The sequence below is a fragment of the Zootoca vivipara genome, chromosome 2, assembly GCF_963506605.1.
Source record: "Zootoca vivipara chromosome 2, rZooViv1.1, whole genome shotgun sequence".
NCBI lineage: Eukaryota > Metazoa > Chordata > Lepidosauria > Squamata > Lacertidae > Zootoca > Zootoca vivipara.
In genome coordinates, this window is record NC_083277.1 from 17,208,488 (window position 1) to 17,478,043 (window position 269,556).

Below are 269,556 nucleotides of genomic sequence, written 5' to 3' on the forward strand. Positions count from 1 at the left end.
TTTGTCTTTTCTTTTGGTATGAACTATGTGTTAGGATCGTCCTACTTGGGTGTAGGACCCTGGTAGAGACACATGCCCGACTGGCATGTTCTCTCCTTCTGGTCGGTCATTCGGGAGCTTCAAAAGCTTTCTCCAGCCCGAACATCACTGTGACTGATACCAAGTGGCAATAGTACGCTTAGGAACAGCAGAGTGTTAGCAGTTTGCATAACAAACTCATTAGCACAGCATTTGGCTAAACTACTTTTATTTACATATAATACACTCGGAGCATTCTGACCTAGCTCCTTCCTCTTTCTCATCAGACAGCAAAGAGAAATGACAAAGGACAATAGACCCACATCACGGAAACACAGTAACATACACATCCTGTCTCCGCCATTTCCCTCACTGTGGAATGAAAACATACACCATCATGTGATAGAAAACAATCCCATGACTGCAAACACAGAGCAATAATACTAACACTATGGACTCCACTCACTAGTTAGCATCGACATAAGCACTTCTCTTTCTCTCGCCAGCTCAAAACACCACCTTGGAGACCATGAGAGTATGTGGCAACGCTGGGAATAAAAAGCTCTGTGGGAAATCAATGAAGAGAAAGAGGGGACAAAGACTTATAATGCATTGCTGTGATACTGACTTCTGTTTTGAATGATTTTACTGTTTTATTCTTGTACTGTTTTAACCCATCCAGAAACCTCACGGTAAAGAGTGGATATCCAATCTTTCTCCTTCTCTTTCACTTTCTACTTTGAAAGACATAATATTAGAACATTTCATATCCTTTGCTTTTGATGGATGCCAGGTCTTCCTCCTGCCACTGCATTTAATGATAACAACAACAACAACAATAACAATAACACTAATAATAATAATAATACATTTGTTCCCCACTCATCTTAATGTGTTGCCCCAGACATCTGTTTACCCCCTTTTAGGTAACCCCTTCAGATCATGCCCCTGGCTTGAAATCCTGCCCTTCGTCAGCCTGCCAAATAGGCCAATTGCAGACTGGTATGAAGAGGGAACAATCACGATTCCCTCAGGTCCACTCCCAGGGGATTTAAAACAGCCCATGCCAGCCCCCGATGTCCAGCATTTAGTTGTTGGACCAGCCTATGGCCAAACTACTTCATCTGTAGTAAATATAGTTGAGGCCTGATTTGATCTCATTCCGCTGTGCGGCCTTCTTTGTTGGTAGCTCACTTGAGCAGAGTAAGGGTGCACACCCTGGACTTGCAAACTCTAGGAAGTTGCAACAAAATATAAGAATACATAAAACCATCAAACATTGAAAACCTCTCGATACAGGACTGGCTTCAAATGTCTCAAGGTCAGTCTTTAATTGCCTTGTTAGAACATCCCATCCCATACTCCCAGTCAAGATGGTCAGGAGGGAGGCTGGAGCCACTTCTATCCAGGCTCTCCTAGGTCCTGCCCATCGGATTCTCAATTCATCTCTTCCTGGAGCTCATGGAACCCTTCTGTTCCTCCCAACCCCTCCTTGGTTGGAGAGCTCAAATGTTCTCTTTTTTCCTTCCTGAACATTGCCATGTAATTGGAACGTAGCAAAGCTTTTAAGTAGTTTGGACTGGTGGGAGTTCTAGGTGGCCAATCAAGATAGAGTTCAATAATAATAGGTAAAATTACTGCTAGTTTTGCATGCAGAAATAATGCGAGAATAATAGCTTGCAATATTTGTTGTCCCTCACACAACAATGCTTTCCTTCAATAAAGTTTAAAAATGAAGTTGTGGTCTGTATTCTATTTTGGTTCCTCTGTAATTTTTGTATCTTGATCACACAAGAAATCATTGTACCCTATATTTTCTGTTCCTCACGATTGATGTTTTTATTGTGGTGCCTTATTATTTTGTTCTAATCCCTTCCCTTTGATCCAACAACAAATGTCTATTTTAATTATATGTGCCATAGTCTATGCTTTGCAACAGACATCTATGCTAAGCAGCACTTCCTCTCCCTCTCCAGCTTCCCCTCCAAACACAAATCACATGAGCCCAGTCAGCATCTGGAAACATGGACATAACCTTAGCATATTAGTATGTTTCTCCAAGTCTTTGCATTCAGATTCCAAAATAAATGGGCCTCTGTCAACTGACTAACCAGCCAACCTTCCACCTCTCTCCGGTTCAAAGCATCAGCTCCTATTGGATGCGGTTTGGCCCCAATAAATATGGAGGTGGTCAGAATATCTGTTCATGGGATTGCCAGGAATCAGAGTCTGTCTTGCAAGCATGGTGTCTCTCCGTGTCCCACGTCTTTGAGAAAAGTTGAAGATACATGCAATGTTAACGGACCACTTATCAGTCATGGAGGAATGGCAGAAAGACATGGCTGTGCATACCATTCATTCCGCTTTGAGCAGCAGTGAGATACAAAAGAAAGCTACTAACACAATAATTTGGGAATATGGTTAGAAGTCACCCATTCTCTTTCATCTGCTGGCTGGATGAGAGTTGCCTGCTCAGCACATTGTATTAGTACATTTCTAACCTGGAGCTGAACACATAAGATAGCATCAGGCATCCGCTGAGGTTTGGGACATTGTGTACAGCATGCAGCTGATTCCTCAGCCCATTTGGATTTGTCCTAACTACCAGCAATTTATGCCTGAAAGGGCCCAAGGCAACTATCCCCTTCACTCTCTGCTGCCCTTCAGAGTGACCCAAGGATATTGCCAGAGGCTCCTTGGACCTTTCAAGGCCACCAGGATAAGGCGAGAAGCTAAGAGGGTTCCTCCCAGCCATATATAATGGATATCTGGAACCCGGCTCCTCAAACTGACCAGAGCTTGACCAACAAATACCGACCTGCCCTGAAAGCCTGCTGCCTCCCAGCTGTCAGCCTTCGAAAGCAAAAAGGCTTCATACGAGAAGGCTTTCCAATGGGGCAGAGCTTGTTTCGTGTGTGTGTGTGTGTGTGTGTGTGTGTGTGTGTGTGTGTCCAGTAGCACCTTAAAGGTAAAGGGACCCCTGACCATTAGGTCCAGTTGTGACTGACTCTGGGGTTGCGGCGCTCATCTCACGTTATTGGCCGAGGGAGCCGGCGTACAGCTTCCAGATCATGTGGCCAGCATGACTAAGCAGCTTCTGGCAAACCAGAGCAGCACACGGAAATGCCGTTTACTTTCCCGCTGTAGCGATACCTATTTATCTACTTGTACTTTGATGTGCTTTCGAACTGCTAGGGTGGCAGGAGCTGGGACCGAGCAACGGGAGCTCACCCCGTTGCAGGGATTCAAACCGCCGACCTTCTGATCAGCAAGCCCTAGGCTCTGTAGTTTAACCCACAGCTCCACCCGCGTCCCACCTTAGAGCACCTTAGAGACCAACAGCACCACCCCCGTCCCACCTTAGAGCACCTTAGAGACCAACTAAGTTTGTTCTTGGTATAAGCTTTCGTGTGCATGCACACTTCTTCAGAAACACTGAAACAGAAGTCACCAGACAGTTATATATAGTGGGAGGGTGGGGTAGGGTTTTTCTCAGGAGGGTAGTAGGAGGTGGGTGATTGACTCCATGGGTATGGTAAACCTGTTGACGACTGTTAACGACTGCAATTAGTCCTGCAGGAAAAAAAGCAAGGGATAGTATGCAGATGATTAGCATATGTAATGAGACAGGATTCCAATATCTCTATTAAGACCAGGACTCTCCATAGTTTTCAGTTTAGTGATAAGTTGTATTTCAGCAACTTCTAGGTTAAAGACAGCCCCAAGTTATTCCCCACCTACCATCTCCAGTTGAAAGTTTCAATGAGAAGACAGTGAAGCATCATAATAATGGGGCAAAATGGACAAGGCAGCAGAGATTCAGGGCTCATGCACACTGCTGCTCATCCTGTGCTTTTGAGGCAAGGGCCCAGCGGTTTTCCATTTGCCTCACCTATTTCCCCAAAAAACCCATGGCTTTTACGGCTGAATACAAACATGTCAAACCGCAGAAAACTCAAGTGGCGATTGTTTCGATTCAACAGCGAACAGATTCTGTCAGTTCTAAAGGTGAAACCCTGTATCTTGGAGCCAATTTCAGGAGAGAGTTAAACTTCCCTTTTACCAGAGGGAGCAAGTTGCTTTTCTTCTGGTTCCTGATCAAAGCATGAACACTGCAAGCTGCAGGACAGATTGTACCATCCTTGGAAAGGGGGTCTAGTTGTCTAGCTAGAAGGTGTTGCTAGTCTCAGGGTACAAGCAGGCACGTAGCAAGGAAGGGGGAGAGCAGGGCACCCCTGGTTCCAGTCTGGTGGGGGCAGCGCAGGGGCAGTGTGCAGGGCAGCGCTGCCAGCCCCTGACCTACCCCTCGCCTCCTCTGGCCAAGTGCGCCGCCGCCCTCGCCACAGCCACCCTCCCGAGCAGAGCTCGCCCGCCGCCACAGCCACCCTCACGAGCGCGCCCACTACCGCCGTCACGCGCCGCCATGGACGGACTGCACATGTGTGGACATGCACAGTCCGACCTGGTGTGTGCATCGTGACATCACGACGTGTGCGTGAGGCCATGTCATGACATCACAATGTACGCACCAGGGCGGTCTGCGTATGTACCGCTCCGGGCAGCCAAGCAGCACCGTTCGCCACTGGGTACAGAAGCTTGCCACAAATTTGTGTACAATTTCCATCTCTTAATCTATACAGACGGATGCAAATTTAGTCTCACTTTCCAAGGGGGAAAGCATTATTCTATTGTTGTTCTGGGATCTATTCTGACAGCTCTGTATGGCAACAGAATTTTGGTGGGTTGGGACATTGGACATTGGTTGGTTCCTACCCAAGTGAAATGCTGTCTCTTGCAGCAGATGCTGTGAAATGCAGAATATGCTCTTCAAATGGTCCTGGCAAGCCATGCAAACCGAAGGGGAAGACATGCAAGGGACCATTCTGCGTGATGATTGAAACATTTTCAAGTCAGTCTTTCCTGTCAACGTTCTTCCTTTTTCTATGTTGGGACTAGCATGACCTGAGATTTACGGTTGTTTTGTTTTTGTTTTTTAAAAATGGACATGTATCTTTAATAAGTTTTTATTTTATTTTATTTTAATGTTGACAATTTAGGAGTTTAAGCAAAATGAATTCAAAATTCTGTTTAAGTGCATATTTTTAAATGAAGTTTAAAATGTGTAGTAAGCTTTTTCCTCTCTCTTGATGTGGACTATGGACTAATTCAGTAAAATTCTCTTCATTCACTAGTTAATATCAACATAAGTACTCCTCTTTCTCTCTCCAGGTCAAAGTGGCAAATTGACTAATTACATCAAAGGCTGTGGCGATGACAGTGCAAAACGTATCTGTGGAAAAGTGTTGACAGTGGGAGATAAAAAGAAAATATCATGCTGTGATACCAACTTGTGTATTGACTGATCTTTCTATTCTATTCTTAAGTTGTTTTTGCCTATCCAGAAACCTCATAGTAAAGGGTGGATAACCAATCTTTCTCTTTCTCCTTCTCTTTCTCCTTTGAAATACATAACATTGACTTCCGGCCAATCGCGCAGCAATGGCTGGCGCCGTTTCCCTCGGTTGAGGAGAACGGTGTGCTTTCGAGGAAGGGGGGGTCTGTTCCAGCGCAGCGGCCCCCCAGAAGAAACCCCAAATGGAGCTTTTTGGGGACGTGGATCCGGCAGGCGCCAGAAGCGAGCTCCCCTTCCCTCAGTTTGCCTATTTTGGGGCGGCGAGAGAGCAGGGGGTCAGAGCAAATCGTGGCGCATCAGAACAAAGCTACCTCAGAAGCACGAAGCTGCGACCCTGCCAGGCAACAGCAATTGGTTCTTCCTAAAAATTAAAATGAGGGCATTGGATACCGTGAGTAAAAGGAGAAATTTAAGATTTTTTTTAAATAATTGGATAGAATTGCCCACGGGAGAAGATCTAAACAGGAAGTTGATCTCCCCCATTGTGAGGACTGTAATGCAGTTAATTTGCCTATAGCCAGAAAAGTGAAAGGAATCTTTTAAACATCAAGGACTGGACCTAATGCCTTCCCCCGGAGGCAGGATAAAGGGGAGAAGGATTAAACTCACCTAAATCCCTGCAAAAAATGTCAATTTGGACTGGGGAAAATCCCCCTGGAAACTGAAGTCGGGTCCCGGGAGGAAGCAGCGAGCCGCCATTGTGATGTCACAATAGAAAGGAATTTGTTTACCCTTTTGACACTGAGAACTGTCAATTGTGAAGAGAGTTTGACATTGCTTCTTTTATAGATGGACATAAGAATTTTAAGACATGAAAAATATTTTAAAAATGAGAAATATAACCAGTTTGGACATAAGCCTGATTACTGAGGTTTTTGGAAATACAGTGGTGCCTCGAATTACGATTTTAATCCGTTCCGAAGGCACCTTCGTAAGTAAAAAAATTCATAAGTCGAAAAACGCCATTGGAAATGCGATTTCCCATAGGAATACATTGAAAACGGAAAAATTCGAAAGTCAAAGCAACCCTATCTAAAAAATCGTAAGCCGAATTTGGCATTTGGCAGAACAGCATCTCAACCTAACTCTGGGAGCAGCCCTGATTGGCCAGCCCTTAATTGCCTTGTTAGAACACCCCATCCCATACTCACAGCCAGGATGGTCAATTAAGGAGCTGGAGCCACTTCCACCTAGACTCTCCTGGGTCCTGTCCATCAGATTCTCAATTCATCTCCTCTTGGAGCTCATGGAACCCTGCTCCTCCAAGGCTCTGCTTGGGCAGAGAGAGCTTGAATGTTCTCTGTTCTCTTTCCTGAACATTGCAATTTAACTGGAACGTAGCAAACTTTAAAATAGTTTGGACTGGTGGGACTTTTAGGTGGCCAATCCAGATAGAGTTCAATAATAATAATAGTAATAGTTCAATAATAATAGTTAAGATTACTGCTAGTTTTGCATGCATAAAACATGCCATAATAATACCTTGTAATATTGTTTTATTGGATGCTTCAATGCTTTCTTTCAATAAAGTTTGTAAATGAACTTGTGGTCTGTATTCTATTTTCCTTCCAGTCTGTCTTCTGGCTTCAAAATGGTGTCCAAGTGTATGCAAACACAGAAAAAAACATGCTTCTTGATAGCAGCAACCATCATGCAGACCATCATGCTTTCTTTCAATAAAATTTAAAAAACAAGCACTTTCTCTGCCTTTGTGTGCCCCTCCAGCTTCCGGCAGGCACAGGCAAGAATACAACAAAGCAGATCCTCCATTCTTGCATCGTACATGGCAGTGTTCCAATAGCATCCTATACACAAATCTCACGAGCCCAGTCAGCACCTGCAATTGACAACCCCAAACATTAACATAACCGTAGCATATTAGTATGCTTCTCCTTGTCATCTGGAAAGTTGTCTCCCTCCTTCTCAGGATCAAGTTTGAAGCTCTCCTGATCAGGTTCGTGAGGTTCTTAGCAAACACATTCTTGTGCCCATCTCTTACCATAACTCCTTCTTCAAGGAGACGGAGATCACAGTCGAAGAAGCCAAACCCATCCTGATGACATCACCTCTGTAGTTTCATGGATCAGGGGAATGTTGTGAGTGTAATGTACAGTACCTTGATTTCAGTAAGGCTTTTCACAAAGTCCCCCGTGATAGTTTTGTAGAGAAGCTGGTAAGATGTGGACTAGGTGATTCTACTGTTAGGTGAATTTGTAGCTGGCTGATTGACTAAACACCAATATTTGGATTCCTCTGGGCAAGATAAAGTGATTAACATTTTTAAGAAGCAACTATTTTATTATTCTTTCTCGTTATGGGATCACTGTGAACAGCAAAAACTTACTATTGTAGCAGAAAGGGGATTCACATACATTACACCCTTTAGTTCTGGGGATATATGCCCCTAGGCCCTGATTGGCTGGAAGAAAATCCTCTCTGGCATCATAGATGTCTGGGACATTCTGTATAGCCCATTTTGATTTGTCTGAAAAATCAGTACATTATGCACCTAACATCTTAGAGAACTACTGCCCACATCTCTGTTGCTCTTCAGCGCTACCCCAGCATATTCACAGAGGCTTCACGCAGGTGGGGTTGTGGTCTAAAACATGAAACCTCTTGGGCTTGCCAATCAGAAGGTCGGCAGTTCGAATCCGCACGATGGGGTGAGCTCCTGTTGCTCTGTCCCAGCTCCTACCAACCTAGCAATTTGAAAGCACGCCTGTGGTTTCAACTTCTGCCCATAGATCTCTCAAGTGCAACACTTGACCTACTCCCCTGCAAGTGAAGATTCACTCCTATCAGAGGAAAGACAATCACTGCACATGGGAACAGTGGTAGAAAAACTTCTCCTTCAGCTGATGGTAGATTGATACCTTTTCACATGAATCAACTGATAACTTGTTAAACTTGCATCTATAACCAATGCTGTGGAGCCACAAAGATCCATGAGGAGGCCAATAAATGACATGGGCTCACCTGCTTTGATCACCGGGTCCTATGTCTTTGAACATGGTCTGAGATGGATGTGATATTAAAGGACCACGTAACGCTCATGGAAGGTTGACAGAGAAAAATACTTGTGCACACCTTTCATACTGCTGTGAGCAGCAACAGAATAAAAAAAGTGAGCTCCTTCTAGCAGAACGATTTAGAAATATGGATGATCAAGCCAGCATGCAAGCTGTTTGAGAATTGGCTGCTCAAAACATCTTTGTGTAACAATTGAAACCCAGAGCTGAACAGAAAGCTCAATGATAGGAACAACCAATTCAAAAGATGAGATCTGGGATGTTCTGTGCAGTCTTCAGCTAATCCCTCAGCCCATTTAGATTTGTCCTAACAACCAGCACTTTGTGCCTGAAATGGCCCAAGACAACCACTGCCTTCATCCTTGCTATTCTTCACTGTCAACCCAGGATATTGCCAGAGGCTTCTTTGACCTTTCAAAGCCACCAGGATGAGGCAAGAAGCCAAAAAGGTTCCTTTCAGCCTTTATAAGGGATGCGTGATCCTGCCTGCCCTGAAAACCTACAGTTTCTCAGCTGCCAGCCTTCCAAAGCTGTCTCTCCATACAAAAGGCATTCCAATGGAGCAGAGCTTGTTTCTTGGTAATCGAAGGCCACGTCTGGTTCAGGTCTGGCTGCTTGCATTCTGTGTTCTGCTTTGCCTCAGGCCTGGAGGTAAGTATTACCCTCACCCCCCATGCCTGTGTAGGGAAGCTTTTAAGGTTTAATAAAGGTAAAGATAAAGGGGCCCCTGACCATTAGGTCCAGTTGTGACCGACTCTGGGGTTGCGCGCTCATCTCGCATTATAGGCCGAGGGAGCCGGCGTATAGCTTCCAGGTCATGTGGCCAACATGACAAAGCCGCTTCTGGCAAACCAGAGCAGCACACAGAAATGCCGTTTACCTTCCTTCTGTAGCGGTTCCTATTTATCTACTTGCATTTTGATGTGCTTTCAAACTGCTAGGTTGGCAGTCTATTATTGTTTAATAGATTACTGTATTTTAATGTCTATTGGAAGCCACCCAGAGTGGCCGGAGAAACACGGCCAGATGGGCGGGGTATAAATAATAAATTGTTATTATATTATTATTTTAGAAGAGATAAAAGAAGAATAAGCCACTGTTTTACACAGGTTGAATCTATTAGTAGCAGGAGAGATATACTTTGGGGTGGTAGGGAGGAAATGCCTTCTGCCATAAGTTTGCAATAATTCAGTGTTACGGCACATGCCTTTCATGCAGAAAGCCCCAGGTTAATCCCTTAGCATCTCCAGTCGAAAGGTTTAAGGAGAAGAGGGTGAGACACCCTGAGACTCTGGGAACATAATGGGGCAAAATGGACAGGTAGCTTGAAAGACTAGAAGGCAGCCCTGTATGTATGTATGTAGGAGTGAATCAGGCTGCCCAACATCTGGTATATTTGTAGGATGCAGGTAGTGTTGTGGTCTAAACCACTGAGCCTCTTGGGTTTGCTAATCGGAAGGTCGGTGGTTCAAATAACCACAATGGGGTGAGCTCCCATTGCTCGGTCCCAATTCCTGCCAATTTAGCAGTTCAAAAGCATGCCAGTGCAGGTAGATGAATAGAATGGGAAGGAAGATGGCAGTTCCATGTGCTCTGGCTTCTGTCACAATGTTTCGTTGCACCAGAAGCAGTTTAGTCATGCTGGCCACATGACCTGGAAATCTGTTTGTGGACAAACGCCAGAAAGCGAGATGTACACTGGACCCCATCATTGCCTTTGAATCAACTTCACTGTCCAGGGATCCTTTACCTTTATGTCTTATATGTGCAGGGTTGGAGAGATAAAGACTTCTGTCTCATGTAACATTAAATACGTTCTGCCATTAATGAAAGGATTTGTGCCTCCGCCATGGGACTTCCCTCCTCCTCCTGAGTGGGCCGTAAATCTATTCAGGGAATTCCTGAACCCCGCCAGAGAAAAATTTGGGCAAGGCATGAAGCAGACATGGGGGAGGAGTGAAAGGGGGAAGTTCTGTTCCAAAGGCACAAATCCTTCCACTAACATCATGAGTGCCCTGAATACTACCAATGGGTGTATATCTCAGCTGTTTCTGCCAGGTCTAAAAGTGGAGCCCAAGAGTTTAGAGCCCATTGCAGGACAGAGTTAAGCAGCTCTCATTGAGAGAGGAAGCTGCCATTCTTCTGGGAGTACCATCGTTGGAAAACATAGGATTCTGGTGTCTGGGTGGAATGTGTTACAAGACTCAGGTACAGGAGCATGTCATGAATCTGCATAGAATTTCCCCATCCGCCGAGATGCAAATTTAGTCAGACTTTCCGAGGGGGGGGGAATCCTACTGTTCTAGGATTTATTCAGACAGCTATAGGTGTGTATCAGATTTTATGGGTTGGGACACTGGAAATCAATTGGTCCCCCCACAAATGAAAAAGGGGGTCTCACTTGGTACTATGCTTTGCATTACACCCGGGAAAGAAAATTGATATAAAGGAGCAGGTAGGTAGCCGTGTTGGTCTGAGTCGAAGCAAAATAAAAAAATTCCTTCAGTAGCACCTTAAAGACCAACTAAGTTTATATTTTGGTATGAGCTTTCGTGTGCATGCACACTTCTTCAGATATCTGAAGAAGTGTGCATGCACACGAAAGCTCATACCAAAATATAAACTTAGTTGGTCTTTAAGGTGCTACTGAAGGAATTTTGATATAAAGGAGGAAAGTGGTAGGAATCCCAGGGATTCAGACCCCTTGTCTACCTCCTAATGAAGCCCTGGATGTGGTGACTGATTGATGAAGTTTATGCTTTCAGGGAGAAACAATAAAACAAATTTTTGTGCCTCCTACAGCAAATGCTGTAAAATGCAGAAGATGCATTTCAAGTGGTGCTGAAAACCCATGTGAACCAAATGACCTGACATGTGATGGGCCATATTGTTTAAAGATAGAACAATTTTCAGGTAAGGAGTCTTTTCTGTCTATGTTCCTCCTTTTTCTATGCTGGGACTAGGACTTGTCTTCTCTATGCTCTGGTAACCTCTTCATTTCTCCAATTAAAAAGGGGAATAGCCCATTCCACAATGACAATTTTATTATTTATACCCCACACATCTTACTGTGTTGCCTCAGCCACTCTGGGCAGCTTCTAACATATATAAAAACATAATGAAACATTAAACGTTTTAAAAACAGCAGGCTCGTCCAACTCTATAGAGACCGCGATTGAATTCACTTGGTAATGTAAGGAATAACTGTTAGGAAAATATTCTTTAAGAAACAGATAAAAGTTCCTGGAAGCTTTAAAGGGGTTCCAAAATTTTCTTTAGTGTATAGTAGGCTTCATTGGTGTCAGCTGAAAGTGCAAATAAAGGGGGGAAGTTGCAGCTGCAATTTCTGCACAAGGAAATCACACACACACCGTCATAACGCACGCAGACAACGAGGTTGGAAGTAAGACAATGTGTGCTGCTGATACTGTGAGTTTTGCTGTGTCAGGATTGTTAATAACTGGACTAAAATTATATGGTGCTGGAGAGATAAAGAAGGAAGGTAAATAGCTTGTATATATAAAAGTAACAGAAATGCTTGTGCAACCAGTCAAGCAATAAAGAAGCTCTTGGCTGTGAATTTGAGTATGACTCCTGTTCTTGTCCCCTGCCTCTGGGGAAAACTCTGCTACAAACAGTAAGAAGTGGTTTTACCAAGGTGCAACCACACAAGCAGGAAAGCGCAGCAGAAGTATGTGGGAGGTAATCTCTAATAGTAACATCTTTTAACAAAGTGATTAATAGAGAAATTGATGGAGCATCCTTTCCTTGTCAAATATTGTGCCTTGCTTGGCAAAGTTGCAGCAGCAATATGAAAAATACTGAATATTTCCAATGAAAATATAGTATTAGAACGCTTTCCCCCAACTCCATTTTGAACACATGGATTCAATTGTGCAGCTGGGGACATTCATGGACATATCACTGCAAGACAGACTGTGCAACAGTCTTTCAGCAGTACTGGAAGAGCTGCTTCATTAGAGTCTTGAATGCCAGCTCTACTCTTACAATAAACCACATTGCATAGAGGGACCTTGCTTAAGAAGATGATATGTTGGAGGGACAGGGATAGTAAGGTTTTTGCTTTAAGGAACTAACTGGCATGTCACTTGAAAAGTGGCCTATTTTTCAGTCTAAGGAAAGGTATTTGGGATTTATCCTAGACAACAGTGGTTGAGATTCTGAGATTTAAGGGTATGTTTTATTTAGACACTTTATTAGTTTAAGCATCAGGGAAAAAATCAGTTTTAGGTATGAATTTGTCAATGGAGCTTAAGATATAATTTATTTCGATCTGCTGTGAGCTTTGTCTTTTCTTATACTAACTGTGGACTCCACTCAGTAGTTAGTATCAACATAAGTACTTCTCTTTCTCTCGCCAGATGATAATACTTTGTTGAAGGTGATTCAATCTTGTGGCGAACCTCAGAATAAAAACCTCTGCGGAAAAGAAACGAGAAAAGGACAGAAAATTAAAGTACACTGCTGTGAAACTGACTTATGTTTTGACTGATTTTACTGTTCTCTTCTTAAATTGTTTTAACCCATCCAGAAACATCATGGTAAAGAGTGGGTATCCAATCTTTCTCCTTCTCTTTCACTTTCTCCTTTGAAAGACATAATATTAGAACATTTCATATCCTTTGCTTTTGATGGATGCCAGGTCTTCCTCCTGCCATTACAATTCTAATGACAGAGCAAACACAGAAAAGCGACAAGCCCCATCCCAAGACTGCGATTCTACCACTGCCACCACTAGTACACAACTGATAGTAATAGTAGTAATAACAATAACACTAATAATAATAAATTTGTTCCCCACTCATCTTAATGTGTTGCCCCAGACATCTGTTTACCCCCTTTTAGGTACCCCCTTCAGCTCATGCCCCTGGCTTGAAATCCTGCTCTTCGTCAGCCTGCCAAATCGGCCAATTGCAGGCTGGTATGAAGAGGGAACAATCACGATTCCCTCAGTTCCACTCCCAGGGGATTTAAAACAGCCCACACCAGCCCCCGATGTCCAGCATTTCTTCTTTGGACCAACCCACCCATTTTGCATTTACTCACTGAATTTACCTTGCTATGGCTGCGGTGGTCGCTGTATTGTTGCTGCCGGGTAGGAATTTGCCTACTTGGTGAATTGGCTATGACCTGGAGGTTTTGCCTAACCCGTAGCAATTGTCACAGCTTTGAGTTTAGGCATTGGGTAACTTTAGCCTTCATTGGAGGGGGGGTGCACCCTCGCCTTCCCCTCCAGAAATAGGGTATCCTGTTAAAGGGGTCCGTGATGGAGTTGCTTCAGTCCATTTGCACAGATGTGGGGCTTGGTCTCAGCGTTCCTGCAGGCATCCCCCTATTTGATGTAAGTCATAGGAATCCCCACTGACGGATTGTCCCTGATGTCATTTCCGGTAGGCAGACGATAAATAAATGCTTACCCAATGCCTATGGCCAAACCACTTCATCTGTAGTAAATATAGTTGTGGCCTGATTTGATCTCATTCCGCTGTGCGGCCTTCTTTGTTGGTAGCTCATTGAGCAGAGGAAGGGTGCACACCCTGGGCCTGCAAACTCTAGGAAGCTTCCAACAGAATATAAAAATACAACAAACCATCCAACATTGAAAACTTCTCAATACAGGACTGCCTTCAAATGTCTCAAGGTCAGTCCTTAATTGCCTTGTTAGAGCATCCCATCCCATACTCCCAGTCAAGATGGTCAGGGGGGAGGCTAGAGCCACTTCTATCCAGGCTCTTCTAGGTCCTGTCCATCAGATTCTCAATTCATTTCTTCCTGGAGCTCATGGAACCCTGTTCTTCCCACCCCCTCCTTGGTTGGAGAGCTCAAATGTTCTCTTTTCTCTTTCCTGAACATTGCAATGTAACTGGAACGTAGCAAAGCTTTTAAGTAGTTTGGACTGGTGGGAGTTCTAGGTGGCCAATCAAGATAGAGTTCAATAATAATAGTTAAAATTACTGCTAGTTTTGCATGCAGAAATAATGCAAGAATAATAGCTTATAATATTTGTTCCACCTTATGCATCAATGCTTTCTTTCAATAAAGTTTAAAAATGAAGTTGTGGTCTGCATTCTACTTTGGTTCCTGTGTAATTTTTGTATCAGTGTAACTTATATTTTCCTTTCCTTGCAATTGATGTTTTTATTGTGAGGCCTTATTATTTTGTTCTAATCCCTTCCCTCTGATCCAACAACAAATGTCTATTTTAATTATATGGACCATATCCCATGCTTTGCAACAGACTATTGTGCTTGGCAACACTTCCTTTCCCTCTCTTGGCCCCTCCAGCTTCCAGAAGAAACAGGCAATAATACAACAAAGCAGATCCTCCATTCTGCATAACACTCTTGCATCATATATGGTGGTGTTCATATAGAATCCCATACACAAATCATACGAGCCAAGTCAGCACCTGCAATTGGCAACCCCAAACATGAACATAACTGTAGCATATTAGTATGTTTCTCCAAGTCTTTGCACTCAGATTCCAAAAGAAAAGGGCCTCAGTCAACTGACTAACCAGCCAACCTTCCAACTCTCCCCAATTAAAAGCATCATCTCCTATTGGATGCTATTCGGCTCCAAGAAATATGGAGGTGGTCAGAATATCTGCTCATGGATTTGCCAGGAATCAGAGTCTGTCTTGCAAGCCTGGTGTCTCTCCGTGTCCCACGTCTTTGAGTAAAGTTGAAGATACATGCAATATTAACGGACCACTTATTTATCATGTTGTGGTATTTTAAGGTTGTGGGTCATAAAAGCCTTTTGACCCACGGAGTCTGCTGCCAGCAGGGTAATCAGCTCGATTTACAACCCTGTCCGATATTTATGGCTCCCCAGCACTCTTCCAAATGTGCTCAGCCACACTTCGATTATCTTCAAACGTAGCAGAGTTCCAGCACAGCAAGGACAATGGCAGTTGTCTTTGTCTCAGATCTGGTGTCTCAAATAACAACTGACACCAGTGCTTCTATTCTAATAAGTCTTTATTTAGAAGCATAAAGTAACAGAAAAACCACCTAAAGCTAGCTGTATGTCTGTAGCTCTTATCTCTCTTACAGAAGTGAAACTAACTCTCTCAGACTCATACTCAGTCAGAGAGAGACAGAACCTGACACTGAGGACAAAGGAAAAAATGCCCGGAGAATAAGAACGCCCACAGGAGTGTTTAACTCTGTCCTGTCTAGAATCCCAACACCGCCTCTTGTTCGCAATGACCTGGGTGCGAATCCAACATTCAGTCTTAACCCATGTTTAGCTCTTCACAGAACTCTTGATATTTTCCAAAGTTCAAGGGTTTTGTAAAACCATTAGCCAGGTTTTCTTGGCGACTAGCTGTGGGCGTGTACACCTGTGAGTAGTGTGGCCCCGGTCGCTGGCTGAACCCTCTAGCCACCAATCTTGTTTTGTATTGTGGCTCTCCACTTGTGGTGGGTTTCAACCTAAACACCCAGCGGCAACTCACTGCCTGCTAGTCAGCTGGCAGAGTGGTGAGCATGAAGACTCCTAGAGACTTAATGGCAGGGGACTTCCGGTCTGGGTGCGCTGGAGCCGAGATGCGTGATAGAGGAGCTCCGCAAACAGCGGGGAGCCCAGCGATCGGTAATTAAATTGCGGGAGGGGCAGCGTCAAAAAACCCCTCCAGTGAAGTGATAATACGGGATTATCGCCAGCGGAAAGAAAAGCGGCGACATAAGGTGGAACTCCTCCTCGGCGCTGTGAGAAGCGAAGGAGGGGGAGAGGAGCCAGATGCTAAAAGAACACTCTTAATTGCCGAAAAGATGCCAGGATCTCGTCCAGCAAGCACCTGGGACACCCCGATGTTTTTTTGAGTATAAAAGAGGCGGTCGCAAATATAACGAAGGTGAGGAGGAGAGGGGGAGCGAGGAGAAGTGGCTGAGAAGCGGCTGCGAACCAGGAGAGAAGTCGGGGGGTTGAAAGGACTAACCGCTTTATAAACTTGCTGAAAGAAACTTTATACATTGTAGCAGGAGGTGGGAGGAGAGAGCACTCACCCGGGAGCCACCGAGAGAGCAGGCTACAAAGTAGCAACCAATGCTTGTCTGTGCCAGCACAGTAAAGTGGAGGCTACAGAGAGGCAGAGGGAGCGGTAATTGAGGGGTGAGAAGAAGGAGACAAAGTAAAAAGAGTAAAGGGATTGGCGGAAAGCAGAAGGACTATATTTTGATTTCCATTCAGACTGGTAATTGAAGGAGAGAGAGAAAGAGGGAGAAAGATAAAGCTGGATTTAAAATGGTGGACTATTTCTTGCAAAGTCATACATGCTGACTGACTTCCGCCTTCTTTAAGGAAGTGAGTGAAATAAAATATGACAAAGGAAGATAATAAGACAATGACACCTAGTGGGTGGGAGGATATCTCACCTGAAAAAAGGAGGAAATAAAAGGACTGGTGCTTTCCCTACTCTGGGATTATAAATTCTTTTTTATCCTGTGGATTACAATTTCTGTGCTTTAAGGCTGATCTAACAAATGTTGCGCTGAGATACCAGGAGGAAACTCCCATATAAAAGGAAGTCTCAAGGCATTCACTGGAAAGAGAAAAAGGAACAATGCCAGACAAACTGAAGAAAACACAAATACAGACTACAATCCCAGCAACAAGTCAAGCAAGGAGGCAGTCGATGGCACAAGACAATGATACCTTGTCAGATATAAAGGAATTAATAACTGAAATGAACAAATCCTTATGTGATAAATTGGACTTGGTAGAGGCGAAAATAGAACAAAAGTCTACAGTAATTGTGGAGATGTCAGGACAGATAAAGGAACTAAGCAATAAAAATAAAGAATTGGACAAAGCAGTGAAGGAAATAAACATGAGAGTGAATAAACAAGAGCATGCAAAAAAGAAAGTGAGCTTGGAAAATAAAGAATTGAGAAAGATGCAGAACAGAGAAGAGGATGACAAGATCGAGTGGAAAAAGAGGTGTGAAGAATTAGAAGACCAGATTGCTATGATAGAACTCAAACAAAAATCCCTGACCCTTCGTTTGAGAGGCGTACCAGAGGTCCAGAATGAACAGATTGAGGAAAGAATTGTGAAGGAGCTAGCCGTGTGGTTAAAAGTGAAAGAAGAAGATCTCTGGTTGGATGTAGATAAAATATACAGAGTCAAGGTAGATAAAAAGAAGAAGATTATTGGGGACTGTATGATCATTTTAAATTCAACGTTGCTGAAAGATAAAATATTACAGAGAAAGAAGAGAGAGGACTTAGTAATAGATGGAAGTGCCGTGGCAATGTTTAAAGAAATTCCGAAAAGATTGAGAATGAAGAGACAACAATATAAAGTATTGACGGATGCCCTGAAAAGAAAAGGGATATGGTTTTCATGGGAGTTTCCGCAGGGACTCACTTTTTTCTATAAAGAAAGGAGAAAAACGATTAAGTCAGTGGAGGAAGCAGAAAGGTTCAGCAGGAAATTCAAGGCTGAAGCAGGATGAGAAGAAGAAGAGGAGAATATCTCAGAAGAGGGGCAAATTGAGGGATAAGTTGGATTGTAGTTGATTGTGAGATTGTAGGATTGCTAGAGTTAATTTTCTAATAAGTAAAGGATATTAGTCGCTGGTTTTTTTTCCATAGCCATTGTTTGTATGTTAAGAAGCTGAATTGTAAGGCAAATTATTGGATCTTCTTCTTTTTTCCCAATCTGGTTATTGAGTAAAATATTGAGTGGTTTCCTTTTTAATAATATTAAAGATATGAATATTAATATTTTATCATGGAACATGAATGGTTTAAATAATAAGGTTAAGAGGAATAAAATAGAGCATATTTTGAAAAAAGGGTCATGGGACATAGTGTGCCTCCAGGAAACCCACATATCTAGAAAACATGAACGAGTGCTGAGCAACCCAAGGTTAGGAGAGGTTTATGTATCCTTAGATAAGAAAAAAAGAGAGGAGTAGCCACATATGTTAGGAAAAATATTAAAGCGGAGAAAATTTTTCAAGATGAAGAGGGAAGGATACTGGGTACGAGATTATATCTGCCGGGAGGTAATCTGATCATAATTAATATTTACGCACCCAATGGATGCAAATCAATTTTTTTCAAAAGATTGGGGATCAAATGGGTGGGATGATAGAGGAAGAAGAAATTATTTTGGCGGGTGATTTTAATGGGGTAATTAGATTCAAATATCGATAGAACAAATAAAGGGAAGAAAAATAAGGGGGAATTACCAAAAGATTTTTGGCATATAGTAGAAAATTTTGAGTTAAAAGATAGCTGGAGAATAATGAATCCTAATGAAAAAAGATATACCCACTACTCTGACCCCAAAAAATCGGCGGCGAGAATAGATATGATGTGGCTCTCGGCAAATTTGTCAATAAAGGTAACAAAATGTGATATATTAGTAAAATCAATAACGGATCATAATCCAATAATGGTAAAGTTAAAAGAAAAAGATGGAAAAATGGGAAGATGGAGATTAGACGAGAGAATATTAAATGATGAATCCTTTGTTTTAAAAGTTAAAAAATTGTTAAAAGAATTTTTTAATATAAATTTGAAAGATGGTATGAATATCATAACAGCTTGGGAGGCGAGCAAGGCTTATATAAGACTCATGTCTCTCCCCCACAAAAAAGCTCAAAAAAGTAGAGTGAATAGGGAGAGGAGGGAAAATGTGAATAGGATAGAAAAGGAAATTAAGGGGAAAGAAAAAGAATTGGGGAAAAATCCAAAGGATGAAAATGTAGCAAAGCAGGTCAAAGTTCTACAGAAAGAGTTGTCTATGTTGATAGGTAATGAATTGGAAAATAAAATAAAATGGGCAAAACAAAAAACATTCGAATCAGGGGGGAAAGTTGGAAGATTGCTAGCCTGGCATCTAAGGAAAAAACAAGAAAATAGTTTTTTTGTTTCTGACTATCGGTCGAATAAAGTATTGAGAGAGAGAAAATAGCTTGATTACAAATATAAGGGAGGGGGATAAGAATTGGACACAAGGGGGAAATATACAAAAGTGTTTTTTAAAATATTATAGAAATTTATCTAAAAAAGAAGAAATAAGCAAAAAAATTAGAGAAATATTTTGATAATCGTAATTTGGCTAAATTAAAGGAGGAAGAAAAAGAGGTATTGAATAAACAAATAATGGAACAAGAGATTATAGGAGTTATAAATAAATTAAAACAGGGGAAATCACCAGGCCCGGATGGGCTCTCAGCTCAGCATCATAAATTATTTAAAGAGGAATTAATGGAAACCTATCAAAAATTAATTGGTGAAATTATGGAGAAAGGAGACTTCCCGGAATCTTGGCAACAGGCGTTTATAGTCCTCATCCCCAAAACTGAGACAAAGAGAGATCAGGTAGGGAATTTTAGACCCATATCCCTCCTAAACACGGATTATAAGATCTTCGCTGCAATTTTAGCAGAGAGATTAAAAGGGATTTTGAATAGGATAATTGGAGGTGAACAGCAGGGTTTCCTGCCTAAAAGAAGAATGGCCAACAATATAATGTATCTGAAGAAGTGTGCATGCACACGAAAGCTCATACCAAAATAAAAACTTAGTTGGTCTTTAAGGTGCTACTGAAGGAATTTTTTATTTTACAACAATATAAGGATCCTCTTAAATGCGATTGAATACCTGGATTGGAGCCCAAGCCAGAAGGTAGCATTCGTCTTCTTAGACGCTGAAAAGGCGTTTGACAACCTGGCTTGGGACTTTATGAAAAAAGTAATGGAAAAGATTGGTATTGAGGGCAACTTCATGAGAGGGATCAATGCAATCTATAAGAAACAATAAGAAACAATCGGCGAAATTAATAATAAATGGGGAAATATCGAACCAATTTGAAATAGGAAAGGGAACGCGACAGGGATGCCCATTATCCCCTTTATTATTCATTTTATCAATAGAATGTTTAATAAAGGAAATAAATGAAAACAAGGAAATTAGAGGCTTAATAGTTAAAAATAGGAAATTTAAAATTAGGGTGTTCGCAGATGATATTATGTTGATATTGGAGGATCCTAAAAAGTCTATAGGAAATCTCAAAATTAAATTGGTTAAATATGGAGAGGTAGCTGGATTTAAAATTAATAAAGAAAAGACTAAAATGATAGTTAAAAATGTAAGAGGAAAAGAATTAGAGGAAATGGAATCAGAAATAGGCTGGGAAATAGTTAAAAGTTTAAAATATTTGGGGATAGTGATAACAAAGAATAATGTAGATTTATATGAAAACAATTATGTAAAGATGTGGAAGCAAGTTAAAAAAGACCTAGAGAGATGGGCAAATTTAAATTTGTCAATGATGGGGAGAATTGCGGCCATTAAAATGACAGTTTTACCAAAATTTTTGTTTTTGTTTCAGATGCTCCCTATTATAAAGAAAAAAGAAATATTCGATAATTGGAGGAGAGAATTAAGTAAATTTATTTGGGGGAATGAAAAGCCCAGAGTTCAGTATAGATTACTGACAGATAGTAAAGATAGGGGAGGTTGGGGAGTACGTGATTTAAAGATATATTATGCAGCAGCGAATCTGTGTTGGGTCAGGGAATGGATTGTATTGGAGGACAAAGAATTGCTGAGTATAGAAGGATTTAGGAACGTGCATGGATGGCACACGTATATCATGAATGATAAGGAAAAAAGATATGAGGAATTCACGAACCATGTTATTAAAAATTCATTGTTGAAGATTTGGGAGGAATATAAAATGATCCTGGAACCGAAAGTACCCTGGTGGTTATCACCATTCGAAATGACGGCAGTGAGCGATGGGGCGAGGCAAGAAAAGTGTACAACATATCAGGAGGTGGTAACAAAGGAGAATGGACAACTTGTATTGAAGACCTATGATCAGGTGAAAAATCAATGTGTAAGTTGGTTACAATATAATCAAATTCAAAGCATATTCCAAAAACATAAAGAAATTGGATTTCAAGATAAAAAGATAAAAAGTCAAAATTACAGGAGTTGTTAAATGAAAAAGGGAGAAAACAATTGGCAAATTGTATAAATTTTTATTCGAATGGAGTTTGAAAGATGAGGAAGTTAAAAATGTTATGATAAAATGGGCGCAGGATATAGGGAGATCAATTTATAGCGTGCAGTGGGAAAAATTATGGGTAGAGAGCCTAAGATTCACAGCATGCACGTCAATTAAGGAAAACATCATGAAAATGACCTACAGATGGCATTTAACTCCTGAAAAATTAAAGAAAATCTATAAAATAGGAAATAATAAGTGCTGAAAATGCAATGATAAAATAGGGACATATATGCACTATTGGTGGCAATGCCAAAAAGTGCAAGAATTTTGGAATAGAATTTATGAAAAATTAAAAAGTATATTAAAAATGACATTCGATAAAACACCTGAATTGTTTTTACTAAGTATGGTTCCCGAAGAGATACCAAAGGATACCAAAGGATAGAAGGAATATTATATGGTGGAGCTGCAGCTCGAACACTCATTGCACAAAATGGAAAGGAGACGGGGTACCAATGGTAGAAGATTGGCATTTTAAAATGATAGCATATAAAAATCTGGCTAGAATGACAGCGACAATAAGAAATATTCCCAAACAAAAAATTCAGAATGAATGGAAATTATTAGATTATTTTAAAAAAGAAGGGATAAGAACAAATTTGGTGATCTGCTTAAACTAAAGAATGTATAAAGAGAGAATTTAATTGGATAATCGAAGAAGTTACACCGGTGTCAATCGGAAGTATTTTAATTTTAACTGCTGTTTTTTACATATATATATATATATATTCTTTTTTCCCTTTTTTCTTTCTCTTTCTTCTTCTCTTTTCTCTTCCTCCCATTTTCCTTTTTTCTCCCCTTTTCCCCCCCTTTCCCTGTCCTTTTCCCTTTTTTTTCTTTCTTTTCAAAATCTCCAGCTTTCCTATGTTCAGTTGTTAGTTGAGTTATTTGAGTTGAGTTATAATTGAATTGTGTTATGTTATGTTATGTTGTGTTGATATTTCATTTAGATTATTTTATGTAATATTTCCTTTTTTGAGTGTGATATTACGGTATGTAATGTTTTAATAATTGAAATAAAGAATGTTTAAAACTTTTTAAAAAGAGAGAGAGAGACTTCATGGCATTTAGCTATTTTTCCATAGCTTGTTGCCATTTGCTGGCTTCTGCCTGACGTAATCTTTGCACCTCGGCAAAGCTTTCGGGTTCGAACTGAGCTAGCCCGGCCCACACATTCGCCACTGTAAAACGGTCAGGGGGTTTTCCCTTCATGGTGCGCTCAGACCATCTTGGCACCTCGGACTCCCCCTCTGAGCCAGACGTGCTGGACTTTGCTTGTGAGTCCCTGGCGTCTGGTGTACAACCGAGCGACTTGCTCCGCTTGCTGTGTCCCCCTGGACTATGTTTAGCTGCAGGGGACATGGGAGACCTATTGCATTTGCGCCTTCCAGGCCTTCCCTGTGGAGGTGATGGTGCGCTTCTGGTTTCAGGCTTCACCTGCTTCTCTGGGGATGCCCCCTCTGGCACAGCACTCTGGAGGTGGTCGGAAGCTCGGTCCGGACTGCCAGCAGGTACATCGCCATCAGCTCTGCCAGCAGGTGCAATGGGTTGATCCTCAGAATCAAGTCCACCCAGCCAGTCTGTGAGCACTTCAGGATTGGCATGAATCCTTTTCCAGCCACTTTGCTCACAAAATTCAGCTTTTCTGCTTATTTCCACCTTTGAGCAATCCCCACCTGGGTCAACAAACCTCCAGGCTTTTGATCCTGGCTAATTATTATTATTATTATTATTATTATTATTATTATTATTTATTTATACCCCGCCCATCTGGCCGGGTTCCCCCAGCCACTCTGTGCGGCTTCCAACAAAACAGAAATTCTAAAATACAGAAATCCATCAAACATTAAAAGCTTCCCTAAACAGGGCTGCCATGAGATGCCTTCTAAAGGTCTGGTAATTGTTGTTCTCTTTGACCTCTAGTGGGAGAGTATTCCACAGGGTGGGTGCCACTACCGAGAAGGCCCTCTGCCTGGTTCCCTGCAACTTGGCTTCTCGTAGTGAGGGAACCGCCAGAAGGCCCTCGGAGCTGGACCTCAGTGTCCGGGCAGAACGATGGGGGTGGAGACGCTCCTTCAGGTATACCGGACCGAGGCCGTTTAGGGCTTTAAAGGTCAACACCAACACTTTGAATTGTGCTCGGAAACGTACTGGGAGCCAATGTAGGTCTTTCAGGACCGGTGTTATGTGGTCTCGGCGGCCGCTCCCAGTCACCAGTCTAGCTGCCGCATTCTGGATTAGTTGTAGTTTCTGGGTCACCTTCAAAGGTAGCCCCACGTAGAGCGCATTGCAGTAGTCCAAGCGAGAGATAACTAGAGCATGCACCACTCTGGCGAGACAGTCAGTGGGCAGGTAGGGACTCAGCCTGTGTACCAGATGGAGATGATAGACAGCTGCCCTGGACACCGAGTTGACCTGTGCCTCCATGGACAGCTGTGAGTCTAAAATGACTCCCAGGCTGCGCACCTGGTCTTTCAGGGGCACAGTTACCCCATTCAGGACCAGGGAGTCCTCCACACCTGCCCGCCTCCTGTCCCCCACAAACAGTACTTCTGTCTTGTCAGGATTCAATCTCAATCTGTTAGCCGCCATCCATCCTCCAACCGCCTCCAAGCACTCACACAGGACCTTCACCGCCTTCACTGGTTCTGATTTAAAAGAGAGGTAGAGCTGGGTTTCATCAGCATACTGATGGACACCCAGCCCAAACCCCCTGATGATCTCTCCCAGCGGCTGCATGTAGATGTTAAAAAGCATGGGGGAGAGGACAGAACCCTGAGGCACCCCACAAGTGAGAGCCCAGGGGTCTGAACACTCATCCCCCACCACCACTTTCTGAACACGGCCCAGGAGGAAGGAGCGGAACCACTGCATGACAGTGCCCCCAGCTCCCAAGCCCTCTAGACGGTCCAGAAGAAGATCATTTTGTGTGATCTCGGGCCACCTTTCCTGCACAACTGTTTGGGAATCAATACCCAGATTTTAGCCCCAAAGGTCCTAAAATAGTGCACCTTGGGCTTCCTACCGCGAAGCATAAAATATGGCATATTCCCAACCACAGAATTGTACGTTCTGTTCAAAGTGAACCACACTGTTTTTACTGCTTCAGCCCAATAACACCTTGGTAGCTCTGAATCAAAAAGAAGAACTTCCATTTCCTCTTGCAGGACTAGATTCCTGCACTCTGAGACTCCATTTTGTTGTGCGGGAGTAAGGAGCCATTTTCCTGTGCTTGATACCTTTTGCAAGGAAAAAACTTTGTAAACTAGAGGCCATGAACTCCATGCCTCTGTCCGTTTGAAAAGCCCTGACTCGGGTGTCAAATTCAAGTTCTATTGTCACCACCCACTCTCTGATCTCCTGAGCTGCTTGCCCTTTGTCTTTGAGTGTGAACACCCAACCCATTCTCAAATTATCATCAGTTAGACAGAGAATGTACTTGGAGTTCCCCCTGCTCGCCACCAGCATCGGACCGCAAAGATCCGCATGCACAAGCTTGAAAGCTCGCGTGGCCATTCTTTCAGATCTTGGGTAGCTGGCTGCATGAACCTTTGACTTTTTACATGCTCTACAATCCAGAAACTTAGAGCAGTCCTTCATTTTGCAACCATCAGCGCAGTCTACCTGTTTGCGCACATAACGCCAATTGGCGTGAGAAAATCTCCTATGCCACAAATGCAGGCATTGGTCATGAGTGGACAGGTTGGCACACCTCCAGTACATACAGGCTATCGTGGCCTCGCACCTGGACCAACTGCTCTCCATCCTTGGAGATGGTGCATACCTGGTTACCAAACTGTACCTGAAAACCAGCATTGTCAAGAGCAGAAATAGACAATAACCCACATTTCATGCCATCAAGTACATACACAAGGCATAAACATAACACCAGCTTTTGAAATAGCTTTCTTGGTTGCATCAGCTAATGTAACTGTAGTCACAGCTGGAATTTGCCTGCAGTAACTCAAATGGTCACAAGGTGGAGGAGGATGCCTACTGGCTCCACTATCAATTATCCAGCGTTGTTTACAGTTAGCTGCAGCCTGTCCAACAAAAGCATATGCAGCTGTCCTTTGAAATGTTCCAGCCTCGCTGCCTCTGCTCCCATGCACAGGGCCTCTTCCACGATGTGCTCTTCGCCTTATCTCTTGGTTGCCATGGGAACTGGCCTTGGGGCAGTCTCTCTGCAGGTGTTGATCAGAGTTACATACGTAGCACCTCTTTGCAGCAAAGGCTTGCACAGTATTCTCAGCTACTTCTGCACCCCCACTCCTGGGTGCTGTGCAACCCCCCTTCACAACTTTTCCTTTGTCTCTCAGCCTTTTGTCCTGTTCATCCTGAAGTCTCCCTGAGACATATTCCAGATCAATCTGATCTTGAGGCATGGCTTCAAGCGTGAGAGAAAGAGTCTCATAACTGGGGTCCAATGAGCTCAGCAAAATGTACACTTTCTGCTGCTCCGTGAAAGGAATCTGGAGTTGCCTTAAGTGGTTGAATAACGCCAGCAACTTAAATATATGCTGCTTCACACAGCCTCCAGGTTTCAAACGCAACTCAAACAGCTGCCTGGTGACGTGGATCCTGGCTCCAGCTGTGTCACACTGATACACGCATTGCTGAGCCCCCCAAATTTCGTGAGCGCTGGTGGCCTGGTCAATATGAACTATCTGGGACTCATCAATGCCCATGACCAAGTGAGCAACATCCCTCTGGTCTTTCCTTAGCTGTACCGCTGTAGGTGTGTGCTGCTTGCAAGTCCAAAGCTCTTTGGCGGTTAAGAAAACCAGTCTGCCCAATTCCTCCTCGTTAGTCTTGGGAAAGGCACCGTGAAACTTTCCTGAGCGTCTGCCATCTTTCCCCCTGGGGCTTGAGTGGTGCCTCAGTTTATGAACACAATTGGTTCCGGAAGTCTGTTCATAAACTGAAGCATTCATAAACTTAAAACTAAAAAAAAAAGTAATGGAAAGTGAATTAATCTGTTCCAGATGGGTCCGCGGCATTCGTAAACCGAAAATCCGTAAACCAAGGTTGTCATGAACCGAGCTTCCACTGTAAGTCTTTATTTAGAAGCATAAACTAACAGAAAAACCAACTGAAGCTAGCTGCATGTCTGCAGCTCTTATCTCTCTTACAGAAACGAAACTAACTCTCTCAGACTCATACTCCTACATACTCAGACAGATTGAGACAGAACCTGACACTGAGCACAAAGGAGAAAATGCCCGGATAATATGGGCAGTCACCCAGAGAATAAGAACGCCCACAGGAGTGTTTAACTCTTTCCTGTCTAGAATCCCAACATCAGTCGTGGAGGAATGGCAGAAACACATGGCTGTGCATACCATTCATTCTACCGAGAGCAGTGAGATACAAAATTTGGGAATATGGTCAGAAGTCACCCAATCTCCTTCATCTGCTGGCTGGATGAGAGTTGCCTGCTCACATTGTACTATTACAATTGAAACTTGGAGCTGAACAGAAACCTCACATAAGATAGCTTCAGGCATCCACTGAGGTCCCGGACATTTTGTACAGCATGCAGCCAATTCCTCAGCCCATTTGGATTTGTCTAAACAACCAGCACTTTATGCCTGAAAGGGCCCAAGACAACCATTGCCTTCATAGAATCATTAGAGTTGGAAGAGACCGCAAGGGCCATCCAGTCCAAACCCCTGCCAAGCAGGAAACACCATCAAAGCATTCTTGGCATATGGTTGTCAAGCCTCCACTCACTCTCTGCTGCCCTTCATAGTGACCCAAGGATATTGCCAGAGGCTCCTTGGACCTTTCAAAGCCACCAGGATGAGAAGCCAAGAGGGTTCCTCCCAGCCATTATAATGGATATCTTAAGCTGGCTCCTCAAACTTAGCAGTGTGATCCTGCCTGCCCTGATACTATATATATATAAATGTAAAAATCGTGAAACTGCGTTTGACACTTTTCTCCGTAACCGCTTGACCGATCATCCTGAAATTTTGACACAACGATCCAGGCCACTCCTAGAGTGTTGTTGGAGGCGAAAATCCCTCAAATCACACACCTGCGCAGGTACAGACCTGCTTTTCCACCAACTCAAACAGCGCCCTCAAGTGGTGTAATACCCTCCTCCACCCCCTCCCTTCCTGTGAAATCTAAGCCACACCCACAAACCAAATGACATCATCATCAACCAAGCAACTGAAAATACCCCATTATCACACCACTATGCCTTTGTTTAATGTAGGCCCCTGACAGGCCCAGGGGGGGGGAACCACAACAAGACACTTGGGGCACGGCAAGGGGTTTTTACTTTACCATTTAGCACCACTAACCCCCCCAAAAAAACCCCACCAAAAAACCAACATTGCCAAGTGGAGGTCGGGGCCTGCCTGGGGGGGGGCACAGGACACAGCACAACCTTTGATTTATGTAGGCCCCTGCACGGCAAGGGTTTTTTACTTTACCATTTAGCAACACTACCACACCGGTCATGGGGGGGGGGGGGACAAACTGAATAGATCATGGATCGGGACACATGGGGCCAGTCACAGGAGGCCTTGGCTCCATTTTACATACTAGGCCTCAGGTCTACAGCCCATTAAATACTATCCCAAATGGAGCCCTGGGTGGGAGGTGGGGGGAGGAGGAGCCCAAATAGGTCATGGGCTGACGTAGGGTGGGGGGGTAGATAACAACCCCATTTACAATCCCCTACCTTCCCCTTGCCACTTCCTGGGTTTTTTATGGAACTGAAAAACTCGGGTACTTCAGAACGCACCTTTTATTGCCAGGCCCTTACAGGGCCCGGGCCAGGCAGATAATGTGGCCCTGTTTATAACCCTTTTGTTACTTTTATCATTTTACTGATTGTGAATATGCTGACCGAGGCCCCCTTTAGATTCGGAGGCCCGCCCCAAGTGGCCCATATGACCCCCCTCCTTCTGTCTGGGCCTGTCTGTTGCTACGGGGCTATGGGGCTTCACTATTTGACACCCCCCCCCCCGGGTTGGGATTCCTTAAGTAGTTATCTGGGTCCCAGGGCACATCATCATCCCCTATCCTTAATCTAAATATATAGAAATGTTCACGATTCGTTCACAGGGGCCAATGTATGGAGATACAGGGGGGAGGGGACAACAGAGGGCTCAGACAAAAGTAAATACTGGGAAATAGAACCCAGAAACTGACAACTCCTTCTCCAATGATGGGGGCCAATGTAGGAAGATACCGGGGGGAGGGGCCAACACTCCCCAGGGACAACAGAGGGAAGGGTATCCTACCGAAACACAGGGATGAGCCGGGGTGGAGGGAGGAGGGGCAGGATACGTCATGGATCGTGACAGGGGGGGGTGTCACAGGAAAGAACCACAGCAATGCGTGGCCGGGTCAGCTAGTACCAAAATAAAAACTTAGTTGGTCTTTAAGGTGCTACTGAAGGGATTTTTCATTTTGCTTCAACTCAGACCAACACGACTACCTACCTGTAAGTAGCAGGAGAGATACTTGGGAGGAAATGCCTTCTGTCATCAGTTTGCAATAATTCAGTGTTACACTATGAGATCTTTTGGATTTGTCCTAACAACCAGCACTTTGTGCCTAAAATGGCCCAAGACAACCACTGCCTTCATCCTTGCTATTCTTCACTGTCAACTCAGGATATTGCCAGAGGCTTCTTTGACCTTTCAAAACCACCAGGATGAGGCGAGAAGCCAAGAAGGTTCCTTTCAGCCTTATATAAGGGATGCGTGATCCTGCCTCCCCTGAAAACCTGCGGTTTCTCAGCTGCTAGCCTTCCAAAGCTGTCTCTCCATATAAAAGGCATTCCAATGGAGCAGAGCTTTTTTATTGATAATCGAAGGCCACGTCTGCTTCAGGTCTGGCTGCTTGCATTCTGTGTTGTGCTTTGCCTCAGGCCTGGAGGTAAGTATTGCCCCCATCCCTCATGCCTGTTTAGGAGAGCTTTTAATGTTTAATAGATTACTGTATTTTAATGTCTATTGGAAGCCACCCAGAGTGGCCGGGGAAACCCAGCCAGATGGGCGGGGTATAAATAATAAATTATTATTATATTATTATTATTTTAGAAGAGATAAAAGAAGAATAAGCCACTGTTTTACACAGGTTGAATCTATTAGTAGCAGGAGAGATATACTTTGGGGTGGTAGGGAGGAAATGCCATCTGCCATAAGTTTGCAATAATTCAGTGTTACGGCACATGCCTTTAATGCAGAAAGCCCCAGGTTAATCCCTTAGCATCTCCAGTCAAAAGGTTTAAGGAGAAGAGTGTGAGACATCCTGAGACTCTGGGAACATATAGCTTGAAAGCCTAGAAGGCAGCTATGTATGTATGTATGTAGGAGTGAATCAGGCTGCCCAACATCTGGTATATTTGTAGGGTGCAGGTAGTGTTGTGGTCTAAACCACTGAGCCTCTTGGGTTTGCTAATCGGAAGGTCGGTGGTTCAAATACCCACAATGGGATGAGCTCCCATTGCTCTGTCCCAATTCCTGCCAATTTAGCAGTTCAAAAGCATGCCAGTGCAAGTAGATGAATAGAATGGGAAGGAAGATGGCAGTTCCATGTGCTCTGGCTTCTGTCACAATGTTTCGTTGCACCAGAAGCGGTTTAGTCATGCTGGCCACATGACCTGGAAATCTGTTTGTGGACAAACGGCAGAAAGCGAGATGTACACTGGACCCCATCATCGCCTTTGAATCAACTTCACTGTCCAGGGATCCTTTACCTTTATGTCTTATATGTGCAGGGTTGGAGAGATAAAGACTTCTGTCTCATGTAACATTAAATACGTTCTGCCATTAATGAAAGGATTTGTGCCTCCGCCATGGGACTTCCCTCCTCCTCCTGAGTGGGCCCTAAATCTATTCAGGGAATTCCTCAACCCGCCGGAGAAAAATTTGGGCAAGGCATGAAGCAGGCATGGGGGAGGAGTGAAAGGGGGAAGTTCTGTTGCAAAGGCACAAATCCTTCCACTAACATCATGAGTGCCCTGAATACTACCAATGGGTGTATATCTCAGCTGTTTCTGCCAGGTCTAAAAGTGGAGCCCAAGAGTTTAGAGCCCATTGCAGGACAGAGTTAAGCAGCTCCCATTGAGAGAGGAAGCTGCTATTCTTCTGGGAGCACCATCGTTGGAAAACATAGGATTCTGGTGTCTGGGTGGAATGTGTTGCTGGACTCAGGTACAGGAGCATGTCATGAATCTGCATAGAATTTCCCCATCCGCCGAGATGCAAATTTAGTCAGACTTTCCGAGGGGGGGGGAATCCTACTGCTCTAGGATCTATTCAGACAGCTATAGGTGTGTGTCAGATTTTATGGGTTGGGACACTGAAAACCATTTGGTCCCCCCACGAATGAAAAAGGGGGTCTCACCTGGTACTATGCTTTGCATTACACCCGGGAAAGAAAATTGATATAAAGGAGGAAAGTGGTAGGAATCCCAGGGATTCAGAAACCTTGTCTACCTCCTAATGAAGCCCTGGATGTGGTGACTGATTGATGAAGTTTATGCTTTCAGGGAGAAACAATAAAACAAATTTTTGTGCCTCCTACAGCAAATGCTGTAAAATGCAGAAAATGCTTGTCAAGTGGTGCTGAAAATCCATGTGAACCAAATGACCTGACATGTGATGGGCCATATTGTTTAAAGATAGAACAATTTTCAGGTAAGGAGTCTTTTCTGTCTATGTTCCTTCTTTTTCTATGCTGGGACTAAGACTTGCCTTCTCTATGCTCTGGTAACCTCTTCATTTCTCCAATTAAAAAAGGGGAATATCCCATTCCACAATGACAATTTTATTATTTATACCCCACACATCTTACTGTGTTGCCTCAGTCACTCTGGGCAGCTTCCAACATACCGTATATTCCGGCGTATAAGACGGCTTCTGAACCCAGGAAAACTTTTCAAAAGTTGGGGGGCCATCTTATACACCGGGTACAAGATTCTGCAGTCGCTGCATATGGTGGGGGGAGCTCAAAAACGGCCGCGGCTGCATCCCCGCCGTATGCAGCGACCGTATGAACGCAAAGAAGTGTTCAGGAGAGGGCTGCTCCCCGCCAGGGAGAACGGCTCCCTCATGGCTTCGCGACCCGGATCAGCATAGAGATACAGTTTTGTGTATTTCATTGGTGTCAAGCTGCCGCCTCTTCTCTTTTTGTCAGCGCATAGCGAAGGGATCTCCACGTCTCTCTCTCTCTCCGCTCTCTCTTTCACTGCTCTGCTCAGCGTCTTTCGCTGGCTGTGCAAGCCCCGATGTCTCTGCCTCTCTATCTCTCTCCTCTCTATGGCTTCTATTACCCTTTCTTTCGCTCACTCAGCCAGCCTTGATGTCTCTGCCTCTCTATCTCTCTCCTCTTTTTTTTTTTTAAAAAAATAATTTTTATTCATTTTCCATTAACTTCATATCTGAAAATACATCATAATCAAGTTACAATCATACATAAAGTGATATAACAAAAAGACAAAAACAAGCAAAAAAGACCTTTAAAAAGGCTGAAAAAGAAAAATAGAAAAAGAAAAAGAAAAATACTGAACAACAAAAAGAAAAAAAAACTTCTTAATTCATATCATTATCATAACAGTTTGGACTTCCCCGACTTCCCCCACTCTGGGTTCCTTGTTAATTATCAATTAGGCAGTTTCCACAGTAATAATATAATCTATTTTAATACTCAAAATTAACTTTTCTATTTTGCACATGATATTCATATTTATATATCTATATATTCATTTTCATACTTCCAATTCCCAAACTTAGATCAACTCTATTTCAATTCTTTTATCTTTTATTTCTTCCCTTAACTTATTGCTTTTTTACCAGGAATGTATATATTTCAATTTTAAATCAATTAATCTATCCTCTTTCCTTATCATTAATTAATTAATCTCATCCCCCCTACTGCTGTGGCCGAATCCCCTAGACATTTCAGTGAATTCCATTTGTCATACCCAAATCAAACCATAGATATCAGTCCATTAAGAATATTCTTTACTTATTCATCCCACTCCCATCCTTTCCCAGATCCAATCCCAATGTTCTTTCCACAAACTCTGCCACCCCTTCTTGACTACACCTGTTGTCCAATCCCTCCCCTCTTCCTTTGCGCTCTTTTTCTCCTCTATGTCTCGAAACCAGTTCTTTACATTGTCAATCTCCATATCTGTCACTTTTTTCCTCCTTTTTCCTTCCATCTTCCAGCTTTTACCCTGAACTCCTCCTCTCACTAGGAGTTCAGCAGTGTCCGCTGTTTCTTTCTTGAGGACTCCTTGGGGAAAGTCTAAATCTTGCCCCACATCTCCCACTTGTGGGGCATTATGTTCTTCGTGTTCCTCTTCTTCCAGGGTTTGTATTTGTGAGTCTTTTATACTGTCTCTGTCTCTCCATGATTTGTTAAACTCCTGCAGCTGTTCTGTGTTTTGTTTTAACACTTGCTTAATGTCCAGGAGCACAAAGGAAATCTTTTGCCAAACAAGGTCTTGTGATGTTGTTGTGCCTAGGTCTTTCTCAGACATCTTAAATTTCCTATGCCTCTAGTTGTTTGAGCAGCCGGAAATGGCAGGAATCAAATTCCAACTCTCTCTTCGCCATTTTTTGATTGAATTGGGTGTATTCCTCCTTTTTTATAAGACACCATTTTCTTCATATACAGTGGTGCCTCGCTAGATGAAATTAATTCGTTCCATGGGTCTTTTCTTATAGCGAAAAAATCGTCTAGTGAATCCCATAGGAATGCATTGAATTTTTTTGATTTTTTTTTGCCCATAGGAATGCATTAATTGAATTTCAATGCATTCCTATGGGAAACCGCGATTCGCTAGACGAATTTTTCATAAAACGCATTCGCCTAGCGAGGTAACCTCCGCTCAAAAAATCCTTTCGTTAAGCAGAAATTTCGTTAAACAGGGCATTCTTTAAGCGAGGCACCACTGTATCTCTTAAATCCATTGTCCATATTTTAACAACACTTTTTAAACACCACCAGGTTAATCATTTCCAACTCCAATATTGTAATCCAGATCTTTATTACTTTCGTATTCTCAAGTCCATTCACAGACCTGTCCATGGACCCGGGTCCAGCTTTCAAGGGGACTTTCTTTTGCTAAATGACACTGTTTGCAGGCAATCCATTAAAATCAATCCTCCCCCCTGCACCTGCTGCAGAGGGGCTTCTAAGTCTGCTTCCTAGTAAATTAAATACTTCCAATCTTTTTGACAGCCAAGGGCTAAGTCACTGCTCTGCTGTCTCTCGGGGGGGTAATCGACTCCCTTTTTAAATTACCCCCTGTTGCCAATTCTTCTAATTAAATTGAATTCCACAGTCTTTGGTAGTTTCAAATGATTTAGTCCTTACTTTAGGGGAATCCGCCGCTCTCCTCCGCCGGTGTCAGGGCTTCACCCCGCGAGGGTAAGATGACGCTCAAAATGGCTCCCACGGCGCCTATCTCTACATTCTCCAGGGCTCTTTCGGAGCTTACCGGGAAGTAAAGGGGCCTGCAAACGGGGCACTGCCGAGCACTTCGTCCACCAGAAAGCACTATCTGGGGCTCTATGGGGGCCACGACGCCCTCGCGGCTCTCCCCCCCTCACGTAGCTGGGTTGCCTCAGAGCCCGAAGCAAATCCTGCCGACGGAGCTGGCGGCAGACCGGAAGTCACTATGGCTTCTTTTCCCCTCTCACTCGCTCAGCCAACCTCGATGTCTCTGCCTCTCTCTCTCTCTCTCCTCTCTATGGCTTCTTTTCCCCTCTCAATAACTAAACAAACAAACAAACAAACCACCATTTCCCCAGCTGCAGACTTGAGTGCTGGAGAAGACAGCCTCCCCTCCCCTCCCTGCCAAAAAAGGGCTAGAGTATATCCCAAATTCTATATTTTAACTTGAAAATTAGGGGGTCATCTTATACGCCCAGTCGCCTTATATGCCGGCATATACAGTATAAAAAAAGGGGGATACGGTATTAAAAAGGGGAATATCCCATTCCACAATGACAATATTATTATTTATACCCCACATATCTTACTGTGTTGCCTCAGCCACTCTGGGAAACTTCTAACATATATAAAAACATAATGAAACATTAAACATTTTAAAAACTTCCCTATACAGCAGGCTCGTCCAACTCTATAAAGACTGCAACTGAATTCACTTGGTAATGTAAGGAATAACTGTTAGGAAAATATTCTTTAAGAAACAGATAAAAGTTCCTGGAAGCTTTAAAGGGGTTCCAGAATTTTCTTTAGTGTATAGTAGGGCTTGATTGGTGTCAGGTGGAAGTGCAAATAAAGGGGGGAAGTTGCAGCTGCAATTTCTGCACAAGGAAATCACACACACACACCGTCATAACTCACGCAGACAACGAGGTTGGAAGTAAGACAATGTGTGCTGCTGATACTGTGAGTTTTGCTGTGTCAGGATTGTTAATAACTGGACTGAAATTATACTGTGCTGGAGAGATAAAGAAGGAAGGTAAATAGCTTGTATATAATAGTAACAGAAATGCTTGTGCAACCAGTCAAGCAATAAAGAAGCTCTTGGCTGTGAATTTGAGTATGACTCCTGTTCTTGTCCTCTGCCTCTGGGGAAAACTCTGCTACAAACAGTAAGAAGTGGTTTTACCAAGGTGCCACCACACAAGCAGGAAAGCGCAGCAGAAGTGTGTGGGCGGTAATCTCTAATAGTAACATCTTTTAACAAAGTGATTAATGGACAAATTGATGGAGCATCCTTTCCTTGTCAAATATTGTGCCTTGCTTGGCAAAGTTGCAGTAGCAATATGAAATATACTGAGTATTTCCAATGAAAATATAGTATTAGAAAGCTTTCCCCCAACTTCATTTTAAACACATGGATTCAATTGTGCAGCTGGGGACATTCATGGACATATCACTGCAAGACAGACTGTGCAACAGTCTTTCAGCAGTACTGGAAGAGCTGCTTCATTAGAGTCTTGAATGCCAGCTCTACTCTTACAATAAACCACATTGCATAGAGGGACCCTGCTTAAGAAGATGAAATGTTGGAGAGGGAAAGGGAAAGTAAGGTTTCTGCTTCAAGGAACTAACTGGAACGTCACTTGGAAAGTGGCCTATTTTTCAGTCTAAGGAAAGGTATTTGGGATTTATCCTAGACAACAGTGGTTGAGATTCTGAGATTTAAAGGTATGTTTTATTTAGACATGTATTTTGCATATGTTTTAACTTTATTTTATTTTAATGTTGACACTTTAGTAGTTTTAGCACAGGGGGGAAATCAGTTTTAGGTATGAATTTGTCAATGGAGCTTAAGATGGAATTCATTTCGATCTGCTGTGAGCTTTGTATTTTCTTATACTAACTGTAGACTCCACTCACTAGTTAGTATCAACATAAGTACTTCTCTTGCCAGATGATAATACTTTGTTGAAGGTGATCCAATCTTGTGGCGAACCTCAGATGAAAAACCTCTGCGGAAAAGAAAAGAAAAAAGGAAAGAAAATTATAGTACAATGCTGTGAAACTGACTTATGTTTTGACTGAATTTACTGTTCTATTCTTAAATTGTTTTAACCCATCCAGAAACATCATGGTAAAGGGTGGGTATCCAATCTTTCTCCTTCTCTTTCACTTTCTCCTTTGAAAGACATAATATTAGAACATTTCATATCCTTTGCTTTTGATGGATGCCGGGTCTTCTTCCTGCCATTGCAATTCAAATGACAGAGCAAACACAGAAAAGCGACAAGCCCCATCCCAGGACTGTGATTCTACCACTACCACCACTAGTACACAACTGATAGTAATAGTAGTAATACCAATAACACTAATAATAATAAATTTGTTCCCCACTCATCTTAATGTGTTGCCCCAGACATCCGTTTACCCCCTTTTAGGTACCCCCTTCAGCTCATGCTCCTGGCTTGAAATCCTGCTCTTCGTCAGCCTGCCAAATCGGCCAATTGCAGGCTGGTATGAAGAGGGAACAATCACGATTCCCTCAGGTCCACTCCCAGGGGATTTAAAACAGCCCACGCCAGCCCCCGATGTCCAGCATTTCTTCTTTGGACCAACCCACCCATTTTGCATTTACTCACTGAATTTACCTTGCTATGGCTGTGGTGGTCGCTGTATTGTTGCTGCCGGGTAGGAATTTGCCTACCTGGTGAATTGGCTATGACCTGGAGGTTTTGCCTAACCTGTAGCAATGACCACAACTTTGGCGGTTTAGGCACTGGGTAACCTTCGCCTTCATTGGAGGGGGGGTGCACCCTCGCCTTCCCCTCCAGAAATAGGGTATCCTGTTAAAGGGGTCCGTGATGGAGTTGCTTCAGTCCATTTGCACAGATGTGGGGCTTGGCCTCAGCGTTCCTGTAGGCATCCCCCTATTTGATGTAAGTCATAGGAATCCCCACTGACGGGTTGACCCTGATGCCATTTCCGGTAGGCAGACGATAAATAAATGCTTACCCAATGCCTATTGCCAAACCACTTCATCTGTAGTAAATATAGTTGAGGCCTGATTTGATCTCATTCCGCTGTGTGGCCTTCTTTGTTGGTAGCTCATTGAGCAGAGGAAGGGTGCACACCCTGGGCCTGCAAACTCTAGGAAGTTGCAACAGAATATAAAAATACAACAAACCATCCGACATTGAAAACTTCTCGATACAGGACTGCCTTCAAATGTCTCAAGGTCAGTCCTTAATTGCCTTGTTAGAGCATCCCATTCCATACTCCCAGTCAAGATGGTCAGGGGGGAGGCTAGAGCCACTTCTATCCAGGCTCTCCTAGGTCCTGTCCATCAGATTCTCAAGTCATCTCTTCCTGGAGCTCACGGAACCCTGTTCCTCCCAACCCCTCCTTGGTTGGAGAACTCGAATGTTCTCTTTTCTCTTTCCTGAACATTGCAATGTAACTGGAACGTAGCAAAGCTTTTAAGTAGTTTCGACTGGTGGGAGTTCTAGGTGGCCAATCAAGATAGAGTTCAATAATAAGAGTTAAAATTACTGCTAGTTTTGCATGCAGAAATAACGCAAGAATAATAGCTTATAATATTTGTTCTACCTTATGCATCAATGCTTTCTTTCAATAAAGTTTAAAAATGAAGTTGTCGTCTGCATTCTACTTTGGGTTCTGTGTAATTTTTGTATCACTGTACCTTTCTATTTTGGTTCCCGTGTTTTTGTTGTATCTTGATCACACAAGAAATCACTGTACCTTATATTTTCTGTTCCTCACGATTGACGTTGTTATTGTGAGGCCTTATTATTTTATTCTAATCCCTTCCCTTTGTCCAACAACAAATGTCTATTTTAATTGCTCTAGTTACCTCCCGCGTGGACTACTGCAATGCACTCTACGTGGGGCTACCTTTGAAGGTGACCCGGAAACTGCAATTAATCCAGAATGCGGCAGCTAGACTGGTGACTGGGAGCGGCCGCCGAGACCACATAACACCGGTCTTGAAAGATCTACATTGGCTCCCAGTACGTTTCCGAGCACAGTTCAAAGTGTTGCTGCTGACCTTTAAAGCCCTAAATGGTCTCGGTCCAGTATACCTGAAGGAGCGTCTCCACCCCCATTGTTCTGCCCGGACACTGAGGTCCAGTACCGAGGGCCTTCTGACTGTTCCCTCGTTGTGAGAAACCAAGTTGCAGGGAACCAGGCAGAGGGCCTTCTCGGTGGAAGCACCTGCCCTGTGGAACGCCCCCCCCCATCAGATGTCAAAGAGAAAAACAGCTACCAGATTTTTAGAAGACATCTGAAGGCAGCCATGTTTAGGGAGGCTTTTAATGTTTAATGTTTAATAGATAATATTTTATCGGGGCTGGTTTCCAGAGTCTCTATCCAGAGACTATCTAGAGCGTGTACTATCAAGTGTGTACTTTCCAGAGTACACCATAAAGAAGACCATAAAGAAGGCTGATCGCCGAAGAATGGATGCTTTTGAATTATGGTGCTGGAGGAGACTCTTGAGAGTCCCATGGACTGCAAGAAGATCAAACCTATCCATTCTTCAGGAAATCAGCCCTGAGTGCTCACTGGAAGGACAGATCGTGAAGCTGAGGCTCCAATACTTTGGCCACCTCATGAGAAGAGAAGACTCCCTGGAAAAGACCCTGATGTTGGTAAAGATGGAGGGCACTAGGAGAAGGGGACGACAGAGGACGAGATGGTTGGACAGTGTTCTCGAAGCTACAAACATGAGTTTGACCAAACTGCGGGAGGCAGTGGAAGACAGGAGTGCCTGGCATGCTATTGTCCATGGGGTCACGAAGAGTCAGACACGACTAAACGACTAAACAACAACAACAACTATCCAGAGACTGTGAATCTGTTAACTCTCTCCCTCTCTCTCCTAGAGTTTCTTCTGCTAGCTGTTCCCCATCCAGTATTTCCCAGCTTCTGCCTTCTGAACTATGTCCCTCTGCAAACCACTGTTCCAAATCTATACTGTCCTCCTGCTCCTGGGAAGATTCAGGATCAGGAGGAGGGGGTGGCTCCCGCCATTCTTCCTCAGTGCAGCCCTCCTCAGCATGGTCCCTGACACCCAGCACTCAAGGCATGCCTCTGAAAGCCAGTTACTGAGAGTGCTGTTACACTAAGGACCTGCTTCCTGTCTTCCGCCAGGGATGTAGTTGGCTGGTGTTAGAACAGGATGCTGAACTGGATGGGCCACTGGTCTGATCCTGTAGGTACTTCTTGTTCTTATCCAATGCATTCTGTGCAGCATCCAGCTGAACTTTCAATCTGTTTGTATTTCTCCCATTAATGAGTCCATTGTACCACCAAATAGCTAGAGGAAACTGCTGCCCACATCTCCTGTGTCCTTCAGAGCCACCCCAGAATATTGCTAGAGATATATAGGTAAAAATGAAGAGATGGTGCACAACACTCCGCCCTCATATATGTGGTGTTCAAATAAAAATCTGTACATAACTCATGGCTCAGAGTCCCTAAATTACACGAGCCCAGTCAGCAACTGGACTTGGCAACCCTAGTGTATTAGCTAAGCCGTAGCTTTTTATTAGGATCAGTGCTATTTTTCTAGAAAAAGAGGTGCTGGAACTATGAATGTCTCTCTTGTTCTCATAATGGCAATGGTGCCCACCTGAGAGGCGCCGGAACTCAGTTCTGGTGAGTTCCAGCTGGGGGGGGGGAACCTCAATTAAGATATTTCTGCAAGTCTACAGTAAATTGGACTAAATGATCCTTGGGGTCCCTTCCAACTCTACAATTCTATTATTCCTTTCGGAAATGGGGTAATTGGGGAAACAAGTCCTGAGTGACTGAAGTAGGGCTGTCATACGTATGATTACAGTGGTACCTCTGGTTAAGAATTTAATTCGTTCCGGAAGTTCTTAACCTGAAACTGTTCTTTTTTTTTTTTCATCATTTTGAGTGGCTTTCTTTTAGGTCAAAATTTTATTTTTATTTTTTTAAACATGATTTTTATTGATTTTACAAATTACAAAATTACAAAAAACGGTACAAACATGAACACCTTTTCCACCTTCTTCCCACCCCCCTCCATGGGTCCTCCCCTGCCACAGAAGTATCCCACGTAGGTGAACAGTCAGAGATGGTCCATTTTATGGTTGGATTTCTGTCCTCCTCCCCCTCCCCTGCCCCCAAAGCCCCCCCCCTGCCACCAGAGAGCTCCAGGAAACCAGGGCAGTACGCAGGAAGGCATTCATCCAACCATCTGTTCTCATACCAAAAAAGAATTAAAAGAAAAAGAAAAAAAGAAAGAAAAAAAAGAGACAAAAAGGAAAAACAAAACAAGACAAAAATAATCTTTTTTCCATTCATAATTACTAAACCATATTTTGTGGGCTTCCCCAACCTCCCCCCTTCCCCGGTTTTCATCCCTTTTTTATCCTCTTCAACAGTTTCTTATTCTATGAAATAATTACCTTTATACCTTATACTACTTTAAAACTTAACTATTATCATTTTCACCAAATATCCAAATCACTGAAAAATCAAACTCCCATTTTCTCTTCCCGTGCCTAATTTTTCCCCCCTCTATAAGCCTCCATATTCTCACCTTTTTCCAAAATCAATTCACTTTTAAGCTATAACTATTCCCAATCTAACCTTTCATCCCCAATTTCCGGCTCCAACCCCCCAATCCAGCAAGTTCACAACCTCACTTTCCCTTCACCCCACCCCCTTTTTGCAGTATTTTGCCATCCAGGCCTCCATACAGCACCCCTGAGTTTCTTCTCTTCTCTGCTTATTTTTTCCCTCTTCCCTGTGGGTATTCTGGAGTTCTAGTAAATCCAATCGTACCCCCCTCAAAGGAGGGGCACTCCACCTGACTTTTTGTAGAGTAAGATCATCTTTTCTTTCGTGGTGGGCTTCATTTTGTATTATATTGTCACAGTCCTCATCTTCATCTTTTCGTTCCAAGTCACAGTCCCCATCATTGTCAAAATCCTCCAAATCACTGTCACTGTCATTCTCACACTCGTCTTCCTCAGTTTCAGTAGCTTCATCCTCTAAGAATTCATATTCTGCCATCACCATCTGGAATTGTTGCTTTAGCTCTTGCTGTTGTGTCTCCTCTTGACATAGTCCTATTCTTACTTCCCACATTATGGTCAAAACAGTCCGCTGAAACTCAGGCGAGTACCTTTTTGTTGACATAGTTCAATCCTGTCAAGGTCAAAACTTGTCACATGGGGTGGAAAATGGTCACAGTTTATTTTCTCGACTCCATTTTAACAAGCTGGCTGCATTCTCGAAATCTTATTAGAAATAAAGTTCAGACTCACATTTCAAAAGCATATAAACCAAAAAAGGATTTCCAGAGAGTCCAAAAATAGAAATAAAAATAAAGTTCCACTTATAGATCCTAATCAGCTCACTGGGTTGTCTGGGCTGCCGGCTCCCGGGGAAAAGAAAGGTCTTTCTTGATCTTAACCTCTTTCTGCAGGGTATTCACAACCGCAGTCTTTCTCCCCTTTTACCCTGCATCTAGGGGAGATCCTCTTTGATGCCTTTGAGGGAACCTTTTAAGTTGAAATCTTCTATTTACGGCTTCGGGTTTCTATTTACTGTCTCTTAGATTGCCGGTGGGGGGGGGTGGCTTCCTCTTTTTTCCCCTCTCTCCCAAATCCAAATTGTTTTATAATCCAAATCGTGAGATTACTTACACTCTTATTTCCAATCGTTTTTTTCAGAAGAATCCAGCGCTCTCCGCCTTCGGCTTGAAGCTTCTCTCCGCTAGGGTAACGTTGTCGCTCAAAATGGCCCCCGCGACTTCTACCCTCCTCGCTCCGGAGCTCTTATTAGAGCTTGCCGGAGAGTTGGGGAGTCCGGATTGGGGTTCTGCCGAGCAAAATTCGCCCCCGGGACGCTCTTCCCGAGGTTCAAAGGGGCGCAGCGTCGCTCTCGCTGCCCTCCCCACTCCTAGCAGAGACGGAAACCTGAAACTGTTCTTAACCTGAGGTACCACTTTAGCTAATAGGGCCTCCCGCTACCACTGCTGCATGATTTCTGTTCTTAACCCAAGGTACTACTTCCGGGTTAGCAGAGTCTGTAACCTGAAGCGTTTGTAACCCAAAGTGTTTGTAACCTGAGGTGCCACTGTACCGGGATTTCAAAAGTGGGGTTAACGTCTAGGGAAATTTCTGAAAGGTGGTGCTTTGTCCTGGATCTTAGAGAAGTCAACCGAAAAATCATGTTCTCTTGGTGTTTTTGTAAAAGCTCAACAATTTTGGTGGTGTTCCAAAACATGGCAACCCTAGGCTGAAGGAAAATCTTCCCCTCTGTATCCAGGACTTTTTATATAAAAATGGGTCCCTGGCCCATGTCTCCTGGCCCCCAATCGGATGAAGGAATGTGTGATGCAATAACCAGGTCCCCCTTGCGGAGGCTTTCTTTTGACATAAGATAGCATCAGAGGGGCACCAAAACTGGGACGTTATGTACAGCCCATTTCGATTTGTCTGCCCAATCCATACATTATGCACCTAATTCTCAAGAAACCACTACCTGCATCTCTGCTGCTCTTCACAGCCATCCTACCACATTGACAAAGGCTTCTTGTCCTGTTCAGGCTGACCAGAATGAGGTAAGAAACCAAGAAGTTTCCTCCTAGCTTTAAATAATAGGTGTCTTGTTAACTGGAAGGAACAGGCATTCCTTCCACATTAGATAGCATCAGGTGAGCACGGAGGTCTAGGACATTGTGTCCAACCTTCAGCCCAGTAGGACTTCTGTACACCATGCTCCAAATAGCCCAAGGAGATCACTGCCCACATCACTCCTGCTGTTCAGAGGCACTCCAGCATATTGCCAAAGGCCTCATGTACTTTCCAAACCCACCAGGATCCGGTGAGCTGAGAGGTTAACAAGGTTCCCCCTGGCCATATACAATGGCTGCATTGAGCGTGGTTCTTCAAACCAAGTGGCATCTTCCTTACTAGGGGTTCAGCTACTATGGCTACTTATTGCCTGGTATTTTCTGCCGAGGAGCAAGTGGGTGGGACCTCTTGACCACAACAATCCTTTTGCAGAGAGCCGATTAGTCAGAGAACAGGAGATTGACAGAAAAATATTCAGGATTCTCTCTACGTTGAAATTCAGTACTGGAGGTTGTGGAGAACAGAAAGAGTGTCATTTTGGAATCTAGTGGAAACTAGAACCAGGCAGAGGGCCTTCTCGGTAGTGGCACCCACCCTGTGGAATGCCCTCCCACCAGAGGTCAAAGAGAACAACAATTACCAGACCTTTAGAAGGCATCTTAAGGCAGCCCTGTTTAGGGAAGCTTTTAATGTTTGATGGATTTCTGTATTTTAATATTTTGTTGGAAGCCGCCCAGAGTGGCTAGGGGAACCCAGCCAGATGAGCGGGATATAAATAATAAATTGTTGTTGTTGTTGTTGTTGAAAATAAGTAGTAGTAGACCAGCCTCCGCTGAACTTAGTTTTTACATCTGGAGAGAGGACTGTGATTGGTAAAATCCAAAACGTTCTGCTATGGCAGAGGTGGGGCAAGAGGTTTTGAATCTTTCCTTTTTACTCCCTCCCTGTAACACAATACTCATCTTTTTTTTCAGTTCGTTGTAAAATGGCTTTTTAATGAGGATTCCAGGTGAAGTCCTTTTGAGGGGGAAAGGTTCCATTTAATTAGTCCAACATACCACTATTGCGAGAGTCTGAGCCTGTACAGAAAGGACCATATAGAAATACACTCAGTAGCTACAGGGTCAGTAGCTGTATGGCCTCCCAGCCCATTCACCCGGTAGCGCTGGTGAAATATGCCCTTTAGGCCCTCAAGTAAAATATACCCTTCTGTGTCCAAAGCTTTTAATGTAAAAACTGGTCTTTGGTTCAGGTCTAATGGTCCCTAGTCAGCTGAAGTTTTGTGTGAACGCCCCTCCAAAGTTGATGGACGTTGCCATTCAAATGTTGTGTGTGCACTGTGTCATGTGATCGATCATGTTACCTGCCCCTCCCAATATTGTATTCAAGTTGGCACCCCTGAGCTGCACAGAAAACCCATTGAAATGAACAAGCGATGTAGGAACCACAACCTCTGCTGCTCTTCAGAGCAACCCCAGCTGATTGCCAGAGGCTTCTTGTACCTTTCAAGCCCATTAAAATAGGGTGAGGAGCCAAGAAGCTTCCTCTCAACCATACAATGATTGTATTTAGCCTAGCCCTTCAGACAGAGAGACATGTTGTTCAATAAACGCTAAGCTGCTCCTCCTCCTTATTACCAGGAAACCTAGTCTTCTGTCTCCAAGCTATCACTCTTCAAAACGGTCTTTCTAATCGGACGGGGCTTTTTCCTTGCTAACATGAAGCCACGCTTGGCTCAGGTCTGGCTGCTTAGAGTCTGTGCTTTGCTCTGCCTCAGCTGTGGAGGTAAGTCCCACCTGGAAATGGAAAAACATGGTAGCCCACCAGTTCAAATCTGCTGTATGTCCACCACCTATTTTCCCAAGAACTGGCAAACCCGTAAGCTCTTTTTCTTTTTAGCTCTGGCACCTATTTGGGGATAATGATTGAAAGGCTAACTTTGGAAATAACGCAGACCTGGAGAAAGGTTTTGATGCTATTAAGTATCCGATCAATACAGGCATCATCACCCACCATGCTTGGGTCAAGGTATTGGCAGAGAGGATATCCACAGATCTCACTATGTCTCCTGTCCTTGTAATCCCTGCACGGTCCCAACTTCGGATAGTTTTTCAGTGGAATGATGCTCTGTTGCCATTCTAATGATGTTGCTGTAGGGTTACCATATGTCAGAAGCAGTGTCCGGGTGGAAATCGCTAAAAAAATGGCAACCCATGTTGGCAGTATCGTTTTTTGGCGATTTTCCTTTAAAATAGCTCAAAAACTTCATTCTTAACTTTTTTAAAAGGTTTTTCTTTCCAATTTTGCCCAAAAATCTCCCGCTTGGATTACTGCAATGCGCTCTATGTGGAGCTACCTTTGAAGGTGACCCAGAAACTGCAACTAATCCAGAATGTGGCAGCTAGACTGGTGACTGGGAGCAGCCGGTCCTGAGAGACCTACACTGGCTCCCAGTACGTTTCCGAGCACAATTCAAAGTGTTGGTGTTGACTTTTAAAGCCCTAAATGGCCTCGGTCCTATATACCTGAAGGAGCTTCTCCACCCCCACCATTCAGCCCGGACACTGAGATCCAGCGCCGAGGACCTTCTGGCGGTTCCCTCACTACAAGAAGCCAAGTTACAGGGAACCAGGCAGAGGGCCTTCTTGGTAGTGGCACCCACCCGGTGGAATGCCTTCCCACCAGAGGTCAAAGAGAACAACGATTACCAGACCTTTAGAAGGCATCTTAAGGCAGCCCTGTTTAGGGAAGCTTTTAATGTTTGATGGATTTCTGTATTTTAGTATTTTGTTGGAAGCCGCACAAAGTGGCTGGGGGAACCTGGCCAGATGGGCGGGGTATAAATAAATTATTATTATTATTATTATTATTATTATTATTATTATTATTATTATTATATATTTCCTACCTTATTCTTCTTCCTTTAACAGCAAATGCCTTAAAATGTAACACAAACCCCCACTTCAGGGGGTCCAGAAGAGCCGTGTCTACCACATCCCCACAAAATAGAGGAATGTGCTGATCATCCACGTACAGGACATCCTGCAAGCTGCGTCTTGTACAAAATCATTAACAGTGAGTGGTCCTCCTCGCCTTTCCCTCCCCCTTATTTTCAGGGAATTTCCATGGGTGGTTGGCAGGGCATGGCTAGTATGACTGGGTGCAGAGGAGGCCTGGGATCCTGCAACTTCAGTAGTACAAGAACAACAAGAGAAGCACCTCGTTCCAATGGAAGCTCTAAGCCAGGGATAAGCAAACTTTTTCAGCAGGGGGCCGTTCCACTGTCCCTCAGACCTTGTGGGAGGCCGGACAAGTTTTGGGGGGGCGGGGGGAAATGAACGAATTCCTATGCCCCACAAATAACCCAGAAATGCATTTTAAATAGAAGCACACATTCCACTCATGTAAAAACACGCTGATTCCCGGACCGTCCGCGGGCCAGATTTAGAAGGTGATTGGGCCGGATCCGGCCCTCAGGCCTTAGTTTGCCTACCCATGCTCTAAGCTATGCTAATGCAGTCTATACGAAGCCTTATTGCAAGTACTCGGTCACATTACGGAACGTATTCCCCTGGAAATTCTTTGAACCAACAATACCTGCAGGGAGTCAGAGACACATGAACTTTCTAAGTTTAGTTATAATTCTCCAGTCAAACTCTAGCATGCCAAGGTACAGAAAGGATCCTGGATAAGTCAATGTGATGCAGCCCAGCTGGCTGAGGTATCTCAAGTCAGGGGCCAGGTTAGGCCCTCTGGCCAGTGGCATCCCAATTGCAATGCTTCACTTAATGTCATGGGAAATTTCATTCATTCTTGAGGATAAGCAGGGTGTTGGGTGCTGTACCTGGGAACAGTGGTAGCAAAAACCTGCCTTTCAGCACAGACCTCCATTTCCCCAGCTGTCTCTGATGGGGACGTTGGAAGGAGTGGATCCTTCCATTACTGTCAGGCATCTTTCACTAGTTACTAACAGTAACCCAGATGTTTTTCTTTCTCTTCCCAGCATCTACTAAAGATTTGATGCGCTACTACAAAAAATGCGGCTTTTATACCAGCGAGTGTGGAACTCGAAAAGTCGAGAAAGATGTACCCCAGGCGTATGAGCTCCAGTGCTGTAAAGACAGAGACCTGTGCCTTTGAACACATTCTAAGGAAGATGCTGTATTAAAAGAACTCGTATGTGAACAAAGGGTAGATACACCTGGTAGATACTTTTCTTTCTCTTCCCAGTGGTATCTAAGGAGGTGGTACGCTACTACAAACGATGTGGCTTCTATACCAGCGAGTGCAAAACTCGAAAAGTTCATAATAATGTACAGCAAGTGCACGAGCTCCACTGCTGTAATGACAGAGACCACTGCCTTTGAACACGGTCTAAGGAAGATGCTGCATTAAAAGAACTCCTATGTGAACAGAGGGCTGTGCAATTTGTGTTACGTTGTGTTGCTGTGTGGGGATGTCTATGTGAGTGGGCTCTGTGTGGGCCCAGTGGTGTGCATGGGTGCAGGGGCTCGGCAGGCGAGTGGGTGGGTGGGCATCTCAGGTGAGCTGAGATGTCAACAAGGTTCCCCCTGGCCATATACAATGGCTGCATTGAGTGTGGTTCTTCAAACCAAGTGACATCTTCCTTACTAGAGGTTCAGCTACTACGACTTCTTATTGCCTGGTATTTTCTGCCTAAGAACAAGTGAGTGGGACCTCCTCACCACAACAATCCTTTTGCAGAGAGCCAATCAGCCAGAGAACGGGAGAATGACAGAAAAATATTCAGGATTCCCTCTACACTGAAATTCAGTACTGGAGGTTGTGGGGAACAGAAAGAGTGTAGTTTGGAAATCTAGTGGAAACTTGAATATAAATAGCTGGCTTTAGTAGACCAGCCTCCACTGAACTTAGTTTTCTTACATTTGGAGAGTGGACTGCTTTCCATTCATATCTTTCTGGTGAATGAGTGATTGGAAAAATCCAAAAGTTTCTGCTGTGGCAAAGGTGAGGCAGGGGGCTTCTAAACTTCTTTCTTTCCTTCCTTTTTTGTCCCTCCCTGTAACACAATACTCATTTCTTTGGTTCGTTGTAAAATGGCTTTTTACAGAGGATTCCGTTGCTCAGTCCCTGCTCCTGCCAACCTAGCAGTTCGAAAGCACGTCAAAGTGCAAGTAGACAAATGGGTATCGCTCCAGTGGGAAAGTAAATGGCATTTCTGTGCACTTCTCTTGTTCGCCAGAAGCGGCTTAGTCATGCTGGCCACGTGACCCGGAAGCTGTACGCCAGCTCCCTCGGCCAGTAAAACAAGATGAGTGCCGCAACCCCAGGATCGTCCGGGACTGGACCTAATGGTCAGGGGTGACTTTACCTTTACCACCGTTGGGAGAGTCTGAGCCTGTACAGAAAGGACCATATAGAAATCCACTCAGTGGCTACAGGGTCAGTAGCTGTATGGCTTCCCAGCCCATTCACCTGGTAGCGCTGGTGAAATATGCCTTTTAGGTCCTCAAGTAAAATTTGCCCTTCTGTTTCCAAACCTTTTATTGTAAAAACTGGTCTTTGCTCCAGGGCTAATGGTCCCTAGTCAGCTGAAGTTTCGTGTGATGCAACAATCACATATGCCTGGCTGCAGCATTACCCTCCCCACCCTCTGACTATACATAAGGGTCTGGTGACTCCTGTTTCAGTGTATCTGAAGAAGTGTGCATGCACACGAAAGCTCATACCTATGACAAACTTAGTTGGTCTCTAAGGTGCTACTGGAAGGATTTTTTTATTTTGTTTTGACTGCGTCAGACCAACACGGCTACCTACCTGTAACTGGTACACCTATAGTAATCCTTCCCCATAAGATAGCATCAGGGGGGCACGGAGGCCTAGGACTATGAAACAACCATGTGAGTAGCGCATATGTGCCTGGCTGAAGTCTCCTGGTGGTGAACAAGTAATCCTCACATGTAAGAGTGTCGCTGAAGTCTATGACACTCTACTGCATCCGGCTGGTTCCTCAGCTTCAGCCCATTTGGATTTGTCCAAATAAGCAGTATATTATGCAACTAAGAAGCTTCTTGCACCTTTTGAGCCTACCGGGGACAGGTGCCCTGAGGAACAAAGAAGGTGCCTGTCAGCCTTATATAATGAAAGTCTTGTCAACTGAAAGGAATACACTTCTTTCCCATGTAAGATAACATATTATGGAAGCTGGGGTCTAGGACATTCTGTACAGGATTTCAGCATCTCGAGTTGGGCCAGTCCCAGATCCTGCCAACCTAGCAGTTTGAAAGCACGCCAATGCAAGTAGATAAATAGGTACCACTGTGGTGGGAAGCTAAACAGCATTTCCATGCACTCTGGCTTCCATCATGTTGTTCTGTTGTGCCAGAAGCGATTTAGTTATGCTGGAGAATGAACTGGAAAGCTGTCTGTGGACAAACGCCGGCTCCCTCAGCCAGGGGCGAACGAAGGCACCGTGATATAATAATAATAATTTATTATTTATACCCCGCCCATCTGGCCGGGTTCCCCCAGCCACTCTGGGCGGCTTCCAAAAAAACCAGAAATTCTAAAATACAGAAATCCATCAAGCATTAAAAGCTTCCCTAAACAGGGCTGCCTTGAGATGCCTTCTAAAGGTCTGGTAATTGTTCTCTTTGACCTCTAGTGGGAGGGCATTCCACAGGGTGGGTGCCACTACCGAGAAGGCCCTCTGCCTGGTTCCCTGTAACTTGGCTTCTCGTAATGAGGGAACCGCCAGAAGGCCCTCGGAGCTGGACCTCAGTGTCCGGGCAGAACGATGGGGGTGGAGACGCTCCTTCAGGTATACCGGACCGAGGCCGTTTAGGGCTTTAAAGGTCAACACCAACACTTTGAATTGTGCTCGGAAACGTACTGGGAGCCAATGTAGGTCTTTTAGGACCGGTGTTATGTGATCTCGGCGGCCGCTCCCAGTCACCAGTCTAGCTGCCGCATTCTGGATTAGTTGTAGTTTCCGGGTCACCTTCAAAGGTAGCCCCACGTAGAGCGCATTGCAGTAGTCCAAGCGAGAGATAACTAGAGCATGCACCACTCTGGAGAGACAGTCAGTGGGCAGGTAGGGACTCAGCCTGCGTACCAGATGGAGCTGATAAACAGCTGCCCTGGACACGGAGTTGACCTGTGCCTCCATGGACAGCTGTGAGTCTAAAATGACTCCCAGGCTGCGCACCTGGTCTTTCAGGGGCACAGTTACCCCATTCAGGACCAGGGAGTCCTCCACACCCGCCCGCCGGGGCAGGGCATCGTTACATAGGGCACATGTGCGGAGTCGCTAGGTATGACACATGTGCCGTACGTAGTGACCTGTACATGGCCTGTACATGGCAGTTTGCCGGCAGCAGCGCTCCAGCACTGTGCGGACGGTGACGGGATCCTGTACATGTGGCTGCGGCTGCACGATGGTTAACTCACGCCGCCGCTGCGGCGCAAGCCCCCATGGCGTGCCTTCTTGTAACACCCCCCCCCCCGACATGGCACCTGGGACACACCGCTCCCCACCCCCTGTTATGACGCCACTGCCCTCATCCTGAAAGCGAGATGAGCGGCTCAACCCCATAGTCGCCTTTGACTGGACTTAACCATCCAGGGGTCCCTTTACCTTTTACCTTTTACTGGGGTATCACAAGCACTTAGCATTGTTAAAATCAAAAGCTGTTTTAGACTCATTGTTCTGGGCCTCAGAGCCCAATCAGCTTCTGAACTTGGGTACCCCAGTGCACCATGCTCCTGTTTTGGTTCGTGTGACCCAGGCAACCAAGAAATGTGGAGCTGGGCAGAGAACCCATTCAAAGGAACGGGCATGCCTCCACAAAAGATAGCATCAGAGGACCACTGAGGTCTGGGACATTCTGTAGAGCATCCAGCTGAACTCACATCCCATTAGGATTTGTTAAACAATCAGGACATGGTGTACTTAACGGCTCAAGGAACCACCACCCACATCTCTGATGCTCTTCAGAGTCACCCCAGAGCCCTCTTGTACCTTCCAAGCCCACTAGAATGGGGTGAGCAGCCAAGAAAGCCCCTCTCGGCCTAATATAATGACTGTATTGAGCCTGGTTCCTCAGACGAAGAGACACGTTGCTCATAGAGGTTGAGCTCCTCCTCCTCCTCCTCCTCCTCATTACCAAGAAGGCTAGTCTTCCATCTCCAAGCTATCACTCTTCAAAACGGTCTTTCTAATCGGACGGGGCTTTTTCCTTGCTAACATGAAGCCACGCTTGGCTCAGGTCTGGCTGCTTGGAGTCTGTGCTTTGCTCTGCCTCAGCTGTGGAGGTAAGTCCCACCTGGAAATGGAAAAACATGGTAGCCCACCAGTTCAAATCTGCTGTATGTCCACCACCTATTTTCCTAAGAACTGGCGAACCCGTAAGTTCTTTTTCTTTTTAGCTCTGGCACCTATTTGGGGATAATGATTGAAACCCAGACCTTGAGGAAGTTTTGATGCTATTAAGTGCCAGATCTATACAGGCATCATCTCCCACCGTGCTTGGGTCAAGGTATTGGCAGAGAGGATATCCACAGATCCCACTATGTCTCCTGTCCTTGTAATCCCTGCTCGGTCCCAACTCATAGCTGCCAAGTCTCCTGTTATTTGAGGGAAACCCCCGTATTTTAAACCGTTTCTTGCTGGCAGCCCAGATTGGAAAAAAATCCCGTAAATCCCCCGGATTTCCTACCTGCCAGGGAGGCTCCATTTTGGGTCCTGGCGCCGCCCGTTTTCCCGTGCCCAGACATGGGTAGTGCGGCACCGGAAGTTTCTTCTACGCATGTCCGGACATGCGTAGAAGCGACTTCAAGTCTCCTGATCCCGCATTTTTCAGGGGGAGACTTGGCAGCTATGTCCCAACTTTGGATAGTTTTTCAGTGGAATGATGCTCTATCGCACAGGGGTGTGCTTATTTCAACGTTATTTATTTACTTATTAAAACATTTGATTTTAGAAAATCAAAGTAGTTTGCAACAGTCGTAAGTGCAGCCATTCCCCTCCCCAAGCAGTTCACCAACTAGCTTTGAGGGGGGGGAGTTTAATTGTCTGCATTAACCTGGCAGCTTAAAATGGCAGCTGCAGGCCGAGCTCCTTCCAACATAGCTATAGTGACCCCCACTCTTGTTTCTTCAAACTCTCTGATGTTAACATCTGTTGATTTTGCCATTCTGGGTGTTGTAGGGTTGCCATATGTCGGAAGCAGTGTCCAGGCAGAAATCACTAAAAATGTCCGTGGAAATCCAGACGTATGGCAACCACTATCAGCAGTATTGTTTGGGGCAATTTCCCTTAAAAATAGCTCAAAAACCTCATTATTGTTTTCTCTCTTTTTTGCAATATTGTCCAAGAAGCTCAACAACTCTAACAAAAAGTAAGAATAATAAAAACAAAAGCTTGGCAACATTTGTGTCTGGCTTTTCACCTTTTGAAATATGGCAACTCTAAAGTTGGCTCCACCCTCAGATGCCTGTTATGGGGATGTGGCAAAGTGGAGGGTCCTCCTGGTTGTAGGCAGCCTGAGACACAGCCAATCAGGTTCTGCGGAACTCCGTGGGGCTTAATTTACACCTTCTGTAAGAAACCCCAATGTCCTTTTTAGACTCAGGGCAGCATGTCAACATTTTTCTGTTTTGAAGGGAACAACTAGTTTGGTGACTTAGAAGCCCAAGGAGGGACAAGATATGTAAATAGGAAAGCCTTTCTTACAGCAGGTGCCTTTCTTTCTTCTTCTTCTTTTAACAGCAAATGCCTTAATCTGTACCGTGTGCAATTCGGAGGGTCCAGGACAACCGTGTGTACCACTTCCCCCATATGATCAAAAATGCCCTGTTGATCATTTTACAGGAAAGTCTGAAAGCTGCATCCTGTACAGGATCACATCAAGTGAGTGGTCCTTCTTGTCTTTCTCTCCCCCTTATTTTCAGGGCATTTCCATGGGTGGGTGGTGGGGCATGGCTAGTACGACTGGGTGCAGACGAGGCCTGGGATCTTGCAACTTCAGTAGTGTTACGGCACCAACAAGTTGGCGTGCTGAAGGCAGCAGTCAGATTCAGAGGGAGCCTAGGTCCACAGTCCGGGTCAGGAGAAGCCAAAGTCAGGAGCAGTCCGAGTCAGGAACTAGCTGAGGTCAGGTATCAGTAGCAGGGGTCACGAGAAGCCATAGTCAGGAACACTGGAATCAGGAATAGGACAAGCAAGGACAACCACATGCCTCAGCACAGCAGTCACAAGTGCAGGTGAAGGGAGCAGCCAGCCTTCCTTAAGTAGCCAGCTCTTCACCACGCCTCTTCAGAGCTGCAGCTGCCTCCAATTGCTCCCTACATTTCTCAGCTATACGCTCTACAGCTGTGACGGAAGGAGGAGAGGCCCCGTCAGCTTCCTTCCTCACAAGGGCCTGATTCTGGCTCGACTCCTTCCTCCTCCTGTTCTGGGCTTCCCTCTTCCCTATCTGGTTCTTCCTCTTCTGAGGAGTGCCTCCACCAGTCTTCTCCAGGTATGAATTCCGCCATTTCCCCAGACTCTTCCGTGGTTGCCGCCTCACCTAGGGGCCCTTGCCACCACTCCTGCTTATCCGGCGCAACCCTGACAAGTAATACACGAACAACTGGAGAAGCACCTCACTCCAATGGAAGCTCTAAGCTACACTAATAGAGCATAGCTGCCAAGTTATCCCTTTTTTTAAGGGATTTTCCCTTATGCTGAATAGGCTTCCTCGCGAGAAAAGGGAAAACTTGGCAGCTATGCTAATAGAGTCTCTATACAAAACCTGATTGCAAGCCCTCAGTCACATTATGCAACGTATTCCCTTGGAAATTATTTGAAGCAACAATACCTGCAAGCAGTCGGAAAAACATGAATTATCTAAGTTTACTTTTAATTCTCTCGTCAAACTCTAGCATGCCAAGGTACAGAAAGGATCCTGGATAGGTCCATGTGATGAAGCCCACCTGGCTGAGGTATCTCAGGTCAGGGGCCAGGTTTGGCCCTCTGGCCAGTGGCATCCCAATTGCAATCCTTCACCTAATGTCATGGGGAATTTCCATTCATTCTTGAGGATAAGCGGGGGTGTTGGGTGCTGTACCTGGGAACAGTGGTAGTAAAAACCTGCCTTTCAGCACAAAGTTCCATTTCCCCAGCTGTCTCTGATGGGGACCTTGCAAGGAGTGGATCCTTCCATTACCATCATGCATCTTTCGCTAGCTTCTAACAGTAACCCAGATACTTTTCTTTCTCTTCCCAGTGGTATCTAAGGAGGTTTTACGCTACTACAAACGATGTGGCTTCTATACCAGCGAGTGCAAAAGTCGAAAAATTCATAATAATGTACAGCAAATGCACGAGCTCCACTGCTGTAATGACAGAGACTACTGCCTTTGAATGCAGTCTAAGGAAGATGCTGTATTAAAAGAACTCCTACGTGAACAAAGGGCTGTGCAATTTGTGTTACGTTGCGTTGCTCTGTGGGGATGTCTATGTGAGTGGGCTCTGTGTGGGCCCAGTGGTGTGCATGGGTGCAGGGGCTCGGCAGGCGAGTGGGTGGGTGGGCATCTCAGATGAGCTGAGATGTCAACAAGGTTCCCCCTGGCCATATACAAGGGCTGCATTGAGTGTGGTTCTTCAAACCAAGTGACATCTTCCTTACTAGAGGTTCAGCTACTACGACTTCTTATTGCCTGGTGTTTTCTGCCTAGGAACAAGTGAGTGGGACCTCCTCACCACAACAATCCTTTTGCAGAGAGCCAATCAGCCAGAGAACGGGAGAATGACAGAAAAATATTCAGGATTCCCTCTACACTGAAATTCAGTACTGGAGGTTGTGGGGAACAGAAAGAGTGTAGTTTGGGAATCTAGTGGAAACTTGAAAATAAATAGCTGGCTCTAATAGACCAGCCTCCACTGAACTTAATTTTTACATTTGGAGAGAGGACTGCTTTCCGTTCATATCTTTCTGGTGAATGAGTGATTGGAAAAATCCAAAACTTTCTGCTGTGGCAAAGATGAGGCAGGGGGCTTCGAAACTTCTTTCTTTCCTTCCTTTTTTTTCCTCAATTCCTGTAACACAATACTCTTTTTTGGTTCATTGTAAAATGGCTTTTTACGGATTCTGGGTGAAGTCCTTTTGAGGGGAAAAGGTTCTATTTATTTTGGCCAACTTACCACCATTGGGAGCGTCTGAGACTGTACAGAGACTGTACAGAAATCCACTCAGTAGCTACAGGGTCAGTAGCTGTATGGCTTCCCAGCCCATTCACCCAGTAAGGTAAAGGTAAAGGGGCCCCTGACCATTAGGTCCAGTCGTGGACGACTCTGGGGTTGCGGCGCTCATCTCGCTTTACTGGCCGAGGGAGCTGGCGTACAGCTTCCGGGTCATGTGGCCAGCATGACTAAGCCACTTCTGGAGAACCAGAGGAGCTCATGAAGAAGCCATTTACTTTCCTGCCGGAGCGGTACCTATTTATCTACTTGCACTTTGACATGCTTTCGAACTGCTAGGTTGATAGGAGCTGGGAACGAACAACGGGAGCTCACCACATCACGGCGATTCAAACTGCCCTTTAGGTCCTCAAGTAAAACCGACCCTTCTGTAGCCAAACCTTTTATTGTAAAAACTGGTCTTTGCTCCATGTCTAATGGTCCCTAGTCAGCTGAAGGTTTTTGTGCTGCAACAATCACATATGCCTGGCTGCAGCATTACGGTACACCTACGGTAATCCTTCCCCATAAGATAGCATCAGGGGGGCACGGAGGCCTAGGACTATGAAACAACCATGTGAGTAGCGCATATGTGCCTGGCTGAAGTTTCCTGGTGGTGAACAAGTAATCCTCACATGTAAGAGTGTCGCTGAAGTCTATGACACTCTACTGCATCCGGCTGGTTCCTCAGCTTCAGCCCATTTGGATTTGTCCAAACAAGCAGTATATTATGCACCTAAGAAGCTTCTTGCACCTTTCGAGCCTACCGGGGACAGGTGCCCTGAGGAACAAAGAAGGTGCCTCTCAGCCTTATATAATGAAAGTCTTGTGAACTGAAAGGAATACACTTCCTTCCCGTGTAAGGTAGCATCATTAGGAAACTGAGGTCTAGGACATTCTGTACAGGATTTCAGCATCCCGAGTTGGGCCAGTCCCAGATCCTACCAACCTAGCAGTTTGAAAGCACACCAATGCAAGTAGATAAATAGGTACCACTGTGGTGGGAAGCTAAAGGGCGTTTCCGTGCACTCTGGCTTCCGTCATGTTGTTCTGTTGTGCCAGAAGCGATTTAGTTATGCTGGAGCATGAATTGGAAAGCTGTCTGTGGACATACGCTGTCTCCCTCAGCCAGGGGAGAACGAAGGCGCCGTGATACCCGGGGCGCGTCGTCACTACGTAGGGTACATGTGCGGAGTCGCTAGGTATGACGCATGTGCCGTACGTAGTGACCTGTTCATGGCCTGTACATGGCGGTTTGCCTGCGCCGCCGCTCCTCCACATGCGGCTGCAGCTGCGTGGTGGCTGCTTGCGCGGCGGCGGCAGCGCGAGCCCCCACGGGGTGTCTTCTTGTCACCCCCCCACACACATGGCACCCGGGGCACACCGCCCCCCGACCCCCCTTGCAACGCCACTGCCCTCAGCCAGAAAGCAAGATGAGCGCCTCAACCCCATAGTCGCCTTTGACTGGACTTAACCATCCAGGGGTCCCTTTACCTTTTACCTTTTACTGGGGTATCACAAGCACTTAGCATTGTTAAAATTACAGTGGTACCTCGGTTTGTGAACATAATCCATTCCGCGAAGGCGTTCGCTCGCCGAGGCATTCGCTCACCAAAGGCTTGCTTCTGCTCATTTGTGAAGCGCCGATAGAGCGCTTCTGCGCACACGTGCGCTGCGCAGATTGCATCAGCGCATGCGCAAGCTGCACCGATCGCGTCAGCGCATCCGACGTTGCAGAACCTGGATGTAAACTCTTCCAGGTCTGGAGCGTTCGTAAACGGAGGTAGGCGTAAACCGAGGTTCCACTGTAAAAGCTGTTTGTAACTCATTGTTCTTGGCCTCAGAGCCCAATCAGCTTCTGAACTTGGCTGCCCTTGAATGCTCCTCTTTTGGTTTGCATGGCCCAGTCAACCAAGAAATGTGGAGCTGGGCAGAGAACCCATTCAAAGGAACGGGCATGCCTCCACAAAAGATAGCATCAGAGGACCACTGAGGTCTGGGACATTCTGTAGAGCATCCAGCTGAACTCACATCCCATTAGGATTTGTTAAACAATCAGGACATGATGTACTTAACGGCTCAAGGAACCACCACCCACATCTCTGATGCTCTTCAGAGTCACCCCAGAGCCCTCTTGTACCTTCCAAGCCCACTAGAATGGGGTGAGCAGCCAAAAAGACCCCTCTCAGCCTAATATAATGACTGTATTGAGCCTGGTTCCTCAGACAAAGAGACATGTTGCTCATAGAGGTTGAGCTCCTCCTCCTCCTTATTACCAAGAAGGCTAGTCTTCCATCTCCAAGCTATCACTCTTCAAAACGGTCTTTCTAATCGGACGGGGCTTTTTCCTTGCTAACATGAAGCCACGCTTGGCTCAGGTCTGGCTGCTTGGAGTCTGTGCTTTGCTCTGCCTCAGCTGTGGAGGTAAGTCCCACCTGCAAATGGAAAAACATTGTAGGCCAACAGTTCAAATCTGCTCTATGTCCACCATCTATTTTCCTAAGAACTGGCGAACCCGTAAGCTCTTTGTCTTTTTAGCTCTGGCACCTATTTGGGGATAATGATTGAAAGGCTAACTTTCGAAATAATGCAGACCTGGATAAAGTTTTTGATGCTATTAAGTGCCAGATCTATACAGGCATCATCACCCACCGTGCTTGGGTGAAGGTATCGGCAGAGAGGATATCCACAGATCTCACTATGTCTCCTGTCCTTGTAATCCCTGCACGGTCCCATAGTTTTTCGCACAGGGGTGTGCTTATTTCAACTTTATTTATTTACTTATTAAAACATTTGATTTTAAAAAATCAAAGTAGTTTGCAACAGTCATAAGTGCAGCCTCTCCCCTCCCCAAGCGGTTCACCAACTAGCTTTGGAAAAAAAACAAAGTTTAATTGTCTGCATAAACCTAGCAGCTTAAAATGGCAGCTGCAGGCCGTGCTCCTTCCAACATAGCTATAGTGACCCTCATTCTGTTGCTGCAAACTCTCTGATGTTAACATCTGTTGATTTTGCCATTCTGGGTATTGTAGGGTTGCCATATGTCGGAAGCAGTGTCCAGGCAGAAATCACTAAAAATGTCCGTGGAAATCCAGATGTATGGCAACTCATGTTGGCAGTATTGTTTTAGGCAATTTCCCTTAAAAATAGCTCAAAAACGTCATTATTGTTTTCTTTCTTTTTTGCAATTTTGTCCCAAAAGCCCAACAACTCTAACAAAAAGTAAGAGTAATAAAAACAAAAGCTCTGCAACATTTGTCTCTGCATTTTCACTTGAAATATGGCAACTCTAAGCTGCTGCTTGGCACCTGCCACTGTCAGGAGGCTCACTAGAGGACCCTTTCTGCCAAGTTTCTAAAATGCTGGAGCTGGCTCCACCCTCAGACGCCTGTTATGGGGATGTGGCAGAGTGGAGGGTCCTCCCTGTTGTAGGCAGCCTGAGATGCAGCCAATCAGGTTCTGCGGAACTCCATGGGGGCTTAATTTACACCTTCTGTAAGAATCCCCAATGTCCTTTTTCGACTCAGGGCATCTCAGCATTTTTCTTTTTTGAAGGAAACAACTAGTTTGGTGACTTAGAAGCCTAGGGAGGGACAAGACATGCAAACAGAAAAGCCTGTCTTACAGCAGATGCCTGCCTTCCTCCTCCTCCTCCTCCTCCTCCTCCTCCTCCTCCTCCTCCTCCTCCTCCTCCTTCTTCTTATTCTTCCAGCAAATGCCTTAATCTGTAGAGTGTGCAATTCAGATGGTCCATCACGGCTGTGTGTACCAGCTCCCCCATATAGACAAAAATGCCCTGATGATCCACAAACAGGAAATCCTGCAAGCTGCATCTTGTACAGAATCACATCAAGTGAGTGGTCCTTCTTGTCTTTCTCTCCCCCTTATTTTCAGGGCATTTCCATGGGTGGGTGGTGGGGCATGGCTAGTACGACTGGGTGCAGACGAGGCCTGGGATCTTGCAACTTCAGTAGTACAAGAACAACAAGAGAAGCACCTCGTTCCAATGGAAGCTACACTAATACAGTCTCTATACGAAACCTGATTGCAAGCCCTCAGTCACATTACAGAACATATTCCCTTGGAAATTCTTTGAACCAACAATACCTGCAAGCAGTCGGAAAAACATGAATTTTCTAAGTTTACTTTTAATTCTCTCGTCAAACTCTAGCATGCCAAGGTACAGAAAGGATCCTGGATAGGTCCATGTGATGAAGCCCACCTGGCTGAGGTATCTCAAGTCAGGGGCCAGGTTTGGCCCTCTGGCCAGTGGCATCCCAATTGCAATGCTTCACCTAATGTCATGGGGAATTTCCATTCATTCTTGAGGATAAGCGGGGGTGTTGGGTGCTGTACCTGGGAACAGTGGTAGCAAAAACCTGCCTTTCAGCACAGACCTCCACTTCCCCAGCTGTCTCTATGGGGACCTTGCAAGGAGTGGATCCTTCCATTACCATCATGCATCTTTCGCTAGTTTCTGACAGTAACCCAGATACTTTTCTTTCTCTTCCCAGCGGTAACTAAACATGTGTTGCGCTACTACAAACGATGCGGCTTCTATACCAGCAAGTGCAGAACTCGAAAAGTCCATCATAATGTACAGCAAGTGCACGAGCTCCACTGCTGTAAAGACATAGACCTGTGCTTTTGAACGCAGACTAAGGAAGGTGCTGTATTAAAAGAACTCCTATGTGAACAAAGGGTTGTGGGGATGTCTATGTGAGTGGGCTCTGTGTGGGCCCAGTGGCATGCAGTGGTCCTGGGCAGGCAAGTGGATGGGCATGCTTTTTAAAATAAAAAATAAAAAAATTCCGTGCCACATTTCAGTCGAAAATGGCTCCCAAGATTTCTTGCAAAGGACCGTTGGAAAATAATTCAGACTAAGAATTGCAACTAAACGAAATTTAAGTGTCTAAAATGCATCACACATTCCTGCCAGAAGGCAATGGGCAGTCGTCAGAAAGAAGTCAGATCTCTGCCTTTCCCATCTCCTACCTCCTGTGATCTCTCTAGCCTTGCATTCTCCAAACCCCAGTCACCTGCCTGCGAGCACTTCTTCCCTGGGGCATCCAGCCAGCCATTGCAGCCCTGCTGAATCCCTAGTCCCACTCATCAAGTCATGAACAGCAGCCATGATACTCTCCATCTCTTTCAATCTCTATCAGAGCAGTGCAGCAAGCATGCTATTGGGTTTCGCGAATGGTGCGTCTGGGTATCTGGCTTTAACTTACAACCTTACACTTCTGTAATATCCCTTTTGGCAAACATTATCCTTGCCTTATCCAAAACCCAATCGCCTGCCCGTGAGCACTTCTTCCCTGGGGCATCTTACAATTCTGTATTATCACATTTGACCCTTCAAGCTGCAAAGCCACTGTATGTACTGCAAAGTCTCTGTGAGGGATGTGAGATCCCAGGGATTCCAAGTGCATAACCATGAGTACTTAACCACGAGTGCTTAACCAAGTGCTTATCCCTGAGACTGGCATATTTAAGATTTATTATTATTATTATTATTATCATCATCATCATTTACACATATATACAACCTGAGCCTAAGATGGAGGGGCTCCCAGCATTAATACCCAAAAAGTTCTTGCTTCTCTTATAATGATTGACTTCCAGGAGAAGTCAAGCATAGCTCTTGCTCACAGCTTCCGCCTGCAACCAGCTCTGAGCTCACACGGATTCTGCACTCGCTAGTGCCTTTCTCACTACCAGCCAGGTGAGGGAGGGGGGGGGTCCACCCTTTTGTTTAGACGGTCAGCCAGTCCATTTGTCTGCCTGGCTTCCTGCCTGCCTGCCTCCCTTCCTCTGTTCGCTGCTTTACCTTCTTATTTATTTATTTACTGCTTTATATTTTTTAATAAAAATCTCAAAGCGGTTTACACCATATTAAAATCAACAAATCAATAAGTGGAAGTGGAATTTGCTACCAAGGAGTGTGGTGGAGTCTCCTTCTTTGGAGGTCTTTAAGCAGAGGCTTGACAGCCACATGTCAAGAATGCTTTGATGGTGTTTCCTGCTTGGCAGGGGGTTGGACTGGATGGCCCTTGTGGTCTCTTCCAACTCTATGATTCTATGAATAAAACATTAGCTGGGTGATGTTCCTCCGGCCTCATGAGGAGCCTCTTCAGTAGGGCTGGTGAGTCTGGGCCGCACCCCCTAGGCCAGGTGGAAAGGGCCTTCCAGGGAGCGGCCTTCATGCCTCGCAGCCGGGCAGTCTTCTTCCTCCCTCCCTTCCTTTTCCCTCCTCCTGCCACTCTCATATCTGTGGCCGACTGGGTAGGGGGCCCTTCAGGGCTGCTGCAATGGCCCATGCCAGCGACCAGATGCCTCTACCAAGGAACCTGGGGGTGCCTTTGTGACTGGCCTGACCGCCCAGAGCAGCGGAGGAGCAGAGGAGCGGCCAACGGGAACATGGGGGAGCTCCTGGCCACTCTGATCAAGAATGGAGATGTGCTTGCCAAATGAAGGTGATTGAATTTATGGAACTGGCTGAGCTGACAGGGAGACTACATGATCAGGGAGAAGAGTCAGTGGAAGAAGATTGGAAGAAATTTAAAGTTTATATAAAAAAAGAATTGCAATGTGGGAAGTGTTTAATTTAGATTTGGAAGTACATAAAGGTTGTAGAGCAAAGATATGTTAATGTTAATGTATTATAGGATTTAGGTATAAGTATTAAATAAGAAATGAAATGAATGTTAAGAAGATATAAGATGACTGGAATTATGATATATAAATTACTATAGATGATTTACAAGGAAACACAGTGAGGGGGGACACGAGGAAGTCATAAATGTTAAGATATAAGAATTATAAATATGAACTTTTTTCTTTTTCATTTTTATGTATTTTGTATTTTTGTGTTTTATGTTTTCTTTTGTCTATTTTTGTATTTTGTATTTTTCATTCTTATAAAATGAATAAATATTATTTGGGGGGGGGGGGAAATAATGGAGATGTGCTGCTTTTGCACCCTCTGGGCCTGCCCCCTCAGCAGGGACCAACCTGCCTGTCAGGGCTGGAGTCAGATGCATGTCAGCAAGAAAGAAAGCAAATATCTGCTGCCTGTGAACTCTTTATTCAAGGAAACGAAATACAACTCAGCCTAGTGGTCTCAGATTCTTTCCCAGTAGGTCTTGCCCCTATGGAACAGTTGCCAGGACTGAAGGTCCCCACCTTCTACCACCCTTAAGGCCCTCCCAGATGTTCCCAAAGCAGTCTCAAACCGTGTCAATGCACCTCTGACCTCTGTTCTGCTCTTCTCATTACTCTGCTCTTCTCATTACTCTGTGCATTCTTGGAGGCCAGGGAGGAAGGGAGCTTGTCACAGCTGGAGGAGAAGACTCCCTGGCTTCTTCAGCAGCCCCTTGATCACCATCGCCGCCCTTTGCTTCAGCCTTGGAGTCTGAACTGCTCCCTGTCACAGGCTCCTCCTGCTCACTAAACCCTGTTGCCCCTTCAGCTTCCGACACCTCTTCTCACCAATCTTCTCCCTTTGACCTCTCCTCTGTGTCCCATCACCAGTCCCCTGGCTCTGAGCCTTCCTCCTCTGGGGGGTCCCCCAGCTGGAGCCTCCCAACACCTGCCGACAGCCCTCCTCATTACCACCTTGGGGAAGGGGTCTTCCCAAGACATATGTCTTCACAGTGACATAGCACTAACCTCATTGCTCTGGGAAACTTCTTGCCCTCAATTCATTGACCTCTTTCCCCTAACACACTCTGCCAATATTGTAGTGTGCTTTGTTTTCCCCTGGATTTTCAGGATACTTCTAAATTTTAGCAATCTGAATGCCACAGCTAACTAAATTCAAGGACTTTGAAGGTGCTGCTCCCCCATGGGATGAAGGGGTTAATCTACGCCAGCTCCCCACCTGTTATGTACTGAGCTGAATCATAGAACAATAGGATCCAGAATCAGCAGTCTGATTGGTCCGCAGGAGCCACCCAATCAGGCTGCTGGCAGAAGTGAGTCCACAAACTGATTGGCCCACAGGTGTAGCCCTGAAGTAGCCAATCACGCAAGGCCCATTGTGTAAATAATGTATATAAGCAGATGGTTTGGGCCATTCTTCTCTTCCTCTCCTTGATGACTACGAGCTGAATAAAGAGCATGAAATTCACTCTCGACTCCAAGTATATTTCACCACCCATCAGTGTGTTTTGATGCTGATGGCAGCTTGCAACAGCCTCTTGTGCAATGAGCCATCCTCTTCCTGGTGTCATGCCCCAGTGAAGAGCTAAACAATGACTTCCTCCTCCACCAACACCACATAAGCATATAGAGTTTTCTTATTGCAATACAAACACTTTATGCTGGCTGCTTTCACCTCCTTTCTTCCTCTCCCCCCGCCGCTGACAGCAAGGACAGATCCTGGGATCTGTCCTTTCTGTCGGCGGTGAGGGGAAAGGAACAAACGGAGAGAAAGCAGCCTTTTCTCTCCGTTCGTTCCTCTCCCCCCCACCGCCGACAGAAAGCACAGATCCTGGGGTTGCTGGCTCTGTCGGGTGGGGGGAGGGAGAAGCAATCCGATCCTCTGCTTCTCCCTCCCCCCGCCGGACAGAGCCAAATGCTGGCTCTGTTGGGCGGGGGGAGGGAGAAGCCGAAGACCGATCGGATCTTCTGCTTCTCCCTCCCCCCCACCCGACAGAGCCGGCAACCCCGCAGCGGGGGCTTTTCGCCATTTGCCTTCCCCCCCAGGGGGGAATTCCTCCCCTTTTTCCCGCCGCCGCCAAGCCAGTCCCCCAGACGAAATGCCCGCTTCCGCTTTGACTTCCTCGGCTATGGCAAGCAGGCAGACAGCTGGCCTGCTTGCCTTCGCTGAGGAAGCGCTGTCCCATGCCGGCGGTGTGTGGCAAGGCGGCAGGGGGGAGGAGTGCTTCTCTCCCCCGCCGCCTCGCAGCGCACCTCCAGCATGAGACGGGGCTTCGGAGTGGCGGTGGGCGGAGCAGCGGTTGTCTCTGCCTCCAATCCCTGTGTCCCTGGGGCACATGCGCAGTAACCCAGGGACACACGGAATGCTGGACGCAGAGACACTTGCACTTTATTATATAGGATAAGCTTTTGTGTCTGGGATCATCTTCACTATACACTTCAGTTGTCCAATCCTGCAGGCATCAAACACCCATCTTCATCACAGCACACAAAAGCGTAGAGTTCTTTTCTGTCGTTGCTCAGGAATTTGCGCTGGCATAACTTTGTGCTTTTGGCAATGCAGGTCCTTCGTATGTGCTTTACGGCATCTGTTTCAACTGTGGAGACAAAGGCCAAATGAAAGTACGTCCTCAGTACAAGTAGAGTGCTAAGCCAGGCTGGTCCACCCATGAGGCAAGGGGAGGTAACTGCCTCAGGCGGCAGAATCCACAGGGGCAGCAGAACTGGCCTCCATCGCCCACCACTGCTGCCACGGTGCCAATGACAGCAGCAGCATGCTCTTTGAAAGCCACATATGGCTCCTTCTTGGCAGCTCCCACCACCATACTGCCTCCACTCTCGGTAAATAGGAGGTATCTCCTCCCACCACACTACCTATATATATAAAAAGGTAGGCATTCCGCACACGGATGAAACAGCCTTTCTCCATAACCGCTGAACCGTAATGTTGAGATTCATTCCCTGTCCTGCAGTCATAGGATTATTGTTTATCTTATGACTGTATGTGTTTCCATTCCCACAGAGTGGATGTGACGTAGACAGGATGTTCGTCTACTGTTGTGTTCCTGAAGTGGAACTGTTGTTCCTTTGTTCTTTCTCTTTGCTGCCTGTGATGCTAGAGAGAGGGAGCCATAATGAAAACCTCCAAATCTGTTTATATGTAAATAAACTAGCTTAGCCAGAATGCTGCGCTGCTGAGTCTGTCACGCAACTGTGCAAACCTCTGTGGATCTCTAAAGTGTGCTGGTGCTTCACATCACCAGTCACTGTGAAGTTCGGGCTGAAGAACGCTCAAGAAGTAATAATAATAATAATAATAATAATAATAATAATAATAATAATAATAATTTATTTATACCCCGCCCACTTGGCTGGGTTTCCCCAGCCACTCTGGGCGGCTTCCAACAGAAAAATGAAATAAAATAATCTATTAAACATTAAAAGCCTCCCTAAACAGGGCTGCCTTCAGATGCCTTCTAAAAATCTGGTAGCTGTTTTTCTCTTTGACATCTGATGGGAGGGCGTTCCACAGGGTGGGCGCCACTACCGAGAAGGCCCTCTGCCTGGTTCCCTGCAACTTGGCTTCTCGCAATGAGGGAACCGCCAGAAGGCCCTCGGTGCTGGACCTCAGTGTCCAGGCAGAACGGTGGGGGTGGAGATGCTCCTTCAGGTATACTGGACCGAGGCCATTTAGGGCTTTAAAGGTCAGCACCAACATTTTGAACTGTGCTCGGAAACGTACTGAGCAGCCGCTCCCAGTCACCAGTCTAGCTGCCGCATTCTGGATTAGTTGTAGTTTCCGGGTCACCTTCAAAGGTAGCCCCACGTAGAGCGCATTACAGTAGTCCAAGCGGGAGATAACTAGAGCATGCACCACTCTGGCGAGACGGTCTGCAGGCAGGTAGGGTCTCAGCCTGCGTACCAGATGGAGCTGATAAACAGCTGCCCTGGACACAGAATTGACCTGCGCCTCCATGGACAGCTGTGAGTCCAAAATGACTCCCAGGCTGCGCACCTGGTCTTTCAGGGGCACAGTTACCCCATTCAGGACGAGGGAGTCCTCCACACCTGTCCGCCTCCTGTCCCTCACAAACAGTACTTCTGTCTTGTCAGGATTCAACCTCAATCTGTTAGCTGCCATTCATCTTCCAACTGCCTCCAGGCACTCCCACAGGACCTTAACCGCCTTCACTGGTTCTGATTTGAAAGAGAGGTAGAGCTGGGTATCATCTGCATACTGATGAACACCCAGCCAAAATCCCCTGATGATCTCTCCCAGCGGCTGCATGTAGATGTTAAAAAGCATGGGGGAGAGGGCAGAACCCTGAGGCACCCCACAAGTGAGAGCCCAGGGGTCCGAACACTCATCCCACACTACCACTTTCTGAACATTTCATCCCACACTACCACTTTCTGATGACGTCCGGTTCACCACGGACATCTTAGGGAGCGCAGGATAGCCCTTCGGGGAATCCTGAGCTTTTTGGGGGCACACGGAGGTATCGCAAAGGCTCTGCGGACCTCCTAAACCCCAGGGGGGGGTTACCCTGGGGGTCATGGCACCCAGCGGCGCCCATCGTGCTCTCCTGTACCCCGGTTTTTCGTCGTTAAGAGCCGAGGAAAGGATCGAGCTGCGGGCGCGAAGGGGAGAAGACCACTAGCCCCATTAAGCGCAGTCTCTGGCTCCTGATGTAAAGCGGTGAGCATCCAAGAAAGAAGAAATTCGTGGTGTATATAAAAGGAAATTAAGGATTACCTGAGAGATTTGGCGAATTCGGATGGCTGAGGACGCAAAAAGGGAGTCCGTCCCAGCAGCGGTGTGAACATGGCGCAGTTGTGAAATCGCAGGAATGGAGAACTCAAAAGTGAAACTGCCTGCTGAGTGAGGTACGCTAAAGCCCTTTGTTACTTTGTAATGAGGCAACTGTTTTTCTTTGTTTAAGAATTGAATTGGAGTTTTGTAAAGAGTTACTTTGTCTCCTTGCTGGGAAAACGGACCCTGCTGTGAGCCTCAGGCTATATGTGTCTGATTTCAGCTCAAAAGACTTAGCTGCCTGCTACGCAGCAACTTTTAAACCTTATTAAACCCTTGCTGAAGGGGTGTAAAAGGCGGAAAAGAATTTAAATTGTGGCAACACTGAGGAGGGGAAGGACTTTACTTAATTTTACGTACATGCCTTTTGGCTTTGCATATATATATACATTTATCTCTTTTGAGAGAGCAGCGGAACCCGCTCTCTTTGTTGCCTTGAGATCGGAAAAGGATCCAATTGGATTAAGCCTGTAGCGGCTGAAGAGGATTTATCTTCTTTTTTGTGGTATATCTCCTCCTTCTTACTGTCTGTGGTGGTGTATTTTTGACTCCTGATCTCTCCTGTGACGACCTGGCTCTGATCTGCTATGGCTTTGGCGTTAAAACCTGCATTTTTCCCCTAAAAATTGGATTAGGCCATTTAGAGGCTGAAGAGTTGCGAGACTTGGCTTCTTTTTTACAGGTATCGTGGTGGATTAGGCCAGTAAGCGGCTGAAGACGAAAGAGAAACTAACCAGTAGAACAATAGACAAAATTATATCTGTTTATTGACTGAGTGGTAAATGGAAAAGTACTGAGAGAGGGGGGGAGAGGGATATCGGATGCCACCCGGTGGGGAAAATATAATACTGCATGTTTATTTGGAAAGTGTATTAGAAGTGTATTAGAACGCCACCTGGGGGCCATTCCGGTATTACACCTATTTATAGTTGTGGTATTAGAGCTCCACCTGGAGGTCGTTTGGGTATTACACCCCTCTAAATTTGTAATATTTGAAATAAGAGCGCCACCTAGAGTTTAAAATTATAATTACAGGTATAATTTGAAGAAAATGGCAGGAAAAGATGGTAAAGACGGAAAAAAAGGATTGGCAACACCAACAGAGAGAAGAGGATCAAAACAAGAAGAAGTCAGGGATCTAGATGTTTTATGGCAGAAAATTAAAGATGAATTAAGACAAAATGAAAAACGTATGGAGAAGAAATTGGGGGAAGTACAAGATACCTTAGATAAAAAATTTGAGAAAGTGGAAGGAGCAGTGGGTGAACTCACAACAAAAATAAAGGACTTAACAGTGAGATCCAAAGTAACTGATGAGGCGGTGAAGAAAAATCAGAAAGAAATCAGAGATGTTAAGAAAGAATCGGATAAAGTGAAAGAAAAAGTTGATAAATTAGATAAAGCTCATGAACAGATGATGGATAATTTGGCAATGATGGAAATGAAACAAAAACAATTAAATCTGAAATTAAGAGGTATACCAGAAGAACAAGATGAAGACATTAAAGCAAGAATCACCGCGGAACTAGCGAAATGGATGGAGAAAACAGATGAAGAAGTGAATAATTCCATTGTCACTGCATTTAGGATTAGAGTAAAATCAGCCAAAGCCAAAGCAAAAAAAGCACCAGGAGACTGTTTGGTGATCTTCAACTCAATGGAAATGAGGAATGAGATTTTGAGATTAAGCTTTACTAACAAGTTGATCATTGGAGGAAGACCTATAATAATCTTTAAAGAAATACCCTTCGCAAACGGGACGCGTACAAATCAATGGTGTCATTATTGAAGAAGAACGGAGTACAACATAAGTGGGAATATCCAGAACGAATAATGTTCTACTACAAAGATAAGAAACATATACTGACGAGTATGCCAGACATCGGGAAATTTCTAAGGAAATATGAGAAGTTCCTGGGGCCGTTGGAACCAAGTTTAGCAATTTTAGCAGAAGAGATAGAGGAAGAAGAAGAAGATGTCAGACCAAGGAAGAAAAGAGGAAAAAAGAAAGAAGAGGAAGAAGAAGAAAAAGGAGAAGGAGAATCAGGAGAAGAAACAAAACCAGAAGAAGAAGAAGAGGAAGATAAAGATAGTAATATAACACCCATCCAAGACTAAATCAGATCTTGTAGTAGAATTTGAACATGGCACTTAAGGTGTTGTCATGGAATGTAAATGGATTGAATGATAAAAAGAAAAGAAACAAGATTGAACATATTTTGAAGAAAAAGAAATTGGATGTGATTTGTTTGCAAGAAACCCATGTAGCAAAGAAACACAGTCATATTTTAATTAATAAAGGATTAGGAAAGGAGTTTATAAATTCAATTGTCAATAAAAAGAGAGGAGTAGTCTTATATGTAAAAGAGAAATTGGATCCGAAACTGATCTTAAGGGATGAAGAGGGAAGAGTGATCGTTGTGCAGATAACATTTTATGGAGAAAAATTGTTTTTGGTTGGAATTTATGCACCGAATGAAAACAAGGCAGAATTTTTTAAGAAGTTGGAAGAAAGTTTAACGGAATACATGGATCAAAAGATCATTCTATTGGGAGACTTTAATGGAGTGGCGATACCACACTACCACTTTCTGAACACGGCCCAGGAGGAAGGAGCGGAACCACTGTATGACAGTGCCCCCAGTTCCCAACCCCTCTAGACGGTCCAGAAGGATGTTATGGTCAATGGTGTCAAAAGCCGCTTTAGAGATCCAGCAGAATTAGGAAACAACTCTCACCTTTGTCCCTAGCCGGCCGGAGATGAGAAGCAGAAGTTACTATTGTTTAATTTTATTTTTGGGGTTGTCATTTATTTTGGTGGGCATTGTATGATTTGGGCATTGTTGTGTGTTTTGTGGTTGGTTGGTTGGTTTGGTTATTTGGATTTTCTAATTTTGGAGTTGGAGTTTTGAATGTAGGATGTGGTGTTGGTTTTTATTATTGTGCTGTTTGCAATGCTTTATTTCTCCCAGTTGGGGTTGTCATTTATTTTGGCGTGTAGTTTATGATTTTGGTGTGGGTGGTTGTTTTTTTGGTTTTTTTTATTTTTGGTGTAATTTTTTGGAATGTAGGGTGGGATGTATTTTTAAAAAAATGTGTTGTTTGTAACTTTTTTAAAATGGTTTTTATTGTGGGTATAATTGAGGAGTATTTGGTGTTGAGGAAGGTGGAAAGAGGTCCGCTTGGGCAAAATCCAAAGCCAGGGGGGAGAGGTCTGTTTGGGCAAAGAAAAGGATCAGGGGTGATGGTGCACCCCAGGACCCAGAGAACTACTTTATAAATCCCAACCGGGGGGGGTGAAATAGTGAAGCCCCAGAGCCCCGCAGCAACAGAAGGCATGTTCCGAAGCGCCCGAGCTGTTCAGTTCCATAAAAAACCCAGGAAGTGGCAAGGGGAAGGTAGGGGGTTGTAAATCGGGGGGGGGGCAACACTCCCTGGAGACAAGAGAGGGCTCAGACAGGGGGGTGGGGGAGGGGGTCTTGATAGCTCATGAGTCAGGACAGGGTGGGGGCAGTCACAGGGATGAACCGGGGGTGGGAGGAGGAGGGGGCAGGATAAGTCATGTGTCTGGACAGAGTGGGGGGAATCACAGGAAAGAACCACAGCAACGCGTGGCCGGGCCAGGTAAACTGGACAGTTAAGTCCAGTCAAAGGCGACTATGAGGTTGCGGCGCTCATCTTGCTTTCAGGCCAAGGGAGCCGGCGTTTGTCCACAGAGAGTTTTCTGGGTCATGTGGCCAGCATGACTAAACCACTTCTGGCACAACGGGACACCGTGACGGAAACCAGAGTGCACGGAAATGCCATTTACCTTCCCACCACAGCGGTACCCATTTATCTACTTGCACTGGTGTGCTTTCGAACTGCTAGGTTGGCAGGAGCTGGGACTGAGCAACGGGAGCTCACTCCGTCGCGGGGATTCGAACCGCCGACCACCTGATCGGCAAACCCAGGAGGCTCAGTGGTTTAGACCACAGCGCCACCCACCTGTCCTAGGGGTTGGAGCAGAGAGAATGCAAACACCCTCGACAGAATCCTTACCATCCATAGTTATTAACTGCAAGCAATATCCGTTCTCGATTGTGCATTTGCTTCTCCTAGGCCAGCACTGCATATTCTCCTCTGGCACCAGTTTGCAGACCTGGCATTTTATTGCTTCTGCTGTAAAATAAATGCATCATTTCAGCTCTTCCTGGCAAGCAACCTGCGTAGGTGAGAAGGATCTAAGAAGAGTTCTGCTGTGCCAGACGACCGGCCCTAAACATCCACCGAGCTCACCATCTCACTTTTCGCAACGACAAGGTGGATGCTTCCCAGAACCCTCCCACAAATTTATTTGCACCATTTCTGCCCTGCCCATTCAGCGGCTGATAGCAGACCTTGGGGAAAATCCTATGTCCCCTGAATGGGAGCTGAGCTATAAAAGTGAATCCCAGTTTCCAAAGCGCATGTGTCTTCTTGAGTTTGGGGGTATGTGAAAGGGAAATAGCTAGCTAAGGGGAAGAAGTGTACTAAAAGTGGGTTCTTTGAAAGGGGGGAGGAAAATAGATTGTGCCATTTTATCTATCATCTATCTATCTATTTATCTATCTATCCACACTGCTACCTTGGTTCACAAACTTAATCCGTTCCGGAAGTCTGTTCCAAAACCCGGCGGGGGGGGGGGAGAGAGAGAAGGAAAATGGAGTATACATAGGAGATCAGTCATGGGCAGGTGGGAAAACACAGTGGGGGGAAGGCACTCTGCATATGTACAGAGGACCCTCTTTTGCATGCAGGAAGCCTGGGGAGAGGTCGGCAGAAAAGGAGTATGGTGGGAACAGGGGTATAGTGAAAACCCAGGTACAAAGGAGGCTGCAGAACAGGAGGAGCTGGATGCTGCAGAATTGTGTGTGAAATGGGGGCTGGGAACGGGGGCAGCAACGGGGGGGGGGATGAGTGGATAAACAGCATGGGGCAGTAGCACTAAGCAGATTGCTTCATCAGCACACAGATTTCTCCTTTGAAAAGGTCTCTCCCACTCCTCCCCCCAGGGAACCACAAAATCTGTTTCAGGGCTTTCTCCCAACTCTCCAGAGCAGGTTCTGTTTTTAGATGGCAGTGGCTCGCCCTGGGACCTTACTGTAATCAATAAAAATAAAAATATGTTACCTAACAGGAAGAATAAAAGACTTGAATAATAATAGTTGGAACACTAGGACCCCAAGCCCTTCCAGCTTTGCTTCCTACCACTTGTAATCGCCACCAGTTGGAGGTCTCCTCCTCCCTTCTATACCCAACGTATCACTGCGCTCTCCTAGAGAGAACCTCCTGCAAGGGACCATCTTATCAGGAGGTCCGTTCCACACAATTTAGGTCTTTGGTGTGTTGTGGCACCTGCCTACTCTTTGGAATTCCCTTCCCTCCATTTTTAGCTGGTTGCCACCTCTGCTGTCTTTTCAGCACCTGCTGAAAGTTTCCCCCCCCAAAAAAGGGACTCCCCTCCTTTCTCGTAAGCTGGACTTACCTCCTGGCCCAAAGCAGAAGGCAACGCAGGCAGCAAGTAGCCAAAGCTTTACCAAGCGTGGCCTCTGGGTCTGCAGGATGAAGCTGTAACACATCGTACAGCCTGTTGGCATGAAGGAGAAACTGACCTGACCTCTTGCTGCTGTGGAGTCTCTTTATCTTTTGTGGGCAGCTGGGTTTTTGCCACCCTGGCACCTGGGTTGTCTGAATGGAGGAGCCTGAAAAGGAGCATTCATTATATAAAGCCAAGTGAAAGCCTATTGGCTTCTCTCAGGTCACCTGACTGACGTGGGCTTGATAGCCAGGGCCAGTCCTACCCTGAGGTTGAAGGGTACTGAGTGGGCAATGCTATCTTTGTGAGTGCCATGCAGCCTCTTCTGTGCTCCTTAAGCCAGTCTGCTCCTCTCAGGTGCTATAGAGGATGCTGAAGTAAGATTCAGGTCGCATCCACACAATGCGTTTGAAGCACATGGCTCCCCCCCCCCAAAAAAAAATATAGGGACTGTTATTTGCCCCTTGCAGAAATATGATTCCCAGCACCCTTAACACACTCCGGTTCCTAGGATTCTTTGTGGGGGGGGGGGGAACCATGTCCTTCAAATGTATTGTATGGATGTCACCTGAATCTTACTTCAGCATTCACACACACACACACACCCTATGGTTGCAATCAGATGATGATTGCAGGATCTGGGTTTTCCCTATCCAATACCCATGGAACAGAGTACAGTGGTACCTCTAGTTACGAACTTAATTCGTTCCGGAGGTCCGTTCTTAACCAGAAACTGTTCTTAACTAGAGGCGTGCTTTCGCTAATGGGGCCTCTTGCTGCCACTGTGCCGCCGGCACACGATTTCCGTTCTCATCCTGGGTTCAAAGTTCTCAACTCGAGGTAACTCCTCCAGGTTAGCGGAGTTTGTAACCTGAAGCATTTGTAACCTGAGGCGTTTGTAACTTGAGGTACCACTGTATTATGGAAATATATTGTGCCAGAACTGAAGATGTGAGTCCAGTGGATGCCGTTATATGTTATGTTCAGTTGACATTGAAATAAGAGGGTTATCCTGTAACTTTTTATACCAGGTATGTTCTGGTTCATAAAGAAGCTTTTGTTCTACTACAGCCCCTCCAGACAGCAATAATGTGGTACTGTTGGGGAAACATCACAGAACAAACTAAAGCAAAGAAATTGACCACTATGCACTGTTATTGGGTCAAGAATATGCTGCAGGGGCTGGCTTTATTAAATCTGTTTATAGATAACCGTAGGCGTCCTATAGATCCCTGGTGTCCTAAGATCCTGTTACAAAGAACGTCCACACTCCAAAAGCCAAGCCAACCCTCCAGATGTGAAAGATAAGCAATTGTGGCCGGCAGTCTGCCTGATCAATGCTGGAATTTTAAATCTTGGCACGTTATAACGACTCCGTATGAAGTTCTAGGAGTTGCCCCTCATCCCTCAGTGCTTTATTGAGTCCTAAACATTCTCCCTCATACACATAACAGTGTAGGATGAACCCACAAACCCACAAACAGCGACAGCTTTACATTTACCACATTCACCTCACAAAACAAAACGCAGTGTATGCACTTTCTGTGTACATGTGGCCACTCTGTCCTGGATCAAATTCGTGCACCCGTCTCCGAATGTTCTGTTTCGTCATTTATCTTTCCACATGTCAAGCATTAGTTCTGGAACACAGAGCCATCCATATGCAGCGACTGCAGTAAATGAGAGCTTTGTGGGTTGTTGCTTTTTTGAGACAAATGACTACCCAAGCACAAATGACTACCCAAGCACATAACTTCCCTGAGCCTTGAAGTATATCATAGAGATGAGGCTCAATGTTTACAAAGGGCAGAGCTGAGATGGCCATTTGATAGAGCTAAAAGCCAAATGTTCAGCTTCCCTGGTGCTAATTGAGCCACTTGTGAATACGGCTCACTGGGTTTATTTTACACATGCTGTGCTTGCTAAGGGCTGATCTGACGAGATAGGGAGAACAACAACACAGATAAACATACTATATAATCTGCCACATGTAGAACTGGGATGGATTAACCTAGTTCGTCGTCACGGTCAGACGTCTGCCTGTCCTGAAGCACTATTGTGTGTTACTGCAGCTATCAAGCCCAGGTTGATCAGGTGACCTGAGAGAAGTCAATAAGGCTTCATCTGGACTTATATAATAGATGGCTCTTTCCAGGCTCCTCCACTCAGTCAACTGCTTCCCAGCTGCTAGGGTGGCAGAAACCCGACTGCCCACAGAAGAAAAATAGGCGCCCCAGTGGCACGATCTCGTTTTCTCTCTGTTCATACCAAAGGGCTATAAAATGGGTGACGGCTTCATCCTGGAGATTCAAAAGCCTCGTGTGGCTCCAACTTGGCTACTAGCTGTCTGCGTTATGCTCTGTCTCATGCCAGGAGGTAAGTCCCACCTACACATAGGTGCCAAATCCAAGGGCCCCAGGTCCCCTTCGGCCCCCAATAAAATATTTGCAGGGACTGAGGGGAGGGGCTCCAAAGTCGATGGGCATTGCAGCCTTTCTTGCTTTTCCACATTTAAACCTCATTTCCCAAGAAGCCCTGTAAAGGAATTTGTGAAAAGGTTACTAGATGGCATAGGAGCTGGGATTGGTCAAAAACCTCTAATGTCGTTTCTTATGGCCTTCGCAATTGAATCTAGAAGGGGTAGCTGTGCAGTGGAGGGGCATGGAGCAAGCAGAGGAAATCTCAGCACTTCAACTTCCAAACAAGAAGAAGCATGTGAGATTTGTGTTCTCTGGCTACTTCTGCAATGTGTGTGTGTGTGTGTGTGTGTGTGTGTGTGTGTGTGTGTGTGTGTGTTGCACAGTCTGTCCGCCATAAGATGCATAGATTGCTTAATCAAAAGAGAAAAATCCCTAAGTAGTTTTCATCTAACAATATGTGCATGCACGCACATATAGAAAGACAGGTGAACTAATATCAGTGTACTGTAAGAAGCAAAGATCACCAGTGTTGAAGCAATGATTCTTCAACATCAACTTCGTTGGACTGGCCATGTTGTGCGGATGCCTGATGATCGTCTTCCAAAGCAACTACTCTATTCCGAACTTAAAAATGGAAATAATAATAATAATAATAATAATAATAATAATAATAATAATTTATTATTTATACCCCGCCCATCTGGGCGGCTTACAACAGAAAAATAAAACACAGTAATCTATTAAACATTAAAAGCCTCCCTGAACAGGGCTGCCTTCAGATGTCTTCTAAAAGTCTGGTAGTTGTTTTTCTCTTTGACATCTGATGGGAGGGCGTTCCACAGGGCAGGCACCACTACCGAGAAGGCCCTCTGCCTAGTTCCCTGCAACTTGGCTTCTCGCAACGAGGGAACCGCCAGAAGGCCCTCGGTGCTGGACCTCAGTGTCCGGGCAGAATGATGGAGGTAGAGACGCTCCTTCAGGTATACTGGACCGAGGCCATTTAGGACTTTAAAGGTCAGCACCAACACTTTGAATTGTGCTCGGAAATGTACTGGGAGCCAATGTAGATCTTTCAAGACTGGTGTTATGTGGTCTCGGCGGCCGCTCCCAGTCACCAGTCTAGCTGCGGCATTCTGGATTAGTTGTTGTTTCCGGCTCACCTTCAAAGGTAGGCCCACGTAGAGCGCATTGCAGTAGTCCAAGCGAGAGATAACTAGAGCATGTACCACTCTGGTGAGACAGTCCGCAGGCAGGTAGGGTCTCAGCCTGCGTACCAGATGGAGCTGATAGACAACTGCCCTGGACACAGAATTGACCTGTGCCTCCATGGACAGCTGTGAGTCCAAAATGACTCCCAGGCTGCGCACCTGGTCCTTCAGGGGCACAGTTACCCCATTCAGGACCAGGAAAGCGTAATGCTGGCGGACAACAAAAGAGGTTTAAAGACTGTCTCAAGGCAAATCTAAAAAAATGTAGTATAAGCACTGACAACTGGGAAACACTGGCCTGCAAGCACTCCAGTTGGAGAACAGCATTTACCAAAGGTGTCATGGGCTTTGAAGAAACTCAATCTCAGGACACAAGGGAGAAACGTGCTAAGAGGAAGGCACGCTTGGCAAATCCACACCGTGGTCAACTCCCGCCTGGAAACCAATGTCCCCACTGTGGAAGGACGTGTGGATCCAGAATTGGTCTCCACAGTCACTTACGGACCCATTGCTAAAATCGTGTTTATGGAAGACTATCTTACCCGGCTATGAGTGATCGCCGAAGAAGAAGAAGAAGATAGAAAGACCAACAAAATTAGTCTTCTTGTTCCTATATATGCATAAAGACCAATAAAATTAGTAATATTTAAGACAAGTATGTGTCTGGGTAGGTTTGCTGCAAGAAATATGTTTTTAGCAGGTGTCTGGAAACAGGTGGCCACACTAGAAAATAGTTTCCTTACCGATCTGGAATGAAGATACATCTTTTTCATCCCCTGCTCGTGATGCCCTTCCGCTGCTTCTCTATTGGAGACACTTCTCCCCACAGTTTCCCTTTGGGTACATGGCTGTTAGCCCCTGCTCCATGATTTTGCATCCAACATTCCCTTTTCTCCCTCCCCTACTGATAAACCCTCCTTCTCTCCTACCCCACCATGAATCCCACAACTACATTTGTTCTGATTTAACGTGGCACAATCTACTTTCCTCCCCATTTCAAGGAGCCCATTTTCAAGGAAATCACTTTTAGTACCTTCCTGCTCTAAATCACAGCAAGCAGGTGCGGTGTCCAGGAGACCCCAGAGGGCAACCCCCACCATTTCCCCCCTAGGGAGAGTGGAGACCAGCAGCGCCTCCTATTCACCAAGAGGCCACTCTTTCTTTGGCGATCACTCGTAGCCAAGCAAGATTGTCTTCCATAAACACGGTTTTAACAGTGGGTCCATAAGTGACTGTGGAGGCCAGTTCTGGATCCACACGACCTTCCACTCCAAGGAGACACTGCTGTTCCGGCAGTGGCAGCAGTACTGAACAATGCATTCCTTGAAGGCCAGATCTGCTGACCCTGTGGCTCCTGCCGCCTGAGGTCATCACCTCACCTTGCCTCATGAGTGGATAGGCACTACCATCATCCTCCCAAACTCTTCATTTCCCTCTCAGACCATTTCTATCTGGAAATAAATATGCGGGAGGGTTCTCAGAAACATCTGGCTAGCGGCTGCAAAAAACACACAAGATGCTGAGCTCGGTGGATGTTTGGGGACCTTTCCTTTGGCACAACAAAACTCTTCTTACATCTTTCCCACGTGTCTGGGACTGGCAGAGGAGGAATGGCGGAGACCGCCTCCCCATCCTGACCCTTCCAGAGAGGAGGAAGTGGATGACAGTATAGATTTACAACAGGGGTTTGAGGGAGGTCATAGCTCAAAGGCAGATGAGGGGAGAAGCTGGGAGAGCCAGAACAGCACCCAGCTGACACGTCATTGGAAAGCATTCCAGACCCTCTGTCCCCTAGAACCCATTGAGCCTTAACCCCCCACACATATTAAGCAAAATAGAAACATCGTCACCCAACCCGACCCCACCCCACCCTCACCCCATCTACCTCTCTTCCCCTTTTCTTCCCAATGTCTCAACAAATGAAACTGATTTGTAAAAATGTTATGAGAGACATTGCACATATCTTTGTAAACCAAGAAAACCTTTAATAAACAAATACAAGTCTGCATCTGCAAAAAAAAAAAAGGTAGGATAGCAAAGAGCTCAAAGACAGAGGGCATGTAGCAGCACCAGTAGAGGAGGCGGCTGGGGAAGTGGGAGAGAGGGGAGGTGGAGATTCACTCGGGACAACGCCATTCTCCAAGAGGCTGGGTTCTATAGCCTCTCTCTGTAAAGATTGAAATAAAAAAGGACGGTAAGAAACTATTCCTTGTCTTTATACTTTCCTGGGCAACCAGCCGGGGGCTGCTGACACCACATTGGGGATGTTGTCTGCAAGGAAGAATTAGAACAATGTGTCTCTTTTGCAGCAGAAGCCATAAAATGCCAAAACTGCACTATTACTAATCCAGACACCGATAAGGCGTGCTTGCCTCCATTAACCTGCACACTCCCTGATGGATACTGCTTGGCTGTGTTATTTTACGAAGGTAAGGATTATTTCGTGGGTACCTACAATCCCTCTGGACATTCCAGGATCAAATCAGAAAATGGAATGGCTTCTGTAATTCTGAGACTGTTACTTGAAAATTGGGGCACTTGGAGGATAGTTTTTACCCAAAAAGAGACTAGTGACTATGCTTCACACTCAGCTTGTACTGAGGACATATCTTGTCCTTTCACCTATCCTTTCTCTCCCCAGCCAAACCAGGAGGTGCCTTGAAACATGTAGATAAGAGGTGTGTGTCCAAACACGCAAAGGTATGCGGAAAAGAACAGATGAGTAAGGACAAAAAACTACGCCGTGTCTTTGTCTGCTGTGATGAAAATGACAAATGTTTGATACCTAAAAGAAACCCAGCATAAAAGGAAGAGGACTTGCATCTCTGATTTCCCCCCACCTTTTGGCATTTAAATTGTAGATATTGTCAGGAACACTCTGCTCATGGCCCCATGTGATAACCCACATAGCTATGTCTTCTTCGTGTAGAGCCTTCTGGCTCCAGGTGACTCCACCCACCCAGGCTCCCCATTGGCTCTCCTGGGCAGGAAGTGGCTTAAGGGCCCCTCCAGGCTGATGTTATAATGAAGTTGTCTCCTGCAACATGTTTACTATCATAATTAGCTTTATTTTTCCCTTTCCAGAAATACGTGTAGCAAAAAAAATAAAAATACCATATACCCTCACCCCCCCCCCAAGAAACATTCCATGAATCTGCTGTATGGTCATGTAAATGATATAGTCAAAAAAATATGTGCTTGTAAGTAGTTTAGAATTGCTTACATCTGTCAGGTGTCTTCCACTCTCCTTTGCAGATTGTCCAAAGTAAGCCATTCTCTAAGATGCTTTGCTCCCTTTCCATTAGGGCAATATTTCATATTCTGTCCCACCATGCCTCTAGAGCTAAGTTAGTAGCTGTTCACAATATTGTGTTGTTGTGTTTCTAGCTGCAGACATGGCAAAGATTAGCAAGTCCTTAAAAAATAAATTCCTACGGCCATCTATAAACAGATTTAATAAAGCCAGCTCCTGCAGCATATTCTTGACGCAATAATAGTGCATGTTGTTGTTGTTGTTCAGTCATTTAGTCGTGTCTGACTCTTTGTGACCCCATAGACCAGAGCATGCCAGGCATTCCTGTCTTCCACTGCCTCCCACAGTTTGTTAGCATAATAGTGCATAGTGGTCAATTTATTTATTTATTTTGCTTTTGTTTGTTTTGTGATGTTTCCCCAATGAAACCACATTACTGTTGTCCAGAGGGGTTGCAACAGAACAAAAGCGAGATAAAAATGAAGCAGAACATATGCGGTAAAAAAAAATTACAGGATAACCCTCTTACTTTAGAATTCAGGCAAGCAGAATTCAGGCAAGCATCAGCAAAAGCTGTCATGCCTGTGCAGAAATGTGACATAAACAGAAGTTCAGTACCTTGGATAGCTCCAAGTAGACTGTCAGGCTTTATAATTGGGAATAGGAGAGTAATTTGATTCAGTAAACATTTAAAGGGTAAATTTCACGCTTTCCAAAACAATATGTGGACTGAAACACAGCTTTCTAAGTTACCCAAATCCAACCAGTATTGATAAAAAAAATCACATATGAGGGGGAAGTTTGTATAAAAATGAAGATTTTGGTGAAAATATCTTACAAAAACAGATCACGTTTGCGAAACATGCTTGCAAAATTGTGTACATTAGTCAAAGCTGCATATCAAATGTGCTCATTAGAAGTTAACACTCAAATGCTGGTGAATTTTAACCATGATTTTATTATTACGTAATTGCAAATTGCTGCAAAATGTAGAGAGCCAAATGTAAGATTGGTGTGGGGGGGAGCTATTGGTTTGGTTTGTTCTTGTTTTTATCTTGCATTTTTATGCTGTGAGCCACCCTGAAGTCTTCAGATGAAGGGTGGTATTCAAATGTATTCAAATAATAATAATAAAAATTGAGAGAACCAAAACTGGCAAATCCGCTCATCCTTAATACCGGCACACAAGCAAGGCTTAGGAGCATATGAAGCTTCCTTACACCAAATCAGACTGTGGCGTTTGTACAGAGCCCCCGGTCATTTCACGGACTATTGACCTGTACACCACTGCTTTATTCTTCCACTGCCGCCAACCAGGTTTCTTCTGGTGAAATACTGAGTCTCAGTCAGGTTGTAAAGTCAACAACGAAGATTAAAGTTTATTGAAGAACAAGCAAGTTTTAAATATGTTCAGAACAGTTTCTCAAATGCGTGCCCTTACTTAGATGTAGCACTATCTCACACTGTCACACTCTTCTTTCTCAGTTCTATCCCTGTCTCTCACTCTAACTCTCACAACCGCTATGTTCGTCTTTTTTTGCCTCTCTCTGACCCTCACTCCTCTTATCTCTCTATGGTAAACCCCTGGGCTGAGCCTCAAAACCAGGTAGGCTCCGCCTCTGAGCTTTCTCATTGGTCAATCTACATTAACCATTTCCATCCCCCTATACAAACATAATCGCAAGGAGTTGGCAAACGCCACGCAGACCATTGGTCCATCTAGCCCACTGTTGTCATTGAGAGGTCTCCAAGGCTTCAGAGTGGGATCTTTCCAAGCCCTCCCTGGAGACACAGGAACTGAATTTGGGACTTTTTGCATGCAAAGCACATGCTCTAAAATCAAGCTATATATCTCTAGCCAACAGATGTGCACAAAAATGCATACATCTGGGGAAAATGAGCATATAAATGCATATATCCATGATGAGAACATAGGGGAAAATACATAACATTAGGGAAGATTGCTTTGCAAAAATGTTTAGTCAAATCATTTTTATTGCCACAGATCAGCATAAGGTAAAGGTAAAGGGACCCCGACTGTTAGGTCCAGTCATGAATGACTCTGGGGTTCATCTCACTTTACTGGCCAAGGGAGCTGGCATTTGTCCGCAGACAGTTTTTCCAGGTCATGTGGCCAGCATGACTAAGCCGCTTCTGGTGAACTAGAGTAGCACACGGAAATGCCATTTACCTTCCTGCCGGAGCGGTACCTATTTATCTACTTGCACTTGACGTGCTTTTGAACTGCTAGGTAAAAGCACCTAAATACATAGGTAGAGCATGCTAAATAGGCAATAGGGCAACAATAGAAGTAAGGGGTACACATACTCATTCTCTCAATTATGATAGTCCAGAATAAGATAAAAACACGTGTTTACATTGGGCAAAATTGCTTTTCAAAATGACATCTTATATGTGTATATTAGGAGAAATTCACACTAACATGTTGATGGGTTTTCATGAGGACTTAAAAAATATAATCACAAACTGATGTGAAAATTGAGAAACTGAAATTAATAGATTTGCCCATCCCAGGGCTGGATTTAGGTTTGATGGGGCCCTAAGCTCCTGATGGTAATGGAGCCCTTTATATATCCAGCTGTCGTTTGTCAAGAACAACAAATTGTTGCTGTTTTTTTGTGTTGAATCTATGCCATGAATATATGCACTGTGGTTAAACCACTGAGCCTAGGGCTTGCTGATCAGAAAGTCGGCGGTTCGAATCCCTGTGACGGGGTGAGCTCCCATTGCTTGGTCCCAGCTCCTGCCAACCTAGCAGTTCGAAAGCACGTTAAATAGCCAACCTAGCAGTTCAAAAGTAGATAAATAGGAACCGCTACAGCGGGAAGGTAAACGGCGTTTCCATGTGCTGCTCTGGTTCACCAGAAGTGGCTTTGTCATGCTGGCCACATGACCTGGAAGCTATACGCCGGCTCCCTCGGCCAATAATGCGAGATGAGCGCGCAACCCCAGAGTCGGTCACGACTGGACCTAATGGTCAGGGGTCCCTTTACCTTTATATGCCATGTGGTCAGGGGCATAGGAAGATAGCGGCAGTGGGGACGGATCGCCCTGAGCGACGCGATCCCGGGGCGCCATCGCCGCTGCCCGCCCCGCCCCCAAAACGTGGCATGTCCCGCCCCAAAACACGCACCACATCACTGCGCACGGCGCCCCCAAAATGCGTGCCATGTCATTGCGCACAGTGCGCACTGCCCCCAAAATGCACAACGCGCACCGCCCCCAGAACGTGCACCACGTCACTGGGGGCAACGCGCCTGCTCTCCACTCCCAGTGGTGGAGCATGAAGCTCCGCTGCTGTATGTGGTCATTTATGGACCTAATAGGTATCTAAAACCATTTGCACATAACAAAATATGTATTTTATCAAAGTAATTGTTGAACTGAAATACAATTAATACAGCTTTTTTCCCTTTTAAATGTTTTAGGGGCCCCCAAGAGAGTAGGGCCCTAAGCTATAGCTTGTTTAGCTTTTATGTAAATCTGGCACTGGCCCATCCCTACATCACCTGAACCCTATCTCATGTTTAAGAGCTCATGGACATTGACAAGTGAGGTTCAGGTTTGGGCAACACATTAAATTGCAGCTTAACTCAGTGTAGTTTAGGAGGGGGTGGAGAACCAGGGAGGAATGAAGCAGTTGCAATCTCCTGAGAACCCACATGTTTGCACAATCCCAGCAAGCCATTGTTTTGCTTCCCGTGTTGTGCAAACCAGGCCATTGAAGGCGGCTGTTGATGCTAAGCATTAATCAAGGGCACCAGAGGCCCTCCAAGTTTAATGGACGAGTGGACGCAAGAAACACACGCCCCTAACGGCATTACACCTGTTGATTGTTTTATTAAACATTATTTTCATTTCATTTCTCAAGCTGAGGAGGTTTTGCCTCCGGGACACGCCACTGAACTGCAGGAATCATTCTGGATTTCGGCCTCACCGGTTTCTAACACCAACGCAAAGCGACTTTAAATGGTGGCATCGCTGCCATCCAAATTCCGAATTGGTCCCTTCGACGTTGTCGCAGGTGCCTCTGTGCTATTCAGGTTTTCGAACTGGCTCATTTCTTCATTATCAAAGTTCTTCCTTTAAAGACACCAATGTGCACTGGTTGTTGTTGTTGTTTTAAGGCAGTGAAAAGCTGCAAGGTCAACATCTCCTCTCTACACTAGTCCCCAAGCATACACCAGTTGTATACTGGTTTGATCAGTAGGACATTCACTCTTTTGTCTGCTTTATTCAAGTGCCTCTGCTATAATAATATGCTGTCACAGGGACTAGAGGCCAGCGGACAATCCTATAGAAGCCCACACAGAAGTACAGTCATACCTCGGTTGAAGTACGCTTCGGTTTGAGTACTTTCAGTTTAAGTACTCCGCGGACCCATCTGGAACAGATTAATCCACTTTCCATTACTTTCAATGGGAAAGTTTGCTTCAGGTTAAGTACGCTTCAGGTTAAGTACAGACTTCCAGAACAAAATACACTCATACCTCGGGTTAAGTACGCTTCAGGTTGAGTACTCCGCGGACCCGTCTGGAACGGATTAATCCACTTTCCATTACTTTCAATGGGAAAGTTCGCTTCAGGTTAAGTACACTTCAGTTTAAGTACTCCACGGGCCGTCTGGAACGGATTAATCCACTTTCCATTACTTTCAATGGGAAAGTTCGCTTCAGGTTAAGTATGCGTCAGGTTAAGTACAGACTTCTGGAACCAATTGTGTACTTAAACTGAGGTACCACTGTACATCCCATTTATTTCAGGGAGTCTTACTCCTAGGTACCGTATATTTCTCTCCATAAGACGCACCTTTTTCCTCCTAAAAAGTAAGAGGAAATGTCTGTGCGTCTTATGGAGTGAATGCGTGGTCCCTGGAGCCGAATTGCCCAGGGGCGAAAGGCAGATCATGCTTTTTTTTTTTTTAGAAAGAGCTAAAGACTAACAAGAGGGAAAGAGAGTGTTGAAAGGAACCCGCTCAGCAGCTGATTGCAAGAGTTCAGGGAGGGAGATAAGGGAGCTAGCTCCCTTCCTGGCCCACCCAGGCCCCTTGCCCAGGCCTCAATGTTGTCTGCAGAGGGAGGCTGTTTGTTTCCCCAGTGACATGTGACTGGCTGATTAGATTATCTGTCTGGAAACTGTAGAAATGGGTCCCTTTCCTTTCCTAGAGAAGCTGCAGAACTGTGAGTTGAACCCCATAAAAACAGGATTTGTTCCCTTTGCAAGGTAAGCTCAACAACTTTGAGCAGATCCTCAAAAATGGAGCTTTCCCCCTTTGCAAAACAAAAAACAAAACTGCACAACTGCGAGCTGGTCCCCCCAAAAACGGGGCTTTTCCCATTTGCAAAAAAAGCTGTACAACTTTGAGCTGATCCTCAAAAAAATGGAGCTTTCCCCCTTTGCAAAAGAAGCTTCCTCAAATATTTAATGGGGGGGGGCAGAGGCACCTAGGCCTCTAGGAGTTGGCTGCTATGCCTAGAACAATTCAAGAAAGCAAAATATTTTTTTTCTTGTTTTCCTCCTCTAAAAACTAGGTGCGTCCTATGGAGCAAAAAATACAGTGAGTGGTTTTGGTATTGCCAGTTAAATGTGGAGGAACCATTCATCATTAGTCTCCCAGCAGCACTGAAGGGAAAGGAAGAAGAGGGCCGCAACCTGAAAACAGGAAGCTTTAGATTAAAGGCACAGTGACCCAGAAACACCATTGATAGTGCTTTGCCTTAACACACTGGGCAGGCTGGTGCTGTAACTGCATTCTATGGTGGCAAACAAAACGAGGGGGCTGGGAATGGGAGGAGAACACAGAAAACTCTGGAATACAGTGAGCTGACAATGAAGATGCCTGATTACTCCATGAAAATGGAATGAACTTTTATGGCAATTCCAGAGAAAGGGGTTACCATGGGCGGATCCAGGGGTTCCAATTGCAGTTGTCTTTATTAGAGCAGCAGCTAAATATGTAGTGCAAATCAGTTTTTGGATGCCTCCATTGAGTTCCACATTTGTGCTTTATATCCTCTTCACAACCTAGCATAAGTTTCTCAAGCCGCTTTTCTGGAATTGGGAAGAGAGAGAAAAGCGTTTGTACTGTATTAGGGAAATTCCAAGAAAATGTCCACCTACAAACCCTTTTTTTTCCGTATAGAGTTAACATGTTCTGCGTTGTTTTAAAGATAACTTTCCAAAGTTTCCTTCTCTGGTAACAGCTTTTCGAAATGGCATTTTACACATGAGTAAAGCAACCAGGAGCATGACACGCAAGATGACTCAGAACCTCTCTAATTCTTTTCTAAAGATTAGTTAAAGAGCTCTCCAAGGAAATAGACAATAGTTTAATGACCCTTTACTGTACTGAAAGTTTTGGTTTCGCATTTAGTGAACTGACAATATTTTTTATGTTAGGAATAAAATTGGATGTGCTTAGTTGGGGGAGCATGTTGCGTTGGTCACAAAAACACACACCCACACCCCGCACAACAAATGAATAGAAAAATCTATATTTTTTCATTTTAACCTCTTCTTTGAGGTTCTCAGCATTAAGAAAATGTGACAAGATGTTACCTGAAATATGTTTTACATGCAACATTTATGGTGACCAACGTAACACCACAATGTGCAGCTTACTTAGCATAAATATGTTGTCATGTGTGTCATATAAACCATTTTTTAAAGGACTATCACAATTCCTTTGTAGAGAATGTAATAAGTTGTACTATACCATCAATGTAAGGCATATTACAGTTTTACAAAAGAGATGGGAGCCTACATGAAAGGACACAAATTAACTATGGAACTGGAGGAAATTAATTGTTAGCCATCAAGGCTGCTTTGAAAAATAGCAACACCAACCAGTGTTACTGCCGAGAAACCATAAGACTGAATATGCATAATAACCAATAACATCTTCACTGATGATTGGTATAAAGACAATAATTAAAAAGAGGAATTATATTGGGATGTGCATTATTTTGAAAATGGCCTGCCTTACCAGGTTGGCATAAAAATATTGGGTGATATCCAGGCAACTCATACTCTGTATAGACCCACTGAAAGTAAGTTCAGTGACCTCAGTGGGTATACTCCACTGGATCTTGTCCAATGCAATAACATGTGAGGTTTGCTTTCAATTCCAGTTCTTTGGGGCAGCATAGTTCAAGGGATGCCTGGGAGCAGAATGCTGTCCCGCGTCCAACACGGCCAATTCTATAAAAGGGTGGCGCTTAGAGAATGCATGACCTCCAGAAAGGCTCCCTTACCCCCAAAGATTTTCAGGGTGAAGCAGGCACCACCACGGACTCGGCAGAAATTTTTAAATGGAATGCACGGTGACATTGGCCACATAGAGAAACACTGCCGGCAGACCAAGCCATCTTCTGTTAAAGAGACAGAGACATATTTTGTTGCAGCTTCTCTCTGCCTAAACACATTGTTCTTACCTTGAATGCTCACTGCACCCATTTTATCTTTTTTATAGTACTGCCTGAAGAGTACGTACCGTAGGAAGGGTTCTATATGTGTCTACTCAGAAGCAAGTCCTGTAGAGTTCAGTGAGGCTTGCTACCAGAATTGCAGCTTCAAACTGACCATGGAATAATAATAATATTCATTTATACATACATACATACCCCACCCATCTGGCTGGATTGCCCCAGCCACTCTGCGTGGCTCCCAACAGAACACCAATAACAATAATAAAAAAGCAACAACATCAAACATTAAAAAATTCCCTAAACGGGGCTGCCTTCAGATGTCTTCTAAAAGTCAGATAGTTGTTTATTTCCTTGACATCTGGCGGAAGGGCATTCCACAGGGCGGGCGCCACTACCGAGAAGGCCCTCTGCCTGGTTCCCTGTAATTTTGCTTCTCACAGTGAGGGAACCTCCAGAAGGCCCTCGGAGCTGGACCTCAGTGTCCGGGCTGAACGATGGGGGTGAAGATGCTCCTTCAGGGATACAGGGCCGAGGCCGTTTAGGGCTTTAAAGGTCAGCACTAACACTTTGAATTGTGCTCAGAAACATACTGGGATAATTCTCTTGGACTATCACCAGGCTGGAGGCACACTCTTTCTTGGGTACATTTTCAAAAATTGCATTTCAAGAATTGGAAGCTATCGTCACCTGTAACTTTGGTGATCCCAACCTAAGGGGATGGCTCCCCCCCACACACACACAGACAAAAGGGTCACTGTTCCCTCAAAGCATGACTTGATCTTTTCCCATAAAACCACATAATTCCCATGGATTTCAGGAGCAGGCATCCAGTTTGGTAGAATTAAGCTGCTTGTTTCAGGATAATATTGGGCAAAACCTTTCTAATCATGCCACAATGACCTTTACTAAAACGAACCTCAGGGGGAAGAGGACATAAAGTGCCTCTAAGCACAGAGAGATGTATATATTTTTTAGATTCCCACGCAATCTGCAAGCCCTTCCACCTCTTGCACACATCACCACAACAAGTACATTGAAAGTTAATCAACATCATGGTAACAGTGAGCCGCCTTCGCCTCCAAGCAGCGTAGGTCTGCAGGGATGTAAAAAGGCAGCAGTCTGCATTCCAACCCATACTCATCACAACCAGCGCTGTTTCCGTTGCACTGTGGTTCGGTTTCTGCCAAGTGCTGTGTTAGTCATCTCACTCTCCGCCATTCAAAGTAAGGTACATAAATTGTGGAACCATTTTCACAACTTACATTCATTTCAATGCAAAGAAACCATCAAAACAATGCAAGAGAACAATCATGTGCTGTTCGCAAACATAAAAAAGCAACAGTAGGAAATAATACGCATCGTATTTGCTTATCTGATTTCCATACCTGACCACAGATGAACACCTGAACTGGAGGTTCCACTCCCTTTTCCTCTTCTGACATCCTGATATGTGTGTGCTCTCCAAAGGCGGCAAACCTTTTCTCAGCTAACCTCCCATCACCACCCTGCCCCCCAGAAAATGTCTCTGCAGAAACTTAACATTGCTCTTGCAAATTACCTTCCAAATTCAGAAAGCAGCTTGGGGATTTGTCACTTTTTAAGAAGAGACAGGAAAGTGAAGTCAGGTGGGGGAGAGGGAGAGTGATTTAACATGTCTCTGACTGACAGAGGTCACCTTACTTTTTGACAGGTCTCCTGGTACGAGGCAGAGGAAAACACAGACTGCAAGTAGCCAAGGCTGGAACACGACTGGCCCCCGAGTCCTGAGGAAGAAGATGTCCCCCATTTGACAGACTTTTGGCACTGAGAGGACGAAACTAACTGTTCAGTTGTTGTTGTTGTTGTTGTTGTTGTTGTTGTTGTTGTTGTTGTTGTTGTTGTTTATTTTTTAAAAAAATATCTACAACTCCTACACTCCAAGGATCAACATGTTCTCTTGGCGATGAGCCAAAGGGTCATTGCTGGTCTATGGAATGTAAGACCCTCCCAAGTGAAATATCGAAACACCTCCCACTCCCTAAATCTTGACTCTTCTGAGATTGGCAACTGCTGCTATGTATCTCTCATTTGCTTTCTTCTTTACTCATAATATAGGACTGACTGTCCTTAGTAATAGACACCAATGGGTCTGCCCCACTCTTAAAATAAAAAGAGGGAAGGAAATCCCTGTTTGGATTTTTTAAAAGGGTTTGGTTTGGTAGTGCTGCAAATCTTGGCGTCCCCCCCCCATACACCTCCACACACACAAAGTCCGCTGATCATTCCTTTTTGCATCTGGATGCTGCTGTTTTCATAGAATGGTAGAGTTGGAAGGGACCCGAGGGTCATCTAGTCCAACCCCCTGCAATGCATATGTTTTTCATACCTGTATCTTGACTTCCTTCCATGGCGGAACTCAGCAGCTTGCCAGGCAGGCTCATCTTCAAGGAGTTTGATTTGACTGGAACTCTGCTCTGGAAAATGTCAAATAAATTCATCCGAACCCCCCTGGAAAGCATAAAACAAAAACAACTAGCCCCTCTTTTTTGCAGGAGGCTATTTTTGGAAGCAGGGGATTGGGGAAGAGGTTTTGGCCCAGCATTTGTGTGGACAGAGGGATTCCTTACTGCAAACACCATGTAACTTTTAAAAATCAAAAATCTGAATTTTTATTGAAAGTTTTCAGCATATAATACAATAATGATAAAAAAAACAAATCTAAATTAAAACAGAGAAAAGAAAGAGAGAGAAAAAACAAAGAGAGAAAAGAGGAGGGAAAGGAGAGAGTCCTGTACCGTATTAAGGGTAGATCTTGATCCTTATCTCGCACAAAAGGGAACTTCCATTTCTTCTCCCAGCCTCCCACCCTGGGAGTTCTTCCATTCCCTACCTCTCACGCAAGGTCCTTCGTCACTCCTCCATGACCTTCCTGTGAGCATCCTCCTCAACTCAGCGTAGAGGACATCAGAAAACAAAATACAACTTCAACAAAAATAAAATCAACCAAAAACAAAACGCACAAAAGCTAAATATAATAAAAAGAAAAGAGAGAAAGAGGCATAAGGTAAAGAGATAGAAAGGACTTCCGATTCTCCATCGGTCCATTATGTATATTCAGACTATTCAAAGCATTCAGAACATTCACTCCAAGACAAGGTCTGGGGATTCCTCAATCTGCTAGGCGGTGCTTCCTCAATCTTCAATCTCCAAGTTCGTTCGTTTTCCTTTCCACGCAAAAGATCCAAAAGGTGCTCTTCAATTAGATACACAGAATATTCTTCCTCCGGCCCAGTGTATTCAATTTTATCTCCAATAAGTTCCCTTAGTAAGGTAATAATCCAGAATTACTTACTTCTTGCATGTTAATTGGTTCATACCCTATTCCCTTCCCCTCCAGACCCATTTCCTATTGATTTCCCATCTTAATTGAGAAGAGAAAAAGTCACAGAATCGTAGACTTGGAAAGGACCCTAAGCATCATCTAGTCCAGGCACCACCAACCTTCGGCCCTCTAGATGTTTTGGACTACAGTTCCCATCATCCCTGACCACTGGTCCTGTTAGCTAGGGATCATGGAGTTGTAGGCCAAAACATCTGGAGGGCCGCAGGTTGGGGATCCCTGATCTAGTCCAACCCCCTGCAATGCAGGAATGTGCAAATGCCCCTTATGGGGATCAAACCTGTGACCTTGGTGTTATCAGTACCACGCTCTAACCAAGCTGTCCTTCCATGTTTCTATCCAAAGAACCATCCTTTTCTCACAGTGGCCTATGGGATGCCCATGGCAAGCCCCCAAGTAGGATCAGAGAGTGTTGGCTTTCTCCCTACCTGTGACTCCTAGCAAACGGATATCCAGGGGCATACTATCTCCAACACTGAAAATGAGGACTAGCATCCGCACACCAGGGATGCGGGTGGCGCTGTGGTCTAAACCACTGAGCCTCTTGGGCTTGCCAATCGGAAGGTCGGTGGTTCGAATCCCCGCAACGGAGTGATCTCCTGTTGCTCTGTCCCAGCTCCTGCCAACCTAGCAGTTTGAAAGCACACCAGCGCAAGTAGATAAATAGGTACTGCTGTGGCGGGAAGATAAACGGCGTTTCCATGCGCTCTGGTTTCCGTCACGGCGTCCCATTGTGCCAGAAGCGGTTTAGTCATCCTGTCCACATGACCTGGAAAGCTGTCTACGGACAAACACCGGCTCCCTCGGCCTGAAAGCGAGATGAGCGCCGCAACCCCATCGTCGCCTCTGACTGGACTTAACTGCCCAGGGGTCCTTTACCTTTACCTCTAATGACATAATGGGATATAAGTATTTTTATATTTAAATAATAATATAAAAATACTTATATCCCATTATGTCATTAAAAAAATACATCAAACCAGTTTACCGCAGCACAACATAAAATGGTACAATATAAGCCATTAAAACAGGCATCGGTTAACCCTTATGGAGCCACAACGTTGGTTGGGCTTACCTCCTGCTAGGAAGCAGAGGAAAAACAGGGAGGAAGTAGCCCAATCCGAGCCATGCCTAGCTTCTGGCGGTCCTCATGTAGAAGCCCTGTCCTGTTGGCACCAACAGAGAGAAAACAACTTCTCATTTGTGGGTTGAAAGGCGACTGGTGGGCCATGAGATCACAGGCAACTTTTTGAACGTTTGAGTCGTAGGCGAGATCACAGCATGCGCACACAAACCGACTGGCACACATAACTCTGGGAGTCTTGGAGCTCCCTTATCACAGAGTGGGGTGAGGGTACATTCAGTTCTCTGAAAAAGATCAAATACACTCATATTTTCTTTGCTTACATGTCCAACCTGTCCTGGATATTGTGGATGCTGGCATTGCGACATTCTGCCTTCTGATTTTGCTGTCCCCAAATCATAGAATTGTAGAGTTTCGAGGGACCCCCATGGGTCATCTAGTCCAACCCCCCTGCAATGCAAGAATCTCAGTTAAAGCATCCATGACAGGGGGCCGCCCAATTGTTCTGCTCCTGAAAAAAGATACGCAACATCTCCACTCCAACCCTGTACATATTTTCTTTCTTTCTTTCTTTCTTTCTTTCTTTCTTTCTTTTTTACTTGTTTCTTTATTAAAAAATTATATTGCTTAACACAGGGGTCAACAAACTGTTTCATCTTTTTCCAAATAATTTTTATTGAAGATTTTCAATTTAAACATTTTTCACATCATCATAACATAATCAATTAATTCTAGGAAACAATAAAAAAAAGGCACAAGAAAAAAGAAAAAGAAGAAAAAGAAGAAAAAGAAAAAATTCTTTAAATCTTATCTAATATCCTTAGCATAACTTCGGCTTCCCCATCCCTCCCTCCCCGAGTTCATTTTATACCCCACTTCAGCAATTTTCTCCTTTAATCAATTACAGTTCATGATATTAATTATTGCTTAATCAATTATTTTCATCTTACATAAAATTTTATCCAAAAAATATTCAATCAAATCTCTAAACCCCATAGCCTATAATTTCCCTAAAAAATATTCCCAATTTTTACTTACTAAAATCACCATTTAATTTATTAAAACATTTTAAAACATTTTTTAAACTCCCCCCCCTCCTTCCCCTGGTTGGCGATTTCCTGCAAACTTTGATCAGCCCCTGACTAGACTAGATTTTTTGGGGGGGGGGGAATAATGAACAAATTCCTATCCCCCACAAATAACCCAGATATGCATTTTAAATAAAAGGACACATTCTACTCATGTAAAAACACGCTGATTCCTGGACCGTCCGCGGGCCGGATTTAGAAGGTGGTTGGGCCGGATCCGACCCCCAGGCCTTAGTTTGCCTACCCATGGCTTAACATAATAAACAAATCTGTAAGTGGTTTACGTGAAAGAAGAATAAATGTGAAGGAGCATCTGCAGAGGGTCCTTAGCTTCATTTTCCAGCTTCTCCAGGTAAAGCTGAGAGAGATTCCTGAATGTCTTTCACTGCAGAGAATACCGAGATAGCCGAACCGATGATCTGACTCAGTGTAAGGCAGCCTCCTATATCTATATTCCAGTGTTGAGTAGATCACTTGCTGCTGTGTTCTTTTATTTTAAATCCAAAAGTTCAGATGCTTGCTTTCAATGAGTTGGAAGGTAAAGAATTGTGGCCACACTGCCCCCCCCACCGCCTCTAGGTGATTGTTGTCAGGGCTTTATTTTCCAGCCAGAACTCACTGGAACTCAGTTCTGGCACCTCTCAGGTGGGCGCCATTGCCATTATAAGAGAACAAGGGAGGGGTTCGTGGTGAGTTCCGGCACCTCCTTTTCCAGAAAAATAGCACTGGTTGTGGTTACTGTTGTGATTACTGTTGTGCAGAATGTGGTAACTAGGGCTGGGCGATATCTCGTTTTTCAGTATAGTGGTATATTTCATAGAATTGTAGAGCCGGAAGGGACCACGAGGGACATCTAGTCAGACACCCTGCAATGCAGGAATATTTCACCCAGTGTGGGGCTTGAACCCAAAACCCTGAGATTAAGAGTCTCGTGCTCTACCAACTGAGCTATCAACTCCCAGCTAAACATCTCAATATACCAATCGATCACAATGTCTGAAATATGGATGGAGCTATGCAGAGACACTGAGGTCCAGCTCCGAGGGCCTTCCGGTGGTTCCCTCATTGCGAGAAGTGAGGTTACAGGGAACCAGGCAGAGGGCCTTCTTGGTGCTGGCACCCTCCCTGTGGAACGCCCTCCCAACAGATGTCAAGGAAACAACCAACCATCTGACTTTTAGAAGACATCTGAAGGCACCCCTGTTTAGGGAAGTTTTTAATGTTTAATGCTGTATTGTGTTTTTAATAGTTGATTGGGAGCTGCCCAGAGTGGCTGGGGAAACCCAGCCAGATGGGCCGGGTAGAAATAATAAATTATTATTACTACTACTATTATTATTATATTGGCTGGCTTCATAGCTTTTCCTGCAGCATGGTTTTTGCCACCACCTGCTCTTGTGATTTGCTGGAGGAATCGATAGAAGCATTGGCTGACTTCACGGGTTTTCCCATATTGTGATTTTTGCAGAGTGTGCGTGCACCCACCCCATGATTTGTGATATGTTATTGCCAGGACAAAAATTATGAAATCACGATGTCATGATATGACCTTCAAACTGGTTTTGGATGCTATATTGATACTACGCCCAGGCGTAGTAGTGCCAAGGGTGATGGATTTGCCATGTATTGGATACTGTTTGAGATGTAATTGGTGGTGCAGAAAAATAATTGTCCCGGGTGTATTTGTTCCATTTTATGAAACTTGGTTTGGGTTTTTTTGGTTTTAGAAAGTTCCTTAAAAGGGGGGGGATACTGCCTATTCCAACATTGTAAACCTTCCAGGAAGCAGCCTTACAATGCATTTACCAGCATTGGGGGCATGCATGTAAGGAGGAGGAGAAGAAGATGATTTGGATTTGATATCACTACCCTACACTACTTTATCACTACCCGAAGGAGTCTCAAAGCAGCTAACATTCTCCTTTCCCTTCCTCCCCCACAACAAACACTCTGTGAGGTGACGGGCTGAGAGACTTCAGAGAAGTGTGCCCAGCCCAAGGTCACCCAGCAGCTGCATGTGGAGGAGCGGGGACGCAAACCTGGTGCACCAGATTACGAGTCCATCACTCTTAACCACTACACCACACAGCAGTGAGGAAGGAAAGGGTTAAGCTTCCTTTCCCCACACACTGCATTCCCAATGAAATCCTACAAACCCCATGCCAAACTGGGTTTTCCCAATGATGTCTTTAGCATCCCATTTACTTTGGCCATGAGACCAAAGATATAGTTTGTAGAGGAATGGGACCACTTTGTAAAGAGTCTTGCTGTGCTTAATTTAAATGTATCTCTTCTTCTCCAGTAGTTTCATCTGAGAAAACCAGGCCTGCAAGTTGGCAGTGGAAACTGGCTGCAGGCAGCACGGGTTGGCTGAAGGGCGTGTGCTCAGCGACAGTCTCTCTCTCTATCTCTCTCTCTCTATATATATATATAAGCGGAATGCAGTGGTACTATTACTTCCCTTGATCTAGATGCTATACTCCCATTGATGCAGCCCAGAATTGCATTGGCTTTTTTAGCTGCTGCATCACACTGCTGACTCATGTCAAGTTTGTGGTCTACCAAGACTCCTAGATCCTTTTCACATGTACTGCTCTCAAGCCAGGTGTCACCCACCCTATATTTGTGCCTTTCATTTTTTTGCCCACATTTCTCCCTGTTAAAATTCATCTTGTTTGCTTTGGCCCAGTTGTCTAATCTGTTAAGGTCATTTTGAAGTGTGATCCTGTCCTCTGGGGTATTAGACACCCCTCCCAATTTGGTGTCATCTGCAAACATGTTTCAAGCTGCCTAGGTTTGTGGCCCTCACAGTGTCCATGGGAGGTGGCATGACTGATGGCTGAACAAACACTCACTTTTTTGGCATCTGTTAATTAATTGAAAGACTTCTGGTCGCTTCGACCCCTCTTCATTCTTCTCTCAATGGCACACAAAGAATTAAGACACACAACATTGCCATCTATTATTGGTCAGTGCAATAAGCTTTATCGGCACAACAGGAGTATGTGTACAGTTTGTTATTGTCTGGGTCGAATTTCCATTGGTCACACCTGTCGTCATCCACGGTCGTGCAGCCCAAGATCTTCTGCCACAGCCGGGGACCTGGGGTGGTGGGAAGAGGCACCGGGCGGGGGGGGAGGGGGAGGAAAGTGTTTTGATTCGTGTTGTTATTCATATTCAAGGGCACTGCATCTTGTTTTGCTGCTTGAAGTGAAGCAGGAACATGCCACCACCCCTTCCTGCTGCCCACGACACACCAGCCACTGCTTCTCCACTGGTGGTGGAGGTGGGGGGGGTGAGTGGCGGAGGTGAGGCAGGCACCATCTCTTGGGCTTCTTCCGCCACTCAAGGTGGGTGCCTCACCTTCGTTCATCAGTAGACCAGCCCTAGCTGTGAGTCCTGACTTATCTAAGCCCACCTGGGGGCTCGATGCCCCAGCGGCAGCTGGATTAAAGTAACCCACAAGCCAAAGTAATATAATAATTATTGATTGATTGATTGATTGATTTATAGCCCGCCCATCTGGCTGGGTTTCCCCAGCCACTCTGGGCAGCTTCCAACAGAAGAATAAAATAATCGATTAAAGATTAAAGAATATGACTTTCCCCCAAAAGTAATGCTCTTGAAATAAGTGCTAGCTTGCAAAGAAAAGGTCAAGGTTACTAAGGAAACAAGATACCTTCATAGCTGCCAAGTACCCCGTTTTCCCCAGGAAACCCCCGTATTTTCTTACCGTTTCCCGCAGGTGTCCCGAATGGCAAAATACCCCGGATTCCCCCAGAGTACGGAGCTCCTGCCGGCAGCCATGTTCTGGCAGTGCCAACTTCTGGCACTGCGGACATTTTGGAAATGGGCACAGCGGCATCGAAAGTCACTTCTACGCATGTCCGGAAGTGCGTAGAAGCGACTTCTGGCGGTGCAGACATTTTGGAAATGGGCACAGCGGAATCGGAAGTCTCTTCTGCGCATGTCCAGAAGTGCGTAGAAGCTACTTCCAGTGCCGCAGCACTGCTGATCCCGGATTTTTCAATCCGGAACTTGGCACCTATGCATACCTTACCTCTATAGATTCTCAAGATTATGCAGACCATTTTGTTCCTTTTGGCTGCGCATTTACTCCCAAATGGAATGCATGGTATCCACGGCCTCATGCTAGAACACTGTCGGCAGACCACCGCATCTGTCGTTAAGAAAGAGGATTAAAAATAATAATGCGGTTGCTCCTAGGATCCACCCCCTTAGCAAGTGTCTCCAGATCAAGTTTATCTAGATGCTGGATAGTAAAAAGGGGTATTATCTTCCTCCTCCTTTTCTCCTTAACCCAGGAATGCTCATGAAAATGGCGCTATGTCATGATATGGTGCTGTTCGCATTGCTATGTCATGACATAGTGCCGTGTGCAAGGAGTGTGACAGGCGCTGTAGTATAACTGCTTTAGCTCCTCTGGAATGAGGATGCGGGTGGCGCTGTGGTCTAAACCACTGAGCGTCTTGGGCTTGCCGATCAGAAGCATAGCTGCCAAGTTATCCCTTTTTTAAAGGGATTTTCCCTTATGCTGAATAGGCTTCCTCGCGAGAAAAGGGAAAACTTGGCAGCTATGATCAGAAGGTCAGTGGTTCAAATCCCCTTGACAGGGTGAGCTCCCATTGCTCCGTCCCAGCTTCTGCCAACATAGCAGTTTGAAAGCACACCAGCGCAAGTAGATAAGTAGGTACTGCTGTGGCAGGAAGGTAAACGGCATTTCCATGCGCTCTGGCTTCTGTCACAGTCTCCCATTACGCCAGAAGCGGTTTAGTTCTGCTGGCCACATGACCCGGAAAGCTGTCTGTGGACAAACGCTCAGCCTGAAAGCCTTTGACTGGATTTAACCGTCCAGGGGTCCTTTACCTTTACCATTTATATATATATATATAACTGCTTTAGCTCCTCTGGAATGAGTAACAATGGTTCCCAAAGACAGTGTTAAATAGCATTAACGATCCAATGCTAAAGCATTTCAAAACATAATCCAACAAGCAACTCAGTTTGTGTATACCAGGAGTGGCAACCTAAGGTGTGGGGGCCGGATGCGGTCCAATCGCCTTCTCAATCCGGCCAACGGATGGTCTGGGAATCAGCGTGTTTTTACATGAGTAGAATGTGTGCTTTTATTTAAAATGCATCTCTGCGTTATTTGTGGGACATAGGAATTCGTTCATTTTTATTTTTTTTCAAAATATAGTCTGGTCCACCACATGGTCTGAGGGATGGCGGACCGGCCCACGGCTGAAAAAGGTTGCTGACCCCTGGTGTATACAGACATTAGAACATTATCAGGACTTCGTAAAACAAACCATTACAATATATCAGACAAATACGTATTCAATATGCCCAAGCAACTGCATGTTCTTAGAGCGCTCATTCTCCCTCTCCCCCCCCCTTCAGAGTTAGCCTTTGAGATGACTTGCTGTTTATTTCCTAAAACATTTTCGTATCACCAAGGCAATGTGCAACAATTATACCAGGATACCAGTACAATCTAAACCACTGAGGGACCCAGGTGGCGCTGTGGGTTAAACCACAGAGTCTAGGGCTTGCTGATCAGAAGGTCGGCGGTTCAAATCCCTGCAACAGGGCGAGATCCCGTTGCTCGGTCCCAGCTCCTGCCCACCTAGCAGTTCGAAAGCACATCAAAGTGCAAGTACATAAATAGGGACCGCTCCGGCGGGAATGTAAACGGCATTTCCGCGCGCTGCTCTGGTTCGCCAGAAGCAGCTTTGTCATGCTGGCCACATGACCCGGAAGCTGTCTGTGGACAAACGCTGGCTCCCTTGGCCTATAGAGCGAGATGAATGCCACAACCCCAGAGTTGGACACGATTGGACCTGACTGTCAGGGGCCCCTTTACCTTTACCTTTACCTTTACCAGTACAATAAAATACAAAGTGCCATACAAACTGTCTACAATAAGGATTGAAACGACTGGTAGCCTTAAGAAAACTGAGTTCTGACAGCGATTTGTCTTTCCCAAGTTCAAAAGCATTTTGGATATGTTGTTGTCCTCATTAGATCATGGGCTGCATGAAAGTGGGGATTTACAGAAAGGTGGCAGATGGCAAAGATTCTGAGTAAGTTTGCAGCTTGTTCACAGATATTGCAATATCACCTGGGACGAAGTGGCAAAACTATCTGATCTACGGTAATTCTACAATTAAAAATAATAAATTACCTTGTAATTTACCTTGAGGGGGAGAAGCAAATTGGGGGTTTGTCTTGTGGGTCATATATTTGAAACACATGGCTTCACTCAATGACTCCTGGGAACTGGAGTTTCTTAAGGGTGCGGAGAATCGAAAAACTGTAAGGGGTAAATTACAGGTCCCAAGAATCCTTTGGGGGAGCCATGTGTTTTAAATACACTTTAAATGTATGTGGTGGATGGGGGAAAGGGTGGTGGGATATGACGCCCATACCAGTGGCATCCCATGTATTATTATTATTATTATTATTATTATTATTATTATTATTATAGTGCTTTTTTCTTTTAAAAAAACATGTTTAGGGGTACTATCATTTTGAAATATTGCCCCTCAATGAGCCAAACTTATATTCACAAAATGTTTAGGGGTACGCGTACCCCTAATTATGAGGGCTTACCTCCTGCTACGAAGCAGAGAAAAAGGCAAGATGTCAGTAGCCAAATGTGAGCCATGCCTAGCCACGGTGGTCCTCGAGCAACAGCAGTGTCCTCTTAGATGGCACTAACAGAGAGAAAGTGACTTCTTGTTTGTGGGCAGTCTGGTTTTTATCCCAACCATAGAACACATCTACACTCCAGAGATTAGCCTTCGCTTCTGAAGGTGGATTGAACACATGGGTGATGGGTGGGCCATGAGATCACTGATTACCCTTTTAATGTTTGGATCTTAGGTGAGATAATTTTATTTATTTATTTATTTATTAAAAAAATTAAAAAATTACCGTATATTCTGCCCATCTGGCCGGGTTTCCCCAGCCACTGTGGGCAGCTTACAAAACATATAGAAATGCAACAAAACATCAAACATTAAAAAACAAAATATCCTACACAAGCAACAAACAAACCTAGAAATCAATAACAATAAACAGTTTACAGTTATACCCAAATTAAAATAACAACCAACTCCAGCTAAACATTTAACCAACACCAACCCGACAAAAACAAAACACAGGAATTAAAATTAGATACTCTGGGGGTTGTTGTTTTTTAATCTCCTTTATCCTAGAGTGGGCAGCAATAACTTAGCAAAGTACATTCAATTCTCTGAAAAAACAAACACACCCATATATTCTACGCCTACGTATCCAACTGGTCCTGGATTCTCTAGCTCCTGGCATTGCAGCTTTCTGCCTTACGATCATTCTGTCCTCATATGTTCTGCTCCAGGAATATCCCATTTTTATTTAAAAAGACAAAAAAAAAACTTGCCGTGCCTTCTCTCCTGCACTCTATGCTTTTAACAGGATGAAATCGACAGAGATGTCAAGGAGTATCAGTTTTGAAACTGCCACTTACTTTGGTGTTCTTCCACTTTGGGTTGTTGCCAGAATTGCAATTCCCATCATTGCTGACCATTGGCTAAATTGGCTGGGGATGATGGGAATTGTAGTCCAACAACATCTAGGGACCCGCAACTGAAGAACACCGACTTATACCATATTCATTATAACAGCCCCATCAATGGAAGCCCAATGCAAGGACTTCTGCTTGCCCAATGAGGCTGGCCCCCTCTCTTCCCCCTGCATACCCTCTGTGAGGAATTCCCAGTTTCCCTCATTGCTTTAACAACCGAGGCTCTCCCTGTGCTTCTGTACAAACGGGAGAAAACCTCCAGTGTCCCAATTGGACTTGTCTCCAGGGTACCTCAGGGCTCTGCGTTCGAAACCTATTGCCACCAGTGGGGTCTCCCTCCCATGGATCCCTACTGCTACAATGTGCCTCTCCCTTAGGCACCTATGTGTCTCCTTTGGCTTCACTAACCAGCCCTTTGTAGGACAGGAGAAAAAGCAAACAGTTTCCTCTTCCACAGGAAAGCTTTATTCTCGCCTCTTAGTCACACCTCCGAAGGTACTGAACATTTAGACACATTCAACTTTATTATTTAACTTGAAAACATGGATTTCTCTGGTTCTTAAAATTGCATATCTTATTTTCATATAATACAGCATAGCTGCCAAGTTATCCCTTTTTAAAAGGGATTTTCCCTTATGCTGAATAGGCTTCCTCGCGAGAAAAGGGAAAACTTGGCAGCTATGAATACAGACTTGTTAATACATCTCCTGCATCTTGATAATAACAGTTATAACCTTTCTTCCCATCCACCCGAACCTAACCTTCTGCTCCCTCTCTAACACTCTACTCCCCCAACTGCCAACTCCGCCTCCCAGGGAACATCTGCCTATCATGGGAGTGATAGGTTAACCCATGATGAACCGGAATCATCATCAGGCACTATTCCGCCACACCCTCCACATTCCCCGAGACTTGGGGGGGGTCAGGAGAACCCCCCAAACCAGCCACCTGGCAGGAAGAAGTGGGCTCTTTCCACATACTGAAATACTTGTGCGGCAGAACAACTGGCACACTTAGATCAGCTACCATTGTCCATCCACTGATTTCAACTTAGTTGCAATTTATTACCAAACTTAAAACCATGGAGAGACCTGGTCTGAATAGAGACATTGGATTCTTATCTCATTATACATGATCAAGCTATTTTTAGCCATCTCACCCCTTGCTTTTTCCTGTAAGACCAATTGCAGTCGTAAACAGTAGGGTTTCCACACCTATTAGCCAATCCCCCATTCCCACCACCCTTCTGAGTAATACCCCTCCCCACCCTCTCACTATATATAAGGGACTGGTGACTTCTGTTTCAGTGTATCTGAAGAAGTGTGCATGCACACGAAAGCTCATACCAATGACATACTTAGTTGACGTACTAAGGTGCTACTGGAAGGAATTTTTTAATTTTGTTTTGACTACGGCAGGCCAACACGGCTACCTACCTGTAACCAAAAACTGTAGTTTGTTAAGGATGCTGAGAATTGTAGTTTGGCCATTCCTTTGAGATGGTAAATACATTAGTTCTTGAATCCAGGTCACAGGCCCACCCTATTCATACACAAAATATGCCCTTAGAGCGGGATTTGAAAGTGAAAGGGCTACTGGGAAAGGTTTCTATTCTGCAGAGGAAATATTTAGTCTCATTAGGAGAGCCAAGATGGCTTGGGGGGGGTGTTGCTCTGTGTGTGAAAATGTGTCATTTCCTATGGGGAACATTTCCTAAACTTTGAAGGGTGAAGTACAGTGGTACCTCTGGTTGCAAATGGGATCCGTTCCGGAGGTCTGTTCGCAACCTGAAAAGGCCGCATCCTGAAGCGCCGCGTCTGCGCAGGTGCGTGACATAATTCAGTGCTTCAGCGCGTGCGCCGAACCCAAAGTAACCCGTTCCAGGACGTCTGGATTCGGCGCGTCCATATCCCGAAAAAACGCACCCTGAAGCACACGTAACATCAGGTATGACTGTATTGGTTTTCTGTGGAGTGTGTGCACCCTAACACCTGTGAGGAAAAGTTGCAGGAACTTTTTGGTTTCGAAAGAAGGCCAGTGAGAAGTTACATGATAGAAGTGTGTACAATTATGCAGCTTCATAAGAGTATATAAAGAATATGAATAAATGAGCAAATTAAGTTAATTTGGATATGCAGAAGATATTAAAAATAAATTTAAGGAAGTGCAAAAAGAGGGGATGGGAAGTCAAGCTTTGAAATGTCAAAATGATTGTAAAATTAGTGAAATGCATAAACTTGAAAAGTATGAACAATTTTTTATTTATTGTTTTCAAAAAAAAGTGACGAAAGAAGAGCTCTTCTCCCTCTCTAGTCACACCTAGAACTCGTGGGCACCCGATGAAAGTTGGAAGACTCAGGTGAAAGGAAGCACTTCTTCACAGGTAAACTGCGGAACTCCCTCCCACAGGAGGCAAGGATGGCCACCAACCCGGTTGGTTCTAAAAGAGGATTAGGTACTAGCCACAACAGGTACGCTCTTCCTCAGCAGCTGGAGGCAGAAATGCTCTAGAATAGCAGTTGCTGGGAGCCGCAGGAGGGCAGAGCAACTCACTGCAAGGCCTACAGAACAGGTGGAGCGAAAGGAATCCGGAAGGCGACGCCTTTTGTGAGTCTACACACACGCCACGCGTCTATGGAAAGCGGAGATAGCGAAAGCGGCTGGGAGAACCAATCAACCGTTAGCTCTATGGCCTCGGCGGCACTCGGAGCGTCGCTTCCGGTTACGTAAGAGCGGCTTCCTCTGGTGGCGTTTGCGGAAAGGGTTTGTTGTGGGAGTGGGGAGGGGGCGGTCGGCCGGACGTCCAGCAGGCCGTGCGGTTCGCCCCTTCAGCCGTCGCCCACATGCTCGGGGGGCGGAGTGGGCCGGGAAAGTGAGGGCCAAAGAGGGGCGGCGGGGCTGCCGTAACTGCGGCCGTGCTGCGCGGAGGAGCGGCGGGCTTTGTGGGGCCTTCCGTAATTGCCCCTCTAAAGCCCCCTCTGAAACTGCCCTTATTGCAGCCCCTCCGGGCCGTGAGATCCCCGCCCCTCTGGCTTCCCCCAGCTTCCCTGGTGCCTGCCCTAGTCCTAGAATTACAGAGCTGGAAAGAATCCTGGGGGTCATCAAGTCCAACCCCCTTCTGCAATGCAGGGATCTCAACTAAAGCATCCCTGACAGATGGCCACTGCCAGCCCTGCTGCCCTGCCTCTTCCTCCTCTGCCTGCGCTGAACAGGGTGAGCTGAAATAAAAGCCCTGTAGCTTCTTTCTTTCATACCAATGACATACTTAGTTGGTCTCTAAGGTGCTACTGGAAGGAATTTTTTTATTTTGTTTTGACTACGGCAGACCAACACGGCTACCTACTTGTATCTTCTTTCTGTTTATTGTGTGGCATTCTCTCAGTTCACCGCTCCTACACAGTGCAACGTGAGGGCAATACTGGGCCTACTAGGTTGGGCTGTTGTAAAAGCACTTGAGATAAACGCCTGTTAAGTGTTTTTGGGGAAGTGCTACATAAACGGTGACCAGCTATCCAGGAAGAAGGCTACTGTCCCCTTGTTAACTAAAACAGGACTGTTTAAAAGTGTGTTTCTCATGCATTTTAGCTTTTGCTAGATGGTTTGGGTTCGGAGGCAATGACCCACTATCTGGGCCCCACAGGGTGAATTTGATATCACTGTACAGAAGGGATCTGGAACAAAACAGGGATTGAGAGGGTGACCCTACTTTAATAGGGAGACAAGCAGGTACAAATGTATGGTTTACTCCAGGCCCAGAGTTTGGGTAAGAGTCATGAGCTACAAAATCTCTAATTTAGATCTTGCTTAAGATATAAATACCCTTGGGCAAGCCAGTGTTTTCTCAATCTCACCACTTCATCTGCTGTATAGGTATAATTTATAATACTAATTTTCCTTAAAGGTTGTTGTAAGGGTTACTGGATAATATATGTGAAGTACTTCGAACACTTGGAAATATGCTGTATAAATGGGAAGTATTATTGCTTTCTAAATATATTTTTTATTCTTTTGACCTGCCAAGGGAATAACAAAGTGTTAAATGCTGGACGACTCTTTTGCAAGGTGCTTTGGTGTTTAGGAACTGGAAGAGATCAACAGCCATAGCTAAACTGTTTAACTGTGATGTTAAATCATGCTTCGGCCAGGTCCCAATGGATAAATCTTTGCTGTCCGAAACCCTGCCCAGAGAGGAAAATACACTTGCAGTTGAGGAGCTCCAGATAACCCAAACAACAGGGTAGGTACCGGTAGTCTGGCATTGTCCGCCCTAAAGGGCTTTGAAGTACCTTGACAAATACTAAAACTGTTGTAATGCTGAGAGTGGACACTTTTTAATTGGTTAGTTGAGAGTCACTGTGATTATACATGATAAAGATTTTACACTGTGATTTTACATGATAAAGCTATTTTTAGCCATCTCATCCCTTGCTTTTTCCTGTAAGACCAATTGCAGTCGTTAACAGTCATCAACAGGTTCACCACACCTATCAGCCAATCACCCATTCCCACCACCCTACCGAGTAATACCCCTCCCCACCCTCTCCCTGTATATAAGGGTCTGGTAACTTCTGTTTCAGTGTATCTGAAGAAGTGGGCATGCACACGAAAGCTGATACCAATGACAAACTTAGTTGGTCTCTAAGGTGCTACTGGAAGGATTTTTAAAATTTTGTTTCGACTACGGCAGGCCAACAGGGCTACCTACCTGTAACTAGAAATAAGTGCATGTATTTGTCCTGGAAGACAACACTTCATGTTTGGTGATTGCTTTCAGAATTTTCAGTAAAGTTATAAAAAGAACAAAAACAAAATTCAGCAATGTCTGAAGGGCCACGAATTTCCCACGCCTGAGCTAGATAGAGGGTCCGTGATCAGAATGTGAAGGCTGTGGGGACAACATTCCATATTGTTTTGGGTCATATATGAGTTATTGTGTGCTTACACTATGCTCAATTAGAAATATTTCACGCGTCTGGGTATATGCTAGATCACATGGCTCAGTATTTGAGAACAATTGCATATTCTATGTATGGTGCAAATTTGGTGTTTTTATGAAAAAGTGCACAGTTGGGACAAATTGAACTGTGCCACCACTATTGTGGCCATATGCAGTGTTATTGTATGCTAGTGCAAGATCCCTTGCACTAGTGGATGACATAGTTTTAAGGTTGCACAATGAAGGAATCAAACACAGCTGTTGTGCTAGTGGAAGCTTGTTGCACAACAGCTGTGTAATCCATTGGCGAGCAATCTTTTGTAATATACTTGTTTTCCTTTGCACAGCAATGTTCCACCAGCACAACAAGGATATCGCTAAGTGATGTAGTGCTACGCTGGATACAGCCCTTGGTTCTGCCATCCATGCTTTCCCCCTCCTGCCTTTGAGGAGACATGGCCACCACAAACCCTTTGGAAAACCTCCAGGTAGAAGCCAGCTGCTCTGTTTGCCTGGAGTACCTCAAGGACCCTGTGATTATTGACTGCGGCCACAATTTCTGTCGGGTATGCATCACCCGCTGGTGGGAAGATCTGAACCGGGACTTCCCCTGCCCCGTCTGCCGCAAGACTTCGCGCCATCGCATTCTGAGGCCCAACCGGCAGCTGGGCAACATGGTGGAAATAGCCAAGCAGCTGCAGGTCACGAACAAGCGCAAGGTGCGGGATGAGGACTTATGCGAGAAGCACAATGAAGTCCTACACCTCTTCTGCAAGGACGACCAGGAGGCCGTTTGCTTAGTGTGCGAAATCTCTCACGAACACCGCTCCCACACGGTGGTGACCCTGGACGATGCCTCCTTGGAGTATAAGGTAAAGTAAGGATGGGACATGGCTGGAATCAAGTTTAAAAAAAAAAGACGGGAGAGGCATGTACACCAACATTTGATTTTGTTCATAGTAATTGGTTTTAATATTTCTATTGTGTCTGTAAGTGACTTGGAGTCATTTCCGTGAGCAATGCGATTAGTGTATATAAATAACAACAGAAACATCACCAGCCGTGTGAGGTAATGCATTTGATGTTTATCTGCCCATTGCGGACAGATGCCCTTTTTTGCCATCACAGTGGCACATAAACGTGCACAGACTGTACATAGTCTGATTGAATAAGGAAGCCCAAGTGGGAACTGCAATAAAATGCTGTCCTATATTTTGGTTTGCTTGTTTAATCATTAAAGTGTTCAGCAAGCCAGCCACAGCTTCCTCCAGGGAACTATAAGTAAGCCAATTCACTCTCCCATTTTTTCTTTTCAAAGTAATGCTCAGCTGGTTGCTAGTGACCACTGACTATGCTCTCAGTCTTCATTGGGTTGTCTGGGTGGGGGCTGTTATTGTTGGCTCTTCTGGAAACCTCCGAGGTCCTCTGAGTATGCTGGTGCCTCTCTTTTGTTTTTTGTCGCTTCCATGTTAGTTGAATTTCTGTTAGTAATAGGAGGCACTGTGGTTGCCGTCAGAGGGCATAATAAAGGTGGACTTTGCTATTAGAGGATGTAATGGAGGTAAGGAATGGAAAGCCTTAAAAATAAGGAGAAGGAGCTTGAAATTTGATGTGAGAATTCAGTGCAGAGTTGAATGGAGAAAGGGAACTCAGTTGTTTTCAAGGGAAGGCTTAAATAATGAATAGGAAGGCTGGAAGAATAGCAAAATAAAGGCAGAAAATAACGGACACAAATGTGGGTAGGTGGCTCTTGTGTTTGGGAACAAGGTATGCAGCCTGCTGTAAGTGGGGATATGCTGCTATGGGGTGGGGTACACCTAGATCCAGCTTTCTCACTTGAACTTCAAGTGTCCAAAGTGGTGGCTTTGTCCAGCTCTTGCTTACTTGCCAGGCTACAGTTGTTTCTGGAGAATACTCTTTTTCATGGTTCCCCAAATTACAGCAACCTCTCCCTTGCTTGCATTACTGTAATCCCCCTGTACGTGGGGCTGCCCTTGAAGATGTATTAGTACAGATTGCAGCTGGCCAAATGTTGACTGGTACGTGTTAGACTTGTGAAGTCAGTTGGCCCATAACACAGGGCCAACATTCTGTTGTGGATACTACACCACACTTCAGCCAGGGGGATCAGCAGAACATCAAAGACTTCCTGCTTTCTACTTGACAGTCTTCTCCAGAGCTCCCAGTTAAGAAAACTCCTTACCCACGCAGTTCAATCTGGCCAAGGCAGAATAGAGTGGTAATTACCGTATGACTTCTCTCGATCTGGACACTAGACTTCTGTTGATGCAGCCTAGAATAGCGTTAGGTTTTGTTTTGTTTTTGCTGCTGCTGCTGCATCATACTGTTGACTGCTGTTAAGTTTATGGTCCATGAAGACCCCTAGATCCTTTTCACATGTACTGCTAGTATGCAATGTGTCCCCCATCCTATATTTGTGCATCTGGTTCTCCCTGCCTAAGTGCAGAACCTTACATTTGTCCCTATTGAAATTCAGTTTGTTATTTTGCGCCCAGTTCTCCAATCTGTTAAGGTCATTTTGAATTCTGATTCTGTCTTCTGTGGCATTAGCTACCCCTCCCTGTTTGGTGTCTGCAAATTTGATGAGCATCCCCTCAATTCCTTCGTCCAGGTAATTTATAAAGTCATTGAACAACAACAGGCCCAGGACAGAACCCTGTGGCACCCCACTTCTCACTTTTTCCCTGGATGACAAGGAACCATTAATGAGTACTCTTTGGGTTCGGTCAGTCAACCAGCTACAAATTCACCTAACAGTTACCTCATTCAACCCACATTTTACCAGCTTCCTCACAAGAATATCACTGAGGGGGCGGGGGTGTCAAAAGTCTTACTGAAATCAAGATATACTATGTCCACAGCATTTTCCTGATCCACCAAGTTTGTAATTCCATCAAAAAACGAAATCAGATTGGTCTGGCATGACTTATTTTTGAGAAACCCATGCTGGGTCTTAGTAATCACAGCATCCTTTTCTAAATGCTCATAGACCGCTGTTGAATTATCTGTTCTAGGACCTTCCCTGGTATTGATGTCAAGATCACCGGTTGGTAGTTACCTGGGTCTTCCTTTTTCCCCTTTTTGAACATGAGGGATTCCATTTTGGAGACTATAACCTTGATTTAAGGAGCTATTTGGCACTTAGCTTATATCTGAGTTTCTAACACTGGTTGTGGGTGTCTTAGAGGTGTCTGTTTTTGGCCACTGCAAGAAGCAAGATGGGTGATTCTTATGCTCATGACTTATACACTTTAACTACTATCCCTGTGCTAGCTCCCAATTATGTCATCTCCTCTTTCAAGCAGGAAAAGCTGCAGAAATGCCTGGAGCCACTTGAACGAAAGCTGCATGAGATCGGCCAGTGCAGATCCCGGGAAGAGAAGAAGCCCGGGGAGCTCAAGGCAAGTGCTGCTTGCTTTGGATTGTATTTCTTTCACTTGGAATTTTCTCCCAAAGCAAATAAATGCTGCAGTGGAAACCCTGTGAGCCTTGCTTGAATTCAAGTGGACTACTACTACTAGTAGTAGTATTAACATTTTCTCTCACTGAGGCAACTTAAGGCGCCTTCATAAAAACAAAAAACAAACTTCCATTAATATTCAAAGGGTAAAGGAAAAGCACACACATTAAAAACAAGAGCACATCACGTGTGCTTTAAAAGGCATATATAATTAACAGCCAGAGGCATATTTGAAGAGGAATGTTTTTGCGTTGCACTTAAAGATGTGTAACAAAGGCACCAGGCAAACCTCCCTGGGAAGAGCATGCCACAAATAGGGAGCCACTACAGAAAAGGCCTGTTCTCATGTTGCCATCCTCCAGTCCCCTTGCGGAGGGGGCACACAAAGAAGGCTTCAGATTACAGTTGGGAAGTCTGGGTGGGTCGGTTCATACCTATGCTGCTGGCTCTTCTTGCCTAAGTGCAGAACCTTACATTTGTCCCTGTTGGAATTTATTTTGCCCATTTCTCCAATCAGTTGAAAGTCATCTTGAATACTGATTGTGGTCTTCTGTGGCCTGGGCTACCCCTTCCAGTGTGGCGTCATCTGCAAATTTGATGAGCATCCTCTCAATACATAGAGCCCAGAACAGAACCCTGCAGCACCCTACCTGCCACTCTTTTTCCAAGATGACGAGGAACCAATAATGAGCACTCTTTGGGTTCTGTCTGTCAACCAGCTACAAATCTACCTAACTAACAGTTTCCTCGTTCAACCCACATTTTACCAGCTTCTCCACAAGAATATCACAGAATTCCCATGCTCCACCAAGCTTGTAACTGGTATCGAAAAAAGATAGAAAACTTAATAGCAAATTACTTAATAAAACCACTCGCTGTATAAAATAAAAGCTGGTACATTCGTCCCTTGGTTTTCAAACAGCTTAGTTCTCAAATGTTTTGGCTCCCGAATGCCAAGTGACTGTTCTGGTTTGCAAACTATTTTTGGAAGCCAAACGTCTGACGGGGCTTCTGCGGCTTCCAATTGGCTGCAGGAGCTTCCTGCAGCCAATCAGAAGCCGCGCTTTGGTTTCCGGATGTTTTGGAAGTTGAACGGACTTCCAGAACGGATTCCGTTCAACTTCCAAGGTACGACTATCTGTGATATTTTCATTTGCTGTGATACACCTGCACCAAGATTCCCTCAAAAAATAAATGCTGAGTACAGGCGTTTGGTTGGTGGGCAGGAAATACCCTTCGGCCCCCACCATGGCAGAATCAGAATGGTTTAAGAAAATACATTCTGTTACTTTTATGTCAAAACAAACCAATTATAAAAAGGAACACAGTAGCACACCAGAAAATTGTAATTGTACCAGAATTGCATACTTTGGGATAATGTGCTCTTTTTTCTTCCTTAGAGTCCTGACAGTTCTTTATGCTCCATTGCTTTTAATTTCTTTTAGTTTTAGCTCCTCTGGAAATTACTTTTGATGATGATGATGATGATGAAAAAATGTTTTGCAAAACAACAACAACCCACAAAGCACCCTTCAAACAACTTTAAAAGTGCATTACTATTAGTAACAGCTAAGAAGCCACACCTGCAAGTGGGTGGGAGAACACAAGGATTTTTCTTAGTGATACAGGTGAAACTGTGTAGCCCATTATGCTATGTAGCCACATTTATGTATGTTTATGCTCCTCTTATCCTCTTTACAAAGCCTGGGATAGCTGACAATTGTTCAAACATACCAAAGCATATTGAAACAATTAAAAAATAGAACAAATTTATGCCAGCTTTACAGTGGCAGCAGCAAGCAATGCATTCTTTAAGCATTAGTACCTTTTGGAACACAGAAGCAGCGCAGGAACGTTTCCTGGACCTTCCCCTGCTGGGCTTTGTCCCTCTCATTTGATATTCAGAGGTATACTGCCTCTGAACGAGGAGGTTCAGTTTGGCTAAAATGGCTGACAGGCTTGGCCTAAATGAATTCATCTAGTTCTTTTTAATGTTGCATTGAGATGCCATAGTACTTCCCATAGTAGAGAATCACATTACAGTGGACCCTCCGGTTATGTACCGCTCTGGATATGTAACTTTTGGGTTGCGAACGTGACAAACCTGGAAGTATATACTTCCGGGTTTCGTGCATGCGCAGAAGCGCTCTGCGCACCACACATGTGGGCAGAAATGCTCTATCGCACCGCGCGTGACACCTCCAGTTACGGACCCCCAGAACGAATTAAATTCGTATCCAGGGGGTCTACTGTATTCCAAAAAATATTAGATTGCCACACTTCATAGCCAACTTTCCCTCCAAATCTAGGTGGTGCACAGTGGGATAACTCTCCTCTGTCTTCACAAACAAAATGGTAACCTTCCAATTTCAAGAGGAGCACCAGCTTTAATCTGTTGGAGCACAAACCGCAAAGATTCTTGTGACACTCTAAAGGTTGACACATTGATTATGATGTAAGCTTTCATAGAATCCACCTCATCACATTATCATCATTCATCTGATGAAATGGACTTTGATTCACTAAATTAGTGCTCAAGGTGTCACAAGGCTCTTTTTGTTGTTGTTTCTGTACAGTAAGTTGGGCTGAGAGGGAGACTGTCCCAAGGTCACCCAGTGAGAGTCGCAACTGAGCAAGTACTTGAATTTGGGTCTTTCTGGGTCACGTCCTTCTGTAATGTGTCACACTCCGGTTTTGTGCTGTGTGAGGAAGTTCCCTCTTTCTGCCAATCCTGAGCATCAAGCTCATTGGGTTGACCTCATTGAGCCCTACCAGAACCCTTTCTTCCCACCTCCCTGCAGCGGAAGGTTGAAGACCGCCGCCAGCTCATCATCCGAGAGTTCGAGGAGATGCATTTGTTCCTGGAGGAGGAGCAAGAAGTGCTGATGCAACACCTGGAGGATGAGGAAAAGGAGATCTTGCAGAAACTAAAGGACAATGTGGCTGAACTGTCTGAGCAGCGGGTCTCCCTCAACAGCCTCATGACGGAAATCGAGGAGAAGTGTCTGCAGTCAGGCATGGAGATGCTCAAGGTGGGGTGTGCATCAGAGTCTACCTGGAGAGGGGGGGTCTTCTGCATCTGAACAAATGCTGCTTGGAACATCCCATTCCTCAGCAGCCCTTGAGTCTGCCTCCTTCCCTTACTTTTTCTAGTGCTCTAAGGCGTGGTAAACCACCAGTAAAGCTTAAGGCAGGCAGTAAATCAACAGTAGATTAAAACGGACTTGAATTATCTTTTGCACCCACGGATCTGAAAGAGTGAGCCTGCTCCCCCTTTTTCCTCAACTGCAGCCTGATGGAGCAAATAAAACTCTGAACAAAACTGAGCCAGTGTGGTGTAGTGGTTAAGAGCGGTAGACTCATAATCTGGGGAACCGGGTTCGCTCCCCGCTCCTGCACATGCAGCTGCTGGGTGACCTTGGGCTAGTCACACTTCTCTGAAATCTCTCAGCCCCACTCACCTCACAGAGTGTTTGTTGGTGGGGGAGGAAGGGAAAGGAGAATGTTAGCCGCTTTGAGACTCCTTGGGGTAGCGATAAAGCGAGATATAGAATCCAAACTTCTTCTTCTTAGGAAGCAGTGATTCCATGTGATGGGTTCAACGACCCTCCAGAGATCATTTGCCTCAACCAGTTGAGAAATGCAGTGCTCTTGGGCTGGGGCCACCGTGGAATGGGGTGGGCCTTCATGTGGGGTTTTGTTTCCAACATTGATTGTGCAACTCAGAGGGATGAGAGTAGAACAAAGCGTCGATGAATTCCAGTTTGCGCCAGCCCATTTCTGCTCCCCACTTCCTCCACCTCCCATCTAATGTTTCCATCAGGGTCTGTGAACCCCAGTTTCTATAGACCCTTTGGATGTGAATCTGTATGCCTCTTGTGGGTAGCAGGGCAAGATGCATAGGGCTCTAGCTTTCTGTAGTCCACATGCAAGCATGAAATCCAGTGTAAGGTCATCAGAATTGGTTTGCTTTGTGAAGGCAGATCCTTGGATAGATGCATATAGCTCAGGGGGAGACAACCTAAGGCCCGTGGGCCAGATGCGGCCCAATTGCCTTCTCAATCCAGCCCACGGATCGAGTAGAAAGTGTCCTTTTATTTAAAATGCATCTCGGGGTTATTTGTGAGGCATAGGAATTCGTTCATTTCCCCTTCCCCCCTCAAAATATAGTCCGGCCCACCACATGGTCTGAGGGACGGTGGACCGGCCCATGGCTGAAAAAGGTTGCTGACCCCTGCTATAGCTGATATTTCAGGACATTGCAGTGGCAGGCTGGAAGTTGATGCGGTTTGCACAAAAGGTCCAACACTTGAATCTTTTTGGTGCGTTTGGGGTGGTTTTTAACTGTTGCCTGTGCTTTTTTAAGCTAAAACAGCAGAATAATATGTGTTGCTTTAACCAAAGGTGGGATCTTCCTCATTTCACCAGTCTGCATAGATAGATTTTGCTTAGCAGTTGGGGTCCTTAATGACTACACAACTCTTAACCATTTTTATTTCTTGTCCTTCTCATGCAGGATGTGAAGCACACCCTTGAAAGGTAAGGAGCAAATTCTTTGGTTGTCACAACAGTCTCACTGCCTTTTATTATGGGGTCCTATGAGGGGGTCCTTGTCATAAACGGCTGTTGGACAAGTATTTGTCCTGGTTTGACACATAAAATGCTCTTTTAAAGACTGCTGGTCTCCTTACCTCTTCAAGGAGGGCTTCCAATGGATGCCTTTGCTGTCTCAAAGGAGGTGGGCAGCTACCAAAAACAGGGCCTTCTCTATGGTGGTGCCATCCACCTTCACAACTGCGGAAAGCTCTCCCCAGAGAGGTTTGCCTTGCAACCTACCTTACTGTTCTTTTGGCATCAGGTGTGATTGAAGGTATGAAAGGCCCCTGCTTTGCTGAAACAGATACTTGTAAGGACAAAGGCAAGGGGTTGGATCTAAAGGTGCCACTTCATTCCTAGTGGGAGTGCTTCCAAGAACAAATTGGCCTTTGATCAAGGCCAAGGCTAGTGGAAATGTGCCTGGAACAATGTGCCTAGAACAATGGTACCCTTTAACCCTAAACCTCCATGAAAATAAACAAGTTGCTCAATTATAAACTGGGAGATGATTCATCCCCCACCCCCACCACCACACCATGTCTGGAGACTCTTTTATATATTTATTGTAAGTATTTTTTATAACTGCCTTTCAATCATATTCCCAGGATAGTTTACAAAAATAAAAAAGCATATACATAAGTCATATTAAACTGAAATACACAAAAAAATATGTAAAAAGCAGCATAAGAGAATCAGTAGAATTAAAAGTACTTGTGAATCTCAAGAATTGTTACTCGCTTATTTACGTTTGTACACTGATATCCCACCTTCCTTCCATCCCAGAAGCCAAGGCTGCAGACATGTAGGTTCTCATGGGATCACTCATCCAGGCACTGACCAGACCTTACAAGTATTTGAAGTCTGGGCTCACAATGGCCATGAAATGAAAGATGATTGGGGGACACATGGAAGCAATGGACAGCTTCAGGGACAGTGAACCTGGGGCCCACCAGATGTTCCTGGGGTCCACAGCTTGCATCATCCCTGGCCTTTGTCCATCCTGGCTGAGACTGCTAGGGGTTGGGAGCCCGGCAACATCTGAAGGTTCCCCAACCCTGGACTTTCCCTCACCTAACTTTCTGTGCTCTTTTTCTTCCAGGTGTGAAGAGGTGCAGGCCCAGAAGCTGAAACTGGTCTCCATCGAGCTGGAAAAGAACTTCTGCAACTTCCCCAGGCAGTACTTCGTCCTGCGCAAAATCATCAAGAGGCTCACAGGTAAGCTGGCGTGGTGCCACATCCAGGCAATTTGCCATTTGGTCTGTGTGGGGGCTGGGAGAATTGGGCCTCTTCTCCCTTGCTCATAGATCAAGGGGTTCATCCACAGTGCCAAGAAAACTCTTTGAGTTTGGAATAGATTCTGCAGATCAGCATCATCCAAGCAAGTGAGCTTAATTCTGCTCAGTGCACACACAACACAACTTTGTAATGAACAATGTAATGAGTCCAGGAGAGGTGTGCTAGAATTGTTGACAGTGGGAGAGGAACAGTATTAGCCTTCCCTAGTCTGATGCACTCCAGATGTTTTGAGACCATCAACCCCATCCAGGACAGCCAGTGGTCAGCAGTAACGGGAATGATGCAGTCGTACCTTATACCCCGAACGCCTTGCGAGTCGAACATTTTGGCTCCTGAACACCACATACCCAGAAGTGAGTGTTCCGGTTTGCAAACGTTCTTTGGAACCCAAAAGTCCAGCGCAACTTCCACGGCTTCTGATCGGCTGCTGGAACTTCCTGCAGCCAATCGGAAGCTGCACCTTGGTTTCCAAACATTTTGGAAGTTGAACGGACTTCCAGAACGGATTCTGCTTGACTTCCAAGGAACCACCTTAGTTCAAAATAGCTGGATGGCCTCAGGCTGGGGAAGGCTGGTCTGTGTTTAGAAAAATGGCTGGAAGCAGAGGAAGAAGGAAGAGTAGTCATACAGGTTGAATGTTCTTGAGGATGTCATGCTCCCCTGAAAAGCAAAGAAGAATGCAAAGATAATTTTATGGCAAAACTAGGATAGATTATAAAATCTCTGTTAGAATATATTCTGGGGCAAAGTGTGTGTTAGAAAAGTTGCAGGTAGCAAGAACATTTTCAGTTTCAATTTAAAATGTCAGTTATATTTTGTTCTGTGACTCTTAGGAGGCCTATGGATGCCTTGAAACAACAGACAATAAATTATCTACATGGTTATTTTGTCCAGGGTTGTTGTTGTTTAGTCGTTTAGTCGTGTCCGAATCTTCGTGACCCCATGGACCATAGCAGGCCAGGCACTCCTGTCTTCCACTGCCTCCCGCAGATTGGTCAAACTCATGTTCGTAGCTTCGAGAACACTGTCCAACCATCTCGTCCTCTGTCGTCCCCTGTACAAAGATGGATAACCTCTCCGGAAAAGTGTTAGTTTTTATCCAGTCAGTGCATTATTTCAGTCAAATCAGATATTTAATTTTTTTCCAAATCCCAAACTTTTGCTGCTGGGGGATTCAAGGAATCCTCTATCCGTTCTAACTACTGCCTTCTGGATCAGACCTTGATTCATTTAAAATAGTCCCGCATTCTAGTTTATGCAGTGGTAGGGCAGGTGCTTTTGAAAACAGCTCACAAGGAAAGAAAGGCGATTCCGACTAAACATCAGGAAGAACTTTCTGACAGCAAGAAGCTGTTCTACAGTGGAACAATCTCCTTCGGGATATGATGGAGGTTTTTAAGTAAAGGTTTGAGGGGGAGAGTGGATTGAAACTGGCTGGAGAACCTCTGCTTGTAATGTAGCAAATATTATGGACAAAATGGAGAGATATAAAATATGGATTACAAAATAATATGCAGTTGAAAAGGTTGGCAATAGGACCCATGGAGGGGAAGGTGGGAAGTTCAGAGATTCGGAAAAATCTCTAAATATGGCTATGTATTTTGTATTGTATTGTTATAATTCTATATTTGTAAAATCAAATGAAAATTATTGTGTGTTGTTTTTTAAAAAAATAAAAAAAACACACCATCCTGAGCCATTGAGGCCTGGCCACCATCGCAGCGGAGCCTGAATGAACGTCTCTCTCCCTTTTCCTGCAGGAGATTTGACCCTCGACCCCGAGACGGCCCACCCCAACTTAGTGCTCTCCGAGGACCGGAAGAGCGTCAAGTTTGTGGAGCAACGCCTGCGGGACCTGCCCGACAGCCCGCGGCGCTTCACCACCTACCCTTGTGTCCTGGCGACAGAGGGCTTCACTTCGGGCCGCCACTACTGGGAAGTGGAAGTGGGCGAAAAGACCCACTGGGCCCTAGGGGTTTGTAACGAATCCGTGAGCCGCAAAGGGGAGACGACGTCCCTACCAGAGACTGGCTACTGGCGGGTGAGGCTCTTCAACGGGGACAAGTATGCGGCCACTACCACCCCCTTCACGCCCCTCAGTGTCGCCACCAAACCCAAGCGAGTGGGTGTCTTCCTGGACTACGAGGCTGGCAGACTTTCCTTCTACAATGTGACGGACCGCTCCCACATCTACACTTTCACTGACACCTTCACGGAGAAGCTGTGGCCTTTTTTCTACCCAGGAATCCGTGCCGGACGCAAGAATGCTGCTCCCCTCATCATTCGGCCTCCCACGGACTGGGAGTGACAAGATGGCCAATTCTTCTCCCTCTGCCCCCCCCCGGGCAACCTTGTTCTAGGATTAGCCCTCAAAGGTGGTTTTTATCTGAATGAAATTGAATATATTTGATTAGAGCATAAAGGAAAGTAGATAATTCAAATATCTGTTCCCCCCCCCCAAAAAAAAGACTAAAATATAAATCTAAATACCTTATCAGATGTATTTAAGACAGTTTCTCAGTGGAGAAGGATGCAAGGGAGCAGGAAACAAAAGTTTATCTGTTCCCCCCCCCCGAAAAAAAACTAAAATATTAATCTAAATACCTTATCAGATGTGTTGAGGGAGTTATTTAAGACAGTTTCTCAGTGGAGAAGGATGCAAGGGAGCAGGAAACAAAAGTTGCATCAACCCCAGCCGGGAACGGCAGAAGGAAACGTGCAAAGGCTTTCAAAAACACCACTGAAGGTGAGGGAGGGGGACCCTACAGAAATGTTGGTATTTAACTTATTGGCTTCACATTTCCTTAAAGGGATGCGATGCTAATGAAGGGAATATTCCCACAAAAGCCAAGAGCCCGTTTTGGAGCAGTTCGGCTTTTGTGGAGGCCAGTGAAGAAATGGGATTCCTTCTGCTTTCCCAAACTTCAAGCGGGGCTTAAATCAGACGGTGATGCTGAAACTTCGGAAAATAAAAGAACAACAAAGCAAGCCACACTGTTTGCATTGGCTGTGGGCAGAGCTGGTCAGAAATGTGTGTGAATGAGAGCGTGGCAGACATGTGCTACATGGACAGTGGAGGGAAGTGACCTCTCTGAAGGGATTCATCATTGTGTGTGTAGATTGCAGAAACCATCTCTTTTTTCCCTTCGCTGCCCCTTCTACACCTTATTCCAGGGGTAGCCAACCTAAGGCCCGTGGGCCGGATGTGGCCTAGTCGCCTTCTCAATACGGCCCACGGACGGTCCAGGAATCAGCGTGTTTTTACATGAGTAGAATGTGTGCTTTTATTTAAAATGCATCTCTGGGTTATTTGTGGAGCATAGGAATTCGTTCATTTATTCCCCCCCCCAAAAAAAAAAATATAGTCCAGCCCACCACATGGTCTGAGGGACGGTGGACCGGCCCACGGCTGAAAAAGGTTGCTGAACCCTGCTTTTCAGTGTACAGTGGTGCCTCGCTAGACGAATTTAATTCGTTCCACGGGTCTTTTCTTATAACGAAAAAATTCGTCTAGCGAATCCCATAGGAATGCATTGAATTTTTTTTCATTGAATTTTTTTGCCCATAGGAACGCATTAATTGAATTTCAATGCATTCCTATGGGAAACCGCGATTCGCTAGACGAAAACGAATTCGTCTAGCGAGGCAACCTCCGCTAGAAAAAACCTTTCGTTAAGCAGGGCATTCATTAAGCAGGGCATTCGTTAAGCGAGGCACCACTGTATACAGAAGCAGCCTCCTGTGGTCTTGGTAGAGTACTGTAATGTACATGTGAGAATAAAGCAGGCCAAGGATGGATCCTTTCCTCTTGAACACCCCAGCACTCCCTGGGTAGAGTGTTAAGAGATCTCTATGGACTAGGGCTGGGCAATACCCGGTTTTCAGCATCGCAATATATTGCCAGCTAAACATCACGATATACTGATACACCACAACGTCTGAAATGAGGCCTTGGCTGGCTTCACGGTTTTCCCGACATTGTGATTTTTTGTATAGCACACAAACGCACATCATGGTTCACAATATATTGCCAGGTCAAAAACTTTGGAACCAATATCGTGATATGGACTTGAAACCAGTTCTGGATGATATATCGATATATTGCCCAGCCCCGCTATGGGCTGCACAGCCCTTGCAGCTAGCTGGCAGATCTGGACTGAAGGGTATTGGAACAGAGTTTCTGTCTCAGACCCAGGAAGCAGAGCTGGTCTTAAGTCCCAAATTTTATCCAAAGGGCCAGTTGTATGATTTGTAGTTGGCAGCATCCATTGGCTTTAACTCAAGCTGCTATCCCAAAGTCTTTCATGAAATGAATGGCGTGTATTGTGACGCTTGCCTGTGGGCTGTGAAGAGGAATGCCTAGCGGCATTCGCCACGGGTAAAAGTAGTGTCCACAGATGAGTCAAGGGCAATGGCCTGCAATGGAGGGTGAACGTTTTCCAGTAGTTCACTTGAATGCAGGAAAAGTCTTCTCTGCTAACATTTCTATCCTGAAGTTCACCGATGTTGCACGGCTTAGCCAAATGTGAGGCGGAGGGAGCAACATAAAAAAACACTTCTTTGGGCCATGCTTTAGGGGAAGTCCGCAAAATGCAGCTGCTACGTTTACCTGTTTGGAACGCAGACTAATCTGGCTGCACTGTAGTGTGACATCATCACACAAGCTTGGAGGTTCTTAAGCAGAGGTTGGGTGGCCATCCCTCATTCTGTGATCTCAGCTTTGCTGCTCCTGCCTTAGGAAGCAGCCTTTGTTCGGGGAGTTTTCATGGAGGAATGGTGCTGCTGCTGCTTGAAGCTGGGGAAAGAAGCAGCTTTCGATAGGTGACAAGAGCAAATAAGAAAGGTAATGGGGAGCAGATGAGTATGCCAGTGTGGTGTAGTGGTTAAGAGCGGCAGACTCGTAATCTGGGGAACCGGGTTCGCGTCTCCACTCCTCCACATGCAGCTGCTGGGTGACCTTGGGCTAGTCACACTTCTCAGAAGTCTCTCAGCCCCACCCACCTCACAGGGTGTCTGTTGTGGGGGAGGAGGGGAAAGGAGATTGTTAGCCGCTTTGAGACTCCTTCGGGAAGTGATAAAGCGGGATATCAAATCCAAACTCTTCTATGCAACTTTCCCACCACTGCCACTCGTCGTCCTGAGAGATTCCACCAGAGTTAAAAATATTAAAAGTTATTACAGAAGGTATGTATGTTTGTGATTTGTAAAGGACCCCGGACGGTTAAGTCCAGTAAAAGGCGGCTAGGGGGTTGCTGCGCTCATCTCGCTTTTAGGCTGAGGGAGCCAGCATTTGTCCAGGCAGTTCAAAAGCACACCAGTGCAAGTAGATAAATAGGTACCACTGCGGTGGGAAGGTAAACTGCATTTCCGTGTGCTCTGGCTTCCACCATGGTGTCCTGTTGCGCCAGAAGCGGTTTAGTCCTGCTGGCCACATGACCCGGAAAGCTGTCTGTGGACAAATGCCAGCTCCCTTGGCCTGAAAGCGAGATGAGCGCTGCAACCCCATAGTCGCCTTTGACTGGACTTTACTGTCCAGGGGTCCTTTGCCTTTTTATGTTTGTGATTAGAATACCCTTGAGTGCAAAATATGTATGTTGAATAAAGATTCCAACGGCCTCCGAACATGGCAGGGGAAATTCCTCCACAGCAAGGCCCTCCAGATGGTGATGGACCACAGCTGCCACAACCCCGGACTCTCGACCATGCTGGCTGGAGGGGATTGAAGTTAGAGCAGTGGTGTCCAAACTTTTTTCAAAGAGGGCCAGATTTGATGAAGTGAAGGATTGTGAGGGCCGACCAAAGTTGCTGACCTTTTTTTTTAGGGTTGAAGTTGTTGAGGGTTTTTTAGGATTTTACCCCAGGAAATGAACTGCCACAGGGACCGGATTAAACCGACCGGCGGGCCAGATTAGACCCCCCAAAACAGACTTTGGACATGCATGGACTAAGGCAACATCTGGAGGGCCACATGTTTCACCACCCACCCCGTTCTAAGACGTTCAATTCGCAGTTCAGCCTCAGGTTAGCTATAACCCACCCCTCCCGGTGATGCCCTGTTGGGCTCAGCTTGCCTCCACCTTCCAATGGTAGTGTCTGGAGTTGTGTGATTGACTTGTGTATGTGTGCGTCTATGCGGGTGAGGAAGCTCTGACTTGGGTGCGTCCAACCCTTGAGCATGAGTGGGCTGGCAACCCACAGCTTAGGGCAAGGTCTATGTCTTGTGGCTTTTAAGATTATTAATAAAATCTCTTTGTTTTATTTCGCAATGATCTATGTGTGCGCGTGTGTCACTTCTTGGGCACTTTTATTTTATCGGCCGGGAGAAAGATGTCAGAACCGCAGTTCTTTCAGCAGCAACATAGGTAACACCAGGGGCTTTACCTTGCCCAAGGTGCCGCATTTTGCAGTAGCTGCAGCTCCCAGGCCAACTTTCGGGGCAGCACCACACAATGCAATGCAGTAATCCAGCCTAGAGGTTACCAGTGCATGTTCAGACTATCCCTGTCCAAAAATAACTACAGTATAGCTGCTTTACAAGCTGAAGCTTGGACCTGACCAGCCTAGTGGAACTGGCTTGTGCAGTGTTGGGAGACGCACGTGACATTTCATGTGTGCCCCGCTCCGAACTTAAAAATGGAAAGCGTAATGCTGGTGGTCAACAAAAGAGGTTTAAAGACTGTCTGTCTCAAGGCAAATCTAAAAAAAATTAGTTTAAACACCGACAATTGGGAAAAACTGGCCTGCGAGCGCTCCAATTGGAGAACAGCCTTTACCAAAGGTGCCGTGGGCTTTGAAGACACTCGAACTCAGGACGCAAGGGAGAAACGTGCTAAGAGGAAGGCACGCTTGGCAAATCCACACCGTGGTCAACTCCCGCCCGGAAACCATTGTCCCCACTGTGGAAGGACATGTGGATCCAGAGTTGGCCTCCACAGTCACTGACGGACTCACTGTTAAAACCGTGTTTATGGAAGACAATCTTACTCGGCTACGAGTGATCGCCAAAGAAGAAGACAATCTTGGGGCAACCTGGCGCCTATGCCTGGTGCTTTTGTGAAACATTCCTGCTCCTCATGGCCTTTGGCTAATTAGAATCATAGAATCATAGAGTTGGAAGAGACCACAAGGGCCATCCAGTCCAACCCCCTGCCAAGCAGGAAACACCATCAAAGCATTCTTGACATATGCCTGTCAAGCCTCTGCTTAAAGACCTCCAAAGAAGGAGACTCCACCACACTCCTTGGCAGCAAATTCCACTGTCAAACAGCTCTTACTGTCAGGAAGTTCTTCCTAATGTTTAGGTGGAATCTTCTTTCTTGTAGTTTGAATCCATTGCTCCGTGTCCGCTTCTCTGGAGCAGCAGAAAACAACCTTTCACCCTCCTCTATATGACATCCTTTTATATATTTGAACATGGCTATCATATAACCCCTTAACCTTCTCTTCTCCAGGCTAAACATACCCAGCTCCCTAAGCCGTTCCTCATAAGGCATTGTTTCCAGGCCTTTGACCATTTTGGTTGCCCTCCTCTGGACACGTTCCAGCTTGTCAGTATCCTTCTTGAACTGTGGTGCCCAGAACTGGATACAGTACTCCAGGTGAGGTCTGACCAGAGCAGAATACAGTGGTACTATTACTTCCCTTGATCTAGACGCTATACTCCTATTGATGCAGCCCAGAATTGCATTGGCTTTTTTAGCTGCTGCATCACACTGTTGACTCATGTCAAGTTTGTGGTCTACCGTGTTTCTCATATTATAAGACACGTCTTATATGTATTTTTTCCTCAAAAAAACCACACTATGGCTTATTTTCAAGGGATGTCTTATTTTTTTCCTCCTCCTGCCGCGGCCGGCATTGCTGCTGCGCCTATCACTATGTCTTATTTTCGGGGTATGGCTTATATTCCTTGAATGCTTAAAAATCCTGCTATGGCTTATTTTGTGGGTATGTCTTAAAATATGAGAAACAGGGTACCAGGATTCCTAGATCCTTTTCACATGTACTGCTCTCAAGCCAGGTGTCTCCCATCCTGTATTTGTGCCTTTCAATTTTTTTGCCCAAGTGTAGTACCTTACATTACATAAACAACCAATAGTCTTTTAAATGGGGGGGGGGTTATGTTTGTTACTGCATTACGTATTTTTGTGTTTATAAACTGCGCTGTAATCTGAGTGAAGGCCAGTCTAGAAATCTAATATATAAAAATATTATTATTATTATTATTATTATTATTATTATTATTATTATTATTTATACCCCGCCTATCTGGCTGGGTTTCCCCTGCCACTCTGGGCAGCTTCCAACAAATACCAAAATACATTAAAATATCACAGATTAAAAACTTCCCTAAACAGGGCTGCCTTTAGGTGTTTTCTAAATATTGGGTAGTTGTTTATCTCCTTGACCTCCGATGGGAAATAATAAGGAAATAATAAATAAACCTCAGGACTTCCTTTCACTTTGCCTTACAGTTTATCTCCTAAGAAGCCCTCCTTGGAGTGATCCTACTCTGTGCTTTGTGGCTCAGGGTGGTCTAAATATTGGGATGTAAGTGGTGGCAAGAGCAAAGGATGGGTGCAAGCCAAGGCACAGACAACAACTTCCTGTTCTTTCTATTCCTAAACATTTATAAACCTGGATAGGACTGCCAAAATGAATTATAGTGAGAGACTGGCATACTGCTTTTTAAAAATATTTAATTTCATCAAGTGTGATTTTCCAGAACGTGGTCTGTGATTAGATTGCCTAAGCATATAGAAGACACAAAGACCTTAATAGGGAGGAAGAAGTGGATTTTTCAGATTTTACGATGGTCACACCACAGCTGCCCACCCCCAGATTGTTCTGGAAAGCTTAGTTAAGAGTGTTAGGAAGTCCCACGCAGAGCTACAATTGACAGTGCTCTTAACAAAACTACGGTTCCCAGGATTCTTAGCGGGGAGGCATGCTGCTAAAGAGATATAATAGTGCTTTAAATGTATGGTGTGACTTTGGTACGGCCCAAAGTGAAGAGATGCATACGCTTCTGCCCATTGGTGGCAAATCACACCATCAATATAGCAGCCTCTCGTTGCAGAAGTTCCTCCTCCAGCAGCAGTTCACCGTTGTTCGTTGGCCTTTGAGGTGCCTCTTTGTCATTCCACAGAAATAGGATTCAGGCATGACACAGCCGTAGGTACGGAACTGCTGGAATCCCTCTAAAAGGAGAAGCATAGAATCGTGCCCAAGGCATGAGAAATTTATATCCACATGCTTCCCATTCCAACATCATTTCTCATGCCCTGGGCGTATAGATCAGGGGTAGCTCCTGTGGTACGATCCAGTTATCCTTGGACTACAGCTCCCATATGTCCCAGCCAGCACCATGGTCGGCGGTCAGGGATGACTGGAGCTGTGTCGCAACAGCATCTGTTGCCCATCGGCTTCTGCATATTGTGGTGTTAGCCATATAAACCCTTAGCCAGTGAGTGGCACCATGCAGGGAGGTTAGAAAATTAAAGTCAGGCATCCCCAAACTGCGGCCCTCCAGATGTTTTGGCCTACAACTCCCATGATCCCTAGCTAACAGGACCAGTGGTCGGGGAAGATGGGAATTGTAATCCAAAACATCTGGAGGGCCGAAGTTTGGGGATTAGGGTGATGACTTTTTCTCTTTTTTTCTCAAAAATTATTTCCTGTAGCACAAATGGATGAACTTTTGCCTATTAATGACTAAAATGAGGTATATTCCATTGAAATATTTTTAAAAGGTTATGCACAAACTGTTTTTAATTTTTTTGTATGCAGTTTTACCATTTCATAAAATTGTATTAACAATTCTATATATATTTCGTATCAAATTTGGACACAACACCACATTCCACAATGGGGAGTGTTCTTAGCAACATAGGGTATACAAATGTCACACCTGTGCAAGGTAAAAGCCCCTTTTTGGGACCTCAAAACTCAGCCAGCAGACCCTGCCGGACATGCTGGGGAAAGAACCTACAGGAGAGGTAGCAAAACATCGTCCTCTAGTGGCGTCTATACTGTTACTGCAGCTAAAAAAAATGCTTCCTTGTGTGTTTGATGACCCTATATAATGTTGTATATATATATATATATATGTGACTCTAAAGCTTGGGTTCAATTTTATATCTGCTTACAGTGACTTCAAAAATGGTCAAAAAACTGATAAATAAATTTTTTTAAATCATTTTGTGCATGAGGTTTTTTATCAAATATCTTTGAAAGTAATATTTTATCTAATCTTTAATGAAAGCTCATCAAATTATGATACAGGCAAATGAGGTTGTAAAAAAGTCATCACCCTATTGGGGATGCCTGATTTAAGTCAGTTACAGTTTCCCACTGCCAACATGGCATCCTGACTCTGTTAGCCCTACATGGCTTCTAGCTACCACTTAAAAAATACTCATTCTACATTTGTAAGGAAACAATCTTTTAGAAGGGCAGAACCTTTGGAACTCCCTGCCTATTGACATCACGCAGGTGCCTTCCCTGAAAACACAGAATCATAGAAATGTTGAATTGGAAGACACCACAAAAGGTCATGTAGCCCAACTCCTGCAATTTGTTTAGCCAAACCTATCCAGACATACAGAATGTTCACATGCATTTAAATCTTGTTTTTCAGCTATTGTTGATTTTAATCCATTTCTGGAAGGTTTTAAATGGTTGATTTAGCTGATGGTTTCATTGTTTTATTCTTTCCGTAAACCGCTTTGAATTTTTTAAAAAATTGACCAGAAGAATTAGAAGCCAGGAAGACCAAAATGTCAATAAGGAATGGGGAAAAGATATCATTTACCTTAAAAATCATTGTAAACAATTAATTTTTTTTTTAGTAGGACTGGAATGACACTTGTAGTTTAACGTTGGACAATGGTTGCAATACAGTTTCAATAGAATTGGATTAAAAAGGAGGTGCAGAAAGAAAAAATTAACAAAGACCCACAAAAGGGAGTCCATGGGAATTTATGGAATTCTCTTTTTGTTTTGGTTGTTTGATAATTGCTTGTAAATTTCAAAATCTGAATTTTATTTTTATTTTATTTAGAAAAAAAATTACAATCAAGCAGTATATCCATTTTAAGAAGCACAATTAAATAGTTGCAGGAAACCACAGGAGGGGCAGATCTTGTACCTATTGCAAAAGATGTGTAGCTCAGGCCACCCCCGGAATCTGGGTTGGTGTAGTTCCAAATCGAGGAAAACTGGGAAAACTGGGACAGCAAAACTCTCACTTACCCAGACTGACGGTAATAGTCACACATCGTTTTCGGCCTCTGCACACGCTCCTACCAGCGAGGCACGTGCCGTCTATTTCATAGAGACACGCTTTGCAGTAGAGGCTCCCTAAAATAGGAAACAGGATGAGACCTGCTAGCAACTCCTTGAAAGCAAAGATTTAATGGAAGATGCTGCCCCACAGAGCTTCAAGTACAGCTGGGAGAGATCCATGCCAGAACCCCTGGAGGGCTGCTGCCAGTCAGTGTGAGGTAAAGGTAAAGGACCCCTGGACGGTTAAGTCCAATCAAAGGCGACTATGGGGTCGCAGTGCTCATCTCGCTTTCAGGCCGAGGGAGCCAGCGTTTGTTCACAGACAGCTTTCCAGGTCATGTGGCCAGCATGACTAAATAGCTTCCAGCGCAACGGGACACTGTGATGGAAACCAGAGCGCATAGAAACTCCGTTTACCTTCCCACCGGAGCAGTACCTATTTATCTACTTGCACTGGCGTGCTTTCAAACTGCTAGGTTGGCAGGAGCTGGGACAGAGCAACAGGAGCTCACCCCGTCACGGGGATTCGAACCGCCAACCTTCTGATCAAGCCCAAGGGGCTCAGTGGCTTACACCACAGCGCTACTCACGTCAGTATAGAGAATACTGAGCTAGAAGGACCCAGGCTCTGAACATGTTAGCATCCTATGTTCCTAGTTGTGATGACCCACCTCTAGAACTCCGCTTTCTTAAATTGTTTTGTTATTCTTTAAGATGCCTTTTTTTAAAAAAAAATCTTGTAAACCATTTTCTTCAATATTAAAAATTTCCAGGTGTATGAAAGCTGGACAGCCTGGAAAAGGGGCCCATAGAAAAGGCAATAATACAAGAACCAGCACAATCACAGATCATAATTTTAACTGGAGAACTTACCAACCAGTCCCAGGCAGAGCAGAATTGAAGCGCAGAAAAGGAAAGCCCGGGCCATGTTGTCCTCCTCAGTCGGGGACGATCTGCTCCTGCTCAACAGACAAAGAGCAGAGTACATAACCTGACTGTTGTTTCACTTGCATGCCACTTTTGTACATTACGGCACTCGAGGCACCTCACAATCCACAGCGTGGGCACCTGCAGGCAGTGTTGTCGGATAACAGTTTGAAACATAGCTAAGAATGAAGCAAAACCCAAGAATCTCATTTCCCTTACAGAACTGCAAGATAATGGAATACCAGCAAATCACAGATTATACAACCAATTAAACAAACGAGGCAGGATCTACAGAAATCCAGCACACCTTTAAAGGTCAATTTCCGCCATTAATTTCATTTCTTGTTAATTGATTGATGGATTTGTTTTGTTCTTGTTTTAACTATTCATTTGTGCTTCTATCTTGTATTTTTTTATCTTGCGAACTGCCCTGAAACCTTGAGATCAATCAAATAATTAAATAAATATTAAAATTTATATACTGCCCTTCATCCAAAGATCACGGGGCAGTTTACAACATAAAACATGTATGCAGTGCTTTCCTCACACACAACTAAGTTTTACTGCGAGTGGACACATTGCAATGAATGGCCATGACTAACGTAGGTCCATTCATTTCCATGTGCCTACTCTGAGTAAGAGAGAAGGAAAGCTCTGGTCCTCCGTCTCCACTGCCTTGCAAGACATCTTTAGCAGAAGAAAAGGCTAGGGAGTTAAACCCTGCCCAAATCTGGATTGGAATCCCTAAGACACCTTGTACACCTCCTTCCGGCAACGGCTGCTGGTGCCAAATGTATTCTTCTGCTTTCCTTTGGTCCACATCAGAAAGGCCAAGAGAGGCCGGTCTTGTTGTCTGGGTAACCCAGGACCTCCATACACACTTCCCAAGCTTGTGGCCCAGGGAGGTCACTTTAAAGCCCTAAACAACCTCGACCCAGTATACCTGAAGGAGTGTCTCCACCCCCCATCATTCAGCCCAGACACTGAGGTCCAGCGCCAAGGGCCTTCTTGCAGTTCCCTCAGTGTGAGAAGTGAGGTTACAGGGAACTAGGCAGAGGGCCTTCTTGGTAGTGGCACCCGCCCTGTGGAACGCCCTCCCAACAGATGTCAAGGAAACAAACAACCATCTGACTTTTAGAAGACATCTGAAGGCAGCCCTATTTAGGAAAGTTTTAATGTTTGATGTTTTATCATGATTTTAATATTCTGTTGGGAGCTGCCCAGAGTGGCTGGGGAAACCCAGCCAGATGGGCGGGATGTAAATAAATTACTACTACTACCACCACCACCACCACCACTATTTCGGTGCTGCTTCACCCCTGGAGGCGCAGTCCATTGTCACTCAAGACAGACAGGTGCGAACCACAAGTCAAAGTTAGTTAAAGACAATCTCTGGTATGTACACAGCCAGAGTGAAAGTTTTGTGCTAATCCCCCCCCCCAAAAAAAGCAATATGAAAAAGTCTCCTGGGCTGTGGATTCCCACTTCCACTGTTGTTGAGACTCACCAGAAAGCTGGTTGCAAAGGACAGAAAATTGTCTGTGGCACGTTTTGCTACCTTTTCTCTTTGTTGGTGGAATGAAGCTAACGGTAGGAGACTAGGTCAGGGTTGGGTGAAGGTAGAGGAACAGAAAAGGTAGGCCTGGGGAGAGTCCTGGCTTGAGGAATAAGGTCCTCCTCACAGAACCCAGTTTGTCTAATGTGAACCCAGCTGGGCAGATTCAGAAACCTTTAAAAAGAATATTAGGTACGTTCAAGAACTACCACCACACCACATTCTTGCAAATCACTCGATGCTTCTTTGATCTAGTGTTGCACAGTATGTTCAGATTAAGCCAGTCTCGTTACACCCACCTCAGTGAGGCTGCTAATCGCCTCCAGCTATTAATTAATAACCCAAGATCACAGCATCTTTCCAATAGTTCCTGGACTTTCATGCAGGGTCAAGATCTCCCTCACCTGGCTAGTCCTCGCTCTCTGAGGACATCCGTCTCCAATAAAACACATATAATTCTATATCTTATCAGAGACTCTTTCAAGTCACTAAAACCACAATTCCTGCTCAGCCTTCTTAATCCTGAGAAATACCAACCCATAGTTTGACCTGCTTTTCTGATGCATGCAAAAAAAGGGGGGAAAGGAAAAAACTTGTTTCTTTCAAAAGTTTCTTTCTGTTTAGGCATGCAGGATTCCTCCAATTTATCCATTATTTCTTTAAGTTTTGTATTTTTCACTCCCCCCGCCCAGAAACAGAAAAAGATTCTTTTATTTATACATTTCACTAGTTTTATACATTTCACTAATTTTACATTTATTATGACATTTCAAAACTTGACTTCCATCCCCCTCTTTCTGCAGTTCCTTAAATTAGTTTTGAATATCTTCTGCATATCCATCTTAACTTAATCTACTCATTTATTCAGCTTCTTATAAGTACATACACTTATAAAACCGCAGGTTGTTACAATAGTCCTGCCAATGTTTTATTCTGTTTATAATTTATCTGTAAATATTCAACAAACCATTTCCATTCACCTTCAGCAAAGTTATTCTTAATGCCCGGTGCCTCCTCTTCACACAACAAAATGGATTGTGTATTTGATCCTATCGCTTTTGTCTTCTGATTCTCTTGCTGCTACGTAGAGCCCATACCTTTATCTGCTTGCTTAATCCACCAGCTGCCCACAGGGTGTGCTTTTCTAAAAGCCCACCTTCTAGCAAGGAGACTTCGTCAAGTATCTCTTTTTCCGCCTTTATGAAAATTTCCACCAACTGAGAAGAAGCAAGAGATTCCAGTATGGTCCGGGCCCTTCTTTTCGCCACCTGTGTCCTGCTTTGCCTAGATCTGAGCCTGGCAGGTAAGTCTCATTCCGGTGTAACCGTTTACATTGAAGTACATTTGCCATTTTAGTTCCCATTCGCTCAGTTTGGAGAGGTCCTGTGAGAGCTCTCCACAGTCTCTTTTTGTTTTGAACTATAATAATAATAATTTTCATTATTTATACCCCACTCATCTGGCAGGGTTTCCCCAGCCACTCTGGGTGGCTAAACATTTCCACTTCCAAAACATTTCTACGTCGGTTTGTGATTTTCCTCGTGGAAATTCATAGAATAGATAGAATGGTCATGTCAGAAGGGACCAAAGGGGTCATCTAGCCCAAGTCCCTGCAATGCAAGGTTTTTTTGTCCAACGCAGGCCTCAAACCCACAACCCTGGAATTAAGAATCACTTGCTCTACAAACTGAGCTATCCCTTCAGTCATCATCACTAAAATTTGCCAGCATTTTAGTGTACATTTCTTTAAATACAGTTTTTTGTTTTTTTGGTATGCAATTTTGGCCAATATAGGCATATTTGCAAATCAAGTTTCCTGGGTATAATGCATTTTATATGTTGTTTTTCACTTAATACTTAAGTGCAAACCGAACCAAATTTCTCAACGCACACTAGACATAGACAACTCTGATTCTGCCATCACATCTTCTCAACAGGAACTGGCTTCTCGACAGGTATAGCTGTAGAATATTGTTACATGCACACCTCCCTTCTCCATGTGTGACTTGGTTCCAGGGGATCTAGCACTTACACAGAGTTTGGTTTCCTCAGAAGACTGGCATTTTGTAAAAATTGCATTTATTTACAATTATGCGGGTTGAGCACAGGTGGAGGCTCACACAGAATTAGCACAGCAACAGATGCTGTTCCCCCATGAGGGTGGTGGTGGTGGTTGTTGTTGGTTTTGGAGGGGGCGCACTGCACCCTAAAGATTCTGCCAGATCTCCGACTCAGCTTTTCCATCTAGAGCCAAACTTCCCTAAGTCAAGACTGCTTGTATTTCACCCAGAAGAAGAATGTACACGTTCCGTAAGGATTTTTTGTTGTTGTTGTTGTTGTTTCGACTACGGCAGACCAACACGGCTACCTACCTGCAACTATGCAAAAAGTGCATTATGCATGGGGAAGCGTCTTACCAAAAAATGTATACACATACAGTATTAGGATAAATTAGCACCAAAATGGTAATGTATTTTTATTGGGGGGGGGGTTGGAATTGCCAACAGATGTGGAAATGCGGAAAATAGAACTTAAGGTTGGAAAAATGAGAGCTGGAGAGAAACCAACATTGACAGATTTGCCCAGTCCTAAATGTGTGAAATGGCTCCATATTAGGTAAAGGTAAAGGACCCCTGGACGGTTAAGTCCAGTCAAAGGTGACTATGGGGTTGCAACGCTCATCTCGCTTTCCGGCATTTGTCCACAGACAGCTTTCTGAGTCATGTGGCCAGCATGACCAAACTGCTTCTGGCGCAATGGGACAACGTGACGAGTGCCAGAGCACTCACGGAAACGCCGTTTACCTTCCCGCCACAGCGGTACCTATTTATCTACTTGCACTGTGACGTGCTTTCGAACTGCTGGGTTGGCAGGAGCAGGGACCGAACAACGGGAGCTCACCCCGTCACGGGGATTCAAACCGCTGACCTTCCAATCTGCAAGCCCAAGAGGCTCAGTGGTTTAGACCACAACGCCACCCGTGTCTCCATATTAAACCCAAACGAATGGGTGTTTCTAGTGTATCTCACCTGCACTGCTTCCTGTGACAGAGCGCATCAAATGCTACAGCTGTCTCACGAACTACCCTGGATCTGGCTGCGTAACTGGAGGAAAGGCATGTTGGGCCGACCTAGAAAGAGGACAGAATTGTATAACGCTCCATTTTTTCCATGGTAAGTCATGGTCCTGTGACCACACATTCTTTCTTCTGAATGGGCATTTTGTTCCTTTGTTGCCCCGTCACGAGGCAACTGTCTCGCTTTGCCAAATGGTAGAGCCGGCTCTGGAGCAGGTTTGAAAGTGTCCTGAATAATGTCAAAATTCCTTCAGTACCACCTTAAAGACTAAGTAAGTTTTTATTTTGGTATGAGCTTTCGTGTGCATGCACACTTCTTGTGCATGCACACGAAAGCTCATTGTTGTTGTTGTTTAGTCGTTTAGTCGTGTTCGACTCGTCGTGACCCCATGGACCAGAGCACGCCAGGCACTCCTGTCCTGCACTGCCTTCCTCATGAAAGCTCATACCAAAATAAAAACTTAGGTATCTGAAGAAGTGTGCATGCACACGAAAGCTCATACCAAAATAAAAACTTAGTTGGTCTTTAAGGTGCTACTGAAGGAATTTTTTTATTTTGTTTCGACTCAGACCAACACGGCTACCTACCTGAATAATGTCATCGTCGTCATCGTCGTCGTCGTCCCCGAGCCTTAACAACTCTCACCCATGCTCCATCTCCCACATACCCCACACACTCGCCAGTCCCCCTTAGTAGAATCATAGAATTGTAGAGTTCAATGCAGGAATCTCAGCTAAAGCATCCATGACAGATGGCCACCCAACCTCTGAATTAAAACCTCCCAAGGGAGGCTTTGCGGTTTTTAAAGGCATAACTAGGAAAAATTGTAATCATCACATATAAAAGAAACAGTATACAAGAAGTAAATAAGGAGGCTATTTACAGGATAAAGGAAGTCTTTTATTTTTATGTTATGTTTTCTTTATGTAAGGGGATAGGAGTTTAATTTTGATAATTAAATTGTCCATGGCGGTGGATTTGTTTGTTTGTTTGTATGTATATATGAACTGTTGTAGTCACACGGGTGGCACTGTGGTCTAAACCACAGAGCCTAGGGCTTGCCGATCGGAAGGTCGGCAGTTCGAATCCATGCGATGGGGTGAGCTCCCGTTGCTCAGTCCCAGCTACTGCCCACCTAGCAGTTCAAAAGCACGTCAAAGTGCAAGTAGATAAATAGGTACTGCTCCGGTGGGTTGTAAATAAATTACAAACGAAACCTCCAATGGAAGCTCATCTCCATCTCCAGAATGGAGACCAGAAGCATCAGTCCCGAATCTAAACTCCGTATTTTATTACCACCGCCCAGATAAGCCATCCATATGCATGCAAAGGTAGCTCACCACTAGCCTGGCATTTTGTTACCTTTTTGCAGAAGAACAAGAGCTGTTGCATGTCCACGGTTGCACCAGGCCTGGTATCGACATCTGTGGCACAGAACAGAAAAGCGGTGATTATACCATCAAATTCGAGTGCTGCGTGGAACCTGAGATGTGCAACAGGGTTTTCTGGGGAAACAATACAGATTATCCTGAGGATCCGGATTCATTGTGATCAGTCTCCAAAGCAGTCAGAGAAGGATGTGTGGGTCATGCTGCTTTTCTGATGCTCCATCATGCTGATGAATCTTCCAGAAAATCTCATAGCCTTGTGTGTTTGCACCAAATAAATAAAATCCAAATAAATTACATGGTGGTCCTTAAGCACCAACTCACCTCTGCCTCCCATAAGCCCACATATACACAGATGACAAAATGCCACAAGCCAGTGACAGGAATGAACCCGGTGGACGTCATCAAGGTGCTGAGCTGGGAGGAACTCAAGTTGATACAAGTCAATAAAGGGAGCTCTGTTCCATTCACTACTAGGGTTGCCAGACTCAATAGTGGACAGGACTTCTGTGCCTTTAATTGTCCTGCTCTCTTTTGAGTCTGGAAACCTTAAAGAGAAACCAGCAGACCCTTTGCTTGGAAGTTAAACAAAGGGTCTGCTGGTTTCTCTTTAAGGTTTCCAGACTCAAAAGAGAGCAGGGCAGTTAAAGGCACAGAAGTCCTGTCCTCTATTGAGTCTGGCAAACCCTATTCACTACAAGGTACTCACAACAGACATCCTGCCATAGGTGGCACTTCCAGGGTCAGATAGGAGAGATGAAATCAGGGTGCCAACTTCAATAAAATATTGGAGGGGGGGGCAGGTAAGCCCCACCCCACATGATGCGGTGCGTGCACACACACACGGGTGTAGCCAGGGTTTTTGTGGGAGGCAGGCAGGCTTTTGTTAGGGGGCGACACTTTGGTGGAGTGGCCCCCATGGGCATAGCCAGGATTTATGGGGGGGCAGGCTTTATGTTGGAGGGGCGGGCAGAACAGAGTTATCTGCGATACAGTTTGTCGGTTAGTTAAGTATTTTTATTTAATTTACTTGATTTGTTGGGGAGGGAGCTGCCCCCTGCCTACACCCATGGCAGATCCCTCAAATATTTTATTGGGGGAGCCAAGGACCCCTTGGCCTCTAGCAGTTCGCTCCTATGGATGGAAGGCAGTGTAGGAGGCAGGGCCAGAGTTAGGTTTGATGAGGCCCAAAGCTACTGTAGGTAATGGGGCCCTTTATATGTCCACCTGTCCTTTGTCAACAACAAATTGTCACTGTTTTTTTTTGTTTGTGTTGAATATATGCTATATGGTAATTTATGGACCTAATAGGTATCTAAAGCCATTTGCACATAGCAAATAGGAGCCTAGACAACACAAAACACTGTTGCTGTATGTAAGTTTTTAGTTGTTTTTTATCTTATACTAGCTGGCCAGGCCAGGCATTGCTGTGGCTCATCCCTGTGATTTCCCCCTCACCCTGTCCCGATCCATGACCTAGCCTGTCGCCTCCTGCCCCCAACCCACACCCAGGCGAGTCCCCACCTCCATTCGGCCTAGAAGCTGCAGTACCAGTGTAGCCTCCGATAGAGGGCCAAGGTTTTCTAGCTGTAGTACCCGTGTAGCCGCCGCTAGAGGGCGCTGTATTGCAACCTCTTCTGCCTTCTATTTCCCAGCTTCCTCGGCCCTCTGAGTTCCGGGTTCCAAACCAGTGGGTTTTACCTGGTTTTCGTGGCACAGGTATGACATGTGGCCAAGCTATGTGCATGGAAACACTTACCTATACCCATGTGACGTTGTGCCCAAACTTGACCGTGATTGGGCAAGTGGTTTGGGAGAATGCCACGTTTTAACAAACTTGGACTCCCTACATTTTTATATAAATGTATAATTTTATATAAATTTTATATAAATGTTGGGCGGCTTCAAAACAGAAATATTAAAATACACTAATTTCTTAAAGATTAAAAGCTTCCCTAAACAGGGCTGCCTTGAGATGTCCTCTAAAAGTCGGGTAGTTATTTTTCTTTTTGACATCTGGTGGGAGGGCGTTCCACAGGGCGGGTGCCACTACCGAGAAGGCCCTCTGCCTGGTTCCCTATAACTTGGCTTCTCGCAGCGAGGGAACCGCCAGAAGGCCCTGGTTTTCTGGACCAAACAGGCCCTCGGCACTGGACCTCTATATACTGTATATAGATTTTGGAAATGTGCATCCAGGTTTTTTTCTTGGGGGCCCCAAGAGAGTGGGGCCCAACACTACCAGTATAGCTTATACCTATATCTGACACAGGTAGGAGGGATTTACGAGAGTCACAAAATGCAGGCATGCAGGAATGGGTGCATTTTAGCCAAAAGTTAAATGCAATTAAAAACAAAAACCGAAAACAAAAACCCAACAAGAACACCAAAATCTACACCCTGGGTCTCTGACTCCTACATCACCAGCCAGCAGTCCCAGCACCGCAGCTGGAGACAGAGCCGCTGGCGACGGGTCCCCCTGAGCCCATCCATCCATCACAAGCCGGCCTGGAGAGGAGGCTCCGTTCTCGGCAGCCACCAGAGGGCTCTGGGTATGGCTTGGGGAAGAGAGAGAAACGCGGCTCTTTCTCTCTCGCGCTCTCTCTGCGTGTTTCCTCCGGGCGTTGAGCTTCCTGGGTGACTCGGATGCAGCTGAGAAGCGGGCCGGATCAGCTGCTCTGGCGGCGCCCCAGCCGGAGTCGATGCCCGGGGGAGACCTGCCGGCCAAGGTGGGAAGGTCTCCGGCTCGCAACGAGAGCCGATCCCGGGCTGCGGGAATGCCCCAAGGTTGGGGGGTATGTCAGGAAGCTGAAGGCAAAAGACTGGGGTGGGTGGGGGCAGTGGAGGGAGGGGCCGAGGCTCATCCTGCTGCCTCGATCGCCTTGCGCGTCTCGGAGCTGCATCCTGCGCAAACCCCCAAAGCTGTGCGCGCACTCGCTTGACACGGAATTGGCACTCCGGGAGATGCTCCCATTCACAAGCAGCAGGTTGGTGAAAGAAGAAGGGGGTGACCCCGCCCCATCCCCGCCCCACACTTTCCACGGGTGGTCTGCTATGCGATGAAGAATTATCGGCTGCCATCAGCCAAGGATTTGCTGTTCACTGGTGGCGCATGAGGGCATGCTTTCGTTTAGTGATTTTTATTTTATTTTAAAAAATTAGTGTTCATACAATGCAAGTTCTGCCGCTTGATCTACGGAGAAGGCAGTTAACACGTGTAAATGATAAAGCTGCAAGACGGAATAAGAATGGGGTCGCTGTAACAAACCAATGAACCCGGGAAGGGAGCAAAACCCAGGCAGAATTAGAAACAGCAACTGTCCCAATTTTCTTGCATAAAATGAGTTTGTAGTACCTTTTTTTAGGTATGTGTATTTAGTTGACCTATTGCCTTGTTAATCATTTGCACTGCAAAGTGCCATGAATGTATTATTATTAAATTAACTTTGTATCCCACCCTTTGCCCGCAGGTCTCAGGGCAGTTCACAACATAAAATCACAATATAAAAACACAAATACATTATGTTCTAAAATAAACAAAGACTAAGGGCACTTCCACTGTCACTATTTTGCCAGGAAATTTGGGTTTGCGCAATTAAAGCAGATTCAAGCTCTGGCGCAGGTGTGGGAAATCTTTGGCCCGCTGCATGTTTTGCTGGACTACAACTCCCATCACCCACAGCAAGCATGGCCAAAAGCCAGGGATGATGGGAGTTGTAGTTCAGCAACAGCTGGCAGGCAGGCCAAAGGTTGCCTACTCTGTACAACTAATATTTAAACAATCATGGCTATTTGTAGTTGGGAAAGTGACTTGGAAATAGACTGAAAAGTGTGGGATTAACAAATGACACCCCACAAACAAATCTGAATGAGTGCTCAGTGAAGACCAGTCACCACATAAACTTTAGGGTGAATGCTGAATAAATTATTATGGCATAAACTTTCACAGGCTGTAGTTCAGGTTCTCAGTTGCATGAAGTGTAATCCTGCATTGCAGGTTGTTGTTGTTGTTTAGTCGTTTAGTCGTGTCCGACTCTTCATGACCCCATGGACCAGAGCAGGCCAGGCACTCCTGTCTTGCACTGCCTCCCGCAGTTTGGCCAAACTCATGTTCGTAGCTTCGAGAACACTGTCCAACCATCTCGTCCTCTGTCGTCCCCTTCTCCTAGTGCCCTCAATCTTTCCCAACATCAGGGTCTTTTCCAGGGAGTCTTCTCTTCTCATGAGGTGGCCAAAGTATTGGAGCCTCAGCTTCAGGATCTGCCCTTCCAGTGAGCACTCAGGGCTGATTTCCTTCAGAATGGATAGGTTTGATCTTCTTGCAGTTCATGGGACTCTCAAGAGTCTCCTGCAGCACCATAATTCAAAAGCATCAATTCTTCGGCGATCAGCCTTCTTTATGGTCCAGCTCTCACTTCCATACATCACTACTTGGGAAACCATAGCTTTAACTATACGGACCTTTGTAGGCAAGGTGATGTCTCTGCTTTTTAAGATGCTGTCTAGGTTTGTCATTGCTTTTCTCCCAAGAAGCAGGCGTCTTTTAATTTCGTGACTGCTGTCACCATCTGCGGTGATCAAGGAGCCCAAGAAAGTAAAATCGCTCACTGCCTCCCTTTCTTCCCCTTCTGGTCACCCCTCTGGAAACTGTCAAATACCTAGAAGGTCTCAGGAAAAGAACCCCCTTCACCAGGCATCTAAAGGCCAAGGTGGGTGGAACAAGGGAGTTCTTAAATATTGGCGTGGTGTTGCCGTTCTGAGATGGTGGGGCCAGAGACACCAGGGCTGGCATGGAGAGCTTGTGGCCTTCTGGATATTGCTGGACTCTAGCTCCCAGCAGCCCCAGCCCACACAGGGATTATGGGAGTTGTAGTCCCAGGGTGTGGTCCAAGGGGAACATGAAGCCACCACCTTGCTGAGGCTAAGCAGGCCTGGGTCTGGTCCGTGGCTGGAAAGGAGAACGCCTGGGCACCACATGTAGTCTATTTTGGGGCCCATGATGGAAGAAACCTAGGATATAGGTATAAGAGGGGAAATGTCCCTAGTGTCCCTTTATTTATACCCAGTTTGTTGCATACTAACCCTTCTTTCTTTCTGATTTTTCACTAGGCACCACAAAGAGCCCATCCCTGCTACTCAGGTAGGTGTGCAGTCCTGGTTTATAGTTCAGGCAGGCGTAACCAAACTTGGGTCTCCAGCTGCTTTTGAACTACAGTTCCCATAATCCCCAGCTAGGAAGACCAGTGGTCAGGGATGATGGGAATTGTAGTCCGAAAACAACCAGAGACCCAAGTTTGGGAAACCCTGCAGTGAAATGTCTTCGATGCTCTAAGTGCACCCCAAGTTTATCCTGGCAGGAATGAGTCACTGAACTCTGAATATGCCTATCGCTTTTCTGGAAGGTGTGTGGAAGTGTGTAGAAACCAGTCTATGGTACAAAGGTGACATTTAAACGTGTTGCTCCACCCACTTTTGCCTGTGGCCCTGCCCACCTCTGGCATGTGGCCCTTGGAAAGCTGCCCAGAGGGAAATATGGAACCTCGGGTTGAAAATGGTCCCCCGAACCTGTCATGTGGAAGAAAACATCCATTCAAATGTTTGCAACAATGTACAGGTCATATCTTGGGGCTGTTCCCCCCCCCTCCAACCTCCAAAGTCAACGTCATTCACGCGTGGGCAGGAAAAGGGTTAAGAAAACGTGCATTTCAAATTGGGCAGGCAGGTTTTCCTCCAGGGCTAGTTTGATGGATGGGCAAACTTCTCCTTACAGATGCGAGAGGCCTCCGAGACCAAAGGTGCGCTTTGCAAGAGAGCAGGGCCTCGCCACCTGAGCCCTCTGCTGGAATATCATGCAGGAGAATTATGAGACGCTAATCTCTCTGGGTAAGGATTCCAGCGGTGCCAGTGAGGCAATTGTGGACCCTGGAACATGAGGACCTTCTCCTTTTAGACAGCCACGTGCATTACCTTCCACAATTGACATTTTCCTCATTCTGTCGCCGCCATTCCATTCTTTACAAGTCCTTCTACATTCCTGTCGTGTCAGAGCGAAAAGGTAAATAAAAAAATACATTTAGCTGCACTTTGATTTTTAAAAGAAACAGCCTGCGAGACCGCCTGTTTTTATTGCTATGATTATTGCTGAAATATATTACCATAATATAAAGGACTGGCAGTGAAAGCCTATAGGTCTCTAAAGGTAAAGGGACCCCTGACCATTAGGTCCAGTCGCGGATGACTCTGGGGTTGCGGCGCTCATCTCGCATTATTGGTCGAGGGAGCCAGCGTACAGCTTCCAGGTCATGTGGCCAGCATGACAAAGCCGCTTCTGGCGAACCAGAGCAGCACACGGAAACACCATTAACCCTCCCTCTTGGAGCGGTACCTATTTATATACTTGCACTATGACATGCTTTCAAACTGCTAGGTTGGCAGGAGCTGGGACTGAGCAACGGGAGCTCACCCCGTCGCAGGGATTCGAACTACTGACCTTCTGATCAGCAAGCCCTAGGCTCTGTAGTTTAACCCACAGCGCCGCCTGTGTCCCTATAGGTCTCTACTAAGCCCCCAAGAACTCCGTGGGCAAGGGTGAATAGGAAGCTGCCTTTATCTCAAATCAGGCTTTTGACCCATCTGGTTCAGTATTGCTTACACTGATTGGCAGATCATCATTTGGTTAGTGGAATAGCAGAACTTTTGGCAGATAAGTGGATTCCATAAAGACACAGATGGCAGAAAATGTATTGAGTAGAGATTTACTAAGGCATCCATTTTACCGTTTGTTGCTAGCTCCCTAGCAAGGCAAAACTCAGCTCCTTAGAGCAAATCCAGTTTCAGTAGTCAAAAAAAAATACACTGCATGAATATAAATGCCAAAATGAAAGTAAGAACAGGACGGAGGAGTACGTTAGCTCCCTGGCAGGCAGTTGATATAGACTGTCTCCGGGGCAAACGTCCTTGAAGTTTGGAGATACGGTAGTGCAGTAGAAAGACAAGAGTTGTGCCGTCTCTGTGCCCTCCAGAACACTTGAGAACCTTTGAAAGCAGAATGTACCGGAATGTTCTGGTGGCTTCTGCACTTAAAAACTTATTCCCTGACGCATTCGGCCTTCGTAGCCACTATGTAAGGTAGGGAGGAGAGTGTTGCTGCAGTGAAGAGCGTTTGCGCTGGGAGAATGCTTTAGCGTGGGGGAAGTTAGCCAGCGGCATCTCAATGCTCAAAGCCAAACGCACCGGCCAGCCTGCCTTGTGTTCTGACAGCATCTTCTCATCTTCTTGTTAGCAGAAGAGATGGCCATCAGCCTTCCCCGGATCACTGCGCTGGCCGACTCACATCGCAGAGGACTGGCGTCAGGTGAGTCCCATGCAGTAAACGTCGTGCTCCATGAGGGGAAAAAACACACAACAGCAACAAAGGAAATGATTTGCTGTATCAACCCGCATTCTGCACTCAGGGGAAAAATTCTGCAAACTGAATCAGAGGCAGTGATGCTTCCAGACACCAGATGCTGGAAACCTCAGGAACAGAGAGGGCTCATGCGCTCAGATCCTGCTTGTGGGCTTCTCATAGGCATCTGGTGGGCCGCTGTGGGAACAGGATGCTGGACTAGTTGGGCCATTGGCCTGATCCAGCAGGTCTCCTTTTACGTTCTGACCTAGGGGTAAGCCCCAGCGAATTCGGTTGGATTGACTTCTGAGTAGATACAGTTAGGGTTGCCCCATACGTTGGTGGCTCTCGTAACAGCATAGTCTGGCTGTGAGCAGTGGGACTTGCTTCTGAGAAGACCTGTATACGATTGCACTGCAAGCGTCACTTGAGCCACCGTGCCCAGCAAGAAAGAGGGATGGGGCCCTGTTCATGGTACTGAAGTGCCGGGTAGGGGTGCGGGTGGCGCTGTGGTCTAAACCACTGAGCCTCTTGGGCCTGCCAATCAGAAGGTCGGTGGTTCAAATCCCCGCGACAATGGTGAGCTCCCGTTGCTCTGTCCCAGCTCCTGCCAACCTAGCAGTTTGAAAGCACGCCAGTGCAAGTAGATAAATAGGTACCACTCCGGCGGGAAGGTAAATGGTGTTTCCGTGCACTCTGGCTTCCGTCACAGTGTCATGTTGCGCCAGAAGCTGTTTAGTCATGCTGGTCACATGACCCGGAAAGCTGCCTGTTGACAAACACCTGCTCCCTCGACCTGGAAGTGAGACGAGCACCACAACCCCAGATTCGCCTTTGACTGGACTTAATCCGTCCAGGGGTCCTTTACCTTTTTACCTTTACTGAAGTGCCACCTTTGTTTTCTCATCAGCTGGATTTCCACTTTCCAAACCTGACCTGCTCTCCTGGATGGACCGAGGGGAAGACCCCTGGATTCCAGATTTTCAGGAGCCGGAGGGAAGGGAGGTGCCAAGTGAGTCTAGCCCAGGTGAGGAACCAGCATTTTAAAAAATGGAATTGAACTTCAGCTCTCCTGAAGCAGACGTGGTCTATTCTGGCAAGGAATCATAGAATTGTAGAGTTGGAAGGGACCACGAGGGTCATCCAACCCCTTGCAATGCTGTAATCTTTTTACCCAATGTGGGGCTCGAACCCACGACCCTGAGATTAAGAGTCTCATGCTCTACCAACTGAGCTATTCCAGCTAGGTCCGACCTCAACGAGGTGGTGTGATGAGTTGTGTCGCTTTCAGTCACTCGTAGCATTTCTAGGACTGGTTCTCATCTACATGTTCAACACTCAATAACTCTGTTGGTTATCAAGTGGTGACTTGCATGTGTGAATGAGCCATTGCAGATCAAATACCAGACAGAGAGATTCCCTCCCCCGCCCCCCGGCAACTCTTCCCATTCTGGCATTGGAGGATGCAGTCAGATGCCAGTCATTAAGGGCTAAGTGATTAAGTTGTTGGGATGGATTTGGAAGGTAGGATAGCATACTGTACATTGTTTATTAATTATCCTTCCTCTTATTCACTTGAGTAAGATTAGCATCTAGTTTAGCAGAGTTAAGAATTTACCATCCTTTCCAACACTAACATGGAAACTTGGAACAAAGTTGTGTAGCTTTCTAGAGTTATCCAGGATGCCTTTTTGCAGACCAGAGCTTCCCCTTTGTTTATCCGTCTATACAAAATAACAACACAGAACTCTGTAATGTAAAAATATAATACTGTAATATTATTTGCTTACATAAAGTTGCGCATTTGATTCAAGCAGGAAATAGCAGTAAATAAGTCAGGAAAAGTATCTTTCTAAATTACAAAATACATGGTTTAGATTAGGTTTAGATTAGGGCAGGCATCCCCAAACTTCGGCCCTCCAGATGTTTTGGACTACAATTCCCATCTTCCCCGACCACTGATCCTGTTAGCTGGGGAACATGGGAGTTGTAGGCCAAAACATCTGGAGGGCCGCAGTTTGGGGATGCCTGGATTAGGGCTTCCCAAACTTGGGTCTCTGGCTGTTTTTGGACTACAACTCCCATCATCCCTAGCTATCAGGACCAGTGGTCAGGGATTATGGCCGGAGATCCACATTTGGGAAACCCTGGTTTAGATGAAATATGGTGCCTGTGTTCAGGGGCACACAGACCCTGCATCCTTTCCCTACAGCTGCATGAGAGACTATTCCTCAAGTGGGAAGAAGTGATAAGGATTATCCTCCTATTATTATTACCCTTCCTGCCTGGGCAAAGAGAGGATATGAGCTCACAGAGTGCCCTCATGGAATTTACAGAGAACTCCATGTGTCTTCACCCTTTGCTCACCTCGCAAAAGTGGAATTTATATTTTAACTGGAGCATCATTTCCCACATAAGTGATGGTGATGATAATGCAGAGGGCCTTCTTGGTAGTGGCGCCCGCCCTGTGGAACGCCCTCCCATCAGATGTCAAAGAGAAAAACAGCTACCAGATTTTTAAAAGACATCTGAAGGCAGCCCTGTTTAGGGAGGCTTTTAATCTTTAATCAATTATTTTATTCTTCTGTTGGAAGCCGCCCAGAGTGGCTGGGGAAACCCAGCCAGATGGGCGGGGTATAAATAATATATTATTATTATTATTATTATTATTATTATTATTATTATTATTTATTATTATTATTATATCCCAACCATCCCATTCAGTTAAGTTATGGGCGGGAAGATTTCAAAACAGGACTTATACTGGAACAGTGTGATTTTCGCAGCTGATGTTGAAGTTGTAAAACAACGTGAACATAGATCTTTGGGAGCTTTTTGGTAAAAGTTGTAAAACAATGAACCACGTGATGGAGCAATGGAGAACTTTTGAAATAATGATGGGATATTAGCTCTGCCCAAGGCATGATGGAAGCATCAGCTGGGAAAAGATAGACATAACATTTTACAAGGACTGGAAGGAATATCATGGACAGAATAATTGTCACACATAGGAGGAATAAGGACACAGCTTCACCTATAAGTTTATAAATCATTCAATGTGCCAAGATGAATGGATGTCATTAATACTGCAGTTGTTAAATAAGGGGTGGCTATTTTGAATGGAATGTAATTGAGAGGAATAAGATCTTGGAAAGCAGAAACAAATTAAATTATCAATTCTAGCACGTGGAAGGCAACCTAAATTATATAATTTGGCATTCGAATGATTGGGATTGGTAATTGTATGTAATTCGGCATTGTTATAGTGAGGCTACCATGGATTATTGTAATTGAAAATGAATAAAAAACAACAACAGTTAAGTTGTGGTGAAAGGTGTACCACAGAAGGCAGCTCACATTTGCTTCATTTGTTTCATTAGGTGACGAGCGGAGAAGGAAGAATGAGGATACCCATCATCAGCAAGAGGCTTTGAGCAAGACAGACCTCCAGGCAGAGAGCACCCTGGACAGGAGTCCAGTAGAAGGAGAGAGCCAGCCAGAAGGGAGACCGAGGCACACAGAAGCAGCAGAAGGAAAGGCAGAGAAGGAAAGGCAGGCAGCGAGCGCTTCCAAACTCCTGTTGCCCTCTGGGATGCCACAAGGGACCAAGAGGGCCCACCACTGCCCCGAGTGCGGCAAAAGCTTCAGCCAGAAGTCCAACCTCCTCAGGCACCAGAGGCTTCACTTGGACGAAAGGCCCCACAAGTGCGACGGGTGCGAGAAGAGCTTCTCCGAGGCCGAGGCCCTGGCCAAGCACCAAAAGTGCCACGTGGGCGACAAGCCGTACAAGTGCGAGGACTGTGGGAAGAGCTTCAGCTGGACCTCTCACCTGGAGCGGCACCGGAGGGTCCACACCGGGGAGAAGCCCTACGCCTGCAAGGAGTGCGGGAAGGCCTTCAGCGTCGGGTCGCACCTGGAGAGGCACCGGAGGATCCACACGGGGGAGAAGCCATACCAGTGCAAAGACTGTGGGAAGAGCTTCACCGTCAGCTCCACCCTGGTGCAGCACCAGAGGACCCACGCAAACGACAAGCCCTACCAGTGCGCGGACTGTGGGAAGGGCTTCAACCTCAGCGCAAACCTGGCCGCTCACCAGAGGAAGCACCTGGGCCAGAAGCCGTACGAGTGCCCTGAATGCGGGAAGAGCTTCAGCTTCACGTCCCACCTCGAGAGGCACCAGAGGATCCACACGGGAGAGAGGCCCTACCAGTGCACCGACTGCGGGAAGAGCTTCAGCCGCAGCTCCCACCTCTACAGGCACCAGCGGATCCACACGGGTGAGAAGCCGCGCCAGTGCGTGGACTGCGGCAAGAGCTTCTACCTCAGCGCGGCCGCCCTCCATCACTTCGGGACGTCCCCGGCAGGGGGCAGGGATCCCACCAAATGCGCCGAATGCAGCCGCAAACAGGCCGCCCCCAACCCACCCTCGCCACCGCCTCCTCCCTCGCCGCCGGTTTGCAGGGAGAAGCCCCACAAGTGCGCGGACTGCGGGAAAGGCTTCGGCCAGAGTTCGTCACTGGTGAAGCACCAGAGGATCCACACGGGAGAGAGGCCTTACCAGTGCCCGGAGTGCGGGAAAAAGTTCAGCTGGTGCTCGGCCCTCATCAAGCACAAGAGGATCCACACGGGCGAGAAGCCGTACCGGTGCGAAGAGTGCGGGAAGGCTTTCAGCGTCAGCTCACACCTTGAGAGGCACCAGCGTGTGCACTCGCCAGACAGGCCCCACAAGTGCACCGAGTGCGGGAAGACCTATGGGGAGCTGGCGTCTCTGGTCAAGCACCAGAAATCCCATGCGGCCGAAAGCAAGCGTTACGGGTGCGCCGACTGCGGGAAGAGTTTCAGCTGGAGCTCGCACTTGGAGAGGCACCGGAGGATCCACACGGGGGAGAAGCCTTACGCCTGCGGGGACTGCGGGAAGAGCTTCAGCGTCAGCTCCCACCTGGACCGGCACCGGAGGATCCACACGGGGGAGAAGCCCTACCGCTGCAACGAGTGCGGGAAAAGCTTCAGCGTCAGCTCCACCCTCCTGCAGCACCAGAGGACCCACTCGAGCGGGAAGCCCCACAAGTGCAAGGAGTGCGGGAAGCGCTTTGTGGCCGGCGCCCAGCTGCTGACGCACCAGCGGACCCACCGGGGCGAGAAGCCGTACGAGTGCACCGCCTGCGGCAAGAGCTTTGGCTTCGTCTCCCACCTGGAGAGGCACCGGAGGGTCCACACGGGCGAGAAGCCATACCAGTGCCCCGTGTGCGGGAAATGCTTCAGCCGCAGCTCCCACCGCAACCGCCACCAGCGCACGCACACGGCCAACCGGCCCCCCAAGGGAGGGGCGCGGGGAGGGGCCGAGGGTGGGAAAGGGGGCTCCAAGCGCTACAAGGAGCCGGCCCCGAGTGTTCCCGAGCCCGCTCTCTCTATCATGCCGCCCTGGTGGGGTGAGGGAGACAGGAACAGCAACCCGCCAGCTGCTCCCACATGGCCCGAGGTCTCAACTCCCTTCCAAAGCCCCATCCCTAATGCCGCCCATCCTGGGGGTCTGCAGGGATGGGGCATGAAGGGGTTCCTGCCCCCAGATACATGGAGACTGGGGGAAAGCAGCTCAGGCTGGGCGTCCACCCTTGCCCAAGATGGTTGGCCGCAACTTCCCCCCACCTCCTAACTGGGTGATGAACCTCAACTTCCAGATCTGTTTTTGCTTGAGGGTTAGGCAGGAGAGGAAGTATTTGCCTTTTCTCCACCACCGCTCCTCAGCTGATGTTGAAAAAGCACAAGGTAACAGCTCTGCTGGGACGGTACCATTTCAGAATGGGTGTTTTATGGGCGTGGAGGAAAGACTATCTGAGCACTTCTTCACATTAAAGAACAAAACAAAACTCCTGCATGTAGACAGCTAGTGTTTTAGAAGAGGAGGAGGAATCCCAAGGAGGAAGCCGTGGGGAAGCTGCTTGTGGGCCTCCCCCATACAGGCCTCTTCTTATGGTGTTTCCATGTTCTGAGAGGGCCGGATTCAACCAAGTGGGAGCCAGCGCAAGCAGAGCCTGCTGGATCAGGCCTGCAGCTCATCTTGTCCAGCATCCTGTTCTCACAGTGGCCAACCAAATGAAGGAATCCGGCTAGGGCAACCAGGGCTTTGTCCCCAAACGACTTCCCAAAGCAGCTGGCAGGTGGGGTGGGGGTGTCAGGAGAGCCCCCAGAACAGCACACGGCTGGGGAGGGGGGAAGGAAAGTGGAGTTGGTTCCACCTGGCAAGCAGAAACGCTTGCGCTGACAGAACGATTGTGACAGCACGACGCTGAATGACACACAGAGTTTCTTCAATGCAGGGGGTGTTGAAAGGTGCAGCAAATCATGTGTCCAGAGCCAGACCAAGACATTTCGCTGCCTGAGGCAGAGGAGAAGAGGATGGCGCCATCTCAACCGGGAGCTGAGTGTTACTTGAGAGCAGCAGGGTGCATACAGGTCTTCCCCCGGCAGGCGGTTACACAGCTAGGGAACTTGGAAGAAACAGCAGTGCCTCCCCACCCACTTTCAGCATCTACCTCCTTACATAATCACCTCACTTTGCCCAACGGTAGGACCGGCATCTCTTCATGATGAGGCGATACAATCCCTGGTGGAATGTATACCGTGTTCTCCCCCCCCCCCCCATGAGCAGCTGAACTGGCTCACAATGCCAGTTGTTGGGAATGGGCTTAGATGTTTGCAATGAGCAGAGCAGAGGAGGAATGCATATTCCCACCCAGGCATACCTCTGTTCTTGCGGGCATCATGGAAATGGTGTTTTATGTACCTTATTAGAGGTACATAGAATCATAGAATTGTATAGTTGGAAGGGACCCCCGGATCATCTAGTCCAACCCCCTGCAATGCAGGAATCTCAGCTGAAGCCTCCATAACAGATGGCCATCCAATCTCTGCTTAAAAACCTCCAAGGAAGGAGAGTCCACCACCTCTCATGGGAGTCTGTTCCACAGCTGAACCGTGCTAACCGTCAGAAAGTTCTTCCTGATGTTTAATCTGGGCCCCCTTTCTTGTAACTTGAAGCCATTGGTTCAGGTCCTAGCCTCCAGAGCAGAAGAAAGAAAGCTTGCTCCATGTGACAAGCCCTTGAGATATTTGAAGATGGCTATCATATCTCCTCTCAGTCTCCCCTTTTCCAGACTAAACGTACCCAGCTCCTTCAAGCACTTCTCTTAAGGCTTAGTTTCCAGACTCTTGATCATCTTGGTTGCCCTCCTCTGCAAATGTTCCAGCTTGTTAACATTTTAATTTGTTAACGCCCTTAATTTGTGGCGCCCAGAACTGGACCCAGTATTCCAGGTGTAGTCTGATCAAGGCAGAATAGAGTGGTACTATTGCTTCCCTTGACCTGGACACTAGACTTCTGCTGATGCATAGGAGATACCAGGTGCATTTTATGGTATCCAGGGCAAGTACTGGGTGATGGGCCAGTCTGGCCAAGTTCTGCAGAAGCAATGGGTGCTGCTTGAGAGTAAGAAAGAAGCATGGGATTGAGTCTAAAAATGGGGCCCAGCGGTGGCAGTGGTCCTCTGGTGCAAGTCGCCTCTCATGTGAGCATGCAGCCCGAAAAGATCCATGTCTTGATGTTCTTCTGTAGCATGTTGGAGGGTATGGAAAAGATGAGATAGCGTGACCTTTTCAAAGGCCGCAGGGGGAAAGGTCCAGGACAGAGTTGACCCTGAATCCCAAATTCCCACATCCACGCACAACCTTGAATCGCCAGATCCCCACTGTGAGGCTCTTAATCCCAGGGTTATAAGTTTGAGCCCTACGTCGGGTGAAAGATTCCCGCTTTGCAGGGGGCTGGCCCCTTTCAACTCTACAATTCCATGATTCTATATAATCAGCATTGGGGGCGCTTCCTTAGTGGGAAACCAGCCTTGTCCGTTGATGCTCCTCGATTGATCTAAACCTCCTTCTGCCATCAGTTCCTAACAGTAAAGTCTGCCAGGACCCAGCTGAGAAGTCCAGATTTATAATATAGAATATATATCCTAAAGGACTGTCTTTCTCCATAACCGGTTCATTCCACAAATCAGGTCTTTTCTTGGCCCAGCATTCAGAGGATGGGGTTTGAGCAAATTCCCTAGTCTCTTAGGGAAGAGGCTGTTTCCTCTCTCCCACGCCTCATTCTGAGAAGTGTATATTCTCCCGCCTTGGGCACTTCGTTACAGTGGTACCCAGGGTTAAGAATGTAATTAGTTCCGGAGGTCCGTTCTTAACCCGAAACCGTTCTTAACCTGAGATGCGCTTTCACTAATGGGACCTCCTGCTGATGTCGCGCCACTGGCGCACAATTTCCATTCTCATCCTGGGGCAGAGTTTGCAACCCGAGGTACTACTTCCGGGTTAGCGGAGTTTGTAACCCGAAGTGTTTGTAACCCAAAATATTTGTAACCCAAGGTACCACTGTATATCCTAGCTGATCACAGGATTGCTGCTGACCTGCAAAAGACTGACCAGCTCCTTTGCCTTTAATAACAGCCCTAGAGGAAGAAATCAGCAGGTGTTGCAAATTGTCACAGCATGGGACATCGAGCCCCTGCTTAAAGGGGCAGCTATAGAGCTTGTTTGGAAAGACGGGACTCCCCTATGAGGTAAGAGACAGGCCTGAAACCTGTGATTGTGATAAAGGCAGGCCCTGACCATGTGCAAAAAGCCAGGTCCTTAGTGCTGAGCAGCCGCTGCTCATTGCCCATGTGACACCTGGACTTTTTAATAGAGCTAAATAAAAGAGGTAAAGGACCCCTGGACGGTTAGGCCCAGTCAAAGGCGACTGTGGGGTGTGGCTCTTATTTTGCTTTCAGGCTGAGGGAGCCGGCGTTTGTCCACAGACAGCTTTCCGGGTCATGTGGCCAGCATGACTAAACCGCTTCATGGGACACCGTGACAGAAGCCGGAGTGCACGGAAATGTCATTTACCTTCCCGCCACAGCTGTACCTATTTATCTACTTGCACTGGTGTGCTTTCGAACTGCTAGGTTGGCAGGAGCTGCGACAGAGCAACGGGAACTCACTCCGTTGCACATATTCGAACTGCTGATAGCTAAATAAAGAGATGCTCAGAGCCGTGAATTGGATTGCAATTTCATTGCAAGGAGTTGGACTAGATCAGGCATCCCCAAACTGCGGCCCTCCAGATGTTTTGGCCTACAACTCCCATGATCCCTAGCTAACAGGACCAGTGGTCGGGGAAGATGGGAATTGTAGTCCAAAACATCTGGAGGGCCAAAGTTTGGGGGTGCCTGGACTTGATGGTCCTCAGGGCCCCTTCCAACTCTACAATTCTATGATTATCAACCAGAGGCCGTCGGGATGGGGAATGGCAACTGTAGAGGACTTACCACAGGCACACCCCTGAACATGTAGTTTCAGACACATAACCATGAGCACTAGAAACTTCTTGAAAGTAAATAACTCGGGATCCAAGAGGTTTGGGCTTAAATCTCAGCTTAGTTACAAACTCACTGGATAGCCTTGGGCCAGTTACAATCTTTTAGACTCACTTCCCCATCTGTAAAATGGAAATCAGGGTGACTTGCCTCACAGAGTTAAGAAAAAAAAATCCTGGGCAGGACTATCCTCCCTGCCTTTCATCCACTTCTTCCAGTTTTCCCTCTTCTGCCCAATTTAGGAAATGATGCTGGAGCAATGACAAGGAGACTCTAACCCTGCGCCTAAGACCTACTACGCCTGAATGATGTCAGCAAAGAAATCTTATGGCAACAGTTGTTGTTTTTTGGGGTGGTGGAGGGGCTAATGAAAGCCCCAACCAGTTGTGGTTCTGCATCCTTTGCTCTGTACCCACCCTTCCTTCTTCTTATTTTCTATTTTTAAATTATTGTGGGGAAATCACAATGTAACAGTTGTCTGAAATGAACTCACTCTATTTGGAATTCAGCACTACAGAATTTTTTTAAATCACTATTACAATTATTATACTATATGCTGCTATTATTATTATTATTATTATTATTATTATTATTATTATTATATGATATATAGGTGAACCTCAATAAAGGAAGACAACATCATCCTTGAAACTCTGAATACCCTCCTGCTTTTGTTTGGCCAGGCTTCTAACAGCTTGGTAACAGGTGGAAATAAGGGAGATGGAAGGTTTTTCCTGCCACTGCTTCCCCATATCATGGGAAACTTCCCCTGTTGAACTTCTGTTGGTTAACTCTTAAAGGCACAGAGACCTCCTGGATGGCAAACTAGCCTGGTTTTCAACCAGATGTGTTCCTTTGCGAGGGGAGGAGTGCCTATAGTTGGGGGTGCGAGAGATCTAGAAGGGAAAACATTGTGAAAGGGAGTTCCCCCGCCCCAGTGGTCCCGATCCACCCCCCCCCCGACACTGCTTTTAAAATAAATTAACAGTGCAATCCCTCTATGCACCTGCAATCCTACGCCTCTCTCAGTTGAGAGAATCTGAGGTGGTTCAATGGAAGCAGGACATGAGTCCGTTAGTTCTTCAGGTATTAAGACTGTATCTTATTGCTTTAAGCTTGGCAGCGACCCTCCGTACTTGGGTTGTAATATTGCTGAGTACGAGTAGCTGACAGATACCATGCTTGAGGCAGCGGAGGCTTCTAGTGGTTGTGTGAAACAGATGACAAAATTGCATGTATGTTGTGTTGATTGAAATTTTGAATTCTACCACCTTGTAGTCGTGTTCTCTGAATTTATTTATTTTATATTATGGCTATGGGTGTGGGTGTGGGGTTCCCCCCCCCCAAAAAAATTGTATTTTGTTACAAGAATAATTTGATACAGGTTTATTGTACTTACAGTGTGGCGCAGTGGTTAGAGTGCTAAAATAGGTTCTGGAAGACCAGAGTTCAAATCCCCACTTGGCCAGGAAGCTCACTTGGTGACCTTGAGCCCGTCACTCTTCTCTCAGTCTAGCCCTACCTCACAGGGTTGTTGTGAGCATAAAATGTTGCTGGGGGTGATGTCCCGTACGGCCACACCCTGAGCTCCCTAGAGGAAAGGAAGGATATAAAATGTAATAGAGAGTGTGAGTGCATACAAATTGCTTTGAGAACTTTTGGATAGTAAAACGGTCGACAAAATGGAAATAAACTAAGAAAGCCTAAATGCCAGGGAGCAGGGTCATTTCCTACAGATAACTTGGCCTGTGTAAATAGGATAGAGAAATTCTCTACAACAGCGGTTCTCAAAGGATGTGGCAGAAAGATTCAAGGACAAAGAGACATTTAAACATTTTAGTGTTGCATGGTATCAGAATAATTTATTTGCAGAATATGGATAGATACCTTTTCAAAACGAGAGCAAGAGCATCAAGCCATACTCTTAAAAATCACAAGCGATGCTCTTCTAAATCAAGCACTACCAGGGGTTTGTCTCTTTTTTTGTTTTCCGATGAATTTCTATCAATTTTTAAAAAAAAAATCAGCGCGGCGCAGAGGGAAAAAAAGTTTGAGAACCACTCTGCTCTAAAAAGTACAATAGCAGCGGCAGCAGCAATTAAAGGAAAGCTGAAGAACCCGACTGAAAACGAGGAAGAAAGCGTTTAGACGAGGAACGGGGTGAAAAGAGAGCAAAAGCGGCCGCCGCCCACGCCATTTCCCCGCTTTGATTTTTTTTTCAAGGCAATCGAACGACGAAGCCGGAGGAAAGAATGCGGGAGCCTGATTGGCCTCGGATCGAGGCGGACCTGAAGGGAAACCGCGGGGGGGGGAGCCGGGAAGCGGCGCTCGGCGTCCGGCTGCAACTCTGCACCTATATAATCATTGGAGGGGGGGCGGTCAGCTGGGGCGTGAAGCGAGGTTTCTGCAAGGTGTCCGGCATGCAAGGGCGAGTGGGGAGGCTGGAGGAGATGGGGGCAAGGATCGTGGCCCTGGTGCAGGGCGCCGTCGCCCTGAAAGAAGACTTGCAAGCCGAACTGGGTGAGGAGCAGCGCCTGATTCTCCAGGGCTCAGTTACTGGGAAGAGCTTTTTTAATCCCTTTCCACAGCGGCAATGCTTCAGGGAGGGGGTTTCAAGTTCGACGTCTTAAAAAAAAAAAGGTGGATTCCTTCACCTTCCTCGATCGGAGTTAGGAGATCCCTTTTCTCTTCAGTTGACTCATTCACAGATATGTAAAGGCGTAGTTGGCTAATGAGGCAAATGCACTCTGCACATGGGCAGATGAGCTGTTGGGCATTATGATTAAATGAAAACGGGGTCGAGACTGAGCCCCTTTTTGGCTATGGACGTACATTTTTACTGTTGTAGTTGTCATTGAAAACTATTTAAAATGCAACGCAAAGCTAAACACTTGCCATTCCCAAAAAAAATCTCGGGAGTGAAAGGCCAGGGTAGGAGGGGGCATGCCTTGGCTATGGGTCCTGCAGCTAAAATGATGGGATCTTTAGAGTTTGGTGTGTGGGTGTGTTGTATTTGTTGGTCTGTTTGGTTCTGAACATTTGTTCTCAGGCTCTGAAATCCTCCTTTTAAATCTGGCCACCAAAAAGAGAGAAAGCCAGCAGAGTAGCTGTTTCCAACTTCTCATTAGGGTGTGTCCAGTCTGCTAAGCACTTGGAGACTTGGAGCTCAACTTGGTACGGAGCAATAGATGCTCGTCCTAGCCCAGGAGTTTAGGCCCAATGAAAGCCCCAGTTTTTAAAACCCAGTGGAAGCCCCAGTTCTTCAAACTCACTCCGGAAAGGCCAGTTGCCTTACATTTTCTATTCTGTGACTTACCCATCAGCTAAGGGAGGAAGTGGGAAAGGGCCCATTTCATTAAAAAAAAGAAAAGAAAGCTTACTAAGAGGAGACGGTTACCTTGAGTAGACCAATGCCTTTAAGGTCAGCAAAGCAGGAACTGGGACAGGTGTGAGCCATTGGGATGAAATCCACTAGGACAGAGGTTTTCAACCTTGTTGAGTCCATGGCTCTCTTGGCCAACTACATTCTTTCTGTGGCACCCCTGTGGGGCTCAGAAGTCCAGTAATGTCACCCCCTTCCCTGCAGAGCTGGCAACCTCTTACCATTTTTCAAACACCCTCTTTTGTGGAGGGCTCCCTTAGCCTCCTCTCCCCTCTCCTTGGTAGTCTTCTGGGCAGCTGCAGCTGCCACCCCTGGTCTCTGAGCTGCCCCCCCCGCCCCAAAGAGAGGTGCCTCCTCACACTGCCCCACAGGGGCCTGGGAAGCACCTAGCCCCAGCCCCAGAGGGAGCTTGTAGCCAGGGCTGCTGCAACAAACAGCTGTGCAAGCCTTTAGGAGGGAGGGACGCAAAAAGGCATCAAGTGGGGGGGGGGAGAGGAACAGAGGCCAGTGTTGCCTGTAGCATCCCTATCATTCATGGCACCCCAGGGTGACACCGAGCACTGGTTGAAAGCCACTGCACTAGGATGTTCTCTTCCACAAGCTCCTTTGTCATGAATAGGAAGTGGTCAAAAGTACTGCTGTTTACACAGCTTGGATTTTGCTAGGCAAGATAACTTCATTGTGGTGAATTGTTATATGCTGGTTTGTGGGATGAAGTCACTCTTGGACTCCGAAGCTTGAGGAGCAAAATCTCGCAGGAGGGACCCTTCAAATCCTTCAGGGATTTGACTGAGTGCCAACAACAAACTGCCACTCTACTTCCTCGGGAACTTTGAAGGTTTCATACCTAACTTAGCTCACATCCATTCCATCCATTTAAAGCACATGGCTTCTCCAAAAATAATTGCAGGGAGCTGTGGTTTGCTAAGAGTGCTGGGAATTGTAGCTCTAAGGATAGATTTTTTTGGGGGGGGGAGAAATGTGCTTTAAATATATTGTGTGGATATGACTTAAAGAGAAATGAATAGTGGCAACGGACCTTGTCACCTACCCCCTCTAAGCCAAGAGAGCCAGAGGACTCGGGGATGTCCTTTCTGTTTGATGTGATGTGAACCTCCGTGAATTCTGCTTTGTGTGTATGATGTTCTCCAAATTGCTGCCTTCCTACCCTTTCCCCTCCCTCAGTCCAGATTTTCTTATACAAGGGATACTCCAGGGTGGATAAACATCAATGATTTTTTTTAAAATTAAAATTGGATTTTTAAATTTTAAATTGGATTTTTAAATTTTAAATTGGATTTTTAAAATACAGTGGTACCTCGGTTTACAAACACAATTGGTTCCGGAAGTCTGTACTTAACCTGAAGCGTACTTAACCTGAAGCGAACTTTCCCATTGAAAGTAATGGAAAGTGGATTAATCCGTTCCAGACAGGTCCGTGGAGTACTTAAACTGAAAATACTCAAACCGAGGCGTACTTAAACCGAGGTGTGACTGTGAAATGCTTTTGGAGGGAAAATCTTTCTAAAGATAGCTTTCTATTTAAGTTACATTATAGTCCTAAAGCTATTCATCATGAAATAAGGATTTGTTTTAAGTTTTTCATGTGTGCTAAAACTCAGTCTAAGGTTTGTTTGTTTTTTAAACTGTTTAACCACATCAGTTAACAAACATGGATACATATGCTATAATTGTTTTAGTTAAATAAATTGTTTAAATTGTTAAGGAAATGATTATTTTTCTCCTTCCAATAAAGTACAGAAGAAAAGTTGTCCAAATATAAACAGTTAACTTATTAAACCTCACAATAATTTCATAGTTATCTGTCAAAGTATTTCTAATAGTATAACCAAATCAGTACTTTTTGATATAACTGTAAAAACTACTCGGAAAAATTATTATTCCAAAAATGAAACCTTCATCTGGTTGTAAATATTAAGATTATACCAGCAAGAATGAGTCTTTCTGGGGAAAAAAGATTTAAATCAAGTCTTAGTGACTATTGATTTAAATTGATTTGATTTAAATCAAATGCACCCTGGGATACTCTGAAAAGGAGAAGGTACGAGAAAATCTGGGACAGAAAATATGGAAAGGCGGGGATTTAGAGGAGAACGTCATGTGGACAAGAGAGAATTAACAGTGGTTTGGAAAGCTTACTCTCCACATAAAACACAGTAGGGATAAGCCCCAAATCAAATGTGCAGCAGTCATGGTCACCCCAACTATTAGGCAAAGGGGGGCAGTAATGACAGAGGGGGTGGTGGTAATGGTAATCTCTCCAGCTGTTGCTCCTGAGCTCCCCCAGTCATTCTCATCTGTCAGGAGGACAAAGGTGTGCATTGTTATGCCCTAAGGCCAGCCTAAAAGGTGCTGTCCAAACATCAATGTTGAAATGAGAATCATCTGTGGGGGAAGCATTGGGCTGGGCCCGCTCATGCCATGACTGCTTTTTCTCTCTCCCCAAAATAGGGCATGACTTTGCGTACCAAGTACATCAAGTCAGCTCTCATGGGTTCCCTGATGAAGGAGCACATCAAAGTCAGCTACAACCGGCGCTGTCACCCCTGCTGCCGTCCCTGTCACCCCTGCCACCGCCGCTGTCACCGCTGTCACCACCGCAGCCACGGCAGGCAACTTCTCCTTCAAAGGCAGCCTCTGGGATGCATCTGGGCAACGGCAGGGAGCAGCACGCGCCGGTGCTCGGTAAGAATTCTCTGCTGGCGAATGTGGATTTGGCTGACCGAGAAGCCAAATGGCTTGGCGGGTTCTGTGCTTTTCTCCAGTGGTGTAGCTAAGGGTGCAGACACGCTACAGATCTAAAGAACATCCTGCCCACCAGCCCAAGAATCCTGGGAACTGTAGTTTACCCCTCATAGGGCAACAGTTCCCAGCACCCTTGACAAATGACAGCTCTCAGGAGTCTTAGGTTGTTTAAATGTGTGGTGTGTATGCAACCTAACCCACCCACCACCCACCCTCTGTATATACATAAGGGTCTGGCCCTTCTGTTTCAAGTGTATCTGAAGAAGTGTGCATGCACATGAAAGCTCATACCAAAATAAAAACTTAGTTGGTCTTTAAGGTGCTACTGAAGGATTTTTTTTATTTTGCTTCAACCTAAGTAGAGTCAATGGTATTGTGCCCTCTCCCTCTGCTTGCCTTTAGGTGGCCATGTTTATACTTATAAGCATGCAATTTGGGTGATTAGCAACCCCTGTATTAATTTATCCTTCCCCAATCCAGTGCCCTCCAGAAGTTTTGTACAACTCCGATCGAGCCCAGCCTGCATGTCAGGTGGCCCAGGGATGATGGAAGTTGCAATCCAGCAATTCCTCCCCCCCCTTTTTTAAAAAAATAATTTTTATTGATTTTCCATTAGCATATATATGCAAAAAAAATCAACAAATCTTAAAACAAGAATATCCAAAAAGAAAAAAAAGGGGGGAAAGGGAAAGAAAAAGAAAAACATCTTATTTATATCATTTATCATAACAATATAATTATGGACTACCCCCCACTCGGTCCCTTATATATACCCATTTAAGCAATGTTCACATTAATATCTTAAACCTTATTAATACTTACGCTTAACTTTTCTATTCTACTTTACACATAACAATTTTATCGTTTTTAATAATCCACTTTCCAAATCTAATCATTTCCACTTTCCCATTATTTTATCTTATATTTCTTCCCTTTGCTTAACATTTTTTTACCAGAAATGTATTATAATTCAATTCTTAAATTTTCTATTTCCCTTTCTTCTATATTAGTATTTAAAACCATCCCCCCTTCTGCTGGAGCCAAATTTCCCAGACATTTCAGCGAATTCCTTATGTCATACCAATTTCAGACCGTTTAAATCCATCCATTATAATATCCCATAATTAATCACCCCATTCCCTCCCTTTCCCAACATAACCACCAAATTTGTTTCCACATCTTCTGCCGCCTCTTCAATACGCAATCCAGCAATTCCTTAAGGGAACCTGGATGGGAGAGGCTGCTTTGAGAGCCCGGGTCTGTAGTAGTTGGACTAGGTGGACCTGATTCATATCCTCGTTCAACCTAATAGGGTAGGATAAAATGGGTCGTTGGGAGGAGAATCATGCCAGCGCTCAAGGCAGCTTTGGAGGAACGGTGGGATATAAATGAGTTTCTTCTTCTGCGCAGATGCCGTCCTGAAGAACCAAGAAGCTCTCCGCAAGGTCTTGATGAACCAGGATGCACTGAGTAATCTTGTGGACAGGCTCCAGAAGACCTTGTCCACCATTGAAGAGAGGCTCCAAGGCATTGAGCAAGAGATGAGCATCCTTTCTCAGTTCACCCAAGAACTCAACCAAGTGGGGAATGAAGCTAACTGGAGCTGAACAGTCTCACCCAAGTAGCCCAATGACAAACCTGGTTGCCATCCAAAGCACCTGACTCTCCTGTTTCAGCTCTACCACAATTCTCCCAGCACCTACAGAGAGAATATGCTGTACGATACAAAAGCAAAAGGTTCTCAGTACTCAAGATCTGATCTTTACAGACAAACACTGCTGCAGTTAGAAAAGATTTCAATCTGGTTTGTGTGTCTCTCTTTTCCCTTGGATGAAGATGTGATTTATCTTACAACATGATCTGCCTCAATCTAGCCTTATTAAAAACCCCAGTTTGATTAAAGAGCCTCATGGTTCTTCTCTGAAGAGGCCTCTTGATGTTGAGTCGTCAAGTCTGGAATGTGCCCAGCTGATAAAACTCGAGCCTTCCACCAGAAATAGAAATGTAAACAGCTTCCTTTTCTAGAGATGCCTGCTTCTCTGCTTTTGCCCATCTTCATCCTAAATGCGACATGGAAAACCTCCTAGTGAGGGTGTGCTCACCTTCAAAACTCAAGGGTCAAGTAAGAAATGTGAGCCAAATGTGAGATTTGTAGCTATTGGCTCCTTCTATTCTCAGCTTGGTTCCCACTTCAACCATGATAGATAAATGCAAGGAAGCCAATGTTTTTGGACATGATCTTGAACATTGCAGTGCATTGAACTCTCGTGTGCATCAAATCCCACTAGTGGGTTTTAATGTCATAATAATCTGAGTGGGTTTTTAATTCACAATACTCCAGATGGTGAGCTCACGGGTTTTGGGGTTAGCACTGTTGCACTTTCCGTAAGCTTACAGTGTGAGATAGCAAATGTGCTCTCGTGCAAGGGGTGATTCCCCCCCTTCATTTTACTGAAACTATTGTTCGAGTGCTTTGGAAGAATCAACGCAATACAGAGACCTATCGCTGTGTCCGATGCCAGCCTGCTGCTAACAGTGGTCGTATCCCATGTCATGTACACTGCAAGTGCCGATTGGACAAACCGTTGTTTAGAAAGCTTCATGTTGGGTATGGTTCTTTGAGTGGCCTAAATAGTGCTGTTAAGCTGGGTCACAAATCAGAAAAGTAAATTTTGCTTGCAAGAAAGAGGGGGGTGCTCCTCCCCAGGTCTTTCCTGCCCGTCCCCTCCTTGAATGAATGGGAGGCTGATTACAGATCCCTCCTTGCACTAATCAAATTAACTTCAGTTGATCTTGCAGCGGAACCATTTGTTATTGTTTGTAGGGGTTTATTAAGCACGGTTAAATTTCATAGTGAGTGATTGGTACTATAGCCAAGCCCTCCCTCTCCTATGCCAGCCTGAATATTTTTGGAGCACCCACCTGTGTAGAAAAGGACTGACAGATTTGTCTATACTGATCTTGAATGTATTCATTTGCTCTCAACCCCCATCCAGCTCTTCTTCTTCTGTGGTGGTTTGTACCTGTATACCTTTGTGCAATACTTGGCGAAATATGTCAAACAAATAAAACTTTCTTGCATACAAAATGTCTGCAACGGTTCAGAACGGTCCATTCAGAACGGATTAAATTCGTAAGTCGAGGGACCACTGTAATAAGTAAAACTTTAAAAGTAGCCTGCTAGCATGTGAGGCTAAGCTGCAATGTGCCTGCCAATTCCTATGACACCTCCCCCACCCCCAGACTATATCTCTCTCACTTGCTGCTTTCTCCTGTGTGGGTGGAAGAAGTAGACTAGAAACTTTGGCAGAGCTCTGTCCCTGGGCCCAGGGTGCTGGAAACTCCCAAAGTATTACCATGATGCATCCTAATATCGACATGAGAGAATGCAGCCCTCTCAGGCCAAGAGAGATTCGTAACCCCTGCCTGTTACATATAAGAATTCTAAGGTCCCAAATATACCGGTAAATGTTCATGAATGTACAAGGCAAACACATAAGTATATAAACCATGTGTCTGAAATAGTTCAGGAGAGCAATCCTGAAGCCATTTTGACTCTCCCAAATTGACCTCAAATTATTTCTCTGCAAGGAGGAAGGAAATGGGAAAGCCTCCCCATTGTCTTTTGCTTACAAATCCTGTCTTAAGGGCATATTTGTGTATGAGCCTGTGACCTGGATTCAGGAACTAAAGTATTAACCATCACCAAAGAATGGTCAGGCTGCCCAGGTAATGCAATCAGTGACCATTATCGGGTATCCTAGCAGACAGGAATTCTGCTGTAGAAGGCCTCCTTCTGTGATGTATGTATGATGTTTCAGGTGGTGGTGGTCTTGGGCTACAGAGATGGCAATTTCAAAAGTCTTTATAAGGGATTGTGCACCATCATTCAGGGTTCTCTCCTCCTGCGTGTGGGGGAGTGAGGACCCTGTTGCAGCAGTTTAATAAAGATCAGGCTTACTAGCTGCTTTGCTTCTCAATATACCATATTCTGGTCGGCCTCTGTTGTTTTCTCCTACCGATAGGGAACCCACTACGGCAGGGGGTCCCCAAAGCCCAGGGGCCGGATGCGGCCCAATCACCTTCTCAATCCGCCCCATGGACGGTCCAGGATTCAGCATGTTTTTACATGAGTAGAATGTGTCGTTTTCTAAAAAATGCATCTCTGGGTTATTTGTGGGACCTGCCTAGTGTTTTTACATGAGTAGAATGTGTGCTTTTATTTAAAATGAATCTCTGGGTTATTTGTGGGACCTGCCTAGTGTTTTTACATGAGTAGAATGTGTGCTTTTATTTAAAATGAATCTCTGGGTTATTTGTGGGGCATAGGAATTCGTTCATTTATTTATTTTTTCAAAATATAGTCCGGCCCCACACAAGGTCTGAGGGACAGTGGCCTGGCCCCCTGCTGAAAAAGTTTGCTGACCCCTGCACTAGGGGCTCTTGGATACCCCATAAGGAAAAAGGAGGGTGTTATGTACTGAGCTGAATCCTAGAACAATAGGATTCAGAATCAGCGGGAGCTACCCAATCCAACTCCAGGTGGAAGTGAATCCGCAACCTGATTGGCCTGCTGGAGCAGCCAATCAGGCGGCTGGCAGAAGCGAATCTGCTACCTGATTGGCCTGTAGGAGCAGCCAATCAGGCTGCAGGCAGAAGTCAATCCACAGTATAATTGGCCCACAGGTGTAGCCCTGAAGTAGCCAATCACGCAAGGCCCATTGTGTAAATAATGTATATAAGCAGATGGTTTTGGGAAAAGAGCCATTCTTCTTCTCCTCTTCTCCTTGATGACTATGAGCTGAATAAAGAGCATGAAATTCACTCTCGACTCCGAGTACATTTCACTGGCGACGAAGGTGGGATCCTGCTGAGCTGACCGCCACAAACGCACTGCACCGCAGCACCGCCACCTGCTGCACCGCTGCATCGCACTGTGCATCCAGGCTTCAGCTCCAGGACCCAAGGAACCCAGAATGGCAACCGACAGCAGCTTCTCGCCATTCAAACCAGCATCAGGAGACTGGGAAGGGTACGCCGCCCGTTTCAACTTCCTCCTGCAAGCGAAAGAAGTCACCAACGATGCCATGAAGAGGGCGACATTCTTCAGCGTCTGTGGAGAGGAGACGTTTGAAATCGCCCGGGCTCTCCTTGCACCTAGAGATGTCGCTACCGTCTCTTACAAAACAATAATGGAACGGCTGAAGGAGCACTTCTCACCACAGCCCTCGGTGGTAGCTTGCCGAAATGCCTTCTACGCAAAGCGGCAAGCCCCGGGGGAAACCATAACTGGGTTTGTGACCTCCCTCCGCCAAGCCGCCCGGCTATGCAACTTCTCAGAGTTGGAGAACATGCTTCGTGACCGCCTCGTCGGTGGCCTGAGGGACGAGATGTTGCAACGACGCCTCTACGCCAAAAAAGACCTCACGTTCCAGATTGCTCTGGAGGAAGCCCTGGCAACCGAAGCCGCCGAGAGGTCAACGCAAGAGGCACGACCGGCCCCGCCATCCCAACCGAGGGTCTACCACGAAGACCTCACCGACGAATCCGAATCTGACAGGGAGGAAGTACACCGAGTACAGCGGCGCACTCAAGCAGCACACACACCACAGCAGCCTCGACGAGAAGGAGGGAACTGTGCAAGCTGCGGGGAGAACCACGAGAGGAGGACCTGTCGTTTCCGCAACGCAGAGTGCAGGCAGTGCAGAAAATTGGGACACATCGCCCGGGTGTGTCGGGCTCGACTCACCCGTCGACAAGCATCAGATGACCGACCCAGGAGCCCCAGGTCACACGGCACCATGCACCAAGGCAACTCGACGGAGATCACGGACTACCAGGTATTCCAGTTGCCCCATCCCAGCACAGAGAAAATTTATATAGAGGTACAGATAGAGGGAGCCCCATGCCGCATGGAGCTGGACACGGGTTCAACTCTATCCATAATCTCGGCCCGAACATTAAGGGAACTGTGCCCTAATGGGGGTCCCAAACTAAGGCCGGCCCCATTCACCCTCCGGGACTTCCAGAAACGTAAGGTCCCTACAATGGGGGTGGGGACCTTCAGGGTGCAATATCGAGGGCGAAAGCAACAATTGGACTTGCTGGTAGTTAAGGGCCCCTACGTTAGCTTACTGGGACTGGCATGGTTTGCACCTCTGGGGCTAGCCGTTACCGGGGTGAACCGCACTAGCTTACAAGTGGACGTGGACGCCATATGCAAAGAGTTTCCAGGGGTTTTCGATGGGGCATTGGGACGATATACAGGACCCCCCATTGCCCTACAGCTAGACCCCGCTGTACGACCCATCAGGCACAAGGCCCGCCGGGTCCCGTTCGCCCTGAAACCCCGCATAGACGAGGAATTGGACCGGCTCGTGGAGCAAGGAGTACTGGAGCCGGTGCCCAACGCCCCCTGGGAAACTCCAATTGTCACACCCGTCAAGCCTAACGGTTCGGTCCGCATCTGTGCAGACTACAAATGCACCATAAACAAGGCTCTCACGGCCCATGCATACCCAGTGCCAGTGGTCAGCCATGTCCTCGCCACCCTGGCTGGGTCAAAAATCTTTGGCAAACTGGACTTGGCCCAAGCGTATCAACAGTTGCCTGTGGACGAAGCCACAGCAGAGGCTCAGACGATTGTGACGCACAGAGGGGCATTCAGAGTAAAGCGGCTGCAATTTGGCGTTAGCGTGGCACCAGGCATATTCCAGAATCTAATGGACTCTCTCCTTAAAGGGATTCCTGGCGTCACCCCTTTCTTCGATGATGTACTGATCGCCGGGCCCACACCAGAGGAATTTGAGGACCGCCTCCGCTCCGTCCTGCACCGTTTCCAGACGGCGGGCCTCAAGGTGAAGCGGGAAAAGTGTTTACTGGGAGTGCCGCAGGTGGACTTTCTGGGATTTAAGGTGGACGCAGAAGGGGTCCATCCAACCGGTGACAAGGTGCGGGCCATTTGTGAGGCCCCAGCGCCCAAGAGCAAGCCCGAACTTCAGTCATTCTTGGGACTATTGAACTTTTACCATGCCTTCCTTCCCCATAAGGCAGCGGTAGCGGAGCCCCTACACAGACTCCTAGATAAAAGGGCCCCTTGGGTGTGGGGCCAGCGACAAAGGGCCGCATTCCAGGCAGTCAAGGACTTGCTCGTCTCGAACTCGGTCTTGGCACACTTCGACGAGAGGCTGCCAGTGGTGCTGGCATGCGACGCCTCTCCCTATGGCATCGGCGCTGTCCTGGGACACCAACTCCCGGATGGAAGAGAGGTGCCGGTGGCATACTTCTCCCAGACGCTTGCTGCAGCCGAACGAAACTACTCACAGATTGACAAGGAGGGTCTGGCAATCGTGAAGGGCGTAAAAAAATTCCATGATTTCTTGTACGGGCGGCCCTTTACCATAGTGACTGACCACAAGCCGTTGCTTGGCCTGTTTGCCCCCGAGAAGCAGACCCCCCAAGTGTTGTCTCCACGTGTCCTCAGGTGGTCAATTTTCCTTGCCGGCTACCAGTATGCACTAATCCACCGCCCTGGGAAGGCGATGGGCCACGCAGACGCCCTCAGCAGGCTACCACTACCAGAAACAGGCCCCGACCCAGCGCCTGCGCAAGAGGTTATGACCCTGGAGCTGCTTCCCGACCGACCCATTCAGGCACAAGAAGTTGCGCACCATTCCACAAAAGATAGGGTCATCTCCCGGGTCCTGGACTGGGTGTGGCGAGGATGGCCCAGCAGCAGCCCCGGGCCAGAATTTGCTGGCTACACAAACCGCAAACATGAACTGTCGGCCCACAAGGGGTGCCTGTTATGGGGAAGCAGGGTTGTTGTTCCCCAGCCCCTCCGCAAAAGGGTCCTCACAGCCCTACACGAGACACACCCAGGGGTAGTGAGGATGAAGGCCCTTGCCAGGAGTTATGTGTGGTGGCCGGGGATTGACAGAGAGATAGAGGCCTGGGTCCAACACTGCCAGACCTGCCAAGAATCCCGCCCGGATCCCCCAAGGGCCCCAGTCCAGCCCTGGGAGTCCGCCCGACATCCATGGTCACGCTTGCACGTGGACTTCGCTGGCCCCTTCCAGGGAAAAACATTCTTCATAGTGGTGGATTCCTACACCAAATGGCTGGAGGTCGCACTGGTACCGTCCACTTCTACGGCGGCAGCCATCCGGGTACTACGTAAGCTTTTTGCAACCCACGGGCTCCCTGACACCCTCGTCTCGGACAATGGAACCGCATTCACGTCAGAGGAGTTCCAGACCTTCACAGCGCAGAACGCCATCCGCCACATCCGCTCAGCACCATTCCACCCTGCCACCAATGGCCAAGCGGAGCGCATGGTGCGGACCACCAAGGACAGCCTCCGCCGCATGACACAAGGGGACTGGGAATACCGCCTTGCCGCATTTCTTCTAGCACAGCACAGCACCCCAAGCACAACGACGGGCCGGAGCCCAGCTGAACTACTAATGGGCCGGCGCCTTGCAACTAGACTGGACCGACTTCACCCCGACAGAGCTCAGGATGAGGTAGTGGTGGGGAAAGGCAGGAACCCCCGGACATTTGTGGCCCAGGACGCAGTGTACGCAAAGAATTTTGGGGCAGGCCCAGCATGGGTACCCGCCACAGTCACCAAGGTGACCGGTCCCGTGTCGTACGAGGTACTAACGGAAGGGGGGCAATGTTGGCGCCGCCACTGCGACCAGCTACGGCGACGATTCCCAGGAGGAACCCGGGAGGAGAGCGGGACAGAGGGGTCCCAAGGGGACAGCAGGGCAGTGAGGCCTGTAGAGCGAGAGGGGTGGGCAGGGGAAGCAGAAGCAGTAGGCACAGAGGGGCGCCCCGAGGCTGGAAGGACACCGGAACCAGAGCCACAACCTAGTGGTTCAGTGGCGCCAGACCAGACAGCCCCGGCACAGCCAGCAGCCTCGGAACACGAGCCAGAACCAGAACCCCTGACCAAGGAACACCCCAGGCCACAACGCACACGGAGGCGGCCAGCAGACCTTGGGGACTACGAATGCAACTTCCCGGGCAGGACTGGAACTTAGAGGGGAGGGGTGTTATGTACTGAGCTGAATCCTAGAACAATAGGATTCAGAATCAGCGGGAGCTACCCAATCCAACTCCAGGTGGAAGTGAATCCGCAACCTGATTGGCCTGCTGGAGCAGCCAATCAGGCGGCTGGCAGAAGCGAATCTGCTACCTGATTGGCCTGTAGGAGCAGCCAATCAGGCTGCAGGCAGAAGTCAATCCACAGTATAATTGGCCCACAGGTGTAGCCCTGAAGTAGCCAATCACGCAAGGCCCATTGTGTAAATAATGTATATAAGCAGATGGTTTTGGGAAAAGAGCCATTCTTCTTCTCCTCTTCTCCTTGATGACTATGAGCTGAATAAAGAGCATGAAATTCACTCTCGACTCCGAGTACATTTCAGAGTGGTTTTTCTAACAACATACCCCTGCTTTAAACCAACCACCTCCAATCCAGTGTCCTCCAGAAATTTTGGACCTCAGCTTCCATCAGCCCATGTGGCCAATGGTGAGGGATGATGGGAGCTGTGGTTCTGCACTGTCTGGAGCTGCTGGTTAACCTCCTCCACAAGCCAAGATACAGGCAAATGGGAGTGAGTTGAGTGGCTGAGAATATGCCTAAATAAGGATGGTCCTTTCCAACTGTACGATTCTACGAGCGCGCTCGGCACGGCAACCTTTGAAGACTGATCTCCCCCACCAGCGACTTTAAATGCCTACGCTCGACACAATTAGAGAGCGAATTTTAGATTCCGGAGCGCGTGGACCCGCCTCTGACGTTCGCCCCCCCTCTCCTCCCCCCGCGCGCTCTGAACTTCTTTCCTCCACCCCTTAAGACCGGATGAACGGTGCAATTCTGGGACCGCCTCCCATTGGCTGGAGCCAGGAGGGATCGCCCGCGGCTGTAAAGCGGCTGGATCTGCTGGGCGGGTCGAGATCCGGGCGGTGAAGGGACGCTGCGCGAGAACAAGAGGTTAACGCAGCTCAGCCGACCCCCACAGTGGTGGGGCAGAGGTAAATAGCCATGTTTCTGGGGTGCGTGTCTTTTGCGTGTTAGGGTGCCGTCCTGCGCTTCTTCAGTTTTTCTTCTCCTAATCTCCTCCCCCTCCAACTGCGCGGCTTTTCTGATGATAACAATTGCGTTCTAGATCTCAGCTCCACGACACTTTCCCCATCTTCCCTCCTCCTTTGTAGCCCCGGTATTTGGATCTGCGCGCGCCCTTCGGTTGCTTTTTGCGCGCAACGCAGGCGGCTGTGGAGCAGTTGCTGCAAATCGTTTCAGCAGGTCGAAAAGGGGGCGGGGCGGGTTGGATCCCGACTGGAGCCGCTCTGATTCCAGTCTGCAAATACCCTGAAAGCAGAGCTTGCTGTTTGGGGTGGGTGGGGCTGATGGTAAAAGCAATTTCCAGGGCGGAAATCCTGTTGAAATTATAATGCTTCTGATTTGCAAGAAAGAGTTTCTCCCAGGGCTCCTCCAGGCAACCTGCGCGTTAAATAGCCATCCTGACTGGCTTCCGCAGAGGTTAGACAACACCTGCTCTCATTACTGAGCATTGGAGCTGATTTACTGGTACAGACGATACCCGCTCTTTATTGAGCGTTAATCCCATGTTGCATCATCCTGCACTTTAGTGCATTCCCCTGTTACTTTCCTGACCCCAGAACGTCTGTTTTGAAAAACAGCAACAACACGGATTTGTTGCGCAAGAGAACTTCATTCTGCTTTAATGATTGCACAAACCTGATTTTCCAGTATGTGATTGAATCCCTCCAGCAAAATACAGTCTGCAGTTGACCCTTGTGAAAAGGGAGACGGGATAATCCTGCAAGCCTAAATAATCTTGCAAATGGCCTAGATCCAGTGTCAGCAGGGTTGCCACCTTGCCTCAGGCAGGGCTTTCTATACCAGGCTTCCTCAAACTTGGCCCTCTAGATGTTTTTTGGCCTACAGCTCCCATGATCCCTAGCTAGCAGGACCAGTGGTCAGGGATAATGGGAATTGTAGTCTTAAAACAGCTGGAGGGCCGAGTTTGAGGAAGCCTGCTCTATACAGTTGCCTATCAGGTAGAAAATGTAGTTTTTCTCTTTGCTCCAGTTGACCATGCCCCCTATCAGGGACAGCCCCCTATTTTCACATCCCTGCCCTTTGTGAATCACTATTGCCCCATTTTTTGCATTTCTGAGGATGCCTTGTTAAAAATATCTATCTCAGTGCCAATGGTTATGGTAGCGGTTCTCTGGTTCTCTTTAGGGAAGCTTTTAATATTTAATGCTGTATTGTTTTAATATTCAGTTGGGAGCCACCCAGAGTGGCTGGGGAGACTCTGCCAGATGGGCGGGGTATAAATAATAAATTATTATTATTTATTATCTGGTTACAGGTAGGTAGCCTGTTGGTCTGTCGTAGTTGAAACAAAATAAAAAAATTCCTTCCAGTAGCACCTTCGAGACCAGCTAAGTTTGTTATTGGTATGAGCTTTTGTGTGCATGCACACTTCTTCAGATACCTTCTTCAGATATTCTCTGGTGTTCAACCTATAGTCTCCCCATCTAGTTTACCCAATTGTGGAGTGGGGTGCATTTGTATCTGTTTATGGGTGAACAGTAGGGTACCACACAGTGCCCAGATTGGCAAGTTCACACACTGATTGCTTGGTTTAGTAAGTTTATTTCTATGCTGCCTTTCCACAATGCAGATTTTAGTTGCCATCCAAGGAGCATCAGTTCCTCGACTTAGATGCAGTTCAGAGAGGGAGAGGTTTTTTCCTGAGGCTAATGATTTACACCTTATCTCCTTTATAGCTACCGTAATTATTTAAACTGTTGATAACAGTAGCACAATGGGTGGGGGGTGCTCTCGCCTGCCTTTTAGCCCTTTTCTCCATTTTTATCCCTGTAGCCCAATATCCTGGGGCAGATGGGGCTCATCAACCAGGGAAGGCAGCCCATCTAAGAGAATGAAAACTCTGACCCTAAACCAGGGGTCATCAAACTTTTTCAGCAGGGAGCTGGTCCACTGTTCCTCAGACCTTGTTTGAAAAATATGAATGAATTCCTATGTCCCACAAATAACCCAGAGATGCATTTTAAATAAAAGGACACATTCTACTCATGTAAAGACCACTAAGCTGGCCCCACAAATAACCCAGAGATGCATTTTAAATAAAAGGACACATTCTACTCATGTAAAGACACTAGGCAGGCCCCACAAATAACCCAGAGATGCATTTTAAATAAAAGGACACATTCTACTCATGTAAAAATAGGCTGATTCCCAAGACTGTCCGTGGGCCGGATTTAGAAGGCGATTGGGCCGCATCTGACCCCCGGGCCTTAGTTTGGGGACCCCTGCCCTAAACCTCTGCTGCCTTGCGGGATATATTCGGGAGAAGAAAAGGCTCAGGAGTAAACCCTGGACACAGATCCGGAGAGTAGTCCCTAAGGCGGTTGGATGGCGCCTTGTACGCCTCCTTCCGGCAACTCCTGCAGCCAAGCTGGTGCTAAATGTATTGATCTGCTTTCCTTTGGACCACATCAGCAGGGCCGGGGGGGTGTGTCTTGTCATGTGGGCAGGCCAGGACCTCCATACACACCGCCCAGGCTTGCGCCCCAGGGAGGTCACCTAAGGAAGTAGCCTTTTCGGTTTGGGAGGCTGCCCCACTGAAGCCAACTAGACTGGCGGGAAGTTGAAAGAGAAGTTGCTGAATTGCAACTCATTACCAAGCTTAAAACCATGGAGAGACCTGGTCTGAATAAAGACATCGGATTCTTATCTCGTTATACATGATAAAGCTTTCTTTAGCCATCTCACCCATTGCTTTTTCCTGCAAGACCAATTGCAGTCGTAGTCATCAACAGGTTTACCACTCCTATCAGCCAATCACCCATTCCCACCACCCTTCTGAGTAATACCCCTCCCCACCCTCTGACTATACATAAGGGTCTGGTGACTTCTGTTTCAGTGTATCTGAAGAAGTGTGCATGCACACGAAAGCTCATACCTATGACAAACTTAGTTGGTCTCTAAGGTGCTACTGGAAGGACTTTTTATTATTTTTTGTTTAGACTGGCGGGTGAAACTGACTTCAACACTTGGGATAGGGTGGTGAAGAAAGAAGGTTAACTTGGGGGTACAGTGCAGGGTGCTTGCTCTACGCCGCCAAGCACATCCTGGGCCTACTGCTGACTTGAGGCCCTCAGCCTCCTCTTCCTGTTGCTCCTGCCAGACACTCCCAGACTTGAGAGCATCCTTTGCCCAGCCTTTCATGCCTTCTAGAAGGACCAGCGCAAAAACAAAACTATGCCGTGATAAATCCCTGAAACGAGATATTGATAAGGTGAATGATATTAAAACTCAACTAATGATTACTCAAAGAAACATAATAGATTTAAATTTCCCAAAAGAAACTAGGATATAGAAAAGACATGAATATCTCTAAATAACCTCTAAATAAAAGTAAACCTTGACGAGGTGCCGGCTAAGTGACTCGTTTCACTGGAAAATCTCTATCTTGTTTCCTCAGACGGGAAATGTTAAAAGATTAAGTAAAGGGCTGTAAAAGCTCTCTTAGTTGTGATGGTGTGACACCATTGTTCAGAGCTTTTACAGCCCTTTCCTTAATCTTTTCTAAGAGCAATGATATTCATTAGTTGAATTGTCCCATAGGTTAGCTAACCTTTAGTTTAAACAACTATAGTCTTCTCTTGGGGAAGTTTATCCCTGACTGCTGTGTAATTTTCAATTCTCTTCAGAGCTTACAGCTCCTGTTTAGTTTTGATTATAAGGAAACCTCAGCCCCTTAACATTTTCCTTCTGAGGAAACAGATAGAGATTTTCCAGTGAAACGAGTAATCATTAGTTGAGTTTTAGTATTATTCACCTTATCAATATCTCGTTTCAGGGATTTATCACGGCATAGTTTTGTTTTTGCGCTGATTATACATTTCCGTGATTGTCTTTTTTGCCATTCTAGAAGGACCAGCAGGAAGTCCTCCAGGTGTTGTACATCAGGGAGATGTGTTTCCATCACCGTGGCAACAGCACCTTGCCAGCCCTCCATTTTCCTTTGCTTCCTAGCTAGTCCAACCCTTTGTTGCCCCAGCAACAACTGATGCTGCTCTAGTTGTGAGCTGTATCCCTTTCATTTCCACCCATCTTTGTGGCTTGAGTCCCTGCTTCTGGTCGTGTCTTCCGTTCCTCTACTGTCTCCGGTAAGGACAACAACAGAAAATCCAGAAAACAGTCACATCCATACGTTTAAAACAGTCTTACTACGCCGCCGCCCCTTTCACAAAGAATCATGGGAATTGTAGTTTTTTAAGGGTCTCCTCACAGCTCGGCGTGCCTAAAAACTACAGTTCCCAAGATTCATTGGGAGATGCTGTGTGTTTTAAGGTGACGGAATAAAGTTTTAAATGTATGGCGTGCGTGTGACCGACAGCCCCAAACAACAGTATACTCAGAACCCAAACCCACATGTAAGACATAATAGAAAATGAACCTAAACCACCCTCTGTCCACACTAAAAATGTCCAGTGTTGTCCAGGCAGGTCTCCCAAGGAGGACTTTCCATAGGATTAGCCCCACAACTGAAAAGACCCTACTGTTTCACTTTGTAATTTTGCTGGATGCTGCCCAGAGTAGCTGGGGCAACCCAATCGGATGGGTGGGGTATAAGAAACAAATTATTATTATTATTATTATTATTATTATTATTATTATTATTAAAGATACACTCACCACCCTTCAGCTGGTGAAGGAATCCAGAGGAGAGCCCCAATGCGGATTGAAACACTTGGGAAGGCACAGGCAGAGGAACACTGTCCTTCAGATAACCACATGATTTTGGACCTTAAAGGCACGAATTAACAACTTAAATCGGGCCTGGGAACAGACAGATAACTTGTGCAGATCAGATGGCAGGAATGGGGTATGTCCAAGCCACCCTATGACATCCCATAGGATGTACCAATAATCAATGAAGCCAAAAGGAGGTTGAAACATAATTTTTTTTCTCATACCGTTTTTATTATTGACGTATTACATTTGTGTTCCGCTTTTTACCTTCCAAGGACCCAGTGTGGTGTAGTGGTTAGAGCAGGCACCCCCAAACTTTGGCCCTCCAGATGTTTTGGACTACAGTTCCCATCTTCCCCGACTACTGGTCCTGTTAGCTAGGGATCATGGGAGTTGTAGGCCAAAACATCTGGAGGGCCGCAGTTTGGGGGTGCCTGGGTTAGAGTGTCAGACTAGGACCTGGGAGACCATGAAGCCCATTGCGTAACCTTGGGGCTGGTCACATGACTCCCTGCCTAATCTGTTTCATGGGGGTTGGTGTGAGGATGACAATGAAGACGGAGTAGAGAACCCAAGTATGGAGGAAAGAGTAGGGTAGAAACGAAAACTATAAATTTATTGTATTAATTAATTATTGGCTAATGAATTTGTTAGCCGTTCTATGCAAAATATAAAGGCCTCAGGATAAAATTGCATACTGCTTGAAGATCTGTTAACATGGAGCAGAAGGGTTTGCGTTCCGGTGTACATGCCCAGGAGTCACTCATTTTTAAGCTGTTTTTCATTGCCAGATTTCGCCAGCATGAGGGATGACAGCAACCTGTTTGAGCCGCTTCTGGACGATGGGGACGACAGCAAGCTCATACCTGTGCAGAGATTCTCATACAGAGAGAAACTGTGGGGAATCCTACCACGAAGCTCTGCGCCATCGTGGTTCAACGGCATAGAATGTGGCGTGCCCAGTTTCTCTGACAAGGCCACTATGACTCAGACGACCAGGCCGCTGAGCAAACGAAAAGCTTGGATTTTGATTCTGGTTCTCCTTGCCCTTCTCACCCTCCTCGCCTTGGCTTTTATCGGGGCTCTGTTCTGGGCCCCGTGGAGACAGCAGTCTCCCGTTGAAGCCGACAGGGCAAGAGCTGGGGAGAACGCGGCAGGGGCCATCTTGGTTGGGCAGAAAAACCTCAGTCTTGCAGCTCTATTGGAAGCCGAGATGCAGGAACCGCAACAGGGAGCCATGCGTAAGTGCTTGGAGGAAGCGGTTCACAAGTTTTCTGAGGAGCCAGCCATGGTGCGGAAGAACTCCAGGATGATCCTTCAGTGTAACGGAACAAAGCAGGAGTTCCTTTCCGGAAAAGGGGAAGTCCACATCGAAGTGGTCTGGATCAACGGCACGGCGTCGTACCACCTCGATGAGGCCAGCCCAGAAGTCCACGTGGCAAGGCTTGGGCGCCACCCGATGCCGCTCAGTCTCGCCAAAATCAGTGATGTCCTCCAAGACCTACCATTCAACATCTCTGAGAGTCAGGGAGATTTGAAGGAGCTGCGTAGCTGCCTCAACAAGGCCTTGCAAGAATTTCCACATGAGCCAGTGGTGCTGCAGGACGATGCCAAACTGATGGTGACTTGTGGAGGAGTAAATCTGACCTTCATCTCCGGTGAGGGGCAGAGCGATATCAACGTGTACAGAGAAAACGGGGAAGTTCAGTATCAGGTGAAGCCTATCTGGTCGGCTTGGTGGGCCAGGCTTTTCAAAGGAAGGCTCGGTTGAGTGACTGCGCAGGAGGTAGCTTTGTGGCGCTGCTGGGGAGTCAAAAGGACTGACTATAAGGCATCTCGCTGCAGCGGTTTCAAATACACCACCCTCAAGATCCCATTATTCCAATGTTCTCTGCAGTTCCTGTCAATCACATAGCTGCCAATGAATGATTATTCACTAGTGATGTATAAAACAATCAAAATCCTTTGTCCAGGATATGATTTCAGGGTGGGCAGGGCATTTCTTTTTTTCCTAGGTGAACAACTATGCCTTAATCACATATTTAAAATTTTATGTATGCATCCGCCGTACTGCCAAGTATGTAAAGGTTTTTAATGATTAGAATCATGTGTGACAATCTTTTCCCCCAACCCAGAAAGTTCAAGTACTGCCCCTTATGCGACTTGTTCTTCTGTGTTCTGTTTACTGGTTTATTAAATAATTTTTTTCTTCTTTTTTTTTGTGTGGGGGGCAAATTTGGTCCAGCAAATCTTTTTGCTGGGGGGGGGATTTTGGCTTCTTTCTGCAACAATTCGTCTGCTGGGATTTTACTTCTGCTGTAGAAATATGCCCCTGCCCCTTCTGCTTGGGTGTTGGTGAGTAGGACTGTGGAGGACACCTTTGCCCCTCTGGATACCCAGCACTGTCCCCACTCGTGTGGGCGGGATGATGGGAAGTGGGAGTCCAACATTGGCTAGTGTGGCACAAATGGCACCACCCCTTGGGCTGTAGTGTTGTATTGATGCAGGACAGCAGTGAAACCTGTTGGTACCCACTAGACCCCTGGAGCTGGCCTCTGTGACACCCTGCGTGTTTATTACGAACACCGGTAGGAAGGAGGCAAGCTCCTGCTAGGAACAGCTAGGGTCATGTGCAGTGTTAGTTGATCATGGACATTAAAGGACACAGCAGACTTGGGGACAACTCCTGTTATCTTGGCCTTGCAGACCTTTTCGCGAAGGACATCCTGGAGGAAAGCGGATTGCCCAGGAATTGTTGCTTCAGGAAATGTGATTATCTGTGAGAAGATGGGGCAAGGTTCGGGGTGGGGGACATAAACAGGCAGCCATCCAACCTCTGCTTAAAAACCTCCAAGGGAGGAGAGTCTATATCACTTTCCAAGGGTGTCCATCCCGTGGCCAAACAGCTCTCACTGTTAGAAAGCTCTTCCTGGTATTTAGTTTGGAATCTCCCTTATTGTAGCTTGAATCCATTGATTCAGGTCCTGGCCTCCAGAGCAGAAGCCCTTCAGTCCTGAATGTGTATCTTGTGGGTCAGACACTTCTCCCACCCTTCCCGTTCAAGAGTCGCTGTCTTGTGAGTTAGTGAAGAATTACAGCTATGGGCACAATCCTGCCGGCTGCAGGATTTGGTGGAAGCCCTGCTATGTTGGCCGGACCCCCCCTTTCCCTCCCTCCCTCTCTGTACAGGGATGTGTACCTCAATTAATACGCTTTTGCCATATTATCGAATGCCAAGGTTTGCATACCTGAAAAGGCTCAAGATAGCAAAATAATTCATCACACGAGAACCCAACTAATGACTCAGCAAAAATGAGCTGTTACAGACACCGGTTCTTTTTGGGGAGATGGAACTTCCAGTTACTGTTGGGTCACAGTCATCATTGCACAAACATTTCAGATAATCACGAATAGTGCACACATCTCGGCAATCTTTGCAGGAACCCTTTGCAGCTGATCATAAGTAGGTGGGGCGGTTGGGGTGGTGTTGGCTAGGCAAATTCTCTTCAACCAGGTGCTCTTTCAGGGAAAATGCATGGTAAATTGGTACACGCAGAGTCAGCCATGTGGCACCATCATTGGAAGAGTCTGAAGGTTGCAATACAGAGTGGAGAAGCACACTCTGGTCTCTGTTAGGGGGACCTGTGGGCCACTGGGGAGGATGTGCTTCCTGCCTCCCAGGCAGTGCTGGGTTTATGTATAAGCTAAGCCCCCCAAAAAAATTTAAAGGACAAAAAAATGGGATGTACATTTCCAAAATATACGATAAAAAACAAATAAAACCTACATACAGAGCCTAGGGCTTGCCGATCAGAAGGTCGGCGGTTCGAATCCCCACGACGGGGTGAGCTCCCGTGGCCCGGTCCCAGCTCCTGCCAACCTAGCAGTTCGAAAGCACATCAAAGTGCAAGTAGATAAATAGGTACCACCACAGCGGGAAGGTAAACGGCGTTTCCGTGTGCTGCTCTGGTTTGCCAGATGCAGCTTTGTCATGCTGGCCACATGACCTGGAAGCTGTACGCCGGCTTCCTCGGCCGATAACGCGAGATGAGCGTCGCAACCCCAGAGTTTGTCATGACTGGACCTAATGGTCAGGGGTCTCTTTACTTTTACCTTTAGGCTCCTAGGATGGGCCCCGCCTGCTAGCCTGCTCTCTAAAATATCAGTGGTTTGCTCATTTCTATATATAGGGGCCCTACATTCTGCATGGACTGGTTGCATGGCAACGTGCAAATGGCTTTAGATACCTATTAGGTCCATGAATATAGCATATATTTAAAAAAACAACAGTGTTCTCGAAGCTACGAACATGAGTTTGACCAAACTGCGGGAGGCAGTGCAAGACAGGAGTGCCTGGCGTGCTATGGTCCATGGGGTCACGAAGAGTCGGACACGACTAAACAACAACAACAACAAAAGTGACAATTTGTTGTTGACAAAGGACATCTAGACATATAAAGGGCCCCATTACCTTCAGTAGCTTAGGGCCTTATCAAATCTATATCCAGCCCTGCTCCCAGGAAGAACAACTTGCCAAGTAGCAGGGAGACCAACCCAGCCCCAGCCCCAAGCCCCAAAAGAAGTTACCGTCAGAAAGCAAAAAAGGAAGCTGATCAGGCTTCCTTGCAGCTGCTATTTGATTAATAATATTAATAATTAATATTAATTTTGTATATGGCTCTATGTCTGAAAATCACAGTACAGTTTAAAGCAGGGCCCCCAAACTAAGGCCCGGGGGCTGGATGCGGCCCAATCGCCTTCTAAATCCGGCCCACGGACGGTCCAGGAATCAGCATGTTTTTACATGAATAGATGTGTCCTTTTATTTAAAATGCATCTCTCGGTTATTTGTGGGGCCTGCCTGGTTTTACATGAGTAGAATGTGTCCTTTTATTTAAAATGCATCTCTGGGTTATTTGTGGGGCATAGGAATTCGTTCATATTTTTTTTCAAAATATAGTCCGGCCTCCCACAAGGTCTGAGGGACAGTGGACCAGCCCCCTGCTGAAGAAGTTTGCTGACCCCTGGTTTAAAGTATAAAACACAAAATGCATAACAAAATAAAGCCAATACACACACACATGCACATTATTCACATGCTACAACCTCTGCCTCCCAAAAGTTGTTTACAGCAAAGGGAAAACTAGCTTGGCCTCATCTGTTGGCCTCGAAAGGAGCAGTGTCTGCAGATAGTTTGATTTGTGTTTCTATGGCAGAATCAAGAACACACCATATACTTGAAGCAGAACATTCATGGCTGTTCCTAAAGAATTATGGGAGCAGTAGTTCATTAAGGAAGCTGAGAGCTGTTAGGAAGCCCCTATTCCCCACAGAACCAGAGTTCCCTGTGAAGAGGGATTTGTATATTAAACCACTACGAGAAACTAGCTTGGGGGGGAGGGCAAGGAAAAAGAGTTTCCCACCAACTCTGCAGAAAACCAAATACAGCATCTTGTGTCAGATTAACAGATTAATGCTGAACCCTACCTACTAGTACATGTTGGTTGCAACTGTACTGTATAGAATTATTATTATTTATTGTCTTGTGAATTTGATTTGAGATGCTTCATAAGAAGTGATTCGTACACGAAATAATAACCACAATGTCCTCTAATTTCTCAAAATTGCTGTCACTAGATTTAGCGATAACCATTAACTTTTGAACCATACACAAGCAATATGAGGCTTGACAAGGGGTCAACATAGATGGGCTCTTTGTGCCCTAACTTCTGCCAAAAGACTGCTACTGATTCATTGGAAGGATAATACTATGACCCCCTTTAATCAATGGGTAGGACAACTCTTGCAACATATGAATGGATTGCTTTTAGACGCAGATTGCATATGGATAAATAAATGTTTGGAACGCATTTATAAAAATCAACAACTTGTTAATTTTTTATGTGCTAGAATCATAATATTACCCATATGTCACATTGCATCACATTTTCAAATATCTTTGGTCTTTTTTCTTTCACTTTCCTCACTGAGCAATTCCAGTAAAATATGATGTTAAAAATCGCACACAATTAAATCACATAATTTTTCAACCACATGCATTTGAAATTATGCAGGGGGGGGGGAGCCCCAACTCCTGCTGTTTGCAGAATTCCCTTGTTTATTTCTGCCCTTTACGTTTCCTCAATACATCTCTTGCTCAACCCCACAAATATTCTGAAAGGCAAGAGGGGTGGAAAACGCCACCCAGAGGGCTGGAAGCGGGGGGGAGAGCTAAGCAATCGTGGGTTGTGGGTGGAGATGGGAAAGAGAAGCCATTCCTCTTCCGGAATATGAGGGAAATCTCAGAGAAGCCGAGGAGTTTTGCAAAGATCTGTACGTTTCCTTCCCCACTCTCTTCTCACACCATGGCTTGCCTCCCGAGGAGGGGAGAGAAAACGAAAGGCAGGTGCGGCAATAGAGAAGGAAGAATTGTGGAGACTGGCGCGAGATTCCCAGCTCCTTGCTAGATGTTGCAGTAGTCGGAAGAGCAGCATCGGATGGTGACCTTGTGGCCGTGCGACTTCTTGTTTACGCCGCAGCCTTTTTTCTTCTGTCTGCTGCAGCCCAGGATCCTGAATTTCTCCTTTCCGTCTGTGGGTGGGCGGGAGAAGAAGGGGAAGTCGGGAAAGTCATCTGCATAGCTGCCAAGTTTTCCCTTTTCTCGCGAGGAAGCCTATTCAGCATAAGGGAAAATCCCTTTAAAAAGGGATAACTTGGCAGCTATGGTCATCTGCGGAGCCTCCAGCCCAGGCACCCCCAAACTTCGGCCCTCCAGATGTTTTGGACTACAATTCCCATCTTCCCTGACCACTGGTCCTGTTAGCTAGGGATCATGGGAGCTGTAAGCCAAAACATCTGGAGGGCCGCAGTTTGGGGATGCCTGCCAGCCTCTCACTGCAGCGGCCAGAACCAGCTCTGGGCTTGTAAACTTCCTCCTGACTCACCCCAGCCTCTTAAGGTGCCCCCACCCCTCTGCTATCCCATGGCTGCATATTCATTCATTCATCTAATTTCTCCTCACATTACTGTCCCAGCTTTCCTGCAGGGAGCTTAAGGCTGCTCACATGGTTCTTCCTCTCCTCCTCCTTTGATCCCTACAACAACCCTGTGAGGTAGGAATATATATATATTGTCCAGTACCACCTTAGAGACCAACTACGGTAAGTTTGTTCTTGGTACATATAAGCTTTCGTGTGCATGCACACTTCTTCGGATACCTATGCACACAAAAGAACATACCAGGAACAAACTTAGTTGGTCTCTAAGGTACTACTATTTTTTTATATATTTTGATTGCGTCAGACCAACACGGCTACCTACCTGAATCTAGAACCTATGAGGTAGGCTAGGCTAAGAAGCAGTGGCAGGAATTCCAACTCTAATAAAATGGGGGGGGGCAGGACCGGATTTAGGTTTGATGAGGCCCTAAGCTACTGAAGGTGATGGGGCCCTTTATATGTCCAGCTGTCCTTTGTCAAGAACAAAATTTTGCTGTTTTTTGTGTTGAACATATGCCATATGGTAATTTATGGACCTAATAGGTATCTAAAGGCATTTGCCACTGTTGCTGTATGTAGGTTTTATTTTATTTGTTTTTTTATCTTATATTTTGGAAATGTACATCCAGGTTTTTTTCCCCTTTAATTCCCCCCCCCAAGAAAGTGGGGGCCCTAAGCTGTAGCTTGTTTAGCTTATACATAAATCCGGCACGGGGGGGGGGGCAGGTAAGCCCTGCCCCACATAATCGACCGTATGACATGCTGCACGTACACAATTTGAATGGCAATGCCCATCAAATCTGGGGGGCCCAGCCCCCCAAAAAATATTCCGGGGGGAGGGACCTTGCTTCCTAGGAGTTGGCTCCTATTCTCTGTGGGGATGTGAACCCTGCCCTCGCATGGCCTAGTCCGATGCTCTAACCACTGTGCTATGCTGTGTATACATTGCAGGCTTAAAATGCAGCTAGGGTGTACTTTTTATGCTCATTCGTTGTCTTGATTCAGATCGAAGCTGGGTTTTTTTTGGGGGGGGGGCACACATCAAAATGTTTCCTAAGAAACAGCAGGATAGATAAAAGATAAAATGTGTTTTGTGGCTTTGTGTTCATCACTTTCTAAGCCAGCAGCAGTGGGATGCTGGATGCAGAGCAGACCACATTGGGCTAACTTAATGAAAAAATTATTCTGATTTTTATGTACCGTGTGTGTGTGTGTGTGTGTGTGTGTGTGTGTGTGTGTTGACAGGCAGGGATGCCTTTACCCTATGCAAAAGGTCTTTGCACCAGGTCTTTAGAGGAATTAGGAGCGCTGTAAGAATTCCAATCAGTTTGAGGCTGGTTTAAGAAACAGCCCGGCAGACAGCAGTATCTTTTACAGCAAAGCACAGGATACATATGCATATTGGATTGTGACATGTGAACATATTAAAAAAAGAAAGAAACAGCTTTGGAACGGCAGTAGATGGGAGTGTGGACACAGCCTCTGTCTCTTTTTGTGTGCATGGGTGACTTAAGAAACTACACACACACACACACACACACACACACACACACAGCATCACTGCTAAAACCAGTCCCATATTATGAAAATCAGGTGCCCTGGGCCAGGCTGCTGAGGAGGAGTAGAAAAGGTCTTAGGGGAAACTGGTAGATTGCACCAGTGACGTACAGAAAACATGGGCTTCAGACCTGTGTTAGTTAACCTGCTCAATATGATGTGCTGCCCTGGTTCATATGGCCACAATTTCCATCGTCTGGCAGCAGAGATATTCCTGACTGTTCCACGAGTCAAAGGTCTCCCTTTCTGCAGACACCTGAAAGGAGCTTGCGGGCCCCCGAGTGGGCCAAACATAGATCACAGTTTGAGATACTCTGAACCCGGGGCAGGGAATCTGGCCTTCCTGATGTCATTGGATTCCAACTCCCATCAGCCTCGGCCAATGGTCAGGGATGGTGGGAGTTGTAGTCTAGCAGCACCTGGGGGGGGGGGCTGCAGGTTCTCCTTGCTCAATTCAACCGGTCCTGAATGATGTGGCAACCAGACCAGGGCCCCTTACCTTGGCTGATGCGGATGGTCATGCATTTTTCTCCCACCTGAGACATGCAACCTTCGGCCCCAGTCATGCACTCGGCATCGGGACTCTTCATGAGACAAGTGTTGCATTTGACACTCTCTGGGAAAGAAAGCAGAGTAAGTCCTCCTTGCTTTTGCTGTAAGGCCTGCTGTCTTGTGTAACACACAGTTAGGACTTACCCCCGAATTCAAGCAGAGCAAGGGAACAAACAGCAAAGAACAGAGCCCTAATCATCTTGGGATCGAATGCTTCTCTCTCAGTCAAGATCTTCAGTCGAGAGGTAAAATAACCATCCTACACTGGCAGGGGACAGACCTTTGCAAAAGCACAATCTGTAGGCGGTGGGTGAAGTGGCTGGCTAATCATTCCCAAGACTGGGGGTGGTAGTCGGAGTAGACCCATTGAAATTAATGAACAGGACTAAGTTAGGTCCATTGATTTCAATAGATTTGTGCAGCATAACGCTTAGTTGAGTACCACCCTCGGAAACTAGATGTACAAGATTCTATGTGTGCTCCCATCTCATATTTTCGGTACTCTTTAACCTTACAGTTGAATATCTGTGAGTCAATGCCAGAGGCCAAGGCAAAGCATAGCTGGGCAGTAAAACATGGGATTTGCACCCCTTTGGCTCCAAGATCAAACACATGTATCTAGGAAGAGGGCAAGTTTCTATGTAAGATTAACAGACCAGTAGTGTTCAGGGACACAGGTGGCACTGTGGGTTAAACTACAGAGCCTAGGACTTGCCGATCAGAAGGTGAGCGGTTCGAATCCCCGCGACAGGGTGAGCTACCGTTGCTCGCTCCCAGCTCCTGCCAACCTAGCAGTTTGAAAGCACATCAAAGTGCAAGCAGATAAATAGGTACCGCTCCGGTGGGAAGGTAAACGGCGTTTCCGTGTGCTGCTCTGGTTTTGCCAGAAGCGGCTTAGTCATGCTGGCCACATGACCCGGAAGCTGTCTGCGGACAAACGCCAGCTAGAGGGTCTCCATCCTCATTTTCTGAACAGAAGAGAGGAGGAGTAAGAGGGGCCACTTAATTGGGAGGTTTGGGGAGGGAGAGAAGAGTGTGCTTCTCCTCCCCTTGCATCTACAATCAGAAGAGTGGGAGAAGGGCTGGTGGGGGTGGGCTGCTCCAAATGTTTGCAATGCAACATCCTTTTTGAAGCGCAGAAATGGAGCCAGCCTTTTGGGAGGGGGGAGCCGAAGACATTTGCTGCCTGAAAGGAAACAGAGAAGAGTGCTTCCCCCCTCCCCCAAAGCAACCCTACTGGGACACTGAGCAGTCACCTGGGGACAACTACCTTCTCCCCACCAAAAAAGAAAGGCATGGTCTTAGACCAGGCATCCCCAAACTTCGGCCCTCCAGATGTTTTGGACTACAATTCCCATCATCCCTGACCACTGGTCCTCTTAGCTAGGGATCATGGGAGTTGTAGGCCAAAACATCTGGAGGGCCGCAGTTTGGGGATGCCTGTCTTAGACGCAGCTTCTCCAACACTGTTTTATGGATTGGGGCACATCCAGCAGCAGGCTGGACTCTGTGACTTCTGTGTTATGGGGGGAAATGGGGTTTGGTTCTTACAGCTCCCCAATTCCACCCAGGTGAAAAGACCAATTCTTGGGGTACGCTACCTAAAGCGCTTTCCAACTTCGCTGGAGTCTAGCCCTGAGGATGCTGGATTGATCATAAAAAAAGGCCACATCCAAGCGATGAGGAAGTAAATCAACAGCTAGAAGCCCTGATCATTTATTTGTTGCAACAAACGTCTCAATCTCTACGGAGAGCAAAAAATAAAATGCCCAGGACAAAGATTTCATGAGTTTTTAAAAGTTCCCACAACACATTTCTCACAGTGTCATCAAAACATCACAGGTATGTCACAGAAGAGGAGTGGTGGGCAGAAATCTGTGATCCAGACATGCCCTTGTCAATCACACCTTGTTTCAACATCCATCTAAAACAAGGAAAAGAAAATATCCCATCATCATTTAGCCCGGACACTGAGGCCCACTTCCAAGGGTCTTCTGACAGTTCCCTCAGAGTTACAGGGAACCAGGCAGAAGGCCTTCTCAGTAGTGGCACCCTCCCTGTGGAACACCCCCCACCCCAGTCTGATGTCAAAAAGAGAGAGAATTATAGTGGTACCTCGGGTTAAGAACTTAATTCGTTCCGGAGGTCCATTCTTAACCTGAGGTGCCACTTTAGCTCATGGGGCCTTCTGCTGCCGCCGCCGCATGATTTCTGTTCTCATCCTGAGGTAAAGTTCTCAACCCGAGGTACGACTTCCAGATTAGCAGAGTTTGTAACCTGAAGGGTTTGTAACCCGAGGAGTTTATAACCAGAGGTACCACTGTACATAACTTTTGGAAGACTTCTGAAGGCAGCTCTGCTCAGGGAATTTTTTATTATGCTGGAAGTAATATATGGGTGTGGTGGTGGTAATAATAATAATAATAATAATAATAATAATAATAATAATAATAATTGCATGTCCCTTTGCCATTAAACCCAGGTTGGCACCATCCATTTGTTTTGCCAGGGTTCCAGTTCATTGTCAACAAGATTAAACAGATGCATGTTGGGCCAAAAAAATATTAATTTCACATAGAGGCTGATGGGGAGGAGGTGAGGGACCAGGAGCGAGACCTTGGGGTCATGTTAGCTACCTCAGGGAAGATGTTGACCCCGTTGTGCAGTAGCTCGGAAAAATGCAAATCCCACACTGGGGATATTTAGGGAAGGGATTGGAACACTGTATGGATTAATAGTGGAAGATTATTGTATTTCGAGGAGATCGTGATCTGATAGGGAGTTCTGGCTCTGGAAGCCTATGTTTTATTACTCTTTCTATTCCTTATAAACAGTCTTCAACATGTTATCTATTGACAAATGCACCGCTCAGTAAAAGCCTGATGTATGGCCCAGCTTTTACCCTTTGATGAAGAGTGGCACCTGTAGTGTTAAGAAACGAAAGCTCATACCAATGACAAACTTAGTTGGTCTCTAAGGTGCGACAGGAAGGAATGTTTTTATTTTGCTTCGACTAAGTCAGACCCCTACCTATACCTAGGGGTAGAGTCGAAGTGACCCCCAGGTAGCTTGAGATGGTAACATATATTTTTCTTGCTATTCAGAAAAAAATCTCTAAAACTTCTCATTCGCTCCTCTGCATCCAACCAGTCCATGACGGGAACAGCAACAATAAGATAATTACATCAATAATACACATTGTGCTCTGCTGCCAGGAGGACTCCCTCGGATCATGTCCAGCTTCAAAGGTGGAGGGAGGCTTTCCACCCTCTTGACCCAGAGGTGGCTCCTGCCTTGGGGCAGCTGGTGGATTTGGAGGAAGTTGACCCTTAGCACTCTCGGTTTGGGACCTGCCTGACCCTCCTTCCACCTTATACTCATCCATATTGTTTCTCCCCTGTGTCATTTTGGGGAGAGCATTCTACACACACTTGTGTCACCATGCCCCCACCAGCACATTTCTTTGAGATGCTCTGGTACGGCCCCTTCTTCCCTGTGCCCCCTTCCCTCCTCATGCAAGACGTACAGCTAGGAACAGAGCCTTTCCTCGTTATGCCACTAAACACCCCTTTTATTTCTCCTGCCACCAAATATATCTATGCACAACATATCTAAAAATCAAAAGAATAGATGAGGATTTCAAGATTACCGTTGGCATATAAGTAGGTGCTTACAGTCTTTCTGTGTCTTCCTGGTTCCGTTATTGCAATTATAACAGTGGGAGTTATGCTGCTGTTCCTATAATATTATTCTAACTCTGTTTCCAAAGCAACACCACCAATCTCAGCTCCACTTTGTGCAACTCTCCCTTCCCAGATACAAAATAAAAAAATCCTTCCAGCAGCACCTTAAAGACCAACGTAAGTTTTTATTTTGGTATGAGCTTTCGTGTGCATGCACACTTCTTCAGATACACTGAAATAGAAGTCCCCAGACGCTTATATGTAGAGAAAGGGTGCGGAGGGGTATCACTCAGAAGAGTGATCACCCTTCTGAGTGATACCCCTCCCCACCCTTTCTCTACATATAAGCATCCGGGGACTTCTATTTCAGTGTATCTGAAGAAGTGTGCATCTATAGAAGTGTGCAAAATAAAAACTTAGTTGGTCTTTAAGGTGCTGCTGCAAGGAATCCCCCCCCCCCGACTACGTCAGACCAACACGGCTACCTACCTGTTCCCAGATACAAACATTTCCAATTCCCTCCACCAAACACCAAAACCAGTTCACTCTCAGTCCATCCCCATTCAGAAGCCACACTACAGATTCACATTAAATATTATATTAGGCTTATGATTGTGAAATGTTACCTTCATTACTTTAAATACATGTATAGACAATGTTACATACAAACAACAAAAGCTCACATACACTGCATGCATTTAAGATTGATTTCCTGTTATTGATGTGAGAGAAACTGTGAACTGGGAGAGAAACAGGTTCTACACTCTAAAAAGCGTTCCATAATAAACAAAGCAGAATCCAAACTCCTATTTAAACCATTTCTCTTCTTTGAGTTAATTGATGGCATGTAGAGTTTCTACTCTTACAACTCTTACCCCTCAGAGTCTTTTGATGGTTTCTATGACTTCTACTTCAACTGAACCTCTATCCACTTCCCTGGCACTTATATGGTTTCTCCCCCGCGTGACTCTGTTGATGAATTCTAAGTTTTCCACTCTGCCTGAAGCACTTTCCACACTCCATGCATTTAAATGGTTTCTCCCCCGTGTGAGTCCGTTGATGGCTTCTAAATGTTCCACTGTGACTGAAGCTCTTCCCACACTCCATGCATTTAAATGGTTTCTCCCCCGTGTGACTCAGTCGATGAATTCTAAGGTGTCCACTCTGACTGAAGCTCTTTTCACACTCCATACATTCAAATGGTTTTTCCCCTGTGTGGGTCCGTTGATGAATTCTAAGGTCTCCACTGTGACTGAAGCTCTTTCCACACTCCATGCATTCAAATGGTTTCTCCCCCGTGTGACTCCGTTGATGTTTTCTAAGGTTTCCACTTTGACTGAAGCTCGTTCCACACTCCATGCATTTAAATGGTTTCTCCCCTGTGTGGGTCCGTTGATGAATTCTAAGGTTTCCACTGTGACTGAAGCTCTTTTCACACTCCATGCATTCAAATGGTTTCTCCCCTGTGTGGGTCCGTTGATGGTTTCTAAGGAGTCCACTCTGACTGAAGCTCTTTCCACACTCCATGCATTCAAATGGTTTCTCCCCTGTGTGAGTCCGTTGATGTTTTCTAAGGTGTTCACTCTGACTGAAGCTCTTTCCACACTCCATGCATTCAAATGGTTTCTCCCCTGTGTGAGTCCGTTGATGAATTCTAAGGTCTCCACTCTGACTGAAGCTCTTTCCACACTCCATGCATTTAAATGGTTTCTCCCCCATGTGACTCCGTTGATGAATTTTAAGGCTTCCTCTCTGACTGAAGCTGTTTCCACACTCCATGCATTTAAATGGTTTCTCCCCCGTGTGAGTCCGTTGATGAATTCTAAGGACTCCACTCTTACTGAAGCTGTTTCCACACTCCATACATTTAAATGGTTTCTCCCCCGTGTGAGTCAGTTGATGTTTTCTAAGGTTTCCACTGTGACTGAAGCTCTTTCCACACTCCATGCATTTAAATGGTTTCTCCCCCGTGTGACTCCGTTGATGTTTTCTAAGGTTTCCGCTGTGACTGAAGCTCTTTCCACATTCCATGCATTCAAATGGTTTCTCCCCTGTGTGGGTCCGTTGATGATTTCTAAGGAGTGCACTCTGACTGAAGCTCTTTCCACACTCCATACATTCAAATGGTTTCTCCCCTGTGTGGGTCCGTTGATGGTTTCTAAGGTGTCCACTCTGACTGAAGCTCTTTCCACACTCCATGCATTCAAATGGTTTCTCCCCTGTGTGAGTCCGTTGATGAATTCTAAGGACTCCACTGTGACTGAAGCTCTTTCCACACTCCATACATTTAAATGGTTTCTCCCCCATGTGACTCCGTTGATGGTTTCTAAGGTGTCCACTCTGACTGAAGCTGTTTCCACACTCCATGCATTTAAATGGTTTCTCCCCCGTGTGAGTCAGTTGATGTTTTCTAAGGTTTCCACTCTGACTGAAGCTCTTTCCACACTCCATGCATTCAAATGGTTTCTCCTCCGTGTGAGTCCGTTGATGGTTTCTAAGGGTTCCACTGTGACTGAAGCTCTTTTCACATTCCATGCATTCAAATGGTTTCTCCCCTGTGTGGGTCCGTTGATGGTTTCTAAGGGTTCCACTGTGACTGAAGCTCTTTCCACACTCCATGCATTCAAATGGTTTCTCCCCTGTGTGAGTCCGTTGATGTTTTCTAAGGTGTTCACTCTGACTGAAGCTCTTTCCACACTCCATGCATTCAAATGGTTTCTCCCCTGTGTGAGTCCGTTGATGTTTTCTAAGGTGTTCACTCTGACTGAAGCTCTTTCCACACTCCATGCATTTAAATGGTTTCTCCCCCATGTGACTTCGTTGATGAATTCTAAGGTTTCCACTCTCTGTGAACGTCTTTCCACATTCCATGCATTCAAATGATTTCTCTACCGTGTGACTCCGTTGATGAATTCTAAGCTTTCTACTCTGACGGAAGCTCTTTCCACACTCCATGCATTCAAATGATTTCTCCCCTGTGTGAGTCTGTTGATGTTTTCTTAGTGTTCCACTGTCATTGAAGCTCTTCCCACACTCCATACTTTCAAATTGTTTCTCCTTTCTTTTTCCACACTCCATGCATTTAAATGGCTTCTTCATTATTCGCATTGAACATGGCCCCACAGAATTCTGACCCTCTTCTGCATTGTGTGCTCTGGAGGGTGAAGTGGGGAGAAAATCCTATTTGTTTTCTACGAAGAGAAGAAAGGAATATTACAGACATCAATCAGAACCTGCTCTTATTTTAACACCTCATACATTTTCTCCTGTCTTGCATATGTTCCAAATTTTTGGAAAAGGCAAATGAAATAATGCCAAATAATGGTAATGCATCATCAACCTTTCATAGCCCTTAATCATCCTCAATGAAGCAGCATTATCTTAGAATATGGTTGAACTGTAGGATTTACTTTTTAAATAAAGAGGATTATCACAGGAAAGGGAGCTGCTCTATGTCCATGAACCTGCCCACTATTGATCAGGTTCCTAAGCTCACCATGAAGTTTTTCATCTTCTGAACAATAATCCTCTACCCCTTGGTGCATTTTGTTCCCTTTGACCTCCAAATGTTTATTAATCACCTGTACAGTCCTTTTGGCCTCAGGAGGTGCATATTGACTCCTTTGGGGGACCCATATATAAGTCTAGTGACAAGGCTTGGTGCTTGTGGTTGGCTGAAGGAGCTCTCAGGTAGGAGCATGTTCTTCGGGTTGGACCTCCCTCTGTCAGCCACATTGCATGGAGAGCGCTGGAGATGCAGAAGGAAAGCAGCTTACCGTAATTCGTTCCGGAGAACCATTCTTAACCTGAAACCGTTCTTAACCTGAGGTACTACTTTAGCTAATGGGGCCTCCTGCTAACGCCGCCACACAATTTCTGATCTCATCCTGAGGTAAAATTCTTAACCCAAAGTACTACTTCCGGGGTAGCCGAGTCTGTAACCCAAAGTGTTTGTAACCCGAGGTGCGTGTAACCCGAGGTAACACTGTATTGAAAATCGTAGGCCTACTGGCTCAAGTGAAGAGAATTTAGCCAAGATTAGAGCATGGAAGCTAAAGAATAGTAAAGCCAGAACCATCATTTTAGACGGGCTCCATGATGAGCAGTTATCATTTGAGAGCTAATGCGTCACAAATCTTACAGGATTTCGAGCACATGTATGGAGACACTAATTTCACTTCTAAACTGATTGCAAAGGGCAGAGACACACCCAGAAAAGTTGTGTGCTTTAATTGTAACAAGAAGGCCACACTGCAAGGAATTGTAAGGTTCCAAAGGCAAAGAAATCCCTTCCTTATAAGAAAGGCAAGGAAAAGAAGGGGAGATCTGAACGCACTTTGCTACGATACGAAAAGAATTTGACTGTTCAGAATCGTGAAAATAAATGTAATAAGTGGATTTTAAATTCAGAAGCTTCTAGCCATTTTTCGTATAAAAGGAAATATTTTAATGACATTAACGATATTGCAGAATCTCACATTGAAATGGCAGGTGGCAATGTTGTTGAAGCTAAAGATGCATGTTCTCTGAATTTAAAATTTAATGTGAACAATGAAGCTCTGGATACTACTGTGGAGAAAGTTTTGTATGTTCCACAACTCTGCTGTAACATGCTTAGTATGTCCAGTTTAAACAACGAAGGTTTCCAGGTAACATTTGGGAATGGAAAATGTAATCTGACTAAGAATGGTGAGGTTTATGAGGTTTATCTTTCAGAGAATCAGTCTGCTAAGGTGTCACGCTCAAACCAGAAAGATGTGGTGGACCTGGAGCTGTTGTATAGAAGGCTTGGACACAGGAACACCAATGCCAGTCAGAGCCTACAGAAAAGAGAACTTGCAAGGGGACTACAGGTAACAAAGAGCAACACAGCACCAACAAAGTGCATAAACTGTGTTACTCAGAAAGCTGCAAAACCTTCATTTCCTACTTGCACAGAGCAGAGAAGCACCAAAGTGTTTGGCATAGTCTGCAGTGACTTGACATAGTCTACAGTGGACCTATGATTGTTCCCTCACTAGGGAAGAACAGGTACATACTAATATTTCTTGATGATTTCTCAAAGTATTGTGTTGCATATTTCATCAAGGAAAAGAGTGAGAGAGTGGACATGTTCCAGAACTACCTTGCAATGGTGAAAAACAAGTTCCAGAGAGCTCCAGCTATGCTGATGACTGACAATAGGGGTGAGTACTGCTCACGTGAGATGCGAACTCTCCAGGCGAAGGAAGGAATTGAACATGTAACCACAATTCCCTACACCCCACAACAAAACTCCATAGCTGAGAGAATGTTTAGGTCTATCATGGAGATGACTAGATGCGTTTTTTAAAAAGTATCCCTACCCCAGAAGCTGTGGGAGGATGCAGCAAGTATTGCAGTATATTTCTAGAACAGATTGCCAACCAAGGGAGCTAAATGCACACCTTTTGAACTTTGGCATGGGAGAATTTCCAACCTGGCACACACACATGTATTTGGAAGTCTATGCTACTCCTACGTTCCCAAAGAACATAGACACATGTTTGACTCCAGAGCACAAGCACGAATCCTTGTGGAAAAAGCGCCTGGAGGAAAAGGATACAGAATAATGGACTTACAGACTGGTAAAGTGAATGCACATCAAGCAATTTACTTTGATGAGCACAAGAAGGCTGACACTAAAAATAGTGTTGTGGACTTATGTGAGGAGTCAGAAAAAGTTCCAGATCTTGTGTACTTTCTTCATTAACCTTACCACGTCCAGCGCTGTCTTCCAAGGTCATAGCCCCTCTACAGGCGATGCACAAGGAGAGGAGGCAGAGGACCACACTCCTAGCAGTACCAGAGATGAAGAGGATTATCCGTATGAAGACATGCCAGCATTGGAGGAGGATGTAGAAGCTGATGCGGTCGTGGAACCACAGGTTAGATGCTCATCCAGAATCAACAGAGGTGTCCCACCCATATGACTCTCCTACTTTGCAGGGTCGTTGTTACCTCAAAAAACTTCTACATGGGAGGAGATGCCAACTGCAGAAGCCTCTCTCTGGAGGAACACCGCACAGACGGAGATGGATGCACTGCATCAGAATAACACGTGGACCCTTACTGACCTACCTCCCGGTAAGGCCATACGAAGTAAGTGGGTGTTTAAGATTAAGAAAGGGGCAGAAGAGGAAGTGTAGCACAAGGCTTTTCTCAATGCTATGGCAAAGATTATGATGAAGTCTTTGCGCCAACCGTGAGGTACAGCAGCGTAAGAATGCTTTTGAGCATTGCAGCCACCAAGGAAATGAAAATTAGGCACATTGACATTGCAACTGCCTTTCGTCAGGGTCAAATTTCAGAGGCAACCTAAAGGTTTTATTAAACCACATGAGGAACATTTAGTTAGCAAACTGCAAAAAGGACTTTCAGGGTGGATTTGATTTAAATCAAACTGATTTAAATCACGATTTAAATCACTAGTCAGTAAGGCTTGATTTAAATCATAATTTTCTACATAAAGACTAATTCTTGCTGGTATAACTTTAATATGCAAGTAGATGAAGATTTTTAGAATAACAACTTTTCATATTAGTTTTTTATCCCCAGTTTAATAGGTTAATGATTCATATTTGGACAACTTTACTGTTATACTTAGGAAGGAGAAAAATAATCATTACCTTAATAATAATTTAAATAGATTTATTCAACTGAAACAATAACATTACAGCATATGTTATTTGCTTAAACAAACATCCATGTTTGTTAACTAATTTGGCTAAACAAAAACAATATATATATATTTTAAGAAACTTAGACTGTCAGCCCAGCCTACACATGAAAAACTTAAATACTGTCCACTCCAAACAATCAGAAAAATATTGTTTCTATTCTATTCACTGAACTTCTTGAAACTTAGCACTGAAGGGGTTGTTTCTGTATTCATAAGTTTGTAGAACAATTAGATTAAGGTCTTTTTCTCAACTCTGTTCATGTTATAACATTTTTGCTGTGAAGAAGAGGCATGTGATCTCTGTTGAGTCAAATTCAGTTTTGAGAACTGCAAAAGTAAACCAAGCATCTGTGATATTATCTTGTAGGCAGAGAAACTGCCCAATAATCTTACAAAAACCTCTGGAAGAGCATGACATTGTGAATGGATTAATGGAATTTATTTACCCCAAAAATTAAACATATACAACCTTATTCTACATAATTAAAAAACTAATCTTTATTTCATAAAGGAATAACCTTTGGATGGTAATATATTTTCCTCAAAAAGCATTTTATTTTTAAAAAAATCCGATTTAAATAAAAAAATAGATTTAAATCAAAAAAATTGTTTTAAATCAAAAAAATTGATTTAAATAAAAAAATCTGATTTTTTTTATTTTTTTAAAAAATCATTGATTTTTATCCACCCTGGCTTTATGGACTTAAGCAGACTGCTAGGGCCTGGGATTAGAAACTGCACAAAATGCTGATGCAGCTTGGGTACAAGCAAGGGCATGCCAACAACTGCCTGTACAGCAAGTCAAGTAATGGACAATTTTTCATACGTTTTAGCTTTTGTTAATGACTTGATTACTGCCACAGCAAATGACAGAGACTATGCACCGGTTGTGAAACACCTAAGCAAAGAGGTTGAGGTCAAGGAACTGGGAAAGATCCAGTACTACCTTGGAATCCAAGTTGAAAGAGAATAAGATGGGTCATTTCTTCGAAATCAATGGCAAAAGATTCATGACCTTATCCAGAATTTGCAAATGCAAGATGCACACCCAATTGCAACGCCCATGCCTACTGACTTCTTAAAGAATCAGCAGGATTTGAAACCATTGCCTGACAACATAGAATACAGGTCAGCAATTGGTAGACTTTTGTATCTTGTTACCACTTGTAGACCTGATTTTGTGGGAGATTTGCTTCTGCATACGTGCAGCTACTCACACAGAGCAATTAGGAGTTGGCCGAAGGCCAAGGAGAGTGAGTCACCTATCTCTATAGGCTCAAGTCTGCCTAGTGATATGAGCCTAGTAACAGCCAGGCGATTGGTTTAGAAATCCATAAAGACTGAGGCCACCATGTGCTCAGTGTGATGTAGTCTGGCATAGTGTGGAGAGTTTATGGAGAGTTGGTGGTTGTATAGAGAGATAGAGAGAAAAGTGCTGGTTTATGTACTGTTTGTTATTTTTACAAAGATCCAAAGTCTGTATCTAGTCTGGAGACTGCTCTATGTAAATAAAGCTGTGTATATAGTTATTCAGTACTTGTGGCAGTGAGTTCCTGTGTCCATTCTACTTGCCCTTCGCCTTGCAACCAAGAAGTTTCCACTGTGCCTACGCACACTTTGCTGGGTCCAACTGGTGTTCGTTTGCATTTACATCAGGTTCAGCCTTGCTGGCCTCAACAGATTTAGCTAATGCTGTGGGAATTCTTAGTAGGAAGGTAAATGCCCCCACTGAACAGGACTGTGCAGGTGTGAAAATGGGGATATGGTATTAGAAGGGCACAATGAATTGTAAATTGAAGTTGTCAGCTCTTAATATTCCTGAAAAGTTTGGGTATACTGGTGCAGATTGGGCTGGACGTACCATTCACTACAAATCCACAGGTGGATACAGTATGTATTTATGTTTGGGGATGGATTCAATAAATAGAAAACAATAACAATTGTAATAATAATTACACAGGCTGTTGCGGGGGGGGGGGGACACCCTACCCATTTCCATAGCAATCTTCCCAATCCCTTAAAATCCCACAGACATGAGAACTGATATAGTGTGAATAATGGAAAGCTGGTGGAATAGAGACGAGTGGGGTACAGTTATCTCTGGGTAGGAACCCTTTGGATGTTTCTCCACAGAAACACAGGCATGTGGGAGAGACTGTAGTTGGCAAGGGAGAAGCATCAAAGGGTGGAAATAATAAAGTGGGTTTCCTCCCTTTCCTCTTTCCCCCAGTGGTTGGACTCAGTATAACAGCCCCCAGCGCCCCATGCAGCTGCTGATCTGGGGCTTATGGCAGGGCAAGGACTGAGCTTTAAGGGAGGAGAGGGTGGGTGGATCAGGCCTCCTGTTCAGGGATCTCTCCCTGGTCGACTTGAAGTCATGGCAGATTCCAAGGCAGAAGGGAGAATTCAAGGCAGGCAGCACCCAAGTCTCTCTCTCTCTTTCTTTTCCCACCCCCTGCCAATGCTGGCTTGCATCGCTCCTCCAGGGATGCTTCCTTTCCTACCTAAGCCCCCCAACTTCTTCTGCCTTCCACCCTCGGGTCCCCCCTTCACCCAGAGGCCTCCCCCTGTCAGCTAACCCTTCGCCCTGCCTGCCAAATCTCTCCCAAGCGCGACCACCTCTCCATCCGGAGGAGCCTCGCAAGAAGAGCAGCGAGGGGGGAGAGGAGGAAGACCGTGGGCGGCGTCAATATCCAGGTCTCTCTCGCCTCCTTTAACCTTTCCATGGACTCCCCATCCCTAGACAAAAGGGACCCAACAAGCCGCGTCTCGGTACCCGGGCGGAGTCAAAAGCGCCCCAGGGATTTCTGCCAGGGGGAACCCGGAACTCGCAGAGGGGCGCGGAACTGGGGCCTCGGTTCAAGTCTCAGCCCTTCCAAATAAGGAAGGGGGAGGGGGTAGCACTCCCATACTTTCCTTATATCCCTCCCCCTCGCCCCAAATCCTGCTCATTCTTCCTAGCTGCCCTACAGAACTGGGGGAGGAATAGTGCATCCTTCTCCCGCTCCTCACAACCCCAAATCTCTCCCCACCCACAAAAAAATGCTTTGTACCTTTTTGTACTCCTCCTCCTCGGCAGAGCAGCTCCTCTTCCGGGAATGTGAATGGAGGCCCCTCCCATCCAACCTCCCCCCTCCTCCCTACAAACCTTCCTGCCTCTCTAGGAAGTGGAGCTCACTGACCCTGGGGGGGGGGTTGAGTGATGCCTCCCTCCCAGAACACATACTGGTAAATTCTCCTCCTTCCAAACAAGCTCTGAATATCCTGTTTCTTTCCTGATAGTGTCCCAGGTTCGATTCCCGGAGACGGCAGGGAAGGAGACCCCTCCCCCCTCCCAAAACGTCCTCCGGGGCATGAAGGTGGCACAGCTTACATTTCCCCCTTCCTCTCTTTTAATCCTTTGCCCGTGTTACAGGAAATTTTAGAATGATTGGGGAGGGGGGTTGCCCCTCCAGCACGCAGTGTGCTCCCCCCCCTTCATTCACACACACAATGTCTCCCCAAAGCACCACATAACTTGTTCTGTTCAGGAAGGAATTGGCTACCAAGGGGGGAGCTTGGGACTTGAGTGAGGGCAGTCATGATCCCTAAAGCGTGAGCTCAGGTATTGAGCAGCCCCTCTGCCTGAGGGAGCATCTCTGGCATCCTGACACCTGAGTGCCAGACAGGTAGCAATAGCAAAACCAGATAATAATAATAATAATAATAATAATAATAATAATAATAATATATTAAAATTTAAAATGCAGCCTCATTTTAAGTAGTCCATAAATCTAAACCATGAGGGAGGACAACACAGGGGTCAGACTGAATCCAACCCAAAGGCCAGGCGGAACAGCTCTGTCTTGCAGGCCCTGCGGAAAGATGACAAATCCCGCAGGGCCCTGGTCTCCTGTGAAAGCATTCCACCAAGTTGGGGCCAATACTGAAAAGGCCCTAGTTCAGACCAGTCTAGCCACCTTATGGCTTGGGATCTCCAGAATATTGTTGTTTGTGGACCTTAAGGTCCTCTGCGGGGCATACCAGGAGAGGCGGTCCTGTAGGTATGAGGGTCCCAAGCTGCATAGGGCTTTAAAGGTCAAAACCAGCACCTTAAACCTGATCCTGTACTCCACCAGGAGCCAGTGCAGCTGGTAAAGCACTGGATGAATGTGATCCCGCGGCCGGGACCCCGTAAGGAGCCTCGCCGCGGCATTCTGCACCCCCTGGAGTTTCTGGGTCAGCTTTAAGGGCAGCCCTGTGTAGAGCGAGTTACAATAATCTAGCCTGGGGTTGACTGTCGCATGGATCACTGTGGCCAGATCAGGGCGAGAAAGGTAAGGGACTAACTGCTTGATATGGCGGAGATGGAAAAATGCCACTTTAACTGTGGCTGCAACCTGCGCCTCCCTGGAAAGGGAGGCGTTGAAGGTTACACCCAAACTCTTGACAGAAGGTGCTGGCACTAATTGAGCCCCTGCAAGAGATGGGAGTTGGCCCTCCCCAACCCCATGTTGTCCCGACCCAGCCAGAGGACCTCTGTCTTCGAAGGATTTAGCTTCAACCAGCTCCCACGTAGCCATCCAGCCACAGCTTCCAAGCACTTGGTCAGTGTGTCTGGGACCGAGGCAGGGCTGCCGCCCACCCACAGATAGATCTGGGTGTCATTAACTTGACTGGGAAACAGGGACATGTAAATATTTCTTTTGTATACTTAATGGGTGTATAGTGGAGGTCAAGGGCGGGGGGGGGGGCAAGCCCTGATGCTCTGGTTGCTGCACCCTGACCCTCCCAAGGTGGGATGTATGCAGGAGTGTAATTTTAGGGGTGTTGTTGGTCTCTTTGAAAAAGTGTTTTGTTGGTCTTCTGTTTCAATGTATCTGAAGAAGTGTGCATGCACTGCACACAATAAGTGGTTAAGTATTGGAAAGGGAATCAGTTACCCACTAGGGGAGAATGGTTATGTAAGCTTTCAGAATATTTAGAGTTAACCAAATTGACAGATATAATAAGACAAAAACCAAAAAGTGAAGTGAAGTGAAAAGCGAATGGGAGTGCTGAAACGAATACCTTAAAAGTCAAGGTTTGAGGACAGAAATCTGGCTGACTCTGGAATAACCTTGTGAAATGAAAGGATGAGAAAGAGGGATTTATATCGATGTTAGGATTCAGAGGATAAGGAAAACAGGAAAACAGGAAGATACAATGAGAGGTAAAGGAGGTGCTGTTGGATTGGGGGAAGTCAATGTTTGTTTTCCTTTTTAGTGTTTATATTATTAATTTGTAAGATTTGGATTTGTTTTTCATATGCTTGTTTTTTGTGTTTTGTGTATTGATATTTTTCTTTTTTCTGTTGTGTGGAAAATACTAATAAAACTTACTATTAAAAAATAAAATAAAATAAAGCAGAGAATTATGGTGCTGGAGGGAGACTCTTGATAGTCCCATGGACTGCAAGAAGATCAAACCTATCCATTCTGAAGGAAATCAGCCCTGAGTGCTCACTGGAAGGACAGATCCTGAAGCTGAGGCTCCAATACTTTGGTCGCCTCATGAGAAGAGAAGACTCCCTGGAAAAGACCCTGATGTCGGGAAAGATGGAGGGCACAAGGAGAAGGGGATGACAGAGGACGAGATGGTTGGACAGTGTTCTCGAAGCTACGAACATGAGTTTGACCAAACTGCGGGAGGCAGTGGAAGACAGGAGTGCCTGGCGTGCTCTGGTCCATGGGGTCACAAAGAGTCGGACACAACTAAACGACTAAACAACAACAAAGGAGTAAGGAGTCGATGATCCCCTGTGGCCAAAAACGACCATACTCCTACTGCTAGACCAAATGACCAGCATCCTGTTTCTTCCTCTGGGAAGTCCGCAACTATGGTCTTGCATGGCAGCTGCTTTCCCCCTCCAGTGTGGGAAGGAAGGGGTTAATCCACAGTAGCCACTCTGACCTCCGCTGAAGCTCTCTGTCACCTTTGCTCTGGCCAGTGGTTTATTGATCCTCTGCTGCCTCCCCACTTTCCCCCTTTTGCTGATCTTGGGTTTTTTGTTTGTCTCCCAAAGTCCAGGTGCTCAAGGCCTCAGAGTGCTAAAGTTGAAAGGCAACTTTATCAGGCAAGGCTAAAGAGAACCTGTCGGCATCCGTGAATGAAAGTGAGACGGCCCTGGTTCTTCTCTGCACCAGCCGTCGCTTTGGGGGATCCAGCCCAAGGACCATGGGCAGTGAAATATACTCGGAGTCGAGAGTGAATTTCATGCTCTTTATTCAGCTCATATTCATCAAGGAGAAGAAGAGAAGACGAATCGCTCTTTTCCCAAAACCATCTGCTTATATACATTATTTACACAATGGGCCTTGCGTGATTGGCTACTTCAGGGCTACACCTGTGGGCCAATTATATTGTGGATTGACTTCTGCCTGCAGCCTGATTGGCTGCTCCTACAGGCCAATCAGGTAGCAGATTCACTTCTGCCAGCCGCCTGATTGGCTGCTCCAGCAGGCCAATCAGGTTGCGGATTCACTTCCACCTGGAGTTGGATTGGGTAGCTCCCGCTGATTCTGAATCCTATTGTTCTAGGATTCAGCTCAGTACATAACAGGCAGGTTGGGTAAGCATGTCAGGTGACTAAGGTGGTAAGGAGGTATGTGGGCAAACCCTTTCTCTTCTCGTCACTGAGCCAATAGGGAAGGGAAGGAAAACAGAAAGTACTGAAACCTCTAGTTGTGGAAATGGGCATTAGAGGGAATGGAAGTTCTGCGTGTACCGTGTGTTTAAAGATTGCCCCGCCGCCCCAAAGAAAAAGAATCCTGTGAACTGTAGTTTATTAGTGGTACCTTGATTTAAGTACACAATTGGTTCCGTAACTCTGTACTAAACCTGAAGCATACTTAACCTGAAGCGAACTTTCCCATTGAAAGTAATGGAAAGTGGATTAATCCATTCTAGACAGGTCCGCGGAATACTTAAACTGAAAGTACTCAAACCGAAGCGTACTTAAAGCGAGGTATGACTGTACTATTACCATTTATTTCTTTGCATTTCATTTCTATACTGCTTCATATTTTTAAGAAAAATCTCATAGCAGTTTACAGAATATTAAAACATCAATAAAACATCAATAAAACAATCTGAAGAAAGTAAAATATACACAAAAGTTGACTGGCAGGCAAAGATGATAGAATATTTAGAACTTGCGAAAATGACTAGGAGATTAAAAGGAAACTCAAACCAGAAAGTGAGTAAAGATTGGACAATATTTAAAGCATCTAAAAAAGTATTGTGAAAATGCAAATCTCCCGACAGGTCTAGATTGAATCTAGATTGAATATGGAAAATAAAAAAAGCAAAAATCACCTTTGATGTGTATCTGTTAAAAAACAAGGAAGTGCTTATAGACCAATAATGTGTAAAAAGTACAATGAGATGAATTGGACGTCAAAAGTGTGCATGATATCAAACTATATGTTGTTAGTGTTTAGTTGTTATGAGGGTATGGTATCGGTCTGTGTTGTTTTTTATGTAGCATGTAAATTGTTTTGCAATAAAGCTTTAATAAATTAAATATATTTTCAATTCAATTCAACACCTTTATTGGCATATATATAAAATATAAAAACAAGAACAAAACATACAAAACATATAGGTCATTAGTATAAATAGTAACTCTACATCATACAGAAATAATGGAGAGCAGGAGGAGGAAAAGGCACACAAAAGATCCTCAGCTAACATTGTTGAAGGCTAGATGTATTGATTTTAATTACATAAATTCTGGACAAGTTGTGGGCCATAATTCTGGTAATTTCGGGGAAGTCATCCCTCAGCAAGAGCTGAACCACTAATCTGTTCACGCTTATTGATAAAACAGGAATAGTACCGAACTCTTGGCTGACGTTCATAATATTTCCAATATAGAAAAAAGGTGACACTGAGCAGCCATGTAATTATCGACCTATTAGTTTATTATCTACCATATGTAAACTCTACTCAAAACACTTAGAGAGATACTTATTAGATTGGATGAAAAAGAAAAGGATTATTGGTCCTGAACAGATTGGCTTTACAAAACATAAATCGACAATAGACCATTGTCTATTATTGGCATCCCTAGCTGAAAAATACACGAAATCGGATAAGGGGAAGCTATATGTGGCCTTTATCGATTTAAAGTGCGCTTTCGATTCAATTCCAAGAGGTCTAGTATGGGATAAATTGAAAACTTCTGGGATGGAAACCCGCTTACTTTTTCTGATTAAAAAGCTACATTCCAACACTAAAGGTCAGGTGAAGTTTTCCCTTGATGGTCATTTATCTACCAGCTTCACGATCACTAAAGGGGTTAAACAAGGTTGTATACTTGCCCCACACTTGTTTAACCTATTCTTAAATGATATGAAACAACATTTATCTGCTGTAAATGGCCACCCTCCCAGACTAGATACCAAAGCAATCCCTACCCTCTTGTACGCAGACGATACTGTTCTCCTCTCCTATTCCAGAGTTGGGCTACAAAGATATTTAAGAGCATTCTCCAATTATTGTGAAGTGAATCACCTAGCAATTAACTACTCCAAGTCAAAGATTCTTGTTTTTTCTAAAAGTTGGCGTCCATTCAATTGGTCGATTGGAACCCAAAAAATGGAGCAAGTTAAATGCTATAAATACTTGGGTGTCACCTTTCACTATAACTTAAAATGGGTGACCCATCGCAACAGAACAATTAATTTAGCAAGATGCTCGGTTGCACAAATCAAGCGCTTTCATTTTCTTGGTGGGAATCAATTTGTACCTGCAGCAAAGGCAAAATCCGCCTCCCAGCTTCTATACGGGATCCTCTTATGGATATCCAGCTTAACAACAAAGTAGAAGGAGTCCAATCATCCTTCTTTCGGCAAATCCTTGGAGTACCAAAATGTGTGCCATACTTGGCTATCTGTGCAGAATTGGGCCAACACCTTCTTGAGACAAGAGGTTGGATCATTACTTTTAAATATTGGCTAAAAATTCATTTTAATACTGATCCAGATAGCCTGATATCCTATCTTCTGAAAGACAACTATAGCTGTATATGGTTCTCTAATATTTCCAACAAACTCAGGCAACTAGGCTTCTCAGTGGATTCCCTGTTGACATATGAGGACTCATATATCTTTACTCTTATTAAGCAGAGACTGCTTGATATTGAACTCCAGAAACTTCATCCTGCCCAACCTCTAGTATGCTCGCCTGCCTTCTTGGGGCTGCCGCTTCACCAAGGATTGATACCTAATTATATATATAAATTATATATATATATATATAGAGAGAGAGAGAGAGAGAGAGAGAGAGAGATCCAGAAAAAATTGTGGAATGTATTTTCAGTCCTTCTGATTTTGGTGTATGTGACATGAAGAAAGTATGCTGGATCTCTCAGCGGCCTTTGACACCATTGACCATAACATCCTTCTGAACCGTCTAGAGGGGTTGGGAGCTGGGGGCACTGTTACACAGTGGTTCCGCTCCTTTCTCTGGGGTCGTGTCCAGAAAGTGGTGTTGGGGGATGAGAGTTCAGACCCCTGGGCTCTCACTTGTGGGGTGCCTCAGGGTTCTGTCCTCTCCCCCATGCTTTTAAACATCTATATGAAGCCGCTGGGAGAGATCATCAGGGGGTTTGGGCTGGGTGGTCAGCAGTATGCGGATGATACCCATCTCTACCTCTCTTTTAAATCAGAACCAGTGAGGGCGGTGAATGTCCTGGAGGCGGTTGGAGGATGGATGGCGGTTAACAGATTGAGGTTGAATCCTGACAAGATGGAAGTACTGTTTTGGGGGGACAGGGGGCGGGTGGGTGTGGGGGACTCCCTTGTCCTGAATGGGGTAACTGTGCCCCTGAAGGACCAGGTGCACAGCCTCAGAGTAATTTTGGACTACATTTTGGCTACAAGGAACCAGGCAGAGGGCCTTCTCGGTAGTGGCACCCACCCTGTAGAATGCCCTCCCATTAGAGGTCAGAGAGATAAACAACTACCTGACATTTAGAAAATACCTAAAGGGAGCCCTGTTTAGGGATTTGTGATATTTTAATGTATTTTGATGTGTGTTGGAAACCGCCCAGAGTGGCCGGGGAGACCCGGCCAAATGGGCGGGGTATAAATAATAAATTATTTTTTATTCTATTTTTATTTTATAGGCACATACAAGGAATATTTATGCAAGCAGCTGTAGCTGGCTTTTAAGTATTTTGGCTGCAGCATATCCTGTTGCCAAAGAGGCAAGCCACTTTCTTGGTTTAAAAAGCAGCTTGCCTCTTTTGCTATTGCTGTGGCAACATAATGGGGTGGGGAGGGAAACAGTTGTTTTCAGTCAGGTCACCGCTACTGAGCATATATTTAATGACAAATTCAGGCTCGACTGTCATAGAATCGTAGAGTTGGAAAGGACCCCGAGGATCATTTAGCCCAATCCCCGGCAATGCAATAATTTTTTTGTGCAACGCGGGGCTCAAACCCACCACCCTGAGTTTAGGATTCCCATGCACTACCAATTGAGCTATCCCTCCGTGTGTGTGTGTGTGAGAGAGAGATGTTTTAAATGGCCTTCAAGAAAGCTTTCAGTCCAGGGTTGATTCGACTGCCAATAGATGAAACAGGCTTGGATGCATTAACCTTCAGTAACAAGAAGTTGGCATATGTCCAATATATTTTTCACACATGAGATGGAAAAACCCACTCGAGTTTGCTTGGCACCGTTTCTCTGGGAGCACAATGCTGAAAACAGAGATGCTAGCCAACACAGGCTCGAACTTTCGCATTACGGGCCAATATAAAGCACAAACTACTAATTTCAGCACTGCATGCAAATATTCTCTTACTGTGTGATTCGCTGGTGCATATGGCAAGAACAAGAAGGGGGAAAAAAATCTGTCCTTCGAGCCGGAATCGAACCAGCGACCTAAGGATGACTTTGGCAGCAATCTACAGTCCTCCGCTCTACCAGCTGAGCTATCGAAGGGACAAGCCTAGGGTGCTATGCCTCACCTTTTAACTGTGGGTGTGGCACCTGCTGAGCATGGAACTGGAATTTCAGTGGAAGATATTCCCTTTGAATGCCTTCCCCAGGCTTCCTGCCTCTCCACCAGCAAGCCTAAGAGCTAAAGCATGGGTAGGCAAACTAAGGCCCGGGGCCCAGATTCGGCCCAGTCGCCTTCTCAATCCAGCCTGCGGACGGACCGGGAATCAGTGTGTTTTTACATGAGTAGAATGTGTTCTTTTTATTTAAAATGCATCTCTGGGTTATTTGTGGGGCCTGCCTGGTGTTTTTACATCGGTAGAATGTGTGCTTTTATTTAAAATGCATCTCTGGGTTATTTGTGGGGCATAGGAATTCATTCATTTTGTTCTTCAGAATATAGTCCAGCTGGTCTGAGGGACAGTGGACTGGCCCCCCTGCTGAAAAGGTTTGCTGACCCCTAAGCTAAAGTGAGTTGCTCGATCACTTCCTTAAACCGTATGTAGGAGTGATCAGGTACAGTATGTGTGGGCTGCTTTGAAAAGCTTTTGGCAAGGTCCTTCTCCAAAGGTACCAGCCATGTGACCAGAGAGCAGGCCCTTTATGCATTGGCACAGACAGGGCCAACGTTCTCTCCGGATGTTATTAGACTATAACTCCCATCAGGCCTGAATGCTGGCCAGCTTGGCTGGCACTGTTGGGAGTTGTAGTCAGGCAATATTTGGAGGGTACCACGTTGCCTATCCCTGCATTAGCATATTGATACCTCTTGCTTCTGAGCAGCAGCCTTTGTGGCTCCCATGGTCTTGGCACTTTTCTGTTACAGGTAGCGATAGTAAGAGAACTAATGGCAGCGTTAAGATAAATTAAACAGCGTAGACAAGTTTAGATGGGTGCAATAATGAAATACTGAATGGTATAGTTTTTGTAAAATATGCAGGGATTTGTGATATGTAAAATGAACCATGGAAAGAGAAGAAGGGAAGTCATTGATATCTTAAGGATGTAAAATGAGTATTTTAAAAAGATAGTAAGAAAACCCACAAGCATAACCTTTAAAAATGCTGGGCTGGATTTAAACTAAGTCACTGCTTTGGCAGAAGCCAGCACAATGGTTAGCAGGCTGTTGTGTTGGAACGTGAAAGGCTTTTTAAATAAAAGACCAAGGTAAATCTCCACCCCTTCCTTTTGGGCCTGAGAAGACAACTTCTCTCCTTTAGATCAGGTATGGGAGAATTGTTTTTGTAGTGTTTGTTTCAAATATATCCCTTGCTGTAATGCATTCCTTGTTGTAAGCTGCTTCGAGCATGTGGTGTGTGTGTGTGTGTGTGTGTGTGTGTGTGTGTGTGTGTGTAAAAATGGCATACAAATAAAATGAGTGAGTGAATGAACCTTTGGCCCTCCTGATGCAACTAAACTACAATTCCCATCAGTGTAAACAAGCATGGCCAATGGACAAGGATGATGGGAGTTGTAGTTCAGCAGCATCTGGGGGACCAAAGGTTCATCACACTTCTTCTAGATGTTTCTGGACTGTACATCATCCCTGCCCGTTGGGGCTATTAGGTTCAGCAACTTCTGGATAGGCATACAGGTTCCCCATCTCTGTTATAAGGGGGCCCCCTCATCTCAGTTCATTGACTTAACTTGCATTCAATGTGCATCTTATGATGATGTCATCCATCAGCAGCAGCTGCCACCGTTGCCTCTGCAGTGTCATGGCTATGTGACAAGGTTTCTCAAGGAATATATGGAAGCTTTCATTGAAATTCCAGTTCCATGCCCTGCAGGCCAATTGCTGCCTTTTTTTTCTTTTCTTTTTTAAGGAAGCCGCATCCCAAGTTAAAAAGAACAAGGCAAAGCTTTGGGCTTGTTCCTTCGATAGCTCAGCTGGTAGAGCGGAGGACTGTAGATTGCTCAGCCAAGCCATCCTTAGGTCGCTGGTTCGATTCCGGCTCGAAGGACAAAGTGTTTTTGCTTGCCAGAAGTAGCTCCTGATCTCTCAACCCACCATACACTGTGGCTTCCCTCATCATGACTACAAACAATCCGGAGAAACCCTCTGAGTCATACCGAGGCAAGCGAGTTTCAGCTCCTGTTTCAGTTGCCGGTTTGTGGACCAACTACTGGAGACTTGCAGCACGAAATGAAAGGAGTGCTGTGTTCATTGGCAAAGGGGTAGACACCGTTCAATAAAACACTTGTCCAACTGCATCCCAGATCAACCCTGAAAGTGCTATGGCTCTTGAGAAGTGCTGCTGCTGCTGGTGGTGGTGGTGGTGGCTGTTGTAGTGAGGAACCCCATTCCCTCAGCAGCAAAAGAGGGCCACTGCAGTGCATTGCAAAAGCAAATCCTCAAAGCAGAGGAGCTTCTTAGAGGGGAGTAACCAAGACCCCGCAGAACAAACAAGCAGCAGCAGCTAGGTGGTGCCCGGGGAAACCAGGTCTGGAGTGTGACTTGGGAGAGGGGGGCATGGATTTGTGGGGACCTGTACCAGCCAGGAGGCGAGAATCGGAGGCAGGGGAAGCTTCAGAGCTGGAGGAGGAAGAGGAAGAAGCAGGTCAGGCAAGTGAAGGGCCGGGTGCTTCCCGACCCTCTCCTGCACCACTGTCTCCCAGAACCAGGAGAGAACGGAAGTGGGAAGAACAGAGGCAGCTTCTACACAGGCGTAGTCTCTGGCTGCATGTGTGCAGCCTGTCGTGGGGAGGTGCATAAGCCAATGAAGGAAGGGGGCGTGGCCCTGCAACTCCTCCATAGAGCGTAGAATAGCTGCCTAGATGCAAGGCTGGTGTGTGCAGGTGTTCGGAGCCCAGGAAACTACAGTAAGTGTCAGCTTTGACAATGAAGAGCTATCTGGCGTGGGCATTCATGTGGTTGACAGATATCAGAAGAGAGAGGAAAGTGCCCTCACATCTTTGCTTGTAGGTTTCCCACAGGTTGGCCACTGTTAGAACAAGCCACTCTTCTTCTTTGGGGATCACTTGTAGCCAAGTAAGATTGTCTTCCATGAACACGGTTTTAGCAGTGAGTCCGTAAGTGACTGTGGAGGCCAATTCTGGAACCACACGTCTTTCCACAGTGGGGACATTGGTTTCCAGGCAGGAGTTGATCATGGTGAGGGTTTGCCAAACATGCCTTCCTCTTAGCACGTTTCTCCCTTTCGTCCTGAGTTCGAGTGTCTTCAAAGTCCATGACACCTTTGGTAAAGGCTGTTCTCCAACTGGAGCACTCTCAGGCCAGTGTTTCCCAGTTGTTGGTGTTTATACTACATTTCTTTAGATTTGCCTTTGAGAGAGTCTTTAAACCTCTTTTGTTGACCACCAGCAGTACGCTTTCCATTTTTAAGTTCGGAATATAGTTGCTTTGGAAGACGATCATCAAGCATCCGCACAACATGACCAGTCCAACAAAGTGGATGTTGAAGAATCAAGCCATTAAACTAGACCCCAGTGAAAAAATCCCAGGACAAGGCCCTGTTTCGCCAATTCTTCATCAGCAATGTTTAATGGTCAGAGCGTACCAAGTATGTTTGCCTTGTCCTGGGATTTTTTTCACTGGAATTTATATTTATTTGCCTCACTATCATACTGGAATTGATTCCTATTTGAATTCATCTTATCATTACATAAATAAAGCCTTTTGAAGACTTACTTGAAATTCATCTTCCTCCTGGCCCGAGTTCTTGCAATTTACTGTTTATTTCTGGACTTCACTAAGAACTCCAATTTCTACAGTAATTAAGCTAGATCCAGCAAGACTCTTCTTATGTTCTTAGGCTGTTGGTGTTTGTGTGTCTTCTTAGTGCTTCTGGGCCTTGCTGCTCTGCTCCTGATGCGGAAGAGCACGTCCAGCCCCTTGGAGAGATGTTTTGAGGATCCAGAATATGAGGGACTGCTGGATATCGCGAAGCGTGGGTTGGGCAAAACTGAAGAACCAAGACGGATTGCGATTGTGGGAGCCGGGGTTGCTGGACTTACAGCTGGGAAAGTGCTGCTGGACGCTGGACACAAGGTGATGGGGCCAAGGAGAAGGGGAGGCATTGGCAGGGTGAGAAGCAAGGGCAGGTGAGGTAGGGGTTGCATAATAATAGCCATTTTTTATTTGTACTCTGCCCGTCTGATTGGGTTGCCCCAGCCCTTCTGGGCGGCTTCCAATGTACAGTATATAAAAACATAATGAAACATTACACATTACAAAGCTTCCCTATACAGAGCTGCCTTCAGAGATGTCTTTTCCTTGATATCTGGTGTTAGGGTGTTCCACAGGATGGGTGCCACTACCGAGAAGGCCCTCTCCCTGGTTGCCCACTTCCCTGTAAGTCAAGCCCAAATCCCGCCCCCTTGATTCACAATCTTCAGCCAACCTTGCCCAAACTCTTGTCTCGCTCAGGATGACTGGATTTAAAGACACAAGGCAGTGTTTCAGGCTGATCAGCCTCTGAAGCAACACCAGAGTGGCCCTACCAAATTATTTTTAAAAATTGGGTCAATGGTTTCTGCACACTGGTTTGCAAGCCGGGAAAAGAAAACGATGGAAGTGTATGAAATATAGATTGTCGTTTAGCCATCCCTAGGGGTTGCTTCCAGTGTGGCCTGGTGCAGATGTAATCCTGATTTCTTGCAAACCATGGTTAAAGTTAGCACCGGGAATGCACCTGAACCATAGCTAACCTTGGCATATATGTAATGGTAAACCATGGTTAAAGCCAGTGCTTTTTTTAAAAAAAACAAAACATTAGGAAGAACTTTCTGACATTAGGAAGAACTTCCTGACAGTAAGAGCTGTTCGACAGTGGAATTTGCTACCAAGGAGTGTGATGGAGTCTCCTTCTTTGGAGGTCTTTAAGCAGAGGCTTGACAGCCATCTGTCAGGAATGCTTTGATGGTGTTTCCTGCTTGGCAGGGGTTTGGACTGGATGGCCCTTGTGGTCTCTTCCAACACTATGATTCTATGATTTTCTGGGAGGACGCAGGGTTACGCATACCCCTAAACATTTTGTGAATCTAAGTTTGGCCTCATTGAAGGGCAGTACAGTGGTACCTCGGGTTAAGAACTTAATTCGTTCTGGAGGTCCGTTCTTAACCTGAAACTGTTCTTAACCTGAGGTACCACTTTTGCTAATGGGGCCTCCCGCTGCCGCCGGCACGCAATTTCTGTTCTCATCCTGAAGTAAAGTTCTTAACCCGAGGTACTATTTCTGGGTTAGCGGAGTCTGTAACCTGAAGCGTCTGTAACCCAAGGTACCACTGTATTTCAATATGAGTAGGAAAATGAGAGGTTTTTGTTTTGTTTGGGGGTTTTTTTAAGAAAAAAGCACTGGTTAAAGGCAACAAGGGAGAATTTGTCCTCAAAAGGGGTTGAGGGAATAGGAGAGGAATGGTATGTGTGTTCCTGAGACTGTCTTCTAGTTTTCAAGCCCTGGTCTTTATAGAGCCAGGTATACATTTCAAAGTACCAAGCCTAGCCTGACATTGACTCATGGCATCTTCAGACAGATGCTGGGGACACAGCAAACTGGAAGGGAGACGATAATTGATCCTTGCCTTGAGCTCCCATTTAGACAAACATTTGCTCCAGACGACTGGGCTTGGGAGCTGCTGTTTTAATTTCCCACAGTGCTCCTGACACAGCATCCCTCCACAGTATTGTGGGAAATTAAAAAGTCCCCCCCCCCCGCTTTCTAGTGCCTGAGAATGCAGAGGATAGCCTTTCTTGCATAATGATATGGTCCCTACGGCAGGGGTGGCCAGCTCCCAAGAGACTGCGATCTACTCACAGAGTTAAAAACTGGCAGTGACCTACCCCCTTTTGGGGGGGGGGGGGGTTCAGGTCAAGGTTGTTGAACTTTTACTATGAAGGAAAGCCCTGTTTTTTTGGTTTCAGGTCGAAGTTGTTGAGCTTTTTAGGGAGGAGGAAAGCCCTGTTTTTGGGGGTTCAGGTCAAAGTTGTTGACCTTCTTTTAGGGTGGAGGAAAGCCACATTTTTGGGGGGTGCAGGGCAAAAATGTTGAGCTTTTTTTTAGGGGAGCTAAAGTTGTTGAGCTGCTTTGGGGGGAGCCAGTGATCTACCAGTGATCTACCACAGACATTCAGTGATCTACCGGTAGATCACGATCTACCCGTTGGACGTGCCTGCTCTACGGCATATACAGCTTTCAGCATGGTGGCACCTGTCAACGTTGTACTCTAGAGATGTTCCAGGCTACAGCTCCCATCATCTGTGACCATCAGCCACTCTGGCTGGGAGCTGATGGGAGTTGTATTCCCAAAAATCTGGAGGATACCACAACAGCCACCCCTGTCTTACAGCATCGCTTTCCTCAGCATAGTTTGGCAGCTTCAGGGGCTGGGTGACTCCAGTCGCAGGATACAGGGACTTACGCCTCTTGCTGGCTCCACTTGAGACCCAGGTGCGAGTACTAGAAAAACAAGAGCTTCACTCAGCCTAGATTCCCCGTCTGCCTGGCAGGACTTAATTACTATTTTCTGCTGCAGGGCAAGCTTATGAAAAACAAATGAAAAAAAAAACTGGGTGGGCCGCGGAGTGTGCAGTTGCACAAACCGCCAGGCAATTAAATATGTAGATGGCAGGCATGATCACTTTTTTTTGTTTTTGCAAATCTTGCAAGCCTCTGTTTTATTGGTGACCTGCCGTGCCACAATGTGCAAGACATATTCAAGAGACTGGGGAAGGTAGATGGCCCAGGTGTGGAATGCGGCCCTCCAGGCTTCTACACCTGGCCCTCAAAACTCTCCCCGGCTACATCCCTGCATTGCCCACCCCTTGAGTGATTTTGCTTGGCTGGCTTGCATCTGGTTTAGTATAAAGGCAGCTTCCTATGCCATGCGTGGGATTGGGGATCCAGAATATGTCAGGATCACCCATGTATTTTCGACCCCAAATCGGTTGACACTTTGCCAAGGAGCTAACCAAGGCACAGCACTCTGGTTTCCTAACAGAGCAGTTGCCAATGAGTCAGATCTTGTGGCTTTATTTATACAGGTGCATCCGTTCTGAAGCAGAGCTGTAATCATAACCAGAAAGACAGACCTTTCCCTCAGGGACCTTGGGTTAATCTCTGACAAACAGTTCCTCCAGAATGTGACGTTTTCAAGATGCTAGCTGATTGAAAGCAACAGGCCGCAGAACAGAATTCACCTACCTGTCTCGTGACCTGTTTTTCTCAATTTTGTTTTGGAGCTAGCTCCGACCCCCTGCCAAAATTTATTCTGCTGTCTGCCCTCCTAACCCAGGACCAGACACCTGTAACGCAGCAGAGCATGCAAAGCCCCTTGCACACTGGTGTCTGTGTGCATCCTGGTGTGTGCAAAAGATCTGTAGATCAGGGCACTAATCCAGCACTGACCTTAGAAAGGAGAGCAAAGGAAGAGTCATCTCTGAAGTTGCAGACAAAGGAGCGTAGGAAGCTTTCCTATGCTGAACCAGACCCATGGTCCTCTTAGCTTAGGATTGTTTACTGAGCGGCTCTCCAATATTTCAGACAGAGAGTCTTTCCCAACTGTATCTGGAGATGGCGGGAATTGAACCTGGGTTCTTCTACATGCAAGGGAGATGCACTGCTGCTGAGCCACGCCCCTTCCCCAGATAAAGTGGAAGAAGCTTGACTGAAATATACTTGGAGTCCTGCAGTGATTTCATGCTCTTTACTGCAGCTTGTAAAACAGTGAATGAGTTTCCCCCAAAACCTCAGGTTTCTATATACATTGTTTACACAATGAGTCCCATCTGACTGGCTGATTCTGCTTCCCTCCTGGAGCCTAATTGGTCTTTTCATTGGCTCCCAGGACGTTTCCGAGCTGACCTTTAAAGCCCTAAACGGCCTCCACCCAGTATACCTGAAGGAGTGTCTCCACCCCCTTCGTTCAGCCCGGACACTGAGGTCCAGCGCCAAGGGCCTTCTTGGTAGTGGCGCCCACCCTGTGGAATGCCCTCCCATCAGAGGTCAAAGAGATAAACAACTACCTGGCATTTAGAAAACATCTGAAGGCAGGCCTGTTTAGGGAAGTTTTTAATGTGTGACATTTTAATGTATTTTAATCTTTGTTGGAAGCCGCTCAGAGTGGCTGGGGAAACCCAGCCGGATGGGCGGGGTACAAATAAATAAATAAATAAATCATCATCCTGCAGGTCAATCAGTTGTTGCATTCTATGATCCTACCAGCCTAACAGGCTGATTAACTTCCTCCTGGGGTCTGATTGGGCTGCTCCTACAAGCCAATCAGTTGTTGCATTCTAGGATCCTACCTGCCTATTGTTCTAGGATCCAAGCTTAGTGCATAACATTGACCTTGCTCTTGTACAGGGAAACTCCACTGAAACAAAGCAGCAATTGCAGAGGGCTCCCCACCCGACTTGAAGACAACTGCCTTTAGGCATCCACCTTAGGGAAAAGTGGTGCCTGGGAGGCAGAGCAGCAGTGGCCACTGCCTGCTGATTGGCTTTCCTCCCCAGCAAGCAAGCCAATGGCAGCAGTGGTGATGAGGAGAATCAGCGGGTGATGAAAGCTGCGAGGAGCTAGAGGAGTCTTGCCCACAAGCCCTCAAAATCCAGAGCCAACACTGTTGGCATCTGCACCCTTCCAGCTGTTCTGTGCCTCCCAAGGGGAGTCTGCCCCAACCACCGAAGAAGAGCCTACACAATACAACCCAAACTTCAGCAGCAGCTGAATGCCAATCAGTGCTTGCAAGTCTGAGGAACGCTGCCCGGTCCTTCCGACTCAATGAACTCAAAGCTGATGTTCCTGCAGACTTGGCCATTTTGAATCTGCACAGTCCCGCTCTCTAGTAGCTTCTTCTACAGAAATATGCTTCTTGCAGTTTGTGTTTCAATAAGATATAAACAGGGTCCATTTCTTCTGCCCTCAGTGCCACCAGCCTAAGTCCATTCTGAGAGCAGATTTTACTCCTGAGCTTGTCCATTTTGCCAGTCGCCAGTACTGGCATTGAGCATTCCTCAACAGTGTAATTTCCAGGCAAACTTAACAGGTTGAACATTCAGGCTAAGTAATCTAAGAGCTATCCATCAATCAACCCCGAGTGCTCACCAGAAGGACAGATCCTGAAGCTGAGGCTCCAATACTTTGGCCACCTCATGAGAAGAGAAGACTCCCTGGAAAAGACCTTGATGCTGGGAAAGATGGAGGGCACAAGGAGAAGGGGAGGACAGAGGACGAGATGGTTGGACAGTGTTCTCGAAGGCACGAACATGAGTTTGACCAAACTGCGGGAGGCAGTGGAAGACAGGAGTGCCTGGCGTGCTATGGTCCATGGTGTCACGAAGAGTCGGACACAATTAAATGACTAAACAACAACAACAACAAATCTGAGAGCAAATTAATAACTGCCCTTGAATAAGAATAACACCAGCAGATCCAATGTGGCGGCAACCTCTGAAAGGCAACAGCCAATATCCAAGGCTTGTAAGTCTTCATTACAAACTCACCGGAGATGAATGAATGACTGAGCATGAGTCACCAGACATCTCTGACACCTGAATCAGTTGGTATGATATAATTTGCTTAACCTGCCTAGAATAAGGTGCCAGTGACAGATCCTTCAGCTTTCAGCCCTCCAGGGACTACAGCTCCCATCATCCCTGACCATTTACCATGCTAGCTGGAGCTGATGGGAGTTGCAGTCCAACATCTGGAGGTTGAGGAAAGCTGCTATAATCAGGACTATAAATCTTGGACTGGGTATTCTCATAAAACAAACACTTTGGCCCTTTCCCATTGGCAGCTTCTTCAACATTGTTCAGTGGAGGCGTTTTGCAACCACTGCAATTATAGTTCTTCTTTGCTCCCACCCCACCCAGGTGACAATTCTAGAAGCCAGCAGCTGCGTGGGAGGCAGGATCGAGACTTACCGTGATCCTGAGGGGGGCTGGTATGTGGATTTGGGCCCGAGGCACCTGCCTTTCAGCCATAGGTGAGAAGGGGCAGTGATATTCCCATGGTGGTGTGTGACTGATAACATTTGATGGGGGAAAAGAGAGTTGGTATGACAGCCACCATCAAACAGAGGGAGGGCTGTCACATAGGAGGTGAAATGAGCTTGTTTCCTGCTGCTCCAGAGGGTAGGGCCTGAACCAATGGATTCAGATGGCAAGAAAGGAAATTCCGACTAAATATTCGGAAGAACTTTCTGATGGTGAGCTGTTTGACAGTAAAAAATCTCAGAAGGTGGTGGACTCTCGTTCATTGTAGGTTATTAAGCAGAGGGATTCTTTAGCAGTGATTCCTACATTGCAGATTACCCTTGGGGTCCCTTCCAACTCTACAATTCTGCAACTCGATGAGAACAAAATCAAGAACAAAACTGAAATGAGTCTGATGGTAAAATGCTTGTCATCATGTCATACCGCATGTGCAGAGATGGGAGGCATTGTAATTTTAGGGGACCCTGTGGTCACAAAATCTTAGGTTGGAAGGTACCCCAAGGGTCATCTAGTCCAACTCCCCTGCAATGCAGGAATCTCAGCTAAAGCATCCATGACAGATGGCCATCCAAACCTCTGTTTTAAAAACCTCCAAGGAAGGAGGATCCACCACCCCTCGTGGGAGTCTGTTCCACTGTCAAACAGTTCTTACTGTCAGAATTTTTTTTTCCTGAATGTTCATTGCATACTTTATTCATTCATTTATTTGCATCTGTCTTTTCTCCACCTTTTCCTCCAATGAGCTCAAAGGGGCCTCCATGGTTCTCCCCTTCCCCATTTAATCCCCACAACAACGCTGTGAGGTAGGTTAGGCTGAGAGGCAGTGAGTGGCTCAAGATCACCCAGTGAACTTTGTGGCTGAGTGGAGATTTGAACCCTGGTCTCCCAGGTCCTAGTTCGACACTCCTATCCATTACACCACATTAGCTCTTCCGCACTACAACTTCCCCTGCATGATCAAAGTCAGCAGAAGTGGAGTGTCCAGATTCAGAGGGAGAGGGCATGTGCTGCTCTCAGTCTCATCGTGTCCCCAAATGTAGCACCTTACCTTTGCCTCATAGGAATGGATGACAGCCATTCCCCCATATGTCAGGATGCAAAGGTACACTGACACAACTGGGTAGGAGTTGAACCTGTGCCTTATCTCTTGCTGATCCCGGCCATTATGAATTCAGCCTTTTTGTTTCTGGGGTCGTGCTTCTTGGTCATGCTAGAGTGTGACAGAATATTTGGAACCAGCTTTTGGGAAAAAGAGAGACAGACAGACAGACAGACAGACAGACAGACAGACAGACAGACAGAAAGACAGAGATTGCTCCAGCAACAGGCCATAGGATTGCCAAGTTGCAAGCTAGAGATAAAGGTAAAGGGACCCCTGACAATTAGGTCTGGCCGCGGACGCCTCTGGGGTTGCGGTGCTCCTCTCGCTTTACTGGCCGAGGGAGCCGGCGTACAGCTTCCGGGTCATGTGGCCAGTGTGACTAAGCCGCTTTTGACGAACCAGAGCAGCGCATGGAAACGCCGTTTACCTTCCCGCCGGAGTGGCACCTATTTATCTACTTGCACTTTGACGTGCTTTCAAACTGCTAGGTTGGCAGGAAAGCTAGAGATATTCCCCCTTTAAACAAAGGGGAACAAAGTTAAAAGGGGAAGGTAGAGATATTCCCCTTTTAACTTTGTTTCCATTCCTGAATCAGGAGACAGTTGGGGCTTCCCCATTTTGTTTTCCCCTAGTCTTGTCGTCCACACCCTTTCCCACCTGCTGGGATCCAGCTTGTTACAGCAGGTGTGAGACGAGGGTGGATAACAGGGGTGGGAGGATAATGGGGGCGGGGGAGAAGCCACATCCATTTCATCTCCTGCTCCAGCAGCAGAATTAAAAGGCAACTCTCCAGGTTGAAACCTAGCCAGCGACTGTCCAGTTCTGTGGGAGTGGGAAGCTCCCAGGGGAAGTGATTTCAGCACATTGGACAGCTCCAATGAGTCCTGCTAAGGCAAGCGGCTACCTGAAATGTTGTCTGTGCCGAGAGCTAGTACCAATGGAAGCCTCATGTGGGCTGATCAAACCTGGTAGGCTCTGCCAGCCTAGAGGTGCTGGGTGGGTAGTTAAAGGGCCCTCACCTTATTTTAAAGTCTTTGGCTTCTGGGAGGTTCGGAAGACAGAGATACTGCAGGGAATGGTGGCAGACATGTGTTGTCAGAAGGCCTCTGGTATGTTTGGGATTGCTTTGGGATTTGTTTTGCCTGTCTATTGAATTTATATCCTGCCCTTCTTCTAAGGAATCCAGGGTGGCAAACATGTATACCATTTAAAAACAGGAACAAAGAGAAATGCTATAAAACAGATCAAAACATTCTAAAAAAGAATTAAAAACATCTAAAAGGTGTTACAATTTTAAACCTTCTAAAAGCAACTGCAGTGAAAAACACACATCCATCTTGAGATTCCCAGGAACAGTATTCTTCAGACACCAAATTCCTGTGTAAGCAGGAACCTTTTCAAATCCCACTTTGACGATGTGTAGCACATTCCACAACCTGGGGGCCACCACTGAAAAGGCCCTGTCATGGATCTGGACCAACCTGTGAATGAGATGCTGGTGGTTCTTTGAGGAAGTTTCCTGAACCCTTTCCTTGTCAAAGTTCTCTACCCTATACAGTAAAGTCTGTGGTGGGACATGGGCCAGACATCAACCCTGGTACACTGTGGCAATGGAACAGGAGGCACAATAAGGGAACGAACTATGTAGAAAAACTAAACACATGAAATCAAAGACTAATAGCATAATAAACACACCCCTTTATGTTTAATACCCATTCTTCCCATCTGTTACCACCCTTCCTCCTACTCTTCCCCTCTGATCCGCCCACTGGCTCTCTCTACCTCCATGCAGAATTGTCCGGGAATATGTTGCAAAATATGGCCTGAAATTAAACCATTATTCAGATGGCAATGGCAACGCCTGGTACCTGGTGAACAATATCCGAGCCAGAGTCAAAGAGGTGGAGAAGAATCCAGACATTCTGAGATACCCTGTAGGTCCCTCCGAACGTGGGAAGTCTGCTGTGGAGCTGTATTACGAAGCGTTGAAACCGGTGAGTTTCTTTTTGTAAACCGCTTTGAGGTGTTGTTGTTGTTTTTAAACCATCAAGCAGTGTATAAATTTTATGAAATAAATGAGATAGTGTGTGCCTACATATGTGTTTTTGTGAACACAGTTGCCATCAGGTTAGCAGGGAGCCATACCAGACTGCCTGAGGGGTATCTGTGCTGCTCTGCTGCAGCAAAAACTGCCAAGAGACCAGTGGCATCTGAAAGACATTTTAGTGCGGCATCGGCCTTTGTGTGCTAATGTCCTCTTCATCGGATGTGTGAAGTGTAACCCTACACACACACACACACACACAAACACAGGCCCGTAAAGGGACATAGTTGTACACAGTGTTGCCAGAGGGAAGTGAAATGTAAGAAGGTCCCAACAGTGACAATTCAATTAGAGCTAGAACTTCTCTAAACAGGGCTTCCTTCAGATGTCTTTTCAAAATCACATAGCTGTGACTGTTTGACATTTGATGAGAGGGCCCTCTACCAAGAAGACCCTCTACCTGGTTCCCTGTAACCTCACCTCTTGCAGTGAGGAACCACCAGATGGCCCTGAGAGCTGGATCTCAGTGTCTAGGCTGGACAGTGCAAGTGAAGATGCTCCTCCATGTATACAAGGCTGAAGCTGGGTTTTTTTATGTTTAGTTACAGGTAGGTAGCTGGGTTGGTCTGGCGTAGTTGAAACAAAATAATCCCCCCCCAGTAGCACCTTAGAGACCAACTATGTTTGTCATTGGTATGAGCTTTCGTGTGCATGCACACGAAAGCTCATACCAATGACAAACGTAGCTGGTCTCTAAGGTGCTACTGAAAAATTTTATTTTATTTTATTTTATGTTGTAAACTATGCGATTATTTGGCTGAAGGGTGGTATATAAGTCTAACTTAATAACAACAACAAGAATAATAATTTAACCTTCTGTTCAAGCCAGCATGGTGTAGTAGTTAAGAGCAAGTGGACTTGTAATCTGGTGAACTGGGTTCGCTTCCCCGCTCCTCCACATGCAGCTGCTGGGTGACCTTGGGCTAGTCACACTTCTTTGAAGTCTCTCAGCCCCCCTCACTTCACAGAGTGTTTGTTGTGGGGGAGGAAGGGAAAGGAGATTGTTAGCCACTTTGAGGCTCCTTAAGGGGAGTGAAAGGCGGGATATCAAGTCCAAACTCCTCCTCCTCCTCCTCTAAACCTGAGGTTGATGGGGAGAAAAGGAGGACACGGTTTGCCATTCAAGGATAGTCCTACAATAACCTGTCTTTGTTTGTGCCCATCAGATAGAAGAGGACTTGACGAGATCAAACTGCAGCCACGTGCTTGAAAAATACGATGCCTATTCTCTCAAGGTGCTCAGTTCTATGGATATACGTGGGTGATATTTGCTGTTTGTGGCACAGATCTGCTTCTCCCTCTTTTTATATATATTACATTACTTTGTGGAATTGAGAGCCACATTTGATGTTACACAAGACATGGAAATGGATGGTGCTTTGCTCTTCCTTGTAGCAACATAAAACAAATGTTGTGTCCAATGAAAGATCACTGTGATTTGCATCTCTCCAGCCCCACCTCACTTTACTGGCTGTCAGGGTGAAGGGGTGAAGAAAATGCACGTTGTTGGAAATAGCAAAGGGACACAGAGCAGTGGCAGTTCCATGTCTGGTTTGGCACTTTTAAGTGCAGACCTCTCCATTCATAATTCATATGAGTCTGGTTACAGGTAGGTAGCCGTGTTGGTCTGGATCGAAGTAAAATAAAAAAAATCATGTATAATCTCATTATACATGATAAGCGATCTTCAGCCATCTCAACCCTTGCTTTTTCATGCAAAACCATTTGCAGTCGTTTGCGGTCATCAACAGCTATCAGTCAGTCAATCACCCATTTCCACCACCCTTCTGAGTGATCCCCCCTCCCCATCCCCACCCCTCCCCACCCCTTCTCTACATAAGTGCCTGGAAACTTCCATTTCACTGTATCTGAAGAAGTGTGCATGCACACGAAAGCTCATACCAAAATAAAAACTTAGTTGGTCTTTAAGGTGCTACTGAAGGAATTTTTTTTATTTCATATGAGTCTGTTCTGGCCAAACTAAATGACAAGCCCAAGTTCATTTAGGTTTGCAAAACCTTGCATTTCTGCCACCAGGGGGCAGCAGAGTGCCACCACGTGTATAACGACTGCAATTTTAAAAAATGCCTGTTTGTTTGTTTAATTGAATTCGATTTAAACATTTTTAAACATTCAATTTCAAAGTCTAGAGTACAATTTTTTTAAAGTCTGAAATTTGGATTTTGGAATACAACAGTAGAACTCATGCATTGAGAAGTGGGATGGAAAATTGTTGAGCTTTTGAAAGGAAAACTCATCATTTGAGTTTTGACATTAAAACGTGTATGTTGAAATTTGGAAAAAGGTTTTCAAAAGATGTCAGTTTAGTTATTTTTAATTTAGAATATACGACAGTCTTTGAATTTTAGGCAAATATGCGTTTAAGCCAGGGGTCCCCAAACTAAGGCCTGGGGGCCGGATGCGGCCCAATCACCTTCTAAATCCGGCCCGCGGACGGTCCGGGAATCAGCATGTTTTTACATGAGTAGAATGTGTTATTTTATTTAAAATGCATCTCTGGGTTATTTGTGGGGCCTGCCTGGTGTTTTTACATGAGTAGAATGTGTCCTTATATTAAAATGCATCTCTGAGTTATTTGTGGGGCATAGGAATTCATGCATATTTTTTTTCAAAATATAGTCCGGCCCCCCACAAGGTCTGAGGGACAGTGGACCGGCCCGCTGCTGAAAAAGTTTGCTGACCCCTGGTTTAAGCTCTACCAATATTTCACATTCATATATTCCCCCCCCCCCCAGCTCTTATTTATTTATTTAATAACATGTATATACTGCTGGAGTGTAAAAGCAAAAGGAAACCCTCAAAGTGGTATTTACGTCTCTGAGCAAAAAGCAAAACAAAAGCCTTGTCACATTGCAGCCAATAGAGGGAAAGAGAATCTATAGGACACAATGAGTTCAAATTCCACAGATTTTCACCTTTCAAGAGAGTGGACTGTCTCCACTTGAGTTCAGCCATATTATTCCTCATACACTCTGCCACCTTCACAGGCATATCTGATCGAAAAGGGAAATCTAAGCCATGCAGCCGTCCGAATGATTGGAGACCTGATTAACCTGAGCGCAGAGTTTTCCCGCAGTTTCACTGAATTCCTCCGAGAAGTTTTCCTGTTTACCCGTGAAAAGAGGTAATGAAGGCCGGTTGCATAGGTGCCGGTTCCCTGAGGAAAATTCCCCATGAAGGGGAATTTCCTTTTCAGTAATCTGCTAAACACGTGGGAACGGGTAGAAGGATCAGAGAGTGTGGAGTCCCATTCCCCTACCCTCATGCGTGGGACTAATGAGCGCACACCCTCCTTATCTTTTGCACCACAATAGCTCATAATTACTGCAATGCGTTATACGTAGGGCTGCCTCTGAAGACGGTTCGGAAACTTCAGCTGGTGCAGAATTCAGTGGAGCAAGACGGTTTGAGCATATTACACCGATCCCGGTCCGACTGCACTGGCTACCAATTATTTTCTGGGCCCAATTCAAAGTGCTGGTTTTGACCTATAAAGCCTTAAACAGCTCAGGATCGCAATACCTGAAGGACTGCCTCTTTCCATATGAACCTACCTGGACCCTGAGATCATCTTCTGAGGCCCTCCTTTGTGTGCCTCCTCCTTGATAGGTCCGGAGGGTGGAAACACGAGAACAGAGCCTTCTCTGCAGTGGCTCCCATCTGTGGAATGGTCTCCCCCGGGAAGTTTGCCTGGCGCCTTCACTATATACACCTTTAGGCACCAGGCAAAAATGCTCCTCTTTAACCAGGCAAAAACGTTCCTTCTTAACCAGTCCTTTGGTTGACCTGATGGACATCCCTATATCCTTTTAAAATGTGGCTCTTTTTTTGGGAAGGGGGGGGTGTTATTGGGTTATTGTTCCTATTTAGATTTTATTTATTGTGATCTTTTCTGTGAACCACCCTGAGACCTGCAGGTATAGGGCGGTACAGTGGAACTTTGGTTCTCAAATGGCTTCCTTGATGAACAAATCGGCTCCTGAACGCCGAAAACCCGGAAGTAAGCGTTCCAGTTTTTGAAGATTTTTCAGAAGCCATACGGCTGATGCAGCTGTCGACTATTGTTTCGGGTGCACCTGCACCAATAGGAAGCCAGGCCTTGGTTTTCGAACGTTTTGGGAGTTGAATGGACTTCCAGAACGAATTAAGTTCGAGAACCAACATTCCACTGTACATCAATTCAATAAATAAATAAACACACACACACTCTCTCTCTCCTGGTAGTTGGATGAGCATGTCTAGCAGAAATGACTTCTCCAGCCTTTTCTTGATCTCCAGGTATGATGAGATCACTGGTGGGTTTGATATGCTGCCCAGGGCCATTCACCAGTCCCTCCCAGCTGGCGCAGTGATGCTCAACAGCACCGTGACAGAGATCCACAGAGAAGGGGACACAGTTTCGGTACTCTACCATCCTTCCAGCTCCCTGGAGTCGTCAGGCACCATCCTGGCTGACTACGTCATTGTCACATCCACAGCAGAGGCCACACGCCTCATCCGCTTCCACCCTCCCCTCTCGCCTGCCAAGACCCAGGCACTCCGTTCTCTGCGCTCCACGGGAGCCACCAAAGTGGCCTTGGCCTGCGCTAAGAAGTTCTGGGAGGAAGAAGGGGAAGAGATCTACGGTGGAACCTCCACCAGTGACCTGCCCTCCAGGATCACCACATACCCCAGCCGCAACTTCTCCAGCGGCCTGGGGGTCATCCTGGGCTCCCAGACTTACGGGGACGACTCGGAGTTTTTCACCCCCCTCAGCCCCCAACAGGCTGTCGAGGTGGTTCTGAGGGACTTGTCCACGATCCACCGGCGCCCCCTGGAAGAGCTGAGGCGTCTTTGCAGCAGGTGGGTGGTCAAAAAATGGAGCCTGGACCCCCACGCCATGGGGGCCTTCACCCTCTTCAGGCCTTACCAGCTGAGCGAACACGCAGAGGCCCTCGCCCGCAAGGAGGGGAGGGTCTATTTTGCCGGAGAGCACACGGCTTTGCCACATGGTTGGATTGACACGGCGATGAAATCGGCCCTGAGGGCAGCCAGGGATGTCCACCGGCACACAGGGGCTCAGGGCTGTGGTCATGAGACAGGCATTTTTGGTGATCAAGGGGGTGGCTCGGAAGTTGTAAACCTCCTTGATCCGTTGTAAGGCTATGCCGCCTTGAAAAATTCAGAAGCAGTGAGTAAATAAAGGTGACTCATCCGAATCTTTTTCATCAGTGTTTCAAAACACATGGAATATTATTCTGTAAGCCCTTGGGAAATGGTTTGCCTGCTCTTTTAATTTGCCCCCACTCGGGTCTTGAATATGCCTCTACCTCTGAGTCCACATCTTCAGTTTCTGCCAGCCAGGTGGGGATCTTTCAGATGTGGCTTTGCAACACTTCGAATTTACCTCCATCGCCCTTAGTAATGTTATCACATATCACATAATCAGATGTGTTTGGCTACGTAACACAATAGAGGTGTCATGCTCGCCAATTGGTTGGGATCACCCATGTGACTCATCTAGGAAGTGTCACCGTCATTCTTGCATGCCTCACTTGTTTGCTGTAATATCACCAGATACCAAATTTGTACTAGCTAAGTGATGACATCCTGTTCTTGCTTTGACCCCTGATTGGCTACTCTATAGACCCATGTGCCCAATCCAGGGCGGAGAAAGCATCAGAAAACTCTCTGCATGTGAGTGTGTATCAAGCCACTGCTGTGGCTGTAGAGACTGTTACAGGAGAGACATGTTTTGTTGCAGCCAGGGCAGATGAAGGTGTCCAGTTGTGCTGTGGCAGGTGTTTCATGTCATATCTTCTTTCTGCAGTCCTCCCAGCAGTCATTCCTCCTCTGGTCACTGCTGTTATGCATCAGATCACATGAAAACGAGCACTTTGGGGCTTGCATTTTTCTCTGCCATTGACGTCGTATCTTCAGTTTCTTCCAACCTTGTCAGAGGTAGTCCAGATGGGGCTGTTGCACTAATTTATGGTAGGTGTAGCTTTTCATTCTCATCCAGGTAAGCTGTCAAAAGTTATCCATCTAAATGCCTAAACAACACCACCCTTGGGTTCTGTGCATCTGTTTGCTCTACAAATGACATTGGCCACATCACAACATTTATTGCACCATGGGGAGTGTTGTGTCATGGGTGACATTGTCCAGCTCAGCATCGATAGATAGGTTGCTGGTTATGGTGGAAGCCAGGTAGACAGAACCACCTACCACTTCAGATGTCCCAGGATGCTGTTGATCTTCGTCAGGCTGATGGTAAGGCCAAACTCCCTGCAGGCTTGGGTGAAACGGTCCATAAGTCTCGGCAGAGCTTCCTCAGAGTGTGCTGTCAAGGCTGCGTCATCTGCAAACAACATCTCTCAGATAAGGACCCGCCATACTGTCAAAGTCACATTTTACAGATAAAATGAAGAACTCTGGAACACTGACACATTCTCTTATTGTGCATGATGGTGAGGGTCTCTTAAGATTCACTTTAAATCTGAAATGAAAAATGGAGAGAGAGAGAGAAATAAAACCCAAAAAGTTGTTGTTTTTAAAAGAAGAACCTACAGGCACCTCCTCTTGTGGAATGTTTAAAAAGTTAACCTATTAAAGAAAACAGTCAACTTCTTGTGAAGGTTTCGCAAAAATGTGGATCAGTTTGTTTTATTTGGGAATCCCTGTGTGCTCCTTTAATTATTTTAAGTTTACAAAGCTCAAGAGCGTGCTCAGAGTCTCTCAGCAGTTAAGGCCTAACTGATCTGGAACACGTTGATCCTGTGTATGCACTCTGCCATAATTACATGTCTCAGACCAAGCTCTACTTGTATATAAGCCAACCTTTGCAATAATAATAATAATCCCCACAACAGCAAGCTGGGAATGATCTTCAGCTCAGTGGATCTGCATGCAGACAGTACTACGTAGGTACAATTGATGCTGGCATGTCCAGGTTGAGCTGGGGATGCCCTCCATCCAAAATCTTGCCGAGCCCTGCCAGTCTGTGTAGACAATATTGATTTAAATGGACCCAAAGTCAAACAGCCTATGCTCCACAAGGTGGTCCACTGGAAATCAGAGCGTGGTTTATTGGTGGCCTGCTTTCTGCTCACTGCTGTATTCTGCTCAGTGCATTATTTCCCCAAGTTTTCCTTGGGAAACACAAAAGGAGATTCCCTAGATTACTCAATAACCTGTGATCGCCTTATCACCTTCCGTCTTGGGTGGTGAAAAAAGTCACATGATAAACGAGGCTCTGCATAGTTTCATTCCATTTCTGGTTTCCCAGTATGCAAGTATGTTGTCTGGCATCTTGAGAATCTTCTTTTGTTTATAGTTCTTTAAAAATAACCAACAGTTGTCAGGGAAGGCTCGAAAATGTTTGGGTTGCATCTAGGAAGAGGAAGCTCAGGAAACAAGTGCAAAAGGGGTTGTGCAACGTTCACTGTTTGGGGCAGTGGGGAGGGGGGGAACTCCAAGGATTTGTGCCACTCTATGCTGCTGTTCAAGGGACGCGGGTGGCGCTGTGGGTTAAACCACTGAGCCTAGGGCTTCGATTGGTGGTTCGAATCCCCGCGACGGGGTGAGCTCCCGTTGCTCAGTCCCAGCTCCTGCCAACCTAGCAGTTCGAAAGCACCTCAAAGTGCTACAGCGGGAAGGTAAACAGTGTTTCCGTGTGCTGCTCTGGTTCACCAGAAGCAGCTTTGTCATGCTGGCCACACGACCCAGAAGCTGTACGCCGCCTCCCTCGGCCAATAACACGAGATGAGCACCGCAACCCCAGAGTCTGTCACAACTGGACCTAATGGTCAGGGGTCCCTTTACCTTTTTATGCTGCTGTTCACACAATCTTGCAAAGCTCACCCGACTGCTTTCCCTCCCCAAACTGAGGAGTCTTTTGATATGGTCCCCATTGCTTATATTTCAGCTGGAAGCAGGGAGTGCCTTGCCTCAGTGAATTAACAGTGAGGCTCTGGCTCCTTCCCCACTCGGCCATCAAGGAAGGCTTAGTCCATTGCAGCGGTGCTATTTAAAAACAGGGAAGTGAAACTGATAAAAGACTGAGGACCATCTGTGCAATGCTGCTAGTGGGATAGATATGACCTTGCAGATAAATAAAGCACATTTTGAAAAGGCATTCGTGTTTATTGTTGCTTTATTACACCATCAATGTGCATATCACTTGAAAGCATAACAGGACAGTCCCTGCCCCCAATGAACTTACAATCTAAAATTCAACATCAGAGAAGAGGCAATCTGTGCTGGAGGCCTTGTGTAGACCGTGGAAGTCTCTCTTGTTACAGGTACTTAGATTCTCAGCAAGTAATGGAGATTTGGGAGTTGTGCTTGTAACAATGAGCTTACAATTCTAACTACAGGAAGGTGGCATAAGTAAGGTCATTGTAAATTGCCCCTATTCCAAACTTGGTTCAGAGACTCCTACTGCCAGCTGAGACAGCTGGTGAGCATGGATCAAGCTGGGCCCTAGGCCACATGATTCAGTCTTTCCTTGTCTCATTCCGCCCCCCATGCTTCTTTGGGGGGATATATGCTGGTGTAAGTCATGCTGTGTCAGGATGGCCGAGTGGTCTAAGGCGCCAGACTCAAAGCTCATATCCTTCCCAGGCTCTGGGTGTTCTGGTCTCTGAATGGAGGCGTGGGTTCAAATCCCACTTCTGACACATCCTTTGGGATGTGGGTGGCGCTGTGGGTTAAACCACAGAGCCTAGGGCTTGCCGATTAGAAGGTCAGTGGTTCGAATCCCCGCAACGGGGTGAGCTCCCGTTGCTCGGTCCCAGCTCCTGGTTTAGACCACAGCGCCACCCGTGTCCCCTGACCGCTTTTCCTTAGGTTCGGACATTCCTATTTTCATCAGAGAAATGTTGAAGGGTGTTGTGTACTGAGCTAGGGTTCTAGAACAATAGGCAGGTAGAATCCTATAATGCAACAACCAGATTTGCCTGCAGGAGCAGCCCAATCAGGCCCCAGGAAAAAGTTAATCAGCCTATTAGGTCAGGAGGATCCTAGAATGCAACAACAGTCCAATCAGACTCCAGGAGGGAAGCCGAGTCAGCCAATCACACGGGACCCATTGTGTAAATAATGTACATATATAAAGCCTGAGGTTCGGGGAGGGGGGTTCAATTTGCTCAGAAAGGGTATGGCATAGGTCCTGCAGTTAGGATTCCTCTGTTATAATATCTGAATGGTTATGGGTTATTCCCCCATCCCTGATTTACATGGATTGCAGAGCAACTGTACATGTAAAAACCAGCTCCTGGAAGGGCTTCTCTGAAAGACGAACGTGATGGGGAAAGGTGCCAGATGGCTGTTGGTGTTACATCAGCAGCTAAGAACCCAGGAATCCTGCTGGATATTCCACACAGCCTCGGAGGACTGATTTGATAACGGGATTTTTGTAAAATGAGCCACCGTCTAGCTGATTGCACCTCTCACAAGGCTCTGAGTTGCAAACCTCAACTGACTTTTAACAAGCTTCCGCAAACCTCTGGGAGATCAGGAGGCACCCTTGCCAGTCACTGGGGGAATTAACATTATCAATTATCTTGCTAATTGCTCCCCCACAATGCAGGTGCCCTGTTCCCAAGGCATCGGCCCTCTTACTGCATCTTATCAGAAATCAAAGAGGCACAGGTAAGCTGTGATCATGGGAGGGAGAATTCTTGCATCTCTGGTTGTGTTGTGATTATGCAACGGTGACGTTCCAAAAGCTTGACATTTCTGGTTCTACCGGAATGTCGCAGCTGAAACGTCGGGCGTTACATAAGGGCCTGTGAGAGTGCATCAACTGTTCCACAAAAGACCAATGTTGAGAGGAAGGCGAGTCAGGGCAGCTGACAGAGAGGGGAGCCAGGAACCAAGGGGACAGAGCATTGGGGTGGCAGAGCTAAATAATAAAAACAAAACGAGGCATTGCTCATGCAAAGGCCCCTGTTCCAACAGGAAGCTCTTCCTGTCTGGGTGGACCCAGTGGGCAGCCAGAACTGCCCAGGAAGAGCTGCAAGCTGCAGTCATCATCCTCAGTTATTTGTATGCTGCCTTTCCATTGGAAACCAATCTCAAGGCGCCTCCCAGCACTACAAACTTTACCTAATTCACTAGCCCCTCTTTACTCTGCCCTCTGACACTTGAGATTAGGGTTGCCAGACTCAATAGAGGACAGGACTTCTGTGCCTTTAATTGCCCTGCTCTCTTTTGAGTCTGGGAACCTTAAAGAGAAACCAGCAGACCCTTTGTTTAATTTCCAAGCAAAGGGTCTGCCAGTTTCTCTTTAAGGTTTCCAGACTCAAAAGAGAGCAGGGCAATTAAAGGCACAGAAGTCCTGGCCTCTATTGAGTCTGGCAACCCTACTTGAGATGTACATCTTTTAGGAGCCACCCAATACTTGTGACCGCAATTTGTTGAAACCGATTTACATGTTGTCTTCTAAATTGTCGCGGCATGCCCTGGGACCTTAGGGCAAAGGGAGTGTGAGAAATTAATCATAACAACAACAGTGACAAGACAAGTCAAAAAGGAAAACAGCTGTAAACAACAGGCTAGTGAAAACTCATATTAATAAATATGCAGTAAGATCGGGCAGTCCACCAATCATCTGCTGGAAAGCCTAACGATAAAAATACATAATCCAGAGAGCAGCAAAAGAATAAATTAATTAAAAATGCATCCCTAAAATTGAGTAAAGTAAATAACCCCATGATGGTACCCTGAATGGTAGCAATATTTGTAGGTGGAGTCAGTCAAGGCCACACCCTCCCAGTCCCAGGCCACAAAAGCAGGGAGGAGGTCACAGCAAAAAAGGGTCTCTGGCACCTTTGTCAGGATCCAAGCATTTCCCCCTCCTCTGGTTTCCAGCAACTGGAATTGGACACATTACTGTCTTTAGCTGTGGAGGCAGAGCTTAGCCATAATGGCAAGTAGCCATTGATAGCCCCCTCCTCCATGAATTTGCCTTAATTTTTAGAGAGCCATCTCAGTTGGTGACCATTGCTGCCTCCTGTGGAAGTGAGTTCCATTGTTTAACTGAGCAACAAAGTACTGTCCTTCCTTTTCTTTCTCCAGAAGCTTCTAACATTCAGCTTCATGGGATGCGCATGAGTTCTAGCATTAGGAGAGAGGGAGGAGAAATTTTCTCTATCCCCTTTCTCCATGCCTGCATACCTTTATGAACTTCCATCTTGTGTCACCTCTTAAAAAGGTAAAGGGACCCCTGACCATTAGGTCCAGTCGTGACCAACTCTGGGGTTGCAGTGCTTATCTCGCGTTATTGGCCGAGGGAGCTGGCGTACAGCTTCCGGGTCATGTGGCCAGCATGACCAAGCCGCTTCTGGCGAACCAGAGCAGCACACGGAAATGCCGTTTACCTTCCCGCTGTAGTGGTACCTATTTGTCTACTTGCACTTTGACATGCTTTCGATCTGCTAGGTTGGCAGGAGCTGGGACCGAGCAACAGGAGCTCACCCTGTTGTGGGGATTCGAACTGCCAACCTTCTGATTAGCAAGCCCTAGGCTCTGTGGTTTAACCCACAGCACCACCCGCGCCCCATGTTACTCACCTCTTTTCTCCACCCTAAAAAGCCCAAAACATTGGCCTTGCCACTCTCATCGAGGTTGCTACCATTTAAAGAAGTGCATAGGAACCTGCCTATACTGAGCCAGGTCATTGATCCATCTAGCTCAGTATTGTCTACACTGATTGGCAGCGGCTCTCCAGCATTATCAGACAGGGAGCCTCTCCCAAGCCTACGTGGAGATGCTGGGGATTGAACCTGGGACCTTTGGCTTGCAAAGCAGACGCTCTACCACTGAGCTAACCCCAACCCTTCACTGTTTGGTTGGATGCAGTGGGATTCACTTCTGAGTAAAGCATGCCTTGACAGAATTGGGTTGCTGCATATAGCAGCAGCAACATTTCCCACTCCTGCCCTCTTACCCCATCCAATTTATTTTGTGTTGCTATTTTAAAGATACTGCAGTATTGCGCTGTCTCCTTCAGAATCTCCAGTGCTCCAGGGCAGGGCAGTCTTCCAAGCACTATTTGAGCTACAATACATCCTCCTCTGTAAATTGGCATTCCCATTTCCTCCCCTCACCCAATCTTTCAATAAAGTTGTCAACAATTAAAATTCTGGGCTGGTCATTTCAGAGCCTCAGTGTCTGGGCCTATAAAATGGGCAATAAAACTATCGCCCTAGCATGCCAGGGAAGTTAATTAGCTGATGTGCAGACGGATGGAGACAGAAATAGCTGTGAGTTGTTATTATTGTGGTTGCTGCCTCTTAAGTGAACTAAAGGCCAAGGGTACCGATCCCTTTTGTGGCATTCCACAGACGTGATACACGAGGGAAGCATTTCCGTCCTAGAAGGAACTAAACAACTTAAGAGGAAGTTTGAAAGCTACAAATCGGGTTCCTTTGAAAACAATGATACATGCAAGGTACATAATCAGAGACATGGAAATGACACCATTCTTACGCTTATTATTGATGGCTGTGAAGCTTAGCGAAAGCCAGGGCATTCCAGGGATCTGCCCCCCAGACAAACACAACCCCTTCCCATATTGCACATCTGAAGAGCCCTGCTGGGAACCTGAGGGTCACCTAGGTCAACATCCTGCAATGCAGGAATCTCTTGCTCAATGTGGCTCTTGAACCCGGAGCTTAACAGCGACATACTCAACCCAGATGGAGCATGTCAGTTGTGAGTCCCAAATTGCAGTCTGTAGAACTCAAAGAGTGATATTAAGACTCAAGTAATTATAATAAGTGGTAGTAGTAAGGTTACTGAATTGCAGATGGGGGAAGGCAGGTCTCTGTCCCAAGGACAATACAATTTATACATCACCAATAATGTGGGGTGGTGGGGGTGAGGCAAAGTTTGAAAAAAGATATATGGGTACAAAGTACTCTTAATGCACTTAGGTCTAGTTTCAGTTGTGGGTGATGACTAGCCGATGACTTAATGAACAAATTTGAGGTGAGATATACTGTAATACGAAGACAGGAGTGCCTGGCGTGCTATGGTCCATGGGGTCACGAAGAGTCGGACACGACTAAACGACTAAACAACAACAACAAATACTGTAATACTTGTACAGTGGTACCTCGACTTACGAATGACTTGACTTACGAATGTTTCGAGTTACGAACAGAGTTCAGTCCGCCATTTTGGATGCGGTTTAGATAGGATTTTTTCGACTTATGAATTTTTTAAATTCCCCCCCCCATTGGCTTCGACTTATGATTTTTTTGACTTACAAAGGTCCATTCGGAACGGATTAAATTCGTAAGTCGAGGTACCATTGTATTATCATTTATTCTTCCCTTCCCTTGCATAGAAATAGCTTCAATTGCTAAATCTTGTCACTTTCACTGTGCATTGTCTGTACAGTATTGGGTTTGAAACTAGTTACAGGTAGGTGTATCTGAAGAAGTGTGCATGCACACGAAAGCTCATACCAAAATATAAACTTAGTTGGTCTTTAAGGTGCTACTGAAGGAATTTTTTTTATTGGGTTTGAAACTGTTCAAGACATGAGACATTGTTTTTAATGGTTTGCATATAGATGGAGTGGTTTTTACTTGTTTTTTTTTTACTGCATATATGGAATGGTTTAAATCATTTATACACATTGAATTATTTTTTTATATGGGATTGTTTTAAAAGGTAGAATTGTTTGTGCATATATGGGATTGTTTTTAATTTTTTTATTGTTGGTGTTTCTGCGGGGAAATTGCTTTGAGATATTTTATGGGAAGTGAAATCAAATAAGTTTTTTTATATAAAAAAATTCACCACCTCCTTTGATTAGATTTCATATATCTTAAGTTCCACCCTGTTTTTGTAATGGTAAGTTGTTTTAAACAGTGTTTTTAATATTGTGTATTATTGTGTTTTAATATTCATGTTGTGTTATAAACCACCCTGAGACCGAGGGCAGGGTAATAACTTGTAATAACAATAAAAATAATAATAGCCTCTGACATTGCAACACTCCTTTCTCTACACTTCCTGTTTCTTCTCTCCAAACTCTCTTCTCTGCTTTGAATTCTTTCTTTCCCTGTGTTTATACACCACCTTTTAACAGCACCAGTAGCTTATTAATGCTTTAAAAAAAAGTGGGACATTCTATTCATGGATCTCCTGTGGCACACCTGGTTTAGCCCTTGAGGTTGCAAGCCTGAGGGCAGGGCCCATGAGCTATTTTTGTTTGATGAAATGCACCTCGCCTTTGTGAGAGCTCCGTACATAAACAATAAGGAACAAGAACAAGAATTCTAATGAAGGCAGTGAAGATGTTTGAAGAGGGGGATCATAGGAGAGATGGAGAGATAGCTGGATAATATCTTCTTGTATCATAAAAAAAAGCTTTGATCAAAGGTATGCCTTTTTAAATTAAAGGTTTATATAGAAGATGACTGCTGGACTCAAATCCCTATCATCATTTTTTGTGCAGATCTCATCCATTCAGGTAGATGCTGGGAGATGTGCTTCATGCAATAAAGCACACCTTCATTACCTACCCCATGGGTGGGCAAACTAAGGCTCGGGGGCCAGATCTGGCCCAGTTGCCTTCTAAATCCGCCCTGCGGACGGTCTGGGAATCAGCATGTTTTTACATGATTAGAATGTGTCCTTTTATTTAAAATGCATCTCAGGGTTATTTGTGGGGCCTGCCTGGTGTTTTTACATGATTAGAATGTGTCCTTTTATTTAAAATGCATCTCTGGGTTATTTGTGGGGCATAGGAATTCATTCATTCCCACCCACCCCCCAAAAAAACATAGTCCGGCCCCCCACAAGGTCTGAGTGACAGTGGACCGGCCCACGGCTTAAAAGGGTTGCTGACCCCTGACCTACCCCCTCTCCAAAAGTGGGTGCATGATAACAAATAACAACAGCCCAATAGCACAAAGGTGTGTTGTTGTTTTAATAAAATAAAATAAAACATCGGCAACACTGAACAGATTCACACAGTACATGCTTAAAATGGATTGTATTTTTTAAAAAATAGAGAAAGTAAAAGAAGCAGTTGGGGGGGAAAGATTGATAATGGTAACCATGGAAGGGTGGAGAGGAGTCGAAGGATTCAAGGAATCCTAATTGATGATTTTGATGTTTAATGTTTGAACTCAAATTTGCAATGTAATTTTTTTTAATTTTTTTTTTAAAGAAGAAAAATATTGGAGGAACCCACTGGGAAAGTGTGAGATAAGTGGCGTGTGGTCAGTGTCTTAGGTAGACTAGGCTAATCCCCTAAATCTTCTCCTGCTGCCTCCTTCCCAAAGCCCAGGAAGCTTCTACCCATCTTAGGTAGGCACGGTGCTCACATGTGCAACATCATTTTCCTCCACCCACCCATCACCCTTGCAAGGTTGTACCTCTGGCCCCAACTGTTCCCCTACAAAAAAAAAAAATTCACTGCACGCCCACTGGAGATAATCATCATGATCAGGGGTCAGCAAACTTTTTCAGCAGGGGGCCGCTCCACTGTCCCTCAGACCTTGTGGGGGGCCGGACTATATTTTTTGGGGGGGGGGGAAATGAACTAATTCCTATGCCCCACAAATAACCCAGAAATGCATTTTAAATAAAAGCACACATTCTACTCATGTAAAAACACCAGGCAGGCCCCACAAATAACCCAGAGATACATTTTAAATAAAAGGACGCATTCTACTCATGTAAAAACATGCTGATTTCTGGACCGTCCGCGGGCCGGATTTAGAAGGCGATTGGGCTGCATCCGGCCCCTGGGCCTTAGTTTGGGGATCCCTGATCATGATGATAATCACCATATAACATCTGCACACATTTTGTGCAAAGAAATCAGGAGAAATTGCCTTAATTCATCTGCAACGAGCCCCCTCCATTCTCCTCTTTAGACTGAAGCAAACTGCAGCCAAGGCTTATTAATTTAGCTAATTGTTTGCTGATGTAATTTGTGTCCCGCATCTCAAATACAGATTTCTGTTCCCTGGCTCAATATGTTCTCTATCATAAACATATTTTTTCTCCCTTTAAAAAAGAACGAGGAAGAGTTCTGTGTCATCTGAAAGCTCACATGCCACAGCAATAAAGCGCGATTGGTACAGTACTTATGAAGGTGGTTGTTGTTTTATCGTGCCTGAAAAAGTTTCAGAATGTCAAATTCTTAGGGAAGCTTTTCATGTTTAATAGATTACTGCATTTTAATGTTCTGTTCTGTCGGAAGCTGCCCAGAGTATCTGGGGAAACTCAGCCAGATGGGCGGGGTATAAATATATTATTATTATTATTATTATTATTATTATTATTATTATTATTATTATTTCTGGCCTGGCTACCACATAACACATTTGCACGCATAGCAGAATATGCACCTTGCAGTTTGCAGCTTCTGTTTTGGATGGTAAAAACTGCCGATGCCCAACTCACCTTACAAATATAATTAAACGGCACACGGCATGTTCAACAGATTTTGCTATCATGCTGCAGTTTTGCCTCAACCGCCCCCTCGAACGCATCCTCAGCCTTTGTCCCAAGAAGCAGGAAAACATTCCTCCTTCGAGCCGGAATCGAACCAGCGACCTAAGGATGACTACAGTAGTACTCTACAGTCCTCCGCTCTACCAGCTGAGCTATCGAAGGGGTGATGGGAACCTTCTCTGAGTCATTCCTTTTCCCTTTCAGTTTGTGGCTTGCCTAATACTGACAGCGCACGTAGCTCTTCAGTTTAATAATCTGGCCTTGACTCATTTCCTTTAGAACTCCATGTTAATCAGCAGCTTCCACTAGGGAAAAAAAAAGGAATTGCCCAAAGGGTTGGCTGTTGTCTTGCATGTAAGGTTTTTGTTTCTGGCCATGCTAATACAGGTCACACATGATCTCAGGCATCTACGCATACACAAATGTAAACACAGTCCCCTTCCTCACCTCATCAGCTGAGGAAGAAGGGTAGACAGGCCCCTGATTCTTGAGACTATCAATATGGTGAGTGGAGAGATGTGTGTGTGTGTGTGTGTGTGTGTGTGTGTGTGTCCCAATGCTTGTCATAGTGCTGTGCTGGGAAAATGAGGTTTTACCCTCTCTGTTCAGCTCAGCACCACAATGGGAATGTGCTGTCTCCACTTGCCACTGCATTGTTTGTTTGTTTCACTGGCAACTAACTCCTCCCCCACCAGAAAATTGGGTCGGTGAAAAGTGAGCAGCTGGGGAAAGGTCAGTGGCTCCCAGTACGTTTCCGAGCACAATTCAAATTGTTGGTGCTGACCTTTAAAGCCCCGAACGGCCTCAGCCCTGTATACCTGAAGGAGCGTCTCCACCCCCATCTTTCAGCCCGGACACTGAGATCCAGCACCGAGGGCCTTCTGGCGGTTCCCTCACTGCAAGAAGTGAAGTTACAGGGAACCAGGCAGAGGGCCTTCTCGGTAGTGGCACCCGCCCTGTGGAACGCCCTCCCATCAGATGTCAAGGAAATAAACAACTATCTGACATTTAGAAGACAACTGAAGGCAGCCCTGTTTAGGGAAGTTTTTAATGTTTGATGTTTTATCGTGATTTTAATATTCTGTTGGGAGCCGCCCAGAGTGGCTGGGGAAACCCAGCCAGATTGGTGGGGTATAAATAAATTATTATTATTATTATCATTAGCCCTCAGACCGGCACCCCTCCTTTGTCCCCTTATGTGGTGCGACAGTCAATCCCACTACAAAACTCCTCAATATTATACTTACTAGCAAAATTGCATTATTATTATTCATTTATATAGTAATAAAAGCATACCTTCATCCAATAAAAGAAGGGAGAGAGGTAGGGGATCCAAAATCGCATCCTCTCAAATATGGTTCATGGTCTCTGAATCCAAAGTTATCCTCTAGCATATGCAGTCCGTATGTCCACATACAGATTTTCAGGGGGCTGTCTTCGATAGTGATAAGACATTAAGGCCAGCAATTCACCAGACAAATGAAGGCTTGGACTCCTTGTTGCAGAACTGCAGGGTCGTCCACCATCAGGGCCCTCCATAGCCCCCGCCGTTGGCCAGCTGATAATTTCCAAAGTGCAGGACTAGTGGGAAGAAACTCCTTGCTTGGCTTTGCTGATCCAGTTCTGGATTCTGCTGGGCAAGCTCCCCTGCCAGCCCAGCCCATCCTGTTCCTACTGGACATAGAATCCTAGACTTGCACAGCTGGAAAGGGATATCAGGGTGCCAACCCCTTGCTATGCAGGAATCACAGCTGAAGAATCCCTGGCAAATGGCCTTCCAGCCTCTGTTTAGTCTCCGTGGCTGGCCTTGCCCTCTGGTTCAGTCGCTCTTCTAGTCTATGGCAACTGTCCATCAACTTGGGGTTGGCCAACGTGAAGATCTATGCAGGTCCTCCTCCTAGTAATAACGCAGATGTCTTGAACTGCAGGTCCTCCTCCAGCCCACGTTGCAACACAATGCTCTTTGATTATATTATCATGTTTACAGGATCAAGGTCAGCCCTCCAGGACTTGATTACACAGGGGATGCCGAGACAAGCCCAAGGCAGTGGACTGCCGGGCCGATTCTGCATTGCTTCTCATGGATCTGCAATAGCCACACTGCTGTTTCTGACGCAATACATTCATAGTCTCCTTCAGGGGCTGTAGAACAAGAAATTGCCAAATGTTAAACCTGCATCAGATGCAGAGGCGAGTTCCAAGGAACTGAACCACTTCCAAGGAAAAAAGATTCATCGCTTTCTCTGAACCGAGGTCAGAGGGTTCCAGAGCCCTAAACTGTTTCCGTAATGGATGCTCTAGCTGAGATTCCTCATTGCAGGGGGTTGGACTAGATGAGCCTTGGGGATCCCTTCCAACTCTACATTTCTATGATTCTATATGTAAAATGTGAGCCAGGTTCTTTGCAACAATCAGGGCTACATTTTCGCACCTGAGATGAACCACAAAATGGTGTGGGCCCACCTCCTTCATGAAGGAGAAGGGGTCAGTGAAGATCGACATCAGGAAGAAGGATTGGAGGAGACCAACAGCGCCTCCTATTGGCCAAGAAACCACTGTAGAGGTGGCATTGGGGAGGGGCCAGATCTGGTCTCCAAGGACTGCACCGCAGCTGTTGCTGCCACCAGTGGGCGATGGGCTCCTTGGAGGCTGGATCTGTTGCCCCTGTGGATCCTGCCACCTGAAGCAGTCACCTCACCTTGCCTCATGGTTGGACCGGCCTTAGCCAGAATAAAGCTCTACGAAACCAACTTTTGACCTGGAAAACGATGTTAAGCTCCTATCTTTCCGCACCAGCAAATTAAAATTGGCATGGTTATAAGGAGGCTGTTATTGGAACAATACTGGAAAACCCATAAAAATATATTTTTTTAAAAAAATTAAGAGCGGTGAGAAAGATCAGGACAAGTGACGCCTTGGGGGAAAAGGTGGGCTGTGCACAGCAATTAACGGTTGCAATTTGCTTACCTCCCAGCAAAGCGCTTAATTACTCCCAGCCTGCGCCTTCTGCTAATCTGCTGGAAAGGGCAATTTTCTAGGATTACACATATTTGGGCTGAGACAACCTTTTGCTTCCCATAATGAGCGCAACAGCACACGTAATTAGGAAACTCTGTAAGTAGGGAACCAACGGCCCTTTCCTCCGTTGGCTGATTGTATTAATTCTTTGGCCAAACAAGGAAGCTTTCGAACCTTAGCACCACTGGGTTGTTGCCAAAGGAGCTCTACTTAGAGTAAATCCATTGAAATGAGTGGGTGGAATTCACTTAGAACTTGGGGAGGCCTGGCTCCTTCTTTGAAAAATGGTGAGTGCCCAGACACCCATAGCCCCGCATAGACGGCACCTATGTCAGGTAGGGTGCAGGGAGGAGAGAGGAGAAAGTTTTCGCAGAAGCCCTTGTGCTACCTTCTGCTCCTGCTCTTCTTCTGCGATCACTCGTAGCCGAGTAAGATTCCCTTCCATAAACATGGTGTTAACAGTGAGTGTAGGTGATTGTGGAGGCCAATTCTGGATCCACACATCCTTCCACAGTGGGGACATAGGTTCCCAGGCAGGAGTTCCCTGATGGCAAACCTATGACACGCGTGTCAGCACTGACACACGTAGCCATTTCCAGTGGCACACGGCGATCTCTGGCCGGCGGCGGCAAGATCTCTCCTCTTTCTAGAGGGGAGACTTTGCGAACGGGATCCGCTTCAGCAGGGGGGCGTGTTTCGGCCCGCTGCTCCAGCCTATCCCTGCTGCCGTGCCGAGCCTCTTGGCTGGCCAATAGCGCCGGCTGGGGGACGGGGTTTGACAACGTTTAGGCCGGCGCGACAGCATTCAAACACTCTTTCTCCGCTCAGCGGCTTCTTTGTTTCGCGCTTGCTGCCGGCATCCCAGGAAGGAACGTCCCCTGCCTTCGGAGGGAATTTTTCTGCAGCCTCTGCTGAGCCTCATCACCTTCCTCCTTCTCTCGTGCCTAAGTATTGGCTTGGTAGCCGTTGTGAGAGTAGCTCAGTGTGTGGGGGTGGGGTAATTATTTTTTTAAAAAAAGAATAATTGTTTTTTTTAAAAATAAATGAATTAGTTTTTGGTTTACTGTATTAAATACAGTATACAATATAATGTATATATTACAATTATACATTTTTGTTATTTAAACTCTAAATATTGTGAAATTATGGGGGGGGGGGTTCTCGAAGTGACACACCACCCAAGTTATGCTCAGTTTTTTGGCGAATTTTGACACACCAAGCTCAAAAGGTTGCCCATCACTGCAGTAGTTGATCACACAGTGAGGGTTTGCCAAGCATGCCTTCTTCTTAGTACGTTTCTCCCGTTCATCCTGAGTTTGTGCTTCTTCAAAGCCCACAACACCTTTGGTAAAGGCTGTTCTCCAATTGGAGCGCTCGCAGGCCAGTGTTTCCCAGTTGCTGGTGTTTTTACTACCTTTTTAAAGATTTGCCTTGAGAGAGTCTTTAAACCTCTTTTGTTGACCACCAGCATTACGCTTTCCATTTTTAAGTTCAGAATAGAGTAGTTGTTTTGGAGGATGATAAACAGGCATCCAAACAACATGACTGGTTCAACTAAGTTGATGTTGAAGAATCATTGCTTTGACACTGGTGATCTTTGCTTCTTCTAGTACATTGGCATTAGTTCACCTGTCTTCCCTAGTGATGTTGAATCTGGTCCAGTGAAGCTAAATTAGTCGTGCTCAGGGCTTTTTTTCAGCCAGAAATCACAGGAACTGAGTTCTGGCACCTATCAGGTAGGTGCCATTGCCATGATAAGAGAACAAGGGAGGCGTTCGTGGTGAGTTTCGGAGCCTCTTTTTCTAGAAAAACAGCACTGGTCATGCTTATTATCTACAGTGGGTCTCGTCTGAGCAGGACTAGCTCTCAATACAACCTACTCCTTCTAATAATTAATTCAGGTGTGGATTACCAAGGTAGGAGGACACTGTGCATTGTAAACATAAGAAGATGCCTTATATTGAGTAAGTTCATTGGTCCATTTAGCTCAATATTGCTTTCAGGTGCAGGTTTCTTCCAGTCCTACCTGGAGATGATGCTGATGCTGATGCTGATGATAATAATAATAATTTATTTATACCTCACCCATCTGGCTGAGTTTCCCCAGCCACTCTGGGCGGCTTCCAACAGAACAGAACATTAAAATGCAATAATCTATTAAACATTAAAAGCCTCCCTAAACAGGGCTGCCTTCAGATGTCTTCTAAAAGTCTGGTAGTTGTTTTTCTCTTTGACATCTGGTGGGAGGGCGTCTACAGGGCGGGTGCCACTACCAAGAAGGCCCTTTGTCTGGTTCCCTGTAGCTTGGTTTCTCGTAGTGAGGGAACTGGCAGAAGGCCCTCAGCATTGGACCTCATTGTCTGGGCAGAACGATGGGGCTGGAGATGCTCCTTCAGGTATACTGGGCCGAGGCTGTTTAGGGCTTTAAAGGTCGGCACCAACACTTTGAATTGTGCTCGGAAACAGACTGGGAGCCAATGTAGGTCTTTCAAGACCGGTGTTATGTGGTCTTGGCGACCGCTCCCAGTCACCAGTCTCGCTGCTGCATTCTGGATTAATTGTAGTTTCCGGGTCACCTTCAAAGGTAGCCCCACATAGAGTGAATTGCAGTAATCCAAGCGAGAGATAACTAGAGCATGCACCACTGGGGATTGAACCTGGGACCTAAACAGATGCTCTACCACTGAGCTACATCCTGTCTCCAAACCCTAAAGGGTATGGGTCAATGGACTAACTCTAAAGCAGGGGTCAGCAACCTTTTTCAGCCGTGAGCCAGTCCACTGTCCCTCAGACCATGTGATGGGCCGGACTATATTTTTTGGGGGGGGGGGAATGAACGAGTTCCTATGCCCCACAAATAACCCAGAGATGCATTTTAAATAAAAGGACACATTCTACTCATGTAAAAACGCACTGATTCCCGGACCGTCTGTGGGCCTTATTTAGAAGGTGATTGGGCCACATCTGGCCCACGGGCCTTAGGATGCCTACACCTGCTCTAAAGGGTTCCATGACTGTGTCGCCATCTGCTGGTAGATGCAATGCAAAACAAGGGGTGGGGGCAACAGTCCCCTTTCAATCGGCCTTTGCTTCCATTGGCATCAGACGTCCTTTTCAGTAACATGAGCCAGAATATCAAATGCATTTTCTCCCTACAGCCCCCTTTTGAACCCAGGCCTTTTGCTGCCTGAGGCAGACAGCAGTATAGGGTTTCCCCATCTCCCCCAATTCTAATACAGAAGCTCACCCTATTGGCAACTGAATATTAGGCTGTGTACACATTATTTTCCCCGAAGAACCCTGGGAACTGCAAGACCTAAAATTCCCCAGTGCTCATCACAAACTACAGTCCCCAAGATTCTTTCGGGAAAGCCGCATGCTTTAAATATACAATGCGTACGCAGCTTAATTCAGCACTGTAGCTGGGGCAGCATCTTCCATTGTACCAGAGGGAAGGAGGCTAGCTTAGGGGCCACAGGGCAGGCCATGCGGCAAACACACGTGGCTCTGTCCTCCAACACCTCACTGCCTCTCCCTGCCCCCTGGGACCTGCCACCTGAGGCAGCTGCCTCCCTCTACCTAATTGCAGGGCCGGCCCCAAATTTTCAAAACACGTCTAGCTGGAGGAAGTCAAAGTGTGAGCACCGCTCCCCTGCTGAAAGAAGGATGGACATGCCTCTGGATCTCTGCGTCATTCAAGGGAGAGAGATGCCAGCTCACTCACATGACAAGAGCGTAATCCAAGAATACTCAGCAGCCAGGAATCTTCCAAGATTCCTGAGCCACTGCCTGCTCCCAGGCTTTCAGAGCTCAGCTCAGCTCCCATGCAAATCCTTTCTTCAGCCACTATATAACCATATAGGGCTGTTCCATGAATTGCTGAAGCAGTCAGGTTCTAGCTCCCAGTGAGTGAAATCCTGACCCAAAGTGATCTTGTTGAACTCCACTTGAGTTGTTTCGTTGGAACCTGCAGCTCATTCAGCCTGTGTATGTGTGTGTGTGTGTGTAAATAACACTTAACAAGGCTCAGCAAGTGCTACTGGGACAAGCAGTGGCTTTGGGGATAGGGCGAGCTGTGGGGAGCAATCCGTGATGCCTCGTTAATTGAGTCAGTGCAGCATAGTGGTTAGAGAGTCAGACTAGGGCCTTGGAGACCAGGGTTCGAATCCCCACTCGGTCATGAAGCTCAGTTTGTGGCTCTGGGCCAGTCACCATCACGCCACCATCTCTCAGCCTAATCCACCCCGTGTCATGACTGAAGGGGGTGACAAATGGCAGGCGAGTGGTCGGCACACCTCACGCCCGGTGGCAGCAGCTCTTCTGGCTCGGTGGCAGAGAGCAGCCCTCCTCAGCCATGGCGCGGCACACCCGGCCGCAGCAGCTCCATTGCCAGGTCATGTCTGACCCAGCTGTGGAGAGCAGGAGGAGACTGAGCAGCAGCTTCCTTGCCCCTCTCCTACCCTGAACTGTGGAGCATGGGAGGGCACCCACCGTGCCCCCGCCCCCCTCGGGAGTGCACCCGCCCTGGACAATGCGGGCGTATGCTCCATCGCTGAACCTACCTAACAGGATTGTTGTGAAGCGAACAAAGGGAGGATGAAATTGTGTCCACTGCCTTGGGTGAAAAGTGGGTTGCCCCCACAGGCTGCCATACATTTAAATCACCATCACAATAAATAAAACCTATCAAGAAAGCACTGAGCAAGAGGAAGGGGAAAAACAAGGAAAACAACAGTTCCCCAAACAGAATCATAGAATCGGAAGGAACCCAAGGGTCATCCAGTCCAACCCCCTGCAATGAAGGAATCACAGCTAAAGCATCCATGACAGGCAGCCATCCAACCTCTGCTTAAAAACCTCCAAGGAAGGAGAGTCCACAATCTCCAGAAGCAGACTGTTCCACTGTCAAACAGCTCTTACCGTCAGAATCAACACCCACACCCACACACCCGATGTTTAGGTTGGATTCAAGGTGTAGAAATGTCTTTCCTGACTGAAGGGGGAAATGGCAAGGTTTATTCCCTGTCTGCTCAAAATCCCTGAGGTTCAAGAATATTTCTGTCTCGCCCATCACTCACACAGCTATGTTCCTAATGATCAGATTGCCCACTACCAGGATCCCTGGCCGGAGAAGTATCCTCAGCAAAACAGAAGAGTTGCTTATCCCCAAAGGAATGGGTCCCTTCTAATGGATTGTGTCGCTCATCCTCAGAGGGACACCCTCCTTCTCTGAGACCCTCCTTCTTCACCACGGCAACAGGATGGCTATCATCCTGGGACCGGAAAAAACAGCTGTAACATCCCTAAAAGACTTTGTCCACCAAACTCGTGAACATCTGGTGAAGCTGAATGTTGGAAGAGTCAAGACAGATAAGAGAAAGTATTTCTTCATGCAGTGCATGGTTGAAACTATGGAACTCCCTCCCGCAGGAGGCAGCGATGGCCACCAACTTGAATGGCTTAAAAAGAGGATTGGACAAATTCATGGCGACCATGGCTACCAGTGGCTACCAGCTGCTATGTTCTGCCTCCACTGTCAGAGAGGCAGTGTTGTTGTTGTTTAGTCGTTTAGTCATGTCCGACTCTTCGTGACCCCATGGACCAGAGCACGCCAGGCACTCCTGTCTTCCACTGCCTCCTGCAGTTTGGTCAGACTCATTTTGGTGGCTTCAAGAACACTGTCCAACCATCTCGTCCTCTGTTGTCCCCTTCTCCTAGTGCCCTCCATCTTTCCCAACATCAGGGTCTTTTCCAGGGAGTCTTCTCTTCTCATGAGGTGGCCAAAGTATTGGAGCCTCGGCTTCACTATCTGTCCTTCCAGTGACCACTCAGGGCTGATTTCCTTCAGAATGGATAGGTTTGATCTTCTTGCAGCCCATGGGACTCTCAAGAGTCTCCCTCCAGCACCATAATTCAAAAGCATCAATTCTTTGGCGATCGGCCTTCTTTATGGTCCAGCTCTCACAGAAAGGCAGTAGGCCTCTGAATACCAGTGGCTGGCAATTACAGGTGGGCAGGGTGCTGTCGCTCTCATGTCCAGCTTGCAGGCATCCCATAGCCATCTGGCTGGCCACTGTGAGAACAAGACGCTGTTCCAGATGGGCAACTGGCCTGATTCCTGCAGGCTTGCATTATGTCCTTAACTTCTCCGCCTCTCTCAGCTTGGCCAGCTCATCCATTGGGCGGATGGTTTATCTTATTGGAGACAATCAGCAGTGATCAGAGGAGGCACGACTGCCAGGAGGAGGAGCGCAGAGAGAAGATGTGCAATGGTGCATCTGCAGCAGCACAACCGGCCGCCTTCCTCTGCCCCAGATGCAACAAAACATGTCTCTCCTGTATCAGTCTCAGAAGCTACAGCAGGCACTTTAATTCTCCAATGGTTTGACTTTTCCATTGTCTCCTGAGACAGACTGGTGCCAAATACCTGTACCATAAACAAATAAGAATGATATCTGTTCCCACTCACAGCCCTGAAATAGTTTCCCAGGCTCTCAGAGCTTGGGCTGCTTTGCATTTTTTGTGCTCCTGGGAAAGAGAAGGGCGACTTGAACTTCACCAAGAAAGAAAGGGTGGAGCGAAGCTCTGGAGAGCATTCAAGTACAAGTACTGTATTCCCCTTCCCAACAGAAAAATCCATTCTATTGCATACAAAACATACTATTGGCAGAACAAACAGTACACACCGCTGCCAAAATAGCTGAGAGGAAACACAAGAATTTGACAAGAGAAAAGACCCAACCTTGGGTGGGGTTTGTTTGCCTGCTATTGCTGTCAAATATTTCTACAGTGCTGTTGGGTTGCCTCGGTCACAGCTGCTTTTCCTTTCTGGACAAATCAGGTGCATCTCTTTTTTTCTGCCCATGACCGAGACATCTTTACTGGGGTCCACACGCCTTGTACTCTGGATTCCCTAACCTGGAATAACTGCCTATCACCACCCATGTTCTCCATGCCACAACCTCCAGCATTTCACAGACGAAAATAGGTACATACGCCCTTATTCTTGCAAAGCAAACCATTGCAATCCCACAATGTCAGCATGCCATGCAAACACATCTTGCAGGTTGCTTGCAAGATGTCAGCCGGCCCCGCTGCTGTTGGCCCCATGGTGTGCGGACATGTAGGGTGGATTGTTACTTTTTGTGATATATTAATACCATATTGGCCTGAATAGAAGCCACACTCCCCCCCCCCCCAAATTCCACCCGTAAAAAGTGCGGCTTAAATTTGCGACCTTACAAAATCTGGCTTTTACGATATCACTGTAGGATTTTCTTTTACATTTGCAATTTGCAGGTGTGAGTGCCTGCAGAATTTTAAGGAAGCGGCTTATATTTGGGTATCGTCTTTTTTCCTTTCCTCCCCTCTCCCCTGAATTTCAAAGGTGAGGCTTATTTGCGGGGGCGGCTTATATTTGAGCCAATATGGTACATCGTGAAAGCCTCTTTGCTGGCTTCTTGTGCTCCCTTCCAACCCTACATTTCTATGACTCTAGATAGACTTAGAATCAATCTTGGACTTGGAAGAGACCACAAGGGCCATCCAGTCCAACCCCCTGCCAAGCAGGAAACACCATCAAAGCATTCTTTACATATGCCTGTCAAGCCTCTGCTTAAAGACCTCCAAAGAAGGAGACTCCACCACACTCCTTGGTAGCAAATTCCACTGCCGAACAGCTCTTACTGTCAGGAAGTTCTTCCTAATGTTTAGGTGGAATCTTCTTTCTTGTAGTTTGAATCCATGCTCCGTGTCCGCTTCTCTGGAGCAGCAGAAAACAACCTTTCTCCCTCCTCTATATGACATCCTTTTATATATTTGAACATGGCTATCATATCACCCCTGCAATAGTCCTGTCCCGGTTCCAAAGATCTTAAAAAGCCCAGAGTTATACTAGAAAAATGTGAAATTGCCTTGGTTTATCAAAACCTTAAAACAGATGAGGGCAGTTGTAGGATATGAAATATCAGGGTGGACATGATTCTCGGTGTTCATGTGCATGGATTTACCAGAGCTCTTTAGAACCATTCAGAGCCGGCCCTGCCATTAGGCAGAGTGAAGCGGAAACCTCAGGCAGCAGATGCTGGGAGCAAAGGACTGGAGGCAAGGAGCTGGAAGGAAGAGCTGTCTGTTTCCCACAGCCTGCCCTGCGCTCCTTAATGTAGCCTGTTTGGTGGAAGATGTCACCCCATCGCTACCAACATTGAAGTAAGGTTCAATTGTCGGTCCATTTGGCTTTTGTACACAGAAGAGGATTTCAGCTGCCTATCCGTCCTTGCTGCCAATCACATCTGCCTGCCACATCATTGCACCACAAGCTAGCTGTCAGTCCATGGAGATTCAACAGCTAAACTATTATGGCTTTTTTTTTTTTGCATGGGAGACGACACAGGAAGCTCACCCCCCCCCATTCTTATTTGGAGTTGCTTTGGGGGATTGAACCTGGGACCTTCTGCATGCAAAGCAGATGCCCCACCACTGACCTCTGGCCCCCACTTGTGGTGGAGAAGACCACCACTTTGTCCTCTGCCTCAGGCAGCAAAATGTCTTGGGCTGGCGCGAGATCCATTCCTGCTTTGGGGCAGATCTGCCAAGCTCAAGGAAAGATGGGCATCAGGATTCCAGCCCTAGCACTGCAGATACAACCCCAGCTGCACCTCCTCCCGCCTCCCTTGCCCCCGCCAGCATTAACAGCTATGGCTTATCAGACGGCAGAATCTCCCTGAGAGCAAAAAAACGAGCTCGTCTTCCATCCCAGAGGCAGTTCCTGCCACATTTTGGCAGAGAAAGCTGAGCTCACCGCAGAGCGAAGAGGCTGGTTGTGCAAGAGTTGTTTACCTGCAGCTGGAGCTGGGAGGGTGCTCCTCCCCGGACCTCCCCGGTGGCCCCACCCCCTTCTATAAAGAGCCAGGCACTTGGCTGGCAGCATCAAACCACAGAACACACAGACAGACAGAGACGCACGCACACACAGCATGGAAGGCAAAGGGCTCGTGGCTCAGCTGCAGAAGGCAGCTATCTGCCCTGCCTGCAGGGGGCACTTCAAGGACCCGGTGATCTTGGATTGCGATCACAGCTACTGCCGGGCCTGCATCACCCGCTACTGGGAAGAGGCGGCTGCGACTGGGAAGGGCCCCAGGGTACTCTCTTGCCCCCAGTGCAAGGCAGTTTTCGAGAGGAAGAACCTGCGGACCAACGTCAAACTGGCGGTGGAGGTCAAGATCACCCAGCATCTCAATGCCAAGACGGCTCACGTGCCCCTCGCACCCAAGTCCAGGAGGCGCCGTGGGGGATGGATTCCTGCAACCGGAATCCAGGAGGAAAAGGTATGACACGAGAGTAAGGGGAGTTGGGGCTCGCCAAGGGTCAATGCCAGGACTCAGTTCTAGAAATTGCAAAAAAAGAGCGAGAGGATAGAAGGTCTCTGAGTATGTGCAGAGTGCCTCTCATCGCTGAATTGATTTGGTATTATTACATTTGCATCTGGCCCTTCTTCCCCAAGGGACAACCGCAACTAGCCCTGCTTTCCATGAAGAAAGCATGAATTCCAATTAAGCTACCACCTTTCATTTCAGACATGAAAAGGCTTGTGTCGCAGAATCTGAGATAAATTTGCAGGAAACCTGCGTTTTTTTTCTTTCTTTCACATTTTTAAAGCAAATTCCTTTGCCGAGAAGATCTATTGCTATATAAGGTCCGTTTCAAACCTTTCCCTTTATCTGAATAGAAGCAATAAACAGCACAAGACTGAGGGTGGAAAGAAAGTCGCCATCCACTTCTGCTTTTAAGAGGACAGGCGGAAATTCAGTCAGTGAAGCTTTCCCCCAGTACAGGGATGCAGAAAACAGTTCCTGTTGAATTTCTGACTGTCACTCCAGCAATTAGAAGGCAACGAAGCCAAGGAAACAGAGTAGATACTGAAGCGCACAGGGATGTTCTCTTACAGCTGGACAACATGAGTAACTAAAAACCAGAGACGTAACCAGCAGCAAGAGATATCTCTCCTTTCCCCCTCCTCGTATGTCAGCCTTTGCCAACTTGGTGCCCTCAAGAAGTTTTGGACTACAACTGCAGCTGGGGCTGATGGGAATTGTAGTCCAAAACATCTCTGCCTAGAAGAGGGATGGGGAAACACATGGTCCTTCTACCATCCTTGACCATTGCCTTGGGCTGTTGGGAGCTGGAATCCAACAACATATGGAGGACAACAGGCTCCCGATCCCTGTTCTAAAACCTCACTAGGCCAACAACATGGCCTAGAACGTCAGGAGCAGACTTCATAAGAAAGACCCTCCAAGGGCCTCTATTTTCTAGGGACAGTTCCAGATTTACAGAAGCCATCCCAGTTTCTGATTTGATCCTGGAATATCCTGTTTTTCCTTAGGACGTCCCTATTTTCATGGGAGAAATGTTGGAGGGTATGATAAGATGGTGCAGATCTGACACTGGACCTCTTTCAATTTGGGTGTGTTAGCAACCACAGGGCGAGGGAGCCACATGGATCAATACAACGGGGCTTTTTCTTACCCTGTTATCATGTGCTGTTTCCCTAGGGAAATTCCCCTCCAGCCTCATTCGTAGATTTTCTCAAACTGAGCAAATTTGTCTCCTCCAAGCTACGGGAAAGGCCGATGCTTAGCGGCAGAGCATGCTCTCTGCACGCAGGTAATTCTCGGCACCTCCAGGGAAGGCTGGGAAGGACTCTGAGAGTTGGTGACAGGTGAGCCACTGCGCTCAGGGCAAGATGGGTGAACGGTCCAATTTGTTATCTAGGAGACCCAAGGTTTTCCCATTTCTCCTGCAGACTTAGGCAGCCATGACAAGGCAGCAGGGACACTCGAGTTATGTGGGAAGGCAGGCCTGTCAATTTGGAGGCTCCTCAGGAGAAACGCCCCTTCATTGGAGGTTTTTAAGCAGAGGTTGGATGGTCAGGGGTTCTTGAGCTGTGAAAGGATGTCATATAGAGGAGGGAGAAAGGTTGTTTTCTGCTGCTCCAGAGAAGCAGACACGGAGCAATGGATTCAAACTTACTGACAGTAAGAGCTGTTCGGCAGTGGAATTTGCTACCAAGGAGTGTGGTGGAGTCTCCTTCTTTGGAGGTCTTTAAGCAGAGGCTTGACAGGCATATGTCAAGAATGCTTTGATGGTGTTTCCTGCTTGGCAGGGGGTTGGACTGGATGGCCCTTGTGGTCTCTTCCAACTCAATGATTCTATGATTCCTGCACTGCGTGGGGCTAGACTTCCAGCTCTGCAGTTCTGTGATTCTATAAACACAAAGCAGGGGTGAGGCAATGGCATGATAGCCATGAAGAACTATTATTATTTATACCTTTAAGGGGGATGCATTTTACAGAAGGAGCGAGGGGAGGGAAGGGTCTCTGCAGATCCCCAAACCTCACCCTCCTCAAAATCCTAGCAAGGCTACGTGTCTTTGACCTGCACAGTGAAATGTTCCTCGTTGATCTTGCATTTGTCCAGTCTGAGGCTCCAACCTTATACCCACTTGCAGGGAAAAAAGCCCCACAGAACTCAGCGGAACTGAATAGACATGTCTAGGATTGTACTGTCAGACAGCCAGTCCCCAGGATTTCAACATTTAAAATAACATGCGCTCTCTCTCACACACACACACAAACAAAATGCCTCAACCGAAACAGAAAACAGGCTTATCTGGTATGCCATTGACATTAGTATTACAGGTAGCCTGGATCTCAAAGCGGCAGATAGAAAGAGGAAGGAGAACAAAACCGCTTTGTATTATTTGGGGGAATATGAAACCTTCTGCCCTTCGGATGCAGAGCCTTCAATTGTCCGTATTTTCCAGGGACAGTCCTGGAATTACAGAAGCCGTCCCAGTTTCTGATTTGATCCCAGAATGTCCTGCTCTTCCTTAGGGCATCCCTGTTTTCATCGGAGAAATGTTGGGGGGTATGCAGATTTTGCCGGGTCACAACTCCCATTATCCCTGACCATTAGCTGTTCTGGCTGGGGCTGGTGAGGGTGGGGTGGCATACAAATGTGAAAAATAATGAATAAAATCATCAAAGTAAGGGGATAGCTTTCGTAGAGGCAGGAAAAAAGCTGGCAAACCTACTGACCTCCATTCTGGAAGGGGGATTTCCAAACGCATTGCAAGAGAAAGGAGTAGGGTGAACACTTAGATATTTGATCTTAGATATTTGATTCAGATACTGGACTCGAATTACAGCTGCCAACTAACTAGGGGTGGTTGGGAAAGAGGCACAGTCCCTTTCGACTAGAGCTTGAGCTGCCTTGCATATCAGCCAGTGAATCTTTCTTAAGACATGGAAATATGCATAATCACTTGCTAAAGTCTGCAGAGGAAGCTACTATATGAAAGGCACAGGTGCATGGGCTGGGAAAGAAGTTGGCAACCTTCACGGCAGGAGGAGATAGAGGAGGAAACTTGATACTACAGCAAAAAGCAAAGAGGAGAATCAGAGGACAGAAATAAAAGCCACAAAAATGGACAACTATGTATTATGTAATAATTACATTTTACGTGAAGATGATAGTCATACAGGCGTTTTTAAAATAGTGGTTTCTCTTCTTGTAAATATGCATGTATGAGTGTCTAGCAAGGTTTTATGTTTGTGTGTGTATGCAAAGCTTGCTGTTCTTATCATACACTATCCTGAGGGTAATCCCATCTATTTCCATCGGTAATGAATTTAGTCTGATCGCAAACCCAGATTTGAGTTACAACATCCTTCTTGCGTTTTTTTTTTACACTGAATTTTCGTTCTCCTGGAAGTCTGAAAACTTGGGCATTCTTCCTGCTGCAACAAGATGATAATCCGATAAGATCCAGCCTTCCTTACGTAATGCCTACTAAAAACAGAAAAAGGCAAAGCATAATACGGAATTTGGAATTTAGTGGGAGAACCTCGTGCAGTGGAAATTTCATGCACCTGATCTGCCTTCTGAGATTGCACCAGCCACAATTTATCGGGCACATCCCACAAATCCTTTGCCTTCTGTTGCTTCAGCATCTCCTACAGAGCTAAGGTGGAGACCAGATAGAGTGGCCTTGCTGTTCTCGACAGGCAAGATCCGCAGCAATACGGGTGAGGCAGCAGGATGGCAGCACATGCAAATGAGTGATGCCATTGCTGAAACCGGGCATTTTTTTAAAAAAAAATCTTTCAGGCAAAGTGAGGTCAAAAAGTTTTCACTCCTGGTCATTGTTGGACTCCATCTCCCATCATCCCTGACCATTGACCACACTGGCTGGGGCTGATGGGAGTTGTAGTCCAACAACAATGTAGACGAAAGGCAGCCCACCCCTAGTGTAGACACTGGCTGAGCTACATGGATCAATGGTCTGTATTGTTTATAAGATCCGCTGGCCTAGGAGTGGGCTCCTCTGTGTCTGACTAGGACTGGAGACACCTGGATTCAAATAAGCCACGGATAAGAACAGGCATCTCCAAACTGCGGCCCTCCAGATGTTTTGGCCTACAACTCCCATGATCCCTAGCTAACAGGACCAGTGATCAGGGATGATGGGAATTGTAGTCCAAAACATCTGGAGGGCCGAAGTTTGGGGATGCCTGGATAAGAACATTCCCACCAAGTGTCCAGGGAAAAACGGGACATCTCGTATTTTCACACGAGATCTCGGTGCCCATTTTGGGTTCCTCTATCTGGCGACGCAATCTGGCCCTGAAAAAAGCACCTTTTAAAAATAATATATTTTATTAAATTTCCATAAATTTTACATCAAATTCCAATACATAATGATTTTTTCTTTTGCTTTATCGACTTCCCATCCCATTTTCCATGGTATTTTTTTATTTTAAAAAATCTATCTCATTGCTCTCTTCACTCTTTAATATAATAAGCAAAATACAATAATCTCTAATTATTTCTGTTGCTCACACTTCAAATCCTGATCGCAAATTTATCATATAAAAATGTTTCTTTAAATTGTCTGCAAAGGGCTTCCACACTCTTATTTTAGCTGTTAGCTTTGCTGATTCAGCGTAGTCCATCACTTTGCTGATGCATTCTTCTTTGGTAGGAATTTCCTCATCTTTCCATTTCTGTGCATAAAGAATCCTAGCTGCTGTTGTTACATACGTAAACAACGGGAAAAAAAGATTTTCCAGGGCCGCGTGAGATCGAAAGGAACCGCTTTTTCGGCTCACCTGACTTAGCCATATTTCTAACATGCAGCCAAATTCAGCAAACCGCTAGCCAGTTCAGGTATTCATGTGTTCCAGCTCAAGCACACCTGGTACAACTAATGAAGCCCTTTTTTAGTTGCATCAGGTGTGCGTGAGAAAACGCCTGTTGTATTTGTGCTGTTGTGAGCAATTCTGTTCAGGGGGTTGAATATCAATGAGCCTGGAGAAACCGGTATAAGTTGCATTTCAGCTAAATTTGGGGAAACCATGAAGCATCCATTGTGTCGAGCTATTTCAGTTGCTTTTGTTTGATTTGCCCATTGCAAACAGCTGAAAGTCTGTAAATTTTGATAATAAGCCTGTTGTACAATGGGGGGGGGAGAGAGAGTTTGAATAATTTCAATTGCGACTGTGGAGCTGTAGAGTTGGAAGGGACTGGCCCTTCTTTGAAATGGAAAATGTGTTTTAAAGACATAGTATACATGCACAGACTCACCTTTTGATTATAGTTGTCAAGTTCTCCCTTTTTTTTAAGGGAAATTCCCTTATGCTGAATAGGCTTCCTCGCGAGAAAAGGGAAAACTTGACAGCTTAGCACCCAGGCAGGGTGGAAATCTTAGCACCCAGGCAGGGTGGAGATGCTCCTTTAGGTACAGTGGTACCTTGGTTCTCAAACTTAATCCATCCTGGAAGTCCGTTCCAAAACCAAAGTATTCCAAAACCAAGGCGCGCTTTCCCATAGAAAGTAATGCAAAACGAATCAATCCGTTCCAGACTTTTAAAAACAACCCCTAAAACAGCCATTTAACATGAATTTTACTATCTAAAGAGACCATTGATCCATAAAATGAAAGCAATAATCAATGTACTGTACTATTAAATAAATAAGACAGTTTTGCAGATCATAAAAATTAAAAAAAAATTTTCTTACCTGCACTGATGATAGTCATTGTTTGGATGGGGTGCTTTTATCCATTTCCGCAGACCATCAATCAATCAATCAATCAGTAGCTGAACTGGGTTCCACACAGTCACAAAAACAAATTAATCAAAAAAGCCTCAAAAACAAAAACACAAAATAAATAGAAAAAAACAAAAGCGCCAAACTTAATCAGTTCCGGAAGTCCATTTGACTTCTGAAATGCTCAAAAAACAAGGTACAGCTTCTGATTGGTGCAGGTGCCCCGGAAACAATAGCCAACAGCCGCATCGGATGTTCGGCTTCCGAAAAATGTTCAAAAACCGGAACACTTACTTCCGGGTTTTTGGAGTTTGGGAACCAAAACGTTTCAGTACCAAGGAGTTTGAGAACCAAGGTACCACTGTATTAGGGCCCCAATCACTCGGGGCTTTATACATCTGCATTAAATTGGTGTTGCTCATACCTTATAACAACTGCAGCAATATCGCTAACCTCTCAATAAAAGCAAAGAGATGTTTGCTTTGGTACGTACATGCCTAGGCGGTTTTAATTGTCACCCCAGAATATTAAGCCAACAAGCTGGCCCAAGAGGTAGGTGTAAGCACAAAGGGTCTGAAATGTAGGATGTTCACAAGACTGCTCCCGCTTGCTCATCCCTTAACTGGCAACCTATTATCATCGCAATTCAAAGGATTAAGAGTCTTAACTGGCCGTAGTTACACAGCTGTGAAGCACCAGGCCTGACACTTCCTGGGACAACAGCTCTGGGGCCAGCCTGGTCATTGGACACACAAACCGGAAAAGATCATCACTGCTAAAGCAAGCACACCTGTCAGCAGCTCTATGGTAAAGCACCTGCTCTGCAAGCAGAGAGTCCCAGGTTGTCTCCATGGGATGCTGTAGCACTGAGCCAAGACCCCTCCCTAGTGTCCTTTGACATTGGCAACAGAAGCCTACTTCATTTGTTCAAGAGATTTGGCTCATCATTGCCATGGTGGGTCTAGCAGGACAGAAGAGCATTCTAATAATGGTGTCCGAACATGGCAGCGAAGAGAGAAAGTGGAGAGAGGAGGCAGGAAAAGCACCTGGCAAAATGACAGATCCGTAGGAGGGGTGAGGATTCTGATAGGATCAGGATCCCTCTGATTAAGGCTAATTTCTCGATCTGGTTGAGCCTGTCCAGAGACATGCCGCAGCCCTAATGATTACCAGTCCCTTGGGAAAGGATGGTTTTGGAAAGAGATGTCATCATACGAGGACAAGTAGAATGGCCGTGGATTATTACAAAGGAGGCAGATATATGAGCAGATTTTTTAATTATTTAAGTAAATGGGCGGCACTGTGGTCTAAACCACAGAGCCTAGGGCTTGCCGATCGGAAGGTCGGCAGTTCGAATCTCCACGACGGGGTGAGCTCCTGTTGCTCGGTCCCAGCTCCTGCCAACCTAGCAGTTCGAAAGCACGTCAAAGTGCAAGTGGATAAATAGGTACCACTCTGGCAGGATGGTAAACGGCGTTTCCATGTGCTGCTCTGGTTCACCAGAAGCGGCTTAGTCATGCTGGCCACATGGCCTGGAAGCTATATGCCAGCTCCCTCGGCTAGTAAAGCAAGATGAGCGCCGCAACCCCAGAGTCGTCTGCGAGTGAACCTAATGGTCAGGGGTACCTTTTCCTTTAACTGAAATTGTGGCAGATGGAAAATGGTTCCACATCAACATGGGATTTGGGACTTCAGTAATGAACAAGACAACAGATGGCACTTCTACCTGAGCAATAAACCCACTGGCGAAGTGAGAAGGTGAACCATTTTACAATGGACACAATGCCTGAAAAGCACTCAGGGTGCCTCAGATCTCAGCCTCTACGATCTCTTGGATGAGGAGAGGCCACATCCCTGGGAAGGAAGACTGGCTGCTTGAATTTTTCAGTGGAAAGTGCCTGCTCAGGATTGTGCCCGTTCACAGATGATCAAAACATGCAGATACAAAGCTACCTTCCAGCCAGATCCTAAAACTAAGTCTCTAATTGAAATTCTGGCAGATAAACTGTAGCTCCATATAAACATGGGACTTAGGACTTCAGTAAGGATCAAAAGATGGCACAATCATCTTCCCCCTAAGCAGCATATTTCCTGTCTCTCGTTGAGGTTGCCAGTGCAGTACCTGTGGGCACAGTGGTGCCCTTGAAGTCCTCTGCTGGTCACCACAAAACTTAGGAGGTGATGGGGTTCACTTTTTCTCCCTTGAAAAGTTCATGGAGCTGTCAGAGAGTGTTGGACAAGTGACCCTCTTTTCCTCTTCTTCCTTCAGCTCTGTGTAGTTTCTGACACTCCGATGAGTTCTACTGTAAGAGGCCAGAGAGTGTGGCACCCATGGCACTCACTTAAAAATCCAGATATGACCATAGGTTGGCAACCCCTGCTTCTAGTGCAAGATACACCATATTAGTGTCATTCACAAGTATCTTATGCTAGGCTATGAGGTGTTCTTGGTATGGTCAAGAGTCTCCTCCAGCACCATAATGGTGCTGGAGGAGACTCTTGAGAGCCCCATGGACTGCAAGAAGATAAAACCTATCCATTCTGAAGGAAATCAGCCCTGAGTGCTCACTGGAAGGACAGATCCTGAAGCTGAGGCTCCAATACTTTGGCCACCTCATGAGAAGAGAAGACTCCCTGGAAAAGACCCTGATGTTGGGAAAGATGGAGGGCAGAAGAAGAAGAAGGGGACGACAGAGGACGAGATGATTGGACAGTGTTCTCGAAGCTACGAACATGAGTTTGACCAAACTGCGGGAGGCAGTGCAAGACAGGAGTGCCTGGCGTGCTCTGGTCACGAAGAGTCGGACACGACTAAACGACTAAACAACAACAATGAAGTGTTCTTATGCTCACTTAGGACCCATCAGGGTTAAAAGGATGTTAAGATTTTAAATTCTGCTCCCTCCCCTCTAATAAATAATAATAACAACAACATGACTTATATGCCACCCATCTGACTGGGTTGCCCCAGCTCACTCTGTGCGGCTTACAACAATTCTGTGAGGTACTTTAGGCTGAGAGATGGTGACTGGCTTACAGCCATCCAGTGAGCTTCACGACTGAATGGGTGTTTGCACTCTGGTCTCCCAGATCCTAGTCCAAAACCCTAGTCACTGCACCATGGTGATGCAATCGACTCAGCAGAACAGTGACCAGGCACCAGGACACAGAGCAGCAATGATGTGTACAGCAATGAGTGCACCATGTCAGATACTTCTAGTATTCCAGGCATGAGGAAGTGGCAGGAGGATTTCCTGTCCTTGGCTGTATGCAACATCGCTGGGAAGCAATCAGAAACTCCACCTGACACCAGTTCCAGAAAGATAAGTTGGCATCGTCTCAGCCCTGACCTCATGCTCACTCGGAGCACAAACAAACCCGATGCTCTCAGGGCAGGAACAGCGTCACTTGTGCCTGCATCCTGAACGCCACCTGTCGTGTGACTCCGAATGACATCCACCGATTAAGCTCAACTATTGCTTGTAGAAAATGACAGATAATTATAGCGTGGGGCTCAAGAGGCCATTGGTTTAGTGCTTGGCATCAAGGGTTGGCAGGTTTATTTTATTTTTATTTATTTATCTATCACACTTATCGCCTGCCTTTTTCTCCGAAGAGCTCAAGCTGGTGTACACGGTTCTCCTCCTTTAATCTCCACAACAACCCTGTGCGGTGGGTTGGGCCATGAGGCAGTGATTGGCCCAAGGTCACCCAGTGAGCTTTGTGGCCAAGAGGGGATTTAAACACTGGTCTCCTGGGTCCTAGTCTAACACTCTAACCACTACACCACCCTGGCTGCAACCTGGAGACGTGTGCCTTTAAATGTGTTGATGCAATGGATGTCACAGCAGCCTCAGGTCACTTGCCCATTGCTTAGTCCCTTGCTCCCACTTCGCTGCTGTTTGGCACACCTGGAATTTAGGTTTTCTCCTTCTTACCTTTGATACGGGATGTTGCCCTTTCGATCCCTTGCTGGAGGAGGAAAGGTAACAGCCGTGGCTCCGGCATGCTTCTCTAAAGGAGCATCTCCACCCCCATCGTTCTGCCCGGACACTGAGGTCCAGTGTCGAGGGCCTTCTGGCGGTTCTATCGCTGCCAGAAGCCAAGTTACAGGGAACCAGGCAGAGGGCCTTCTTGGTAGTGGCACCCACCCTGTGGAATGCCCTCCCACCAGATGTCAAAGAGAAAAACAACTACCAGACTTTTAGAAGACATCTGAAGGCAGCCCTGTTTAGGGAAGCTTTTAATGTTTAATAGATTATTGTATTTTAATATTCTGTTGGAAGCCGCCCAGAGTGGCTGGGGAAACCCAGCCAGATGGGCGAGGTATGATTAGTAAATTATTATTATTATTATTATTATTATTATTATTATTATTATTCTCTGCTCATTCCTCCCTCTACGACTTTGTCATTCCCCTTGCTTTGGGACTTCAGGTGTGCCACATATATGCAGCAGGCGATGCAGTGGGGTGGACAGCCAGTACCATAAAAATAATGGGCAGGAGATAGAGCAGCCAGCTAACCACAACCTAGTCTAGTCAGCTCTTTAAAAGCAGTTTGACCTTCAGAAATGAGCTGGTGAAAATTTCACTCCACGGTAATAAACTTGAGGCAGATGCTTAGCGCTGACTCAGACCATTGGGCTGTCCAGCTCAGCATTGTCCTCAATGGCTGTCCAAGATTTTCTCCCAGACTTACGTGGAGATGCCAGGGATCAAACCAGGGACCTTGTGCTTGCAAGGCAGAGGTTCTACCACTAAGCTACAGCTCTTCCACTACCCAATTGCTGTTAACATCAGCCCATTGATGCTGATCTGGCACAGCTGCAGGGAACAGTTCAGAACCTCAATGGAAGACGACATGGAGGAACTCCAGGCCACTGTTTCTCCCTCTTCACTTGGAAGGCAGCTCCCGTAGTTTGTGGTGGGTGGCTCTGCTGCAAAACCCGATAGCTCTCTGCGAAGGAGCAGTCATGTCGAGCTGCACCAACGCGATACATCTCTTTTTGCCAGCAGCATCGCACCTGGGATCCATAAACTTGCTCATTAGAAGCTGGCAAAGCTGGATGAGTCACTAATGCATGGCAGAATGTACCTAGTCAAATAAGTACTTTTGGGGAAAGATGCTCCTGTCTAATAATGTCAAGCAGCTCACATCACAGGAAACAGGGGCGAACCGGGCCACACAGTGAGAAAACAGTCATTATATTTAACTATGTAAATCTAAGGCATACGTAGTCATGCCACAAAAGGACACACCTGCTGTGCACTGGTGAGTTGTGGATTGCTGACACCATATCCATGTTTTGCTCTCGCACAATCACTTGGGCAGGTTGAGATTTCTAAATAGTGGTATTATGCTCTTGCAATCACTTTAGTTCCATCCACACTACACATTTAAAGCACTATCAAACTGCCTTAAACAGTTGCGGCTTTCCCCAAAGACTCCTGGGATCTGCAGCTTGTTAAAGGTGCTGAGAGTTGATAGGAGACCCCTATTCCCTTTGCGGAGCTACAATTTTCGGCCATATCACAGTGGTTATAGCATCTGCTTTGCATGCAGGAGGTTCTAGGTTCAATCCAGGTAAGCCTGGGGAGGATGCTGATCTGGAACCCTGTTTTGCTGCAGCCAGCCAGTGTAGACCAGGGTTTCCCAAACTTGGGCCTCCGGCTGTTTTTGGACTACATTTCCCATCATCCCTTTCCACTGGTCCTGTTAGCTAGGGATTGTGGGATTCGTAGTCCAAAAAACAACTGGAGAACCAACTTTGGGAAACCCTGGTGTAGACAATACTGAGCTGGAGGGTCTGGTTCTCAGTAGAGGCCAGCTTCCTATGTTCCTATATTTTGGCTCAGGTGTAGATCATCTGCTTTGATGATCCTCATAAGGCCTGGAAACGATGCCTTATGAGGAACGGCTTAGGGAGCTGGGTATGTTTAGCCTGGAGAAGAGAAGGTTAAGGGGTGATATGATAGCCATGTTCAAATATATAAAAGGATGTCATATAGAGGAGGGAGAAAGATTGTTTTCTGCTGCTCCAGAGAAGCGGACACGGAGCAACGGATTCAAACTACAAGAAAGAAAATTCCACCTAAACATTAGGAAGAACTTCCTGACAGTAAGAGCTGTTCGGCAGTGGAATTTGCTGCCAAGGAGTGTGGTGGAGTCTCCTTCTTTGGAGGTCTTTAAGCAGAGGCTTGACAGCCATCTGTCAGGAATGCTTTGATGGTGTTTCCTGCTTGGCAGGGGGTTGGACTGGATGGCCCTTGTGGTCTCTTCCAACTCTATGATTCTATGATTCTATGATTAATGCTTTGCGTCAAGAAGGTCCCAGGTTCATAGCTGCCAAGTCTCCCGCTGAAAAATGCGGGATCAGCAGCGGCGCGGCACCGGAAGTCGCTTATACGCAACTTCTGGACATGTGTGGAAGCGACTTCCGGTGCCCCTCCGCCCATGCATGGGCACCGAAAATCGGGCAGAGTGGCACCGGAAGTCGCTTCCACGCATGTCCGGAAGTTACGTAGAAGCAACTTCTGGTACCGCTCTACCCGATTTTCAGTGCCCAGGCATGGGCAAAGCGGCACTGGAAGTCGCTTCTACGCATTGTCGAACAAAATGGAGCCTACCTGGCAGGTAGGAAATCCGGGGGATTTCCGGGATTTTTTTCAATTCGGGAGACCAGTGGGAAATGGATCAAAATCCAGGAGTTTCCCGCAAAAAATGGGAGACTCAGCAGCTATGCCCAGGTTCCATTCCTGGCATCTCCAGGTAGGGCTGGGAGAGAAGCCTCCCTGAAAGGCTGGAGAGCTTCTTCCAGTCAGTGTAGACAATACTGAACTAGATGGACCAAGGATTCAACTCTGGATAAGGGCGCTTCCTATGCTGCTTTAGATACAGGAGACAATCATGGCATCCTTGTGGACGGATGAGCCCGTGGTGCTGGAGGAAAACTCGTGCCTGACACCTCTGCCCCAGACATAGGCAGCTCATAAATTCCTGGAGGCTGAGCTGGTTGTGGGTGACCTCATGTTCATCGAGTGGCTGAAGCATGCAGCAGAGCAGAGCGAAGGTTGCAAACTTTAATTGGCACTGCTGAGGCTCAAGGCATGTAACTGATGGGAAGGATTTCAAGGACACCGCCCTCCCCCGTGACTCAACCACTCGTAGGCCAACCATTAGGTAAGGCAGCCCAGGACAATGGTGTGTTTACGTTGCTCCATGCCTCAACCTGGGTCGTAGCCAAGCACTCCTGAGTATCAGGCATAAGCAGCACGTGGAATCCCAGGTGAGCAGGTGGCACACAGAGTCTTCTTCTTCTTCTTCTTCTTCTTCTTCTTCTTCTTCTTCTTCTTCTTCTTCTTCTTCTTCTTCTTCTTCTTCTTCTTCTTCTCCTCCTCCTCCTCCTCCTCCTCCTCCTCCTCCTCCTCCTCCTCCTCGAAAATGGTCTCAACAGTGAGTCGGTAAGTGACTGTGGAGGCCAATTCTATATCCACACGTCCTTCCACAGTGGGGACATAGGTTTCTGGGCAGGAGCTGATCACGGCGAGGGTTTGCCAAGTGTGCCTTCCTCTTGGCATGTTTCTCCCTTTCGTCCTGAGTCCGAGCGTCTTCAAAGCCCATGACAAATTTGGTAAAGGCTGTTCTCCAATTGGAGCGCTCGCAGGCCAGTGTTTCCCAGTTGTCGGTGTTTATACATGTGTGTCCAAATGTGTACATGGAAGGGGCTCCAACTCTTTCCCCACCAAAGCCAATGTAACTATCGTTAACAGCTGCCTGGCAGAAAATAAACAGGCACAGCTTTTTTCCCAAAACCAAGGTGACCATGATGGCACCTGTTGATTTTCAGGCTGATGTACAACTGTTAAAGGGACAGATCCTCTGTCGGGGAAGGTGGGTGGGTGGGATAGCCTATTTGAGTGTAATTGGAGAAAGGAGAGATTTTAGGAGCACACACGTTCTTGGGAAGATAGCAAATCCCATAGCAGCGTTCTCCCTGCAAATCGCATCCTTTGTGTTAGTTGTGTAGAGGAGGGAAATTAGGCAAACATGTCTGCCCCAAAGGAACAGACAAAATTGCACTTACTGAAATTCATAATTTGGTTAAGGAGTCAAAACTGTGTCATTGTGAGCCCTGTCCTTTTGCAGCTGGCTGCCTTGTTTTTCAGACCTGCACGCGCACCCTTCAATTTAGCAATTCATTTCGTACCGTGGTCTGGGGCTGCTTGTCCAAAATAGTGGGCCTGCCCCTTTAAATAATAAGCACATGGAAGGAGCCCGTGTCCCACCCACCAAAGGTGGTTGGAACCCCAGCTGTCATTATCCCTCACAACTGGCCATGCTGGCAGGGGATGATGGGAGTCCAGCAACATCGTGCTAGCTGCCCTGACATAGCAAACACAACAACATAGTTTATTTCCTTGCCAAGCCTGGAATTATAATAGCAAGAGACCAGTAACCCTTTGGAGGAGCCACAGTTCTTTTCCTTCTGCTAGTTCTCCACCCATCTCTTCTAGCTCCCCATCACTCTTCTGAAGGGGCAACCAGAAGCTGCCCTACCATCAGGCCAGAGTTGCAGGGAGGAACTTGTGAACATCTAGATCAGGCATCCCCAAACTTTGTTCCTCCAGATGTTTTGGGCTACAATTCCCATCATCCCTGACCACTGGTCCTGTTAGCTAGGGATCATGGGAGTTGTAGGCCAAAACATCTGGAGGGCCGCAGTTTGGGGATGCCTGATCTAGGTGCACTTGGACTAAACTCCCATTATCCTTGGCACCTGGCTGTGCTGACTGAGGCTCATGAGAGCTCACCACAACATCTGGAGAACCACAGATCCCTCCATCCCTAGTGCAGCAGGACAGTTTCATTTGCCTTTAACCCAAATACCCTCTTGCCTGCGGAGACTGGAGAGCAGGCTATGGCAGAAGGAACAAATACATGTGTACCTGGTTCAGGAGGGGACAACATTCAGACAGCAATCTTTGGCATGAGAACTGGGGTAACACAAGCATGGCCTGGCTTTATTTAACTTGTGAGATGCTGGAAGATATGTCTTCATCTGGGCTTGGGGGCACTTGCCTTCAAGCCCTCTGCTGACCTTCATTAGGACACTTGGATTGTCTAGTTTGCATTCATAAGAGCTCTGCCTTGACTGGGATAATCTATATATATATAAATGTAGAATGCCCATGTTTGTACTTCCACACTTTTCTCCAAAACCACTTGCCCGATCAGCCTCACATTTGGCCACAATATCAGATGTGCATGTGGGAGTGTTTCTATCCACTTACATTGACCAGATGACACACCTAGGACAGGTAGAAACCTGGATTTCTGTACAAAAATAGTGCGCCCTCCAGTGGACATCCAACATACAAAGGACAAAAATACTGCCAGAATCCCGCCCACTCCCCATCCAGCCCCACCACCCCGGAAACCAGCCTGCCCCAGAGACCAGGCATCTGCCAGGGACCAGGCCACCCCAACAGTAGCCCACTCCCCAGTGACCCCCGCCTGCCCCAGAGATCACGCCCCGTCCACTCCACAACCCATACCTACACCAGAGATCACACTGGCGTCAGGGACCAGACTGTCCCGAGACCACACCCCTCCCCATCCTGCCCGATCCGGAGTCTGTGCCCACCCTGGAGATCACACCACCGACAGGGAAGAGCCAGCCCGAGAATAGCCCGCTCACCATCCCTCACCCCCCAACCAGACCTAGAACGTTCAGGGAGCAGAACGCTCCACAGTCCGCACACCCACACATCCTGCCGCCGCCAGGGAAAGGGCCATCCCAATACCACGCCACTCTCCATCCCGGCCAATCCGCGGTCCCCACCTGCCCCGGAGATCCCACCACTGCCAGGGAGCAGGCCATCCCGACAACAGGCCACTCCCCAGGGACCCCCGCCCGCCCCAGAGATCACACCCTGTCCACAGAGCAAGCTACTCCACAACCTGTACCTACCACAAAGATTGTGCCACCACCAGGCTAGGCTGAGTGGAGATAGGTCCTTGCCTAGGTGGGCTCAAATAGGGGGCAGGGATAGGTAAAGCATTGCCTGGGTGGGGTGGGGGGTTCAAAATACGGGGCAGGGATAGGTAAGTCCCGCCCTGGGTGGGGTAGGGGGGTCCAAATAGAAGGCAGGGATAAGTAAGGCCTTCCCTGGGTGGGGTGCGGGGGTCAAAATAGGGGGCAGGGATATGTAAGGTCTTCCCTGGGTGGGGTGAGGGGGCAGAATAGGGGACAGGGATAGGTAAGGCCTTGCCTGGGGGGATGGGGGGGACTGAATATGAAACAGGGATACCTCAAGCCTTGCCTCCGGGGGGGGGGCAGAATAGGAGACAGGGATAGGTAATGGATCGGTACAGGGTGGGGGGAGACAGGGATGCGCCTATGTAAACATAACACATGAAAACCAGGGGGCCTCTGACGGTCAGGGGAGTCTGAAGGGTGGCTCTGACCCTCCATTTAACAAACTGAGCCACAGCAACGTGTGGCAGGGCCAGCTAGTGTGGAATAAATAAGCATAATGCGCAGATAGGAGCAATTGATTTTTGAGGCACTCGTCTCCTCCTTGGGGGCTTCCCACAAGCATCTGGTTGGCCGCTGTGATAAAAGAAGCTCAACTAGATGGGCCACTGGCCTGATCCAACAGGGCCCTTATCAATATTGCAAATAAGTAAGCAAATAAATAAATAAATAATCCTCTGTAGATGTGACTGCTTCCATTTACCAGCCATCAAAGTCAATGGCCATCACCGTATATCTTTTGGCATTGAATTCCAATTAAATTACGCTTGTGCAAAGAAACATTTTACTTTTTTTTCCTGTGTCGACGGGCCAACACAGCTGTTTTAAATTTTATTGAGTAGCTGGTCATTTTCATGATTGATCTATAAGGCTTTTAATGGTCTTTTTTTTTAAAAAAAAAAGTTTGTATATTGCTGTACACTGCCCTGATATTTTATGAGAGTGCAGTATATAAACACCATCATAAATAAACAATATAGAATAAGTTCTGGCTTTGCTGAACCTGCTGCCAATCCATATAAATCTGACTCAACACATTCTTCCGTTTGCTACTGCTCCATCGATGTAGACAAGATTACAACCTTGACCTATCTATCTAATTTCACCTTCTCTCTCTTTTATCCAGGAAGTCATCAGAGAAGTCTGCAGATGGTGAGTCTACTCCACCTTCTCAGTTTCCAGATACTTGATAACTAACCTTGCCAGGCATTGAATCTGGCAGCTTTATGCAAGCCAAAAACACACAGTGCTGGATTTACGTATAAGCTAAACAGGCTATAGCTTAGGGCCCCACTCTCTTGGGGGCCCCAAAAAATTTAAAGGAAAAAAACCCTGGATGTACATTTCCAAAATATGAGATAAAAAACAAATAAAATAAAATCTACATGCAGCAACAGTGTTTTGTGTTGTGTAGGCTCCTATGATGTAAGTAATGGGCCCCGCCTGCTAGCCTGCTCCCTAAAATATCACTATCACTATTAATATACTTCTTCTTAATTGTATTTCAGTTCAACAATCATTTCGATAAAATACATATTTTGTTATGTGCAAATGGATTTAGATACCTATTAAGTCCATAAATCACCATATAGCATATATTCAACACAAAATACAGTGACAATTTGTTGTTGATGACAAAGGGTAGTTGGACATTTATCTAAAGGGCCCTGTTACCTCCAGCAGATTAGGGCCTCATCAAACCTAAATCCAGCCCTGCAAACACGGGGTCAGGGCCGTCTCTAGGCCTGGGCTGGGTGGCGCAATGCGCCAGGGCGCCTGGCCACCAGGGGCGCTGGTGCGCCAGACAGCTGATGATTTAGAAGGACCAGGGCCATCTTAAGACTTAAGCATATCCGCCACGGCGGACGGAGAAGGCGGCTGGACCCAGCTGTGGGTGCCTGCCGAGGCGGAGGAGCAGTGGCGGCAAGAGATGACAAGCCATGGCCGAGGCGGCAGGAGAAGGCGGCAGGGTTGTTTGGAAGCAAAGGTCTCCCCCCGTCCTTGGCCAGCCCAGCCCAGCCTGCACCTTCCGGGGCCTCGCCCACCTTCCCTGCCCGGCAAAGCGCAGCGGCCGCCAGCGGACAAAAGTATCCTGGGAGGGACGGCAGAGTTATTTCCCTGCCCGCCGCCTGCGGGCACCAAAAACGCTCCAAACCGGAGTTGTAGGGCGAGAGAAACTCTGGGAATTTTTTTGGGGGGGGGGCGCCGGAGGGATATTCACACCATGGCGCCGGATATGCTTATGACTGTTCTGCATGGGATTAAACAGTACTATAAAAGGTAAAGGTAAAGCTTCTGGGTCATGTGGCCAGCATGACTAAGCCGCTTCTGGCAAACCAGAGCAGCGCACGGAAACGCCGTTTACCTTCCCGCTGGAGTGGTACCTATTTATCTACTTGCACTTTGACGTGCTTTCGAACTGCTAGGTGGGCAGGAGCTGGGACCGAGCAACAGGAGCTTACCCCATCGTGGGGATTCGAACTGCCAACCTTCCGATCAGCAAGCCCAAACAGTACTATACTAAACATGTTTGTAGGAGAAAGCTGCTTAAGTATCAAATTGCAGGCCATTTTAGGGTTGGGGGGGCAACCCTGGGGCTTTTCAGTGGGTCATTCACTCCAAATCCCATCAGCCCCAGCAGCACCTGGAGGGCCGAACATCCTCATTTCTGCTATAAAGGATTCCCCACATCTCAGTTTATCATCTTTTGGTGATGCTGTGATCCACACAGGTGCTGGAGCTGCCACTGCTGCCTTAGCAGCGTCATAACTTTGGGCCAAGATTTCTCAAGGAATATATGGAAGCTTTCATTGAAATTCCACTTCCATGCCCTGTAGGCTAATTGCTATCTATTTTTAAAAAGGAAGCCGCATCCCAAGTTGAAAAGAACAAGGCAAAGCTTTGGGCTTGTTCCTTCGATAGCTCAGCTGGTAGAGCGGAGGACTGTAGATTGCTCAGCCAAGCCATCCTTAGGTCGCTGGTTCGATTCCGGCTCGAAGGACAAAGTGTTTTTGCTTGTCAGAAGTAGCTCCTGATCTCTCAACCCACCATACACTGTGGCTTCCCTCGTCATGACTACAGTCTGGAGAAACCCACTGAGTCATGGGGGTTTGTAGTCCATCAGTGACCAGAATGCCACTGGTTTTCCCCTTCCCTGACATAGACGGTCCTTTAAAATATTGGCTCTGAACTGTTGAGGGGCATTAAATGTCATCACAATCTTAATTGCGCCTGGAAGCGCCTGCTAAAAAGGTTTTTGTTCAGACAGGCCTATCCAGATGTAGAAGCCAGCAAGTATTTTTAATATGCTTTTAGCTTATTTTATATTTTAATCATTTTCTGCATTTTTTTTTAAAAAAATGGCTGTTTTAACTCCTTTTTATTGATAATTTTAATGCTTGCTTTCTTTTTTATAAACCGCTTGGAGATTCTATTTGCAATCACGTGGTTTACAAATTTCACGGAATAAAATAAAAATAAGATGTCTGACACCTCCTATACAGAAACACCCTTGAAGTTTCTCCACTGAGCAACTGGCACCCTGAAATGCAAGTGCTGCCCTCCATCCTAGTCTTGATATTTATTGTTTGTGTATCTTCATTTTTCTCTCCACAGCTAATGTGGTTCGGATGCTCCCAGACACCCATATTCACCTGAACCTACAGAACAACCTACCTGGAGCCCCTCGAAGCAGCAATCCCTGCTTCCCGAGATTTGAAGACCCTCAACAAGATGGCCAAACAAGCCATCTCCAAATGGCTCAGGCTAAAGCATGGAGGCAGCTAAATTTGGGGAGGGCTGCTGGTGGTGGAGAAACTGAGATTTCAGCCAAGCACGAGGCTCTGGATTTACGAATGGACCTGCAAGAGTTAGGGAGACTCTTGTGCTGCAGGGCTTAAGTTATTTTCTAGAGAGAGATAGCAATCTGTCTCAGAAGCTACAAGATGCATTGGCTTGGTGAGGGGGCGGGCGGTAAAAGTGTTCCATACATGGCAGGACCCCCCTTTACTTTGTTAGGGTTTAGAGTTTGGAGTTAGAGGTTTCCATCATCCCCACCCCCGGTTCAGATTAAGCTGTGCCACATAATTGAGCAAAACAGATTTTGGTTAGGCTAAATCTGTGAAGAGTGACTGGTTCCATGTTTGACTAAGTCTTCAGAAGTGCTGGTACCTCCAAGTGTCACTTGACGTGGGAGAAGACTAGATCTTGGAGAAGAACAATTTGTTTTCTTTTAGTTTATCCATCCCTGCCATTTTCCTCTACTAATTTCTTGTCTGCCTTGTCTGGGAAGTTTCTCTGTTCCTTACAGGGTTTAGTACACACTGCTGACACCGTGCTAAATGGCAGAAGGAATAACTATTTGACATGAACTGGTATTCACTGAAAGGCATTAAAGTCACCTGAAGTTCCTAATGCAGTTATTTCACAAATGACCAGTGGGTGGTGCTGTGGGGTCATTTATCTTTCTGGCTAGCTTAAAAAAAAAAATCTGTCAATGATTCTAACCAGCTTCTAAACTTGACCCAGATACCATCTGAGGGGAGAAATTTGTAGTTCAATGATATACCTTATTTCCCCAAAGTCTACTCCCCTTTCCACAATATATTGTACTGCTGATAAGGAAGAAAATGTATTATACCACAAATAATGTTGTGTTTGTTTCGTGTACTACCGTGTTTCTCATATTTTAAGGCATCCCTAAAAAATAAGGCATGGCAGTATTTTCATGACATGGCGAAATATAAGGCATACCCCGAAAATAAGACGTACCAGTACCAGGTTGTGGTGGGAGCAGGTCTGTGCAAAATATGGTACCGTAAGAAAAGGAAGATGCCTCCTCGGAACCGGATGCCGCTGCCACGTGGAGCTCCGTCCGAGTGGGAGCCAGCAAGAGCTGCAGCACGCACAGCAAGAGCTGCAGCAGGAGCCTCAGTGCGAAGCCCGGCTAAGGTAGAGCCTCAGCGAAGGCTCAGCAGGAGCCGCGGCGGGCAAAGAAGAAAGGATCGGGACCCTGCTAAGCAGCCGGCAGGAGCCTTAGTGCGCAGCGCGCGAAGCCCGGGAGCTGGCTGGAGGCGCAGCTCAAAGCGCGCGATCGGTAAGCCCCAGCAGCCAGCAGGAGCCTTAGCGGGCAGCGCGCGAAGCCCGGGAGCTGGCTGGAGGCGCAGCTCAAAGCGCGCGATCGGTAAGCCCCAGCAGCCAGCAGGAGCCTTAGCGGGCAGCGCGCGAAGCCCGGGAGCTGGCTGCAGCCGCAGCTCAAAGCGCGCGATATGATAAGCCCCGGCAGCCAGCAGGAGCCTTAGCGGGCAGCGCGCGAAGCCCGGGAGCTGGCTGGAGCCGCAGCTCAAAGCGCGCGATCTGATAAGCCCCGGCAGTTTTTGCAATTTGATCTGCTCTACAATTCTCTTTAATTACTAACTCTAACACGGTTGTGTGTGTGGGTTTTTTTCCTTTCTAAACTGCCTTATGGATATTTCTGCTTAAGACATGCTAGACATACAATGAACTCTCTCTCACACACACACATTACACATTCTAGATCATTAGCAGCTAATGACTGCTGTCAAAATCTGGGTGTCCAACTGTTGCTTCTAGAATAGCTATAAATCAGAACACAATCACACCACACTCTCAGCCTAGCATACCAGGTGGGTTTTTTTTTGGGGGGGGGGGACAATGTAAGCAACATTTCTCCTTAAGATCAAAACTGTTGGTTTGTGATTCTGGTTTAAGAAGGAACTTTCATGAAGACGTTTGCCAAATTAAATTGCTGTGGTGTTTTTAAAGATGCAAGAAACAGAGAACATAACCCAGTAATATTGCAGCTACGCTGCCTTTGGAACAGATTCTCCCCTTCTTGTTTTAGCTTAGCTGCAAATCATAAATTGTTCTGCAACATCAGCAGTACAAGGGATTATCTCATAATCCATCCTGATGCTATTCTGCTTCTTTCTTTTTTTAAAAGCAACCTCTTAAAAAAACACCACACACATTCTCAAAAGCAAAGCTTCATTTTCTATAAGGCTGGCTATGCAAATGCTTTCAGATGAGTTTTGCTCTTTTGAGTAACTTCCTTAACAAGTTGAGGTTATTTGCAAAGAGAGAGTGAGTAAGAGTACACAACAGTGGCAGGGTATTGAAATCTTCAGAATGGCACTGTGCCCCAGAGTGACAACTCTATGATGCTGCATGCATACAATGCCTACCGGTAGTTTGCTTTACCATACTTAATTAAAAAATAAGGCATCCCTTGAAAATAAGACATGGTGTGTTTTTTTGAGAAAAAAATTAATATAAGACATGTCTTATAATATGAGAAACACGGTATATATAATTATTTTAATTTTTGTGTGTCTCAAGTTATTTGAGTCCTTCCGTGGAATGGACCTTTAACTGTAAATCCATGGGCAAGTAATTAAAAAAAGGCATTATCCCAAAGGAAATCAGTGGTTGTTTTTCTTTTCTTTGATGAGGAGTTGGCTTGGAAGGTTTGAGTGAACAGCCAATGGAAATTTCCCCAAAGGCCTAGCATAACATCACATAAGCAATTTCCTTCTCCTTTCCCCCAGTAATGTGGAGAACTAATCACACAGCACAATTCAAGGTTAATTTAGAAGGTTTGAAACCCAGAGTCCTGATTTGTTGTTTTGTGGTGGGTGGCACTGTGGGTTAAACCACAGAGCCTAGAACTTGCCGATCAGGGTTAGGGTTAGAGCCTAGAACTTGCCGATCGGCGGTTCGAATCCCCGCAACAGGGTGAGTTCCCGTTGCTTGGTCCCAGCTCCTGCCAACCTAGCAGTTCGAAAGCACGCCAGTGCAAGTAGATAAATAGGTAACGCTCCAGTGGGAAGGTAAACGGCATTTCCGTGTGCTGCTCTGGTTTGCCAGAAGCGGCTTAGTCATGCTGGCCACATGACCCGGAAGCTGTACGCCGGCTCCCTTGGCCAATAGAGCGAGATGAGCGCCGCAACCCCAGAGTCAGTCACGGCTGGACCTAATGGTCAGGGGTCCCTTTACCTTTAAGGGATGGTTCTGGGGTGGGAGTCTGAGACCTTTGGCCCTCCAGATGTTGCTGAACTACAACTCCCATTAGCCCCCAGCAAGCATGATGCCCTCCAAATGTAGTTGGCCAATATCTCCCACCATCCCTGTCCACCAGCAACAGAGGCCATCTTCTGAAGCAGGGATGAGGACGCTGCGGGCCTGCAGATGTTGCTGGACCACAACTCCCATCATTCGGAATCCTGACCACTGTCAATGTTGGCTGGGGCATATAAGAGTTGGAGTCCGACACTGGGAGCATCATTGGTTCCCATTCCTGATCAGTAGGCCGCTTCATACCTTCTAGCTGCAGGTGGAAGGGGGACCTCTCTAGTTAGAGAAGCAGCATGTCAAAAACAAGGTCCCACCAACCTAACACGCTTATTTTTCTACGAACCAGTTGCCTCTTCCCTTCCACAAACACACACACACACACACACACACACACTGCATCCTAAAGTGGTAACATTCTAGGAAAAGCTTAAGCGTTTTGTGGAATGTATAAACTTGCCCGGAGGTTAGCTAAGGCAGAGCCTCCCTCCTCATCCCTGTTGGATGCGGGAAAGCACGTGACATCTCTCAGCTCCCGTACTAAAAATACATTTCCCGTCCAAATAATACATCGCTCCAAGCCACTTCAGGCCAGCTCTTGCCGAGCTAATTAAACATCCTTCTCTTGTCAGAACTGTTGAAAACCCAGCCTTGAATTTGCCCCAGAGCCTGGGGGGCCCGTTCACAAACCCCACCTGGATTCTTCCTACATTAGCGCAACCTCTTGCCTTGGCATGTCCACAGCGGTGGGGGGGGGGGGGACAACCACCTTTACAGGTGGTGTCGGAGATACAGCCAGGTTTGGAGTCAAGCAAGGTTATACCTGTTTGTTTGCAGAGTGCATAAGAATAATTTCTGCACATTGAGGAATGATTTCTAAAAACTAGGGGTTCCCTCTCCCTCATCCCACCCCAAAGCCTCCTACACCTTTTAACGATGGCACTGCAGGCATAACTTTGACAGGTAAAACTGCAACACACACCCTGCATTAGCAGGGCAGGTAAAGCTACCTCAGCCTTTCGGCCACACACTTTAGGAGTGAGTCGGTTTCAGGCTTGTTGAATCTACAGTGGTACCTCGGGTTAAGAACTTAATTCGTTCCGGAGGTCTGTTCTTAACCTGAAACTGTTCTTAACCTGAGGTACCACTTTAGCTAATGGGGCCTCCCGCTGCCGCCGCACGATTTCTGTTCTCACTCTGAAGCAAAGTTCTTAAACTGAGGTACTATTTCTGGGTTAGCGGAGTCTGTAACCTGAAGCGTCTGTAACCCGAGGTACCACTGTACTTTGTTTTTCAAATCAGGACTAGGGCTGGGGGATATATCGATACATCGTCCAAAACTGGTTTGAAGTGTAAATCGTGATACTGGTTTCATAATTTTTGACCTCGCAATATATTAGGAATCATGATGTGTGTTAGGGCTGAGAGATGTCTGGCTTTCAACATTGTGATATGTCACCAGCTAAATATCATGATATACCAATATATCCTGATGTCTGCAATATATCCTGTTATCTGAAGAAGTGTGCATGCACACGAAAGCTCATACCTATGACAAACTTAGTTGGCCTCTAAGGTGCTACTGGAAGGATTTTTTTAAGCAGACCAACACGGCTACCTACCTGTAACTAGAAATAGGAAAGCACCACATTGAGCTGCATGAAATGGAAGTCCATTGGTATCTGAAGAAGTGTGCATGCACACGAAAGCTCATACCAATGACAAACTTACTTGGTCTCTAAGGTGCTACTGGAAAGAATTTATTTTGTTTCTGCAATAAGGATGTAACTACATAGAGGACAGGGGCAGAAGAAATTGTGAGAGAAGTGACGACCGGCTTGATGGTTCTTCACACACCACAAATTTTTACATAGCACCCACACACATTGTGATTTACTAATAGTAATAATAATAATAATAATAATAATAATAATAATAATAATAATAAATTTATTTATACCCCACCCATCTGGCTCCAATACAGGGCTGCCTTCAAATGTCTTCTAAAAGTTGTGTGATTCTTTATCTCCTTGACGTCTGAAGTGAGGGCGTTCCACATATATATAGCATTGTTGAATATTATGAAACTGTTACCACAGTGTGGACTTCAAATCTATTTTTGACCATGATACCTTGCCCAGCCCTTGTGCCTGCACTATGCAAAAATCGCCATGCAGGAAAATCTCTGAAACCAGCCAATGCCTTTCATAGTTACATCCTTATTTCAGACATCATGATATAGCAGTATATCACGATGTTTAGCTGGTAATATATCACGATGTTTAGCTGGTAATATATCACGATGTTTAGCTGGTAATATATCACGATGTTTAGCTGGTAATATATGTTGAAAACCAGATGTTGCCCAGGCCGAATTCAGGACCCTAAGATTTAAAGCAGTCAAGATGGAAGGAGCATACTGTTAGAATTAGAGAATACACCTGACTGTGAGCATCTAATCCTGAGCCTAGGAATTTATTCTCAGTGCCAGAATTGAACTGTGCTCACAGTCTTTCCCCATAAAGACCACTCCCTGTCGACTTTCTTCATTTGAGCAGCCCAATTCAGGTGGAGAGGGGGAAGAGTAGTTTTGTTCTCACTGTTGCTAAACAATTGGAAACCAGAAACTCTTGCAGATCTGTAGAAAATCACCAGAGATTACTGATGGATCCCAATCTACTTTCCGCCCATCCATGATGTTGTTAACCGGGCCTGTAACGAACTGGGGATAGGGGAGAAAATGCAACTCATCCACAAGGGGAGATTGTACACAGCATGAATGGAAAAGGGACAGGAAGGGGGAAAATATTGTTACCCTAGCTTTTTTGCAGCACACAATCCTATAGAAATGGATGGGACAGAAGGCTTGTTTCTCTTTTTACTGCCTCACCCATGAAACTTCCCTTTCCTGGTTTGTACAGCTGTTGGGGAATATATGACGTGGAAGCAGGGCATTCCTTAGAAACAACCCTAATTTTAAACCATGTTTCTAGCCCTTATGATATACTTGAAATTGTGTGTGCAAATCAGAAGCCAGTCATATGTTAAGACCAAGGGTCAGCAAACTTTTTTCGCAGGGGGCCGGGTCAACTGTCAACTGTCCCTCAGACCTTGTGGGGGGGCCGGACTATATTTTGGAAAAAAAATATGAACAAATTCCTATGCCCCACAAATAACCCAGAAATACATTTTAAATAAAAGGGCACATTCTACTCATGTAAAAACATGCTGATTCCCGGACCGCCCGTGGGCCAGATTTAGAAGGCGATTGGGCTGCATCCGGTCCCCGGGCCTTAGTTTGGGGACCTCTGCTTAAGACATATGACTAGCCAAGTATTTATGCAAAATGGTAACTGCAGAATAAATTATTCAAAATATGTGAACCAGCCATATTAGAACTTAGTGTAGATTTTAGGGTCCCCCAGCCTAAGTGCAGGATATGCAGAGATCTGTTCATAAACCACCTACCCGCAGACCAGGGAATAAAAGGATGTCCTTCAAGACCTCCCCCCCCCCAAAGCCTTCTGCAATTGTTCTGGTGTAAAGATTTCAAATCGCTTTATTATGGTGAGCAAGAACAAGTCCATATCGCATCTTTACCAGCCCTTTTAATCTCAAGCCTAGGTCTTTCCTCATGCAAAATCTGAGCTCTTTTACGGGGCAGGCGGGGATGCTGGTGTCCCCTTCTATATCAAATGCAACAAGAAAGACTAGGTCTTGTAAATATCCCATAAGGTGCTCTTGTATCTCCTTAGGAAAAGTGTGTTTTAGACCCATGAGACAAGTTGGCTACTACCCAGCCATGGTTGGAGGCATGTAGCTGGAAACTGCAGGAGAATGCCCTTTTGCTCAGATCTTGCTTGTGGGCGTCTCCATGCCACTTTGGGAAAAGGAGACTGGACTTGTTAGCATCGCCTAATAAAACAGAAGCAGGTACAGTACTTTAAACACCATTACCTGCCCTCTAGTGGTCAGTTCATTTAACAGCACTGCCTTATTTGTTGAAGTTTTATTCCTTGAGCGCATTTCCTCTGTGGAACTCGAGAGCACACATATAGTTCCCAGCCTGCCGTGCCAGCACTGTGAACCATACAAGTGGTACAGATTAAATAAATTTGGTTTTCCGTGCACAAAACACCACCACCAGAACTGTTACAGCATATGCCTTTGAACCATAACTCAGGCTGCCTGTTCCACTACGAACTTATATAACGTAGCTTGCAAAAGGCACCTGTCAGATACACAAGATCCAGCTTTAATTTTTTTATAAAATTAAAATCACACTCCTAGTCCTCAGTCTTGCAAAAATAAGCTTTAGAAGTGAACACATTAGCTGCTGAGGCTGGAGAGGGTGGGTAAGAGGAATTACAAGTGGCTAGGCTAAAGGATGGAATATTGGGATGCGGGTGACGCTGTGGGTTAAACCACAGAGCCTAGGGCTTGCCGATCAGGTCGGCGGTTCAAATCCCTGCGATGGGGTGAGCTCCTGTTGTTTGGTACCTGCTCCTGCCAACCTAGCAGTTCAAAAGCACGTCAAAGTGCAAGTAGATAAATAGGTACCGTTCCGGCGGGAAGGTAAATGGAGT

The 269,556-nt window shown here is 46.1% G+C and overlaps 8 protein-coding genes and 6 non-coding genes across 23 annotated transcripts; 10 read left to right on the forward strand and 4 right to left on the reverse strand.

Annotated features, from left to right (window-relative positions):
- Positions 1 to 102,032: 102,032 nt before the first annotated feature.
- On the forward strand, positions 102,033 to 119,874 carry TRIM39 (tripartite motif containing 39). 3 transcript variants are annotated; one of them, XM_035107024.2, is made up of 8 exons: positions 102,033 to 102,509; positions 103,318 to 103,533; positions 104,580 to 105,104; positions 107,556 to 107,654; positions 110,515 to 110,745; positions 112,230 to 112,252; positions 113,409 to 113,524; positions 115,366 to 119,874. In XM_035107024.2, exons 3-8 carry the CDS (start codon positions 104,688 to 104,690, stop codon positions 115,911 to 115,913), a joined length of 1,434 nt encoding a protein of 477 aa, XP_034962915.1. In that variant the 5' UTR covers positions 102,033 to 102,509; positions 103,318 to 103,533; positions 104,580 to 104,687; the 3' UTR covers positions 115,914 to 119,874. The 3 variants fall into 3 exon arrangements, with proteins under 3 accessions (XP_034962915.1, XP_034962914.1, XP_060127214.1); XM_035107023.2 differs by having other exon boundaries at positions 103,442 to 103,533; XM_060271231.1 differs by having other exon boundaries at positions 102,035 to 102,509; positions 107,559 to 107,654.
- Positions 119,875 to 134,482: 14,608 nt separating this feature from the next.
- Positions 134,483 to 149,958, forward strand: LOC118080956 (zinc finger protein 345-like). 7 transcript variants are annotated; one of them, XM_060270838.1, is made up of 7 exons: positions 134,723 to 134,822; positions 136,501 to 136,544; positions 136,945 to 136,975; positions 137,606 to 137,718; positions 139,118 to 139,189; positions 140,133 to 140,249; positions 142,603 to 149,958. In XM_060270838.1, the coding sequence occupies exons 4-7, from the start codon at positions 137,685 to 137,687 to the stop codon at positions 144,873 to 144,875; spliced, it is 2,496 nt and encodes an 831-aa protein (XP_060126821.1). In that variant the 5' UTR covers positions 134,723 to 134,822; positions 136,501 to 136,544; positions 136,945 to 136,975; positions 137,606 to 137,684; the 3' UTR covers positions 144,876 to 149,958. The 7 variants fall into 7 exon arrangements, with proteins under 7 accessions (XP_034962909.2, XP_034962911.2, XP_060126821.1 ...); XM_035107018.2 differs by lacking the exon at positions 136,501 to 136,544 and having other exon boundaries at positions 134,483 to 134,822; XM_035107020.2 differs by lacking the exon at positions 136,501 to 136,544 and having other exon boundaries at positions 134,483 to 134,822; positions 139,121 to 139,189.
- On the reverse strand, positions 140,394 to 140,471 carry TRNAK-CUU (transfer RNA lysine (anticodon CUU)). Its single transcript has one exon. It is a non-coding gene; the product is annotated as a tRNA-Lys (tRNA).
- LOC132591602 (uncharacterized) lies at positions 149,950 to 157,852 on the forward strand. The gene is made up of 3 exons (XM_060270872.1): positions 149,950 to 151,149; positions 154,484 to 154,717; positions 156,188 to 157,852. The coding sequence occupies exons 1-3, from the start codon at positions 150,882 to 150,884 to the stop codon at positions 156,382 to 156,384; spliced, it is 699 nt and encodes a 232-aa protein (XP_060126855.1). The 5' UTR covers positions 149,950 to 150,881; the 3' UTR covers positions 156,385 to 157,852.
- Positions 157,853 to 159,315: 1,463 nt separating this feature from the next.
- On the forward strand, positions 159,316 to 163,638 carry LOC132591596 (uncharacterized protein K02A2.6-like; the record flags this gene model as incomplete). The annotated part of the gene is made up of 1 exon (XM_060270835.1): positions 159,316 to 163,638. A coding segment is annotated over exon 1 (3,885 nt), but the record flags the coding sequence as incomplete, so codon positions are not given.
- Positions 163,639 to 164,657: 1,019 nt separating this feature from the next.
- Positions 164,658 to 171,818, forward strand: LOC118080958 (uncharacterized). Its single transcript, XM_035107028.2, has 2 exons — positions 164,658 to 164,821; positions 170,396 to 171,818. Exon 2 carries the CDS (start codon positions 170,407 to 170,409, stop codon positions 171,373 to 171,375), a length of 969 nt encoding a protein of 322 aa, XP_034962919.1. The 5' UTR covers positions 164,658 to 164,821; positions 170,396 to 170,406; the 3' UTR covers positions 171,376 to 171,818.
- A 1,725-nt stretch (positions 171,819 to 173,543) lies between these two features.
- On the reverse strand, positions 173,544 to 192,212 carry LOC118080955 (oocyte zinc finger protein XlCOF6-like). 2 transcript variants are annotated; one of them, XR_009557051.1, is made up of 3 exons: positions 192,148 to 192,212; positions 178,659 to 178,775; positions 173,544 to 176,195 (listed from the first exon to the last, which is right to left on the reverse strand). XR_009557051.1 is itself a non-coding variant. In XM_060270844.1 (2 exons), the coding sequence occupies exon 2, from the start codon at positions 185,500 to 185,502 to the stop codon at positions 183,319 to 183,321; it is 2,184 nt and encodes a 727-aa protein (XP_060126827.1). In that variant the 5' UTR covers positions 185,503 to 185,585; positions 192,148 to 192,205; the 3' UTR covers positions 182,977 to 183,318. The 2 variants fall into 2 exon arrangements, 1 of the variants encoding a protein (XP_060126827.1); XM_060270844.1 differs by lacking the exons at positions 173,544 to 176,195; positions 178,659 to 178,775 and adding an exon at positions 182,977 to 185,585 and having other exon boundaries at positions 192,148 to 192,205.
- A 7,765-nt stretch (positions 192,213 to 199,977) lies between these two features.
- TRNAY-GUA (transfer RNA tyrosine (anticodon GUA)) lies at positions 199,978 to 200,065 on the reverse strand. The gene is given in 2 exon segments: positions 199,978 to 200,013; positions 200,029 to 200,065. It is a non-coding gene; the product is annotated as a tRNA-Tyr (tRNA).
- Positions 200,066 to 201,937: 1,872 nt separating this feature from the next.
- Positions 201,938 to 202,026, forward strand: TRNAY-GUA (transfer RNA tyrosine (anticodon GUA)). The gene is given in 2 exon segments: positions 201,938 to 201,974; positions 201,991 to 202,026. It is a non-coding gene; the product is annotated as a tRNA-Tyr (tRNA).
- Positions 202,027 to 203,946: 1,920 nt separating this feature from the next.
- On the forward strand, positions 203,947 to 218,425 carry LOC118080102 (L-amino-acid oxidase-like). The gene is made up of 5 exons (XM_060271010.1): positions 203,947 to 204,074; positions 212,915 to 213,116; positions 214,393 to 214,461; positions 216,235 to 216,371; positions 217,472 to 218,425. Exons 1-5 carry the CDS (start codon positions 203,947 to 203,949, stop codon positions 218,385 to 218,387), a joined length of 1,452 nt encoding a protein of 483 aa, XP_060126993.1. The 3' UTR covers positions 218,388 to 218,425.
- A 3,371-nt stretch (positions 218,426 to 221,796) lies between these two features.
- TRNAL-CAA (transfer RNA leucine (anticodon CAA)) lies at positions 221,797 to 221,907 on the forward strand. The gene is made up of 2 exons: positions 221,797 to 221,834; positions 221,862 to 221,907. It is a non-coding gene; the product is annotated as a tRNA-Leu (tRNA).
- Positions 221,908 to 229,788: 7,881 nt separating this feature from the next.
- Positions 229,789 to 229,876, reverse strand: TRNAY-GUA (transfer RNA tyrosine (anticodon GUA)). The gene is given in 2 exon segments: positions 229,789 to 229,824; positions 229,840 to 229,876. It is a non-coding gene; the product is annotated as a tRNA-Tyr (tRNA).
- An 11,773-nt stretch (positions 229,877 to 241,649) lies between these two features.
- Positions 241,650 to 262,546, forward strand: LOC118080954 (RING finger protein 39). Its single transcript, XM_035107013.2, has 3 exons — positions 241,650 to 242,058; positions 259,008 to 259,033; positions 261,497 to 262,546. The coding sequence occupies exons 1-3, from the start codon at positions 241,708 to 241,710 to the stop codon at positions 261,498 to 261,500; spliced, it is 381 nt and encodes a 126-aa protein (XP_034962904.1). The 5' UTR covers positions 241,650 to 241,707; the 3' UTR covers positions 261,501 to 262,546.
- Positions 260,794 to 260,882, forward strand: TRNAY-GUA (transfer RNA tyrosine (anticodon GUA)). The gene is given in 2 exon segments: positions 260,794 to 260,830; positions 260,847 to 260,882. It is a non-coding gene; the product is annotated as a tRNA-Tyr (tRNA).
- Positions 262,547 to 269,556: the final 7,010 nt, after the last annotated feature.

Coding starts and splice junctions, on each gene's coding strand:
- TRIM39 (XM_035107024.2), top strand. CDS start 104,688: ATGGCCACCACAAACCCTTTGGAAAACCTCCAGGTAGAAGCCAGCTGC. Junction 105,105..107,555: donor ATGCCTCCTTGGAGTATAAG/GTAAAGTAAGGA, acceptor TCCTCTTTCAAG/CAGGAAAAGCTGCAGAAATG. Junction 113,525..115,365: donor AATCATCAAGAGGCTCACAG/GTAAGCTGGCGT, acceptor CTTTTCCTGCAG/GAGATTTGACCCTCGACCCC.
- LOC118080956 (XM_035107018.2), top strand. CDS start 137,685: ATGCAGGAGAATTATGAGACGCTAATCTCTCTGG. Junction 137,719..139,117: donor TGAGACGCTAATCTCTCTGG/GTAAGGATTCCA, acceptor TCTTCTTGTTAG/CAGAAGAGATGGCCATCAGC. Junction 140,250..142,602: donor GCCAAGTGAGTCTAGCCCAG/GTGAGGAACCAG, acceptor TTGTTTCATTAG/GTGACGAGCGGAGAAGGAAG.
- LOC132591602 (XM_060270872.1), top strand. CDS start 150,882: ATGCGGGAGCCTGATTGGCCTCGGATCGAGGCGGACCTGAAGGGAAAC. Junction 151,150..154,483: donor AGACTTGCAAGCCGAACTGG/GTGAGGAGCAGC, acceptor TCCCCAAAATAG/GGCATGACTTTGCGTACCAA. Junction 154,718..156,187: donor GCAGCACGCGCCGGTGCTCG/GTAAGAATTCTC, acceptor TCTTCTGCGCAG/ATGCCGTCCTGAAGAACCAA.
- LOC118080958 (XM_035107028.2), top strand. CDS start 170,407: ATGAGGGATGACAGCAACCTGTTTGAGCCGCTTCTGGACGATGGGGAC.
- LOC118080955 (XM_060270844.1), bottom strand. CDS start 185,502: ATGCGAATAATGAAGAAGCCATTTAAATGCATGGAGTGTGGAAAAAGA.
- LOC118080102 (XM_060271010.1), top strand. CDS start 203,947: ATGAGGGACTGCTGGATATCGCGAAGCGTGGGTTGGGCAAAACTGAAG. Junction 204,075..212,914: donor TGCTGGACGCTGGACACAAG/GTGATGGGGCCA, acceptor ACCTCCATGCAG/AATTGTCCGGGAATATGTTG. Junction 213,117..214,392: donor ATTACGAAGCGTTGAAACCG/GTGAGTTTCTTT, acceptor TGTGCCCATCAG/ATAGAAGAGGACTTGACGAG.
- LOC118080954 (XM_035107013.2), top strand. CDS start 241,708: ATGGAAGGCAAAGGGCTCGTGGCTCAGCTGCAGAAGGCAGCTATCTGC. Junction 242,059..259,007: donor CCGGAATCCAGGAGGAAAAG/GTATGACACGAG, acceptor TCTTTTATCCAG/GAAGTCATCAGAGAAGTCTG.